This window comes from Lissotriton helveticus, chromosome 4_1 (assembly GCF_964261635.1).
Source record: "Lissotriton helveticus chromosome 4_1, aLisHel1.1, whole genome shotgun sequence".
Classification (NCBI taxonomy): Eukaryota; Metazoa; Chordata; class Amphibia; order Caudata; family Salamandridae; genus Lissotriton; species Lissotriton helveticus.
The window spans coordinates 150988715-151277072 of NC_136063.1; the positions used below are offsets into that span (position 1 = coordinate 150988715).

Consider the following 288358-nt stretch of genomic DNA (forward strand, 5'->3'; position numbering starts at 1 on the left):
GCCTCAACTCCAAGACGGAAGCGTCAGCAGCTGATCCAATGATAAACATTGGATCACGACATTTCAGTAACCTCATAATAACGAGAGGCAGAGAAATAGCGCTCCCTGGTGGCCACTGTTCAGAAGCACAGCGATCAGAATCGGCGCCGCTGCATGTTTTAACAGCAAGGCGAACAGCAAGGCGCCGAGGTGTTGTCTCTCCTTTATGTCTGGGACGCTGTCGTGTGTAGTCCTTCTTCTAAAGCCTGACGCTTCCTTGCCGTTTAGTGTCCTTCTTCTGTGTCTTTGGTAGTCCTTCTTCTAAGGTCTAACACTTCCGTGCCGTTTAGTGTCCTTCTTCTGTGTCGTTGGTAGTCCTTCTTCTACGGTCTGACGCTTCCGTGCCGTTTAGTGTCCTTCTTCTGTGTCGTTGGTAGTCCTTCTCCTGTGTCTGGGGCTGGCCGCTTCCTCTGGGTATTGTAGTCTCGGTGCCGATGCCTCTGCCCGGTGTGAGACCCCTCTGGAGGCTGAGATGAGGCTCCCTCCTCGGGTCGGGCTCCTCCGCCTGCTCCGGGCGGGCCTCAGCTCCAGGCCACTCACCTATGTGCAGGGTCAGAGCCCTGAGCCCCGGATCCGAGAGTATTTCTATTACATCGATCACCAAGGCCAGGTGAGCGCCGGCCTCACGCTTCAGGGTGATAGACTGGGCCCTCCCTCCCCAGTAGCCTGACAGACCCTCCCCCCCCCAGTAGCCTGACAGACCCTCCCCGAGTTCAAGCCTTCCTCCCCTCCTGTAGTATTTGAGACACTCTCCTTCTAAGCTGGCTTTCCTGTTAGGGCCAGAGGTTCCCTGCTCTCCTGCCTACCACCTGCTCCAGAACAGTTACATCCTCATTTTAGGTTAATTATTCCTCCACGGTCACCCACCAACACAAGGTTTAGGGGTTCCCTCTCTTAATCCCCATAGACGATAAAGATTGGAGTTCCCTCGTCGCCTTTAAGGGGACAGCTATACATATAAAGCACCCCCAGGTAGTGAACTTTCTTGTAATAATCTTAAATGAATGGGAATTTTAACCCAAATGAATACAATTGGTTAGACTTTGAAACACCTTTAAACAGAAAGCGTAACACTGCAGCAAAATAACACTCCACTCACTTTGTAAAAGATTTGGTTAGAATCTTCAGCACGCCAATTGCATTGAAAAAACCCAAAAGAGAATCCCACGGCTGGGCCAAAGGATTCATGCAACGGAATCACAAATAAGTGTTTGTCAGCCAGTGCTTTGAATGGGAAAAATAAGTTCAGATACTCTTTGAAATGAAGTAGAGGTGTGGCGAGTTGGTGGGACTAAGGCCAAGACCTGATAATACTTAATGGCTTTTATACCAGTTGTATCACATACCAAAACATGAGAAATTATTTTATACAAACAAAGCAGGTTAAGTCGTTACACAAAATGAAAGCCGAACGCAATGATATACTAACATTTCCTTGTTTCGTAATATTTGTAGCTTCTTAATGCCATACTGTTATTTGCCACAACATTATATATTCTTCAGAGTGCACACACACAAACAGAAAGAAGCAGACACACACACAAAGCATTCCACACATTTCCTTTAAAATAACTCCTGAGAGTGTCCCAATTCTCTTTTATTCACCCTTTACTTGCTCATGAAATCACCCACACACTAGCAGCCAAACAGAGATAAACAGACACTCACACAAGACTCCGGTGGGAATAAAGCCATTTTAGTCTCCTTACCCCCCATGGCTTTTTTAATTTCCACTAACAGTGGGTTGCCTCGATTCCTGTATTTGCATAAACGTAGACGACAGTGTTAATGTGATTGACAGCACAGGGCCAGAATGGACCCTGCTCTGTCAAACACAGCCTGACGGTGAACACCGGGACATAATTCAAATAAGCCCACAGTGAATAATTTAGTTGTGGCTCAGCTCAGGGCTACAGAAGGGCTTTGACTGTCAGACACAGATTCCACTCTGACAGTTAGTGTTCACTAGCACTAGCAGCCAATGAGCCTACCTTTCATGAGTACCGGTACAGAAGTGCCGGCATTCAGAGTGATAAAAATAAGAAGTGCCTGTACTCAGTACTTGCCCATTTAAAGCACTGTTGTCAGCAAGGAGCTCGTTTAATGAATGATACACACGATAGGACGGCAAACAGCAACCACACTTAGCAGTAGAAATTAGGTTACCAGTTGCCACAACCAAAATGTAAGTTCCACAAACATGAAAGTGACACGCCCACTTCCATAAACGCCCCCCCTTTTATTTCACAAAAGCATGTCCATACACTTCCGCCTATATTATTACATGTTACTTGTTAACATAGTCTTGGAGTTAGTATTACCCAGATCAATGGTGTTTATTACAATCACCCTAAGAAACCGAAAAGTTAAGTTAGCTGCAAAAGACTCAAACCTGTGAACTTCAGGTACTACAGTAGGAGCGCTGACTACTGAAGTATCTTACTCGCTGTATCTGCATACTAAGTGCATAGATGGGTTACGGAGTAAAGTAACGTGCTATACAGACCGGTGTGTATCCAGCTACTTTTCCTATCATCTGCCAAGAAAGCTGATGTTGTGAAGCACTTGCTGAGAAATGTGTGTGCAATCTTCCTGTTAAAGGTTTAAGTAGTCATAAGAGTATCTTAGAAGGTTTAATGTGGTCTCTGCACATCATTGCGTGTTACCTGTACATCACATGCTGGATTCATCATAATACTGTAAAGAGGATTTCAGATTTTTTAAGAGATCCTGGCACAGCCTACAGGTTGCAAGTTTCCATGGCGGATTAGATGCCTGCTGCAGATATATGATTTTATTATTCAACTTAGCTCACTGATCCATCCTGCAGCTTACGTTTTGTGCTATACAAATAGCCACTATTAGTCTTATTATCCACAAGCACCTGCACATGGATGACATGTTACTTTAGACTAAATATGTTGACTAGGCATGTAATGTTGCATATGAAGACCGGATATCTTACAGAAATCAATTGCTGCTGTCTACCTCTGTAATTCAGCTATCATCACACATTTTCTCATGAAATCTTTTGCATTTTTTTATTAGAATTGTGAATTGAATTTTGTTTCAATTAACTTAAAATTCTTGCAATACATGCACACAGGATAGAAGAAGTAGTAGTACATGAAATTCGATTTAATCTTTAAAACCAGAATAATATTAAATAAGTGATTAAACTTTTGAAATCTTCACAAGAAAAGTAAATTGTACTTACTGTGATCGTCCTCCGATTGCCTTTGTTTAGTGTCCTAAGTTCCTAAGCCACTGTTCATAGTCTTTCAGGGGACTTTACAGGGACTTATCCACGGCTCGGCCTCGCTGTGTCAATTAGCTCTAAACCCCTGTCGAGTTTTTCTTAGACATTCAAAGGATTTAGGGGAGGCCTTAATCAGCAGCCCAAAATTTGCACACTGTTAACACTACTAAATATTACACCGATTTATTTACTGAATCAAGCTAATTCTGTTGAGTTGATGCTAGTAAGGCACAAGTCCAATCCAGGGCCTTCTTGCAAGTTAAGATCCCCTGTTTTAAAAGGATGGGTTTCAGTAAAGTGTGGTATATAATAAAAATTCAGGACAGCAGCAAAGTAGATGTAAAATGGATGCTCTCCTATAGTTATAGAACCTGGAGTATGCTGTAACGGTGGCCATGTTCTTCAAGTTGACTCTATACTCAAATGGCAGGACTATGAATCTTGCGCGCAGTATCTGATTATCCTTAATCACCTTTAAGTGCTTGACTGTCCTGGCTATGTATGAGGATCAGGGGCTGGCCTTCATTTTAAAAATGTCTTGTAAAGCCATTTTAAGTTTATCTGCTTTTGCATGAGTTAGTAATAAGTAATAACATTTATGAATGATGCTTTACATGCTAAATCCCGCCCTTCAAATCAAACTCCAGGCATATCTGGCATCTTCGAGTATACTTTGGTAAAAGAAAGATACACCTGTATGTGGTACACTTCAATTTATCTAACACTAGTGAGAGCATTGCTGTATAGGCTTGGTGGCCATATGAAACCGTTGGTAACAGCTTTGCTCTTATAGCTTCTGCTGTGGGACCACGTAAAATGTATTTAATCAGTACAAGCCAAATGTCAGGCTTGAGTTTTTTTTGTGATGTACGTTATAGGAAGGTTACGTTTTTTGGTTTCTGTTAGTCAGAAAGTTGTATTTCTGTGTATGCGCTATTTTTAAGCTGGCGCTACCTCCAATATTGCCTAGATTTGTTCTTGTTCTTCCCAAAGATCATCCCTTTTGTTTTGTTTACACTGGCCCCTAATTTGGTGGTTAAATTACATATGTTTAATTGATCTGGTGCATGCTGCATACCAATTTTTGTCTTATCAAGGATGACCAAATCGCCTGCATGTTAAATGATCTGCAGCCTGTGAGGTCCAGTCCTAGGTAAAAATGTTTTCACTCTTGTTAGTGCCCCGCCAAGACTTTTTAAATTAGGTTTTATTATAGTACATATGCAGTAATCCATTAAGATATCTTATTGAACATTTGATCATCTGTAATAATGGATTCACCTTCATAGACGCTACAATTCTTCAAAATATTTACTTTACCGCTACAGCCCCAACCCCCCAAACTGGAAAACTTGTAGTTAAATATATCATTAGTTATTGCTAAGAATTCAGAGGCAGATTTACAAGTCCCTTGCGCCTCTTTTACGCCGCCGCTGCGTCACTTTTATGACGCAGTGGCGGCGCAATGCCAGCGCCATGCTGCGGGGTATTTACAACGCGACGCATCTGGGAGATGCATCACGTTGTAAAGCCCTGCACCACATGTAGGCGTTTGGGGGGGCATTCCAGCGCAGGAACGGCTCCTAAAAGTGGCTGGGTGAAATCTACAAGATTTCACTCAAGTAACTTTTAAGGCCATGCTGCGTCAAAACCCTCTGCCTGCTTGAAGCAGGCGTAAGGATTGACGCAGCATGTTAGGGATAGGGCACCCCCACGCCTTGCTGGAGCTGGGTCGCGCTTGCGACACAACTCCAGCAATGCGCCGCCTTTCAGACGGGGGATGCAACACACATCTGCCCATCCGTGCGCCACGGTGCGCCGCATCGTAAATGCGGCGCATATGTGGTGGCGCACGGGTGAGCAGATGCATCGCAACTCTTCTGGCGCATCCCTGCTGATTAGCAGAGATGCGCCAGAAGTAGTAAATCTGTCCCTCAGTTTTAAAGCATTGAGAAAATCAGAATGCAATGAAAGCTTTGTTGTCAGATAACCATTATCTCCTTCTATTGCACGTCTTTAGTATATATTAATAGTGTATTTTCTGTCGGTAATTAAGTAGGCTTAGCGCTCTCAAACAAATGGGGATTAACACAGTTGGGACACCTTGCGATAGAAATACTAGCAATGGGCCCCTTATAGCCTCACAGTTATCATACGTATTAGAAAGAGCGTTCTAAAGTCTCTCCCTTGCTAGGATGTTCTACAATCGATGGTCCTACAAGGATATGGATGGTAGGGCTTTCTTCGAAACGAAGTTCTGGCCTGTTTTCGTTTGAAATTTAAGTGCATTGATGTGAAGATCCAGCAGCACAAATGACTTGCCAGTAGGCAAGGAGTATCCAAAACTCGTAGTCATAGCAGACATAATCTCAGTCCAGTATGTCTTGATCTGTGGGCATTCCTACTAAATGTGTCTGAATTCCCACATCGCCGTTCATCCTCTTGAGCAGAGTGCACTGTTGTCGGATAGTGTTTATGGAGTTTAGCTGGTCTTAAATACTTGTTCTACTATACATGCTATGCTGTGAGAACATTTAGACAAATCTCTCTGTAAGATTTTCCATTGTTTCTCCTCAATGCCTTTATCTAGGACCCCGCTCCAATGCCCCCATATATGGATGATATATTAGGGGTGGGATCTGCCAACAAATGTTGAAGATTGTTGTAATTCGCCCTTTAGTTCTCCTGTATTTTTGAAATATTTTGCAAGTGGTGTTAAATCTCGAGTAGCAGCTACCTTAAAGCTCGGGAGCAATACCAAATGCTCAGTTGTGTTTAGTGAAAACGCTCATTTTCTTCCAGGGGTGGAATTTATTTTTTCAGGATTCACATGATAGTTTGTCAAGTTCCCAAAACAGTTTCCAGGGGTGTGGAATTTAATAAAATATCTACTTGTCCATAGGGCAGGTTGCTTCATAAATCTACTTGTCCTGTAACAAAATCCACTTGTCCCTTTGGTGCCATGTAGTGTGGCGACAAATTGGCAGCAATCTCATTATATAAGAGCTCTGATATAGCCTCTCTGAATATGCCAGGGGTCATACCATAGTAGTGTTTGAATACTTGCAATTCCCTTATGATGCCACGTTTCTGCAGATCTACATACTGGGGCTGAAGGTAGCGGCATGCAATAGTTACAGGGTTAGAATACCTTTTTGTGTCTATGCAAACCTACTAACTTGCATGTTTAAAGGGTGTTCAACAACTCTTCCCTAATCTTTTCCCAGGCTGAGAAATGTTGGAAATCTACTCCTGACAATGGCAGATGTAAACCTTCTTCCACAGTTGGGAAAAAAAGTGGTTGGAGGGAAAGTGAACTTGCAAAAACTCAGATTTTTGCATGAGCAAATCTACACATGCATATTTGGTCATGCTAAAATGCAGTTCACAAATATTTTCTAGGAGTAATATTTCTTTCCCTACTTCTGTAAATTTTTGGGAGTTCACGAAAACTGTATAGCTGCACTTAACGCAAAGACATACACCATGGGTGCACTTATGAGACTTTCATTAATAATTGGGCACTTAATTTGGTGTGGTGTTGACTATGACCTTTTGCATTTACTAAAATTCTCTCTCTCTCTGCATCGGCGGCTTCGCTGTGAGTGACAGCATTCTGCTCTTTCACAAGGAGCATATCGTCACACAAAGTAGTTTTGTTCAATGCCAGTAACTACTGTGGCAGTGTGCGCTTTTTGAGACCAAAAACAATTTTTGCTTTTGCCAATGTTTGTTATAATGGTGAGGGCCCGGCATCTCTCACACCAATAAGGTTTTACAAAAACCATGCCAAAACAATTCACACATTGACAAAACTAAAAAGCGGACCACCACTTTCAGCCCTACTGGCTTTGCCAATGCTTGTTTATATTGGTTTACTATAATCTTATTGAAACTGGTTACATTGATTTTCCATTATGAATATTTTTGGGAAATACTAGCATGCATCAACACATGTTACTAAATGATGCTGCAAAGAAATGGTACCTGATATTTTATAGTAGTTTAGCAAAATGTTTTTTTCCCTGCTCTCATTTTCTTATGAACATTTAATTTTAAAAACAAAGAATCATCCTCTTGGTTTCAAGCTTCTGCAAATATTTGCATCAAATCAGAGAGAATTCAGGGTGCATTATACATAGCCTCATATTGCTAAACTTTGGAAACGTGTAAAAATATTTATACTGGAACCAATCAGTAGTGCAGTCAGAGCTTACAACAATTACTTAGAGCACTCACTATAATAATAAAGGCGTTCAATTAATGAACCATAAATACAAGTATGAACAGCATTAATATATGAACAAAAATATTACCTTAACCGCGGCCAGTGCCCTTCCCTGATCCATAATGTGGTACAGAAAACCGGCCGCCAAAGGGTTTGTGCTGCATGGGGTTGGGCCTACATGTCCCAAGGACAAAATACACATGAAAACTTGTTGCCCTTGACCCCAACCAATATGTCCTGGGCATCGGGCTATAGGAGTTCCACATCCCTGAGTTTCTAAATAGTTATACAATTCCTTAGCTTCCACTTATCAAGAAAGTGTGTGAAATCAAGATTATAGTGGACAGGTCTATCGGGAGTGGGAAAAGTTTCAATAGAGAAGTGTCTAATGCGAGTGTCCCCAACTTTAAACATAGTATTAATGTGTGTTCGTAAGTAAGGATTTAGTGGTCTATGTGGTTTAGGGTTCGATATCAAGTTCCAAATTGTTTTCCCTGTGACCACTGTTCATGCATAACCAGTGTTTGTCAGATGCCCGGACCCGTCTGCAGTAGCACAAAGTTCGGAGGTCCTATAGTAATGCCCCAAATCCGGGAGAGCTAGGCCCCCTTTGATTTAGGGGATGTAGCAGTTTGTATGCCAGTCTGTGTCAGATAAATCACGATCTCATGGACTTTGCGTCCACAAAGAATGCCTTGTGAACCGTAAGTGGAGGTGCCTGAAACAAGTGTTGGACCCTCGTTCATTGTGGTAGTGTTAATTCCCACCCCCGCCCTCACACTACAAAAGGAAGAGAGGGGGTTCTTCGGCAGAGGTCTTCCTCTAAAGGAGATAGTAATTGCGGATAGTTAGCTTTGCAAAGGTTCTCTGAGTTTTGGAGTAAGATGGATGCCAAGGCATTTAATGGATTTGGTCATCAACGTAAATGGTGTTTTGAAGGCTAGGGCGTTTAGTCTTGTGATAAGGTAAGATTTAGTAATTTTTATATTTTGGTGTTCATTTGCCTTAAAGCTGCCTCCTCAAATCCCCTAAGTGGCGTTGCATCTGTTTTAAAGAAATGTCTGGGGATGTCAGGGAACGAAGGCATCATCAGCAAATGCTGTGATTTTTGTGTTCGTCTTGGAAAAAGGGGGTACCTTTATGCCTCTATTTACTCTAATTATCACTCCAAAAGACCTGATGCTAAGGGCAGAGCAGAGAGCATGACAACCTGACGTGCCCCCACCCCTGGTCAAAGGTCACAAGAACCTCCCATTCACACTGATTCTTGATGTAGGTTTTCTTTTTTTCTTTTTTTTTCTTTTTTTTATTGAGCATGTTCGAAAATTACAAAATTAAGCACATATTGCATTACAAGTATTAGAAAGCACAGACTTTGAGTTTCATGATATAGAGTAAATATATATACATACAAGTTGTGACAAGTCTATTAATAGTCTATAATAATAATGAGTGGAAAGAAATTGTAAAAATACATTACAGTTCTAAAGTCTTTATGGCCATAGTACATATATCAATCTGGCCTGAACAATTTTAAGTCTTAGTCTCTCTGTTGTTCATACCAGCTAGCAACTGCGGACCAGACCAATTCCCCATATGATCTAGATTTTTTCCCTCTAGTTTTATCCCTCTAGTTTTATAGATGGCCATTTCTTGTTTATATGTTGCTAATACAAACCAATCCCTGAAATGATGTAGGTTTTCAATATCCTGCCATCACTACGGCAATGAAGGTCGAGACAAAGCATTTGAGGGTTTTTTACTAGGTGGTGCCAGTCAAAGACTTTCTCTGCCTCAGGAGATGCTAGAATCACTGGTACAGAGTTCTCTTTAGCCTTTTCAACCAAATGTTCTGTTGTCCGAATATTATTATGGGTCTTTCTACCTAGTCTATAGGATGGATGTGTATAGAAAGTAATGGTTTTATCGTTGCAGCAAATATTTGAATGCACAGCTTGGCATCTAGAGTCAATAGCGGAATGGACCGGTAGGAGGCACAACGAGTACCGAGTTTGTCCTGGTTTTAGAATTAGGAAATGTGAGCTTCACTCATTATGTGAATGACTCTCCTGTTTTGAACAGTTTGCTGTAAAACCGTCACCGCCTGGTGCTTTATGTATTTTAAACGCATTTAATAGCTGCTGACACTCCCTCTTCTGAAATGGGAGCTCCAAGAATCTCTTATTGCTCACTAGTGAGTTATGTAAGATTGGTGATCCATAAATAGTCCACTTTGTTTTTCTCTGGGTGTGGATCTCGCGTATAGAGGGTATTGTAGAATGCTGAAAGCTTCTGGTTTATCATCTTCAATCTCATCTAATCGCCCAAACGGGCTCTGGATGTCTCCTGTATAGTTATGCTCTAGTTTATGTCTGAGTCGTCTGGCTATCTATGTATATATTTTATTCCCCTGATCATACATGTTTAGAATAGTTTGGCTTATGCTCCTCTTCAGTCTGGGAGAGACCTCTTTCAAGGAGTGTTCGCTGTGTGTTTCGGTTTTATTATGTTGGCTAATACATCAGTACATTTGCCCCATATGGCTGATCTAAAAGTGTCTAATGCATATGCTATGACTGTGTCTTCTGGGGGCTTTAAAGCATTTAAGAATGTGTTCTTTTAGTTCTCTTTTCAATACAGGGTCTCTGAATATCACATAATAAAATATCACTCTCCAGGGAGTGATCTATTGTTCGCCGACTGGGAGTTCTTTATTGGGGATTGGTCTGAAATATTTATCAGGCACATTAAGGGTGTGAGGATGTAAATTACAAGAGTGTAGTCGATTCTGGAGTATGTTCTATGGGTACATGAAAGTCTGCTTCATTTATATGTTCTCACCATAGTTCACTCTATCCCATATCATTCAACAGAAGTTTTTATTTTTTGGAAAAAGGGCCTGAGTAATGTGATGCATTCCCCTATCCAGGGTTTTTTATTTTTTTATTTTTTTTTAGAGTTTTCTATAGTGCAAACCAGACCCAAGATAGGGTAACAGAGCGCTTTGAAAAGTGAGCAGGGAAATAAAAGGACATTTGTTATCAACAACACCGATCAAAACAAACGCAAAATAAGTAACAAGTACATAATAAAGTTTGGGGGATAAAGGCAGAGTAGAGAACAGCTCTGCGATAGGGAGTCAAATCGTGAATGAAGAAGTCTTATCTTTGAGATGGAGTTTGAAGCTGGTTTGGTAAGTGTCGGAATTTATGGTAGGAATGATTTAGCTTCCTTTTTGAGGAGGAACGTTGAGGTGATTTTTCTGTTGAATGGCGGAAGTGAGTTCCAGATTCTTGGCGCCGCTCCAGAAAATGCTATGTTGGAGGTTTTAGTCTTGTTGAACCTTGCGGGTTTCAGGAGTAGGTTATCTGTGCTCCTGGAATGTCTGTTTCCCCCAGATACAGTAAGTTTTTTGGCCAGGAACTGCGGGGTATTGTGGTGTAATGCCTTATGAGTAATACAAGCGATCTTTAAGTGAATACGGGCTTCATAGGGTAGCCAGTTGAGTGCCTTCAGGTGTGGCAATATGTGATCGAATTTCCTTGATCCTGAAATGAGTCTAGCTGCGGCGTTGAGACAGGCTTTTAGATGTGCGGTAGAGGTTTTGGGAAGCCCAGAGAGGGTGGAGCAACCGTACTCCAGTTTTGAGGTCAGGGATCTCAATAAAAGGCTTCATTTTTCTTAGATAATTGAGGTGAAAGTGGGCATTTTTAGCCATCAAGTTAATGTGAGCTTGCATGTTAAGATTCTTATCCAGTGTGACCCCTGGCGATATTGTGGAGTCCTTCAACATTGGGGTGCAATTCAAGACAGTGGTCATTTTGGTCCATTCCTTATTTCTTGGGAGTTATTGGGGGGGGGAGATTAAGAGAATTTCAGTTTTATGTACATTTAACTTGAGGAAGTTGGTCATTAGCCATTGTACGTTTTTTTCAAGAGCTAAATTCATTAACTTTATCTCTTCAATGGAGGTGAGTTTGATGTAAAGTTGGGTGTCGTCCGCGTATATGTGGTAGGAGATGCTTGCCTGCTGTAGTAGATCAGTGAGTGGTTCAACATATAAATTGAATAGAGTGGGAGACAAGGTAGAGCCTTGAGGTACTCCAAGTAGGTTAGGAGAGGATAGAGAAAGGATCTTGTTGGTCACGAATGATTGTATTCTATTTTCCAGAAAGGATTTGAACCATAGAAGGACTGTGCCAGAAAAGCCCATCCTGTCTTCTAGTCTTCTTAGCAGTTTGTCGTGGTTGACCGTATCGAAGGCTGAAGAGAGGTCAAGCCAGACTAGCAGGCATGTTTCATTGCAGTCAAGAGCTGAGAGGGCGTCGTCTACTATATGTAGGATGGCTGTTTCAGTGCTATGGCCAGGTCTGAAGCCCGATTGGTGTATGCTCAGTAAATTAAAATTTGTGATGTGTGAGTTCAGTTGTTGTTGAACACATTTTTCCAGAACCTTTGCTAGCATAGGGATGTTAGTTATTGGTCGGAAGTTTTTGGGATCGGAGTTGCTAGCTGTCGTTTTTTTTAGGATAGGAGTAACTTGACCAGATTTTAGGCAGTCAGGGATGTGACCTTGTGAGAGCGAGTCATTTATGATCTTGGTCCAGAGAGGGGCTATGCTATGATAGATGTGGGGTGGCCACTTTGCTGGGACAGTGTTGTTGAAGTGGTTGTTGAGTTTAGTAGTTGTCAGAATTTTGATAATATCATCGATATCATAACATTTGAAGTTGGACCAGTTAGAATTGTTTTTGGGAAGAGATCGCTTATTTAGTACCAAGTTATTAGCATGACTGATCTTAGGGGTGGCTAAGTTGGTCGCAGCCATTTTGAGTTCATGTTGGAGGGAATTTGTTTTTGCCGTGAAGAATGAGTAAAATTCGTCACTAATTAACTGTGAGGCTGATGTTAAGAGTGAAGATTTGGCCAGTTTGTTCGATTGTTGAGTCAGAATTTCGAAGAGCTTTTTAGGTCTATTTTTTAGCATTATCTAGTTCTGATTTGAAGAAGTCTTATATTGATCTTAGAATACTTTTATTGTATGATTTTCTTGCTTTTCGAAGTAGTTTCAACGGGGTGGGGGGAGGGGTGAAGCCTTCATTTCCGATCCGTTAATCTGAGTTTGCGTCTCTCCTCGTTCAGGGCCTCACCGAACCATGGGTTTTTGTCCTTGTCAGGTATTCTTTTGAGTTTTGGCGGTGCGGCTTGGTTGAATATTTTGGTCATCGTGGAGTTATAGTGATCAGTGAGGGCAGTGACGTCACCTATGTTGTTGGGGGGGGGGGGATACGAGCCTGCTCACATTGTGAGGCTGGCTTGATCCAGTTGATGTTCTTAGTGTCTCTTATCCATTGTTTAGGTTTAATTTGTTGTGGGAGGATTTTCTTGTTCCAAGAGGGGGTTTGGAATGTGATAATGTGATGGTCTGACCAGTCACAAGGGGTAATCGAGATCGATTCAATAGTATTTAGTTTGGAGATGAGTCAGTCTAGCGTGGCACCTTTTGAGTGAGTGGGCTCTGAGATAGCTTGGACCAGGGAGTGGTCAGCAAGGACGGTTTTAAGGGTGTTGACCTGCTTGTCCAGTTTGTTCTCCCAGTGGAGATTGAAATCACCCAGGAAAATGTCATTCGAGTGAGGGGACGAGTTTGCTGTGATGATTTCCATAAGTTGTTCCGTGAAAGTTATGTTTTGCTCAGGAGGATGGTAGAATATATGTAATTTGAGGGGGTGGTTACTAGGTGAGTTCACAGAGATCTCAAGGTATTCACAGACGTCCTCGGGTTCCGTGTGAAATTTTGAGACGGTGAGGACAGAACGATGTATGCAGGCTAAGCCTCCGCCTATTTTGTGAGGTCTGTCTAGTCTAATGATGTTGAAGTCTAGGGGGACCAGAAGGTCAAGGCATGGAGAGGATGATTCCTTGAGCCATATTTCCGTGAGGATAATTATGTCCATATTCATGCTAAGGATGAGGTCAGCAACGTCACAGGTATGTTTAGGGGCTGAACGGCAATTTAGTAGAAGGCAGGAAATCTGGTTTGGGGGATTCTTTGGACTAGGCTCCTGGTTATCTTGGATTGGGGTTATAGAGTGAAGATTATTCCGGTTTATTCCTCTATGGATAGCATGTGAGATTCTGCAAGGGTTGATGGAGACTAGGTATCCAGAATATGGTCTGATGGAAGTTCGTACAGCCATAACAGAGATTGCAGTTCCTGGTCCGTAATAGAGTTGGAGAGATTGCCCGTGAACAGAAATCGATTGTCTAGAGGCAGGGGGATAGTTTTTCCACGTTGTCAGCTGTCTTTAGCGAATATTGGAGATATTTAAGTGTAGTAAGCGCTTTTTCCGCAAGTTGTAGGATGGTTTTGATTTCAAGGATAACGTTTTGAAGGTTTCTAGATGTGCGTTAAGAGGTCTTGAGACAGTCTTCTATCTGTAGAGGCTGTGTGGAGGACAGGAAGTGGGGGGTAAAGGGAGTAGTATTAAAGTTGTTTCTCATGGTAGTTCTAGTTGAGGATGATACTGAAGTGCGAACTAGAGGGGGCAAGTTGTTTATCTTTCTTTCACTGAGTGTGGGTACATGGCTGGGTCGAATTTCTTCCAGAGAGGGAAGGGAGGTGTGGGTAGAAGTAGTAGGGTCCCTAGAAGTGTTGCGAGAGAATGATGATGATAGCGGTATAGTGTGTGCTGAGGAGGGAGAATTGTTACCTCTTTCCTCGATTCTAGGTGAAGGGTGTGGTCGGTTTTCATCCAAAGAAGAATGGGCAGTGGGGGTAGTAGTAGGGCGCTAAACGTGCTGCATGATGTTAAGGATGTTGAGGGTGTCTGTGCAGTACCTGAAGAGGAGATGAAGTTGTTGCTTTTATCACCACTTAGGAGTGATAGGGGTCGATCTTCTATCAGAGTGGGAGGAGTGGAGGGGGTAGTGTTAAGTTCCCGAGCAGTGTTACTTGCGGTCGCTGGAGTTGTCCGTGCAGTATGTGGAAAGGAAGGAAAGTTGGCATTGTCTCTTTCTTCACTATCTTCCTATGGACTGCAGGAAGAGTGTGGTGCACGCATTTGTCACCTCCCAACTTGAATATGCGAACAGTCTTTACAATGGACTTCCGGAGTACTTACTCAGAAGACTGCAGATTATTTAGAACGCAGCAGCTAGGCTTGTGCGGAACTTTCCAATGCGTCTCCACATAACCCCCCATCTGATCAGTCTTCACTGGTTACCAGTGAAAAGAAGAGTAGAGTACAATGCCCTTACTTTGGCTTACAGAGCAATGAACAACATTGGTCCGCAAAATCTGAGGCGAAGGTTTGTAAAATACAGCAACAAGAGAGCACTCAGATCTAATGACTAGAACTTTCTGGTCATCCCACGGTTTTGAAAGGCCAGGACTGGAGGCCGTTCGTTCTCGGTTAAAACTGCCACTCTGTGGAATACGGGAAACTACCTTTACAAAGCAACTTTTACAACGCACTACCATTACAACAAAACTTTTACAACGCAACATCCATTACATCGCATGCCATTACAACGCATGACACTACAATGCATGTCATTCCAACGCATACCATTCAACGCTTAACATTACAACGCATAGTACCCTTACACTATCCAACACTTACCCTACTGTTGCACCCCCTGGAGTTAGAATAGTAATTTTTACCCCTACACTATCCAACACTTACTCTACTGTTACACCCCCCTGGAGTTAGAATAGTTATTTTTACCCCTACACAATCCAACACTTACCCTACTGTTGCACCCCCCTGGAGTTAGAATAGTAATTTTTACCCCAACAATATCCAATACTTACCATACATGCAATGTAGTGTTATGCGTTGTAATGGTATGCGTTGTAAAGGTAGTATGCGTTGTAATGGAATGCGTTGTAAAGGTAGTTTTTAAAAATTCGTTGTAATGGCATGCGTTGTAATGGAATGCGTTGTAATGGATGTTGCGTTGTAAAAAATGCGTTGTAAAGGTATGCGTTGTAAAAGTATGTGTTGTAACGTCATACATCCGTGGAATACCATGCCGGAATACCTAAGGAAGATCCACTCTGAACAAACTTTCAGGAGAGCATTAAAAACATGGCCATTTGCTCTTACCTAACTCTTCACCACCGGTTTCCCATGCCTATGTCAAATAGCACTACTAGCGCGGGGACACCTCTGTAGGAAGTTGCAGCGCGCTTTATAAGCTACCTATTATTATTATTATTATTACTGTATTGAAATCGAATGTGATTATTCCATAACCTTATGCAAAATTTCATAGTGTATCGAGAAATGCTGTAAGAAGGACATCTTGATCTGTGTTTAGGGCATACGTTGTAGCCATTTGTGATCTGTCTGCCTTGTGTGTTTTGCTGTTCACCCTATGTGGGATGGGTATGCCCAGACATGGGTCTCGTGCTCACTACGCCACTGGAGTCAAGCTATCCTGGCTGAAGACGGCTGATAGCCAGAAACCGGTCCTAGGATGCTTGATTCCGGTCCAGGGAAGACATGTCTTGGCAGGTCGGTCTGGACTGTTCCCATGAGGCACAGGGTCAATACTGATTTGCATATGGCCATGTCTGAACTGGGGTGGCTTGGTGAGCAAAATAACGATGGACTAAATCCAGATCTGTGACTGGGGGTGAATGTTTTGCCATTGTGCAACATTCCGTCCATCATCTTGTGTGTTTTGCTGGTGTTTAACTGGCAAGTCTCTGTCCCACTTCCTCGTAATATGGCCAGGGTTATTCTCTATTCACTTGTGGCCACATGTAAGGAATGCTTACTAGTAGGCCTCACTCAAGAGTCCACTCCGACTCTTAGAAAACAGTCAAAAATGTCTGTGGTTCTGCAGCACCTTCAGTAGCAGGGCCCGGCAGGCCCGTATCAAGTCGTACCCACTCCAGCAGAGAGGAAATTATCAGCGCCTTAGCGGGGGCCCCAACTGCGTTGTTTTTGGCTTCCATCAACGCTGTAAGTTCAGAAGTCTCCAAACGGGAGGAGGGTGGGGGGGGATTTCTGATCCTGGTGCTCCCTATCTGGTCACAGAGATGAGGTGAAGTCCTCCGGAGTCCTTGGTAACGGTCAGCGATTGATTTGGACCTGCAGCTTTAGTTTTCCAGGCAAAGGCTTGAACGTTACAGTCCCTGGTACCGACAGCCCCTTCTGGCATACGGGTTTGCCACAGTACCTGCTGCCAAGGTGTTGGTCTTCACTGCACAGCCACCTATAGTACGCCAGCCCCTTCTGGCATACGGGGTTGCCACTAAGGGAAGCACAGGTCTTGGCGCTTTGTCTTCAGCAATTACCTCCACTGTGGTCCCTCCTTGCATACAGGGTCATCGCAACGAGGCAGTATGGGTTTTGTGCTCCTTGCACTGCACTTGATTCACGCCTAAGTTCACGGTGGCTCTCTCCTGACAGGGGTCGGCAAATTGCTTTTGTACTGGGCAATGACCCGTTTAGTGCACACCTCACAGCGGAAGTCCTCACAGAAGGGGTCCCCACTCGACTTCGCTCCCTTCTACACTCTCCTCTTCCTCATACTGGTCTTGGCAAGCAGAAGGGCTTTGCTGTAGGGCAGGTGGCCTTGGTTTCTCTGGGTAATGTCGCCTCACCCAGCAAGGAGACTAACAGGCCTTGGCCCCTAGTCTTGGTCACAGGTAGAAATCTTGCGCGGCTTCCCCTCCCACACAGGCAATCTGGCTGCGTGGAAGATGACACATTTTTGAGGGTCTCAACCTCCCCTTTTTATAGTAAATTTCCAGACATCAAATGTCATTTAGGGTCTTTGAAGTTTTAAGTCAGGGTTCTGCTTCTTTAGAAATACACCCTTCTTTCCTCTCTTCTTCCTCTTGAAAGGCTGTCTGTCACAGCAGGAGAGACTCTGAAACTAAGTTAAGCACACAGCTGTGAAATGTTTAAAAAGGTGACTGAGCCTGTAGGCCTCACTCCATTAACACAGGTTAAAAGGGACCTGTTCACTCCTACTGATCATTGCACAGTATGCTGCCACCAGAGCGCTTGTGATGCTTAACTCCTGGTGAAGGCGATAGCATTACCCCACTATGAGGGTAGCTCTTTGGGCGACCTCCCAGTCCAACAAGACCACAATCTATGAGACAGGCCTTTATCATGGCACACACACATGATCCATGTTTGCCTGTGACAACAAAATAAGCATTAGGGATCCAGTCAATAGTACAATTGGGCGCTCAGGGCAGGGGTACCCGTCCATTACCATGCAGAGGATTTTTTTCTGTCCCAATAGTCTTTTTAATAGGATGTATAGAACTGTGTGCAGTCTGGTTCCAAAAAAGGATCAACACTTATTTAGGTGAGTCCTGAATCCGCTTCAGCCATGTGTTTGTCTGTTAAAAGCATGCATAATGTAACACTGACAGACATATAGTAGAAACGCAACAACACAGGCCCTCTTAGTCCCTCAAATATGCTCAATAAACAATTAATTCCAATTCCATTGACTTTAAACTAGAAGTAATCCAGATTGGTGTTGAAGACGTGGTTGTTACTCCAGGGCAAGGTATTAGCAGGGTCCTTTGCATCTGAACTGTGTCAGGTGTCACAGATGTTCTTTGACAGAGTATGAGGAGAACATGCTCTGCTCTTCAGAACGTGCATGAGCCAGTACACAAGGAAATGCTAGACGAAGAATTAAATGCTAAAGGAAGGGGCAATGGTAGTGATAAAGAAAAGAGAAAGGAAGAAAGTCTCAGTTTTATTATGTACTATCTCTCTAAGTACAGGTCTTTCGGAATATGGTATCCACTATCAGGCATTTAAAGGCACACAACAATGTAAATGAGACACAGATATCCATAACTCAGTTAAGGGGGATATCAATTCACACACAATACATTTATAGAAAAACTAGCAGCCCGTCCCGACGTTGTCCGGGTATGAAATAGAATGTGTATAATGTGTGTATTTGGCAAGGGCAATTTATTTTAAAATCTCGCTGTAGACAACATTTTTTGTTTCATTAGAATAGGGACAGAGAAGGCCCAGCTGCAGCCCTGGTTGATGTTAACAGGCGCGTGTAATTGGTGTAGTGATCCGCCGCCTGAGCCCGGCTACAGCCCTGGTTGTTGTTGGCAGGCGCGTGTAATGTTGTTGAATGAGAGAGTTATCAGCCGCGGGTAAATCCGTTTAATGAGAGAGTTGAGTGACAGCGAGCAGGAGAGGCTGCAGTAATTGTCCCCGCAGACACGCTCATTTGCGTGTTCCCCCGCTTGAGGCCTAGATGCAGGCCTGTTTGATGTTAGCAGGTGCGTGTTCCCCCACTTGAGGCCCAGCTGCAGCCCTGGTTGATGTTATCAGGCGCGTGTAATTAGTGTACTGATCCGCCGCCTGAGCCCGGCTAGAGCCCTGGTTGATGGTAGCAGGCGCGTGTAATTTCGTTGAATGAGAGAGTTCAGGAACAGCGAGCAAGAGAGGCTGCAGTAATGTTACTTACCAGGCCTCCAGGTGAACGCGTTTGTCACGCCCCCAGCACATGGCCACAGCAGACGATCTTCTGATTAATGTACGACCCACATGGCATGAAGGGCGGAACGTAGCACACGCCCCCAGCGTTTCTCACGCCCCCAGCGTGCCCCTTGATGCGGCGCAATTGCGTTCCCATGGCATGAAGGCCGTACACACGCCCCCAGCGTTTCTCATGCCCCCAGTGTGTCACGCCCACAGTGTGACCCTTGATGCTGCGCAGCAACGTAATTGGCGCTTGTATGTACGACTCACATGGCATGAAGGGCGGACACCCCCCCAGCGTTTGTCACGCCCCTTGCACACGCCCACAGCCCACGATGTGATAGCCATACCACATGCCCCCAGCGTTAGTCACACCCCCAGCCCACGCCCACAGCACAACGCAGACACGCCCACAAGGGACTACTTTGCTGGCACGGTTCTTTTACCTTTTAAATGTATAGAGGAGTTGGCCTAACGGCTAAGGCGCTCGACCTCGGACCTGGGGATCTGGGTTCGAGTGTTGGTAACAACCCCAAACATCCTGTGATTCTGGGCAAATCACTTAATCTCCCCGTGCCTAACAAAAATGAATGTGTGTCCTCATGTAACGTAACTGGTGCTATGTAAAGTGCTCTGATACTTGATTCAGTTCGGGTCAAGTTTGTGCTATATAAAACTCTGCAAAAAAATAATAAATAAATAAATAACTATGGTGGCCGTCTGCATAGCCTATGTCCTTCTGCTGCAACTGCCCTTTCCAACGCTGTAGTGGGTGTTGTGATTGGTGCTGTGGTTACTGAGATTATCCGCCTCAAAGGTTTGGGCTCTCTCTTTATAATATTAGTATGGATAGTGGAAGACATTTTTTTTTTATCTGTGAGGGGGTGCCCTCTTGATAGGTAAAAACAAGGAGTCAGGTCCTGGGACATGTAGTTGGTTGGACCATAGGTAACAGGTATACAAACACAATTTACCAACTACACACTTCTCTAGGTCCTCTGAGGAAAAAACCAAGTGATACTCCTAGGTTAATTGGGTATATCTCATTCGTACCCTTTTATTTTATTATTTTAAGTTTTTTCTTTTATTTCATGTATGAAAAGGACACTTAACGTTTTCGTTCATTTACAAACACAATACATTTCTACAACATAAATACGCCATTTATATATACACAAATATATTTTGATATATACACAATCATTTTGAACAGTATATTTTACTGCTCGTATTTTTTTTGAAAAGACACAAGTCACGCTCTGAACTCAAGGTTCAAATAAACAACAACCAAATGCAACAAGAATTTCAATAAACCATAAATTAATTCTTTGGTCTATTAGGCAATTTGATGTCTATTTCCTCTATGTGCCGATGTGTTTCAAACCCGATGTTTTCAATTGTCAGGTTCTCCTCAGGGCTCTGTCTTTAAAGTTTATCTGTTTTCCAGCTGTCGCCGGTCCGCAAGTATTATTTTGCACGTGACTGGGTTCCTTAATCTTGTTACCTTAAAGTGTCAGTTTGTTGTTCTTATAGTTTCCCCTTTTTTGTCCTGTTTTTGAGAATAATACTTCTCCTTGTCGTTTATTCACAGTCTGATATATTTTCGATCTCCCTCGTGTACTGCAACCACTTCATTTGTTGAATCCCCAGGCGGCTACTCTCCTTCTCGGCCAAAGTACCATTTCTTGATTTGGCGGCGATCCGGTGACTGCTTAGTCAATCTGTGGATCATCCAGAGACAGAGCCCTGAGGAAAACCTGACAATTGAAAACATCGGGTTTGAAACGCGTCGGCACATAGAGGAAATAGACATCAAATTGCCTAATAGACCAAAGAATTAATTTATGGTTTATTGAAATTCTTGTTGCATTTGGTTGTTGTTTATTTGAACCTTGAGTCCAGATCGTGACTTGTGTCTTTTCAAAAAAAATACGAGCAGTAAAATATACTGTTCAAAATGATTGTGTATATATAGTCTAGTCTGGATATTTGTATTGCGCAACATATCACTTCCCGAGGGAGTCTCATAGCGCATGCGGACAGTCCCAGAAGAAAAAGGTAGGTCTAGAATGGAATTCTTAACTGAAGAGCCATGTTTTCAGTTTTTTTCGAAAGCACATGAGTTCAGTAGTTGTGCGAATGTCTAGGGGGAGTTTGTTCCATAGAGATGGCGCCATAAAGGAAAAGGCGCGTCCGCCATTTCTAGCAGTTAGGACTCTCAGTGGCGTAAGTTGTGACTTGGAACTTGATCTCAGTTGTCGGCCAGGCTGGTACCATGTCAGTTTTTGACTCCAGTATTTTGGTCCTGAGCCATACATGTGTTTATGTACCAAGCACATGATTTTAAAAATGGCTCTTTTTTTAACAGGGAGCCAATGTAGACTTTTTAGGCATTGCATAGAGGGGGATCGTCTGGGTAGACCCAGGATCAGGCGAGCAGCAGTGTTTTGCACTACTTGCAATTTCCTAATATGGCACTCATTTATGGCAAGAAGAAGAGAGTTACCATAGTCTAGCCTATTTACTATGAGGCCCTGAACGAAAGTTCTGCGTGCTTCTGCTGATACCCATTTGAAAACCTTACGTAGACTCCTCATGATTCCAAAACAGTTGCCTACAGTGTGATTTACATGGTCTTTCATAGATAATTTGTTGTCCATACGAAATCCTAGGTTACGGACTGATTCTTTTGGGACGGGGCACTCCCCTAGTTCCGGGGGCGCATATATTTGTGTATATATAAATGGCGTATTTATGTTGTAGAAATGTATTGTGTTTGTAAATGAACGAAAACGTTAAGTGTCCTTTTCATACATGAAATAAAAGAAAAAACTTAAAATAATAAAATAAAAGGGTACGAATGAGATATACCCAATTAACCTAGGAGTATCACTTTTCCTCAAAGTGGAGGACCTAGAGAAGTGTGTAGTTGGTAAATTGTGTTTGTATACCTCTTGATAGGTAAAAGCACAGTTCTGAGAGAATCTCTGATCAACAGCACAAACAGGAGGCAATCCCCTGAGAGGTGCGTGTTGAGTTCTAGCAATTAATTTTAGTTTTCATCACTTATCCCTCCAATGTATTCCTAGCTCTGTCTGAGGAATTTTGTTGGGAACACATCAGAGAACTGAAGGTCTTCAGTTACACAGATGGATTAAAAAGATGCCCAGCAAAGAGCTCCCTCGTGGAGCCCATTGGGCATTGCAGCACCTGCCTAACAGAAGCACTGCCTAATGATGAATCATGACACTTTGGTGGGTGAGGGCTTATGCATCCTAAAAAGGATGCTCTGTGGCTTATTACGAATCTGAGGGCCTGAGTAGGATCTGCTATGTACACCTATCTTTGAAACTGCACAACATTGTTAGGGTGTGTGTGTGCTGTGCTGGACTGTGTTGGACCGTTATTTCCTCTCAAACCCTTAATTGTTTTGGGCCATTTATATGGTGCCAAAAGCTCAGAGCGAGACGGTCCTAAACTTCGTAGCCAGCGAGGTCGCCTCGCTGGTTGAATTGATTTGCAGCCTCACCCTAGTCCAAAGTTTTTCAGACTTAGTCACTTTTTGGATATCAAAATCCTCCAGTCAAGCTAGTCTGGGTGCAGTAGCCAAGCAGATTTCCATGATGCTAAATACCTTTGCGGAAAGGTCCAGATGAATCAGTTATCTATGCAGCAGAAAGCTCTGAAAAGGAAGAAACCAGTTTTTGCCCACCTTAGGCACACTTTAGCACTTTAGGACCTTGTCCCTGTCCTACAGAGGTCAAACAGCTAACTCTCAACTTTTTCAAAGTTCTGGAAAAATTCATATTGGCCACTTTTGCAGCCCCTGTTCCTTAGGGCAGGCTTCTAGCCACCAGGGCTCTCTCTAACCAGTTCTCTTTCCAGGTCCAGTCCTCAGTGGTCAATGGGCCTATTTGGGATCAGAAGTCCTTCTTTTGAGTCCCTGAAACAGGTAATAGGAGGCCAACCACTTGACCGTTGGAGAGATGTTCCAGACTCTGGGTACCTGCAGGAGTTAGGAAACCCTGAGTTCTGGTATGATAACCTGTTCTTTCAGTAGGAGTTATCTTCTTCAGGTGGGGTCTTCCCAGACCTTGGAATATCCTGTAGTGGTGGTGGTGCCACATTTATCCTGTGCACTATTTAGTGACTGGAGAAATTCTACCATCCAGTCAGCTATTTTCTCGTACCCCATGCCGTGCACCTTTTTTTGCTGCTTTTCCACTTTACCTTACTGTACAATTACCCAGAAACTCCTTCTTAAGGATGATGAAACGAAGCTGCCACCAAGCAGGTCTCACTTAAGCCTCTAAGCTGCTCAGCTTCGTATGTACTTCCTCACACCCAATGGTGCAGAACCAGTTTTCCCTTCTACGGTGACTGGTGACTGCCCATCCTGCAAATTCCTTGGAATGAACAGTAGAGGCCCTCCTTGACATCTGAAGACAAAAGACGTAGTGTAAAACCTGCCGGTTTTTGTGCTACCCTGCATAAGTAATCCCTGCTACGTGGCCAGCAGTTAACACCCATTGGCCCTTTCTGGGCTCAGAGGCAGGCTATGTTCCCCTAAACCAGTGTTGTTAACTCTCCTGGCCAAGGATATATATTCCAGTTCTGGAGGTGAGATGAGTGGCAGAACTGGTTTTAAGGCAGTTCTGGCATGAGCAGCCTAAAGGATGTTTTTACAAAGTTATTTTTCTGCTTAAGTTTTAAAAAATCAGATTTTAAACACAGTGGCCCTGATCACTGGTTGCTTGTTAAATTCTGATCCATGCGTACACCATTGTTTACGCTTGGGATGCAGGGCTCGGAAAATCCACTAGCCCACTTGCCATTGTGAGCCAGACTTAATCAGGACAAGCTATTTTTGGGGACAATTATTGAATGCGTTAAATAACTCAACATTGCTCAAATTTCGGCTGGTCACCCTCTGAAACGTAACAGGAAAAAGCATATGGTGTTTACCGTATCATGTTGATTTTGGTGCATTAAGCACCCATATCTGTATGTTATTTCCCAGAAATTCGTAATAGGTGCTTTTTATCACACCAAATAGTTAACAAAGCATTGCTATTTACTGATGCAATAAATAGCACTTATTCTTGTGACAGGCCCTTAACAGGAAATATTGTTGTAGCCTTTTCCTTAACAGAAATAGGAAAATCTAATTTTAATCCCACCTTAGATTACTTAGGGAAAGTCCACTAGGCCAACACTGTGAAATAGCTTTTCCATTTCGTTTCACTGTGGGGGCACACTAAGATGCAGTGTGCCCAATTTAATTACCACACACCTGTGGGCTTGTAAGGCACACTTTAGGTTGACTAATAAATACATAAAAATAGGCTTTTTCTAAATCCAAAAGGCATTTTACCCTGACATGCGCAACTGCAGTGCATTTAAGCTGCAGCCCAGGCAGAGCAAAGTGCTGCTCCTGACAGACATAAAAATTAGGTCGAGACTAGCATAGGATGCGCGCATGCGCAGTCTCGCTTCAAGACTTCATGTCTCAGAGTAGCGAGGGTAAACCCCGCCCCTCTTCTCCCTTGGCTGGCCTCCTAAATGGCGGCCAGCCATTGGAGAAGAGGTCTCTGTAACATCATTGACTCGCTGTAAGCCCCATCCTTTTCGGATTGAGGGGCGTGTTTTTTTCGTTTCATTCTCTAAAGAAAAACCGCCCCCCCCAAGTCTGAAAAGGACGGGGCTTACAGTTCCTTATCTTCTTTATGGGGCCATCTGTTTCGCCCCATTAAGAAGATAAGGAACCTTTTACCGCAGCAGTAAGTCGGCAGGCAAAGAGAAAATTACGACAGATGCCTTGTTTTTCTTCTCGCGCGTCTCTCTCCCCTTCACTCCGCCCGGACTCTATTCTCTCACTCAACTCCTCTCCTCATTCATTGTATCTAGCTCAGTGTCCTTCGCGGCCCCCCGCCTTCCCGAGCCTTCCTCCTTCCCCCTCAGCCTAATGTTCTTCTCTCATCCCTTCTCTCCCGTGTTTCTCCCACAGGCATAGGAGAGGAAGCGCGTGTGCGAGCTCCTGCATCCTCTTAAAGAGACAGGCGCTAGCGCTTCTACTCGGGAAAAGAGCAAGACTTGACGAGTCGGGAGGAAATAGAAAACAACCTCACACGTCTTGGGAGAGGGAGTGGTTATTGTGTAATCCTCATTTTGGGGAGGTGTCACACTGCGCGTTCCCATTCTTTAAGTGAGGGAGTACTGGGGATAGCGTGCAACACCGAGCTGTCTTATAGCCTTGCTATTAAAGGCGGCCATTTTAGACGAGGCTCCTTACCTGGCCAGTCCTCACTGAGTCTGACAAAGAAGGAGCCTTGGGTGAAAGGGGTTCAGAGCGAGCCACGAGTACCACAGCGCATTGCCAAAGCTGGGCTTGCTCGGATTGTGAAGTATCAGACTAGGGCACTATTTCGGGCCGTTCCAGACCAGTGTCTTTACAGTTCTCGTCTTTGTTCTGCCTTTTCTCACCTGTCCCTCACTCTGCCACTGCTGATGGGCGAGTACCGCAGGTTTCCCGCCTCCTCCCCTGTGGGGATGGGGCTCTGTGCGCATCAACGAGCATCTGCTGATGTCGTTTATTCATCTGGCGCATAGGAATTAAACACAACACAACCTCCCCCGTCTCACTTTCCCCACTGCCCTACCCTCCCCACCTCCCTTTTCACCAGGACTGCTTCAGCGTCCTCGCTTTCCTTCTTGTCTGCTTTCTGCATGCTTCATCTTTGCTTCCCTAACGCCTCTTCTTGTGGAGCTCTCTGTGTGTGTGTGTGAGTGTGTGGGGCTCTTAGTGTGTGTGTGTGTGGGGCTCTCTGTGTGTGTGTGGGGGGGTGGCTCTGTGTGCGTGTGGGCCTCTGTGTGTGTGGGGGGCTCTGTGTGTGTGTGTGGCGCTCTGTGTGTGTGTGGCGCTCTGTGTGTGTGTGGGGCTCTGTGTGTGTGTGGGGCTCTCTGTGTGTGTGTGGCTTTGTGTGTGGCTGTGTGTGTGTGTGGGGCTCTCTGTGTGTGGCTCTCTGTGTGTGTGTGGCTCTGTGTGTGTGTGGCTCGCTCTGTGTGGGGGGCTCTGTGTGTGTGTGGGGGGCTCTGTGTGTGGGCGGGGCTCTGTGTGTGTGGAGCTCTGTGTGTGGGGCTCTGTGTGTGTGTGTGGGGCTCTGTGTGTGTGTGGGGCTCTGTGTGTGTGTGTGTCTGTGGTCTGTGTGTGTGTGGGGGCACTCTGTGTGTGTGTGTGTGGGGGGCTGTGTGAGTGTGTGGCACTTTGTGTGTGTGGGGCTCTGTGTGTGTGTGGGGCTTTGTGTGTGGCGCTCTGTGTGTGTGTGTGGCGCTCTGTGTGTGTGTGTGGCGCTCTGTGTGTGTGTGTGGTGCTCTGTGTGTATGTGGGGACCCTCTGTGTGTGTGTGTGTGTGTATGGGGCTGTGTGTGTGTGTGTGTGGGGGGCTCTGTGTGTGGGGGGGGGCTCTCTGTGTGTGTGTGTATGGGGGGGCTCTCTTTGTGTGTGTGTGGGAGGCTCTGTGTGTGTGGCTCTGTGTGTGGGTGCAAATGCAATAGGTCTCGCATTTGCGAGAGATTAAGCTATTGACATTGTAAATGGCAATGCCAACACATAAATAAAAATGTTGTCATTTACAATGCCAATAGCTCTAACTTTGGCAGAGGCGAGACCGTTGCATTGTAAAGGCTTGTTGTCATATATGTGGGTGGCATAACTACACACAGTATCCCACATATCACTTTACCGTACCACAAGTGCAGTTTAGACAGTGGACTAATAGGAATGTTGAAAAGGCTAAATAGGAAGTTCTACTGTACAGCACATGTTTTGGAGGGGTTGCGCAGGCTCTTTACTACTGTTTAGCAGCGGTAAGGTGCACAAAGTCCTAAAGCAGAAAAAAGGATAACAATTCTGTAGTGAGCATGCAGAAAAGGCAGATTTACTATAGATAGTATTTGCTTGCCGGTTTCAAAACCGCAGGGAACCTAAACCGTAAGGAGCAAGGAAGTTGGTGTAACCAATAGTACAAGCCTGGTTACTAGTAATCCTGGAATCAAGGTGGGTAGAGGAAATAAAGCAAAGTGAGCCAACACAGAATCCGTAAGCAAGTTCAGAAAGTAGGCACCTAGTCAAAACCTAGTGAACCGCAAAAGGGAAAACAAAAAGAAAGGTGAGGAAACAGTGATGAATGAACTACAAGCATAACTTTAGTGCAACATGGACAGTTGCCAGGCACATTCTCAGAGGAAGTTCACATCTTCAATACTGCTGCTGCCAACATTATCGTAAAATTCCCACCCCTTGAACCCTTAATATTCCCAGAAATCTCTGCGCCTGAGCCAGGTCGGCCTACCACAATGTTGGAGGAAGCACGTTGCAATGCTTCCCTGCCGTCTCCCACGAGCAAACCAGGATCTTTCAAAGCTTTGCGTATTCCTGAAAAACTAGATGTATGAAACTGCATGTGAAACCTGACTGTGGGATGATTGATTAAGCATTCCATGTCTGACTCTCTCCATTCTTTTTCCCCTCTTGTGTTCCAGCTTTTCCTGGATGATGCCAAGGTGAAGAACTTTATCACATGTTTTAAAGGTATGGGGTATTTTCTTGCTTCCTTTCTATGAGTCTGAATGTGTTGTGCTGTACTGATGGTGTCATGTACTGGTCAGTCATGGGGACCATTGTGGTTTTCTGGCTGAATAGACCAAAGCATGAGGGTATGTCAAGGATGGGGATTCTACACTCACAGTGTGATTCTTTTTCCCGCTGCCCTTCCATTTGATAAGTATGATAAGCCGTCAAGCAAACCATTACTTACACTTCTGTTCTAAGTCTGTTAGACCGCCATGGACGATGAGGAAGAGTTAACATCTGAGCTCCATATTGCCCCAGCAGCTTCCCAACATCCGACACACTGTTCCTGGGGTTTTGTCCAACCACTCACTAATGTTTGGGATGCCAAACAATAGCCTTCAATGTCTGAAGCACACCACTCTCACAGGATCATTTTAATGTGTTCTGTTCGTTTCTGGGGATTTTAAGGTTTGTTGTGATGACAATTACTTGGCAGTAACCCACATAAAAACAGAGACATCCTTTATTACATACACTGGGCTTGGCATGAGAAAGATATAACCCTTAATTCGATGATTGACCAAATTACAAGGAGAGTGTTCTTCCCTATCAGCAGTGCAGCGTCTACAGATGATGGCAGCTAAACTCCTAGCTTTACAGCTGCATAGGAAGCATATTTTTTCCGAGCTTTAAACCACTTTGTGTAAAGAAGCTATTGTCATGTGCAGTGGGATGTGGGTAAGCTACTAACGTGCATTCTGCGCCTTGTCTAAGATTAGAACTTGGATATAAACTCCTCTGCCTGAAAGCAGGTGGGGATTTCTCTAAAATATTTGCCCGGTTGTAGAATTTTAATAGAGATTCTTTAGTGGGGTTGGATGTGAGTTCTGTTGATTTGCCCTTATGGTTGTCAATAAAAGTAATTCTTCTTGAGATTGGATCAGCTAAGGTTTAGAATGCTGATAATATTAGCTTTACTATTTTTTAAATATTGGCTGTTTGCAATCCTGAGAGAGAATCCTAGAGCTCTGCAATCATGCAAGATAGCCTACTATGTTGTCAATCATTTGAGGAGCATAACGAGGCCTCCTGCTCCGCCTGTCTCGCCTTCCCATCAAAAAAGACAATTTGGAATGGTAGTGACCATTGACAATCTCGGCGCACCATGGAGCAACATTGAGATGAGGATACCCCCAACATCTTCGTAGTAGATGTTGAAAAAGTGGAAGCGGAAGGTGAGGTTGAAGTCAAACAGGCCGCACCCTTAAGCCCAGAACCCAAATCTCCGTCGGACTCCCAAGATCCAAGACTTGCCGCCGGCACCGGCCCAACATCAGAAGATGACTGCTGTGAGTACCAGTATACACCAAGGCACTCATCGCCCTTTCAGGGGCCAGGCATGAGTCTGCAATTGAGGTCACAGTCTTCCACGCCTGGCTAGCTCCGACCTCTGTTGGCACAACGTCGGCTCCCAAGGATGCCTCGGAGCTGAAACAGCGATTGGCGTTGATGATGGCCTCAAAGCCGAAACTGTCTTTCAACGAGTCACGACAACCCGTGTCGGCCATTTTAGTTTGGGTAATCAAGAAACGAACCAAGAAACGAACAACCTAGGATATCCAATAATCCCCCTGAATTATTTAGAGTGTAACAATTGGAAGATGGCCCGTCCTAAGTTGCATGTTGGATGGTGGCCGTATTTTCGGAAAGGTTGAACCTCCATAGGGATAAGAACCGCCTCTCAATTTAAAAGGATTATATACAAATATACAATACACAGAGGTGATTAGACAAAACGTATTTACAACATATTCAATACACACTTATTCTTACCAAAAATCATTACGAACAGCTATACATCAAGTATTGGTAGTTACTCGAAAATTATTTCAAGGGAAACATTTAACCAATAGATCTTAAATAGATGCAGGGCAAACACTTGAGTTCACATCACACAGATTCATAAGTGTACCACCTGTCTGTTCATTTCTTCCGATTCATTCAGACCCCTATTGACCGTATCAAGGAGATGTATCCATTTACATTCTCTAAGACTGAGAGTCCTATTGAAATCTCCACCCCTAGCATTGGCTATCACTTTTTCAATAACCCACCATTTGATGCTATTCGGTTAATGTTCAAGGAGGTGAAATGCTCCACCAAAGGAGCTCCAGCAGTTTTGCAACGTATCCGGCTGGTATGCTGGAGGATATGGCACTTAACTCTTTGAATCATCTGTCCAACATACATAAAACCACAGGGGCATACGATGGCATAAATCACCCCTGTGGTATTACAATTGCTGTGTTCCTTCAAGGCGTACGTTCGATTATTGTAGGTAAATGTAGTACATTCCTTAGTGAGAGCACACGCTTTACATGTGCCACATTTCTTATGGCCCACTACAGGCGGAAGGCCCCATAATGTAGTTTGGGTAACCTTAACCGGTGTGGGTAGCAGGGATTTTATCAAGTGGTCTCTAATGTTTCTCCCTTTTCGGAATGCATGTAACGGAGGCTCTAGATCACCAACTACTTCCTTTACCAAGTGCCAATGGTGATTAATCACCTTTTTGATCATATTGCTTTTAGTATTAAAGGTGGTAACACATACTAATCTCTCATCCTGGGGTGCTTTCTCCTGTACCGTTAACAGTGCTTCGCGATGGTTATGCCATGCACGTTTCCGTGCCTTTTTCAGCAGGCGCATTGGGTATCCTCGTTCGCTCAACCTAGCAATGAGTAATGCGGCTTCATCTAAGAAGTCTTCTTTTTTAGTACAGTTCCTCCGCAACCTCAGAAATTGACCAAAGGGTAATGCGGGGATGATGACTTGAATATCTTAGAAGCGTATTACGCTCACTGCTTTTTCTATATAAACTTGTGAACAAGCAGCCCGAATCTGCCTTAATTTGAATGTCCAGGAAATTTATTGTCACATTATCCGACTTCATTGTGAATTGAATGTCAGCCATGCGCAGATTTAACCACTCGTAGAATTGTGACAAAAGGTCCTTACTACCCTCCCAAATCAATAGGACATCATCGATGTACCTGGCCCACATCGAGATGTGGTCAAAGTAAGGATTGTTATTGTTCAGGACGTGGTTGCTCTCGTATTTGCTCATAAAAATTATAGCCAGATTTGGAGCGAAGCTAGCGCCCATTACCCAAACTAAAATGGCCGACACCGGTTGTGGTGACTCGTTGAAATTACCCTAGTATCGTGATTTAATTAATATTTCTATATAATCGACCATGGATCATGTTGAAATTAATTAATTTTGACACGAACTGTGCCCCATCTCCCCTTTTTCGATATCACTGCACGGGGTGCTCAGGACTCATTCAATTTGACTATTGGGTAATATGACTAGTATTGCGACTTGGTTAATTTGCTTTTAACTAACTCAGCATATTTTCCATATATAATTGAATATGGATCACATTGTAATTAACTAACACGAACAAGGTCCAGTCCTCTTGCTATATCGCTGCACTGACGGCCGTAATCACACGTACAGGGCCCTAGTCCCTTTTCTATATCCCCGTATTGAATGGCGGCTCGTTCAATGTTGGATGGCCGGTAATGCTGTGCTGCCTCCTTGGATGCCCCGGAGAAAACGTTTACGGTGAGCGGTTGATATGGGGCTCGACTTAGAGTAACTCCAATCGGACCTTGGTAAGGGTTGTCTAACCCGTTGTTTTTACTTTGTAGTAATTTGATTACGACGCGGGAGATGTTCTCTCTCTTCAAACCAGTATGGTCTTAAAATTAGAATTGGCCAAGGAGGACATTTCATAAAGTTACAGAATTGAATTCGCAGGTAACTATTTCTTCTCCTTGATGTTTGGATAGTTAGAGACATATAGACCATTGACTGACACTAATATGTACCCTGTATGAATTTCTTTAGAAGTATTGAACCACTACCATCTATTGGTATTCGGATTCGATCTGGAGTTCATAAGGTAATTGAATTGGTCGTCTCTCTCTCTTTTTAAAGTTGACCGTCACACCCGAATTGACCTTGACAAAATCTGGTCTGTTCATTCATTCCCCTTGTAGGCTATAGAGTCACCAGCTTGTTGCGGGGGATTCTTCAACACTTACACCAGTCAGGGTAAGTGAATTGAATCAATGGGCAATCCTTAGAATTAGTTAGGATTAGACAACAGTGTAAAATATGTACTTATCTTCTTTTGTAGGGACATCGATAATCCCTTGGTTGCCCCTATTGTCCTGATGAAGACTCTCACGGCCCAGGCATAACACACCGTATGGCCTTAAGACGAGTCGAAACGTTGACGCTATATATATATAAGCCGGACCCGATCAATATTCTCTACATTGATGTGCAAAATGTATGATTTATTCATGTACAATGTATGAGAGGATTTCTTTTAAATAATTTAGTGGTCAGGTTTTGCAGGATGGGTTATTGATGATCCATCACTGTGCTAGTAACTAACTTGAATATTTTGTGTCACCACTTATTTGATTTCTTTTTCTTCTCTAAATCACACCCCCTTTTTGCACTCTTTTGCTTTGTTGCACGCTCCTTTGGGGCAACCACCGTGGACTGTAATCTTTTGCAGTTATGAACTATTGTTAACTTGTGTAACTGTGAAGCAATTAATTAAAATATTGCTTTTCTATTGATACTGTTGTCTATTCCATGCCCAGACTTCTGTTTCACAAACATATGCATTTTTGGATAGAGCTGACTAATGTATACATGCTCCCAACTCTGTTGAATCAATGATCATTTACTGATGAATTCAGTTAATAAATTATAGAGGTCTTGGACCATTGTTTTTTAATAACTAGGTTAAAGGCCAGCTGCCGGCAAACTTGTTGATGGTGCATGCCGTCCGCAAGCAGGCCAACGGTTAGGGCACTGAGGATGCCCCACCTCGACAAAGCAAAAAGATTTATGCTATGGAGAAGAGAGTTGCCTCACAATCCATGACTCATTAGCATATTGGCAATTATATAGGGTATTAGCAGGGTATCACTGTGCCCAATGGGCAGAAATGGGGGAACTCATGAAATATCTGCCCGACCAATACAGGCAGCGGGCGCAGGAAATCATGTTGGAAGGCTGACCATCTCCAACACTTCCATCAGGCGTACCCTCGAAGCAGCCAACACCCCTGTCAGCGGCATAAATTCCAGTGTCCTAATCTGCAGGTATGCTTGGCTACGTATATCTGGCTTTAAGGCAGAAGTCCAGCTGCATCTGATCAACATGCCATTTGATGGAGAACACCTCTTTGGCCCACAAGTTGATCAGATGCTAGAGAAGATAAACAAGGACACTGATACTGTCAAAGCAATGGGGCTCTCAAGTATCCAATCACCCGTTCCACTTTTCGCCACAAAGGTTACCTCCCCAGAGGCTTCCTCCTATCAGAGGCAGCAGGATACTCCAGGGGTGCCTGTAGGGGAAATGATGCCAAGGGCCGTGTGTAGAGGTGGAATGGCTAAGGGAGCCACCCCTCTTTCCCAAGCAGTGACTCCCTCTCCCTTCCCCTGATCAAACACCATGTGTCTGAGGATGTCTGCAATGATTCCTTTCACAGTGAATAAACATCACCCCAGATCAGTGGGTCCTGTCCATTGTAGATGAGGGTTACTGCCTGGAGCTCAGTGCCTCACCACCAACCAGCCCACCTCACAAATACTCCCTTTACCCCCAATACCAGAGGCTCCTCCAAGAGGAAGTGGATGCTGTTTAATTTAAAAGAGCCATAGAGCCAGTGCTGCCTCAACAATGCAGCAAAGAAGCATGCTCTATGTACTTCCTAATCCCCAAGAAAGACGAGTTCCTGAGGCCCATTCTAGACCTTCGACCCCTTAACAAGTACATCCTATCGGAGAATTTCCAATTAGTCACGCTCTAGGACGACATAACACTACTCAGGCAAGGCCACTTCATGACCGCCTTTGACTTGAAGGGCGCCTACTTCCACATCCCAATCCAACCAGCACGTTGCCATTACCTCAGATTCATGGTAAGTGGGCAGCACTTTCAATTCGAAGCCTGCCCTTTGGTGTTACCACCGTGCGTAGGGTTTTCATCAGACGAGGAGCGGCGTCCACGTCTTCCTGTACCTCAATGACTGGCTGACAAAGAGTGCAAGCAAGAGACTGTGTCTAGTTTACACAATTAGATCTGCTTCACAATCTGGGCTTCACCATCAACGTGGGAAAATCCCACCTTCAGCTATTACAGACTCAACCCTTCCTAGGGTCAATATTGAATCCAGTCACTTGACAGGCTTACCCCAGTCACGCTTGAGTCCAAGCCTTTCATTCCCTTCTGTCTCTCTTTCAGCCAAATCGTCAGCTCACTGTATGCACAGTGATGCACTTATATGGCATGATAGCTTCCTGCATCGCCATCCTTCCCCATGCCTGATTTGTATATGCATCCTCTCCAAAAGTGCCTTGCAGCACGGTGATCGCAAGCGGAGGGTCTATGGGAAGTGCTAGTGTTGATAAAGGTCAACACCCATTGCTGTCTGCAGTGGTGGAATAGCAACAATTTGTTATGGTACAGGCCTTTCCTAGACCCAGTCCCCACGTGATCCTCACCATGGACGCCTCTCTCTCAAGCGGCGGGTACACCTACAGGACATAACTGGTCAGGGTTTATGGACTCCCCTCCAACAGGATTTTCACATAAAGTAGCTGGAGTTGTTGGCAGTTCAATTGACTTTCAAGGCCTTTCTCTGCCACGTTCACCCCAAAGCAGTTCTGATCAAAACGGACATGACTACCATGTACTACTTACAGAAATATTGGGGTACACACTCATTCCAGCTGTCGGCTTTAGCGCAGGACATTTGGTGCTGCGCGATCAGCGACAAACTTTGCCTCCTACCTGGGTACATTCCGGGATCGGTCAACAACTTTGCAGACCTGCTCAGCAGGATGAAGCAACAAGTCCATGATTGGGAACTCCACCTCGAAGTCTTGCGCCCCAATTTACGGAGTTGGGGTTTTCTCGATATAGGTCTGTTTGCAACAGCTGAAAATGTCAAATGCCCAAACTTTGCCTCTAAGTTTCACACCCACAGTCCATGGGCAGTACGCTGTGGATAAACTGGCTTTTCCGCCTCTCCCACTCTTACTGTACGTGATTTGTAACCTTCATATTTAAAGAAACAACACATCTCACTAATATTGAGGAGGTGTCTTTAGAAGATTGTGAGACCCTCCCTATCACATGCAACACCGCAACACCTCACCAACATTTTAATGTTATTATCTCCTCTACAGACCACCACCTACTAATGCAACATTCCCACATACATTGCTAGACATAATCTCTAACCTTACAATAAACTCAAAGCTATGCATCCTGGCTGACCTCACATATGTTTTGACAAATCCAATATGCTACACCCCAGAACCATGCTCACGGGCTTAAAGACACAACCTACAGCAACTTATTTCTAAACCCCACATTCTTCGTTGGACACACAGATATCATTTTTACCAACCCAAACCTAGTCGCACTCCAAACAATTACTCCTCTCTCGTGATCAGACCACATCCTTGTTACATTCAAATACAAGAAACCAAAACCCACCACAACTAAAACCATCTTACCCTCATCCACATACCGACCATGAAACAAGCTGAATCTGGAGGAACTAGAAAAACTGTTGAGCTCCAACACAGATATAGTCACCATCAATTCTGACATTCAGTGGATGGCTCCAGGGAGCTTTTGATCTCCTAGTTCCTCTGAAGACATCTTAGCATAATAAAACAAAACACAAACCTTGGACGAATATAGAATTAAAAAAGATCAAAAAACAAAATTCTAAGCTTTACCGCAACTGGCTCAAAACAAACAACCTTGAAGACAAGATATCTCTAGACAGACATAACAGAATACAGAAGTCAATAATCAAAAGAGCAAAATAATCTATTCTATTCAAACTGAATCCACAATGAAAAGTGTGATAATAAACCAAAATGCACAGTAGCTACCAATCCCAGTTCTCAAGATGTGTGTGACAGACTGGCTAACCAACACAAATCTAAAGCAAATATTTTGGAAATCTACTTGAACAACAAAAAAACAATATACCTAACCTGTGTCGACAATACCCTCTAGCCAAAGGCAACGATAGCAACTACGTTCCTTCAAAAAACTTTCACCAACTGAATTTCTGGACATTGTCAAAGCAAGCAAACCAGCCAGCTGACCCTCTTACCCTTGTCCATCTCAAGTCTTCAAAAACAACCTACTGTCAACTTCAGTGGCCATCTCAGTAAGAACACTCATCAAAAACTCCTGAACAACAGGAGTTTTCTCAGACTTAAAAAAGGCACATGTGCCCGCTTTAATGAAAATAAATCTACCTGGACAATCAAGACCCCGACAACTACAGACCTGTAGCAAATATTCATGGCCAAAGTTCTAGAAAGAGCAACTTTCGACCATTGAAGGCAGTTTAATGCTTTCCAACTCCCAAACTGTTTTTGTCCAGTAAGAATTGGCCCTAATCTGTATCTGGGATGACCTTAAAAATATAGTTGACTAGAACGGGGTTGCTGCCCGCATTCTCTTGGACCTTTCAGTAGCCTTTGACACAGTGGATCATTCAATTCCAAAGGCTTGAGAAAGCTGGAATAGAGGGCAGAGCTCTCATTTGGATCACATCCTACCTACACAACAGAACAAATATTATGCACTGTTAGAAGCGGGGATTCCGGTAGGCTAGGGAACGCGCCAGAGCCAGGCAGAAACCCCTGGTCTAGTCAGGGCGAGGGAGCTACACCCCGAGGATAACCCCTGCTCACCCCCCTGGTAGCTTCGCACGAGCAGTCAGGCTTATCCCAGAGGTAATGTGTAAAGCGTTTGCGCAACACACACACACCGGCGACACACTAGGCACACTACAAAAGAGACTCCACACAAGGTTATGTAAAAATAGGCTTTGTATTATAAAACACATTAGATTCACAATCATAGATATATATATACACTGTGTCAACTGGCACCAGGTAGCAATTTACAGGGGACTATGTACATGTCAGCGCCAATCGGGCCGCTGCCAGAACCATTGCAAAAGAACAAGTAATCAATATAGAACACCCAGTAACTACTGGCAAGATCATAAACGTAGCATCCTATCAACATGAGGCATAAACACATTAGATCAGGCATGCACCTACTGACCTGACGTCAGGCATCCCCCTAACCTAAATGCAACATCATTAGGGTAAAAAACATTATGCATAACCATATTAAGATGGGCATGCATCATGAGCATGAGGGCATCATCATTAGCATAAAAGCATTAGGCATAAAAACATATCATGTATTCTCATTAGGCCTCAGACACAAATTAGGCATAATATTAGCAATGCAAAAACTGCTTACAGTTTAACTGTCATCCACGGTGTAGATTAGGCTGTGGCGCTCCTGCGCCTGGGGAGCCCCTACTCTGGGGCTTGAAAGTACCAAAGTGCCCACACCTTTGCAGCTGCCCGCTCCTGCGGTGCAGCTGTGACCTAGGTGAGCCCCCCTCTGGGACTCAAATGAATCGGGCGCTAACAGTGCGAGTTGGAGCCCCACTCTGGGACTCTGAAAGGATTGTCACCCACAACGTTTCAGCTGCCCACCTTTGCGGCGCAGCTGGGATGAGCCCAAGAGGCACTGCCAACGATTGCTTAGGGTGGAGCCCCCCTCCGGGCTTCTGGAATTCAAAAGAGTGCCCCAAAACGTTGCCGCGGCCCGCAACTGCGGCACCGCTATTACCAATGTGAGCCCACTCTAAGACGCAAAAGAAATGGCACCCACGTTGGAGCCCCTCTCTGGGACTCTGAAATTAAAAATATGACCAACCGTTGCAGCTGCCCGCTCCTGCGGTGCAGCTGTGACCAATTTGAGCCCCCCTCTGGGACTCAGAAGCAGATGGCACTAACAGTGTGTAGTTGGGCCCCACTCTGGGACTCTGAGAAGTAAATGGTCCCAAATGTTGCAGCGGCCCGTAACTGCGGCGCCGCTGGGCATCCCACAAGAACACTGGCACCACTGACTGCACAGGAGCTCAACTCCGGGACTCTGAAGCAAGAAAGAATGCCCCTGTCACAGCTGCCCACTTCTGCGGTGCAGCTGGGAATGCAGTGTCCCTCGCAGGCCCGGGATCAAATGCGGAGTTGTTGGCAGTCCGCCACTTAATCCAGGCAGTCCCCGCAGCCCCGCCCGAACCCACAGGGCTGCTTAGCCTCCCCCGCTGACCGTTACCTGGAGCGGGCCCTGGCTGGAGATTTCACTATTCTTCCAGGACGCTGGGCTTTTCGACGAGGCGGCACAGGGGTGGAGCGGCTCAACCCTTCCGAGTTTGAAGGCGGCCGTACTTCTCAGCTCCGGCGTCCGAGTTCCAACTGAGTTTCTTGTTGCCGGGCTACTCCCCGCAACAATCCCAGCGGGGCTCCCCTCTGACGTCAGCAGGGGATCCCGCGCGGTGCTCCCGGCCTGTGGCGATGATTTCCTTGGTGTGATTCTAGGAGCGTGGGGTGGGATCCCGCCTCCGATGGAGCCAAATGCGGAGTGGGCACCCGTTTACCTCAAAACATGAAGCGGGGTGGGCACCCGCAAGAGGCTGCCAAATGCGGTGCACATGCTGGGTGGGCACCCGCCGGCCAGAAATAAGGGTAAATGCGGGGTGGGCACCCGCTCTCTTCCTAAAAAGGACAGGAAACGCGGGGTGGGCACCCACTGACATAAAAATAAGCATAGATGCGGGGTGGGCACCCGCTCTATAAGCAGCATCGGTGGACTCCCTCACGCCGAGATTCCCTAGCAGGCTCAGCAGCAGTGTGCCGCGAGCCACCAGCACTCTTCTCCTCTGGGGAACAGGCAGAAATCAAAGTCCTTTGGGGCTGGAATCAAAATTGTAGCACACCCAAGGCGCTAGGTCCCATGATGACGAGGCAAGGCTGGGCAAGGTCAGCAGGCCAGGGGACAGCACACTAAGCAGAGCAGCAACTCCTAAGAGCAGTCAGATGCAGCAAAGGGGCAGTCCTTCTAGCGCAGCAGCCTTTACTCCTGCAGAGTCTCCCCCTAGGTCCAGCAGAAGGTAGATGGTCAAGGTGGGCACAGGGGCCAGCACGCAGGGTCCCGTGGCGGTTCTTCCTGGCAGAGTGTCCCCTCACGTAAGCCCAAGCACAACACATGGACTCACAGCCCCTGTATTTATACACCTCCCTGCCCTGCGTCTGGAAGGGGGTAGAAGCTTCTGGAAGGGTCTGAGGGTAGGGGTTTCTGGAAGGGTCTTTGGAAGTTCCAGTCCCAACTGGCACTGGGAGGGGTGTTAGTAGGGGGCGGAGCTAGCCCTGTACAGGGCAGGCACTGACCTAGTCATGGACAGGGGATTTCTCCGCCCGCTACTCCAGTTGCAGACCTCCCACTCAGCCTGACCCTGCCTCCCCGGAGCCACCCACTCCTCACCAGCCCCAGTCACTTCTAGAAACAGACATGCAGACAGGGACACAGCACACACAAATGCCAATTTCTAAAAGTATTTACAACAAGGGGTGGTGATGGACAGAGTCTCTGAACTAAGCAGAGTACTCTCACCCAGTCAAGAGATCAGGGCTAGATCCAACACCGTTTTTTAGCTCATTGCACCATCCCAGTTTCAGAACCTGGCTGTATGCAAATTAGTCTGTCCCTGGCCCAGTGCATCATGGGAACAGGGCAGACCAGACTACAAAAGCCAATTCTTACACTGGGAAGGAAACAAGCTTCCGGGGACCGGTTTCTGCCATTTCAGGCGTCTTCGGCCCGGCTTGCTTGAATCCTGATGGTGCAATGAGCAAGGGACTCACATCTGAGTATACCCTTCCACGCTTAGGGTGGACAAAATTATTTACAACAAGGGGTGGTGATGGACAGAGTCTCTGAATTAAGCAGAGTACTCTCACCCAGTCAAGAGATCAGGGCTAGATCCAACACCGTTTTTTAGCTCATTGCACCATCCCAGTTTCAGAACCTGGCTGTATGCAAATTAGTCTGTCCCTGGCCCAGTGCATCATGGGAACAGGGCAGACCAGACTACAAAAGCCAATTCTTACACTGGGAAGGAAACAAGCTTCCGGGGACCGGTTTCTGCCATTTCAGGCGTCTTCGGCCCGGCTTGCTTAAATCCTGATGGTGCAATGAGCAAGGGACTCACATCTGAGTATACCCTTCCACGCTTAGGGTGGACAAAATTATTTACAACAAGGGGTGGTGATGGACAGAGTCTCTGAATTAAGCAGAGTACTCTCACCCAGTCAAGAGATCAGGGCTAGATCCAACACCGTCTTTTAGCTCATTGCACCATCCCAGTTTCAGAACCTGGCTGTATGCAAATTAGTCTGTCCCTGGCCCAGTGCATCATGGGAACAGGGCAGACCAGACTACAAAAGCCAATTCTTACACTGGGAAGGAAACAAGCTTCCGGGGACCGGTTTCTGCCATTTCAGGCGTCTTCGGCCCGGCTTGCTTGAATCCTGATGGTGCAATGAGCAAGGGACTCACATCTGAGTATACCCTTCCACGCTTAGGGTGGACAAAATTATTTACAACAAGGGGTGGTGATGGACAGAGTCTCTGAATTAAGCAGAGTACTCTCACCCAGTCAAGAGATCAGGGCTAGATCCAACACCGTTTTTTAGCTCATTGCACCATCCCAGTTTCAGAACCTGGCTGTATGCAAATTAGTCTGTCCCTGGCCCAGTGCATCATGGGAACAGGGCAGACCAGACTACAAAAGCCAATTCTTACACTGGGAAGGAAACAAGCTTCCGGGGACCGGTTTCTGCCATTTCAGGCGTCTTCGGCCCGGCTTGCTTGAATCCTGATGGTGCAATGAGCAAGGGACTCACATCTGAGTATACCCTTCCACGCTTAGGGTGGACAAAATTATTTACAACAAGGGGTGGTGATGGACAGAGTCTCTGAATTAAGCAGAGTACTCTCACCCAGTCAAGAGATCAGGGCTAGATCCAACACCGTTTTTTAGCTCATTGCACCATCCCGGTTTCAGAACCTGGCTGTATGCAAATTAGTCTGTCCCTGGCCCAGTGCATCATGGGAACAGGGCAGACCAGACTACAAAAGCCAATTCTTACACTGGGAAGGAAACAAGCTTCCGGGGACCGGTTTCTGCCATTTCAGGCGTCTTCGGCCCTGCTTGCTTGAATCCTGATGGTGCAATGAGCAAGGGACTCACATCTGAGTATACCCTTCCACGCTTAGGGTGGACAAAATTATTTACAACAAGGGGTGGTGATGGACAGAGTCTCTGAATTAAGCAGAGTACTCTCACCCAGTCAAGAGATCAGGGCTAGATCCAACACCGTTTTTTAGCTCATTGCACCATCCCAGTTTCAGAACCTGGCTGTATGCAAATTAGTCTGTCCCTGGCCCAGTGCATCATGGGAACAGGGCAGACCAGACTACAAAAGCCAATTCTTACACTGGGAAGGAAACAAGCTTCCGGGGACCGGTTTCTGCCATTTCAGGCGTCTTCGGCCCGGCTTGCTTGAATCCTGATGGTGCAATGAGCAAGGGACTCACATCTGAGTATACCCTTCCACGCTTAGGGTGGACAAAATTATTTACAACAAGGGGTGGTGATGGACAGAGTCTCTGAATTAAGCAGAGTACTCTCACCCAGTCAAGAGATCAGGGCTAGATCCAACACCGTTTTTTAGCTCATTGCACCATCCCAGTTTCAGAACCTGGCTGTATGCAAATTAGTCTGTCCCTGGCCCAGTGCATCATGGGAACAGGGCAGACCAGACTACAAAAGCCAATTCTTACACTGGGAAGGAAACAAGCTTCCGGGGACCGGTTTCTGCCATTTCAGGCGTCTTCGGCCCGGCTTGCTTGAATCCTGATGGTGCAATGAGCAAGGGACTCACATCTGAGTATACCCTTCCACGCTTAGGGTGGACAAAATTATTTACAACAAGGGGTGGTGATGGACAGAGTCTCTGAATTAAGCAGAGTACTCTCACCCAGTCAAGAGATGAGGGCTAGATCCAACACCGTTTTTTAGCTCATTGCACCATCCCAGTTTCAGAACCTGGCTGTATGCAAATTAGTCTGTCCCTGGCCCAGTGCATCATGGGAACAGGGCAGACCAGACTACAAAAGCCAATTCTTACACTGGGAAGGAAACAAGCTTCCGGGGACCGGTTTCTGCCATTTCAGGCGTCTTCGGCCCGGCTTGCTTGAATCCTGATGGTGCAATGAGCAAGGGACTCACATCTGAGTATACCCTTCCACGCTTAGGGTGGACAAAATTATTTACAACAAGGGGTGGTGATGGACAGAGTCTCTGAATTAAGCAGAGTACTCTCACCCAGTCAAGAGATCAGGGCTAGATCCAACACCGTTTTTTAGCTCATTGCACCATCCCAGTTTCAGAACCTGGCTGTATGCAAATTAGTCTGTCCCTGGCCCAGTGCATCATGGGAACAGGGCAGACCAGACTACAAAAGCCAATTCTTACACTGGGAAGGAAACAAGCTTCCGGGGACCGGTTTCTGCCATTTCAGGCGTCTTCGGCCCGGCTTGCTTGAATCCTGATGGTGCAATGAGCAAGGGACTCACATCTGAGTATACCCTTCCACGCTTAGGGTGGACAAAATTATTTACAACAAGGGGTGGTGATGGACAGAGTCTCTGAATTAAGCAGAGTACTCTCACCCAGTCAAGAGATCAGGGCTAGATCCAACACCGTTTTTTAGCTCATTGCACCATCCCAGTTTCAGAACCTGGCTGTATGCAAATTAGTCTGTCCCTGGCCCAGTGCATCATGGGAACAGGGCAGACCAGACTACAAAAGCCAATTCTTACACTGGGAAGGAAACAAGCTTCCGGGAACCGGTTTCTGCCATTTCAGGCGTCTTCGGCCCGGCTTGCTTGAATCCTGATGGTGCAATGAGCAAGGGACTCACATCTGAGTATACCCTTCCACGCTTAGGGTGGACAAAATTATTTCTAAAAGTGTAATTCCTAAAATAGTAAAAGTAAATCTGCGCACACCATTGCGCAGCATTTATTATTTCCATTCCACACATACCAAACATGCCATACTTATTTTGTTTTATTTAGGAATTATCCCATAAGGGGGGAGTTCCCAATGTTAGTCTATGGAGGGCAGAGAGCGCACGCACTCTGCACTGCTAACCAGTGCTAAAGTGCCCAGAGTCCTAAAACCACCAACACCATGTCAGCAAAAAGGCTAGGAGGAAGGCAAAAAGTTTAGGAATGACCCTGCAAAAAGGGCCAAGTCCAACATGCACACACCCCTTTAACTTCCAAACCATACAACATTATATCAGGAGTCCCTCAAGGCTCAAGCATCTCACCCATGCTTTTCATCATATACATGAAATCACTATCAGATCTGATCACAAAATTTGACATCAGCTGCTATAGCTACGCAGATGACACACAGATATTTCTGAAATTGAAAGCCCAAAGGACATTAAAACATAATAACTCCATGATTGCCTCCAGGCCGTTGGACGGATGGATGACATGGAGCCACCTCAAATTGAATTCCTCCAAAACTGAAATACTGACCTGTGGTGACTGGAAAACGTACGATCCTCTCTGCACCTGGCCTGACGTTCTGGGAACACTGCCAAAAATTTCTAAGGAGGTAAAAAACCTTGGAATTAACATGGACGCAAAACTGTCAATGAATCAACAAGCGGGTATGGTAGCCAAATCGAGCTTTCTCACAATGAAAATACTGTAACGCATCTTCCTGCACCTAGGATTCCCACATTCAAGCTACTGTCTCTCTTGTCCTATCAAAATTGTACTACACTAATGGTCTGTATCATGGCTCAACCTTGTCAACCATGAGAAGACTACAAAGAATTCAGAATGCTGCCGCTAGACTCCTCCTTCATGTTAAGCCACAAGCACCCATCTCTCCTGCATTAAGGGATCTAAACTGGTTACCTGTTTACAGAAAAACCTCCTTCAAGATGCTTTGTATCACTCACAATAGTGGCGTAACTCAGCCCCGCAGCCCCAGCGGTGCGGGGGGGGGCCCAAGCTCCAAGGGGGCCCCTCAGCACAGTATTTTGGCCGGAGAGCTTCTGACTGAGTCTAGAGGGGGCCCCTCCATGTACCTTGCATGAGGGCCCTCTCAAGTTTCGTTACGCCGGTGACTCACAAAGAAATATATGGCAAAGGGCCACTTTTCGTCAGGACAAAATCAACAAATAAATACTACAAAGGAATCTATGCTCAAGAATTGCTCCCACCCTCATTATTCTTACCTACAAGAAAAAAATCCAAGGGGTGGAACATCTTTCTCTGTTCAAAGAGCCAGACTATTGAATCCCTACCCACAAACATAAGATCTACAGACAACCAGCTCCACTTCAAAGGATTAGTCATAAGCTGTCTCTTCCCCATGTAAAGACTATACTCACAACTCGAGAATGTACCGCAACAGTAAATTCAGACATGACTAACTATACTTCTCATGGTATATAAAAGAGCTGTTGCTATACAAGTATGTCATTTGGACTTTGAACTATGCCTCCGGTTAGTAGCAGAATCATGTATATGAGAGGAAATGTGTATATTGCACCACGGGTTAAATGTGTATATCAGACCATGTCAAAATTTCTACTTCTATGTAAATAAAGGTGCATATATAGAGTTAAGCCTGCTGCTAATAACTGTAATACGTCCCATGTGTCTATTTATGTCTATGTACATTTAATTACAGTTACTTGAAAGCATAAAAAATGATAAATGTGGACAGTAGACGAGCTTTTCAACCACCCGATGTTCCGCGATCGGCGGCCATCTTGGGTTAGCGCTCTAGTGCTTTGCCAGCACCAGTCAATAGAGATGACAATGCATTTCAGTGGTTTTATAACGACGCCGAGAGTAGAATGCCAATAGTCCTCGGAGCGGCAGAACGGGTAGGAATGAGGCAGTGCACTTATGCAGTAAATGTAAGTAATAGACTCCGACCATGAGTCTTTAACAAATATGGTCCATGAGGCAGCAACGAATTACGATGGTATCCGTAATTCACGTAAAGGGTGCGGTTTTCTTTTGCAGTTTACCGAGTGGAATACCCTTCGCCTGCCAGCTCATGGGGCATGCAACGTTTGTCAAACTAGTATGTATCACAACTCCATTCTTTGTCTAGTGATAATTTTGTATACTTCTTTAAATGTTTCTCTCGAATTAATCAGGTCCCCTCTAGCCTCCGCCCTGTGGGGTGCTGTTGTGTGCATTGAGTCACGGGTGTGTGTGTGTTGATACAAGTCAGCCTTTAATTTATGGGGTTGAATGATACATGTTTTGTCACCAATCATGAACGAATAATCAGGGGAAGTTATAGCGTAACTCATTCCCTTGTACATGAAGTATTGAGACAAAGCTTCATTAAACGTGCGAACACCGATGAATAGTGAGATCGCTGCCATTGTTAATAACTTGTGCTGAATGACAGATTATCTATATATATATATATAAATCTGTTGTGTCTCTCTTTTTCCAATTTTCTTTTACAGAGACCGCAATAGGTCAATATTTTTGATAATTTATCACGCTTCACTCGGGCCAGCTCATGCCCTGAAGCCCAAACTACCAGCCGATTTTTGCTGCCAGTTTGTAGGACTGTAGGCTTACTACTTTAGAAACCGAGCACTTTTTAGTAGGGACCATTAGAAGGTCCTGAAGAGTAAGCAGTAGGGGACTGCTTACGAAACATGTAGACCAGGTAGTAAGCTAATCGCTCTACCCCAAAACCCCCTTCTTAATGTTCCCAGCCAGAGAAGTGAATAAAATATATTTTTTCTACTAGCCAGGGAATTTTTAACCTTTTTTTTAAAAACACTCACATAACTAGGTCCCTACACCTCACTGATATCACTCACACTGCACTGTCACATAGCCTCTGTCACTAAAAACAGTGCTCCCGCGTAGTTCGTAGGTCGCAGCACGCCCTGCCCCGTAGAGGGACGGGAAGACCCCCATGATGAAGCATGACACTAAAGGACTTTTTTAGTGTGTGGGGGGTATTTTAAAAAAGCACACTGTGCTCTCATCTTTACTACCCTAAGAGAAAGCTTATTATCTACACTACACGCATACAAATAACTAAAAAACTAAAATATCACCATCACACATTGATAGAATCCTTTTGTTTATGTATACCTATTTGGAGGGTGATTCTGTCAATACCTCTACACTTCCTTTATTGTTTTGGGGCCCAATTAGCAAGCACACACAACCATTACTTACAAAAACAACTCACTACTTACCCCTTTAAAATCTACTGCTTTCATTCTATCCCTACCCCAAACTACTAAACACACAAAAAACCAAGAGCACAATCCTAACACAATTACTGCACAATGAAAAACAAACAAACAAATTATAATTACTAATTTTAGGTTCCAGGCGGACTGCTCGCTGAAAAAGCACTACAATGTCTTCTCAGGAGTCGTAAGCGTTATATAAATACATTTTCAATTATGAGTACACACACACACTTGTGAAAATACACCAAAGCTGGGTTTTAGAGGGACAGGTATCTTCTGCTCACCCTGTTTGTCTCACCTGATATCTTCAGTGGCAAACGATAGGGCGGCACGTTTATTTTCGTCTTTTATTTGGCCACGCTCTGGTGATCTATCTAAAAAAAAGTGACCTTTGGGGAAGTCTTCTCAGCTGTGTGTTATTTAGATTGTTCAGTAAACGTTTAGTATCAATCCCAATATTTTTTCACTTTGAAGCTGTAGTTGCTGTTAGAGCCACATGATGGCGCCAGGGATCTTTTTCTAAATGTATTGCATTTTCCAATTAATACCGATTGTAATGTTACGAATTCAATGTTTAAACCTGCTCGTAACCATGGCTGCCAAGTTTTCAGAGTGCTTAAGTTTGACATTTCCATGTTTTCCGTGTGCTTATGTGTGACATTTCATCGTCCTACTTCTGGCACTTTGAGTGACACTTTCTCACAAGTAGAACCAAGAAGCGATGCTCATGTAATGAGACACATTGTAAAAACCTCCCCCTTTGTGCACGGCGAGGCTGTGGAGCTGAATTGAATAAGCTACAATGCTGCCTGGCTCCACCAGAGGAGGATGAAGTTCACAGCAGGATGCCACGATGAACAAACCTCAGCTGAGAAAGTCCATGTCCAACAGCATTGAGAATAAGCAAAGGCCACTGTTTATTCATATTGACCAGGAGGCTCAGTGTCACGTGGTCTCCAGCCAGTGCAGAGTTTAAACTTTTATTCTGGGACTCTTAAGCCTATATTTTATGTCTTAATAGGAAAAGCCAGGAAGAAAGGGTGATGGCTCGAGCAGCCCTGGTAAACACATGTGCATTTAATCTATGTATGAGTGCCTGTGAGGTTCAGCATTCATTTACTTGACAGATGTGCATCATAGAAGGCGAAATGCACGACATTCAGGGCTATATTTGTACAAAGATATGTCAGGAAGGTACTATAGCTTGCACCACACATTGCCCCTGCCATGCTGCCAATGGTAGTAAAACACAACTATTAACCATCAGACAACTACAAATGTGACGATTCTGACTATTTCAGGCTCCCAAGCTATAAGAATGGCTTGGGCGGCAAGTAATAGTATTTTTTTTATGTATATCGAATTAACAATTAACTGTTATTGTGATCATCTCTAATTAGCCAGAGAGGGCCACCTTGTGGCAAATTGTCACAAGCGCTGGTGTTGGCAATTAAGTGCTGGTGCTGAGCACCGGAAACCAGCGGCTCAAATTAAGCACGGTTACATTTTATCGCTGTTAATAAAGCATGTGATAACATTCAGCATTGCTGCCCTTAACCAGCAGAGGGCCAACTTCGAGGCTTTCAATAAAGCTTGTCATACCGGCAGTATCCTGGTAATCTTAACAGCCAGTGAACTCTAAATCCCAGAATGCACAGTGGTCATGGCTAAAAAGCCGCACAGCTGCCAGACGTGTCAGGTGCAGATGAAACGATACTTGCTGAGCATGTCTTGAGGTTACCACCCCTTGCAAGTACACCTACTGCTCTAAGCACAAGGATGCAGGGTGGTTGATCTTCAGAAGACATTTCCGTTCTGCACGTTTTTTCATTCATTTTCATTAGTTTTTGACAAACATCTGGACCTGCAGCCATCAACCATTGAGTTCTGCTGAGATATTAATTTCCTATTGAGATCAGGGCGTGGTGTGACCAACAGTCATGAGAAGGGCAGTTCACTTCCTGGACCGTTGGGTGTTGCCTCTGCAGCCTTGTTGTGTCAAGACCAGGCGGGGCTGAGGTCAGCTGCACTACTCCTGATGTCATGTGAAGCACCTGTCCACGTCATCATGTGCGACATCTGGGGCTTATTTACAAGCCCCTTATGCCACCAGTATGTCACTTTTTCCCATGGTTTTCATATGGGCTTGCTGGCTGAAGTGCTGAAATTTGCAGAGAGGGCGTCACATTTACATCTGCAAATGGAGGGGGGGGTGGCGTAGAGGAGGCCGAGGCAGGTGGGCAGGTGTACCTGCATAAACTGCTTTTGCCAGCCCAGGGAGAAACGCTGCCACATCTACCTGAGAGCCCCAGTTAAAACGCCGTCACTGCTGCCCTCGACGCTGCTCCAACCGCTGCCTGTCTCCTCCCCCCGCCGCAGCCTCCCACCATCAGCGCTGCCGCCGAGTGGGGGAGTGGGAAAACTACAAGTCCCAGCGGCCTCCGCGACCGGAAGTCGCGGTGAGGCGGAGCGCGCCAGGAGGTGAATAAAAGCAGACTTCAACTCCCGCGTCGCGGGAGCGCGCGGGGCCGCGCCGGGCTAAGCCCGGGCAAAGGGCGGGCCCTCTGTGGCGGAGGCCGGGACGGGGCCATCCCCCTGAGATCCTGCCTAGCTGTCATCTACCAAGGTAAACGCCAAATGCTATTTTCATCTTCTGCACCTGCAAGCTGTTATTTCCTCCATCAGCAATATTGCCTATAGCTTAAAATAACTTTGCGAAGATGAATAAATGCCGAAACACACCCGTGACCACAAGATCTGCAACTAGATTGAAAGACGTCACCAATAGCCCTCTTCCCACAATAACCGCCATAGACTTAATGCTACAAAAAACGATCAATGTCGTGGCGGATGCTATTCAGGACTCCGAAAGACGCCTATCACTTACCCCAGATCTATGTTTCCCGGACCTCTCTTTACACACCACTGGTAACATTAACATTCTGGACAATACTATAAACTCTGAGGAGTCCATCCTAACGTTGTCATTTACAGGGCTTCCTAGCCCTCAAACAAGAGACAACACACAAACAGCCTTGCCTATATCATCTATAGGCAACAGTAGGAACAACAGCCTCGCGCTATCTGGTGAAAACGGCAGTAGCACCCATCTGTCACCCATAGCCCACCTACACCCAGTAGCCCCCTCCCCGGGTGGTTTAACATCTACGACGACGAAACCTGTTACCAAAGTCAGTCGCTTGATAAAGAGCAAAACTAGCCTATTGGCACACGAGGTAAATTTAAGTCATCCATAGCCAAAAAACAAAAATCTCACCTCAAGGCTAAACATCTTAGCTTAGCTAAAGACATCTGGTCTACCTTTAGACTGGCCAAACCTGCCCCAGAAACAGCGACCTTATGTCCCTTTATAAGTAGTCAAGACTCAGATCTGATCTTGAATAAAGAGACGACAGTACCCATAAATATGCCTACACACACCACAGTCAGGGCTGATCACACAATGATAAACACAAATTCACTTCTGAGTGACCTTGAAAGCCTAATTAAGTCCCTCCTGTTACCCATCAGTGAGAGAGTCCTTAATATTGAGAATGCCTTAGGGAAGTTTGAAAGGGCCCAAAATGATGCAACATCTACCTTGCTTAAAACACTGAAGGTATCACAACCAATTTCTACCTTCACACCAGCCAGTAATTCCCTCGCTTTGACTAGTAATAAAAACTTTAGGGCAAAAAAAGCCATAGCAACCCCTATCTCTGCTAGTAAGCGAAACCTGTCAACATGCCAGGAAAAGACTCCTCCAATTATCCCAGCGACAATTCAAGATAGAGGTACTAACATATCCCACCCAGTGGCTGCCATACCAAGTAGCTCTCAAACTTCACCTGACGCTGAGATAGAAGATTGTGAATGGGCCGCCGAAAGCTCCCCGATTAAAATAGTAACTACTCAGGCAGAACAAACGAGACCAACTAAAAACCTCAAACAGGGTATACCTATAAAACAATTAGGTGTTACTCTGACAAAATCGGCGGTATCTAAAAGACCACTTCATGTTAACCTCCTGCCTGAATCTAGCCCGTACACCATTGTAATGATTGGTGTACCTAAATTGGTGGGGGACAGGGTAGAATCTCATGGGGACCTAAAAAACAAGGTGAGCCATTGGCTCACAACTCATAGACCGATCCCTAAACATATTAATGGTCATATTGCACAGGTAAGAAGAGTAGATTGGGTGGGAAACAGATTTAAATCGACCGAGGGTGACTGTATCGTGGTAACCCTTGGGGACAGTCGTGCTGCTAGTTTCATAAGTAGCTGGAAAAGTGGTGTGACAAACAGCTTGATCCGCACCATGGCCTTAAGTTACTTTTACCCAAATAACCTTGGTCATTATCCTACACAAGTACAGCCAACCTATGGACAAGAGGGGTTGCTTGAGCCAATAGTTGATAACCAACCTGGGGCCCATACACTGCCTATTGGTCCACATACCCGAATAAACCTCACTGACTATAGGCATGAACACCCATGGCTGAGTAGGCCTAGCAGCCATCCCAGTAGATACCAGGAGAGAAGTGAGCTTCTTACTCGCCCTCAACAGCAGCTCTATTCATACCCCCATTACTTAGACACACAATATGGGGTACCCATTTCTAATAGATTTGATGCTCTTTACAACACCGATTATCTAGACGAGATCGATTGACAAATCGTATCTCCATCCTCCTACTCTATTTCTACTGAGCCCCCAACTAAGGTAGCTCCCCTTTATAGAGTATCAAGCATTAGTCTAGAGTGCATAAATGTTTCCTTTCTAGAGGCCAGTGAAGCGCCTATGGCAGCTCCCTTAGTACAATCCCACGAAAACACATTGATTGTGAATGGGTGTAGTCACTCATGTCCCTCAAACCAAACCCAACGCATAGTGCCCAGTGGAGTAAAGAACTCTTTAACCACCAGCAATGTAACGCAAGCACACTTAATAACGCATCATGGGGTTCAAGTAATCTCTCTTTCTACAGATAAGGCCCAGATAGCAGGCTTGGGCCTCATTGAACAACGTTCCATACATCTTTTATCCTGGAATATAGCCGGTCTAGCCGTTAAGGTTAATGATCCAGCGTGGTTAGCCTATGTAAAAAATTATACAATCTTATGCTTTCAAGAAACCTGGTTAGTAGATGAAAATGTACACATTGAGGGCTTTCAAAGTTTCTTCTTACCAGCAGCCCCATCAAATAGTGGAAGATCTAAAGGGGGCCTGGCAACTTATATAAGCCTTGCACTTAGCTGCCAGGTCTCAAACAGAGCATTGGACAATAAACATATTCAAATCTTAGTGCTCAGGAATGGTAAAAAGGCACTGACCCGTATTAATTTCTACAATGCTGTGTCATCAAATAAGGAGTGTAACATTCTTAATTTACAAAACTTTTTACAAGCAAAAGCGGATAGTCTACCTCGAAATATCATCATCGCCGGAGACTTTAACGCTTACCCCTGTGGCAACCCTGAAACGACACCTATTGGCCTCTTAGGCTGCAATAATAGGTCTGGCTTTCACTTCGATCATTCGCCTCGAGGCACTTGTATCAATAACTTAATTGATGGTAGGAATCTAACCGCCGCAATGACCACGCTGGAGGACTCACACATATTTAATGTCCCCACGTACAAAGGCCACGGTAAAGGCTCCTACATAGACCACATGTTTCTTTCAAGGGATCTAGTTGATTTAGCCACCGACTTTGAAATTCAAACAAGCATCTTCAGTGACCATAATCCTTTGTCGATCAGGATTGGAGGAGGCCTTTTTGAACATAGGAAGCCTCGACCTGATCATGGTGTCCTAAAACCCATCAATGGAAATCGTCGTCTGAAGTGGTCAAAGGTTAACAGTGACTCCTTGTACAGTTCAATCAACACTAGTTGTGGTAGTGACTTAGACCTTTGTGTTTCTCCATCCACTTTGCCCGAAGCGACTTTGATTGCCTTTGCCGCCGTTGTTGACAAAATTGGCCAATTGTTATCTGTACCAATAAAGGGTCAACATGAACACCAACCAGGGTGGTTTGATCAAGCTTGTTCAAAGGCCGGACGAGATTTAAAAAAAGCACTTAAGGCTACCCCAAGAGACCCTGTCCTTATAAAGTCACTGCGATCTAACTACAAGACAGTCCTGGCAGCCCGGAAAAAAGAAGTAAAAGTTGGTGTTTGGGAGAAGCTATGCGACCCTGCAATTCTGGGCAATAGCTCCAAGTTTTGGAGTATTGTAAATAAACCTATGTTTGACGTCCCCATTAACTCTATGGCTGGGACTAACATACCTGAGGAAGAGTGGATGTCACACTACAGTACAATTTTTAAAAGTGATAAATCACAAGCAGACCTTGTTTTTAAATCCTCTGATGAAAATGTGTTGTGCTTCACAGTGGGGGAGGTAGTAAAGGGGATACAAGGATTAACCTGCAACAAAGCACCTGGCCCTGATGGTATACCACCCGATCTATTTAAATCAAACATCCTTTTATGGGCACCAGTTATTACTGCAGTTGTAAATGCCGGAATTTTGGCTGGTTGCCCAAAAGCTTGGTGGTCTTCGACCATCGTCCCTGTTTTTAAGAAGGGTGATCGTGGTAGTGTTACATGCTACAGACCCATATCCCTGATTAACTCAGTTACAAAGGTGGTGGGGGGTATCATCCTAAATAGATTTACAGCCTGGGCCAACGATAATAATATACTGTCACCAATACAATATGGGTTCAGACCAGGCCACTCTACGATAACCCAATGTCTGAATCTATATCTAATAAACAGCAAATACACCGTAGCAAGAAAAGGGACGATCCATATGGCCTTTATGGATTTATCGTCCGCGTTTGACTGTGTAGACAGAGGCAGGCTTTGGGAGGTCCTGTTAAAAATGGGGGTGGAACAAAACCTGGTCAACCTTCTCGTTGACCTCCACTCGGACACAAGAGCAAACGTCCGCTACACCCATGACATGAAGGTAACAAGAGATTTTAGTATAACTCGAGGTGTCAGGCAAGGGTGCATCCTCGCCCCTTTTCTTTTTAATCTTTATATTAACGAGTTGGAGGAGCACCTATTAAAAACTGGTACAGACTTTCCTTATATTGGCAAGAAGGGCATACCTGTCCTATTATATGCGGACGACGCCGTTTTAATATCTAGAACGGCGCTCGGACTTCAAATCTTGTTAGACTCTTTTAATAACTTCATGAACTCCCGTGGCCTGAGTATTAATAACTCGAAATCCTTTACAATGATGACAGGCGTAACTCCAAAAAAATATACCCTCACTTTGTAAATGGGGACAAAATACCCACCACCGAGACTTTCTCGTATCTTGGGGTCCTTTTCGATCATAAACTAACCTGGGCACCAGCAATACAAAAGAAAAAGGGTGAGGTAGTGCGGGCCAATGCAGCAATACTGGACTTCTCAAGAAAAATGGGCAATAGTCCGGTGGCTGCTGTCTTGAAGTTATATCAAGCCAAAAGCACCGCAATCGCACGTTATGGAAGTGAAATATGGGGATCAGAATCACTAGGCGCCCTTGAAGTTACTGAGAATAACTTCCTAAAACAGGTCCTAAGGCTACCTAGGGGCACAGCCAACCTCCCAGTACATGAGGAACTTGGCATCCCATATCTAAATGATAAGCTGGCCGTGAATCCTTTGCTATGCTGGCTGAATAGCTGGCTAAACACAGCCATACCTCTCACCAGAAACATTCTTCAAGAGGCACTAGAGTGGGATGGTAGACTCAAGATCCCATGGTTAAAATATGTAAGAATGTGGCTTTTTGAACTAGGCCGACCAGATTTATTTCTATCCCCCGAAACAATAACCAAAACTGATGTAACCTTTGTTAGGGACACCTTTATGCTGTCCAGGTGTATGGCATGGGAGGAAAACGAATACAAGAAAAGTAGTGTGAGACAGTATGTTTTAACCAAAACCTGTTTATACATGGAACCTTACCTGACTTGGCCCATGTCCGGTTATGACCGTTTCTTATTAACAAGGTTCCGATTTAATATGTTCCATCTTTTATTAGCTGTACCAAGTGGAGCACATAGAGGACAAGTGTTGCCAGCTTGCGGCTGCGACAATAAGTCTCCGCAAGATCTGGCACACTTTTTATTTTTTTGTCAGTTTTATATACTCCCCCGTAATCTGTTTTTAAAACCTTTACTTAAACATCTGAATTTTGTACAACTCAGACCTGCACTCTGTCACCTCCAAATGCTAAATAGTGAATGTACTATGTTTGTATGTAGTTTTTTAAAACTCGCAGTTAAACATAGAAAAAGCATGGAAGGGTAACTAATTTTGCTGCTGAACGTACTCCCATTTCCACTGTATTTTTATCCTTTTTAACTATATCATTGTGTTTATGCTTGTGAATGTCTTGTTGTAATACCACTCTTCCTATTTTTATCTTTATTGTATGGATTAACTTTTATGAAATGCTCTTTTATGATTGTTCTATGCAAACAATCGAATAAAGATATTCTTATCTATCTTACCTGCCAACTCCTTTAAAAAACAAGCATTGGAAATGCAATAGGTCTCGCAGCATTAGAGTTAGTGCTTTTAGAATTGTTTATGGGTTTTTTGTAAATCTTTAGCATTTTTGTTTCCTGTAGCCAATGCTAAAGAATTAAAAAAAAAAGCCATAAACATTTCTAAAAGCTCTAACTCAAATGCTCCGAGACCTATTGCACTGTGTGAGGGTGAGGGGTTGAGGGTGAGTGAGGGTGAGTGTGAGTTAGGGTGAGGGGTTGAGGGTGGGTGAGGGTGAGGGGTTGAGGGTGAGTGAGGGTGAGGGGTTGAGGGTGAGTGAGAGTGAGGGTGAGTGAGGGTGGGTGAGGGTGAGTGAGGGTGAGGGGTTGAGGGTGAGTGAGGGTGAGGGCGAGTGAGGTGTTGAGGGTGAGTGAGGGTGAGGGTGAGGGGTTGAGGGTGAGGGTAGGTGAGGGGTTGAGGGTGAGTGAGGGTGAGTGAGGGTGATGCTGAGGGGTTGAGGGTGAGTGAGGGTGAGGGGTTGAGGGTGGGTGAGGGATTGAGGGTGAGTGAGGGTGAGGGGTTGAGGGTGAGTGAGGGTGAGGGATTGAGGATGAGTGAGGGTGAGGGGTTGAGGGTGAGTGAGGGTGAGGGGTTGAGGGTGAGTGAGGGTGAGGGGTTGAGGGTGAGTGAGTGAGTGAGGGTGAGTGAGGGTGAGGGGTTGAGGGTGAGTGAGGGTGAGTGAGGGTGAGGGGTTGAGGGTGAGTGAGTGAGGGTGAGTGAGGGTGAGGGGTTGAGGGTGAGTGAGGGTGAGGGGTTGAGGGTGAGTGAGTGAGGGTGAGTGAGGGTGAGTGAGTGAGGGTGAGGGGTTGAGGGTGAGTGAGGGTGAGGGTGAGTGAGGGTGAGGGTGAGTGAGGGTGAGGGTGAGTGAGGGTGAGGATGAGTGAGGGTGAGTGAGGGTGAGTGAGGGTGAGGGGTTGAGGGTGAGGGTGAGTGAGGGTGAGTGAGGGTGAGGATGAGTGAGGGTGAGTGATGGTGAGGGTGAGTGAGGGTGAGGGTGAGTGAGGGTGAAGGGTGAGGGGGTGAGGGTGAGTGAGAGTGAGGGTGAGTGAGGGTGAGGGGTTGAGGGTGAGGGATTGAGGGTGAGGGATTGAGGGTGAGTGAGGGTGAGGGATTGAGGGTGAGTGTGGGTGAGGGATTGAGGGTGAGTGAGGGTGAGGGGTTGAGGGTGAGTGAGGGATTGAGGGTGAGTGAGGGTGAGTGAGGGTGAGGGATTGAGGGTGAGTGAGGGTGAGGGGTTGAGGGTGAGTGAGGGATTGAGGGTGAGTGAGGGTGAGTGAGGGTGAGGGGTTGAGGGTGAGTGAGTGAGGGTGAGTGAGGGTGAGGGTGAGTGAGGGTGAGGGGTTGAGGGTGAGGGGTTGAGGGTGAGGGGTTGAGGGTGAGTGAGTGAGGGTGAGTGAGGGTGGGTGAGTGAGGGTGAGGGAGGGTGAGGGAGGGGGTGAGGGTGAGTGAGGGTGAGTGAGGGTGAGTGAGAAAAAAATAAGAGCAGACAGTGCTGGGGCTTGACTGGCTATTAGCAGAGAGCGCCCGAGGGTCAGATACAGTGCCTGGAAGCGAGGACATCACAGCCTGCTCGACTTCAAACCCAAACGCAGCGGCAGGCTTAGCATTAGACTCCCACTGCTATATGGTGACCAAAAGAGGAAACTGTATGTTCCTGGAAGCGGATGTCCGAAGAGATGGGAAACCTGTGGAAGAGAGCGACGGTGGGGCGACAACGATTATGGCTTCGTTTGCTTTTGGTATCCGACTGGCTGCTGCGTTCCGGTTCTGAGCCGTGGAAGTTAAAGGGGTTCTCGCAGAGTCAACGAGGCAAAACGCGAAGGAAAGAACCATGGCTGAAGACGGGTAACATTATATTAAATCTACATCCGTTTGCAAGCGCTAAACGAAGCCTGACATGGGCGAGCAATAATTCAGTGCAAATACTGTAGCGGGGCAGCCAGGATTGGATATAGTATAATTGAGCACGTGTTTTTTTATCAACAATGACGCGAGATTTGCTACGTAAATTCAAGAGGCTGTAAAAGTTACAACTATTTGCGTGTGTGCGCGTGAGTGAGCTCTTCTTTGCTTTTAATCTTTTGGCGCGATATATTTAAGTTGGAACGCAAACGACGACAGCGCGTTCGCCTCTTTTAACTCTGCGCCAGTCAGACAAGGATTTTACTTCAGGAAGGTCTGGAGTTGTGTTTGAGTAAGTTTGCTCTCGTTTGCATGTACCTGACAAAGCCCCAGCATATACTTAGTTTCCAGGTAACTTCGCAAACCGTGTGAAATCCCGAATGTGAACTGTAAATCAATTGGTCAGAATAAACTGTTAAACAAACACAAGAAACAGTCGGACAGGAAGCAATCGCAGGAGCAGGCTCATGTGTGCAGCAGTTACAGAGCGCACACACAGAACTGGAGACCAGTTACAGTCAACGAACAATCGCAGGCAGGAGCAGTCACAGGCGGAGAGAAACGATGCGGTCACAGACATGGAGCAGTAACATGTAAGGGAGGGGTCGCCTGCAGGAGGCAGTCGAATTCGGAGAGCTGCTGCAGGCACGCGGTACTCACAGGCAGGGCTGGCGCAGGCAGGGGCTTCACTCGAGGAGGCTGCGGGGACCAGTGGAGGGGGGAGGAGAAATGCGACACGGCGGGAAGGGGAGGGACAACCAAAGAAGACGGAGACCCCAAAGACAGGCAGGAAGCAGGGACAGGCAGCGTGGGAACCGGGAACGGAGGAGAGAGGCAAGAGGAAGGAAGGACGAGGAGAGGAAGGCCATTGAAGGGGGCGACTGAACCTCAAGGCAGAAAATTGAGGAGCATAATTGAAAAGGAGGCCGAAGGAAAATGTTTAAATTGAGGGACAAAGGTAGAAGGTGGGGGCACTTGGGAGAAATATTGTAAAGCTCGAGGAAAAAGAATACAGGAAGGGAATACCTGAAAGGAGAGAGACAAACGGAAACAAGCCTTTCACCGTAACACGGCGGGCAGGGGAGGGGGCGGGCAGGGGAGGGGGCGGAGAGGGGAGAGGTGCGACACGGCAGGCAGGCAGGGGAGGAGAGTAGGAGGAGGAGGGGGGAGGAGAGTAGGGGAGGCACGGCCTAGCGGCAGGCAGGCAGGGGAGGAAAGGAGGAGGGGGGAGGAGAGTAGGGGAGGCACGGCCTAGCGGCCGTGCAATCAAGTAGTGAGGGGCGGAGCTGGGGGAGGCTGTGAGAGAGAGTAGGCGGCTGGGGGCATGTGCACGCGCATTTAAGCTCAATGCGCATGCGCATTGAGCTTAAATTTCTCGTGCACTGCAAGGAATCGCCACGATTCCTTGCAGTGTGGATAAAGAGCGGATAAGTGCCAATACTCTCGCCTTGCTCGATGCGCATGCGCATCGACAGGCGAGACCTAACAAGGGGCAGATTTATAAGTCCCTTACGTCATTTTTGCACCGCCGTTGCGTCACTTTTTGTGACGCAGCAGCTGCGTAAAAATGCGGCCCATTTACAAATTGACCCATCTAGGCAGATGCGTCACGTTGTAAAGCCCTCCATCACATATACCTGCGGCAGATATAATGTATGCAGGGTGGGCGTTCCCACGCAAAAAAAGCTTCATAGAAGTAACACAGTGAAATCTACAAGATTTCACTGCACCACTTCTAAGACACATATAAAAGAGCTCCATTGGCTAGCAAAAGAATTGACTTCAATGCTTTGACATTGGCTTTTTGAGCAATGCATGGTAACTACCCAAGCTATCTAAAACAAAGGATGACGGAATGAAACACCTCTAATCAGTCTCGCAGCCGCATTTTGGACCATCTGCAGTCGTCTAATTAAGTACTTTGGCAAAGTTCATACAAACCCAGATAGAGGCCATTAGCGTAGTCCAGCCTAGATGTCACTGTGGCATGGACTACAATTTTACGTCAGTCTTCAGGGAGCAAATTCATGAACTTCCTCAAATTTCTCAGTTTGCTGAAAATGTAGCTGTCACCTGCCGTATTTGGGCCGAGAATAAAAAATTATTTTCCCACTTTACGCCTAGATTTTTAGGGCTCGCACCCTGCGTTGTAGAGCGCAGCACTAAACAGAGCACGCAATAGGCCAACGGCGGGCGCATTGCTCTGCCCATGGCCTATTGGTGTCTTTTACGCGCACCAAAGCCCATATGTTTTCAAATATCGTGCCCAGAAAAGGGCGCGATAATTGACAACATATGGCTCGCAGTGGCGCACGCGCGCGCACCACTCGTAGGAGTGTTTTTTTGGTTTGTTTTTTACAATAGCGATCACTTTCGCGATTACTTTCAGTGCCGCTTGTTTTAATAGCAGTGAGCTAAATAACGGTGATGGATCAAGCCCTGATCTTTGGACTGGGTAAGAGTGGTCTGCTTAATTCAGACACTCTGTTCATCACCACCCCCTTTTCTGAATCGCTTGTTTTAATAGGGCCCGCGTACACACTTCCCTCCTAGCCTGCACACGTGTGTTGCGGCAGACTATTTTTCTTTTTTCAAATTTTGAGTTTTTTTCTTTCCGAAGTTTAGTCCTGGTGCCTCTGCCGCAGGTAACATTCAGTGTTTTTTTGATCTATAGTATTACGAACGAATGATACAGCATTTTACTACGATGTCTTTGCAGGCTGTTGAATTTTGTTTGAAAGCCGTTTCAGCATTTCTATATGTGTTTTGAAAGTAGTGTCAGGGTGCAGGTTACCTTCCTCAATTAATATCGGTGATATACATGCATGCGGTCTCTCACCTTACTGTTTGCTCGGGTGATCGTATTTCAAAATATGGGCCATTTGATCTATTTCACCAAATAAAGCAACATATTTCGTAATGGTTCATGTAACATTTTCTGTTAATACGGGATTTGTAACTTTTATTGTTCTTTTCCACAATGAAGTGCATTAACAAAATGATGAAAACAGGCACTTTGGTTTTAAAATCTCGAAAAGAGGACTAGACTGATAGATATATCAAAATCGTGTTCCCGTCGCGTCAAAACTATATGATAAAATTGCATGTTTGCAAGTGGTGCGCCTCACGTTCTCGTTTGCGGTGACATCTCGTCGAGTGTTTTTTCGACTGCAAACATCGGCTTGCGCAAAGAGTCAGAACACAGATAAGTTGAAGTCTTTAGACGAAAACTATGGAAAGGGAATACAGCCAAACATGTACCTAATTTGCGAGGGACAGAGTGGCGCGACGGAGGAGTCTTAGCTTCGTAAACACGCAACAGAACAAACAGCTCAGGGCTTTTACTCTGTAAAGCTAGAACATTATAGCCTTATAGCCCGCCGTAGCGGGCTATACCGGCTATTAACGGCCCGCTGAATCGTTAAAGGCCCGAGCCGAAGGCTATTAGAACATTCTGCCACTAGAGGGCAGAATGTTCTAACAAATTAATCAAAGGGTTCTCGAAGCTCGAGGGGATATAAATCCCCTCGAACTTCGAGAAGCCTTTGTAGAACATTGGAATGTTGCTCTGCGGGCCTTTACCGGCCCGTAGAAGCAGGGAGCACTCCATTATCTGAAATGGAGCTCCCAACATTCCGATGTTCTAATACACAGTATTGCACCTCCATAACTCATTGACACTACCTCGCGCCCTAGTATGGGTTGGGGCAATATTGTCTGTCTGTCTACCTGTGAGCTAAACTGTTGGCTGTTCATCTAGCTAGAGGGATAGATTTCCATGCAGTAATCTATCTATCTGTCTGTCTGTCTACATGTATGTATGTCTGTCTGTCTTCGTCTGTCTGTTTATATGTTGTCTTTCTGTCCTCCCATCCACCTGTTTAGAGATCGATATCCCCATCTCCCTATAGATGAATGTGACTCCCTCTATAACTAGGTTGTCTACCCGTGGCTACGTGCATTAAAGTTCATACACTGTCCGCTAGCTCAAACTAGACATTGTTAGAAAATTAGGAAGACCAGACACATTACTTTAATAACACTCTTTGAGCCGGGACTGGGGCGGGCGGCAGTGCTTGGAGTGGCCATTGATTGTTCATAAACGTTTCCATTTAATATTCAATACTGCACTCTTCGGCACCATCTTCGTCTGCCACCCCGGCTGCCAGGTCTTCGTCAGAAATCCGATATTCCGAGGGCTTCGGGGAGCTCGAGACGAAGGAGGCTGCACGAAGTTTGAAAGTTTGGTAAACTTTATGGCCCCCGCTTCCCCAATATCCTGATGCTCTATAAAAGAGGAATATTCTTCCGAGGCCAGCACCTCTCTGATGTGTTCACCTCAGACGAGGGGCATCTAAAGGGATGCTGCTGACTGTCCCTGTGCTAGAAGTGCAACTTTGCTTGAGGTTGGCACAGCTGCCACACACCTTCACATGTGCCAGCGGAGCTCTCTAGAGTCCACCGAGCCTGGGGCTGGGATAGAAACTGCCCCCCAGCCAAGGAGCCCACACTCCACTGGAAGAGGCAGGTATCGAAGAAATCTAGAAAGCATATTTAACAAGCATTTGCAATGCAATAGGTCTCGCATTTACTCGAGTTTAAACTTTTGGCATTGTAAATGACAATGCCTTTTATTTATGTTTTATAAACTAAAATATAAATAAAAGGCATTGTAATTTACAATGCCAATAGCTCAAACTTGTGTAAATGCGAGACCTATTGCATTGCAAATGCTTATTTATAGTAGCTGCAGGGGCAGGGGTGACCCCATTTCCATCGGCCACCAGAGATCAGGTGCTAGAAGTGACTCCTTCCCGAAAAACCTCACCTCCATTTTTCCAGCATTAAGTTTGAGTTTATTATTGTTCGTCCACAGCGCAATGTCTCTCAGACAGCCCTTGAAGCTCTTGAAGGAGTCCTCAGACTGCTCTTTGAAGGAGAAGACCAACTGGATGTCGTTGGTGTATGAAATCGCCTTCACCCCACAGTTAGCTATCAGAGAGAACAGCGGGGCCAGATAGATTGAACAGAAGTGGACTCAACGCTGACCCCTGACGGACTCTGCACCACAGATGTTTAGGTTCAGATTGATAGGGTTGTAGGGTTGCAAAGCGACCTTCTGAGAACGTTTATTGAGGTAAGACTTCAGCCAGGCCATGGCCATTCCACCAATGCCCATCTCCTGCAGTCTTTGAGTCAGCAAGAAGTGATCAACTGTGTCGAACGCAGCAGAAAGATCCAGGAGCACCAGCATCGCTGATGCCCCTGAATCTACTGCCTGTCTTACTGATTCCGCCTCCTCCAAGAGCGCAGTCTCCATACTGAAACCAGACCGAAATCCGGATTGGGTGTCATGCAATATGCCTTACTCTCAATAAAGTTGAATAATTGCAGCTGTACCATTTTTTCCATCATTTTGGCTGGTGCTGGCAACAGAGAGATTGGCCTGTAATTATTCAAGTCCCCAGGATCCCCATTTGTTTTTTTTTCAGGGGGTGGTGTGTGTTATGTTTCCATAAGTCTGGGAAAATGCCAGTTGCAAGAGAAGAATTCCATATATGAGACAAAACATGGGTAAGAGAGTGAGCCATCACTTTCCATAGTTTTGGGGGCAGGGGTCGTCTGGTGCCCCTGACTTACATCTCTGAATTTCCGCCAAAGCTTCTAGCTGAGAAATGGGAAGAAATTGCCTCAAGGAAAGCTCGGGCATGCAACCCCCGCTCCTGTCTGTTTTCTCTGTCTCTAGTGCCTCTGAGAATGAATTGTAAACCTTCTGAATTTTGCTATCAAAGAAGCCGGAAATATTTTCACACAAAGTGAGGGAAGGTTGCATCATGGTCTCTAATTCCCTAGAGTTAAGAAAGGCGTTGACCACCTTGAATACCTCTTTGGTAGAGTTATCTGCCCTATAGATGCAACTAGTTATGTAATCCCCTTTGGCTACTTTTATCAGTTTGTGCAGCTCTTTTAGTGCGTGTGTGAGCGGTTTGTATATGACGGTAGTTTGGGCCGCCTGCTGTAGGAGAGTAGGACCTTCTTACTATGGTTACCCCCACGTTCTGCTTGTGTTTCACTGTCTCTCAACTTTAGTCTGGGAGGGGCCCTGCTATCCGGGACCCCAGCCTGGCTTTTTCTTCTGTAAATTGATTGCATGTACATTAGGTACACTCCAGATTGGTTACTGGGTTACCCTTGTGACTCCCTAGTATATGGTACCTTAGGTACTAAGGACATAGGTACCCAAGAGGCCTACCAGGGGCTGAAGCATGTATTATGCCACCCCTGGGAAGCCTTCTAAAATGGCACCACAGGACTGCTACGGCAGCCTGGGTAAGGTGGTGCATGCACACCCTAATAAGATATAGGTTACCTGTATCTACCTTTAATCACTGACACATATAAAGCTATCAGTCACTCCTACGGGCCTTATCATTCCTGAATGCAGAGTGCTTGGTTTTGTGTGAGAGGGTGCCCATGCATGAACCGGGCCCCTCTGCAGCTTTCGGAGCCTATTCTCTGAGGCTGTTCTGTGACGCAGCCAGACCATATACTCTTAAGTGCATTATAACCTCGCGGTAAATGCTAACTTTGGAATGGCTGCTTGGAAACATGTTGTGTTCGATGTCAAACACTTTGAAATCCTACTCCCCCCCCCCCCCGCCAGTCCAGGCAGAGGGGGTAGAATTCCACCCTTCTAGAGGGAGAGACGTACACACTGAACTAACTGGTAATAGTTTAAAAGAACCCTAGTATCACAAAATGGATGCTGCAGCCACAGTCACAGGTCTGACCTCCTGCTGCTGGACGAAACTCTGGCAGGGGAAGCCTGGACAATAGGTTTCCTGTCACAGGGAGGTGTAACCACCTCGCAGACAGGCTTTAGTGTATTGGGGCTGGGTGGGGGCACTCAGAGAATGCTTTTCAGACAGTGCTGGGGGCATACTTGGTTTCCCCAGTGCATACCCCAGTTCAAACCGGTTGCAGGGGCGCTCAGCCCCTGCTCTGGCTGAAACTGGACAGAGGGGAAGGGGTGTAACCACCCCTCTTCCCAGACCCTCCCATAGGTGGGTCCCCAGAGTATGTCCAACCCCTTTCTTCATCCTTGATCCAGGCTTGGATCCACCCAGACACTTTTCACTTGGAAACCAGCAGCACTTTGCAGCAGATCGCCATTGAAAACGATGACGAAACCCGAAAAGACACCTATGCACCCATCTTCCATGGGTTAGGTAATTGGAGTACTCTGGTGCTTCCGTGGGTATTGACTCTAGAACCTCCTAGTTCTAAAGGGGCTTGCTCCAAGACCTCTGCTAAGTGTCCTTTATCTTTAAAATTCAAACCGCGACTTTCCCCATAGAAGTCAATGGTGATTCGCAACTGTGTTTAGACACTGCACGCGTCTCCCGTGGGTACCCTGGGTCACTACCTTGGGTGGTTCCTGGTGGCCCCAGCGGTTCTACAGGCTCTAGGCCTTGTCTCTATGCCAGTCGTGGTTCTTATACCACTTTCTTAATATATGGCTTGGTACACCTGTAGGGCTCAATGTATATTATGCTAATTTACTGTGTGCTAATTAAGTTTACTGAATGTACTTTTGCCCTTAGCCTCATAAAGAGACTAGAGGGATGTGTTGAGACAAAATACATATATTTTATATATACCTGGTGTGGTTCTCCTTTCATTTGGTCATTCACAAGATTATAGACTGGTAAAACAAGCTGCTTTACATTCCTTCAAGACTTAGCCTGAAGGCTGCTCTCTACAGCTACCACTAGGATAGCTTTCTATAAAGGTTGTCTTAAACCTACCATCAATAAGGGTCGTTTGGACTGGTGCAAGGTGCCCACTAGAATAGTGGACAGCATATGCCAGGCCAACTTCTCACATTGGTGTGCAGCGTGTGGAATTTCAGCTTGCCATTGTTTTACCAGATAATCTCAAGTGATTGATCATTTGAAAACCATTAAAGGTACCAAAGGTATATATAATACAAGCTTAAATACAGTAAGTTCTACTCAACTTATAGTTGTGTGTCAAGGGCTTAGCACATCCTTTCTACAACTCAAGAGAGTTTAGTAGGTAAACAGCTAGAGTAGGTAGTGCACACACCACACCTCACTATTAATATCTTCAGGGCCAGGAACTAGTGGGTCCCTGCCAGATACCAGTCAAGTACAGGTATCCAAGTATGACACATTCCCTTTTCAAGAGTTAAGGGCTCTGTGTAGTATGAGGAAACTGAAGACAGGCCAAGGGGCCAACACCAAATGCCTCATAGAGGTGCTGCTGCTAGATGACCTTAGAAAGGCTTCAGAGCCTGAAAGGGTAGGCAATAGGGTGGGAACAGCAGAGGAAGAAGAGCCCAGTGGTCCAAACCACCAGGACTCAGACTCTTATGCTGACCAGGCAGGTGACAATGACCTAAACCTGGACAATCCAGCTCCTACTGCAGATGAAGAAGGCCAAAGTGGCCCTCTCTTTGTCCCACCAGGAAGAGTCGGGTGTGCCTAGAAGGCCAAGATCTCCTTCACCTCCCAGACAGGCTTTAGTGTATTGGGGCTGGGTGGGGGCACTCAGAGAGTGCTTTTCAGACAGTGCTTATAGGTGGGTCCCCAGAGTATGTCCAACCCCTTTCCTCAGTATAAGTAAGGGACCCCTGGCAACAGGACTTTAGGTTATACCTGGACGAAACTCTGAAGCTGAATCCTGGAACTTCGACACACTACTAACGACTAGAGGACTGAAGAATCTCCCTTGGGGTCAAGGAGTGACTCCCCTGCTCAACCAGGCAACAAAGAAGCATCTTGCCATTCTGCATTTCTGAAGATTCCGCTGGACTCCGAAGTATTTGCGACTCAGGACACGGACTTCCAGACTTCTCAGAGGCCGACACGAGATCCCAGTAAAGCAGAGACTCGCACCCTCACGAGTGACGTGGGACCGGAACTCCTGGACACCGTGCACATTTGCTAGTGCATCGACTTCCCGAGCTTTCCCGAAGTTGTGCATTGGGCTACTTGTAGTCCAAGCCCCAAGCACCATCTTCACCAAAGATTGTGGGCCTACACTCCATAAGTGTTCCGTGAGCCCGCTTCTAGCATTTCTCCTCGTGGCCCCTTCGCGATCCCTGGTCCGTCGACTGGTGGGTCCCCTCGAAGGCAACTCTACTTTTCCTTGGGCTTCCCTGGTTGCTCCAGATGTGCTCTGACTCCCCACCGCGTGGTGAGTCCCCCAGACCTTGCTGGTCTGCACCGTAGCTGATTTCTACTTCCTGCGTGGGTTGCTGTTGCCAAGGCTTGTTTGGTCTAATCCGGAAACCGACACCGCAGCACTCGACATCCTTTGTGGGACAGCTCGAATCCAGCACCTGGTTGTTGTCGACGCCACCTGGTCCTCGTGGCTGAAGAGTCAAGCTTCACCATCTTCACCTGAAATCACCCGACATCGGTGGGCATCCACTCATCGCCTTCCTGGTCACTGGCAAGTGACCCAGACTCTGGCCCCTCTGCTTTCAGGTTCTTCTCATCCTTGATCCAGGCTTGGATCCACCCGGACACTTTTCACTTGGACGCCAGCAGCCCTTTGCAGCAGATCGCCATTGAAAACGACGACGAAAGCCGACGCGAAAAGACACCTATGCACCCGGCTTCCTTGGGTGAGGTAACGTGAGTACTCCGGTGCTTCCGTGGGTATTGACTCTAGAACCTCCTAGTTCTAAAGGGGTTTGCTCCAAGTACTCTTCTAAGTGTCCTTTATCTTTAAAATTCTAACCGCGACTTTCCCCATAGAAGTTGATGGTGATTCGCGGCTGTGTTTGTGGGTCCCCTGTGTCACTACCTTGGGTGGTTCCTGGCGGCCCCAGCGGTTCTACAGGCTCTAGCTCTTGTCTCTATGCCAGTCGTGGTTCTTATACCACTTTCTTAATATATGGTTTGGTACGCCCCTAGGGCTCAACGTATATTTTGCTAATTTACTGTGTGCTAATTAAGTTTACGGAATTTACTTTTGCCTCTAGCCTCATAAAGAGACTAGAGAAATGTAGTTAGAATAAATACGTATATTTTATATATATACCTGGTGTGGTTCTCCTTTCACTTGGTCATTCACAAGATTATAGACTGGTAAAACATGCTGCTTTACATTCCTCCAAGACTTAGCCTGAAGGCTGCTCTCCACAGCTACCACTAGGATAGTTTTCTATAAAGGTTGTCTTAAACCTACCATCAATAAGGGTTGTTTGGACTGGTGCAAGGTGCCCACTAGAATAGTGGACAGCATACGCCAGGCCAACTTATCACACCTGCCGTAAGTGTTGCCGCTCCATGGGCATATCTCTCAATCCTTTGATAGAAATAAAACAATCCTTGCTCTTAACCCAGTTAACAATCACTGCTCGGCAGCAGCTTTAGCGAACAAGGTCTAATATCAAACAAAGTGATGCCGTATTTACCATGAACACTGACCAGGATCAGGCAGGCCTCATTATGCAGTAAATAAAACACTGCCCAGGCAATAGCGTAACCTGCTTCCGCATGAGCGTCAGTGTCCAGGAGGAGCCCTGCACCGGCAGTGGGAACTTGAAAATTAATGAGTTTCGAGGTACAGCAGGGCTGCCAGGCTGTCTAGACCGCTCTTCATGTTCTCACCTTCTCGCAGCCCTGAATGGCTTCCGCCATTCTGGGGCAAACCCAGCATATTCTAAGCGGCCTTTAATGATGTCATAAGAATGGCACTGCAGAGGGGCCAGCTTTTAAGGGGCCGAATCTTGCTGCTAACCAGAAATGTTGAATACTGATGAAATATTGCGGCACAGACTTTACGTGTGCAGGTGGATAAACCTGCATTCAGCAAAGACTAACCTCTCTGGCTTTGGACAGCAGACTTACCCCTCAGGAGACACTAAACCGATAGGAAACAGACATATTACTTGCATCCAGTGCAGGAAATTAGGGGAGTCCAATCGGATCCCAGATCTGCCTGCTATTATTGAGCTGGATTAACTTTGGCACCAGTGAAATATGCTGAATTTGTCCAGGTGTAATCGGCCACTTCCAGGACACATTCAGCAGTGCCGCCATGTTATTTGCTTTATGTTCTGACCAGGAGGTGAGGGACTATCTTATTTTCAGTTACAGTTGGGCCCAAAACAAAGGCCCAATTTAAAGGGTCACCAGCCCTTCTTTTGTTTCAGTATCATCCTGACTGGGAGCTATCTGAACTAAATACCTAAATGCTGGTGCAATAGAGAGAAACAAAGGCACACCACTTTTCATTTCACAAGTGCTTAAGAGGTATTATGATTTGAAGGTAGGTTTTTGACTTTGCAACCCCTGTATATAAGAGATATGTATGCACTGCAAGAATGTAAGATGTGTTTGTCTGTATGAGTAAGTACACAAATAACAATTTAAATAGCACCAATGTATTTATTTAGTTCTTTTATAGCACTAATCCTAATGTAGGGTGTCAGAGCACTTTGCAATAAGCACACCCATAATACAGAGACAATTCATACAAGTGTGGAAAACTATGTACAGGAAGGTTTACATAAGAGAATTGGGGTTACAAGATGTCTCATATCATCCATACTAGTAGTGCACGTTAGGTAGAAAAACAAAGCCAGGATTTAAACTGTATGGTAGTGGTTGGGTTTGTCTGTACTAATAACACTATTACTGTACAAAGGATCCTTTTTAGGAACCTTGGAATAACAGCAGAATGAAAGAAAAAAATAAGGTTCTAAACCCATGGCTTACAGGTTGCATGCAGTGCCTTGATGCTGGCTCATAGCTCAATTTGCAAGATTAAAAGGATTGCAATTTATGAACTGTAAGTAAGAAAGGGATCTCTGTGTGAAAAGCAGTAACCTACTTGACTAGCTACATAAATTACAAAGCTGTGATCTTCCTGTTACAACAGGCACATTAACCCTCTATGCTACTTTGAGTGAAATCTGTGTCTAGACTAAACACAGGTCTCTCCAGGAAGTGCATTAGCCACCAGAGTTATCTTACGGTTATTATTACCCATTGACAATTGCTGAGCACACACAGATCTCTACAGCAGGAGTCTTCCTATACAGGTTTATCTAGTGCATAGCTACCCGAAGGCTTCCCAGCACTGAGTGAGTCATCGCATGCACTTGCGAGGTGAAACTGAGCAGAGAGTCTAGTGAGGGAATAGCCAGGTTTTAAGCATTTCCCTGAAGTGAATCTCGTTCTTTTCTTTTCCCAAGTCTGCCGACATTCGTTCCAAAGTTTCAAGGTCAGACACGAGAAAGATCTGCCTCCCATCCGGCCCTTGGGAATCGTGGAGCTTTTAATATTTGAGCATCAGAGGATCTTAAAGTCCTTGGAGGTGTGTACGGTACAAGGAGGCTTGCATCCTCTAAGATATTTTTAAATGCAGCAACTTTGTCAATCAATCAATCAATCAATGACATTTATAGAGCGCGCTACATACCCGTAGGGTCTCAAGGCGCTGGGGGAGGGGGGGTGCCGCTACTGCTCGAACAGCCAGGTCTTCAGCTTCTTCCTGAAGGAGAAAACAGATGGAGAAAACACAAGGGGAGAAGCAAGGCGGCCGCGAGGCCGGCGGCGAGGCAGTTAGGCACGGCAATGGGGCACACGCAGCAGCTGGTGGCCGTGCGGCGCGGGGGTGTCCCACAAGTGGGTCAGTTAGATGAGCCAAAACATACTTCCTGTCACATTCATCCTTGTTGCCAAATGCAGCGAGTACAGCAGCTCATTGGGCCTCACAAACAGATTTAGCACCACACACAGGAGAATGGTGTTATGGGGGATAGGAGGTGCAGAGGCTCATGAGCATTTTAATCACATGCTGGCGATGCAGGGGTAATTCAAGAGGTCGGAGAGAGGCCCCTGGTAACACCCACTTCACTAGCAGTTGACACCAGAGGTGTCCTCCCTATCCTCGCCTTCTGCAGCTCTCTCGGTGTCACCACCTCGATCCGGCTAGCAAACTGATGCAAGCCGATGGTCACAGGAGTCTCCATGGCCAACTCTCCTAGCATCTGTGCCCTGGACTGAAAGGAGGCCGCTTCCCAACATGCCAAGGCCTCCAGCTCTCTGTGGGTTACAGCAGCAGCAAGGTGTTTTCATTAGCTCTGGAGTATATTTGCTGCTCCTTCAGGGAAACCTGCCAGGTTACCTTACATTTATCCTCAGCTTGTCTCCTGACAGCTGCACAGAGCTCTGCCAACTCCATTGCTGAAGTGTGACTAAGACAAAGTGGAGAAAGGGCCCGAAGGACCATCTTATATTCAGAAACAGTGTCATTTGGCTCCAGGCCAGCTGTCTACTCAGTTTTTAAACGAATGACCAAAGCTTTCTAGAGAAGTCATCAATTAGAAGTGCCTCTTTCTTTGGATGTTGTACAGTTCCATGGCAACCGGCTACCAGGGGTGCGCTGTCACCCTGCTATCCTTGGGGATACCAGGCATCGGTAATCTCCCCTGTGTTGGATAGATTGGAGGGGCAGCCCATTGGCCGATCAAGGGAAGTGTGATTGATACACGGACTCCTGCATCCCCTGCTACCCAGGACATAGGATGGGTGTGAACCTGTCTCTGTTATGTGCATGGCCCTGCCGGTAAAGACCAGGTGCTGAGACGGGTCTCCATTGGGCTCTTCATTTTTGCCCTCACCCTGGGCGTGGAAAACAAAATCTACACTCTGGGTCACTACCAGCCTTTGGTGTAACCCTGGAGAGACTCCTTTGTGGTGCAGCTTTCACGAAGGAGCCAATCAGAAGGTACGATCGCCTGCTAGTGATCTGAAAGTGCAGCCGTGGGGGTCCGCAGCGGGGCAGGAGGGGTGAAAGGCAGAGCACGCCGTGGGGGTCGGCAGCGGTGCAGGAGGGGTGAAGGGCAGAGCGCACTGTGGGGGGTCTGCAGTGGGGGTGAAGTGCAGAGCGCGTCGTGGGGATTCACAACGGGCAGGAGGGGTGAAGGGCAGATCTCGCCGTGGGGGTCCGCAGCGGGGCAGGAGGGGTGAAGGTCAGATCGCGCCGTAGGGGTCCGCAGCGGGCAGAAGGGGTGAAGGGCAGAGCACACCGTGGGGGTCCGCAGCGGGGCAGGAGGGGTGAAGGGCAGCGCACACCGTGGGGGTCTGCAGCGGGGCAGGAGGGGTGAAGGGCAGCGCACACCGTGGGGGTCCACAGCAGAGCAGGAGGGGTGAAGTGCAGAGCGCGTCGTGGGGATTCACAACGGGCAGGAGGGGTGAAGGGCAGAGCGCACTGTGGGGGTCCGCAGCGGGACAGGAGGGATGAAGGGCAGAGCACGCCGTGGGGGTCCGCAGCGGGGTAGGAGGGGTGAAGGGCAGATCGCACTGTGGGGGGTTCGCAGCGGGGCAGGAGGGGTGAAGGGCAGCGCACACCGTGGGGGTCTGCAGCGGGGCAGGAGGGGTGAAGGGCAGCGCACACCGTGGGGGTCCGCAGCAGAGCAGGAGGGGTGAAGTGCAGAGCGCGTCGTGGGGATTCACAACGGGCAGGAGGGGTGAAGGGCAGATCTCGCCGTGGGGGTCCGCAGCGGGGCAGGAGGGGTGAAGGGCAGATCGCGCCGTAGGGGTCCGCAGCGGGCAGAAGGGGTGAAGGGCAGCGCACACCGTGGGGGTCTGCAGCGGGGCAGGAGGGGTGAAGGGCAGAGCGCACTGTGGGGGGTCCGCAGCGGGACAAGAGGGGTGAAGGGCAGAGCACGCCCTGTCTTTTACATACACAACATTTTCCATTGACATGGCAGGAAAATGGCAACATGTCGTTTTTCTGATAAAATTATAAAGCGCACAAGCAATGTGTGGAAATGTGGTTTCAGCAAATATATATCATTTGAACATCACCAAGTAAAGTGTCTTAATTGTTTTGATCCTATTAAAACTCACTCTGTTTCCAGCACACTTAAGAATTACAAACAAGGGGTCCATTTGTGGTTTCCTAAATGCTGATATGTTTTGAAACTTTTTGCACATTTCATCTACATGTATTTAAACGTTTTTGTGTGTTACAACAAAACGGACAGCTTGCAGCCTTTGTTTTCACACGCTCTTTATCACCACAACAAGACTGTCAACTAGTCCACTTTACTATACTGTCTTTTGACTGCAAAGTTGGAGAAAGTTGCAAAAAGGAAATAGCCGCAAAGGATAGGTTTCCCTTCCTGCACAAGATGGAGAGAGCAGAACTGCATCATATATATTTGAAAATACATATCTCACATATGTACATTGGCTTTAGGCTGTATGAGGCCCCCTGACGGTTTGGGGTTCCCTTGAAGGGTTGTGCCCAACTTCAGGGGATGTTGAGGCCTTCATTACATGCCTTCACCAAAGCCCTCCCTCTGCACATATTCTCTCTCTATCAACCTCCAATGGTGGCCCTAATTTCAACAGAGACCCTCGCTCGTGTGTATTTCATTTCTTTTATAATGCTACTCAACCTAATGTAGGTTTTTGAGTGCTTTAGCTCACACACATATTGTTCAGAGACAATTAATCATATACGTGTGTAAATTAATGTATGGGAAATTGTACCTAAGACCATGAGGGCTACAATGTGTAGGAGGCACATGTCATCCATACTGCTAGGAACCATGTGCAGGGCCACTGGAATTATGCAGCAGGAGGGGGGCCAAGTTATGCTGCAGGTTTGACTAAATTATGTGGCAAGAGATGGGAAATTAAGCAGCGTAATTCAGCAAATTTTGTGATAGTATTACTACATTATTTTCTGATTTTGACACTTATAATACTTTCTGGTCATAGGTTGCACCTCATTAGTATAAATTTTACACCCAAATATAGTAATATGCAAAAGAAAGGTGACCAGTTAATCTTTGCAGAAGACCTTTGCAACATGTGTCACTGCGTTTTTAGATATTTTTTTAACCATTTGAGCTAGAAACTATTTAGAATTAGAATCTTCAGATTATGCAGCTGATGATCGATTATGTGGCAAATCCATAATCATGCAAAAAACATTGTAGCCGCACAATCGCATAATTCCAGTGACCCTGACTACATGGTAAGAGTGCTTGCCCCAGAGAAATACAACCCCAGGATTTAAAGCATAACAGTGGTTCAGGTTGCCCCTACTAATTTTTTTTATCATTGTCTACATATATTCTTTGATCTGCATGTTACACTTTGTGCTTTGCAAGAGGCCCATTGTCTCTCTGTGCTTCTTTATGATGAGCCAAAACTGGGATAAGTGAAAACTCATATCTCTCCAAGAGATACGTTAATCACCAAAGTTAAATAGATATTTTTGTTATGGCCTAAAAATAGCAGGCGGGCAAACCACTCAGAAGCCTTTGCCTTAAATCCTGTTGGATATTTCAAAATGCATCAGTTCTCCAGCATGGCTCCTCGGCAAAAGCATAATGCCATGCCCTAGGCCTATGCAGGGGAAGGCACACCACAAGCTGTAACTACACAAGGGCCCATTGCCATTCTTTATGTTGTAATCGGCTGCAGTCAGAATGACAGTGGGCCAGTTCACAGTCTGTGCGAGGTCGGGGAGGGGCTGCTGCAGCCTCTATAGTTTAAAAGAGATGCGAGCTGGCCTCCATAGTGAAAACTTGCTCTTGGAGCTTCTAACTGGGGAACAGCAAAGCTTGCTACAATCCCCGAAATTACGGACAAAAGGCGTCCGTAAAAGGAAAGATGATGGACAACGGACATCATTCCAAAATTAGAGTCGGTCTGTGAAATTTGCTGACAGTTGGTCATGCTTGGGTACCTGGATCGGCAGTGCTCCTAGCTCTTCCAGCCACTACTCGGCAGACCTCTCTGTGTCTGGACCAAATACAATCACCTCCGTTTTGCCTCCATTATGGGCGGGAGAGTTGGAATCCATGCACCTATCTACTTTCTGTAGGTAATTTCAGAGGTTAATCCTTTGCGTGCTTCTGTCGGCCAACGGCCGTCGCGAGCACTACCTCTGTAGTGCTGAGCATGTCCGTTGGCCGATGCGGCCCCGCCCACTCATCAAAGCCGCCGCATTCCGTCGCGGTAAACGGGTTAAAGGTAGCCTTCATGGGATCTTCATGTAGCCTGATTATTAGCTGGTTTTCTTAGCATATGTGAAAAAGATGTGACACGCGATATACCCCTCGGGGTGATTCAAGCTCGCTATAAATGGCATTATCATTAAAGGATTCAATCAATTTTGCCACAGAGGCTCCATACAAGTTGAACAACGGAGTGCTTAGGACCCATCACTGTGGCACTTGTAGGGAGGGCCTTGGGAGCAGAGCAGTAGCCTGTCAGTCTCACCGTTTGGGACTGACCCTGGAGAAACTAGGCGAACCAGCTGAAAAGTGTCCCTCCTATACCAACTTGTTTTAATTGACTGTGCAGGAGGCCCTGTGAGATGGTATCGAATGCTGCTGATAAATCAAGCAAACTCAGGGCACACTCTGCACCTTTTCCACTTGTTTGTTAGAGCTTGATAAGGACAGTGTCCATACTGAAAACTTTTCCAAAGACAGATTGATGTACATGAAAAATGTCATTAAGCTCTATTAACTCCATCATCTGTATGCGCCCTAGCGTTTCAGTAAGTTTGTTGTATGTTGGTAAAAGAGAAATTGGACAATAATTTGATAGCACCTTAGGAACCATGGCCAATTTCCATTCCCACAGTACGCAGCCTGAAAATAAGGAGGCATTACACTGCTTAGCGGAAGTATAGGAATCTCTACCACCTTTTTGAGGTGGTGGACTGCAGCACCATCAGATGGAGCAGAAGTCATGGTCATAAAGACCATATGCACTTCCTAGCCTTTCATTACTTCTATAAAGGTAAACCATTGTGCCTCGGGATCTTGTTTCTTCAACTATCTCTTGATTGGTGGAAACTTTACCTCCTAAGTTACCTATTTTCTTGTAAAAAGAAATAGGTACTCACATAATTCTTGCGATGGAATTACTGTCGGCAGCAGGAGATTCCAGACTTTTATAGAGTTTAAAAAACTTTCTGATAAGACTGGGCCCCTGAATATTTTATTTTGCAAGAAATTAGCTTTTGTGATTTTGATCAATCAATGGTATGCTTCTAATTTATTTTCTACAGAGGAGCTTGTTTGCATCAACTGAGTTTGCAATCCATGAATCTATGATTTGTGAATTTGACACTGGATTACTTGGAATCAGAACGGGAATCTGACTTAATAGGGAGGTTTCCCATTCCTCCACATTCACTTTAATCCATGTTCTGTGGGGCTTCGTCTGTTTCTGGGCCTTTGAGGTGGAACTGGAATTCATCAGAGCTTCAAAGGTGATCAAACGGTGGATCGTCCAAATTAAAGGAATATTCTCCTTAAAATGAATGCATGCTTGTGAGCTAAGCACTAGATTAAGAGTATGGCCGTTGGATGGTGATTGCATTCACATTTCCGATGTCTCTAAAAAGTAATGCCATAAATATATAAAACACAATTCAGTTATATGTTGTAATTATGAATTGCCATTTTTCTTACTGTATTTTTCCGTTAAAACATTGAACAATGAACTTAGAGCAAACACATTGCCACTATTTAACAAATATCTCATTAGTTGACAACTATTGTGTGCCATGAGTTAATAAATAGGTTACATCCAACAGGGGCAGCCCTAATACCCAAACCTGGGGCAGATAAATAATATAATAGCTGCAAACTGTTACAATTATTCATAAATGTAAGAAATTAAAAAAAATATTAATAAACCACAAAGACCATACAGGGTGAAAAAATCATGAAACGGTACCCATAGTCAAACAAAACCAATCGCTACTGCAAAAAACATTTTATTAACGACAATGTTATACAGAAAAAGGATAATTTGAACAATACATAAAAGGTGCTCATACAGTTACACAATAAGTAACAATGGAAAAACACAATATAGAGTGTAAACAAAGGGTGGCAGAGGACAAAAATGTTAAAACAAGTCCGACAGGTCACAGGAACAACAACGGCAGTGAATGCTTCCTCATCAATACATGCCAAGGACAAGCGTCAACGGCGTTTCGACCTATGTGCTATATAAGGTCATCATCAGAACAAACATCTACATTTTTTAGGAACCAATTTGTACTGTCTGAATCAAAAGTATTCAGATAAAGTCAAGACTTGAAGGCCACAGGAATAAAACCTGGAATCCAGCCTAAAAAATGCAGGTGCACAGGAATAAATCACCATGCCCCTGGATGACATGGTGCAATCTTAGAGCTGGCACCCTCAAAATTCACCATTTACAAAGCTTAGCGCTGCTGAGTCAATCAAACATAAACACGTTCATCCCCGTCGATACGAAAGTTAATAAATTTGCACCAACATGAATTCCTTTTTTTTTTTTTAGAAAACTAGGAGGCGGAATCAATTCTGCAACTGAAACGTGTATAATGCTATCACTTGCAAAGCGACATCAGGCTCCCTCTGTAATCAAGATTTGAACTAGTGTAACAATCAACATTATTACATTGTATTTTTCCATTTATAAGTTTAAATCTTACTTTTAAATGTACAGTGGAAAGGGTGTTCCAGTGCCATTAGGTAGCACTTCGCTGAATAGCCCATTGTATTCATGTTTACTCTGAATTCTATTATCTTGCACCTTATATTTATTAAGGGATCATATTTTCAGGGACAGCAGAAACTGAACTGAAGTGGTTATTTCTTCTATCCTTTACCGACTCTATAAATATCCACCTTGAGAATGGGGAAAATGACCTATAGATGGAGGTCTTGCACAAATGATTGCTCTATGTTTTTTATTTTTACGTGTCTCCAGCATGGCTCCTCGACAAAAGCAGAATGCCATGCCCTAGGTCTATGCAGGAGAAGACACACTGCATGCTGTAACTACAATAGGGGCCATTGTCATTCTTTATGTGATAATCAGCTGCAGTCAGAATGATACTGGGCCAGCCCACAGGCTGTGCCAGGTCGGGGAGCAGCCAGGGCCGGACTGGGAACAGAAACCGGCCACGGCAAACTGCTCAGCTGCCGCCCCCCCCCCCTGGGTGAGGGGGAGTGCAGCCGAGCAGTTTGCGAGGGCCGGTTTCGGCCGATTTTGTTACCGGGGGCCGATATTGCCGACCTCCGGTAATAAAAACGACCCCCCAGGGGTCCAAAACCGGCCCCACCCTAGCGGCCTACCGGGGAAACGTCTGGTGCCCGCTATGGCCAGTCCCGCCCTGGGAGGAGCTGCTGCATCCTTTAGAGTTTAAAAGAGAAGTGCAAGCTAGCCGGATAGTGAGAACTTGTAAACTCTTGGGGCTCTAGCAGGGGAACAGCACAGCTTGCTGCAATCCCCAAAATTATGGACAAAAGTATGGACAAAAGGCATCCATCCATGATGATGGACAATGGACATTATACCAAAATAATGGAAGGTCCGTGAAATTTACGGATGGTTGGCCACCCTAGCAGACGGGGAATGCGCGAGCCCCCTCTAATTTGCATACAACCCGACACACTCAGGGCTGTTTGCATCTTAGTGGATGACCCTGCTCCTGAAGCTTCTTTGTGCAGGCACCTCTTAGCAGCTCATAAAGGGCTGCATGTGTGAGAGTTGCTTTTCATCAGAAAGGGTTAGAACTGCTGCGGGGCAATGGGCGTCCCCTGGAGCCTCTGGATGGGCAGCAGGGCAGGAGGTTTGATTGCAGAACAAACCTGCAAAATGTGTCTCCTTGCAACTTGGCCCATAGGAGCTCCCCTCCCTCCCCCAGGTCTTGCCTCACTATACCATGAGTGCGAGGCCCACTGGAGGGGGGGGCTCCTGTGGGCTCAATTTCAAGGATACACCTTGCTCGCAAATCAGATGGGCAGGGTCAAGAAAGGACTAGTGTTGCATGGCCTGACTGTGATGCACTGGTGCCCGGCCCCGTGTTCGTGGGCTGAGAACGGGACTCTGGGCATCTGCCCACACTGCCCATGCCTAGCACCAACCCTGGCTACAGATACTTGCCTTAGACGGCAGAGCTATCCTTCGACAACACAGAACTTCCTAGCTCTGACTCAAGACAACAGCGTTACCCCTGCAGTAACACTGGACACAGAACGTTCGAGCTGTGTTTACGCACAGCAGTCATGCATTATGCTGTACAGGATTTACCATGTCAGGATGTGACTCCAGAGTGAGGTAAGGATGTTGAGGAAACAGCAGGTGAGTTTCAGAGGTTTATTTCAGTGTTTACATACACCCACAACCAGGTATTTGTCCTAGTTGTGCACCACTGCCTGTAATGATTCATCTGCAGCAAGATGTCAGCAGCAGACCAGCGCCACAACGATGCACTCTGTCATTTTACTGGTTTCATGTTTTCATTTATTCAATTGAACTCCTCTCAAAGCTTAATGAAATGCATTGAATAAAAGGAAGAAATCCCTTTGGCACGGATCACCCCTGCCTTTTGCCTGAGTCCACGCCTGCTGCATGTCCTTGCTTTGGTGGAAAGGATCACACAGCTGAATCAGGTGTCTGCCAGGATCGGTTTCCAGCTGCTGAACTGGTGGGTCCTCAGCTGGATCGCAGGCTCTTGAAAGCATGTCTCTGACATGGTGAGAAGCCTCTGCTCGCAGACCCCAATCACCGTACAAGAGCATTGAAGGAGAGTCCTTTCCTTGTGCTTTCTCGTGTTGAAGGACTTCTGAAACATCTAGCCCACGTTTGGATTCTACTGCGGGTCATTTAATGTTCCTGTAATCTCAGCATTCACATGTAGGATCTGGATCAAGTTCTTTTTGGGGTCCAACCACTTTGCAATGTATCTAAATCTTCAAGATTCATTCATGCAACATTAACAGTAACCGTCAACAATATCTTCAGTAGGTGAAGATGGTTGGACGTGTGGAGACGTGTATCCTTATATACTAGGGCAGGCGTGTCACCATGCATGTGCCTGTCAGACTTTTTCTGTCCAGAAGTTTGGTTTTCCTTACCGGCCTCACCACAGTCTGTAGGCTGCATGCTCTATAGGTGACACTATGCAGATATGTTCATGGCCAAAAGACTTTGCGCAGAGTGAATGCTGCCACCCATTGACTTAGTAAGTGCTTGCCCAAAAGTGAGATTTCCCCTTCAAGATCTCAGTCGTTTTTGTTGCTATATTGCAGAGCAGTTATTGTTTGCACAGCAAAGACTGCATTGGAACAGTAGCAGCGGTAGATGTGAGGTGATCTTATGACTACCAGACCTACAATCCATGCAACGGCTGACTTGTCGGGTAAGATCTCTTTGAGAGACCTGTAACAACACTGAAAAGAGGACTGATGTAAAGGGAATTCCCTTTACATCAGTCCCACAATGTACTCAATTTTGTAGATGGAAGCTGCATGTACAACATTAACAGAGGACAGGAGACCGTATGTTTTAATTTCAACGTGACACTGTTTCACCGAGCTTGTAAAGTTCCATGTCGACAGGGCGGTTCCGAAACAGGCGGCTGTTGTAGACCTCATGCTAGAAGTACCAGCAGTGGTTGTTTAATCCAACATTGGTTCCACAGGCATGCATTTTATAACACCATATGTTTGTGAATCCCCCGGCAGCAGGGCTCTCAGTTTCACCTTTAGCATGCTCAGATGGAAAGACTATCTCTGTTTTACTCCAGCAGTTGGTCCTGGAAAAGGAACCAGGGCTCTAGTCGGGGTACCACGCGGGTGGACGGTGTCCCCCCACTTATTTTTACCGGGGGGATGTCGCCCCCCCTGGACTTCACTCTTTGGCCTCTCTGGGACGAGGAGCTTGGCACTTTTCGTGACGTCACTTCCTGTTGTGACGTCACTTCCGGTGACAGTGTCCCCCCACTTCTTTTTTTACGACTTGTGCCCTGAAAGGAACGATGTTTCACCTTCAGCATATGGTGATTGTAGGATACTTTTTTTCACCTCTAGAATATGGTGCTGGGTAGATGTTTTAATTTTCATCTCCATTGCACGTGCTCTAAAGGAACATATGATCTATGTGGGTCACTCAGGATCAACAGAAACGTCTGCTCCCTTTCCACCCAGTTGTGAAAGTGCCATTACCAGCCAAGCTTATTTCCTTCATGCAGACCACATTTACCAGATCTATTTAACTGTCATTACAGGAGTTTGTTCCTTTCACTTAAGGCTGTCCTGTATGGTGCCTAGAGACCTTACTGGGTCTGTTTTCCGAAGACACCATATTGCTCTTTGGTGCCTGGGCGGCCATCTTAGGAAGAGCAATTTTCCAGTAAACACAGACAGACCTGTTCTCGTCATCAAATCCGGCATAGCCAACACTCAAGATGACAGAGTGCTGCCGAACCGTACCAATGAAAATGCCTCAATGTTTTAGGAACCTATTGGTTGCAAGTTCCACAGATGCACTTATTTTTCTTCAGATACAACTGGGGTGAAAAAAAGATGAGTGATCCTTTAAATGGGAGGATGAGTTAATTGTCCCACATTCTGGCAGGCTTCCATCATTTTTAGTAGACCAGCCTTAATACAAATAATATTAGATACAGCAAGATTGGGATAAAATTGTGGTATGTGCAGGGCAGAAGTCGGGGGTACACGGCGTTCACCCACTATTTTTACAGGGTGGAAGGTGTCCACCCTGCAAGAAGTGGGCCTCACTGAAATATGCTGAACTTGTCCCGGTGTAATTTTCAGGCACCAGGCCATATTCAGCAGCATGACGGCACCTTGTCTGCTTTCTTTCAGAGCAGCAGCGTGCAGGTGGGGAGATGGCTGTCGTAGTTCAGACTCCAGCTGGGTCCATAACAAAGGCCCAATTTAAGGGTCCTCTGGCCTCCTTTTGGTCCACTTTTCTAGTTGGGAGCTATCTGAGCGTCACACCTAGATGCAAGGGAGAGTAAACAAAGGCACAAAGCTTGTTACTTCATCACAAAGAATGAAGAGAGACATGCTTTTCAATTTGTTTAATCCCAGTATATAAGATTGATGCATGCACTGTAAAAATGTCATATGTGCTGGTCTGTCCCAGTATTTACACAAATAACATTTTAAATACCATTATTTTTTTTTATAGGCACTAATCATCCAAATGCAGGGTGTCAGAGCGCTTTATATCACACATGCACAATATACATTGAGAAATAATTGTATAAATTTGTAAATCAATTTACATGATGTGTTGCATAAGACAGGGTTACACGGCGTAGGAGTCAGATGTCCTTTATAGCTCGCTGTGCTATATTAGAAGGATTAAAATGTATGAACTGCAAGGAACAATATCATCTCTGTGTTAAAAGCAGTAATCCATTTAACTACATAAAATAAAAATCTGTCATCTGCATGCTAGTTGATATGCTTTGCAGGAGACACATTAACCGACAATGCTACTTTGATTCAAAACTGGGACTAGAGAAAACACAGATCTCTCCCGCAAACGCGTTACCCCCCAAAACGACCTTACCATTATTATTGTTCGTTGGGATTTACTGGTCACACAAAGGTCTCTGGAGCAGGTGCCTTAACCCTATAAAGTATTTAAAAATGCAGACTTTGCAACCAATTGAACAGAATATATTTACTACCACATTTTTCCTTGTTCTTTACTTCTTTGAGTTTTTACAAAATAAATGTGTAAGTTGAGGCCTGCATATTGCGTCGGGGATGCGTGACTTTTTTGGCACAACCCAAACGCAAGCTCTCATTTGTTAAATCTTGTAATGCACTCAAGTGTACTCATGATAGACCTGCGAAACATATTTGTGAGGTGTTAAGATCTGATGTCACTCCCTGTGATGTCACTTCCTGTGAGGCCATGGGCTGTGATGCCACTTCCTGTGATGCAGTGCCGTGATGTTGCGAAGTCATGCGCCATGATGTCACTTGCACACTGCCTAATTTGGTTAGTCCCCCCCCCCCCTTCACTTCTTTTTAGGTCTCGCCTCTCAATGCGCATGCGCATTGAGCGAGACTATAGGGGCTTAAACAAGGTTTACCTAGATTGGCGATTTGATGCTGTGCCAGTGCGCTTCTAGGTCAATGTGCAAGCGCACTGACCTAAAATGCGCGTGCACATCATCAAATCGCCATCTGTTCCCCAGCAGCACTCCTCCCACTCCTTTGAAGTGAAGCTTGGCTTCACTTCAAAGACCCCTGCTGCTTCACACCCTCATCGCCGCTCTCCCCGCTCCGCCCCATGTCGCATTTCTCCTCCCCCCTCCCCACAGCAATGCCCTCCGGCTTGTTTCCCTTTGCTGTTTTATCTAGCATAAACTCGATACAGAGGTGGGCGCTTTACATAAGCATCAGTTACATTACAGGAAGGCACATTCAGCCACATATAAGCTTGGCATGCATTCCTTACATTCTACAGAGGTAGAGTTTGGAAAGTGAGTGTAGGTATGTTATGCAAGTATGTCTCATGTAGTTGCACGGTCCATACATTACAACGGGAGCATGAACTTGTGGTCAGGTATAAATTGCATGCATAGTCTTGTATTTTTTATTTTATTTACATAGACATTATTAGTCTGTTCAGATCCCTGCAATCTGCAGGGCTTGCTTTGCAACCACGCCGCCACCGAGGAATGCTTGTTTCTTCTACTAGTTTGTTTGACTCGAATGTTTCTTAAAACCGGGCACGATGTAGCGCCATCTGGTGGTCAAGTTGATGCTCCACGTGTTTTACTCGTAGATTTTTGCTCGTCATAAATCCGATTTGCTTCTTCTACAATCAAATTCAACCGATTACTTTGGCAGCGTGTAGTTTAATAACGTATGCGCCCATTGCCATATTAGAAATACACTGGTGCAAAATATAGAGTAACGCCATTATTTTTCTCTTTGTAATATGATAGAAAACTGCACATACTCAAGACCATAGTACAATAATATATTTTGTACCAGGTCAAAGGGAAGGCTATTGACAGAGCAGGTAGCCACCACATCCACCACCAAGTCCACGACAACCACCACCGTGTCCACCACCACCACATCCACCACCACTACGTCCACCACCACCACATCCACCGCATCCACCATCACCTCCACATCCACCTCCACATCCACCACCACATCCACCACCACATCCACCAATCCATCCACCGCCACATCCACCACCACATCCACCACACCCACCACCACCACATTAACCACACCCACCACCACTACATCCACCACCCCATCCACCACCACCACCACCCCATCCACCACCGCATCCACCACCGCATCCACCACCACCACATCCGACCGCATCCACCACCACATCCACCACCACATCCACCATCACCACCACATCCACCACCACATCCACCACCACCACATCCACCGCATCCACCACCACATCCACCATCACCACCACATCCACCACCACATCCACCACCTCCACATCCACCATGACATCCACCGCCACATCCACCACCACATCCACCACCACCACATCCACCACATGCACCACCACCGCATCCACCACCGCATCCACCACCACATCCACCACCACATCCACTACCACATCCACCACCACCACATCCACCACCACCACATCCACCACCACTTCCAACACCACATCCACCACCACATCCAACACATCCACCACCACTTCCACCACCACCGCATCCACCACCACCACCGCATCCACTACCACCACATCCACCACCACCACATCCACCATCACCTCCACATCCACCCCCACATCCACCACCACCACATCCACCACATCCGCATCCACCACTACATCCACCACATGCACCACCACCGCATCCACCACTACATCCACCACCACATCCACCACCACCACATCCACCACCACCACATCCACCACATCCACCACTTCCAACACCACATCCACCACCACATCCAACACATCCACCACCACTTCCACCACCACCGCATCCACCACCACCACCACATCCACCACCACCACATCCACCACCACCACATCCACCACCACCACATCCACCGCATCCACCACCACCACATCCACCGCATCCACCACCACATCCACCACCACATCCACCATCACCTCCACATCCACCATGACATCCACCGCCACATCCACCACCACATCCACCGCATGCACCACCACCGCATCCACCACCACATCCACCACACCCACCACCACCACATCCACCGCATCCACCACATCCACCGCATCCACCACATCCACCACCACTTCCACCACCACATCCACCACCACCACATCCACCACCACCACATCCACCACATGCACCACCACCGCATCCACCACCACCACCACATCCACCATCACCTCCACATCCACCATCACCTCCACATCCACCATCACCTCCACATCCACCTCCACATCCACCACCACATCCACCACCAAATCTACCATGACATCCACCATCACCTCCACATCCACCATGACATCCACCACCACATCCACCACCACATCCACCACCACATCCACCCCCACCACTTCCACCACCACCGCATCCACCACCACCGAATCCACCACCACCACATCCACCACATCCACCACCACCACATCCACCGCATCCACCACCACATCCACCATCACATCCACCACCACATCCACCATCACCTCCACATCCACCATTACATCCACCGCCACATCCACCACCACCACATCCACCACATGCACCACCACCGCATCCACCACCGCATCCACCACACCCACCACCACCACATCCACTACCACATCCACCACCACCACATCCACCACCTCCACCACCACATCCACCACATCCACCACCACATCCACCACCACATCCACATTCACATCCACCACCACATCCACCACTACTTCCACCACCACCACCACATCCACCGCATGCACCACCACCGCATCCACCACCGCATCCACCACCACATCCACCACCACTTCCACCACCACCACTTCCACCGCATCCACCACCACCACATCCACCATCACCTCCACATCCACCACCACATCCACCATCACATCCACCATCACATCCACCATCACATCCACCGCCACATCCACCGCCACATCCACCGCCATATCCACCGCCACATCCACCACACCCACCACCACCACATCCACCACACCCACCACCACCACATCCACCGCATGCACCACCTCCGCATCCACCACCACATCCACCATTACCACATCCACCGCATCCACCACCACCACATCCACCGCATCCACCACCACCACCACCACATCCACCATCATCTCCACATCCACCTCCACATCCACCACCACATCCACCGCCACATCCACCACCACATCCACCGCCATATCCACCGCCACATCCACCACACCCACCACCACCACATCCACCACACCCACCCCATCCACCACCACCACCGCATCCACCATCACCACATCCACCGCATCCACCACATCCACCACCGCATCCACCACCACATCCACCACCACATCCACCATCACCACCACATCCACCACCACATCCACCACCACATCCACCATCACCTCCACATCCACCATGACATCCACCGCCACATCCACCACCACATCCACCACCACCGCATCCACCACCACATCCACCACCACATCCACCACCACATCCACCACCACATCCACCACACCCACCACCACCACATCCACCAGCACATCCACCGCATCCACCACCACCACATCCACCACATCCACCTCATCCACCTCCACATCCACCACATCCACCACATCCACCACCACATCCACCACCACATCCACCACCACATCCACCACCACATCCAACACATCCACCACCACTTCCACTACCACCGCATCCACCACCACCGCATCCACCACCACCACATCCACTGCATCCACCACCACATCCACCACCACATCCACCATCACCTCCACATCCACCATCACCTCCACTGCCACATCCACCACCACATCCACCACCACATCCACCACCACCACATCCACCACCACCACATCCACCACATCCACCACCACATCCACCGCATCCACCACCACCACATCCACCACATCCACCGCATTCACCACCACCGCATCCACCACCACATCCACCACACCCACCACCACCACATCCACCGCATCCACCACCACCACATCCACCACCACATCCACTACCACATCCACCACATCCACCACCACATCCACCACCACATCCACCACCACATCCACCACCACCACATCCACCACCACCACATCCACCACATGCACCACCACTGCATCCACCACCACATCCACCACCACATCCACCACCACTTCCACCACCACATCCACCACATCCACCGCATCCACCACCACATCCACCATCACCTCCACATCCACCTCCACATCCACCACCACCTCCACATCCACCACCACATCCACCACCACATCCACCACCACATCCACCATCACATCCACCATCACATCCACCATCACCTCCACATCCACCAGGACATCCACCACCACATCCACCACCACTTCCACCACCACCGCATCCACCACCACTACATCCACCGCATCCACCACCACCACATCCACCGCATCCACCACCACATCCACCACCACATCCACCATCACCTCCACATCCACCATGACATCCACCGCCACATCCACCACCACATCCACCACCACCACATCCACCACCACCACATCCACCACATGCACCACCACCGCATCCACTACCGCATCCACCACACCCACCACCACCACATCCACCGCATCCACCACCACTACACCCACCACCACATCCACCACCACATCCACCACCACATCCACCACATCCACCACCACATCCACCACCACATCCACCACCACCACCACATCCACCACCACCACATCCACCACATGCACCACCACCGCATCTGCCACCACATCCACCACCACATCCACCACCACATCCACCACCACTTCCACCGCATCCACCACCACCACTTCCACCGCATCCACCACCACCACATCCACCATCACCTCCACCACCACATCCACCATCACATCCACCATCACATCCACCGCCACATCCACCACCACATCCACCACCACATCCACCACACCCACCACCCCATCCACCACCACATCCACCATCACCATATCCACCGCATCCACCACCACCACATCCACCGCATCCACCACCACCACATCCACCATCACCTCCACCACCACATCCACCACCACATCCACCACCACATTCACCACCACATCCACCGCCGCATCCACCGCCACATCCACCGCCACATCCACCACCACATCCACCACACCCACCACCACCACATCCACCACACCCACCACCACTACATCCACCACCACCACCACCCCATCCACCACCACCCCATTCACCATCACCGCATCCACCACCACCACATCCACCACCGCATCCACCACCACATCCACCACCACATCCACCATCACCACCACATCCACCACCACCACCACATCCACCACCACATCCACCATCACCTCCACATCCACCATGACATCCACCGCCACCATGACATCCACCGCCACATCCACCACCACATCCACATCCACCACATACACCACCACCACATCCACCACACCCACCACCACCACATCCACCACCGCATCCACCACCACCACATCCACCACCACATCCACCGCATCCACATCCACCACATCCACCGCATCCACATCCACCACATCCACCGCATCCACATCCACCACATCCACCACATCCATCACATCCACCACCACATCCACCACCACATCCACCACCACATCCAACACATCCACCACCACTTCCACTAGCACCGCATCCACCACCACCACCGCATCCACCACCACCACATCCACTGCATCCACCACCACCACATTTACCACCACATCCACCATCACCTCCACATCCACCATGACATCCACTGCCACATCCACCACCACATCCACCACATCCACCACCACCACATCCACCGCATCCACCACCACCACATCCACCACATCCACCACCACATCCACCACATCCACCACCACATCCACTGCATCCACCACCACCACATCCACCGCATCCACCACCACCACATCCACCACATCCACCACCACATCCACCACCACATCCAACACATCCACCACCACTTCCACTACCACCGCATCCACCACCACCACCACATCCACCACCACCACATCCACCACCACATCCACCATCACCTCCACATCCACCATGACATCCACCGCCACATCTACCACCACATCCACCACCACATCCACCACATCCACCACCACATCCACCACCACATCCACCACCACCACATCCACCACCACATCCACCGCATCCACCACATCCACCACCACATCCACCACATCCACCACCACATCCACCACATCCACCACCACATCCACCACCACATCCAACACCACATCCAACACATCCACCACCACTTCCACAACCACCGCATCCACCACCACCACCGCATCCACCACCACCACTGCATCCACCATCACCACATCCACCGCATCCACCACCACCACATCCACCACCACATCCACCACCACATCCACCATCACCACCACATCCACCACCACCTCCACATCCACCATGACATCCACCGCCACATCCACCACATGCACCACCACTGCATCCACCACCACATCCACCACTACATCCACCACCACATCCACCACCACATCCACCACACCCACCACCACCACATCCACCACCACATCCACCGCATCCACCACCACCACATCCACCACATCCACCACATCCACCACCACATCCAACACATCCACCACCACCGCATCCACCACCGCATCCACCACCGCATCCACCACCACCACATCCACCACATCCACCACCACCACATCCACCGCATACACCATCACATCCACCACCACATCCACCACCACATCCACCATCACCTCCACATCCACCATGACATCCACCGCCACATCCACCACCACATCCACCACAACCACATCCACCACATGCACCACCACCACATCCACCACACCCACCACCACAACATCCACCACCACATCCACCACATCCACCACCACATCCACCACATCCACCACATCCACCACATCCACCACCACATCCCCCACATCCACCACCACATCCCCCACATCCAACACATCCACCACCACTTTCACCACCACTGCATGCACCACCACCACCGCATCCACCACCACCACATCCACCACCACCACCGCATCCACCACCACCACCACATCCACCACCTCATCCACCACCGCATCCACCACACCCACCATCACTTCCACCTCCACATCCACCACCACATCCACCACCACTTTCACCACATCCACCACCACCACATCCATCACCACCACATCCGCCACCTCCACCACATCCACCACCACCTCCACTACCACCACATCCACCACATCCACCACCACATCCACCACCACATCCACCACATCCACCACCACATCCACCGCATCCACCACCACCACATCCACCACATCCACCACCACCACATCCACCACCTCCACCACATCCACCACCACCTCCACCACCACCACATCCACCACCACCACCACATCCACCCCCACATTAACCACCATTACCACCGCATCCACCATCACCACCACCAACACATCCACCACCACCATATCCCCCAGATCCACCACCACCACATCTATGTGTGTGTGTGTGTGTGTGGCTCTGTGTGTGTGTAGGTGCAAATGCAATGCTCTTGGATTTTCGTCACAATAAAATACACTGAACATAATCTTCACAAAAGTTATTTACAAACGTTTAAGCTATTGCCATTATAAATTACAATACATTTTATTTAAGTATTAATTATTTAAAAAATTAAAAGCCATTGTTATTTGTAATATCAATACTTCTAAGTCACGTAAATACAACACACATTGCATTACAAATGCTATAGGTGTCACATTTGCGAAAGTTAAAACTATTGACATTGTAACTGACAAAGCTATTAATTTTGCTATTTTCAAAACCAACACATAAATAAAAAAAAGTGTCATTTACAATACCAATCGCTCAAACTTTCCTAATGCGAGACCTATTGCATTTCTAATGCTTGTTTTTAGGATTTGTCCTTATCGGTTTCTCTAGGACTCTGCGCGCAAGGGAGGCCTGCTATCAGCCGGAATGTGTAGCGAGAAGTCTTGCACATTTCCGAGGAAGGTGCGAGAGGCTGCGACAGCTGCGCGGCATTAGCAGCTATTAGCAGGCGAGAGGTAAAGTGAGACATGGCGCTCAAACCTGCGCATCGAACCGGGCCTCACATCTCCTTCCTGCGGCACGTTCACGCCGCAGAGGTGCGAGGCGCTAATGGAAGACGTGGCAGCCGATCAGAGCGGGTGAGACGTGTTCACGCCGCGAAGGAAGCGGGCCTGGGCGCCACATCCGATGGCAGACTGTGTGTGTGTACCTGTGCTCGGAGCCTCGGCTGTCTGATGGCGCGAATCCCCCGGTTTGGATACATCCATCCTATAAATGTGCATTTCTTTAGAGTTTTTTAATTGTAGTGTTAAGATGTCGCCTTCTGCCCCTTCGGAGTGCCGCGACCCTTTGAGTCTGGGGGAGGGAGGGGCTATGGTGGTCCGATGCCAGCTGTCATCTGTGCTGGGGCTCGGTGACAAGGTCCTGGATGTTGGCTGCATCACCCTGAGCTGTTCAGAGAGGCGGCTGCCAGCTCGGCCTGCTGGGCTGGCTTTGCTTGCCTGTGCCCTCCTGTGGAGCACCTGCAGACATACCTGCAGGCTTCCGTAGATCAGACTGCAGAGAACATGACCTTGCATTATTTCTAAGGACTCGAATGAACTCGTGAGTGGTAGAAAAGGAGGCTGCTACCAACGGGAAATGCAAGGCGTCCAATGGCAAGACTTCTTAAAGGAGCCGCTGAGAGTTTCAGTATTTTAGGCACAAGGGTGAAGATGGCCCTGGGGCCAGGCCAGAGAGTCTGGGATTCTGCATTTTTCAGGCTCTGCTCCATGAGACGCTTCTGCTGCAAAGACTGCCTGTGGTCACCTATGCGCCTTTTTTGGCTCATGTCTCCCCCACAAGCCTGGTGCAGCTTGCATGTTCCTCTCAGAAGTCGGTACTGCAGTCTTACAGTATTACACAGACTGAATACTCTAGAAGGCATTGCTATAGATATCTGGTGAGTGTGCAAACTCACCTCCAAGGCCCTCTTTTTGTGTGTTCTTTGATTCAAATGAGGCTCCTTGGTAAGTTTAAGGTCCGCAGACTTGCCACGATCTTGGGTGTTTTCCTGCAGGAGATTTAATCTGCTTAACACAGGCGAGATGTCGAGGAGGAACATTTGGGGCAAAGGAGGTATTGCTAGGGAATCGGATGCAGAATTGCCAGTTACCCAATTCGTTTTTTGTTTCTGTGCAAGCTTCATAAGGTTCTTATTCTTAATCCCCCATTTATTCTGGCTCCCCATCGCCCTCAGCGTTACCAGTAACTGTGGAGTAGATGGCGGGAGAGTTAACCGGGAGTTAAGAGTGAATTCATAATCAGGCTCTGTGTGTTTTCTGCACGACCACTTCTCACCAGCCACAGCAGCTCTTCACATACTTCTGCCGAAATATGATCAAGATTCCGTGCATAACGCAGAAGGCCATTAGCGGCCAAGGTGTTACTGTCTTTTCTACAAATAAAGTTCAAAAATTATTCTCAGAATCAAACGCTCCTACCCGTATTGGCACAATAACCTAGCATACAGCTTGCAGTGGCGTATCAAGGTCAGGTGGTACCCAGTGCGGAAAATTTCTTGCCACCCCCGACTTGATAAAATGGCAAAAATGTGTTTAAAGCACATATTTTTGCCCTTTTGTCACCCCCCTCAGCGATGACACTTGTCACCCCAGCTTGATAAAATGGAAAAATGTGATTAAAACACATATTTTTGCCATTTTGTCACCCCCCTCAGGGATAACACGCAGGCAGCCCACACCCACCATACCCCCTTCCTACGTCACCAACAGTTTGGGAACACGAAGCAGATAGCCAGGAACATATTTCTCAGATAAAGAGGCTAAATTCTGGAACTAACATCTGGCGAAAGGTGAGACTGATCAACCCTCTGGATTCCAGGAGGACTGCACAGATTTGCCTATTTTCCAACTGGAGCCACTATGACCGTTTCAACATTCAGAACATGGAGGGCGAAAGGTAGTATTGTATATTGCATTGGCTGGAGCCTGCGCTACACTGCTTATACTGGATAAATAATGAGTCTCACATCAACCAGGTAGGGGTGGACTGTTGTCATTATGCAATCCAAGATCTCAGCCAAAACCGTGCCTGACATGCCGACTACTGGAAGGAACCTCCGCGTGCCCCACGGACTATGGTAAGAATGTATTTCAATCAATCAATCAATCATGGGCATTTGTAAAGCGCGCTACTCACCCGGAAGGGTCTCAAGGCGCTGGGAGGGGGGAGGGGGGTCTACTACTGCTCGAAGAGCCAGGTCTTGAGGAGCTTCCTGAAGGAGAGATGATCCTGGGTCAGTCGGAGGTGGATCGGGAGGGAGTTCCATGTCTTGGCTGCCAGGTAGGAGAAGGATCTTCCCCCGGCGGTGGTTTTGCGGATGCGAGGTACAGTGGCGAGGGGGAGGCTGGTCGATCGTAGCTGGCGGGTGGGTGCGTAGGTGGGCAGGCAGTTGCTGAGGTACTTGGGGCCCAGGTCGTGGATGGCCTTGTGTGCGTGGGTGAGGAGCCTGAGCGTGATCCTCTTGCTGACGGGGAGCCAGTGCAAGTCTCTCAGATGGCCGGAGATGTGGCTGTGTCGGGGGATGTCCTGGACGAGTCGTGCGGAGGCGTTCTGGATGCGCTGGGGTCTTTTCTGAAGTTTGGCTGTGGTTCCGGCGTAGAGGGTGTTTCCGTAGTCCAGTCGGCTGGTGACGAGTGCCTGGGTGACCGTCTTCCTGGTTTCGGTGGGGATCCAACGGAAGATCTTACGGAGCATGCGCAGGGTGTTGAAGCATGATGATGAGACGGTGTTGACTTGTCTGGTCATCGAGAGGGAGGAGTCCAGGATGAAGCCGAGGTTGCGTGCATGGTCCGTTGGTTTGGGGGTGGTGCCCAGGGCAGGGGGCCACCATGAGTCGTCCCAGGCAGAGGGTGATGATCCCAGGATGAGGACTTCCGTCTTGTCTGAGTTCAGTTTCAGGCGGCTGTTCTTCATCCATTCGGCGACGTCTTTCATCCCTTCGTGTAGGCTGGTTCTAGCGGTGGCGGGGTCGTTGGTGAGGGAGAGGATTAGCTGGGTGTCGTCGGCGTAGGAGATGATGTTGAGGTTGTGTTTGCGTGCGATGGCTGCGAGAGGGCTCATGTAGACGTTGAAGAGGGTAGGGCTGAGTGATGATCCTTGTGGTACGCCGCAGATTACTTCAGTGGCCTCAGATCTGAACGGGGGTTTCAGACTTTCTAGGGTGCCTCAACTGCCATACTAGGCTTGCACGGTTAATCACTGCTTCTTTCAATCTAATAAAGGAGAGCCTTGAATTACTGCAGCTCTTACAGCGCGTGAAGTAATTATAATGCTTACCTGAACCTAGCCACTGGGAAATGCACCTTACCATACTGCTGCAAGGGCTGAAAATAGTTAAAACATTTGCTGTTGGTAAACCCCTACTTATTATACTGTTATTACACAGTCTCTGCTAAGCACTCTAGAACTGGAATATAACTAATCCATACAGAACGGTAAATTTTTAAATAATTAAATGCCCATGCACCACTGGAAATGGCAATGATGTGTTGTATAATCAGTATGTCTATTGTTCCGAAGACACCTTTAAACTGACATTTATTTTAAACACATGCGTCTAACTGGGCCATTGAGAACTTTGTAAACCAATGTTACAATTTATACATCTAATGTACAGAATCATCAGAATGTGTAAGTTAATAAAAATCCTCTCTGTGTATTGGATCCGCCCAATGTTTGTCCCTCTGCACAACAGAGTTGTGTCGATTTCCAGACTGAAATATTACGTAGTAGTGCTACAGCGGAACTCCAAAAATCATTTCTAATTAGCCTCATCTTTTCCCTGAAACCTTTTAACACACATTCATTCGTCAGTGGGGCCCATAACACTGCACATTTACTCTGTTCACTTAATTCGGCTTCAAGGATTGGTGAAACACAAAGGAGTAATGCTGTAACATTTGGCAGAGTGTCTAAACCTATTTAACAGTTATTATTTACACCTACAGTTTTATACGATTTACCATGGTTTTAATAAACATGAATTTTATTCAGACACACCACCATAGTGGCAATGGATCTGCTAGAAAGAAAATCAGGCGTAGGAAAAATTACAAGACCAGCTTTAATATTCCACTTTCCTAATTTTATTAAAAGCAAACTTTAATATGTCTGACATTTTAGGCATTAATTAATTCTTTATTCAGTTAAACTTTATTTCAGAATGATCATTTTATTTTGAGCTCAAAAATAGTCATCTATTTAGAAAACAGTTAAAAGTTTAGCAAAGAATAGATAGTTCCAAATTCATTCTCTCCTAACATCCCTAACACCCTCATTGTATCCTTCAGTCCTGCAAAGCAAACAAGAAATAAATCAAAATATCTTACATCCAGGAATCGATCTGCAATCCGACAGCACTTTGAGATGAAATCGAAAGAGCAACATGCTTCTAAACAAAATCAGGGGGTTTTATACACTAATTTCCTAACTTAGTCTATCTAAAAAGTATCTAACATCACCAACTCGGGTTCTGATTGGGCAAATTTGGGATGGTTGAGCATCTCCTCACCATTACAACATCATATTCACGGTAAATCAGCAGTTTAATAAAGGGGTATTGTTTAGAACAGTCATTGGCCTAGTCACTTCCTTGACTTGCAACATCACGCTTCTTTCCCACGTTAAGAACACTCGAGTGTCCATGTTTTGGCAACCATCCTGACTTCCAGGGCACAGTAGCCTGGAGCTTCCCATCCGAGCACAGGCAGTTCACTCTCTCTTGCAGGCTTTGGGTGCGCATGCGCAGTCCAGCACTTGCTCGCAGTTTACCAGAGCAGCCATGTTTTCACTAGGCCTCAGAGGCCACTTTTGGAACTATTATAGAAACAAACACAAATTCATGTTAAATATGGAACTAAAGCCCTTCTGTTTACCTCCCACCGGACTAATGTTTCCCTATTAGTTGTTACCTAGCAAGTAAGCCACATAAATGCATTTCATACTTACCTATCCGATGACTTTCTAGCACAATAACGTGTACAATAAGCACATTCATATTGCGTTTATTTATATTTAAGCTGTGCATTAGTTAGCATCACAATAACAATACAAATTAGTTAATTATATTGCTTCATGCAGGCAAAATTAGTATTCCCATGTGTGCATTTGTGTGCATCTTATACTATTGTTGATTATTTCACCACAACACACTATTAGTAAATGTTAACGTTATGGAACATTGATTTCACAAGGGGTACACAAAATTTTGTTTTGCCACCTTGCTCCATCAGTAGGAATAAACTAGCATGACACCCTTGGTTGACTTGTGAGGATGACTCCTCTTTCATGACCACTTACAGGATCGCCCGCAAGACTGCTTGCCTGACCGCTTACCTGACTACTGGCCCGAACTCTTACCGGAATACTGGTCTGACTGCTTACGTGACTGCTTGCATGACTGCTGGTCTGACCCCTTACCTGGCTGCTTGCATGACTGCTGGTCTGACCCCTTACCTGACTGCTTGCATGACGGCTGGCCTGACCCCTTACCTGACCGCTTGCATAACTGCTGGCCCGACCTCTTACCAGACTGCTGACCTGACTGCTTACGTGCTTGCTTGACGGCTGTCCTGAAATGATCTCTCTAGTTTTAAACAATGTTTGGTCAAATGATAAATTTCGGATTAGAACACGGGTCTCCAGGTTCCAGGGTCAGTGATCTATCATCTAGACTGTATCTCCTCAATGTTTATATTTACAACAAAAAAAACAGTAGTCCAAGCTCAGCCTGTGCCCCTGCCACTATCTCTGGGTGGAGTCTTTGGCTATGCCCAGAATCATTGCTGCTTTTTACATGAGATAGTGGCTTTCCTCAATTTTAACAATTATTTTCAGTGAATGTATTTAATTTTGGTTTGATATAATTTGGCTCCAGCCCAAAATACTTAATTGGGGTACTTGGCATAGACCCATTGCCCACTGCCACCAAAGCCCGTTGAACTTGCCTTGGTCCATGCTCAGCAGACTGCGCCTTTTCAGAAGCACTCTGTGCCAAAGTTCCCAGCCCACAGTGTCCACTTGATATGAGCTTCTGCAGTGCCCAGTCTCTGTTTGACTTTTAACCACCCCCTGTGCCAGTCACCATAGCCTAGACCCAGCTGGACATAGTCTTGATCTGTGTCAGTGGGGTGTAGACACTGAATGTTGCCCTTAGCCATGACCTGTGCCAAATAATTGCCATGCCCTCTGAGTGCCTTTGGACAGGGATAACCTCTGTGTATCGCTGGCTCCTATGCCTGGACACAGTACCCAGTACCCCAACCTCCAGTTCTCACAGAGCAGGGCTTAGATTGAACGAAAAGCCAGAGTGTTACCTGTGCCGCACCATGTGCCTAGTAGACCTGTTTGCAGTAACTGTGCACAGTAGCCGAGCCCCTAGTCCTCCGGTTCCAAGTACCCATTGGACTAGGCCTGCAACCACGCCCAGCATGCACTGTGCTAAAGGCACTGCCTTAATCCACAGCTTGAGGCTACGACCAATGGCCATTGTGACTTGTGGTATTAGTGACCTGATTTTGTGCTGAGAAAAAAGTATGAGCCATATAATGATTGATTTTTAAGGCTGCACATGGTTTTAACCGGTACCAAAAGCATACAGGCGAGATCCATGGCCCGTGTTGGTTTCAGTAGTTGAATAGGATTACAATTGTGGTGAGGGTGACGATCAAGGTTGTAGTGGAGAGGAACACCGACGCGGCAAGCAACAACACAGGAGTGTATATGAAATGCAGTGTAAATCTTTGCTGCTGAACCTGATGGTGCTACGTTTAGTCAAACAGCTTTCATTGATCTTTGCACAGTTTATGGGGTATCTTTAGCTAGTTTTGGCATTTTATCCAACACCATGGTGCATTATGGGACTTATTTCACTCTCAACTTGAGTCTTTGGCTCAAAGATCCAATCATGAGAAATGCAGTTGGCTGAAATGCACGTTTCTTGACAGTCACATGTAACGTGGCGCTACCTGGCAGCTACAACGGGTACCATGCTTTGATCCAAACGTCTTATTTCAATTGCTAGTCCAATGCTTGCTGCCTACCACCCGCTCCGTGTCTCCACCATGGGCCGTGAACTCATGGTGCCTCCTTGCCTGCGTCTCATCCAAGAGGGCATGTCCTCTCCATCCTGTCGATGCCCGCTGGCAATGTGGTGTAAGTTGCATCAGAGCTGGTGACTTCAATCAAAGGACCTCGACATATCACACACCTCTAGTATTCTATACGTCGGGTTCCCCTATTCTATATTTCTGGCAGGAAAGGTTCTAGTGTGTATATAGGAACAACCCCAGTATGTGTGTTATATTCTATAAGGCATGTCCTGTGCCTACGGATAACAGAAACCCCCCCAAGTGAAGAGATATTTGGAAATGTATATCATATGTCTTAGTAGGTACGCTACTACTTCACCATATACAGAAAGCCCTGCCTATTGACTTTGCCCATGCTTGTTTGTATGAAGCCCTCTTTGTGTCCGTCTTCCAGTGCAGATCATTTCTCGATTCATCTCTAAAGCACCCTTGCGTGAATCTCATTTGCTCCCAGGGGTTATGTACACGGCTTCCTGTGCAGTAATGGAAATCTCTTTCAAGCATCCTCTGAAATGGCCCTCATCTGTTATCGTTAGTGGCCTCCCATCTGTAAACAGTAATGGAAGAAAGGCGTTCCACCTCCACCGCACTCATCCCCAGCAAATGACTTCGCCCCGTGGCAAACAGCAGTGGATGCTTTGCCCAGTCTGGCTAATCTGCCAATCAGATGGCTTCCCGTGTGTGTTCTGCTTCCGCATTCATCTGCTGTATGCTGAGCCCGAGGCTCCCCTTCATTTTATGATGCTGGGCTTATGAAACTGAGAGCACGGTATTTATGTTTCAATCGCCCTGAATGTCGTGGTGCCCCTGATCAGAGCTCGGAAGGCTTTTGGCTGTAGGTAAAAACAAATAGAATATAAAAACAAGGATTTTAAAATAGAACATTTTACTAAACGTCCCCTAAACCTACTCCAACACATGCATTTTCACAACTTCTTTTTACATAATCTGCTTTTATTGAAGTCTCATTTTCGACTTTTTATTTTGTTTTAATTTTTTTTGTTACTCTACTCTTTCATTTCTGAGAATTTTAGTGCCACTAAAAAACTTGTTTTTCATTTAGGTTTTGGCGTTTTCTGAGAAACTAATGGCGCCAACATGAGAAAGACGTAGAGCAGGGTAGATAAACTTAATATATGGGAGCGGAGAGGGCATGAATACATTAGACAGATCTCATGGGTTTGTCTCCTGTAGAGTCTCTGGTTGAAGGTAGCTGGGGACGCTTTCTGTGCGGGATCAATTCAAGGAGTAATGCAAGTCTGATGTTCCTCAAGATGTATGCGAGCATTTGAGGATAAAGGTCTTAGTATGGGAGCCTTCTATGCTGCCGCAGGACCATGGACGGTGGGACAGGGTGAGCTGGTTTCATTTAAATGCAGACAAAACTATGGTAATCCTTTAGGTCCAATGCACCTTTGTCAATTCCTTCTCATTTTGACCTGCTTTCACCTTTCATTGGGAAGTTGGTCCAAATTAAAGACACATTCAATGATCTAGAGGTGTCACTTGGTGGCCAACTTGCTGTGATGCAACATAATCTCTCTGCTCCATCTTCTGACGAGATCCAGGCGTCTTGTCCCTCAGGGTGAAAAAGCGTCAATGGTTGGATCTCTTCCAAACAATAACATTGACATGCTGCAGTGGACTGCTTGGTGGCCGCGCAAGAAGGCAGTGCATAGATTGCAGCGAAATAAAACACACTGCAAAAGGAACTTCGCAATGCAACTTGACTTCTGAATGAAGGGGAGATTTACAATGTCATTTAGGAAGGCTTTTGTCTCCTCATGTGGGTTCAATACAGCATGTGACCTGACAGGCCATGACCATATGCAACCTGTTCTTCTCCCTCTGTCCTCACTTCTTTGCGCTTGTCTGACCTTGGATATAATCTATGGCAGAAGGTATTTCTGTGCAGCTTTGTCAGCGTGTTCACCTATGGCATGAGCGACAGAGTGGGTCAAGCACTTTGAACCTTGGCCTTGAAGTCCTGGTCATGTGGATGCTTTGAAGGTGGGTCTACAGCTATATTGTTGTAACCATCATATCGTCGATGATGACGTTAGCTTCTGACAGAACAGCCCAACCACATTAGTGCATTGTTAATTCATTGAGTAAGTTGCTGTGGACTACAGTGCCAGACCCTGCTACAGATAGGCTTGCCCTTTCTTAGAAAAAAAAAACCTACCCCTTTCGCTACTTTCTATAGGAGTCTCTGTTGTTCACTATATCTGAAGCGGAGAAGCCAAGGCAGTGAGTTGAAGGACACTCACCATTGCCACTTTGAATGTACAACAATGAGGCAGTGTTGAGTGAGGGAAATGATTGGTCCCTAGTCCTCTCCACAAGGCTCCTTTCTATTTCATATGGGATAATGTACCCCAGACAGGACTTCTGCATGCAGGTGTAAGATACCAGAACAAATTCTGTGCCACATGGTGAACGGAAATTTGATTGCTGAGAATGTAGAAAGTTGTTCACTTCTATGACCGAAGGAAGTTGTTGGAATTAGTAGGCAAGGATAGAAGCAAAATAAAGTCCATAATTACTCAGAACATTTGGATTTCAGGAGTGCTTAAACTGCTGCTTATTCCAGGCTCTGGAACTGCGTGCGAGGTAAGGAAGATGTAACAACTAGAGGCCAGAACCAGATCAGTGGAGCAGGCCATGATTTTAGCTAGTTTAACTGGACACAGGGTAGGGATGAGCCAGAGGTAATGGAATTAAATTTGCAGAGCCCAGTGTCCTCTTAGATGGGGTTGCAGGGTGTCAGAAAGGCTCTAGTTGTGGTAGAAACTGTACTTTGGGTGGTGCAGGTACTCTTGGTACAGCGGTAGAAGAGAAGCTGTTAAGATACTTCTCACACTGAGAATGGAAACAACTCGAGAATTTTTTTTCGGGTAGTGTCTGAAAGATACAAAATACCTTATGCAAGCAGCTGTGGTGAAGACGAAAACCCAGCACACCGCTGATCCTAGTCCTCTACATAAGTGTTGTCCCGAGGTGCTCCTTCTCCCGGTACTCAGCTGATGGGAATACGACTGCAAGCATGTGCTATATATCCAAAGAGGGAATAGCACACTCCACAATGTAATGAAATGACAAAAAGGGCAGTTTACAAAATTATATTTCTTGTTATTCTTCTTTAAGTAACACATAACAGGCAATGTGTGTCATTCCTTTTGACAGTACAGAGCTTCTTCATGGAAAGAGATTGTGAATATCTTTGGAAGATGATTCATTTGTTGGTCCTGTAATTCCATTTCCATTCTACTTTATACATTGTGATTCTGCTGCACCTATTTTGCTTTATTATGGTTTTACAACACTTACCACGTAATTTATCTAATGCATAATTTTCAGATTTCAACAGCTCTGCACAGGTTAACTGGTCACTTTTCAATTCCTTATTGCTGTGATAAGGCGTTAAACTGATACAAAGGAAATTACAATATTGGCCTGGAAAGATTATTGTAACGTAAAATGGCAAACTGATATTGCCGGCGAATATGCTATATTTTGCCGGTTGATTTGCTTTTTCTTGTAGCATAATTTAATTAAACTTACTGCATAATTTAGTCAACCTTGCTGCATAATTTAGTCCTCCATTGCTGCATAATTCCTGTGTGTTAGACCTGGCACCATTGGCGTGGGTCTCTCTTCCATTTTTCGCTTTTGTCTCCTCTGTGTTTGCTGGTGTTAGATGCTCTGGGCGCTGTGCTACTGCCATTCTGTGCCACAGTGCAAATGCTCCCTATTGTAAATTGACTGTGAATTGGTATAATCCTAATTGACCCAAGGAACATGATAGGAAAGTCGAATTTAGTATGCCTGAGCTCCAAAGATTAAAGTGCATCTTTTAGTGACGATTATTGTTATATTCTGTGATTGAAAATACCACTTTTAGGAAGTAGGTATTTTCTTGCCTAAACTTCCAGGTTAGAAATGATCCACGGCACAACCCATGCCAGTCATCCTGTAAGTGCCCCAGAGAGGGTGAAGTCAGAGGTTGAGGGGATGATTCCATTAAATAATAGTGATGCAGATTTGCAAATAGGCTGACCCTAATAAAGTGTGTGCATCTTCCTTGCAAAGAAGGTAAATATGATTGAAACAAAATTAACATGCATGCCCACTTCTATGAAATAACTAGTACCTTAAGCAAAGTGAGTCACTCTGACCTGAAACGTTTCCCTGTCCTAAGTATTTGTCGCTTCGCTTACCCTCAAGTGCTCCTGCATAATGCACCCCTTGGTCACTGATAATCTTAATTACTCTGATAGGTGTTCCTCGTCCCACTAGTTACTATATGAGGTGTGTCCATCTCCACTCAGGCTCCGAATGACTAAGCCTAAAACTCCCACTGCCCTTATCCTCCTCTGCAGGCCCGGGAAATGCTCCCACTCTTCGTTCTGGCATCATTACCTGCACTTGGGATTGAGGTTGAGGAACAACATTTCCTTGTCCTGTTAGCTTCTGTAAAACATAACAGTAAACACTTAATCAGATCCCAACAAAAATGCACACTCTTTAAAAATAAAAAAAGAGAGAAAGCTACCCATATTGCAGCCTTCCAGACAATCTGGGTGGAAGGCCCTCCTGCTTCTGCCTTCTGTCCCTCAAGCACCCAATATCACACTTTTTATCCTCTTCCTTCACTTCTAATTTTCCCCCAATTTTATGTTTTCCTGATCCATTGATATTCTATTTGTATGCTACTTTTTCAATTTGTATTACGCTGAATTTTGACTATTTTGAATTTGTTCAGAGAAGTAATACTTTTGAAGTAGTAATTTGGGAATTAAAAATGTTCCATTTTCGATGATTTACTAAACCCGCATATACTCACAACCACAGGGAATACTCCTGACACAGAGATATGTAAGAAACCCAATGACCTCAAAGTACAACCTCAGTTCAACTCCTAGATTTTTCCAGAGGTGGTTTCTCCAAAGGAGAATAGGAGCAGTGACCCTGTGACCCCACTGCATGCCCCTACATTCCTGTGTCTTTATTTAGCAACAAAATTAAAATTAAAATATTGTTCCGCATAACATTTATTGGGGGCGGGAGTACCATGTCGGAGCTGTCTCTTCCCAACAGCAGGCATGATTGATGAGGGCAACCAGCTGAGGCTGTGTAACTGCCTGGACTGCGCATGTCAGATTGGCCTGTATTTTGCTGTGGCCAGCCTGGCATGCGCAGTTCAGGCTTCCACTGTTAGCACTGCCAGGGAGCTGGGGAAGCAGGGACACAGTCCCACCAGTCTAGAATGGAGCTCTGTGTTTGCCTTTTCCAGCCAATCTTGGCACTACGCTTTGCTGTTACTACTATAGACGCAAAACAACAGTTGGTGGACAGAATGCAGAACAATGTCATACATTCATCCCAGTACAGAGATCTGGGCCTAAAGCCATCGTTTTTTTGCACTCCACACCACCCCAGTTCAGACATGGCCATATGCAAATCAGCCTTGACTCTGTGCCTCATGGGAACAGTCCAGCCCGAACTGCCAAGCCATGTCTTTCCTGGACCGGAATCAAGCATCCTAGGACCGGTTTCTGGCTATCAGCCGTCTTCAGCTAGAATAGCTTGACTCCAGTGGTGTGGAGAGCCTGGGACTCACGTCTGAGCATACCCATCCCACTCGGGGTGACAAATGCAAAACAACAGTTGATGGACAGAATGCAGAACAATGTCATACATTCACCCCAGTACAGAGATCTGGGCCTAAATCCATCGTTTTTTTGCACTCCACACCACCCCAGTTCAGACATGGCCATATGCAAATCAGCCTTGACCCTGTGCCTCATGGGAACAGTCCAACCCGAACTGCCAAGCCATGTCTTTCCTGGTCCGGAATCAAGCATCCTAGGACCGGTTTCTGGCTATCAGCCGTCTTCAGCCAAGATAGCTTGACTCCAGTGGTGTGGAGAGCATGGGACTCACGTCTGAGCATACCCATCTCACTCGGGGTGACAAATGCAAAACAACAGTTGATGGACAGAATGCAGAACAATGTCATACATTCACCCCAGTACAGAGATCTGGCCTAAATCCATCGTTTTTTCGCACTCCACACCACCCCAGTTCAGACATGGCCATATGCAAATCAGCCTTGACCCTGTGCCTCATGGGAACAGTCCAGCCCGAACTGCCAAGCCATGTCTTTCCTGGACCGGAATCAAGCATCCTAATACCGGTTTCTGGCTATCAGCCGTCTTCAGCCAAGATAGCTTGACTCCAGTGGTGTGGAGAGCATGGGATTCACGTCTGAGCATACCCAGCCCACTCGGGGTGACAAATGCAAAACAACAGTTGATGGACAGAATGCAGAACAATGTCATACATTCACCCCAGTACAGAGATCTGGTCCTAAATCCATCTATATACTATAGAAGGCATGAGCGCAGTGCTTGGAGTGACTGGGTGGGGAGGAGTGGTACTTCGTTTTCATGAGCCTCCTCATCCATCCCTCATATTTGGAACAACCTGCCAGAGAATATTCACGAGGATCACGCCCTCCTCACTTTCAGGAAGAAGTTAAAAACAGTACTTTTTGTGGAGGCATGGGGCGCAATTTGAACCCCCTCTTGTGATGGCTGGATCTTTCTTCTGACAGCGCTTAGAGACCTGCTGGTGATAATGCGCTTGATAAATAAAAATTAACATAACATAACATAACGAGCCTTGCATGCACTCTGTCACAACCATGCAGCAAGGGACCAATATATTTTTATAGCAGCGGCCCTTGGGTTTATAATGTTTCAAGGAAGACGATCGTCAAAGTAAGATAATTTTTGAATCAACAGGCGACAGCACTTGTTTCGCAAACACTTCCATCCCCTCCGTCTTCCCGTAGAGTAGGTACTTGTAAAACTCTTCAGCTAAGTGTTAGAGAGCTTAAATATATGGTTGTGCCTTTTATCTGCTCCTCGTCATCGATTCAGACTGTGAACGTACTCCACCCTCTGGCCTGTTTGAAAAGAATAGGAGGTCGGCGCGCTTTATCACGAGGCCAGAAAGCAACAGAGCCACCGGGCCTTGGCGCTCTGCTCCTCTGCCAACAGAGTGGTTGAAACTGAAACAAAAAGCCTTAATGCCAAATGTTTAATATATGGTGAGCTATCAGTGTGACATTCTGCACCATATGCCTTTGGGATGGGTATCTGTCATGTATTTAGTTGTGGCATGCAGCTGGCATGAGAAGTGCTGCTGGACACAGCACAGACTGCAGCCAGCAACAACTGGGTGCTTATTAGTAACTTATCGGGTGACCTCTGATTTTGGCGCGAGGCTCCAATTTTATTTTTTTAACCTTACAATGGCATTATTTTACTTTTCAGTAAAGTGAAAGTGAACGAGTGATTGGATATTTAAAACATTAATAATGATATACATGTGTTCTGCTTTGTGGCACCCTTCTTCTCTCAGTTGTGATTGTGAAAGCGTCTATTAGGCTGCCGGGGACACAGCTCATGAGGTAACATGTTCATGACTTGTATAATATAATGATTGGGAGGATCACAAGTGTGAGTCCTAGCATCTAACAAATTGGGAAGCTTATTTTGGGTCATAGCAACACCTGCTGGATATCGACATTTCCAGACGTCAGCGGTTGCAACTTTACACCATTGGGCGTTTTCAGCACCTAAGCCTGGGGTGTTGTGTGTACTGTTCGGCCTTGATTTACCTTCAGGCCACTTTGGGGTGAGTTTAGGGGCTTTAGGTTTGTTTGGCACTGAATGTTGCCCGGCACGCGCTGTCCCTGCCGGATGCTCGCTCCCGCAGTTGAAGTTGTGCAGCGTTCTTTCACCATCTCCAGCTGGATTTCTCAGAATTCTGCGTGAGGTGTGTCACTCCCCAGAAGCCTGCCCTGGTCATGTCATCACATTCAGCACGCTTGGCGCCCCATCATGGATTGGGCATTTCATTAGGCCCAAATTTACAAACAGCTTCCTGGTTGCCGGTTTACATGGCGATCTCTGTCAATTTCGAGCATTGGCTCCATCCCCATGTATATGGGGTAACAGGCACACCTACATTTGAGATAAGTTAAAGTGCTTTAATTTCTGTGACCGGCATACCAAGAATTTCACAAACAGTAAGACTTCACTTCTGCTAAATTCATTTCCTTTTTCACTTTTTGCCTGTCATTAAAGTAACTCAGTGATGGGCACACCAAAAATTCTGTAACATAGTGCACGTATTCAAGAATATTTTTTAGTTATTTATATTTAAGGTTAAGAAATTGTTATTTATTTGTTCTTTTGTACACATTTTTAGTGGGGCCTTGATTGATTTAGGTTTACGCAACATGGCTACATCTTCACCACACCAGCTAGTTTACCGCAGCCGTTTCTTCAGCATGCATGCACAGCTCAAGTGGAATCAGTGGTCTCAGTTATTTCAGAACAATTGAGCCGCGGTGGATGCTACCAGAAATTCTTCGGCTAGAAAATTGCCATTATTATATGGTAGTCTTGACCTTCCTATTGCAGCACCAATGCGAACTCGGGCAGGGGATAGTGATGGTGCGACTGATGAATATGAAGAGGCTGTAGAGAGATTATGTAAACACTATTGTGAAGAACTCAGTATATTACTTGAGAGACACAAGTTTGTTAAACGAAAGCAGAATGTGGAGGAGAGCATAGAGGAGTATGTGTCTGCATTGGGAATATTTGCTGCTATATGCGAATTTGGAGCAAATATTGACACATGTATACGTGACCAATTTGTGTTCAGTTGTTATTCACATCAAATCCAGGAAAGATTATTGCTGTGCAGAAACCTGTCTCTTAGTGAAGTTCTAGATTTGGCAAAGGGAATTGAATGGTCCATGATTTAATCGAAAGCTTTGAATGCTTACATTCTTGTGAATCTACTGAGTACTAATGATGAGAATGTTGAAGTTTGCAGGGAGGCATTATGTGCAGTTAGTGTATGTGGAAAAGCAGATAAAAAATTTGTTAGGAGACAAAACCTATTTTTCCTTACTTGGAAAACGATGTATGTCCTGTAAGAAACCAAACACGGAAGTGCGCGAGGCAGGCTGATTGAATGAGCAACTTCGAGTCGAGAGACCTAAAAGAAGTCGCACAGTTGCGAACAGACAACGCGGGGCGACGCCATATCTTTTAAAAGACAACGGCGAAAATTGCTAGACCGCCCCTGAACAACTTTTAAAACCCCGCCACTACCGATTTAACTGTGCCACAGATTGCGAAACAGAACAGGACCAGCAATACATGGTATAAACAAGAACTATACAAAATAAAATAGGCGTTTAAACAGAACACCAAGAAAATTGCAGAATCCAAGTGCACAAGCAGTAACGAGGTATCCAGTAAAAGCCCTGAAGAAAAACTCGAGAAAGGGTTTGGAAACGCGTTGGCTGTTTTACAAATTCCGCATCCACAAAGGGTTATAAACGCAATTGTGCACACCAGAGTGGTGTACACACTCAATAAACTTATGTTTAAAAAAAAAAAACGATCCCTTGTGAGACCAGTCCTAGTGTATAGACAAAGAAATAGGTTGTAGGACTGCTAGAAAAGAAGTACTAGGGGACTATTTTAATCAGTTTTGTAAATATTGTCAGTCATGTATTTGTTAAAAGTACAATTGTGTTTTGTTTTGTAAAAAAAAATCTTTTTATATGTAATATGTATGGCAATGTGTAAAAACTCAGACAAATCTCCAATGTTTCAATTGTATGAAGTGAATTAACTTGAATACTTGAAAAAAAAACATATCGATACCCAAGAATTAAAATGAAAGGGTATAAAATCTGCTTCAAATAAAGAGCAGTTCCAATTAAATTGTGACCGAGTTTCCTTGATTAGAAACACTATTATATTGTCCTACTCGGTCCCGTAAGGACAAGAGCCCACATTTTCTTAAAACTGTAAGAAAGTAGGGCATTTTCAAGCTGTATGCAAAAGTAACAAGGCATCAGTTAAAAGTCAACTGCATTGAATTTAATGAAGAAACAGGCTAAAAGAAATCCAACATTGTGGTTCTAACAATAGAATGTAATTCCATTACAGGTTTCGAAGTTGTTAAAGTACCATTTGTAGAAGCCAAGATTAATGGGATTTCTCTGCAAGTCAAGGCAGATTTGGGATCTCCCATAACAGTCTTGAGGGATTTTATGATGTTTGGGGTTATGATTAAAAACGTATCCCGACCAATGCGAGTCCACAAGCCTTTGGAGAAAAGGACATCTAAATGGATGGTTACTTTAATGCTAAGCTGGAATGTCTGGGTAGAGTCACGTTCACCAAGGTGTATGTTACTGTGAAAGGAATGAACATTATTGGGTGGAAGCATTTAGCAGGGATGGGTTTGTATTCAGTTCCTGAATCCGAAGAACCTGTGGTGAACAGATACAATATAGTTTTGATGATTTATCAAAAAATCAGTCCCTAGTGGTTAGTGTTGATATCGAAGTTCAAGACATTGAAAACATTTTACTAAAATTCACAAATATCTTCAGGAGAAAATTGATTTTGTTAAGTGTTTTGAACATCACATTAAACTCAAACCTAATGCGTGCCCATTTATCGATAAAGTATGCAATGTTACCCTTAGCATAGGGAAGGATAGAAAACAAATTACAAGACCTGTGATCACAAGGAATCATCAGGCCTACAGAGTCCTCCCTGTTGGTTTTACCCATAGTCGTAACCAAAAACAGGTCAGGGAAGTTAAGGTTATGTGCAGATTTATGCACATTAAATAAAAATATAGTGGTTGATTGCCATCCCATTCCTAAGATCCAGGACTTATTGGCAAATTTGGGTGGGGCTGAGTTTTTTTCCCTGATTGACTTGTGCTCTGCATACCACCAAATTGCCCTGACGCCAGCCTCACAGGAACTTACAACATTTGTGGCACCCTTTGGAGCTTTGAGTATTGCAGACTTGCTTTTTGCATGGCGTTAGCGGCGAGCGTTTTTCAAAAGGTTATGGCTAAGCTATTTAGTGATATGCAGGGAGTACAGGCCTATCAGGAGGATATCCTGTTATTAGCGAGAGAAAGGCACACTCATAATTTTACTCTGGACAAAATACTAAAGGTGTTGTTTGACACTGGTGTAGAATGGTAGGGCCGAATTCGACCAAGAACCCTTCAGTATTTGCCCGGCGTTAGCCGCCTCTCATACCATTCGAGATTACCAAACAAAGAGGCAGGCGCTGGAGACAGAAGGCAGGAAACAGGAGTTTATTCAGACAGAGCAGAACACGTCAAATCAGACAACAGGGTATCTTCTCGAGGTGCTCTAAACGCATCCTTGAGGCCTGGCCTCTTATACACAGGTTTATTGCTTTATTACATAAAACACATTCTTGTCAATACTTTGATGTACGGAAAGGCATCCTCGGAATCTCCGCTCCAAACCCGTTCCCACACATAGTTACAGTAAAAGTCCCCACCCCGATCTCAGTAGGTGATGACTATCGCGCAGCTGGATATCCCGCCGGCTCCCGGAATGTGTGCGGCTGATCGGATCTCATGGGGTGGGGGCTTTTATCAGTCTTAGATTCTTTGAAGAGGGACAGCTTCCTACTGTAAAGGGGCAATAAACTGTATCCGCAGGGCTAGGTGATGGCCTGGGATCGGGCGGGACAATCGGGCACAGAGGAAGGGGGTTCATCAAAGGATGCGTGATCATTAAAGGGGCGGAGGGAGGTGTTAGTCGGGTACGGGATGTGGCTCCGAGGCAGGGCCGCGCTGAAGGGGTGGTTTTATGGCCCAAGCATGTGAGAACGTGGGCTGTCAGCGCGCGGGGGATGCTGGCGGGGTCAGAGAGGGAGAGAGCGACGCGCTGGCTATCGGCAGTGGGCAGAGAGGCCATGGCGTTCAAAATGGCTGCTACTTACGCGCACATTTGAGCTAAAAGGGGACAAGATGGCGCCGATAATGTTTACGTCGCAATCTAGATTTTAACAGTCCTCCCTTTTCAACATATCTAGCCAGCTTGTCAATTTATGTCTATCCCCATCATATTACGGATTTCTACATCATACAAAGCTTTCATGCGTTCAGCTTCAAAGTTCGGAGTCTTAGGGCAAACACAGTTAGCAAATAGTGAACACAGAGGTGGCAAGCATTGAATACCCAGGCAGAGTCCGCATATTACGACGATTGGTATCAGTACAATCATGAGCAACCTCCATCCCCAGTCCTTTACAGTACTCCAGAACCAATTCCAGAGCGACCATCCTTCTTGTTCCTGATGAACTTCTGAGGAGAGTCTGTGGAGGTGTTCGATGGCCTTGTAAACGGAGGGTGAATTGTCTGGTATGTAGGTACAACAGCTGGACCCGATGATACGACATGCTCCTCCACGGTCCGCCAGAACCACATCTAGAACAAGGCGGTTTTGAAGAGCCACCAGACGGACAGCCTGAAGCTCGGCCGTATTGTTCGTGAGGATACCAGCTGTAATGTTCATCGTTGTCTCGACTGCCTGGGATAAATGTCGAATGGCACGACTGTTCGCCATCGGACCCCAAAGTGGAACAAGTCCTTTCATTGCATCCAAGAATTGTGTTCCAGTGGAGTCGGCCTGCTCGATGTCCTTAGCTCGTCTCTGTCGGTGATGGTTTGCCGGAGCCACATAGGTTGGAGGAAGGATGAAGGCTATGTAGCAGGTACCTCCCCAGCCCTTTGGGAGCCAGGTGTAGGCTTTTGTACCACAGACGAAGTACATGTTTGGAGAGGTGACAAAAGAGGGTGGGTCGGTTGAGTACAAAGTTCTGGTGATGCGGCAAGTGCTGTGGCCCACCATTTGTGTCCCATGGCCTGTGATGCATACGAGGCCCGAGACATTGACGACAGATAGGGCCACAGTCAGGGTGGCAGCTGTTCGTTTCCGGAGGTAGGAGAAGGTGGGTCTGGCTGGATTGTTGAATATTTGCATCTCCACCATTTCTTTAGCGGGGATGTCCATGTGAACAGAGGCATTGGAGGATAGAGGGCAAAAAGGAGCAGCAGCTCTCTCGGTTTTGTTCAGCCAGACTCCATGATAAAAGTATGACAGTTTCGCTGGAAGTGGCGTTGTCTCTGTAGCTCTCTTGCAAGAGGATCAGCCAGGCAAGGCAGGAGCCATGAACAGAGAAAGGTGAAGGGATGAAGGGGATGGAATGTCCGGTGGCATGTGGTATCAACCCACAGATCCAGCAATTCGTGGCATTTGCAGCAAGGTTGTGTTGGTGCAGCAACTGTACGAAGGAGTTGTTCCAGAACTCCTTACGCCTTTCTTGGATTTGAGGTGAAAGAGAGACCAGGTAGTGTTCTTTCATGGTGGTAGGCTGTGCAGTCGTTAGAAATGTCTTATGAGCCGGTGCGTTCTCTTCCACGATCCAGAAGGTAGTCATGAGGAGGAGGCAAAAGAGAAGAGTGATAAGAAGAGCAATAGTCTTTGAGCTGTGCAAACTGTCAGTTTTCGGGTTCCTGTAGCGGGTCTTCGGATGTCCGGTTGCTTCCATCATCTTCGTATCGGGCGCTTCCATCATCTTCAAGGTGCTCGGTAGTGGGCAGAACCACAGACTTCGTATGGTTTCTCTCCTGGCAGCCTTTGTAGTTTTAGGCCGCCGCTCTGAGAATGATAACTTAGTCAGTAGTCTACTTAACCGAAGCTCCCTCCTTTCGTCGCAGGTCATACCCTTCTCTGGATGGCAGAGTGGGATCAGGGAATTTCGCCAATTCGAGTGTCTCTGTTTCAGGGTAGCAGCTCAGGGATGGTCTGTCTTTGTTCAGGAGCTCTTCCTGGGTGCTCACGTCTTCGGTCGACGTCAGGGCCGGAGAGATTTTCTTGCAATGATGTGCATGCAGCCAATTTCGCTTCCCCTCCACTCGAAGAGCTGTTCAGGTGGTGATCAAGACTTGCCAGGGGCCCGTCCAGCGGGGTTTCAGACTCTTCTCCCGCTGGAAGTTCCGAATCAGGACGAAATCTCCAGGCTGGATGGTATGTCCGGGGCCCCTGGAAGCATCGTGGATGGCCTGCAGCACCTGATGATAAATAACAGACAGTGTTTTAGTTAGGTTATACAGATAGTCAGACATTAGGACGTCCGGGACGTCGTGAATAGATGTTGGTTTGGGTGCGGACCAGATACTCATGGGTCGGCCGAAAACGACCTCGTAAGGGGTCAAGTGGTGTTTGGTGGGGGTGGAACGCATTGACAGCAATGCTAGGGGGAGAGCGTCTGGCCATTTTAGTCCTGTGGTAGCCACTATTTTCGCCAGTTTTAGTTTCAATGTGGCATTGTGCCGCTCGACCAGTCCAGCAGATTGGGGGTGGAAAACTGCGTGGAATTTCTGTCATACCCCCAGTCCTTTCAGGATGAGCTGGATAACCTCGGCTACAAAATGGGGGCCATTGTCACTCCATAAAATACGGCAAAGGTCGTAGCAAGGGAAGAACTCTTTCAGTAGTACTTTTGCAGTGGCAATAGCAGTGTTGTCACGCGTCGGGTAGGCTTCCACCCATTTGCTAAAAGCACACACGACAACAAGTACATACTTCAGTCCTTGACATCTCTCTAACTGGATATAGTCCATCTGTAGGACTTCAAATGGATGGTTGGGGACACCAAACCCTCCCCGGGGTACGACAGTTCCTTTCCCAGGGTTGTGTTGCAGGCAGACTAGACATTGTTGGACTAATCGTTTGGCTGAGTCTGTAATTCTATCGTTATGCCAAACTCGGGAGACAAGTTCGGCCATAGGGGCAGATCCTATGTGTGCAGGGGAATGGGCCATCGTCAGTATGGGGATCAGGTACGAGTTGGGTAGCAACCATTTGTTCGTGTCTTTTGTCCGCCAGCAGCCTTCATCATCCTTTAGTCCCACCCGTGCCCATTCAGTCAATTCTTGTGGTGAGCTGGCCATTTGGATGTCCCTAATAGTTTCCCTAGCGTCCGTCCATTTTTCTGCTTGTGACCTAGTCACGTACATGCGAGTCGTCGTCCTGTTCTCAGCTGTGGTTCGGGCAGTGATGTCGGCCAGTGCATTTCATTGTCCAATGATGTCTGTCACCTTTTCGTGTGCTTGGCATTTGATTACGGCAAGTTGTTTGGGGAGGAGAACCGCTTCAGTCAGAGCGGAGACTAGATCTCCATGCAGGATGGGCGTGCCATGAGATGTCAGAAATCCCCTCTCCTTCCATAAGAGCCCAAAATGATGAACCACCCCGAAGGCATACTGGCTGTCCGTGTCAATGTTTGCTGTCGTCCCCCTTGCTAGGATACATGCTCGTGTGAGGGCAATCAGTTCTGCCGCCTGGGTGGATCGTTGCGTGATGCGGGCGGTTTCAACTACAGTTCGGGCTGTGGTAACTGCATAGGCAGCTGAGGTGGTGCCGTCGGGGAGTTTAATGCAAGAGCCGTCTACCCATAGCTCTCCGTCAGGGTTTGGGAAGGCAGTGTCTCGGAGGTCAACTCTACTCCTAGTCTGTTCGTCCGTGAGGGTCACACAGTCATGTATTGGGGGCACATCGGGATGGATCGTTTTCAGGCAGAGGCAGCAAGGTGGCTGGGTTCAGTGTGGTGCATCGTTTCAGCGTGATGTGAGGTGTGAGCAGTGTCAGTTCGTACCCAGTCAGTCGCGCGCTGGTCAGGTGTTGTGTCTTGGTCTGGTTTAGGAGGGTGTCAACAGCATGGGGCACTAGTACAGTGAGGGAATTCGAGAGTACGATCCCCTCACTTTGTCGGATAGAGACAGCAGCAGCGGCTACTGCTCGAAGGCAGGCAGGCAAAGCTCTTGCTACAGGGTCAAGAGTGGCAGAGAAATAGGCACATGGTCGTTGTTTGGGGCCAATGGACTGAGTCAGGACAGACAAAGCGCATCCCTCCCTTTCGTGAGTGTAGAGAGAGAAGGGCTTTGTATAATCAGGGGTTCCTAGGACGGGCGCTGAACAAAGAGCGTCTCGTAGTTCCTTGAAGGAGGATTGACATTCAGGGGTCCAAGGGAGCAGGAAGGGGACATCTTTAGCCAGCAGGGAAAGTAGTGGTTTCACAATGAGGCTGAAATTTGGCAACCATTGTCGGCAGAAGGAGGTGAGGCCTACCAAAGAGCGGACTTGCTTCGGGGTTTTAGGGATAGGGCTCTCTAGAATAGCCTGTATTCGATCGGGTGTGAGCTTTCTCCCGTCTTTGGACAAGAGGTGGCCTAGGTAAGTGACTTGAGGTTGGCAGAATTGCAACTTCTTCTTGGAGACCTTGTGGCCATTTTCCGCGAGGAAGTGCAGGAGTTGGATGGTGGCTGTGACTGCAAGTGGAGTGGTGTCGGCCGCCAAAAGGATGTCATCGACGTACTGTATCAACACCACTCCATCCGGCAATTGGACTGCATCCAGCTGTCTCTTGAGGGCCTGGCTGTAGATGCTTGGACTTTCAGTGTAGCCCTGGGGTGCTCTGCAAAATCTGTATGAGCGGGATTTTAAAGTGAAGCCGAAAAGGTAGCGGCTGTCCGAGTGAATGGGGATGGAGAAGAATGCGTTCTTGAGGTCGATTACCGTGAAGGTGGTGGCAGTGGAGGGAATCAGGGTCAGAATGGTGGTGATGTCTGAGACTACAGGGTACTGAGGTACAACCACTTTGTTGACTTCTCGCAGGTCGATGATGAAGCGGTACGCTTTTTCATCTCCCTCACCCTGCTTCTTCACAATGGGTAGGATAGGGCTGTTGCAAACATTGCTAACTACTTCTTCTACCACTCCTGCATCTACCAGGGACTCGATGATTTTTACCAACGCCTTCTCGCCTTCGGGCGATATCCGATACTGCGGAAGTTTGGGGAGTACAGCGTCCTGTCGAACAGTTATGTGTACAGGGTCTATCATCATGCATCCTACGTCCGAGTCAGTCTTTGCCCATAGGTACAGAGGTAGGGTGTCGAGTAAGGACAAGTCAGTGTCAGTGATAGAAAACATGCGTTGTGTGCGACAAGATCTGAGCAGTGTTGGGTTGTCGTACAGAATGACTCGGACTCCGTCTTGTGAACACCTAATAGTAGCTCGAAAATGTTTCAATAAGTCAAGTCCCATAATGGCGTCGGGGGTGTTGGAGGAGAGCAAAAACGTCGTGTCAGTGGTGTTATTGTCCAAGTTAAAAGAGATCGGTGTGGACAAGGGATTAGTGGAGGGCGTTCCATCAAAACCTATTGATGTCACATGTGAGCCAGACAAGGGTGCCCTGGGAATCAATCGTTTAGACAATGCACTACGTGTTGCACCAGTATCTACCAGAAATGGAGACTTCGTACCTAGGACCTTAGCGGTGACATAAGGGCCTTGCTGGTCAACATAGAGCTCGACTGGATCCCTTCCTTGCCCTTGGCAGTCCTATGCAAAGTCGTGGGCATTGTCGCAGTCGGACTGTTGGCACTAATTCTGTCGGGGACGGTCAAACGTGTTCGGTCTACCAGGTCTGTCATTGTTGGTGTCGCTTGTGTGCCCTCGTCCCTGTCCTCTATTTCTCGGCCCGCCCGCTACGTCTCTCGTGTCTTTATTTCTGAGTGCTTCTTGCAGAACTGGACATTGAGATTTCCAATGGCCAAATCCTTTGCAAAACGCACACTGGTTCTCATCGAGGTCTGTTCGTGGAGCGCCGGGTGCGGGTGTGCGGTCTCTAGGGGGTGGATTTCTAGGAGCATTCGACTGGTAGTTCCCTCTATACTGTTCCCTTCCTATAGTCACCCCTTGCAACTGAGCAATCATTACCCTCTCTTTCAAGTCCTTTTTCTTTTTCTCAGTCGCTTGATCGTTCTCGTTCTTTTGTCGCTCATAGTATTGAGCCATCTGAAGGATAGCTGCGGGCTTGGAGGCCGCCCAACTACTCTCGCTAGTCTGTAGTTTCTGCGAGACTTCTGGTGTCAGGCCTTTCACATAGTTCTGGACAAATAAGTGATGTCCGGTTGCAGTGGTCATGTCCTGGCCGCTGTAATCGGAGAACGCCGTTTCAAACCGGGAGAAGTATTCTGATACGTCTTCCTGGGGTTTCTGGCGACAGGCCGTTACTACCGACCAGTCCACCTTCCTTTCTGGGATTAAGGTTTTTAATTTCTGCACGATCTTATCTGGTAGGTCTAGAATGGTTTTCATAGGTTTCTGTCCCGGCTCTCGCTGTTTGTCTACATCACCGAGTTGTATCCAGGTATGTCCGAACAGCTCAAGGTGGTCGACTTTCCGGATTTGCTTCCACACATCAGCTGGCAGACATAACCCGAAAAACAAATCGATATCCGCTAAGGTCATAATCGTTGAACCCAGAGCGGTGGCTAATTCTGTATAGAAGGCTGTGGGGTTCTTTCACAGATCAGGCAAGGACTTTCGGAAAGTCAGGATGTCTTGCCGATCCCATGGTTGGTAAACCCAGTTGTAAACTACCCTCCCTCTCGCATCTTGGTGGTTAATATCGTCGTGTGTTCCCTGTCCTCGTGGGGGAACCCAATAGGGAGCGGCCTCCTTTATGGGCATCATAGTGTCAATTTTTTCTACTCTGGCTTCAGTCACTGCAGGAGTCGTGGTGTTGGTCTCTGGTTTCAGTTCCGTGAGGTGGCGGAAAACTTCAAGCGTACGCGTGAAGAGGTTCGCCACATCACACTCGCCTCCATCTCCGACATCAATTTTCCTATACAGAGTCGTTAGGTTTTCAGGGCCTTTTCCTTGGTATCGGTCCTCGTAGGCATTAAGGGTGTGGTAACAAAGGCGTACGACAAAGTGTCGTCTGTGGCTATTGGCATACGTATTGTACATATCCGTTATATAATCCTCACTTTCCTTTCGCACCACCAGTGTCTTTACAATCTTATCGATCCCAGCTCGTTCGTCCTTACTTAACCTATTCGATCTCGCGGGGTCTTTCCTTCCCGCTTCGGGATCATCTGAAGTCGCTGCTCGCGCTGCGCTGAGTGCGAGGGGTTCGGTCGGCGCAGAAGCCATGAGGACCGAGGCTCCGGCACTACTCTCGCCTATCGTTGGGGGTTGCGGGTGCTGCGCTAAGGGTTGGGAAGGGGCGTATGGAGGGGGTATGTAGATGATCGGGGGACCTAGTAGTAAATCATCGTTCGTTCGCTGTTTTGAAGGTAGCTCGGGGTAAAGTGTAGAGGGTGTCCTGACGGGACACTGGCCTGACGATTCGGAATCTTGTTTTAGCTTGGTTTCCTCTCTTTCTTTTATTTCTTCCTTTAATTTGTTAGCGGCCAGGTGAGCTGCCTTGCGTAATTCCTTTTCTAACCTGACCTCATTTCTCTTCTTTCGCTGTTCTGTTTCTTTGCGCCACATGCCGAAGCTATCGAGCATAGTGGGTGTTGTCTTATTGTTATAAAGGGCTGTTTCCAGCACGTTTATTTCGTCGTTATCAAAGGATCCTATCAGTGGCCACTGACTTTCCCGATCCTTTCTCGTGTATTTATGCCACAGCTTACTGTAAGCCACGGTGACTAGTCCATATTTAGTAAACATGTCCTTATTAGGGGTGCCCTCCAGTGGAGCCGGATGGTTCACCTCCAATAAGCGGTCCGGGCTGAACCAACTACCAACAAACGGGGCAAAAATAGGCATGACGGGTTACAAAAGGGGACAAAAGTCTGCACTACCTATCCTTCACTATTCACAAGGACTAAACAGAGTATTGCGACTCTGTGCTTATTTGTAAATAGAGAATAACCCAAAGAGAACCAATTCCGAACGATTAATGTTCGGGCAAACAATCAATCAAATGAGGGATAAAAATAGGCACGACGGATTACAACGGGGGCAAAAGCCTGCGTTACCTATCCTTCACTATCTGCAAAGACTAAACAGAGTATTGCGACTCTGTGCTTGTTTGCAAATAGAGAATGATCCAAAGAGAACCAATTCCAAAACAGTAAATGCTTGGATAACAATCAATCAAATGGAGAGGGAAGCAGGCACGACGGATTACAATGGGGGCAAAAGCCTGCTTTACCTACCCTTCACTATCTGCAAAGACTAAACAGAGTATGGCGACTCTGTGCTTGTTTGCAAATAGAGAATCTCTCAGAAACAATCAAATAAGTAATACTAGTATTTTCAAACAATCAAACACTCAATTCGCAATTCGTCGTGTTATACGACCTTACCCGGACCGCATGGACAGTTTCTCGTCTTCCGCTTCCAGCGCCTGATCGTCCTCTATTCTCCGTAATTGCTGTGGCACTCCTGATGGTTCCCAGTCAGGACCGTAGATCACTCGAGAGAAGTCTGCTCGGAACCGGTGAAGTTCGGATGATCGGCTGCCAGACGAGGGTCTATCGGGCAGGAGCTCTTCCCGATCGTTGCAGTCGTTCACTCTGTCGTTGGGACCTCTCCCACTGGATCCACGCGTCGCTGATGGGCCCCACATTTGGGACGCCAATTGTAGAATGGTAGGGCCGAATTCGACCAAGAACCCTTCAGTATTTGCCCGGCGTTAGCCGCCTCTCATACCATTCGAGATTACCAAACAAAGAGGCAGGCGCTGGAGACAGAAGGCAGGAAACAGGAGTTTATTCCGACGGAGCAGAACACGTCAAATCAGACAACAGGGTATCTTCTCGAGGTGCTCTAAACGCATCCTTGAGGCCTGGCCTCTTATACACAGGTTTATTGCTTTATTACATAAAACACATTCTTGTCAATACTTTGATGTACGGAAAGGCATCCTCGGAATCTCCGCTCCAAACCCGTTCCCACACATAGTTACAGTAAAAGTCCCCACCCCGATCTCAGTAGGTGATGACTATCGCGCAGCTGGATATCCCGCCGGCTCCCGGAATGTGTGCGGCTGATCGGATCTCATGGGGTGGGGGCTTTTATCAGTCATAGATTCTTTGAAGAGGGACAGCTTCCTACTGTAAAGGGGCAATAAACTGTATCCGCAGGGCTAGGTGATGGCCTGGGATCGGGCGGGACAATCGGGCACAGAGGAAGGGGGTTCATCAAAGGATGCGTGATCATTAAAGGGGCGGAGGGAGGTGTTAGTCGGGTACGGGATGTGGCTCCGAGGCAGGGCCGCGCTGAAGGGGTGGTTTTATGGCCCAAGCATGTGAGAACGTGGGCTGTCAGTGCGCGGGGGATGCTGGCGGGGTCAGAGAGGGAGAGAGAGACGCGCTGGCTATTGGCAGTGGGCAGAGAGGCCATGGCGTTCAAAATGGCTGCTACTTACGCGCACATTTGAGCTAAAAGGAGACAAGATGGCGCCGATAATGTTTACGTCGCAATCTAGATTTTAACACTGGTATGACTATCAGACTCAAGAAGTGTCAATTTGCAGTTGGAATACTTGGGTCATACTATACTATCATCAGGGATAGCACCCAAATTTTCACTCATAAAAGCCATCAAAGAAGTCATAGCACCCAAGGACAGAAATAGTCTTGGATCGTTCCTCTGTCTTGCCAAGTCTTATGCTTGATTTGTGCAAAGTTACTCTCGCATGGTAGAACCTCTGAGGGTATTACTGAGGAAAGGAGTAACATTTTTGTATGGAATGAGGAATTGGAAGAAGTGTTAGGGGAGGTAAAAAAATGTATTGTTGAAGTACCTGCATTGAAACCATATAAAGCTGACTATACGTGTATAATACATGTTTACCTGGACTTGGTGCAGTTCGAGAACACTGAAACAATCCGAAAAAAACTCTGGTACTAAAGAACGTGAGGCACTTGCATGTATTTGGGCAATGCAAACATTTAAAGTGTATATTTGGAGTCATTAGTTTGATTTGTTTACAGACCACAAACCACTGCTACATATACTCAGAGGTAAATGAGCTAACAATCGTTCTGCAAGGTTGATAACATTAATATCCAAACATCAGGAGTACAATTTTGAGATCAAACATTTGTCTGAAAGCAAGATTTTCCAAGCGGATTGTTTGTCCAGAATGTCTTTGAATTATGATGAAGATGAAGTACTGGAACACACAGTGTGTGTGGTTGCAATCTTGGATGCAGTTCACGGAGGTAAGGACAAGATATCAGAGAACAGATGGTTAGAGGCGAGCCAGTTAGATATGAATTTGGGAAAAGTCATGCAGTATATCATGGAGGGTTGGCCTGAAGTCAGATGTTTACCTACTGAACTTAAGGCATTCGCTAAGATCTCAGATGAATTGTCAGTAGTTAATAGAAGGATCATGCGTGGAGAAGAATTTGTTCCACCAGACAGTTTAGGGCATGAGTTAGTTGAATTGGCTTATCAAGGACTCCTGGGTATTTCCAAGACCTCCTAAGAAATTGAAACAATTTTATTGGTGGCCATCTCTAGATACTAATGTTAAAAGCATGATAGATAAGTATCCTGATTGTTTAATTTCAAACATGGGAAAGTTATGGAGACCCCATTACAACAAGTGCCATTTCCGGCTGTACCACGGGAAAAGTTGGGTTTGGATTTTTCCGGTCCATTTTTTTATTTCCATCGGAGATGAAATATCTAATTGTATTAATAGACTAGTACTCAAAGTGGATTTATTTTACATTTATTGATACCTACTCTACCAATGCCTCCATCACGTTTTTGGAGAATGTTTTTAAATTGGAAGGCTCATCTAAGAAGATTGTTACTGATAATGGTACTCACGACAGAAAACATCACAAGGTTACTTTGTATTTGCCCAGTTCAAATGGTTTAGTGGAGAGAGCTAACAGGATTATGAAAGTAGGAATACAATGGAGATAACTTCTGAGCAGGATGTAGGCAGATTAAAAAAAAAAAAACAAAGTGTGGAGTTATAACATCACTCCCCATGGTACTACAGGTGAAGTTCAATTTACTTCATTGATATTTGGTCCCAAGTTGGTTAGAAGACAAAATGGAGAGAGAAAAGAATGCACAGTCTGCCGATAGCATTCATGTCCAGTTGCATTGAAACAAATTGATATGACAGTGCTCTTTGGTCAGAAACATCATGTCTATAACAAAGATTTGAGTATAGGAGATTAGGCTATGGTTAGTAATCCAAGAAAAGTTAACAAAGGTGATTCAATTTTGTTTTCTACCAGTGCAAGTTCTGAGAGTTACAACTTATTGGAAGGTAAAGGTTGGTGGAATAGAATGCAACTGATCAAAATTTCCCCTGCACAAGCTAATATTATTAAATGTAGGAGATGCGTAGACAGTGATTCTGATTGGCAAACCTGGTTGCAACCAAACCTGGAGGTGTGCAATCGTGATGTTGATGCTCCAGTCCCTGTGATGACTGCCAACAATATATTTGGCAATATGAGTTCTTCTCGTTCACTGGTGATGAAAATACCAAGTAAATTTGAAGACTATGTATTGTTTCAAGAGAATCTGTTTTTGTTGTTGTTGCAAGGTATTACCTAAGGGTATTTAACAGTTAACCATTACACAAGAGAATATGTTGGGAACCGAAGACGTGTAGCAGACAGAGGACCTACAATAAGAACACAGGCTATTGAAGAGGTGTGCAGTGGGACCTCGAAAAAGGAACATACAGGAGGACCCCAGAGTGGAAGTACAGAGGACACCACAGAACATGAGATTCAAAGACCCGTAGTAGGAGCCAAAGGGACCCAGAAGAAGTGCCCCAGGGGCTCCAAAACAGAAGCCTAGAGGAACCTTAGAAAAGGAGGCCAGGACTCAGCGACCTCAGGAGCCTCATGGACCCAACAAACACAACCACAGGGAACGCAGATGAAGAGCCCCAGTGTCTCTGTATATTAACAGGTATATAAATATCTTTTCAGAGTTTAATATAGCGCGAACTAGCCCCGAGGATATCAGGTATCAGAGCGCTTTACCTGAGCAACAGTTTTGTTACAGATGAACACATTTATTTGTGTTTTTGTTAGGCCCAGGGAAATTAAGTGATTTGCCCAGAATCACAGGATGTTGAAGTATTTCCCCGCCATGCGTGATGACCACGTGCGATTACCATGTGATGGGGCGCAGCGCCTAATAAGATAGGTGGAAAATGAGTGCTCCAAGTCCAGGTAGGATAGACAGGATGCAGGAATTTGAATAATGTGAGCCCTAGGGAGAGCCCCCATAACAGAAGACCTAAGGAGCCCGGACAGGAGATCCCAGAATAAGAGGAGGGCATGTGAGGAAGTAGAGGGAGGGAGGCATGACTGGCAGCAAGCGGAGGGTGTGAGGGGGCAAGAGAGAGATGGGTGTGACAGGGCTAGAAGGAGGTGGCGTGACTGGGGTATAGTTGGCAGGAGGGCACGGGGTAGAAGAAGGTGAGACAGGGATAGTGACATAGTCCGAAGGAGGAGTGAGCGTGTCACACTGTGACAGGACTCCTACCTGCACCTGAGGAGAGCTCCAGACTGGAAGTCCTGCCGGATACGGGTAGTGAGATGTGAAAGGGGCCTCTGCAGGGCAGTGCTGCTGAAGATGCAAGGGCGTTATTTTTATACCGTCGTCACATTTATTCTACTCGGGACACATTTTGCAATTCATGTTCTATCCTGAGCACACTCTGCCCTGCGTTACCAGCTATCCCGGACACACACTGACTGCGGGTCTTGCCACCCTGCCCGGCATGCCCTGTTATTTTGGTCAAACGCACTGTATTTACGGGCCTTTCTGTCCTAGACACACTTGCACTGCAGGCCAAGCATGCACCTTGGACTTACACTGCACAATTGCACTGCAGGCCACACTTATCCTGTACACACTGTGCACTGCTTGTTCAGCTAAGACTCTGCGTTGCGTCGGCTGCTGTGCTGGACACACTTGCACTGTGTGCCCCTCTGCCCTGGACTCACCTGCCTGCTGGAGCTCCGCGGCTGCCTCCTCCCAGTTGTGGCTCCAGTTTTCCGGGTGCCAAACGCCCCGCACGCCCCCGCTTTTAATGTAGTGGAGTTTGAGGTGCTTCACCAGGGGCACGAACCTCCATTTGCCGCCTTCGGGACTCTACCAGGCCTGATGAGACAGGGGATTTCGTTCAGGCAGCAGGCTGGCATTTTGAAATAAAAGCGCGCTTTGTACGAACATGGCACGCTGCGTGACTGCGTAACATTGTTTGCAACTATTACAAAGTCAGTGCTCTCCGGGGCGCAGTCATGCGTGGGGGGTGGGCCATAGTCCGAGTCTGTCCAAGTGCACCGACCTGACAGGCGCCAGCCTCCATACTCTGGGGGATGGCGCCAATTCAAGATGAAAGAACACGTACTCTTCTGCAAATAATGCTGCAGGACCGTCAAAAGGTGTCATGTCAGTGACACTAACACTAAGGAGGAGTGGGTGCGGTAGCACCAGGCAGTTCATTGCTGAAAATTAGTTATATAGGAAAGGCGCCACTCCCGAGTCACTTGACTGAGATTCCCAAACTAATATTTTATGCCGCCCTCCCCCTTTTGCCGCCCTAGGCGGCCGCCTAGTCTTGCCTAATGGCAGAAACGGCCCTGTCTCTACCAGTATATTCCGAGGGAGCTCATGAGGTAAAACGCTGCTATCTAAAACCCTTAGCACCATTATGATGTTGAGGCCCACCACCACTGTGCATCTCGACGAGATAGCTCACACAACACGAGGCCGGTAGACCGCTTTGCACAGAACCAGTATTGTGGCCCCTGGAGTTTGCCTCTGAGCCGTCCGTCCATGCATTGAGCTCCCTCTGTGCCTGACGAACGCGCCGCCGCAAACACAAAATGTGTGCATGTGAATGTTTTCACTGCGTCCGCTCTGAAACCAATTAAAAAGAGACACCTGTGGTGGCGGTCATCCGGCTCTTCATCGCACGTCCGTCCCTCAGGCAGCGTGCTTCCGGCCGCAGCCCCCAGCTCTCCCGCTTTATTCTAACAGGGAGGCGGGCGGCGCATGCGCCCTCGCCCTAGCCAGATCATTGCCGCGGATGGAGCCCACCCCCGCAGACCGCCCCAGGCCAGGCGGGCAACTAGAGCCAAATTTCGGGGGGGGGGGGGGGAGGGGGGGGCTGAAAATATTCGGGGGGGGGGGGCTAATTCTTCCAACCACGGTCAAAGTGGCTGTGAGATGGGGTGACCACACAACAAAAGCCTCATTTACAACTAAATGGTCTTTTACAGACCTGCTAAGTACTCGGGTGCGGCTGCAATTACATGCTCGCCAGCCCGCGAAGCTGTGTTAGCCCGGGCTGACAGGCACGAGGGTGGGGGGGGGGCTGAAGCCCCGTGAGCCCAATGGGTGATGCGCGCCTGCCCCAGGCTGAGCTATAAATACTGTAAAATGGCGGGAGGGACCGAGGAAGGCAAAGCAAGGCAGGTCGTAGTTCCCCCATGCGTTGCACTTGCTTGCTCTGGGAAGCTGCAAGGGATGTTTAATAATACTCTTATGCGGCTTGTCCGAGCCTCGGGGGGCGAAGACCTTCTCGTACTGCTGAGCTGCACCCCTCGCGCAGCTGGACTGGCCACGACCTAAGATGACAGCGGCTGATGCCTGGCAGGCATGCTGCAGACAAGACATCATGGCCGGACTTAACCTTGCCAGTCCCGCGCGTTCTCAATCCCCTTCCCTGGGGTGTGAAGGCTGGACTGTGAGGCAGCTCAGCAAGCAGGCATAGGTTACAACTTACAAAGGGCGCCTTGTGATGCAAGTGACTTAAACCTGCATTTAGACAACAGCACTTAAAACGTTGAGCATTGTAATTTCTATTTTCCTATGTACTAATGGTCTGCAGAAATAATAATAGGTGTCTAACTGGTGCTTCGTACCACACTTGCGGGTTCTAAGCGCTATAAATAACAGATGTTCATGTTACCCAGTGTAATGGTACCGTATGTATCTGACTTGTAAAGAACGTAAGGCCGCAACCGAATTGAAGGGATTTAGAATTAGGGCTCCCAGTTGGATGGTGGTATTTACGTTTTCTGACATTTCCGTCTGTATTTATCCATATTTATTTTTTGGTAATTTTTTCTGTAGCCATATTCGTTTTGGGTTTTGTGAAAAAAATGAAGGCAAACCTAATATATTTCCTCCTTTATTCAATCAATACAAGTACTCTGATACTTTAACACCTGAAGGTTTCAATGACATGAGTATCCATTAATAATAAATCAATAAAATTATAAGAAAACGTGTACATCATAGTATCAACATCCTATAACTCTATAGCTGTTTAAACCTCTTTAAGAAACTGCATCTCGTTTTTGACTCCATTACCAATTCATCTTGACACCTATTGGCCTGGAAGTCACCACTGGCAACATTTAAAACGACTAAAAAAATCTGTATTTATCCATATTTTAAAATAAATTTAGACAAGAAAATAGAACGTTTTCTGTCTCTATCTGTAAAAATGGAAACCTGGTAGCCTTATTTATAATCATGATCTGCAGATCACCACGTGTTTCACCAGCAATTTAACCCGCTATGTCCCTTGTTAAATAGTTAGTCGACGGTGCAGAAGACACATTCTGTGCATAGTGGGCACTTATAAGGTGTGAATTTCTATTTGCATAACTTTGATGAGGATTTTGAGGCAATGATGATTGTTAAATAATGCAGAATTTAGGAGTAACCCACTTAAAGATTATTTAACCCTGGTAATCATGGCTCTAAGGTTGTATGCCACTGTCTTCATCCCAGGAATGTCTGTAATGTATTTTACCATGCTACGAAGAATTCTCCTTTGGGCCCGGATGAATGTTTGATCAGTGTCAACTACTTGGGTAAAATTGTGGGTCATGTGAAGTCTTTAAGAGTTGAATTGTATAGAGAACAGACTTGGAGGGTATTCATTGTTTAAAAAACGAGTTACCCCATTAAAGTATATGTGGGCATTTTGTTTGTATTTGGGTGAATACCAGTAAAAAGATGTTAACATCCACCAGATGTGGGCGATTTTGCAGATTTGCTATATGTCCAGCATGTGGGCAAATATTGTTTATTATAATTAGATTGAGGATATAAAATTGATCACAGATATGGCTTGTTAAAGTATTTAAAGTCTAAAAAACCTATAGGTGGAGCCTGGAACCCAAGGATGATAACAGTGTTCCCTTTCGCCTCACCAGGATTGGCCCTGTAGGAGCCATGGCAAAACATGGACTATGGAGGTGTCTGGGGACCACTGGTAGAGGAAAGACTGGGGGCGCAGCTGTGTGCCCTGCTGGTGCTCAGAGAGACTGAGGATGCATGTGGGGAAAGAGCCTACGATCATGTTTCAGATAAACGGAACAAAAAGGACCCCAGAGCATCTAGAGGAGTGGGAGTTACCATTCCTCGAGAGATGCATCAGTGCCTGGGTACATCCATGGTGGTGGCTGCTGCAGTACGGCTCGCTGAGTGCCCAGGGCCCTAGGAGGTGCGTCCCTGCCAGTTGGGGAGCTTACAAGAGGACTAGAGAGAGGGCTGGCTTACCTCCACAAGGAAGAAGTGAGCTCCCTGACCACAATCTACTCCTGCAAATAAGTCAGTAAACTTTTTTGGATGACCATGAGGAATCCTATTGCCTTGTTCTGTCTGGTCACATAGCCATTAAAATAGACAATAAAGCTGCATTACTAACTGCATAGAATACAAAGACTACTGGAATTGATGTGTTTAGTACGACTTTAATTCCACACATTCGACAGAAGTTCCCTGTGATGCGAGAGTTAGTATATAGGAAGCAACTCCACCCTTCCCTCTTACTTCCACACGTTCAAACCCTGAGTGCCACTCCATGTCTAGAACCCCATCTGGTTGGTAAAGGCACAATTAGACAATTGGGTATTTCAAAAGGTGCGGCACGTCAAGACATGAAGGCACTGATAAGCGCATGCTGCCAACACTAACACAGATTGTTGACGTCCTCAGTACACCAGCCTTCAAAAGCAAACCTGAGATACTGCTCTTCTACGGATCCCCGCTAATGTCAAAATCGCCAGGACAGCTACTGTTCACGGAAGCAGTAATGAGCAGGCCGACAAAATCAGCTCAAATCCCAGACGCCATGGTGTAAGACACAGCATTAGACACTATCTTAAAGGAAGCCATGGCATTGAAAATCACGTCTACTAAAGAGCTGAAGACCACATCTGGAATTACATCCCACAAGACAGATATAGCTGCCTTTAGCTCCTGCTTGTTAGCAGCAGAAGATAGGCCAGCAAAAGTAGAACAAACAGTTGCCACAGCAGTTGATTGTGATCAAGATCACTGCAACGCGCTGACCAGACTCACTGAGCTGGAAGAAAGAAACAGAAGAGACAGTTTGCGCATTTTAAAGGTCTCATAGAAACTACAAAAAATGACATGATCGCCATCTTGAAATGCTTGTTAACCAAAATAACAGGCATTGTATTTGACCCTCCTTGGAATTTCAGAAAGTACACAGGGTCCAATCACATACTATTGGTATGATTAATACTACAAGACAAATTATAGTTTTTTTTATGTCACCAGCAACTGCACTTGGTGCTCCAAATGGCACAATGTAAAGGAACACTTCAGCTCAGCAACTTAAAAATCTTAGTCTTCCAAGACTTTTTTAATGATACTCTGCAGAATGGGAAATGCTTTTAGGCTCCTCGACGAAGCTAAAAAAGATGGAGTTGCACTACAGATGCTTGGAGCCAGCAACTGTGATCATAACCCACGATGGGCATATGACTGGGTTCTAAAATCCAGACAAACTTGTTCATTTTCTCGAAACCATGGCTCTCCAAATATGGATACTTCCCAACAGCGGCTGGTCCAATCTGATCTTTATCCTGGCACGAGCCCATTTCAGACTTAAGCTGCGTTGACTGAACGAACTCCAGAAAGTGACAAGTTACAAAAGGAATTAGTCTGAACGGTATACGACTCAGGAGAATGGGAGGTTGGCTCCATGTCAGGCGGGGTTTCGGCCAAAGCACTCGACAGAGTCAGTGGTGGTGTCAGTATTAGACACCCTCAGAGAGGGTATGGACGCAGGTAGACCACAGGCGCTGGTCCTCCTCGACTTGTCCGCCGCTTTTGACACGGTGGATCATTCCATCTTGCTTTCCCGTGTCAAGGCGGCGGGCATAGGAGGATCAGCCCTCATCTGGCTCTCGTCCTTTTTGAGGGACCGGACCCAGGCGGTTCATCTTGGGGAGTTTTCAGCTACCCCCTGTCAGGTCCAGTGCGGTGTTCCCCAGGGCTCTTCTCTCTCTCCTTTACTGTTTAATCTTTATATCGCTCCGCTCATCTTTGCTCTACAGCAACTGGAGGTCTCGGTATATAACTATGCCGATGACCTCCAGCTCATCTTTAATCTTTCTTCTACTCCTGACTCTATTTCTAATTTCCAATCCATTCTATCTTTCATCAGGGACTGGATGAACTTCAACCACCTGAAACTCAATCCCGATAAAACGGAACTTGTGGTGACGGGTGGTTGCTCCAGTCCCTGGAATTCTCTCTTCTGGCCTCCCTCCTTTGGTTCTCCTCCTACCCCTGTTTCCTCTGTTAAGACTCTTGGTATTAAGCTAAATAATCAACTTACTATGCACTCCCAGATTGGTTCTGTGGTTTCCTCTTGCTTTCTTACTCTCCGTACTATCCGTTCTATCTCCCGTTTCTTTTCTTTCCCTGCACTTAAGCTAATTATGTCCGCACTGGTCCTGTCCCGCCTGGGCTACGGGAACATTTTGTACAATGGCATCCCTCAGTACAGCCTCCGTAAACTGCAATTAGTGCAGAACCAGGCTGCCCGCCTTGCTTTCGGTCTTCCCAAATTCCATCACACTTCCCCCCTCCTCAAAACTCTTCACTGGCTCCCTGTGCGGGAACGCGCCCTGTTTAAACTAGGCTGCATGGCGTTTCAGGCCAGGACTGGCCTGGCCCCCCTATTCATATCTTCAGCCATCAAGGCTTACGTCCCTGGCAGAGACCTCCGCTCTTCGGCACAACTCCTTTTAGCTGTACCCCGTTACCGGAAAAAAAAACAGGGTGGCTCAAAATTTTCCACTCTTGCCCCCATGTTCTGGAACTCTCTCCCCTTACATCTTAGGTCCCTCACCGAGTACTCCAGTTTCCGCAAAGCCCTGAAGACCTTTTTATTTTCTCAGGCTCTTCTTTAGTAAATTGCCTGTCTTCCAGTTGTCGCCTTAGTTACCGTTCTAGCTCAGTTGGTTGCCTCCTACTTTAGCGCCAAGAAACCGCCCAGGTGTACGTTGCGCTTGATAAATATTTTAAACTTAAACTTATGTAAAGACCCTGAGAGGGGGCACACAAGGGTCCTCCTTTAAGTCTTATCAGAGAGGAGGAATTGCGGTCCGGATTAGGAAAGGGCTTCCCTTACGAGTCACCTGGGCTTCGATTAATCCGAGTGGTCATCATGATTTTATCAAGGCAAACATATATTAACAGGCATTTTTTGTGCTCATGTTCTAGTAGGGAACATAGCTTCTTTCTTTAGAGGCATCACTAGAATAATGTTGTCCCCTGTGCAAAAGTTTTGAAAGGCATCGATTTAAACTTACCGTATGGGACCACAACACAACTACAAGCATATAGAAAACACACGCAGGCCTTTATGCATAACTACTGCCTGAGAAAAAAAAATGGTGTCACCAGCAAGTCTTACTAGAAACGAGGATGGCTGACCTAACCGGTAAATATAAGGTAGACCACTCCAGAGACACGTTGAGATGCCTACTCAATGTAGAATACGAGCTGAGACGGTGTATGATCCAAGCAATAACAGGCAGGGAAAAGGAGCAAGCAATGCACCCCATAGATATTTTGACAACTTTTTAGGGATTTCTGTTAGTCCCTATACCTGTCCAAAAGTAGTGAATGCCGGGCATCAGAGTACCAGTTCTTTTCCTCCCTTCAGTTGCAGTGACTCTGCCCAGAACTAGTTCAATCACTAGAAACTGAGGTGACATTGGAAAAAATGTCCACGAGTTAGTCTGAGGGATTAGAGTGAATCCCCTAAGAATTCTATAAAGCCAACAGAGGAACCACACAAGCATAACACTTACACAAAACCCCTCTAATAATTTACTACTGCAAAAATCTTTCTTACTCCAAAGCCAGGCTACAACTAGTTGCAATGCAGGAGTTACAGACCCTTATCACTAATTAACACAGACTTCAAAATCTTCATGAAAGTGCTAGGAAACCTCTTAAAATGTACACCAGGGCTTTAAGTGGGATGAAAAAAGTGTGAGGGGGTCTCTAAAAGGGGCATGATATTGAATTGAATTGAATTGAAATTGCACTTGTATAGCGCCATCTACCCGGAGGCCTCGTAGCGCTTATGACTAAAGCTAGCTTAGCACAGGCTCGGGCAGATTAGCGGGATGTGGCAAACAAGTGGGTTTTCAGGGCTTTTCTGAAGGAAAGATGATCGGTGGTTCCTCGAAGGGAAAGGGGGAGGGTGTTCCAAAACTTGGCAGCAGTGTATGAAAAGGAACGGCCTCCCCAACGGGCTTTCCTCACTCTGATAGAGGAGGCCAGCTGGAGGGTACTAGAACGGAGGGAACGTGAGGGAACATAGGGGGTGATCAGGGGTTGCAGAATTGCAGGACCAAGGTGGTGGAAGGCTTTATGTAGAGTACACATAGCTTTAAATTGTACTCTGGCGGCTATGGGGAGCCAGTGAAGTTCCACGATGGCGGTCCTTGCTGACTCCCAGCGAGGGAGATTGTAGAGCAGACGGGCCGCACTGTTCTGGGTGACTTGAAGTTTCTGAATGACATAGGAAGGGGCTCCCATATAGAGGACATTACCATAGTCCAGGCGGGATAGTATAAGGGCCTGGACTAGAATCCTCCTGGCCTGGAATGGGAGCAGAGGGAGCACCTTCCGTAGCATCCTCATCAAGCCAAAACAGGTGGCTGCGGTCTTTGTGGCTTGGGCTGAGAAGTTCAATGCGGTGTCCAACCAAACCCCCAGGCTTTTTATTTGGGGTTTGGGAGCAGGAGGCGGGCCCAGACATGGAGGCCAGATGGATGAAAAGACAGAGGGCGAGGGGTTGCCCAATAAGATGACATCTGTCTTCTCCCCGTTAAGTTTTAAACGGGAGGATTGCATCCATCTGGCAGCAGCCTCTAGACAGGGACCTAGGGTGTTGGACGATACCTCTGAGTGGTCCAAAGAGACCACCAGTTGGGTATCGTCCGCGTAGGTGACAATACGCACACCGAAGGGCTGGACAATCCTGTCTAGAGGTTCCATGTAGGCATTAAACAGGGTGGGGCTCAGGGAGGAGCCCTGAGGAACCCCACACCTAAGAGGATGTTTGGGTGACACCGCCTCGCCCTCAAAGACCTGAAAGAAGCGGTCAGCCAGAAAGGATGTCAGCCAGTCCAGCGCCGGGCCCGACACGCCCATGTCTGCCAGACGTTGTAATAGCATGACATGGTTCACCGTGTCGAACGCGGCGCTGAGGTCTAACAGGATGATTGCCACTTTGCCGCCCCGGTCCAGCACTGCTCTAGCTTCCTCAGTTACGGCCAGAAGGGCTGTTTCGGTCCCATGTAGGGGCCGAAACCCAGTCTGGGAGGCACGTAGGAGACCATTTGACTCCAAAAAGTTCATCAAGATGTTGTTCACGTGCCTCTCGAGTAGTTTACTCAGCCAGGGAAGTAAGGAAATAGGACGATAATTCGCCAAGATGGATTGGTCAAGGTTGGGCTTCTTCAACAGGGCCCTCACCATTGCGCACTTCCAGGAGGGAGGTACGGTTCTTGAAGAGATGGAGGTGTTGAGAACGTCCAATATGACCGGGCGAATTATGTCTATTGCCTTAACAAGGGTCTGAGGGGGAGCTGGGTCATTAGGGGAACCTGTGGTGACTTTAGAGATGAGTCTATCCAGTGCCAGAGTGTCTAGTGGGGGGATTGCATCAAGCATACACTGGACGGGGGCTTCGGAGGTGGCAGACATGGGAAGACCTAAATCACTGTCAGCATCCCCAAAAGAAGAGTATATAGTCTGAATTTTTTCAGAAAAGAAAACAGCTAGTTCATTGCAGCGGTCTTGGGCACTATCTGCAGAAGGGAGTTCAATGGGGGGTGAAATGAGTGTTTTAACAATTTTAAAAATTTCCCTTGGAGCATTGGCAGCTTCGTCGATTTTGCTGCAATAAAAGGAAGCTTGTGCCAATTTTATCTCCTGTTTATAGAGTCTAATGGCGGCTCTATAATCCTCCTTCTTAATTTCGGAATAGTCCTGTCTCCAGGCTCTTTCGTGTTTCCGACAGGTTAGTTTCATGGCCTTAAGGGCAGGGGTATACCAAGGAGCAGCTCTGGGTCGTTTCGTAGAGCTACTAGCCTGTACGGGGAGGACCATATTGAGTGTGGATGAGATCCAGTCATCAAAATTGTTGGCTGCTGTGTTGGGGTTCATCACCTTCCTGGGTATATCTTTGGCCAGGGCAGTTTCCCAGGCAGGGAGGGGAAGCAAGGGCCATTTCCTACCTCGGTTTTTAATGATATATGAAGTTATAGGCATGGATTAAACTAAATTTGTGATTCCCATAGTGTGCCACCGACTGGTATTTTGGTGTCTCTCTGAGCTTTGTTATTGTATCCAGATATAATAACATAGCAACTGACATTCACCTAAAATGAGACAGACTGTTGGCTTTGTCAGTGGTTGTTTGTGTGTGTTCTGGATAAAAGCCAAGGATTGGATGGCCATGTATTCGACAGACTTTTTTGACCCATTCACAGCTACTGCGGGAGACTCGCACTGCCTTCAGCCTCAACTCTACACCTCTCAATCGTGGCCTTTATCAACACCTGGACAACTCATTTTAAAGCATGCATTAAATAAGAGTAATATGCTGAACAAACAAAAAAATGCAAAAACAACATCTAAACAATAGCTAACACTAATGGGAGTGCAAGATTCAGTAAACAAAAAAGTGAAATATAAACGTGAACTAAATTGCTGATATGAATTACCTGAAAAAGTACCCCATTAATTGTTCAGAAATCGTCAGTGTCTTTCCCGGTAAAGTTAAAGACATGAGTACAGGGAGTGATAGGGACTCGTTTCAATGTCCGTTCTAAAATACTACGGGGTTTGAGACCCAGAGGGGTCCGGCTCACTTAAAGCACTGATGAGCCCTACTGACTTAGACCAAGAAGGCGCTGTTCCCTACTGCTGCTCGCAGCTCATCTACGACCGCTATCCCATGTGTTGCATCAACTATGACATGATAGGGAGGAGAAGATGTCTGTCTCCTTCGACGCAGAGAAAGCATTAGATAGGGAAGGGTGGGATTATTTATTTAGAGTAATGATACGAGTGGGATCGGCAACAGTTCCTCTCGAAAGTCAGTTGGCTATACTCCAACCATACAGCGGTTGTGGCCTACAATGGCTTTACACCCCCCCTCATTGGAAACTGGGAGAGGGACAAGACAGGGCTGACTCCTATCGCCCCTACTATTCATCACGGGGCTCCAACCGAGCGATTTGACGCTGCAAAGAAATCAAAGGCATAAAACTCCAGGTGGGGAACACTAAACACTGTTTATGCCCATGATATTCTGGGATCCTGTCTGACCTGAAGCAATCCAACGCTGCCTCATAAAACTTATCTCAGGATTTTCCATCTTTTCCAGTTATAATAGCCCTAGTAGCCTCTAAACGAGACTAATCCAATGCCTTTTATGTAGGCTCCCAAAGTCACCTACAAAACAAACTACAGATTCTTCTAAATGCGGTAGCCGGGGGTACTGATAAATCTCCCCAAATTCTGTTCAATCTCCGAAATTAAGGAACTGCACTTGCTAGAAATCCCGGCACGAATCAAGTTTAAAGCCTTGTGCTAGGCTCACAAGGCCCTGCGCAAGGTTGGTCCCCTCTTTTTTCAGATGATTTTTAAATGCTACTCACCTACACGCACCCTGCGGTCCAGCGCAGTGAGACAGATGATCAATCCCAGAATCAAAAAGGCACATTGGGGAGGAAGAAGTCTCTCCTACTCTACATGCATTTGGTGGAACTTGATGCCTGACCATCTCAGAGCGCAGCCAAATTTTATTAAATGCAGAAAACAGCTAAAAACCTGGCTCTTTACTTCCCCTGCTTACATTTCTTTTCCTCCACCTTCATCCCAAGGGTTCCTGTCTGACACTGGCTCCAAGACGTTGATTTGTTTTCGCACGCTTTATAAAATGATTAACATAACATAATATTTGGGACACGTGCGAAGCACTCCCAATGGCCTCTGTTCTGACTTTCGCATCACTCGACAATTCCAATGCAGATGGAAGGAAACCAATTTGAAAAGTCTAGGATCTTCCTAAAAAGAGTGCTGCAGAATGTGATGCAGGATAATTTAAACCTGTAAATTGATAGGATCCAAAGAGATGTATACTTGTAGTCTCTTAAGGGGTATGGTTCAAATAGTAAAAATGAACATCATGTCTCAACTGAATCATGTCTTTGCCATGCTACCTAGTCAAATCGCCTCCAATTTGATCCACGTGCTAACCACAGTATGCAGTGGCATAGAGGGGGGGAGGGGGCCTTAGGGGCACGGGTTTTAAGGGCGAGTTTTTGGCAGGGCAAAAAACAATCCTGAAGCTATCTAAAGGTTGTTTGCATCCACAGAGTGTGGAGGCTTCAGATTACCCCAAGAAGACTCTTCCTGGCTAGCCTTCCAAGTGGCTCAGCTTCGGTTCCATATAAAGTCCTGCTTAGATACCCGAGCTGGGTTAAAGTTGAGAATGGTATGCTAGGTAAATATAGAAGTTTGGGATTGATGTCTAGTAAAGATTCTCATAACAGAATTGGATAAATGCACAGCAAGTTTGTTTTATCATAAAGTTCAACAGTTAATCGTTTTTATGGTGCTCCGTAAGGTGGCGTCGAGGGTCCTGCGACGTCAAGCTACATATCACGAGTGTGGCCCTAGAAGATCTCTAGTGCCATCCCTTCACAGGCACACAAGTATTTGTCTTCCCACACACAGAAGACTTTCAATCCAATTTTTGATTATTCATAGAATTTATTTCATGCTTGTGAACAAATTTAACATCATTATTTCATGTTGTTCATTGTAATTCATGCGTTTGTAAGTCAGACATTGTCATAATAAAGCATCCAATGCATTTCGGGCATTATGTAGCATGCCCTTCATCAGGGACATAGACACTGTAAAGCAAAAAATAATACAATCAAATCAAAAAAATCCAATGAGTCTTGTTTGCATGAATCATAACTTTCACTGTAAAACATCTACATTATGTGTACATATGACAGTATGTGAGCTGTATGTTAACTCCAAAGGGGCAGAGATTTACATGTAAAGGTTGATACGGGTAAAGGAACAAAGGGCATTTTCAAAAGAAAAAAGTCGTCACTCACATGACTGAGTCAGTAGTAATGCGTGTTGTTCTGCAGATTTAAAGAAAAAAAGCGGTGTTACAAAAGCGGTGTTCCAAAAGCAGCCTCATCTGGTGGGGCAGACCATAAGGCAGAAGTTATTCTCTCGAGAAGACGTTCTAAAAGGTGGTTCCAAACTAACCTTGCTCAGGAATGGATTCGCGATTGCGTCCTTCTTTCTTCATACTCCGCGGTGGCACAGTGAAATGCCGATCGCGTTCAACAATTTACCTAGAGTTCCGGTCATGTGACGAATCACATGACATAGCCATAGAAGAAAGACTATTTACCAAGGGTGGCGCGCCACCTACTACTTTCTGAGGTTCGGCCCTATCACTGTGGGTGGTTGTAAAGCTGAGTTATCGTAATGATAAATATCTAAAGCCAGTTGTAAACAAAAATAGAAAAATGTAAAACTAAACGGGCACGGGTACATGATTTAACATGATTCAACGTGAGGAAAAATATCAAGACTAGAACTCGTCATTGTTGAGATATTAGATGGGCTGTTCTATGGGTAGAGCTATTGTGGAATGTAAAAAAAAGAATGTGAGATGTGTTAAGAATGTACAGTGTAAGTGTTAAAAATGTATGTGAGCTCACAAAGTATACACAAGCAACAATCAGGGGAGCAAATAATTATAGGTAACATGCAAGTTCAATTCTCTCATTTATTCCAAGGGGTTTCTGACAGGATAAATTTTGAATCCAATAGTTCTCTCTCTGCAACAGGTATTTAGAATTGTCTCTGCCTTCTGTTTTTTGCACTGTTTCAAGAATGATGAATTTGATCTGGGAAATGTTATGATGTTCCTCAACAAAATGAGAGGATAATGCGGATTTCATGTAAAGATTCTCGGCAGTCTGAAAAGATTGTCTATCCTACATGCAGTGGAATATGCACGTGGAATGCAGAACAAGTCTGTCCTGATTTCGAGTCCCAAGGGGTGTCTAAAATAGATCACATAATTAATGGGGACAGACTTAAGATGCTTGCTGAAATGCAATCTGATTTCATTCTCCTCCCGAGCCAATTTTGAAACTATCACAGTCTAAGTGTGTATGAGAAAACTTCCTGGGCCCCGAACCTTTAATCGTCCAAGAATCCCCAATTTGAAAATATCTCATTTCGTACAAAGGGGCACTGTCTTGAATTTATAATACAATGACAGATCTTATAGTTTGATGTCCTGTAGCCGGGGAACTGCAGAGATGATGGTGTCGTCGGCTCTCATTTGATTATTCAGAAGAGCTCTGGTCTGGCATGTTGCAGTTGCATGATAACTCTGTTGGAAGCCCGACTAAAGTTTAGTTATTACACCATTCCACATAGGTGGCACTGGTCCCCGCAGAGATTGGGGGTAGCGGCCCTGAGAAATAACACCAAATGTTGGAGAGAACCTTCCCTAGATTGTAATATTGTGCACATTGTATGGGATTGTCCATCACTTCAAAGATATTAGCAGGAAATATGGCACAAAATGACATAATCTTTGGGAATAGCCAATCCGATAAATGTCAGGGCAGCATTCCTGCATGATGGCTCAGTGTACCCTGACATTTTACGCCTCAAAGGAGTGGATGGTTTGCAAAGGCTTTTGAAGTGGCTAAAATCTGCATCCTAAGGCTGTGGAGCAAATGGCCTACGCCCGTGACTTCGTTACAAGACATGTACGGCTTGGCATCATACGAGCAGACATCTACCGGCTCACTGACCAGAGCGATACGTTTTAAGAGGTAGGGGGTACTTCTATCAAGATGCCTGCTAACACACTCTTGTGGCCTCTGTATTAGCCTGGGCAGGAGCTTCGGGCGACACTACCCAGGTATCCCAATCAGGGGACGTTTTGTGCATTAGGTTCTGATTTACCCTGCTTTTCTGATATTAAGGCTTTTTCTCTTCTTTTTTCTTGTTACTCTTCTTTTTCTGTTGTTATGACTTGTATATCGTAATATTTCCTTATAAGGAGGTGTCCGGAGTAGGCGGATTTGTTCAGCAGGTAAGAAGAACCTTGGCATTGTCGTAGAGTCTAAGTAGTTGTGAAGGAAGATCTATCAAAGGTGGGTTCCTAAAGCAGCCATAGGGACGTGGCTACAGCGTATTCAACTGAATCCTTTGAAATATTCCGCCAGTGTAACCTCATGATTCAGAAATGATATGTTAACAACGTGATAATGTTGCATTCTTCTTGTATTGCTATAACAAATGGTTAACAGGAAGTATATAGGGCACAATGATTTTTTTGATTTCATCAATGATGTAATTTAACATGTCTGGGTGCTGTAATATGTGAGGTCTAAGCAGTGCATGATGGGGATGCAACTTATAGTTAGTTTTTTAACTTTTTTTCATAGCTCATTTCAACACTTAACTATAATGCCACTTTAACCTTTATTTTTTCAGTGAATTTCTTTGGCTTTTTTGATCATATTCTAAGTTAGACATATGCCTATCCACCCTTGGCAACTTGCGGCCAAAACCCCAGGATGTTGCCAACCCCCACTGTGCACGTCTTTTGCTATGCGCTGTAGATGTTGGTTGCGCTGCTGACAGGCCCTGAACCCAAACCACCTCAGAGCCGCCAACCCTCCATTTTTTTTATTTTATTTATTTAATGCCATTTATAAAGCGCGTGCAATTACCCTTAGGCGTCTCGGCGCTGAAATTGCATTAAAGTCTCACCCTCGACAGAAAACAACAGGCAGTGATTTATTGATTAAAAAGCCATGTCTTCAGTTTTTTTCTAAACTGAAGAAGAGTGGAGCTGGTCCTAATATCAATGGGTAGGGTATTCCAGAGTCTGGGGGCCGAGATTAAAAAACGGCGATCACCCCAGGAAACTGTGCGACTACGTTGGACCACTAGCTGGTTGGCAGATGTGGATCGAAGCTTTCTCACAGGATTGTACGGAGTCAGTTGCTTTTTAAGGAATCGAGGTCCTAAATCCTGAAGTGATTTAAAAACCATGCACAAAGATTTGAATTTGACCCTATTGTGAATGGACAGCCAGTGGTATTTTTTAAGCGTGTCCGAAATGGGGGCAAATCTGGGTTTTTTTGCGAGTACACGGGCAGCAGCATTTTGAACGGTCTGTAATTTTTTGATGACTCTGTTCTGGGCGTTAAGCAACAGACCGTTACAATAGTCTAATGAAGACAATACTAGCGAAAAAACTAGTGTTTTTGCTGCTGATTCAGGTAAGTATGGTATGATTTTCCTGACAATACGTAACTTGAAGTGAGCATTAGCAGCCACTTTATTCGCATGGGCCATAAAATTGAGTTGGTTGTCAAAGGTGACACCTAAGTTTCTCACTTTGACCGTAGGGGAAGGAGGTGTACCCATGGCTGCTGGCCACCAGGTTGCCGACCAGGGTGGGGAGAGCTTACCGAAGATAACCACCTCTGTTTTATCAGAGTTGAGCTTCAGGCAATTTCTTGCCATCCACTCACCAATTGCAGTCATCCCGTCTTGGAAACTCTCCGCCATCTTCTGTCCATCGTCTCTTATGGCCAAAACCAACTGAGTATCGTCGGCGTATGAGGTCAGGCCCATCCCGTAGGCTTTGATGACACTAGCAAGGTCCGACACATATATATTAAATAGTGTCGGACTCAGGGATGAGCCTTGTGGGACCCCACACGGCAACGACAGGTCGGCAGATTGAAAGGGGCCCAGGGTAACTGCCTGGGTTCTATTGGCCAGAAAAGAGGCCAGAAGATCTCTGGCAGCAAGCTGAATGCCCATCCTCTCGACACGGTCGACCAAGATCTTGTGGTCGACCGTGTCGAAAGCAGCAGACAAATCCAGGAGGACTAATACCGCAGTACCTCCTTGGTCACGGATGACTCTTATGTCGTCGGCTGCTTTAATGAGTGCGGTTTCCGTGCCATGATGTTTGCGGAAACCGAACTGTGTATCGTCCAGCAGATGATTGTTCTCTATATAGGCTGACAACTGCTGGTTCATGGCCTTTTCTATAACCTTCGCTAGGAAAGGGAGGCTTGCAATCGGGCGGTAATTTTTTAATTCGCTTTTGTCTAACCCCGGTTTTTTCAGCAGAGGTTTAATTAGTGTGTTCTTCAGCGCATCTGGGTAGGTTCCTGATGCCAGAATGGTGTTACAGAGTGTGGTTATAATAGGGATAACTATATCTGGTACTGTGGCAAGTACAGAGGTAGGGCAGGGATCCAAGGCTGATCCAGCTTTAATCGTGTTAACGATACTTTTAACTTGATCGGTAGTGAGGGCATCAAAGGATGTCATGGTAGTGCTAACCGGTGCCACTGCCGTGACCGAAGAAATAGTGTCACTGCTATGGACCTGGTCAGAATTGAAATCTTGATAAATATCATTAACTTTGGTAAAGAAAAAGTCTGACAAGGCATCGCATAGGGTTTGTGATGGGGGTGGATTAAGATCCGGGGCCTTACCCGCAAGGGTTTTTGCAATGAGATAAAGCTCTTTGCTAGAATTTTTGGCAGATTCTATATGGCGAGTGTAGTAATCCTTTTTTGCTGTTATTATCATTGATTTATAAGTAGCCAGGGTTTTCTTATAATTGACCTTGGTTTCAGTGTCGTAGGTTCTACGCCATTGTCGTTCTTTATTCCTCGTAAGTTGTTTTTGGTCTTTTAGTTGTTTCGTGTACCACTTAGCTTTAGGCCTATTTCTATTTTTAGAAATTGATTTGGTGGGTGCCAACTGAGTTGAAGCGTCACCCAACCATTTGTGAAATTGATTAGTGGCAGTCGTTGGGTCAGCGGATAATTCTGGGGTTGTGGTGTGGAGAAGCAGTCTTAAGTCATTGGGATTAATGTCTTTCCACGCTTTGAACGTGCCCTTTATAGCCGGAGACCTTATTTTACTCTGCGGCCCTTTGATGGTGAGTTCACTCATGATAACTGAATGGTCTGTCCAGGTCATTGGAAGAACAGAAGTGATAGACAGTCCTTCCACATTGGTGAAGATACCGTCCAGCGTATGGCCTGCCTGGTGAGTAGAGGTCGTTACCAACTGTCTGAGGCCCATCGTGTCAAGGTCTGATACGAGGGAGATGGTATCCCTATCACTGTGAAGCTCTAGATGAAAGTTGAAATCTCCCAATATCGTTGTGAATTCCTCTGCCACTATAGATTCGGTGATATTGGTAAGATTTGTGAGAAACGCGGATCTGGTACCAGGGGGTCTGTATATCAATATCCCCTTAAAATTATACGTGGGAGCCAGCTTAATATCAAAATGCATGGCTTCGCATGCATTAATAGGGATAAGTGAGCAACGCGTTTTGTACGAGTCTCTTGCTATGATGGCTATTCCACCTCCTTTACCTTTAGGCCTATCCTGCCGATAGGCACTAAAGCCAGGGGGAACTGCTATAACATAGTCAGGGGCAGATGCTTCATCGGACCAAGTCTCGGTGATGAAAAGGATGTCTAAGTTATGATCATTTATTAGGTCGGCTATGTCCTGACAGTGTTTACTGAGTGAGCGCGCATTAACAAGTGCCATGGAGATGAGTGTGTCTTCCTCCATAGCTCGTGTTTTAATATGCCGCGTAGGGTTAACCAGAATGGGTAAAGAGTTACAGTGTAAACACCGTATGCCTGAAACCAATGGAATAAGTGATACATCCGCTTTAGTACATAGCGGAGCATAAGAAGGGCACAGCTCCATAAGTTCGTTACGAGAGTAGATGGTGCGAGAAGCAGGGGTTGTGGCCCTGGGCCCGGTCCCGGCGCGGACGGGCGCAGACGGGCCCGCCTTTGGCGCGCCTTTGGCGCGCCGCCGGCGCGCCCGCTGCGCCCGCCCGCTGCGCGGACGGGATGATGCCATGCTTTTATTCATCAGTGGTCGGAGGAGGGTGGGAGGGTTCTATCGACTGGAGCGCTGACCTTCCCTCACCAAGATGGCGCCTCGGGAGGGTCAGGTGAGATCAGGGCGCCTTCTAGCAGCGCGCTTTGTCTGGCAACAACCCGGAGACCTCAGGTGAAGTAATCTCACCCACGAGGTAATGTCCGGTTAAAAATGAGCAATTAAAATATTTTACAATGTTTTAAAATTGGTCGTTTGTGAGTCAGCGACTGAAGGCTAAATAATCAGATTTAAAGGGTAAAGAGAGATTCCCCCGGCTTTTCGCCTCAGGGGAGAGCAAAAACGCAACAACGCCCTGGGAGCACCGATCTCTGCTGTGCAGGGTCTTTGTTGGTGTGCTGTGGGGGTGGCCGCAGGGCCTGCACAGCAGCCATGCCGTGCACCCAACCCATCACAAGGTGCTTATCCTACACTGCGCATGGCCTTTGGCGGCCAGGCCCTGTACCAAACCTGCTGCTTTAGGCCAACCCTGCCTATTCAAGGTTAAACGGCACCAAAGTTATTAGGAATACAAAAAATGCCTTTTGTACGGAAATTCTTACCTACCTATAACTACACAGTGGGGACCGCCACTGTTTAAAAAAAAATAAAAAATAAAAATATATATATATATATATATATATATATATATATATATGTGTGTGTGTGTGTGTGTGTATATGTGTGTGTGTGTGTATATATATATATATATATATATATATATATATATATATATATATATATATATATATATATATATATATATATATATATATATATATATATATATATATATATATATATATATATATGGTGGTGTGGTGTCCATTTCTATCCTTCTCTTACCATATATTGATGTTTATTCCATTTGTCCATTATGGTATAGATTTTTGCAACACAGCCTATTCAGATCTGTCTAAGAAAGATACCCATAGACTTCAAAAGATACATTTTAGCTAGAACTGTTTAAATCTGAGAAAATTGAGTCTGTGTCGGACCACACTTGGGCAATTGCACTGGCTTCCAGTATCTAAGAGGACATAAGGCTTACACTTCTCTATAACTCTGACCTCAAATCAGCAGGTACTCCAATCCAACTTTAACAATCCCAGAGCACCAGGGGAATATGAAAATGTGTGTGTATATTTATATCAGTCAAATGATTGTTTTCGTATTTGCCTAAAAGATGTGATTTTGTCTTGTACATGTGACATACACCAATAGTTTTTCGATTTGTATAGCTGTTTTGTTCTCTGTTTTAAATTTGGGAGTCAACTATTTGCAACTGCGTTATTTTGGGTTTACAATCTGTTCTTTCAAGGGGGCATTAAGTCAAGAATTGACTGTTAAGTGAAGTTTACTTAGTTTACCTTACCTCTTTATTCCTGCAATTGTTCAATACTACCCTCTATGGTTACAGATGTCTAGTCCCTAGAAATATTTTTTTTTTCTTCGTACTATCACAGATAGTACATAGTAGCTGGAGTCATTATTATATTAAATTTGAAGTATTCTGTGCAGGGGACCTCCGTAGACCCCTTGAATTGAATACAGTTATACAGACTGGAAATCAAGCGTCTCGTTATGATTGTTTTTCTTAAGGAGAGGACTTGTGATATGTTAAATCCTCAAGCCAGTTCAGATATTCTATGGCGAGGAAGGGTTGGCGGTACGATGAATTGCAAGCCATCGGCTCCTCACAGATCACCATGGATAGGGCTTCAGAGCCTTTAAGATATTCACATTCTTTTGATGTTATATTAAAGGAAGAACAGGAAACGGTGATTAAACCCCGCCCCCTCTTTTCCCAGAGCGGTCGTGACAAGTAATTTTTAAATTATATGGTACCAGGTCTACCATTATACAGTTACAACTATTAGTCAGGTTTCCTTTGGGAGCATAGCTAGGAGGTGTTTCTTTCAAGTAGATTTTCTTTGTAATTAGAATTCCATAGGTGACTAGAGAGCGTATAATTGCAGAGACTACTTTTGGAATCATTCGGTTTTACGGTTTCTCTAAATGATTCAGTAAAGCTCTATAAAAAGACAATACCGTGTGCATTCCCAGGATAATTCATTTTAACGTTCTTCACATCATCCTATTTGCTGACCTCAGAAACCATGACCTGTCTTTGTGATGAAAAACTCCTTCATCTTATCTCCATAAAAAACGTTGGGTTAACTCGAAAAAATTAAGTAAAATACCTAACCCAGTGATGGGAACTGAATTTCATAACCAGAATGCAACTGAGGTGCGCGCGGCATTGAGAGCAGGACCCTTGGAAACAAGATAGAAGATGTTTTTAGATGGCTCTAAGTACTGTATATAACGTGCACTTCCTGGATAGTTATATTTTTTTCTGCAGCCTTGCACATCAGTTTAGTCCTCTTTAACCGGTGATCGATGCTTGGGCGCTCTTACCAAGTTTCATTCTTCCACAGGTTTTAGAAATATTTTGTTCCTTTTTAGGTTTTGCCTGGCGTCGGAGCTCCTAGCTCCGCCCAGGAGAAATCTTATGTCCCTACAGTGTAGGGCTTAGTCCCGCCCTCTGTTCCATTGGCTAGCTCCATAAATGGAGGCTAGCCATTGGAACAGAGATCTGTCTGTCATGGCCGGACCAGATTCGTGGGCGTTCCCGAGATTTTTTCCCTCTCCGCCTCTGCGATGTCGTCATCGCGGCCGTGGGCGGGGTTTATTTTTTTTTGTAGTCCGTTTGTTTTCTTCCCATTCCGCGGCCGACCGCCGCCGGAAGAAGTCCAGGTGAGTGCCCGTTCCCGCCCCCCCCCCCTCCCGCTGACCGTAAGCCATTCCCGCCCCCCCCCCTCCCGCTGACCGTGCGCCGTTCCCGCCCCCTTCCCGCTGTCCTAAAGCAGCGCTTTATAACGTCTGTAACTGCGTTTCATGTAGAGCACGTAGTCATTCTCTCCTCCATCACCCTTTCTTTACATCTTTAATCCCTGCCCTTCTCCTCCATTACCTTCCCCCCTCCTTCATTACGCACAACCTGCCTGCCTTTTCTGTACCCTCCCACTCCACGCAGTGTAGACATCGACTGCTTTAATTAGTGACCGCTTGTTTGAAGTTGCGCAACTCGGAAAGTGCTCATGTGCAACCTTCAGGAACTTCATTATTATTATTCGTAACCGTGCATTCAAACGGAACAGTTGAGCACTTTATTCAGACTCTTTCAGAGTGTCCCCATAACCACAGCGATGGGCACATTCCTATCAGTGGCTGGATGCGCTGCAGCTTCTGCCTTGTAAAGCCAAGGTTCAACTCTCTTGAAGTGGGCACAGCTGCTGTGCAGCCGTATTCCACAACACCGGAGAGCGGGCGCTGAGGCCAGCAGGTAGGAGGCTACAGAAAAGCACGGGGAGAGGCTGTTGTGAATGCATGCTGGTTTGCTTTCACATTCTCTGTTACTGTAGATCAGGCATTTGAAAAAACACAAACCATGTATCATCTGCTGGTTACTCCGAACATTTGCAATGAGTGCACATTGAGAAAGTTATGAAGCAACTTCTCATTTAAAAAGAATGATAGTTTATCTGTGCTCCCCACCTATAAAAATACACAATATCAAATCACACGAGCGACTCCTCTGGGGGAATCTTTTGACAAGTGGAACCTGCTGGGTGTCTCAACAGTGAGATACGAGGGGAGGGAGGATAAGACCATTTACAGAAAGACTACAACTTAGCCCCCGCCTAGGCGTTCCACTATCTACGACTCCGTCACGCCCTACAGGCAACCCTCCCGAAATGGGTCCCTCTTCCAGAGTCATCCCCGCTCGAAAACCGATTATTGGAAGAGTACATCACCAAAAGGCGACCTCACTAACATCTAAAAAACAAATAAATCATGCACCAGATACTTTAACACACTTAAAAGTGAAATGGGAAAAATACATCTCTGATTTGCAAGATGAGGAGTGGCAGGTGGCAATGGCCTCCCCCTGGGAGGTTGCGATCATAGCCCGGTTTCCATATAATATGGGCTTGCCCCAAAATTCAAGAATACCGGTCGAACATAATTCAATGTTTAAATGAAGTGTACAGGAGTGAGTTGCTAAGTTCGGCAAAATTGTGTCTCCTAAATGTGTGGGAGGCAACGGATTTGGGAAGTGGAGACCAAATAGGGGTGACTCTAGCACTGATGATCGCCAAAAGAAATATAGTACATGCTTGGGTTTCTGATGTGACTTCCTCCCTGGGAGACAGGAAGAGGGATATGGAATGGTGTATGGTGGCGGAGAAGGCGGTGTATACCAGTAGATGTTGCCCCCCACAAATGGAGGAAGGTCTGGAGTAAATGGAATGACTTTAGAGGCAACCCATGTACGGCGCCAGAGCTTCAGAGGAGGGTGGAGGAAATGCAGGAGAGATAGATTGAGGATGGAGTGATGGAGGAACAACTTGCCAGTAGGACTGTAAGAAGTGTCTAGAATATTAAAGCTATAATCAGGAGAAAGGATGGTATACTCATTTGTGGTGAATGTATCTGCTTGTTGGTTCTTGAAATAAAAAGATTTATATAAAAAATTATAAAATACACAATATCACTTGCTTCATATGCAGCTGTTTCATAAGAAGGTCAGTTTTATTCTTGAACAACATTTATCTTTAGTACTCTAATTTACTGTCTCCTGATTTTAATCGTTTTAGACAAATGCTTAAAAAGGCCTTCTAGGTCTGTGATGGTTTCAAAATAACACGCGCTCAATAACACTTTATATGGAGACACTGAGAGAGCGCTTGATGTAGCGTGATGAGAAAAGGATATTACAGGAATGATACACCAAAATGACCCTTTTGAGGAAAGTCACCCAGCAGGGAAAGAGAAAAGCACATATAGTAAATTTGTGTAATTGAAGCAAGTGGGTGAGCCGTGTCGTTGTGACCGGGCGCTGCATCCCCTGTACAATGTGTGACGCACATAAAAAGTATATTCTGAGAAGTGCATCCTGGTGTAAGTACAGCAGCTCTAATGAGAACTGTCCCGCAGGAGTTAGGGTTATGGCCTAGAATAATTTCTCCTTTTAGCATCGGCGCCTAGAGACAAATCAGTTTGTATAGCGCCATCAGAGTAAATATAAAGATTAATTAACTAACTGTGCTCATCTACAAACATTTTATGATTTACGATTTTAATACCATGAAACCCTTAACCAAGTTTCTATCTTATAACTAATTTAGGCATTAAAATGTAGACTTCTTTTTTTATTATGAACAATATTTCAATGTAAAGGTGAAAGCTCTGTTGTCGGACTGTCCACTACCACACTGAAGGGTTCAACATCGGATCCCGCTAGAACGAACAAGGCAATGTGCCAACATACAGCAAGCCCCATAAATGGCTCACGCTGAGCAGATTTTGCAAATGTGTGTTATATAAACGATAATTAGTTACTTGATGGACTCAGAAGTAATGTTTCATTCACAGGCAGGGTGGAAAAATAAGATTAAATGACATTTAGTGTAATTTAATTTTTTTTTAACCTCGGACAGCCAGTTAGTGATATTACGCAGAGTGAGTGTGTAGAGTGTGTGAGTGTGTAGAGTGTGAGTGCAGAGTGAGTGTGCAGAGTGAGTGTGCAGAGTGCAGCGTGAGTGGGTAGAGTGAGTGTGCAGAGTGAGTGTGCAGAGTGAGTGTGCAGAGTGAGTGTGCAGAGTGAGTGGGTAGAGTGAGTGTGCAGAGTAGTGAGTGCAGAGTAGTGAGTGTGCAGAGTAGCGAGTGCACAGTAGTGAGTGTGCAGACTGAGTGTGCAGACTAGTGAGTGCAGATTGTGAGTGCAGAGTGCAAAGTGAGTGTGCAGAGTACTGAGTGTGCACGGTGTGAGTGCAGAGTAGAGAGTGGAGAGTGGCGAGTGACTAGGGAGTGGCTAGGGAGTGGCTAGGGAGTGCAGAGTGACTAGGGAGTGCAGAGTGACTAGGGAGTGGCTAGGGAGTGCAGAGTGACTAGGGAGTGGCTAGGGAGTGCAGAGTGACTGCAGAGTGGCTAGGGAGTGCAGAGTGACTAGGGAGTGGCTAGGGAGTGCAGAGTGACTAGGGAGTGGCTAGGGAGTACAGAGTGACTAGGGAGTGGCTAGGGAGTGCAGAGTGACTAGGGAGTGGCTAGGGAGTGCAGAGTGACTAGGGAGTGGCTAGGGAGTGCAGAGTGACTGCAGAGTGGCTAGGGAGTGCAGAGTGACTGCAGAGTGGCTAGGGAGTGCAGAGTGACTGCAGAGTGCTAGGGAGTGCAGAGTGACTGCAGAGTGCTAGGGAGTGCAGAGTGACTGCAGAGTGCTAGGGAGTGCTAGGGAGTGCAGAGTGCTAGGGAGTGCTAGGGAGTGGCTAGGGAGTGCAGAGTGACTAGGGAGTGGCTAGGGAGTGCAGAGTGACTAGGGAGTGCAGAGTGGCTAGGGAGTGGCTAGGGAGTGCAGAGTGACTAGGGAGTGGCTAGGGAGTGCAGAGTGACTGCAGAGTGGCTAGGGAGTGCAGAGTGACTAGGGAGTGGCTAGGGAGTGCAGAGTGACTGCAGAGTGGCTAGGGAGTGCAGAGTGACTAGGGAGTGGCTAGGGAGTGCAGAGTGACTAGGGAGTGGCTAGGGAGTGCAGAGTGACTAGGGAGTGGCTAGGGAGTGCAGAGTGACTAGGGAGTGGCTAGGGAGTGCAGAGTGCTAGGGAGTGCAGAGTGACTGCAGAGTGCTAGGGAGTGCTAGGGAGTGCAGAGTGCTAGGGAGTGCAGAGTGCTAGGGAGTGCTAGGGAGTGCAGAGTGACTAGGGAGTGCTAGGGAGTGCAGAGTGACTAGGGAGTGCAGAGTGACTAGGGAGTGCTAGGGACTGCAGAGTGACTGCTAGGGAGTGCAGAATGCTAGGGAGTGCAGAGGTGCTAGGGAGTGCAGAGGTGCTAGGGAGTGCAGAGTGACTAGGGAGTGCTAGAGAGTGCAGAGTGACTAGGGACTGCTAGGAAGTGCAAGGGAGTGCAGAGTGCAAGGGAGTGCAGAGTGCGAGGGAGTACCTAGGGAGTGCAGAGTACCTAGGGAGTGCAGAGTGACTAGGGAGTGCTATGGAGTGCAGAGTGCAAGGGAGTGCAGAGTGACTTGGGAGTGCTAGGGAGTGCAAAGTGACTAGGGAGTGCTATGGAGTGCTAGTGACTGCATAGATTAAGCTAATGGCAATGTAAATGACATTCTGTAGTAGGGGATCTCTGTGTATAGTCATAATCTAGTGAATAGTCCCGCCCATGTGCGAGGACCCCGGCAATCAAAAATAATCTCTTAAATTGTCAAAAAATTGCAGAACTGCAAAGACACTTAAGAGAAAATTTAAAGACAAATAATGCAGCCTATATCCACAGGCTACACTGTCCAGTACTTCATCTAGAAAATTCCACCAAAAATCCACAAACAGCAAAGCCTGTCCAGATTTCCCTTGCTTTTACTGCAAAAACCCCTCACACATGATAGAGAGGACGGCATGGACAGACAAGCCCCATGGGCTGCCATTATGTGGCTTAAATAGGATACTGTGCCTTTAAGAGAACCTTCCAGAACTTTCTCCCAGTATCCCAGAATGCATAGCAGGTCCAACTTACTTTCAGTTCTTTTTTCCGGCTCCTGTTTACAAGACCCTGTGCATTGAGCTCTCCCTTTTTCAAGGGTTTATTGGATTTGTTACACTTTTTGGATTAAAAGTGTTCTCATTTGATTCTTGGTGTTTCCTTTTCACTTCTGTGTGTTTGTTCAGGCTTTTAGGGATCTAAAATGCCTGCTTTATTCGACAAGTGCCCAGCATGTGGAAGGAAGAAGGCCAAGACTGATCCACACGACGTCTGCATCATTTGCCTCCCTGATGAACATGTCCCTGAAGATTGTGACATCTGCCAGGCCTTTTCTACAAGGACCCTGAGGGAAAGGCAGAAGATTAGGCTCCAAGGCCTGGAAGAGAGGCGACTGCAGGCTGCAGGTGGGTCTGGGCAGGCTGGGAAGGCCCCCTCTGCCCCTGCTGAGGCCTCTGGGGGGCTCCCCAGAGGCAGGAAGACCAGCAAAAGGTCCCGGTCTCCGTCGACGTCGATAGCATCGACGACGACGTCAAGAGGGATGACGACGGTGTGTTCCCCTTCTCCCCGGGGCTCCGGGTCGAGACAGCGTGGAAGATCGAAGTCGAGAGGCCTGGCCAGGCCGCCGTTGAAGTCACCGCCGCCGACGTCGTCGACGTCGAGGCATCGCCGTCGACGAAGACACCGGCGCTCGCCGTCGAAGCGACACCGCCGGTCGCCGTCGACCAGTTCGACGTCGAGGGGATCCTCGGCGTCGAGGACTGTGAGGAAACGGTCATCGAGGAGAAAGAGTCGACGCTCGCCGTCGAGGTCTGACCGCTCGTCGTCGAGGGGGCGACGATCGGCGTCGAGGAAGGAACACTCGACGTCGAGGAGACGGCGTTCGACGCCAGAGTCGAGGGATCGCCGTTCTACGCCTGAAAAACGACGCTCGACGTCGAGCAGGAAGAGATCAGCGTCACCAAGGTCTGAAGGAGTCTAAGAGACCTTCCACTAGGACTTCCTGTGCTCACAAGTGGAAGAGATTTTGTATCTGGTGCAAGTCTAAGAACTATGATCCGACGACTTGTAAGGAAGATGTCATCCTTCCTTATCTTCTACAGTTGGCGCAGTCTGGCCTTAATGTCCATTCTATTAAGGTTCATCTTGCTGCTTTGACTGCCTACAGGAAATGCCCTTCGCAGACTTCCTTCTTCCAGATCCCTGTGATCAAAGATTTCTTGGAAGGCTTGAAGAAAGTGTTCCCTCCTGTCAGGCTCCCTCCGCCTTCATGGGAATTGAATGATACTGATTGCCCCGGAATGGCCCAGACAGTGGTGGTTCACGGACCTGCTTCACCGGTCTCTCCTTCCTCACATTCGGCTGCCGTGCAGGCCGGACCTTCTCACAAAGTTCGGGGGGCTGATGTTGCACCCCAACCTCTCGTCTTTGAGTTTGGCAGCAGGGCTCCTGAGTTAGTACAATATGGTCATCTGAATCTTCCTGCAGATTGTATGGACATACAAAAAAAGGACAAGAACGAGTTCAGGCCCATTCTGGATTTGCGACAAGCAAACAAGTGGATTCGCATAGAAAAGTTTTGCATGCTGTCGTTGTATCAGATTTATCCTCAGCTGCAACGGGGAGACTGGCTGTGTGCCATCGACCTCCAGGATGCTTACTTCCATGTGCCCATTGCACACAAACACAGGAAGTTCCTGCGGTTCCAAGTCGGCGCCAATCACTATCAATACACAGTACTGCCATTCGGACTGAAGTCTGCGCCGAGAACATTCTCAAAGTGCATGGCGGTGGTAGCAGCACACCTAAGGAAGAACAAGGTGTTTGTCTACCCGTACCTGGACGACTGGTTGATCAAGGCCTCCTCCTTCGCGGAAGCGCAAGCACACTTCCAGAAGACGTGCGTTCTCTTGAACAAGCTGGGGTTGCACATCAACATGTCCAAGTCGGTTCCGACTCCAGTCCAGTGCATTCAGTACTTGGGAGCCTCCATAGATACGCTGTCAGCAAGTGTGTCTCCTTCGGAGGAGCGACGATTATCACTGCTTCGGAAGGCTCGGGCTCTCATGACCGCTCCATCCACGACAGTGAGGACGGTGTCTTCTCTACTGGGATCGATGGCCTCCTGTATCTTCCTGACGCCACATGCACGGCTGCACATGAGACCGTTGCAAGAGTGCTTGGAGGATCAGTGGGATCAGAGGAGAGGATCTTGGGACGACAAGATACGTCTATCTCTGCATGCTCTTCAGTCTCTGAAGTGGTGGTGTTCAGCGGAGAATCTCCTCAGAGGGGTTCCCTTCCACAAGGACATTCCCACTCAGGTTATGGTGACGGATGCTTCTCTCCAGGGCTGGGGAGCGCATTCCGGAGACCTTCAGATTCAGGGGACGTGGTCCCCGATGGAGTCCACGTACCACATCAATTTCCTGGAACTCAGAGCTGTTCACTTGGCACTGAAGGCTTTTCACCCGTCCTTCCAGACCGACTCTCTACTTGTGCAAACGGACAATACGACCACGATGTATTACATCAACAAGCAGGGAGGATCGAGGTCACGCACCCTGTCGCAGGAGGCGCAGGCGATCTGGCGCTGGCTTCTGGCTCGAGGACTGACGATAACGGCTACCCATCTGCCAGGTGTGCAGAATGTTCAGGCAGACGCACTGAGCAGACTGATTCAGGAAAACCACGAATGGGCCATAAACGACGAAGTACTAGGAGAAGTCTTCGCAAGGTGGGGGACTCCAGACGTAGATCTGTTCGCCTCCAGGTACTACCAGCCGGGGACGCTGGGGAACGCGTTATGGATCGACTGGTCGAACAGCTTTCTGTACGCTTTTCCACCCATTCCCCTGATTCCGACGGCTCTCATCAAACTGTCCCAGTCCAGGGCGCGGACTCAACCTCCTCTAAGAGGCCCAGGAGGGATTCTGGCGACAAAAGTCACGCTGGATCTGGTGAAGGACGTAGGAGGCGTCGCTCACGCTCTGGAGAGTCTGGATCACAGGCCCCTCCCTCGAAGAAGTCATCGGGCACGGTGTACTCGGAGCTATATACACCGCCAAGGCCTATGACCCCTCCTCCTCTACCGAAGGAGGCTCCTCCGGCTAAGCCGCCGCTCCCCTCCCTGCCTCCGCCGTCTCCTGCGGGGCAGCCTCCACCGCCGGTTCCTCCTCATAGGCCTCCGAGGTCGGTGTCACTGCCTCTGCTTCCGACACCTCCTAAGGGTACGCCTACCCCGAAGCCCCAGGATAAGCCACGGAAGACGCCTCCACGGAAACCGGTGGAGCGCCCACGTGCTGGGAGGTCGCGCTCCCGCTCCAGGAGAAGGGAATGTTCGCGTCACAGATCTTCAACACGATCTAGACGACGCCACAGGAGACACAGGTCTCGTTCACGGACCAGGTCATCTGGGACCAGGGACTACTCCCCGACCTTGTCAGATTCGCCGGACACGAGGGTTTCACCGGTCGACGATCTGGTGTCCTTCCAGGACGTGCTGTTAAGGGGTGCGGCGAAATTGGGCATTACTTTGACAGTACCCACTCCAAAGACTTCGGTCATCTTCGAGACGCTCCATCAGAAGCATTTGTCTCGGCCGTTACTGCCGCTGGTGCCGGGCTTGGAAGAACCGGCCCTGGATCTTTTCCTCACTCCAGCGGTGACGAAGGCGGCACCTTCCAGACTGCAGAAGAAGTACCGGGCTCCGGACTCGGACCCGGCCTTTCTAAGGCTGGAGCCCCCTCCAGACTCGGTGATTGTGACGGCGGCGCGCAAACAGCATGCCACCACGCCTTCCTCCACAGTTCCGCCAGATAAGGAATCTAGGTGGTTGGATTCATCTGGGAGGAGAGTTTGTGGGACCTCGGCGACCTCAATGAAGGCAGCTAGTGCCACTGCCTTGTTGGTTCGGTATGACAGAGCCCTCTGGGAATCCCTTCAACAATTTGTGGAGCTCCTTCCGCGGGACAAGCGGGAAGACTTCCAGGAGGTGCTTAACGAAGGAATGTTGGTAGCGAATCAAGTCATCAGCGCTGCAGCCGACTCTTCTCTTCTGGCGGCGCATGGTTTCTGCCACGGAATAAACCAGCGACGACATGCATGGTCCGTCTTACGTCTCTGAAACCGGACGCTCAGCAGAGGGTTGCCAATCTGCCATTCTCTGGCGACACCCTGTTCGGGAAGCACGCTGATGACGAAATGGCCCGCATGAAGGCGGAAGCTGAAACGCTCACAGCGGTGGGTTTGGAGAAGCCCAAGGAGACCAAGAAGACGTACCGTCCGTTCCAACGCCGGTTCGGTGGTCAAGGCAGAGGGCGTGGCCAGTCTTTGGACAACAACAGCAGCAACAACAACAGCAGCAGTTCAGAAGACCATTCCAGAAGCGCCAGAGGGGCAGAGGCGGCCATCAGTCGGCCCCAGCGACTAAGGGCCAGGCCGGGTCTAGGCCCTGTGCACTTACTTCCCCTACAACTGTTACCCGCTCCGGTGGGGGGAAGCATTCAATCTTTTCTGGCAGAGTGGAGAAAAATTACTCAGGACAAGTGGGTGCTGAATATTGTTTGCAATGGATACAGTCTTCGGTTCACCAGCCCTCCTCCATCGATCCCTCAGGTCGGCTCGCAGTATCAGCTGCGCGAGCTCCAGGCGGAGGCCGATATCCTGTTGAGGAAAAGGGCGATCGAAGTCGTACCTCTGTCTTGTGGTGCTGTCCAGGTTGATGAAGGAGCCTTTTGAACCTATTCATAAGGCTTCGTTACAGCACCTGTCCTGGAAGGCGGCGTTCCTTGTGGCTATTACATCGGCCCGCAGGGTGAGTGAAATTCAGGCGTTGTGTTGCCAAGAACCTTATACTGTATTTCATGCTGCAAAGGTTGTTATGCGTACTCACCCTAAATTTCTTCCCAAGGTTATTTCTGATTTTCATGTCAACCAGACCATAACTTTGCCTACGTTTTTTCAGAATCCTTCATCTCCAGCGGAACGGTCGTTACATTCCCTGGATGTTAGGAGGGTCTTGAAATTTTATCTGGATAAGACCAAAGATATTCGTAGGTCTGACCAATTGTTTATCAATTATGGATCTGTCAGGACGGGTCTTGCGACCTCTAAACAGTCTATCTCTAGGTGGATTGTTTCCTGCATACAGTTATGTTACCAAAAAGCTAATAAGACCTTAGGAGGTAAGCCTAAGGCTCATTCCACCAGGGGCAAAGCTGCCACGACAGCTTTGCTTCGTAATGTTCCGATTGCAGAAATCTGCAAGGCGGCCACTTGGAAGTCGGTTCATACCTTTGCTAAGCATTACTGCCTGGACACTGATGCCAGGGCAGACGCTCAGGTTGGGCAGGCTTCGCTGCGAAATCTGTTCGCACAATAGTGGCGTTAATTCTCTGTTCTCCACCGCCGCTTTGGTGTGGGGATGGGCTTGCCATTCTATTCACTAGATTATGACTATACACAGAGATCCCCTACTACAGAAGGAGTAGTTTCTGTTCTGTAACTCCAGTTCTGTAGTAGGGGTATCTCTGCTATAGTCATAAGCGCCCTCCCGCCTCCCCGGTGGAGAGAGGAATATTCCTTTAAGGAATGCGACAGGTCTGGCGTGTTACGCCTTCAAAAAGAACTGAAAGTAAGTTGGACCTGCTGTGCTTCTGGGATACTGGGAGAAAGTTCTGGAAGGTTCTCTTAAAGGCACAGTATCCTATTTAAGCCACATAATGGCAGCCCATGGGGCTTGTCTGTCCATGCCGTCCTCTCTATCATGTTTGAGGGTTTTTTGCAGTAAAAGCAAGGGAAATCTGGACAGGCTTTGCTGTTGGTGGATTTTTGGTGGAATTTTCTAGATGAAGTACTGGACAGTGTAGCCTGTGGATATAGGCTGCATTATTTGTCTTTAAATTTTCTCTTAAGTGTCTTTGCAGTTCTGCAATTTTTTGACAACTTAAGAGATTATTTTTGATTGCCGGGGTCCTCGCACATGGGCGGGACTATTCACTAGATTATGACTATAACAGAGATACCCCTACTACAGAACTGGAGTTACAGGACAGAAACTACTCCATGCCATTTATTTATCTGTTTTCAAAACCAACACATAAATACAAATTTTGTCATTTACAATGCCAATAGCTCTAACTTTTCCAAAGGCGAAACCATTGCATTGTAAATGCTTGTTTATGTCTGAGCCCACAAGATAGCTCAGTGGTCTGGTTGCAAAGACATATTGGGTGTATATTGAAAGTGACTGAGGAATGCATTCCGTCCATTCCTTACCATTAACTTTGTGTTTTGTCCCTCACGTTTGTTTGCTCTCTGTTCTCGGATCTGTGTTTTTGAGCCCGCCAGCATGTCTTTGCTCCTTACAAGCGCCTTTCTGATTGTCTCCTTCTATTCATCAGTTCTTTCAGAATTCATATTTCTTTTTTGTGAAGCACTCCACGAGAGTGCATGTGATTTCCAGCTGTCTCCCTTGTATGCTTCCCCAGGTGCTTGTGTTGCTCTCAGGCACATGTGCTTCTGTGCACCTTCAGACTCCCAGTTACTGTTTCGACAGTGTCCTCTAGCCCTCACAACTGCGCCTATATTACTTTCACCTGCCTCTGTGCTTCTCTGCCCCTTGCCACTCTCCCACATTTGTCTATCATGTCATGAACCTCTGCCCGGCCTCCTTGTGCCTCAGCTCCTCCCCGATCCACTTTCTAGGTAAAATGTTCATTAAAAAAACATTTTTTTATTAAAAACATGCTTGTCATGTTGTAGGCACACGTGCACATAAGGCCCCAAAGCTGAGACTTAATTAAATAGCCAATGCTTTTTAAAATGTATTTTTAAAGCACCCTCGTCTCTTGTAGCAGTCTACCAGTATGGAAGTGTTTCTTGGCGGGGGCATAGCTTCAACGGGGTGTTTGGGGTGTTACAGCCCCCTAAAAATGCATTCTCTGCTGAATAGTTGGGTATAGATGCTTTCAGTCAGGTATGGTGAGGTGTCTGTCGGTAGGGTTTTAAGTAGAATGAAAAAACTGTGGGGTCTCCCAAATGGGCGTGGTTAGTGAAATTAGGGGCGTGGCTTTAAACCACTTATGCGAAAAATCTGTGTTTAGCATAGTGTGCCGCCCGACTTGTATTTTGCTGTTTCTGTCATTGCATCCAGATATATGATACAACAAGTAACATCATACCTATAACAAGTCAGGACTATTGGCTTTGTCAATGGTTATTAGTTGCATAAGATAAAAAAAACTGCAACTATGGCTTGTTACATATAATATTGAAAAAGCTTCCAATTAAAGCCCTGGTGACCCTACTACAATGTTGCTGCTCTTGCATTTCAAAAAGAGAAGGGAAATCCAGAAAAGGATTTCCCTTCCCACAGAACGCTCATCTGGTATGATTTCATGCCATAACTTCACCAATAGTGAGAAGTGAGCAGTGTGGGCAGCGCACATCGATGTGCTGCTGCCTCGAAACGGGTCTCTATCAGGCTGTTTTGCGCCCTGGCACTTTTTGCCGGACTGCTGTGACAGCAAACTGCTGTCACTGCAGCCCGGGAAAAAAAAATGGACCACCTGTGCCAGAGCTCAAAACAGGGCCCGATAGAGACCTGTTTCGATGCACCCTTTAAAAAACTGCTGGTGCTCAGACCCCTGGAGACCCGGCCCACTTAAAGCCCTGTCTGTCGGATTTCAACAGGAATTTTTACTTACACACAGACTTCAAAAATGTTGGTTATTTCACAAAATAATGTGTTTTCTCTCACTTAGTACCCCTGCCATTCCGCATTCGTCTCCCTTTCCACAGCCCCTTTAGCCCCACTTGTCATCTAATAGATTTTAACATTCCATGCCAGCGCCATTGTTAGAAAATCTGAAGCTCACATCCCCCCAATCTTACTGAGCAAGCTGGGCCCCCGTTTCTTGGTGTGCCACATGCTCAGCTTGTTAAATCCCCAAAACAGGAACTAGATTAAAATGACTGGCTCTGAGCTCAGCTTGCACCCATAAAATGCATTTCTATGTTTATTTTTTGATAACCATGACACAGCGGCAGCAAATTAAAACCAGTAAAATGTGTGCGGGTGGGATTTATGGGCGCTACCGGCTTCTCCTAACGGTGGGGGTGGGGGGGGGTGGGGGGGGTGGGGGGGCTGAATCTTTAAGCAACAGGCAGAGTGGAGCTGCAGGGGCTCTTAGAAGGGGTGAAACAACAGCAAGGCCTCATTAACATGCAAATGGTCTTTTAAAGACCTGTGAAGTGCTGGTGTGCGGCTGTGTGTGTGCCTGGGAAGCTGGCTCATTCTGGGCTGCCACACACAACAGGGGGTGGGGGGGGGGGGGGGAGCTGAAGCCCTTTTGAGTCCAATGGGTGTTGCGTGCCTGGTTGCAGGATGTAAAATGAGCAGGACCGGAAACCCCATTTTAACCTCACCAATGCCTGTTAGCAGCCCAGGCCGGAGGACGAGGCTCTCTTCAGCAGGACAGTAAACTAAACATTCCACGCTGCCGTGTTTGGAAGTCTCTGAGCAATGAGCACGAGAACCCATGTTGCACGTGTGGAAGAAACCAAGACTGCCCGGATTATCCGGGTACGCTGATAACACACGGCGCCATACCTCCCCCGGCCTTTAACACATTAATTGCTTCGAACGTTCCGCGCCAGTGCGGAACGTTCCAAGAAACTGGCGGTGCCGCGACGGCCAACGGTCGTTCGTAGCACCTGGTAGGTAGTGCTCCCGTCAGGCAACGGCCGACGGGATCACAGAACGGGTTAAAGAATAAATACACCTCCTATATGAAGTATTTGTATCATATTATCTTAATATATTGTATTTTTATTGTTGTTTTATCTTTATATCAAATAAACTTTTTTTGAAAACTTTAAAAAAGTAGTGTAGAACTTGTGATGATGTCGGGCTTTACTTTCACCTCTGCACTGTTTATCTGCAGTAAATATCGTATTCTTCCTGCTATGATCGTTATTCGTAGCAGGATTTTTATTGTTATTGCTAAAAATAACAATACTATGACCTTGCTGATAGTGCCAGTGTAATGTAACTTACACTTCTTGTAACTCCTCTCCTCCTCTTTTTACTCCTCCTCTTCCTCTCCTCCACCCAACTGTATATAAAAGGAGTTTCTAAATGTGGCCGTGGGTGACCTTTGGTTTCTACACCCATAATTCATCCTCAAGGACATACACTCCTAAAATGAGCTCCTTATTAATCTCAGAACCTGCCACTTAATTATGTATATAATTCATTAGGTCGGCACCTATCAGACAGCTCAGCAGTCTGCTTTGCTAAAGACATCTTGGGGGCATTCAGAAAGATTCCCAGGGAAGGTGTTCCTCCTGCTGCTTACCATTGGCTTTGTGGTTTATAACTCACATGTTCTTGCTTTCTATTTGCTGGCTCTTTTTTGGTTTGGGCTGTCCAGCTTGAGTTCGTCCCTTCCCTTGCCCAAACCTAGTTTACTGTATGCTTCCAAGATCCCATTTTCTGTAATGCACTGTTGGCATTTGCTTATTGTGACCCTCTAGTGGTTGTCTAATGATCTTTCTGTTCACAGTCAATGTGTCCAAGTACCAAGCCCTCTTAATAATAACACACATTGGCAAGCCAAAAGGTGTAGCGTACACAACTACACTTGATGAGCAATACTCTCAGTATGTGTAACACGTGCACTAGCCTTAAACATCCTGCCTGTGTCAAAACATAGTGTTGGTACTATATGGCGGATGTGTTCATTGTCAACAATTAAATCAGTGAACATGTTCCAGTGAAACAACAATGGCCTACCACCATGGCTGGCTTTAGCACTGTTGCAACTGGTGCGACACTCTACACCACATCACTCTATGCTGGGTCTGGTGGCTTAGTGGACTAATGCGTCTACTGCAGGGGCCTGTGTTCGACCTCATGGTCACAGGTTAAAATCCCAGCAGGTCCACTCAGACTTTAATCCTTCTTGAGGATGATAACATGAGTCCCATTGAGTTGGGTAACAGTAAACATCTGTTATTTAGCACTAAGAAACCCTTGGGTAAATGTGCAATTTTGTGCCCCTCTACTTTACACTTCATCACTCTACTCTATGCCAGTGCACTCTACCCCACTCTACTATGCACCACTGCACTCTTCACCAGTCCAGTCTAGGCCACACTACTCGACTAAGCACCACTCCACTCTACTCTGCAACACTGCAATCTATGCCAATGCACTCTATGCTGCTACTTAGGCCACTGCACTCTGTCCTGCACCACTCCACACCATTTCACTCTACTCTGAAACATTCTACTCGACGCCACTGCACTATACTACACTCTGAGCTATTCCACTTTATGCAACTGCACTCTGTGCCACTCCACTTCACTCTTCTCTACGCCACTATACTCTGTGCCACAATGCTCCACTCTGCGCCACGCCACTCTACTCTGCAAGACTGCACACTACCCCACTGCAAGCTACTCCAATATACGCCATTGCGCTCTGTCACTGCACTCTACGCCACTGTTTTACTTTGCGCCACATTACTCTGTGCCGCACTAGTCTTCTGCGATCTAGTCTGTGGCACTCTATTCTGCGTCACTGTACTCTGCAACACTACACTCTGCAATACTCTACTTTGCAAGATTGCACTCTACCACATAACTCTATTCCACTCTACTCCGCACCACTGCACTCTATGCCACTGCATGCTGCGCCACTCTACACCACTGCGCTCTGTGCCACTAATCTCTGCGCCACTGCTCTCTGCACCACTCAACTCTATGCCACTGAACTGCACTCCATGCCACTACACTCTGCATCACTCTACTCCTTTCTAGTCTATTCTGCACCACTGCTCTCTATACCACTCTACTCTAAACCACTGCACTCTACACCACTCTACACCTCTGAACTCTACCCTGCACTTCTCCAGTCTACCCTAAACCACCCCAGGCCACCTCACTCTATGACTCTCTGCTCTGCACCACTCTACTCTATTCCAGTGCACTGAACCCTACTCTACTATGTACCACTGCACTCTGCACCGCTGCACTATACACCAGTCCCGTCTAGGCCACTCCGCTCAACTCTACTCTGCACCACTCCACTCTATGCCACTCTAATCTGGAACACTGCACTCTATGCCATTGCACTCTATCATTCACCACTTCACTCTACCCCAGAGGTCTTCAAACTTTTGGATGCCGAGACCCCCCTGTCAACATTTTGAGGTGTAAGGACCCCCTCCTGACAAAAGTTTCTAAACCTGTAGGCAGGGTGTTAGACCTGTCTGCCTTTGGGTAGTCCCTCCTAATTAATTATTTATTTTGTCCCCTTTTTGGCCCCTCAAACCTTGTTATCTTTTTATGTCCACTGGATTTTTGTGGTGTTGACCCAGGGGATTAGATGCTCTTTTTGCCCTCATAGTTTTTTTTCCCCTGAGGCCTAGGTGCCTTTTCTGACTAGAAAGTGTGAGATACACAAAATGGTGGCTATTAACTGTCATAACTGCCACCTTAAGAGAAAGACCCATAGGGTAGAATAGGGACCTTCCAGAACCTTCTGGACCCTGCTGGACCCCTTGAAGTCAGCCTATATAAGGCGGAATGCAGGGCAGCCATTTTGGGGTGATGACCAGTAAGTTGAGGAGTGAGGCAGAGGCTTGGGGAGGTGGGCGCGCTGGAGGTGGTTAGTTCCTGCTATAAGTGGACAATCACCGCGTGAGGACGTTCCCCCCCTTAGCCTTGGACCGACCCCTGTTATCTGGTTTATGGACTTTGTTCGCAAAAGCTCTTAGTGCAAGTCGTGGAAGAGGCGACATCAGGTTACCTGCCCCCTCTCCTCTCCAAGGCAATACCTGCCGTCGGTGACTGGCCCACTACAATTTCCCCCTTACCGGCACTTGGGAGTGTATCTGGAGGTGTCCCTCTTAGCGAAAGTATGCCTGGTAGTGGAGGACGTGGCGCGATACGGCGCGGGACTGCTGTGGTGTTCCTTCAGCTAGAGGAAGAGGAGCGAAGTGCCTTTCCCAGACCGGAAGACCCTGACAGGGCGAGAAGTGTCTGAGGTAGTGGCGCGAGTCCGTGCAGGCCCGCTGTGGAGACCCGCCTGCTTGACGGAAGTAGGGCGGAGCGTCGACGGTGGAGCGCAGACCTGAGGAAGAGTTCTGTTCGTCGGAAGGAAGAGGAGGGGCGGCAACAAGCGGAGCCACTGCTCTCTAACGCCTGCCCAGTGGCGCGGAAGCCGGAAGATCAGAGGAGCCATCCGGAGGAACCTGCCTCGCCGTGATCTGAGTGAGGCTCCCCCCTCGTTGACGGCTGGGGTTCTGCCTGGCCTGGCCCACGAGGGAAGCGCTGCTAGGCGAAGACGACTGTCGGCGAGTGCCGGTTAGCGGCAACAGAGTGGTGCTCGATTGCCCTCAAGTAAGGTGGGAGCTGGGGGGCTGTTGTGGGGCCGGGGAGTGTGAAAAACAACAGGCTCCAGGGGAGAGATCTTGATTTACCCCAACAAGTAAAAGAGGTTGTACCGGTCTGGAGAGACTGGCGAGTCCGAGACTGTGAGGTCATCAGGAGTGATTGAACTCGCTTCGTGCTAGAAAAGACGGGGTTGTTGTATAACCTTTTCCTTACAGGGGTGGGTGGAGGAAGAAAACTACAGCATGTCTTCTGGCCAACCTCTGAAATAATCTGATTAAGCTGAATGTGATCAGTAATTCTGTTTCAATTGAAAATCTTGTAAATACTCGCCTGTGCCTTGAAGAGCATTGATCTCTGTTTACCATTGTACTAGACCAGTTTAGGAGAACAGGGTGTTCCCAGGGAGTAGTAATGTTTTATTGTGAATTGATTGCTGAAGAATTATCCTATGTAAAAATGCAAATGGAAAATATCTGATTTGAGCAATAACTAAGTTGACACACAGGAAAAACAAGAGTAAATTATACTATTTTTATAAACAGCTCATATTTTCCTAAACAAAGTGGTGTAGCGTCATTTTTGAGTGGATGGGTGCTGGATTACTAAAGGGTGTGATGCAAACTTAACACAGATACCTTTGAGTTAGGCCTTTCCACTTAGTGCCAAGCTACCCTATGTGACTGGGAAACCCCCAGGTCCAACATAATTGGTGTCTAGCGGTGGGATGAAAACTGTGTTTGCGTCTACTCTGAAGTAACAAAGCGTACTCCACAGGCCTACACCTGGAGTTTTCTCCTGGCGGACTTCCCAATTACTACTTTTGCTTTTTCTAAATTTACTCCTGGTGGTGGGTGGAGGTAGCTTCAATTTGCCCCTTTTGAACCAATTCTTCCCGAGTGGTTGTTCTTACATATCTCATAAGCAAAATGGAATTTGCTCTGGAGGAACTGGAGACCTATACTACAGCCCAGCTTAGAGACCTTTGTCAGAAGATGGGAGTTTTTTTTAAGCGTGGTGCCAAGAAGGGGGAACTCCAGACCAGTTTGAGAGCGTGGGTGGCAGCACATGGAGAGGGAAAGGAGGAGGAAGAGGGGACGGACCGGGACACAGTCATAGGGGTAGATGGATTGTTCCAACCTGAGATGGGGAACCTACTACCAGGACCTAGGACCTGTTCAAGGGCAAGCAGCAGTGTCTCCGGAAGAAGCTTAACCGAAGCTGAACTAATGGACAGGAGGGAAAAGAGACAGCTGAAGTGGGAGTTAGCCAAGATGGAAAAGGAGAAAGAGGAACAGAGGATGGCTCACGACTTTAAACTAAGGGAGCTAGAACTCAAGGCCCTACAGATTGGACCCTCTAATTCTCCAAATGGTGGCAGCGAAACAAAAGAACTGACCAGGGAATCCAGACCCTTCCTACCTAAAGATATAGTTGCCAGTTACAGCTCAGGGGATGACATCGCCAAGTGGCTGGCTGCCTATGAGGTCTCCTTAAGAGCCCATGGGATCCAGGAAAAACCCTGGGGGGGCGGGGGGGGTGGGGGTGGTTTATACAAATACATGCCTCCTACTGGACGGGATACACTATTGGCCCTAGAGCAGGATGAGCAGACCCACTACCCCACCATGAAAGTGGCGCTGATTAAAAAGTTTGGGCTGACCCCAGAGAAGTACAGGCAAAAGTTCAGGGGGAGTCACAAATTAAGCACCCAAAACTGGGTGGATTTCCTGGACTATGCAAGGAAGGCATTGGAGGGCTGGGATACAAGGCAGCGAGGTGAGGGACTATGAGGGGTTATACGACCTTTTTCTCAAAGAGCATCTACTCGAGAAATGTTTTCCCGAGCTGCTTCAACACCTGGTGGACAGCAAGCTGACCAACCCCAGAAAGCTTGCAGAGGAGGCGGACATCTGGGCAAGTACCCGGGTGTCCTCAAAGAGGACTGGAGGGGATTCCCAAAGGGCTGGACAGGGCGCCCCTCAGAAGAAGGAGGGGGGAGATAAAAAGCGGGAGTTCTCAAAAGGTCCCCAAAACAGTTTCCAGGGAAAGGGAACAGGTTTCACCCCTAAGGCTAACCCGCCAGAAACCCTCATCCTGGCCAAAGCCAGCAGCCAAGGGTTGTCCACTGCTTTGAGTGTGGTGGTGTTGGACATTATAAGGGAGATGTCAAGTGCCCAAAGAGACCACCCCCTCCCACCGGAGGAAAAGCCCCGGGAGTAGCTAGTGTAGTGCTCGGGGAGGAGTTGCCCTTAGATAAGGGGGGTGAGTGGGCGGGTGTCACCTTAGTGTCCCTGGGAGATCGGGAGATGGTTCCTAAGATCCAGGTGCCCTCAAATACTGTAAAGTATGGGCAATGGGTCACCATCAATGGCCAAAGAGGGGAGGCTCTGAGAGACACATGAGCCAGTATGACTATGGTAAGGAGTCAACTGGTGTCTCCAGAGCAGGTGATTCCACATGTACTCCACCCCGCCGCGATGGCTGACGGCAGATTGGGCTACTATCCTGTGGCCGAGGTTCCATTTGAGTGGGAAGGGGTTGCTGGTTCACTTCGAGTTGCCGTAAGCCCTGCCGTGCCAGTCGATTGTCTGCTGGGGAATGACATGGAGCATAATGTCTGGAAGGAGGTGGAATACCGGACTCATTCGGAGATGCTGGGTACACCTGACTGGGCCTGTGCAAGCACAAGGTCTGCGACTACCCGGAGAGGGAGTTCGCCTGGGCTGGAGCCTGGAACAATGGCCCAGCCCGCTGCCAAGAAGGGACAGACCCGAAGACAGGAGAAGCCTGCTTCGGCTTCCACGCCCCATGAGACAGATCGGCCACCTGCAGTGGTGGACCAGGAGTCCGTGGAGGGGGAAGTAGTCTCCCTAGAGGACCTACCCATCCCTGCTGAGTGGCATGTGGAGGGAGGGCCTACCAGGGAGGAGTTCTGTATGGACCAGAAGGAGTGACCTACCCTTGAGGGACTGAGGCGACAGGCCGAAGCCCAGGCAGCAGGGAACGTTGCAGGGCACTATCACATTTACGCGGAGGACGGACTCCTCTACAGTGAACCCAAGGTACCTTTGTCCGGTTCATCACGGGCCTTGGTAGTCCCTCAACGTTACCGAGCCTTTCTTCTAGAATTGGCTAATGAGATTCCCTTGGCAGGACACTTAGGTCAGGACAAGACCTTTGCCCGGCTTGTCCCCCACTTTTACTTGCCTCAGATGAAAGTGGCATCTGACACATACTGTCGGACGTGTGTATCTTGTCAAGCCAGTGGGAAGACAGGGGTGAAGCTGAAAGCTCCCCTGGAACCACTTCCTGTCGTTAGCACCCCCTTTGAAAGGGTGGGCATCGACATTGTGGGGCCATTGGATCCACCAACTACAGCTGGTCACAGGTTCATCCTGGTTCTGGTGGATCACGCCACGCGATACCCAGAGGCAATTCCTCTGAGGACTGTCACTGCACCTGTGGTGGCTAGGGCCCTGATGGGGATCTTTACCCGAGTGGGTTTCCCCAAGGAGGTTGTGTCCGACAGGGGGACCAACTTCATGTCAGCGTACATGCGGGCTATGTGGAAGGAGTGTGGAGTTACCTACCGGTTTACTACTCCTTATCACCCCCAGGCCAATGGCCTGGTAGAAAGGTTCAACAAGACCTTGAAAGGCATGATAAGACGTCTGCCTGAGAGCCTGCGGATGAAATGGGACGTCCTCCTACCCTGTCTGTTATTTTCTTACAGGGAAGTGCCACAGAAAGGAGTGGGCTTCAGCCCCTTCGAGCTTCTATATGGGCACCCTGTACGGGGACCTCTCAGCCTGGTGAAGGACGGATGGGAAAAGTCTCCCAGGAAGCCTCCCCGGGATGTGGTGAGTTATATGCTGGCCTTCCGGAGCCAAATGGCAAAGTTGTGGAAGCAAGCTTCTGACAACTTGGAAGCCAGCCAAGCAGTGATGAAAGAGTGGTATGACCACAACGCTCACCCTGTGGAGTTGGAGCCTGGCCAGAAAGTGTGGGTGATGGAACCTGGAGAGTTAAGTGCCCTCCAAGATCGCTGGACAGGACCCTTTGAGGTGTTGGAGACGAAGGGTAACGCCACCTACCTGGTGGACCTTAAGACCCCTCGACAGCCCCTACGGGTGCTGCATGCCAATCGCCTCAAACCCCACCATGAGAGGCCCGAGGTCATCTTGATGATGGTGACTGATGGTGCAGAGGAAGCAGAAAGCGAGCCTCTCCCTGATCTCTTTTCGTCTCAAGAAAAGGATGGGTCGGTGGAGGGAGTGATTCTCTCCCCATCCCTAACTCCTGAGCAGCGAGAGGACTGCCGCCAGGTATTGGAGCAGTACTCCTCGTTGTTCTCCCTTGTCCCAGGAAGAACCCACCTGTGTACCCATGATGTGGACACAGAAGACAGCCCACCAGTGAAGTCAAAGACCTACCGGCTGTCAGACAAGGTGAAGGCCAGCATCCACGGTGAGGTTACCAAGATGCTGGAGCTAGGAGTTATCGAACCTTCCAGTAGCCCCTGGTCCAGTCCGGTGGTTCTAGTACCAAAAGCTGCTCCACCGGGCACCACTCCAGAACTGAGGTTCTGTGTGGATTACCGGGGCCTGAACTCAGTGACCAAGACTGATGCTCATCCGATCCCTAGGGCTGATGAATTGATTGACCGGCTGGGAGCTGCCCAACAACTGAGTACCTTTGACCTTACTTCAGGGTACTGGCAGATCTCCCTTACAGATGGAGCAAAACAAAGGTCAGCTTTCTCCACGCCTGAGGGACACTTCCAGTTCTGCGTGATGCCCTTTGGGCTCAAGAACGCCCCTGCCCCTTTTCAGCGGCTGGTGAACCAGGTCCTCTCTGGAATGGAGGCTTTCTCCGCTGCTGTTTACCTGGATGACATTGCCGTCTTCAGCAGCAGTTGGGAGGACCATTTGCGTCACTTGCAAGCTGTTCTCCAGGCCCTGAAACAGGCTGGTTTGACAATCAAAGCCAGCAAATGTCAAATTGGGCAGGGGTCGGTTGTGTACCTAGGCCACTTGGTGGGTAGGGGAACAGTGCAGCCCCTCCAGGCAAAGATTGAGGCCATCATGGCCTGGGAACCCCCCAAGACCCAGACTGAGGTCCGAGCTTTCCTGGGCCTCACAGGTTACTACCGTCGCTTTGTGAAGGGGTATGGCACTATTGTAGCGCCCCTCACAGAGCTCACATCCAAGAAACAACCTCGACGGGTAGTCTGGACAGAGGCTTGTCAGCAAGCCTTTGTGAAATTGAAACAGGCAATGTGTGCAGCACCGGTCCTGAGGGCCCCAGACTTCTCCAAGGAGTTCATCGTCCAGACAGACGCATCCGAGCATGGCATTGGGGCAGTGTTATCGCAACTCAATGAAGAGGGTCTGGATCAGCCGGTAGTCTTCCTATCCAGGAGACTGCTTCCCCGGGAACAGAAGTGGAGTGCAATTGAGTGGGAAGCCTATGCGGTGGTGTGGGCTCTGAAGAAGTTGCGGCCATACCTGTTTGGCTCGCATTTCCTGGTTCAGACCGATCACTGACCCCTCCGTTGGCTGATGCAAATGAAGGGGGAAAATCCCAAGTTGTTGAGATGGTCTATCTCCCTACAGGGAATGGACTTTCGGGTGGAACATCGACCTGGAGTGGACCACGCCAATGCAGACGGTCTCTCTAGGTATTTCCGCCTTAGTGATGAGGACTCCCAAGGGGTTGGGTAGCTCTCCCCACTTTCAGCTGGGGGGGACGCATGTTAGACCTGTCTGCCTTTGGGTAGTCCCTCCTAATTAATTATTTATGTTGTCCCCTTTTTGGCCCCTCAAACCTTGTTATCTTTTTATGTCCACTGGATTTTTGTGGTGTTGACCCAGGGGATTAGATGCTCTTTTTGCCCTCATAGTTTTTTTTCCCTGAGGCCTAGGTGCCTTTTCTGACTAGAAAGTGCGAGATACACAAAATGGTGGCTATTAACTGTCATAACTGCCACCTTAGGAGAAAGACCCATAGGGTAGAATAGGGACCTTCCAGAACCTTCTGGACCCTGCTGGACCCCTTGAAGTCAGCCTATATAAGGCGGAATGCAGGGCAGCCATTTTGGGGTGATGACCAGTAAGTTGAGGAGTGAGGCAGAGGCTTGCGGAGGTGGGCGCGCTGGAGGTGGTTAGTTCCTGCTATAAGTGGACAATCACCGCGTGAGGACGTTCCCCCCCTTAGCCTTGGACCGACCCCTGTTATCTGGTTTATGGACTTTGTTCGCAAAAGCTCTTAGTGCAAGTCGTGGAAGAGGCGACATCAGGTTACCTGCCCCCTCTCCTCTCCAAGGCAATACCTGCCGTCGGTGACTGGCCCACTACAATTTCCCCCTTACCGGCACTTGGGAGTGTATCTGGAGGTGTCCCTCTTAGCGAAAGTGTGCCTGGTAGTGGAGGAGGTGGCGCGATACGGCGCGGGACTGCTGTGGTGTTCCTTCAGCTAGAGGAAGAGGAGCGAAGTGCCTTTCCCAGGCCAGAAGACCCTGACAGGGCGAGAAGTGTCTGAGGTAGTGGCGCGAGTCCGCGCAGGCCCTCTGTGGAGACCCGCCTGCTTGACGGAAGTAGGGCGGAGCGTCGACGGTGGAGCGCAGGCCTGAGGAAGAGTTCTGTTTGTCGGAAGGAGGAGGAGGGCCGGCAACAAGCGGAGCCACTGCTCTCTCGCGCCTGCCCAGTGGCGCGGAAGCCGGGAGATCAGAGGAGCCATCCGGAGGAACCTGCCTCGCCGTGATCTGAGTGAGGCTCCCCCCTCGTTGACGGCTGGGGTTCTGCCTGGCCTGGCCCACGAGGGAAGCGCTGCTAGGCGAAGGCGACTGTCGGCGAGTGCCGGTTAGCGGCAACAGAGTGGTGCTCGATTGCCCTCAAGTAAGGTGGGAGCTGGGGGGCTGTTGTGGGGCCGGGGAGTGTGAAAAACAGGCTCCAGGGGAGAGATCTTGATTTACCCCAACAAGTAAAAGAGGTTGTACCGGTCTGGAGAGACTGGGGAGTCCGAGACTGTGAGGTCATCAGGACTAATGAGGAGGAGAATTAAGTAAAAGTAAAAGCGAGTGATTGAACTTGCTTCCTGCTAGAAAAGACGGGGTTGTTGTATAACCTTTTCCTTACAGGGGTGGGCGGAGGAAGAAAACTACAGCATGTCTTCTGGCCAACCTCTGAAATAATCTGATTAAGCTGAATGTGATCAGTAATTCTGTTTCAATTGAAAATCTTGTAAATACTCGCCTGTGCCTTGAAGAGCATTGATCTCTGTTTACCATTGTACTAGACCAGTTTAGGAGAACAGGGTGTTCCCAGGGAGTAGTAATGTTATATTGTGAATTGATTGCTGAAGAATTATCCTATGTAAAAATGCAAATGGAAAAAATTTGATTTGAGCAATAACTAAGTTGACACACAGGAAAAACAAGAGTAAATTATACTATTTTTATAAACAGCTCATATTTTCTAAACAAAGTGGTGTAGCGTCATTTTTGAGTGGATGGGTGCTGGATTACTAAAGGGTGTGATGCAAACTTAACACAGATACCTTTGAGTTAGGCCTTTCCACTTAGTGCCAAGCTACCCTATGTGACTGGGAAACTCCCAGGTCCAACACAGGGCTTCTAGAATTATCAGGCAGGTGAGGACCAAATTACACGACAGGCTTGACTAAAATGTGTGGGAAGAAAATGTAAGTGATGTTATGTGATGCCGCGTATTTTGGGATAGCATTGCTTCATTATTTTGACATTTTTCACACACGGTGACACTGAGGAAAGATTTCCCCCCACCAGTACCCATTTATAACCAAAATACAGCAATTAACATCAGAAAGATTTCTAGTCAACCTTTGAGAAGGGCCTTCCACTCCGCAGGAATACGTGCTGCCACATTAGAAGCTCACCTGGCCCTGGCCAGGAGAAGCAGGGATCCCTTAAAAACCTGGCGGTTTTGTGCAGAGTTAAGCAGTTTACCCATGCAGGTTTCCTCTCGCCCTTCTCTTCCATCCCCCTCTCCTCTCCTAACCCCGGATCCCTCTCTCACTTTGCAGGCCATTTTCTTTCACCCCTTTTTACTACTTCTAAACTCTCCCCATTCAACCTCTCACTTCACCTTTAATCACCTCTTGCCATTCTCTCTTTTCACTGCCCTCATCTCTTACAGTCTCTCGCATTTATCTCATGGCTTCTCTGGTCCCGTCACCTCCTGTGCCCCTCAGCACTTCTCATTCACCTCGTCTCTCCATTCAATTTTTGTCTATTTGTATCTTACACCTCTACAGTCCCCCCCCATTCAACTTTCACATCTCCCCTTTGTTTTAACAGAAGCCCTCACCTTTGGCTCACACTCACTTCTTGTGTGTCCACACTTCTCTTCGGCAATTCACATTTCTCCTCATCCGGGACCTCTTCAATCGAATTCTCTCACTCCCTTGCTGTCCTGTCTCATCCTCTAATCTCTCCTCAGCAAGTGTATTGGTCAGACCCATATGGTCCTCTCTGCCTGTGCCACTCTGCTTATTGTTCCCTAATTCAAGAAGGTATGAGTTGTCTGTCTCGCTGTTTTGGTGCAGGCCACGCAGTTATGGAACTTGCACCCTCCTTTACTTCGCTGCACTAAGAATCCATTATCCTTTAGGAAGATATAAAAACCTTTCTCTCTGCTCTGTAGGTTACCCCATTTGGCTGGTTCTCCTTCTCCTTCTGTGTGTTTCTCATTTGCCTACAGGCAGCAGATGGTTATTAGCCCCAGGACATCTTTTGGTAACAGTAGTTCACTACAAATGTAAATAATAATAATAGCCAGAAGCAGGGGATTCACTAGACCAGAAATTCGGAGAGGACTAACACTCCCAGGTCCTAACACTGGTCGCACACGGTGCAACAGTCTTTTTTGGTGTCCCACCCCCGTTTCCTCCTCCTCCATTAATTCCTTCACTGCCACTCACCAACAATGCAACTCATCTCTCTATAGCACCTTTCTGACAAACATTTCATTTTTTTATAGCGCTACTCATAGTTTACTCACACTCAGTTCTGTGATCTGCATGGTACACGTTCTTTGTAGCAGGCACATTAACCCTCTGCACACTGTGTGGGTGACGAGAGTGCCCATATGAGTGCACAGTGAGCGATGCAACAGTGCAAGAGTAGGATAAGAGGAGTGACTGCAGGGTGAGTGAGGTGGCGTATGAATTTATGAATTTGGGTGCGAATGCAAGTTCAGAATGGGTCGAATGAATGTAGGATTACTGATGGGCTTGTTTGAATGAGTTGCATATTGAGCAGTGAGGGGGACAGGTGAGTGAAGTGTCACATGAGTGAAGGATGAGTAGTGTACTCGTGTGCCTGCAGGGTGAGGTATAGGGTGAACAGCGCAAGTGCATTGTGAGGGCAGAGTGATCACTGTGAGTGCAGGGTGAGTGGGTGAATGGTGTGAGTGCATGGTGATCAGTGTGAGTGCAGGGTGAGCGTGAACGTGAAGGGCGAGGATGAGGAGCGAGTTGTCTGAATGCAGGGTGCATTCCCAGACACTTGAAGTAACTCAGCATGTTATTGATGGAGGCATAGGGTTTAAGATCTAAGTTAAACTATTGTGGCAATAATCGGGGATTTGGGGTGGAGGAAATAAATAATGTGCTGATCGTGCAACAAACTTACAGTCCTATGCTTAGCGTTGCCTGCAGATTATTTTGATTGCCCAGTCGGTACAAAAATAAGCAGTCATCTAAAGCTGTGTTTTCAGCACTTATCTGTGAATACTTCGAACAGCAAATATAAATAGAAAACACTTTTGTGTTCTAGGGCTGCCTCAATGATCAATGACTGACAAAGAGAAAAAAAACCAGAAAAGTCACATAAAGAATGCATACATACTTTTGTAATTATAAGTCTATTTAGTGTCAAGAGGAGGTCTTTCCAGACTCTTTAAACAAAACAGGCAGGCATTTTTCTTTTGGCAACCCTACTTTATATTCCTTTTCATTAAATGAATTCACACAGTAGAACAGTAATTGTGAAATAGAAATGTAAGGATCAGGCAGAGTGGGGGCCCAGGGGGTACTGGAACCAGGAAAAAAACTAAGCCTCTTTAACCCCTTTACAAAGCCATGTAAATATGCAAATGGTCTTTAAAGACCTGTGAAAAACTCCCCCAGCAGCTCGAGTTCACTGCAGCAGCAGCCGGGCTGAGACACATGATGAGGGAGGAGGGGGGCTGAAGCCCTTGCGCCTGGGCAGAAGTGTGAAAGGGAAGGCGTAACCCCCTTTGCATCGCTCCATGGCCCCCCTGGGGGTCGCGCCCCACAGTTTGAAGCTCCTTGCTCTACCCTGTATCACTCCACTCTACTTCACTCTTCTCTGAAACAATCTATTCTACATCACTGCACTTTGTGCCACCCTACTCCACTCTGTCACTGTGCTCTATGCCAGTACTCTATGTTACTGCATTCCTCCCTGCACCAATCTACTCTGCACCACTTAATTCTTTTCTGAAACAATCTTCTGTATTCCTCTGCACTCTACGCAACACTACTCCATTCTGTGCCACTGCACTCTACGCTGCGCCACGCTACTCTGCACCACTCTCCGCTACTACTCTCTACGCCACTCTACTCTAAACCACTGCACTATACAGCAATGCACTCAACACCACTTTATTAAAAACCAATGCACACTCTGCATGACTGCACTCTATGCTACTATACTGTACTCAACACTCTATGCCACTGCATGCTAGGCCACTCTATACTACTCTACATCACTCTACTCTGCGCCACGCTACTTTGCATCACGCTACTCTGTGCCACTCTGCTCCTCTTTGCCCTATGCTTCTTCACTCCGTGCTACTGCACTCTGTGCCACTATACGCTGCAAGACTGCACGCTGGGCCACTGAACTCAACACTGCTGTACTCTGCACCATTACACTCAAACTCTACTGCAAGCTTCGCCACTCTACAGCATTGCGCTGTATGTCTCTTCAATCGGCGCCACTGAACTAAACACCACTCTACTCGTCACCACTGAATTCTATGCCACTACACCATTGTGAGATACCCCACTGCAATCTATGCCACTCTTTTCTACTTTGCACCACTCTATGCAACTTTTCACTGCACCACTCTACTCTATTCTACTGCACTATACGGCACTACACTCTGCATCACTCTACGCCACTCTAAACTATTCTTCACCACTGCACTCTATATTACTCTACTCTACAGCACTGCACTCTACGCCACTCTACACTACACCTCTGCACTCTACCATGCACCACTCCACTCTATGCCACTTCACTCTACTCTGAAACAGCCTACTTTTTGCCATTGCACTTTAATCTGCACCACTCTACGTCACCGCACTCTTTGTCAATGCACTGCACACCACTTTACTCAAAATCAATTCACTTTGACACCGCACTGTGCATCAATCTACTCTGCACCACTGTACTTTATGCCACTTCACTCTAGGCCACTTTACAACACTACACACTACGATACTCCACTCTATGATGCTGTACTACATTAAACTCTACTCCCCTGTATTGTAAAATTGCATTTACATAGCGCTTGCTACCCCTGATGATGTTAAGCGCTTTTCGGCGGGTAGCAATCTACTCAGGAACCCAAAAAGGATGAATTGTAAATTAGAATAGGGAAATATGAAATTTACTTGAGTGGTGGACATGTTAGTCTGTTATTTGGATTGAAAAGGATAATGGAGGGATAGAAGAGGGAAGAGTTTAGACTTTGTTTTGCACTCATAGTAGTAGGAGGATGTTTGGGATGAGTAAAGGGGAGTTCAGAGAGAAGGGTTTAGAAAGGCTTGTTTGGGAGATCCAAATAGTAAAAGTGGTATGAGATGATGCAATGAGGGGTAGAGGAGTGAAGGGTCTAGAAAGGGTTATTTTGCGTACCATAGTAGTAGCCTAGGATTTGGGATGAGTGAGAGAGTGGGAGTAGAGTATATATTGATGGAGGTATAGGTTGAGAAATAGGATAGTGCGTTGGAAAGAGTAATAGTGTGAGGTTTGAGATGAGTCAGAGAGTGGCGATAGAGGATATATTGAGAGAGGTATAGGTGTAAGAAATAGGGTACTGCATTGGAGATGCTGAATTAGAAGCAAAGAAATAAATATAAAGATATATAAGTCCATGGAAGGTATATATGTATAAGTAAGGTAATATATGCAGATTTAAGTTGTATTAAATAAACTCAGACTTTCAAGTGTTGCTGTATTTAAAGTAATTTTTTGTTTTTATTAATATTTTGTTTTGTAGTTTAATAGTGGAACAATTATAGATAAATAGTAATATGATAAAAGATTACTTTTTTATGGAGTCACCTATATACATGTTAAGTATAGAATAATATAACCATAAGTGATATGTACATTTGTTAAACAGAACTAACGAATATCTATATATTAAAAAACATATTTGTTGTACACGTTTATACAAAGCAATAGACATATGTAGGTACAAATCTATAGTCCAAATAAATGCTTATATACTGAGGGATATACTGTATATTTATGTTTGAGTATGGTAGTCCTGTGGGGAATAGCCAACTCTTGAGTAGTCTTCTGAAGATAATGTGGTTATCCGTGGATCTTATGAGTGGGGGTAAAGATTTCCATATTTTGACTGCTTGAACAGAGAAGGATGTGACATCTATGTTTTTTTTCTTGTATGGTGGGATTTTGAGGCGAGGTGCCAATCTAGAGCGGAGGTTCCTTTGCTGAATGTGTTTGGTGATTTTAATCCTGGTGAAGAGAGGTCCTATTCGATGTATGGCTTTGTGGGTGATGCAAAGCAGCATGAATGTGGATCTTCTGGCAACCGGTATCCAATGTAGGGCTTTCTTCCATGGTAGATGTGGGCTTGTGGCTTTAAATGTAAGAGTAGTTTGGCAGGCGGGATCTGAATCCTTTGTAGTCTTTTCATAGTTGGTAAAGATGATCCGCGGTAGAGGCTGTTGGCGTAATCGAGTTTCGACAGAACAAGAGACATAGTAGCCTGGACCATGTGTGGAAATCCAATCTACAACACTCTATAATACTGTACTCCACTCTATGCTACTCTGCAACACAACACCACTCTACGACACTCCACTCAATTCCCTCTATGCAACTCCATACCACTTTAGTCCACTCTGTTCTACGACACACAACTCCAGTTTTCGCCACTCCACTCAACTCTACAGCACTCTACTCCACTCTGTGCTGTTTTAGTCTCCTACAGAGTAGTGTAGGAGACTAAGACGCCACTGCACTCTAACAATCTACTCTGCTCTACAACACTCTACTCCACTCTACTCCACACCCTCTACACCACTCCACAGCACTCTATGCCTCTCCATTCTACTCTGACGCTCTACACTACTCCACCCCACGCCTTTCCGCTCTACAACCCTACTCGACACTCCATGACAGTCCACTTCACTTCACACCATGACACTCAACTCTATGCCACTCAACAGTACTCCACTTTATGATACTTCACTCCACGCTACTCTCCTTTACTCCACCAATGTTTAACCATGCTGAACAGCAGCCACACTAGTGTGCAACATGACTAAAACATATTGACATAGCCAATGGCTCTTTCATAGGCGATATTTATTGGCTTTTGCCGATGCTTGTTTTTGTTTTCTTTCTTACAGCTACATTTCTGCCCATAGGGTTCTGCCAGAGCAAAACTGTCTCCATTCCCACCATTGTAGTATAAGTGTATGAACACTTTTCTGACACATTCATTGATGTGTAATAACCTGTAATAAATTACATAAACATTATAAACTATTTCAGCCCGTCTGTCTCAACATTCTTACTGCTTCACCCTCTTATTTTAGACTGCTGCTCTGTCTCTTCTCTCTTCTCTCTCCTTTATTCTCCTTCTTTTGCCCTCTGCCTTTCTTCTCTTCTTTTAGTATCTCACTATCCCATTCACTTACGTCCTTCTTAGGTCCTGCCTATAAGACAGTGCAAGCTATCTGTTTGCGAAAAGGCCTACTGTTAGCTTACCATTGCATGCAATGGGGCAACCCTGTTTCCCTCAGAACCTGGGTGTAGTAAATGCGTGCTACAATTGGTTCTGTTGGGTTTCACAATTTCTTTTGTAACAACAGTAATTTGTATTCAATTTCATCAGACAAAATGAATCAAAGATACACCACACAATATACTTAAACCAACATATATATATATCAGAGAGAGGAATTTGATGATAGAAAAATGGGGTGAGACTCACCCATCTGGACAAATGATTCCAGTACTAATGAATCCTGTACAAGCGGCCTGAGGATATTCCAGGAATTGGCAGTCACAGTGCTTAATGAATTGGCATGGATGTAGCCTATCGAAAAATACATACATACATATATATATATATATATATATATATATATATATATGTATATAGAAATCCAACTAGTCCCGCCGGAGTCAGTCTTCAATTTATACTGCTTTTATTCATTCCAAAAGTGAAGTGGTGTAAGCTTTCAGACGCGCCAAAATCGAGTGATTGGTAAACATAAACAGAGGACCAACATAATACATAGCCCTACTGCAAAAGAACTAACATGGGTGCCATTTTGAAATGCGTCTTTCTTATACGTATACGCTTGTCAATAACATCACTTGACTGTAATAATGACCGTTAGATGCCTGGTATCTAAAGCCTATAAATTGCATACAATTAAAATGCATTGTGCAAAAAATGGCAACATTTAATATATATTACATTAAATTACATTCATTGATAACAATCATACCGGTATCAATATATATATATATATATATATATATAAACACATGTTGGTAACTGTGGGCATGCGTATGCATCATCACATGAGAAGCACCTCTGATACCCTTGTGGTGCTGGGAACTGCTAGGCCCGAATTCCCAGCCCTGAAAAAAGTGATTGGACAAAGTTAGGATATGGCTTGCAGATGCAAAGGGCAGTGTGCGTTGTGCTTGACAACCGAACGTGAGTCATCTTTATGGAAAATATTAATTAAATAAATGCTGACCCAAGACCCTTATGCGTAGGGTGTCCGTGTCATTATAATAATTAAAGGAAGGTCGCAGTGTAAGGTCAAGCATGCATAGTTACGGAGATCTTGCGAATTAAGAATTTCAAACGCACAGCTCATATATCTTAAATTGAGCCAAGTGTGCTCAGTTATGCCGTCATGGAACATGCATTAAACTAATCAGAACATCCACAGTGCTGTCCTTTGTGAAATCATGTCTCAAAGCTAAATAGGCATGTGCCAAATTGTATGCAGGCCAAACAACCCAGAAAGCAAAGACAAGGATCTTCCAACACTGCAGTTGAATGAGATGCAGGACACCCGTGGCCACACTGGTGAAACACTTCGAGTCTGCTGGTCATAATGCAGACAGTTTGAAGTGGTGGATAGTGGAGAAAATCACTACCAGCCCCAGGAGAGGTGACATGCAATCGATGGATACATATGCTTGACACAGAAACCCTTGGCTTAAATGAATCAGAGGAAATGAATAGATTTCATTACTGTAATGCGTTTTCCTTTTATTTATCATACATACTGTGTTCCACCGTGCTGACCACTGTATCTGTCCCATCATAACAGCACTGATGTGATCATGAACAAATGTTTAGGAGTTGGCAGCTTTTACTCCCCTGCCGATAGGCACGCGTCCTAGACGTCATGAGTCAGTCATTCTTGGCAGGGGCGGCCTTAGGCATGTGCAAGCTGTGCACCTGCACAGGGCCACCAAACCCCAGGGGCCACCACGCCAATATACATCCTTAATATAATAATCCTCCGAGGATGGATACATATTTGCGTGGTGGCCCCTGGCAGGGATTTGACTCCACCCCTCTGGGTCATCTTTCCAGTCCAAATTAGACCACGAGAGGGTACGTCAGCCTTCTTTCCATGCATGACTATTTAGTTTTGAGATATGATTTCACCAAGGACATCACTCTGGATGTTCTGATTAGTTTAATACACGCTTCACTCTGACGGCATAATTGAGCGCGCTCAGTTCAATTTAAGATATATGAGCTGTGAGTTTGAAAGTTTTCATTTGCGAGACCTTCGTAACTATGCATGCTTGACCTTATACCGTGACCTTCCGTTAATTATTATTATGACATGGATACCCTTAAGCATAAGGGTCTTGGGTCAGCATTTATTTAAATATTTTTTTCATTAAGCTGAGTCCCGTTCTGTTGTCAAGCACAATGCGCACCGTCCTTTGCATTTGTAAGACATATCGCACACTTTGTCAGATGTGATTATGCATACACATGTCCACAGTTACCAACACGTGTGTATATATATATATATATATATATATATATATATATATATATGTATATGTATTTTTCGATAGGCCACGTCCATGCAAATTCATTTAGCGCTGTGACTGCCAATTCCTGGAATATCCTCAGGCCGTCCGTACTGGATTAATTATTACTGGAATCATTTGTCCAGATGGGCGAGTCTACCCCCCATTTTATATAATGTGATCCCTCTCACTGAGGCATGACGCATTGTAATTATTTAGTAATTCTATCCTATATATTCCCCTAGAATCACACATGGAGAACAAGCACATCGTTTACACTGAATAAGGACCATACCTGAATAATTGCATTTGGGCTCAATCCAAGAATTGGATGAGTCCACCACCTTCATTGGTGAGTTTTCCCAAACAGACCTTCCAGTCATTTTTGTCTGTGTCTGTTCCGGTACACCACATATTTTCATTCTTGCCCCTGTTTTTCTATAGGGTGTCTCCTTGCTTTTCCACCAGTCCTGATGAAGACCCTCTGTGATGTTTTTACAATAATACATACATCCTGGGTCGAATCACCGACGTACAGCTATTTCACGTCTTGTGTCACTCCCCCTATCTAAAACAATTGTGAAGAGTGGGTGTTGAACCACATTGAAATCTGAAAAAGACGGAACACGTGATTTTCGTGAAGCCTTTTCTGTTGTTGTGAAATGTGATTCATGTGGCACGCTTGTCGCTATTTATGTCAAAAAGAATTTGGGGGCTTTGTCTAAAAAAAAGTCTTTCAATGTTTGTTGTTATGAATTTGATTGTATAGCAGTCATATTTATGACAAGAAGTTCACATAATATATATATGTTTGTATAAGTATATTGTGTGGTGTATCTTTGATTCATTTTGTCTGATGAAATTGAATTCAAATTTCTATTGTTACAAAGTAAGTGTGAAACCCAACAGAACCAGTTGTAGCACGCATCTACTGTAAGCTTACATCACACTTAGTCACCCTTTCTTACCATTGATTGACTTTGTCACAATCATTTCCTTGCTTTTTTATTTGTAAGTTAGTCTGGGTTTTCCATTCTTTTTCTTGTGTTTGTTTCTGCCCTAAGATAAGGCCCCATTACTTGTGTCCTTTCACTATATACTCTTTAGACACAATTTATTTTTATTTTTGCTGAAACACTCCATTAGAGTGTATGTTTTCTAGTTGTGCTTATCACGTATTTATCTTCAACCTTCTCAGTCCTGGCTCGGGTTGCTCTCTGTTGCAAATATGCTTCTCCCCCGGCCCATCAGTATTGCACTCGGCTTGTGTGATTCTACACCTTGCATTGCTTTTTCTCCCATGTATTTCTTCTCCCGCGTTACTCTACCATGTTTCTTTCTCTCACCGTTGTTGTTTACTTGCCCACCTGCCTTCCATGTTCCTCTGCCCTCACCCTCCATGTTGCTTCCCCTGCACCACCTGTTTTCTCTGCCACCTATGTGTTTTTCACCTGCATATGTCTTCTCCAGCCCATGTGCTTCTCACCCACATCTCTTCATGTCTCACTCACTCTTGGGTGCTTCTATCCCCCTCACCTGGGTTGCATTCTCACCATGTGCTTCTCTCCCCCCATAATGCTACCTGTTGAGCTCTCTCGCCCTTGTTGTGCACTTCTCTCACCACTCTGTGTTGCTTCTGGCCCACCCTCCGTCTTGATTTCTCCACTCCCTCCCTCTATGTTGCTTCTGCCATCTGCACCTTCCGTGTTGACATATTAGAGGTGGCAATGCCTGTTTCTTTGATCCCTTTATTTTTCTTCTGTTCTTTTCTCCATTCTGTTAAAATCGGAATAGACTTGCTTACGCCATTTGTTAGCGTTTGCCTGGCCTGGTAGTGTTTGGTAAGGCCAGTAAGGACGATTTTCGCCTTACCTCGTCCTTACATTCATTACATGATATTCGATTCTATAAGCTTCACCATCTGCCATGACAAGCTAAGTCTGTGTCGTTCGGAAACAAAAATGTATAAATGAAGCTTGGAGCTCTGCAAAGACGCTTCCATACCAGTTTAGTCTGCCTGTCAGGGTGGCCTTCTACAGTACTTACAGAAAAAGTGGACACCATCTTTCAAAATGTTCTCCTTTGGTTTACTTTCAAATAGAATTAAATTGCATAAAAATATTTTTTTTTATTCATCTATCAACCGTATTCAAGAATTTCCAAGTACAAAAACGATTATAGCCTTTCTTAAAGATATCATTGAAAATATGAACTGATATCTATTTTGGATAAGTGTCAGTGCCCCAATAATAGCAATCCTAAATTAGTTCAGGTGCAACCAATCACCTTTAAAGTACAATATTTAGTGATATACATGCTTCGAGGATAATTTAATCAGCTCCTGTCCGTTCTCTCTGCAGGAGATTCTCTCTCTCTTATTTGGCATGCTTTGCCCCATTATTTGTTTATACTCATCAAACCTTTGTCTTGCTTCTCAGTATACGGAATCTCTCAGTTTCCTTAATTTACCAGAAGCCCTAAGCTTCTCTGTTAACCTCCAAGGAGTTAGACATGATTTGGGTTTCCTTCCTCCAAGCAGTGCAAATGGGGAATCATTTGTTACATATTCAGCGTGGTTCTATAAGAGAATGAGTGGTTTGCAAAGCCTTCTTCCAGTTGACTCCTTCACCAACCACAAATTGCACGGCCTCTTTGGTGATATGAATAAACAGTTCAACGTGTTCATTGGCCTCAGTGGGACACAACAGTCCATTTGTGTTTGATACTGCATATTTTAGTTAAATTAAGCATTTGTTCAATGTTCAAATTGTGTACCTTTAACTAAGACCAACAGATCTGGAAGACCCTCTCTACAGAAAACATCTTCTTCGAGGAAGTTAATTACTGCATCATTAGTCACACTTTCAACCACCTTCACCTGCAGCCACTTAAAGTGATACTCTGTCAGTACTTAATAATATGGTTACTTCCTGGTTGGTGCATTGAATGAGCTTAGTACATCTATGCCAAATTTCCTCCATGGTCCTTCAAGAAGTGCAACTGGAACAAGATCTGACCACCTTATCACTCTTGCTACGCAAATCATATTGTCTTACTTATCCAGTATTAGGGTATCTTTCATAGATTCACATGCCTGAATCATTCCCCGTCGTCGAGGCGGGAGTCCCACGGTAAATAAAATATATAATAGCAGTGCCTAAAATTTCTTGTAGTAGGCTGGAAAAGCCTAAAGGCCTAACTAGGCCTCAAAACTTAGCAGCCTATCTACATCATTATGTAAAAAGACCTGAAATAATAGCCTCAGCCAATCAGCTGTCCTCACCCTCTAGAACCTTCCCAGCTCAGGCAGTTCTCCTCAGATTTTCACCGCACTTCGTGTGTAAGGGAGTCTCCCTGAGTGCCTACTCAGTTTTTGGATTTTCAAACCTTAAAATGTCTGAAAGGAAGGCTCTTTTCAAACCTTGTGGAACCTGCTTCAAGAAGAGAGTCCATGTGGATGACAAGCACTCGGATTGTATTTATTGCCTGCACCCTTCACATGTGGTGAAGGACTGTCGAATTTGCCGTACCTTCCCTCAGAAAACCATCAGGGATAGGGAGGCAAGGGTTCTTTTGTGGCTGAAGTCTTCATCCACTGATGAGGAGGACAAAGCCTCTACTTCTAGCAAGAGAGCTAGATCCACGGACAATGCTTCTCCTGAGAGAAAGAAAATGTTAAAAATCTCTCAGAAAGCTTCAGAACCCTCTAAGAGTGCATCAGCTTCTTCACATGTGAGTACAACCCAGGCTAAGACTATCTCTCTGGTGTCTGTACCTACTACTACTTGGACTTCTACCTCCTCTTCTACTTCTGTGGTTACCACTTCAGCTATCACGTCACCTTTGATGTCTGTACCACCTTTGCTTTCAAAAACCAAGTTACCGTCGTCGAAATCCTTCTCAACGAAGGCTCCGTCGACTAAATCGTCTGCTCCGTCGACGACCGCAAGGCCGTCGTCGACGAAGACATTGTCACCAAAGGACTCGTCGTCGAAGCCACCATCGACGGCCTCGTCGTCAACGAAGACGTCATCGACAGCCTCGTCGACGAAGATTTCGTCGACGAAGACACCAACGTCGGACCCGTCGACGAAGGCATCGTCGACGAAGACACCATCGACGACCCCGACGACGAGGGGCTCGTCGACGAAGATACCATCGACGGTCCTGTCGACGAAAGGCTCGTCGACGAAGATACCGTCGACGGTCCCGACGACGAGGGACTCGTCGACGAAGATACCATCGACGGTCTCGACGACGAGGGACCCGCCGACGACGACCTCGTCGACGACGGCATTGTCGACGGTCCCGACGACGAAGGACTCGTCGACGAAAATGCCATTGACGGCCTCGTCGACGGCAAGATCTTTAGCATTGACAGCACCGTCGACGGAGAATCCGTTTACTGGGACTTCTGCTCATCGGCTGCACGGTTCCCCGCCAGCAAAGATACAATTCACTCATTTTCAAATGAAAACGTATCAAAGGCAGGATTATTCACATATTTCTCCACTTTTGCCATCGCACATTTTGGAGACACACATGCAAGAGGAGTCAGATGAAGGGGAAGAGGATGATGGTCCCTTTGGGATTGCCTGTCACCCTTCTCAGTTGAATATTAAATTTCAAGAGGATGATGAAGAGGAGGTTCAGGAGCAATATACGCATGACGTTTATTCAACACCATATCAGTCACCTCATACTAGACTTCCTCGGTCTGAGGACACGACACATTTACCAACTTCCTTAATACAGGATTTGCAAGCTATGTTGGCAGATTATCGCCAGAGATTTCCACCTAATGAAGGTGCGCCAGCTGGGTCACCTGCTCCAGTTCCTGTGCCAAGACCTCCGTCGCCAAGAGCTCCATTGTCACCACAACCACATACTTCTCCAATTCCTCAAGTTGTAGACAGTTCTTCCACTGATGGTGACGAAAGTAGGGAAGAGGGAGAGTTACCGGATAACACTCCAGTGGATCCTTGGGAGGATTATGTCATCCCTACACCTTCTCCACCTCCTCCCCGTCCTTCAGACTCTCCACCTGAAGATATTGGGGGTTTTCACAATATTATGCAGAGAGCTGCTAATAGATTTGAATTAGTTGTCACAGTTGAGCAGTCGGACTGCTTTTTACATGACTTTAAAGAGGGATATCGGAGAGTGGTCAGAGCCATACCTATTATCGATTATATCTGGAAGGAAGGCCTCAATATAATGAAAACTCCAGCTTCCATTCCGGCAGTTTTGCCGAGGATAGACAAAAAGTATCGAGCACCATCCGATACTCCTGCTTGTTTAATCGGTCATCCTCGACCGGATTCGGTCATTTCTCAGGCTGCGCAGCAGAAGTCCAAAAATCCGTCTGCTCCCATTTCAACGCCACCTGACAAGGATGGAAGAAGGCTTGATGCAATTGGAAAGAAGTTTTCAGCAAACGCAGCAGCATCCATTAAGGCGGCTAATTCTTTAGCTATCCTGGCTCGTTATGATAGACAAATGTGGTCTGAGATCACGGAATATCTTGAGCTGATCCCGGAGGATCAACAGATGGAGGTGCGCAGAATTGTGCAGGAAGGCGAAAGGGCGGCCTCAGAAATTATTGATTGCGCCCTAGACATTTCTAATACCAACTTTAGACAATTGGCTGGGGCAATTGTGCTTAGACGTCAAGGTTGGCTCAAGGCTACCACTTTTAGACCTGAGGTCCAAACCAAGATCTTGGACATGTCATTCGATGGTGAGTCATTGTTTGGGAAGCACATTGATGACGCTTTATTGGCTATTAAAACTGATACCGATACAGCGAAATCTCTTGGAACCCTGCAATACAAGAGGGGGTCCTTTAGAGGAGCAAGAGGTCGTGGATACTCCTCCAGAGGCAATTATTCAAACCAACAAAATCGACAGTATCAATCTACCTACAACAAGCCCTACTACCAATCTTCTAACAGGCAGCCTGCTTCTGGTTCTTTCTCTCGGCAAGGAGGGAAACGGCGCTCAGGCAATCAAGGGCGAGATTCTAACAAACGCCAATGAGCTTTGCCGGATGTCGGCCAACCCCCTTTCCCTTCCCGTGGGCGCCAAAATTTCCGCCTTTTACCATCAATGGCGGAAGATAACTTCAGATCAGTGGGTCCTGGATTTGGTCAGCAAGGGACACACTTTGGAGTTTTTGCAGAATCCTCCAACAACGCCGCCCAGGGGTCCCCCTCCCCCTCGCCTGCGCTTACTCTTCAAAGAAGCCTTAAAGATGCTACGCAAGAATGCGATAGAACGAGTCCATCCTTCTCAGAAAGGGATGGGCTTTTATTCTCGCTTCTTCCTTGTGGAGAAAAATTCGGAAGAGTGGCGTCCAATATTGGATCTGCGCAAACTCAACAAATATCTAAAGAAACAGAGTTTCCGCATGGTGACATTGAAGGACATTCTGAATTGTCTCAACGAAGGGGACTTTCTGGCTTCTCTGGATATGCAAGGCGCATATTTTCACATCCCTATTCACCCGAACCACCGCAAATTCCTAAGGTTTCAAGTGGCCGGCGTCTATTTCCAATTCAAAGTCCTCCCGTTCGGCCTCTAATCGGCCCCCAGAATCTTTACAAAGTGCCTGGCTCCAGTGGCTGCAATGTTGAGGTCCCTGGGACTCCAGGTGTTCCCATACCTCGACGACTGGCTGTTAAAGGGTCCAACCAGAAACTCGACAATGGAGGCGGTCAGCAGGACACTTTCACTATTCTCGAATCTAGGGCTGACCCTCAATTCACAGAAATCTCAGCTCCAACCTCGTCAACGATTGACTTTTCTGGGAGCAGTCTTGGACACATGCCAGTGCAAGGCATACCTGACACAGGAGCGACAAAACAAGCTCGTCAAACTAGCAAAACAGATATCCGCAAAAAAGTCGCTTTCAGTTCGGATATATGCTTCCCTTCTGGGGATGTGTTCATCTGCGATCAACCTCATTCCTATGGCACGACTCAGAATGAGACCGTTGCAAGAGGAGTTACTTCGTCAGTGGAAGCAGGTCGAGGGATCATTCGACGACCGCATCAAAGTCACTGTCAAAATGAAACAGGCTCTTCTCTGGTGGTCAAAGGCGCACAACTTGTCGCCGGGCCTCACCTTCCTCCAAGAGATTCCGGAGTTCACCCTGACTACGGATGCGTCCATGGAAGGTTGGGGAGGTCACCTTCAGGACCTTCAGATCCAGGGAAGATGGTCTCATCAGTACCAACAGATGCACATCAACATCTTGGAACTCAGGGCCATTTTTCTTTCCCTACAAGCTTTTCTACCAAGGATCGTGAATTCGTCCGTGCTGGTGCGTACGGACAATACCACCAGCATGTTCTACATAAACAAAGAGGGAGGAACGAAATCTCTTACCCTGTCACTGCAAGCTCAGGAGATGTGGGAATGGGCCTTAAGTCACGGCATATCCCTCAAAGCAGAGCATGTGCAAGGGGTTCGCAACTCTCTAGCAGACAGTCTCAGCAGAACATTTGTGGGCTGTCACGAATGGGAACTCGAACAACATCAGGTAGAGACAATTTTTCGGCTTTGGGGGAGACCGACGCTGGATTTGTTTGCCACGCAGCAAAACAGCAAGTGCCTGTTTTATGCCAGCAGGTTCCCAGGAAGGGGGTCAACAGGAAACGCCCTCCTCATGAGATGGACCGGAATGTTTGCGTACGCTTATCCTCCGATTCCGCTCATTCCGAAGGTCCTGCAAAAGATGAAGAGGGAACATTGCACTCTCATCCTCATTGCTCCACGTTGGCCAAGACAATATTGGTTTCAGGAGCTTCTCCTGCTGTCTCAACAGCCTCAGTTTCGGCTCAAACCGACAGTGTCGATGCTGACAAGAGAGGGAGGTCAAATCCATCATCCAGATCCTCAATCGCTGCACTTGCACGCTTGGCTCCTGACTTCCTAGAGTTCAAAGACCTAAACATCTCCTCGGACTGCAGGGAGATATTGTCGCAAGCACGTGCGCAAAGTACCATCAAAACATATTGTTTCAAGTGGAAGAGGTTCTGTTCATGGTGTGGAGATAATGAGGTTCATCCACTTCAGGCTCCTCCTGAAGTGGATGTTACGCTTAGGACCAATCCTAAATTCATTCCTAAAGTGCCAACTCAGTTCCACATTAATCAACCGGTCAAACTCAGAACCTTTTTCCCGGATCCAAAAACTCCTGCAGAGAGGGTTTTACATTCTCTGGATGTGAAAAGGTGTCTGAAATTCTATCTCCAGAAAACGAAAGACATCCGTAAATCTACACAACTGTTTGTTGCCTATGGAAGACCCACCTTCGGTCAAGCTGTCACAAAAGCAACTATTGCCAGGTGGTTGTCTTCTACAATTACCTTCTGTCATGACAAGACCAATAGACCTTTATCAAGGAAGGTCAAAGCTCATTCCACAAGAACAGTGTCGACATCTACGGCCCTTTTCGCTGGAGTGACGCTGGAGAACATTTGCCGAGCTGCTACTTGGAAAAGTGTGCACACTTTTACCGAACATTACTGTCTGCAGTCGGCAGTTCAAGATGACACAGCTGTTGGTGATGCAGTGCTGCAGCATCTTCTTCACTAAGGTTGGAAAGCTTATATTTTTTCTTATACTGCTTTAAACTTTACATATTTATAATGCTGTCCTATCTGTTATAGTTGAAGGTTTTGATACATATGTTATGTTAACAGGTTTTGTACTCTATTACCTTCCTGGTTGAGTGGGGATTGATTTATGTTTTCTTTGTCTCCCACCTTCCTCTATCGACAGGCATGATGTTACTGCTTGCTATTCTGATTCAGGCATGTGAATCTATGAAAGATACCCTAATACTGGATAAGAAAACGAGTTACTTACCTGTAACTACGGTTATCCAGTATTGGTATCTTTCATAGATTCACATGCACCCACCCTCCTCCCCGGTAGGGCAGTTCTGTCTATGGATACTAATTCTCACTTGTGCTGGGAAAATCTGAGGAGAACTGCCTGAGCTGGGAAGGTTCTAGAGGGTGAGGACAGCTGATTGGCTGAGGCTATTATTTCAGGTCTTTTTACATAATGATGTAGATAGGCTGCTAAGTTTTGAGGCCTAGTTAGGCCTTTAGGCTTTTCCAGCCTACTACAAGAAATTTTAGGCACTGCTATTATATATTTTATTTACCGTGGGACTCCCGCCTCGACGACGGGGAATGATTCAGGCATGTGAATCTATGAAAGATACCAATACTGGATAACCGTAGTTACAGGTAAGTAACTCGTTTTCTACCCTGTCCGCTCATCCACGTCTGGACACCAGAAGTAGTCTTGGACTCTCCAGTAGTGGCTGAAATCCCTACTTGGCCATCATGTCCTCCAATAATTATCTTCCTTCTTAACTCCAGTGGTTGAACTACCTTGTCACCCCTCATGAAGGCGTGTTTCTCCCAAGTCAGTTCCCTTTTAATTTTGGCAAATGACTTGCACGTCATTTCGGTTCTTAGCTTTCAGTATTGTCTAACCTCCTCAACAACAGACTCGCGCGTGGAGGCATAGGCCCACTCATCTTCTGTACAAATCTCACCAGTTAAAGTTTCATTTGAAACAAGAATATCACCAACACTGAAAACGATTTCACTCACTCTCATTCTCTTCCTCACACAAGAATAAACGAGACATACAATGAGCATGTTGGTTCTCCATACCAGATATATGCTTAATCTCAAACTGGCTGCTAACCTAACTAATCTGGCCGTCATAACCCTACCACCATTTAGCGCCAATATGTTTGCTAATGGCTTGCGATCTGTCCTGAGAATGAACATTGTGCCCTATAAGAACATGCAGTAAATGCCCCACTGCTCAAGTACATGCAAGGAGTTTCCTTTCAGTGACTGAGTCCTGTTTCTCAGAGTCCTATAATGTCCTGGATCCATAAGCCACAATCAACTCTCCTTGCTGCCACATTGCAATATAGCACCGAAACTGCCTATACTAGCATCCACAGCAACAATGCACTGTTTTCCCACTACAAATGATTTCATACATGGGGCATGTACAATGCCGTCCTTAAGTGAGGCAAGTTCTTTCTTCTAGCTTTTCCCCAGGACAAATATAATGCTCTCTATAAGCTGAGATTGTAAAGGCCCAACTTTTGTATTATAGCCCTCTATTTACTTTGCATAGTTTTCTGTAAGTCCCAGAAAATGCATCCGTTGGTCCTTGGGTTTAGTTTCAGGGGCTAGTAGAATTACTTTGACGTAGCTTAATTCCGTCCTTAGAAATGGTGTGTCCTAGGTACTCCATACTGTTAGATTTAAATCAGCATTTCTCACGATTCAATGGCAAGCTCTTGTCTGATCAAATTTGGGAGAACCATTTTCAGTCTTATATTATGTTGGTCAACATTACTTTGAAAGACAAGAATATTTTCCTGATAAGCAAGTGCGTCTTCCAATCCTTTTAAGTTCTCCTTTATGATTTGTTGAAAAATGTAGATTTTCCTAGTTGTTATGACGGAAAGTCTTAATTTTATTAAAGACACGGAGGCGAGTATTATGCTTTCTTATCTTGCATTTTAATAAACAGCAGCCAAGATAAGTGTAAAACTACAGTTCCCAGAGGGCCAGGAAACAACTGGGCCATGGGAACGAGAAAAAACGAGATAACAGTAACCAATCAGATCACACCTAATAGATAAGAGTCCACACTGACTGCGCAGCTTCCTCTTTTCGCTGAGAGACAGTCAGATAGCAATAGAGAATAAAGGAAAAATAGCCATAACCAGAAAGAACGCCAAAGTCCAGGAGCAGAAGTCCTTAATCAGTGGAATCCACAGCCAAAGTCCCAGGAAAGGATCCGAAGGAGGTGGAAGAACCAGAGGAGACATCCAAGCAGGAGATGAACGGAACCGCTGGAGAATAGATCTTTTATGAAGCAGGTGGCAAGGCCGGATTCGCTGTAGGGAGGGAGAACACATGTTAGTAGTGTAGCGGCGGGATAATACTCGCCTCCGTGTCTTTAATAAAATTAAGACTTTCCGTCATAACAACTAGGAAAATCTACATTTTATGGCAAGACCGGAGGCTCCTATTATGCTTGTTTAAAGCACATCAATAACATCAGAAGCAACAGAATGAATAGGCTTACAGTAAAACATGCGGAAAATACTGTCATTGGACCAATCTGCTGATCTCAGAATGTCCTCTAAGCGGGAGCCAACCCAAAAGGCCTTGGAAGCCATGGCTCCTCTAGCCGAATGAGCTCCGAAAACAGAGACATCAATGCCGGCAAGGGACATAACCCAGCGAACCCACCTGGCGAGGGTAGGGGAGGAAACAGGAAGGTGGGGTTTACGAAAAGAAATGAGGAGTTGGGAGCAAGAGGGCGTTCTGAGAGCAGCTGTCCTTTGTTCATACATTTTTAAACACTGTCCCACACAAAGTTGGGGTTGATCAGGAAAATAGGGATAAAAAACAGAGTCTAAATGAGTCTTCGTGCGTCTGCGAATCTGGAACAGCACACCTGTAGGGGAAAATTGACGAGCAGAAACATCCAAAGCCTTAACATCAGAAACCCTTTTGATAGACACTAAGCAAAGTAGCATAGTCAGTTTGGCCGATAACATTTTGAGAGACAAAGCAGAATTGGAGGGCCAACTTAAAAACAATTTAAGTACAACAGAAACATCCCATAAAGAGGTATACTTAGCCAACGGTGGTTTAGAGCAGCGAACGCCTTTCAGGAGGCGACAAATCAGAGGATGAGAGCCTACAGGTTTTCCATCAATTTGGGCGTGATTGAGGGAAATGGCAGAGCGGTAGAGGTTGACAGTGCGATAGGCCTTACCAGCACTGGCTTGAGAAGCCAAGAAATTGATAATAAGACCTAGAGGGGCTGAAAAGGGATCGAGAGACCTTTCCAGACACCAGCTTGTCCATAGAGACCAGGCGGATTTGTAGGCCTTGGAAGTGCCTGGAGCCCAGGCTTGGTCGATAAAGTGAGCAGCCTCTTGTGAAATGAGGATGTTAGGAGGGGAAGGCCGGAAACTTTCCAAGCCGACAGAGTGAGAGAGTGGTCTAGGATCAGACTGTGACACTCGCCTTGAGGATTGAGAAGAAGATCGTTGAAGGACGGCAGAAGTACAGGAAAATCTATCGCCAGTTCCAGAAGAGCGGGAAACCAGACCTGAGCTTGCCAGAAGGGGACTACTAGCACTAGAGAAGTCTCTTGACGGCGGACTTGTGCCAGTACTCTGTTGATCATTAGAAAAGGAGGAAAGGCATAGTTGAGATGACAAGACCAATCCTGGAGGAAAGCATCCGTGGCTAGAGCCAGGGGGTCTGGACGCCAGCTGAAAAACTGGGGCAAATGTGAATTGAGGCGAGAAGCAAAGAGATCGATGGAAAAGGGACCCCATAAAAGAGAGAGAGAATGAAAAACGGAGGGACAAAGCCTCCAGTCGCTGGAGTCGCGCAGGAACCTCGATTGCCAATCTGCCACTGAATTGAGGTCGCCCGGAAGATACTCCGCTGTCAAGGAAAGATGATGAGCTAGGCAGTATTCCCACAGACTTTTCGCTAAGTCTGCTAGGGGCTTGGACTTGGTTCCACCCAGATGATTTATGTAACGAACCGCAGAAACATTGTCCATGCGTAGGAGTATGGAACAGCGGATCCTGTCTTTTGAAAGACTTTTGATCGCAAAGGAACCAGCAAGCATCTCTAAACAGTTTATGTGCAGTCTGGACTCCTCTTTTGACCATGCTCCTCCAGTCGAGACTGGACCACAGCGGGCGCCCCAGCCCGATAGACTGGCATCTGATTCTAAAACAAGATCTGGGGATGTGGCGAAGATAGTGCGCCCGTTCCACGCATCTAAATGGTCTATCCACCATTGTAGCTCTGTGCGAGACTCTTGGTCTAGAGCGAGGACGTCTGAGTAAGCTAGACCTTGGCGAAGATGCCTGATTTTTAGACGCTGAAGGGCCCGGTAATGCAAGGGGCCCGGAAAGATCGCTTGAATCGAAGAGGAAAGAAGACCGACAATCCTGGCCAGAGATCTGAGGGAGATGACAGAAAGGTGGAGCACTGAGGCAATCTCTGTCTTTATCTTTGAGATTTTGGAAAGAGGAAGGCGTAAAGACGCTGCTTTCGAGTCCACAAGAAAACCCAGAAACTCCATGTTTTGAGAGGGAACTAGAGAAGACTTCTCGAGGTTTACAAGGAAACCCAAATCCAGAAGAAGACACTGAGTGGTTTGGAGATCCGCCAGGAGACCCTGTTTGTCCGAATTCAGGATGAGAATATCGTCCAAGTATATTATGAGTCTGATACCCAGAGAACGAAGAAAGGCGACCACCGGCTTCAGAAGTTTTGTGAAGCACCATGGTGCAGAAGAGAGACCAAATGGAAGAGAGGTGAAACAATAAGTCACTCCTGACCACTGGAATTGAAGGAATTTCCAGTGAGACTGGTGGATAGGAACTGTAAGATAGGCATCTTGGAGATCCAAGCGGACCATCCAATCGTGTGGACGAAGGGTATCCCTGAGGTGAAGGATCGTCTCCATTTTGAAATGACGATACACCACGAAGTGGTTGAACCATTTTAGATTTATTACAGTGCGTAACTTCTTGTTCTTCTTTTGGACTAGAAAGATGGAACTTAAAAAGCCTGTAGAGTCGTAGGGAAAAGTTTGAATGGCTTGTTTCTGAAGTAAGGACTGAATCTCCGTGGAGATGAGAAGAGCCATGTGAGTTGAAAACACAAGAGGAGGAGGGAAAGAGGTCTGGACAGGAGGAGAGTAAAATTCTATAAGATAGCCCTGAACGGTGTTGAGGACCCACGGGTCTACACTTATGGATTGCCATTTTGGAAGAAACTGTTTTAACCGACCTCCAACGGGAGGGAAAAAAGAAGGGCTTACCTTGTTGATTGGAGTTGTTGTTGTGGCGATAACCTTTGCGCCCCGTGCCGCGGAAACCACGTCCTCGTTGTGGGTAGAAGTGCGGCTTGTATTCTTGGGAGTTGTCGTAGACACCTTTGGAGCCTTGATTGTAGGGACGGCCGGAAGAGCGACCCCTGCCTCGTCCGGCCCGTCCAAAAACCCGAGGGGCGAAAGTCTTTTTTATAGATTGCTGAGCCTTGTCAAGAGAGGCAAAGGTAGAGACAAAGCGACTGATGTCGCGAACCAAATTCTCCCCAAAGAGGAGGCCATTGGCCTTGGCGCCGGGATCCATAGGAGCTAAGTTAGCCAACTTGGGGTCCAACTTGATTAAGAGACCCTTACGACGTTCATGGGTAATAGAAGCGTTGGCATTGCCCAAAAGGCAGAAGGCACGCTGGACCCACATGGAGATGTCATCGGCAGAAAGCTCTGACCCCTCCAGACGGGCAGACTCTGCCATATCAAAAATACGGGCCAAGGGACCAACGATGTCCAACATTTTGTCTTGGCATGTGGACCATGCCTTGTCAACCCCCCTTCGAGGGTCTTTACCAAATTTAGAAAAGAAGGTAAGTAGTGGTTGATCAATAGCAGGGACAAGGGTGATTTTATCAGGGAGGGCAGGTTTGGGACATTCAGATTTCAATCTGGAACGCACAGCCGCCTCAAGAGGGAGACGTAGGCGGGCAGAAATGTATTCACCAACGTGATGGGAAGGAAGCCATTCAGTTGAGTTGGGATGACGGATGGAGGCCGGGTCAAACATAGGGAGACCCTCCGAGTCAAAAACGGGATCAAAATTAAAGGAATCATTTTTTGGAAGTTTGGGGGGGGGTGGGTCATTGACATCAAAGATATCGCACAAGTCGTCAGCATCAGGCATGTCGTCGTCAGTGTCCAAGATGGTGGAAATTACTAATTTCTGTTTAGGCGACTCTGCGTGCTTGGTTTTTTGTTTTCTCTTGCCCTCTGTACCGACAAACCCCTCCTTAACAGGAGGCCTGGGAGGCACATCGTCCTCATCCATAGGCGAGTAGGACTCGCTAACCAAATTTAAAGCTTTTTTAGTCTTTTGCACAGAAGCAGAGTTATCCACCTTGCGTTTTCTGCTATCCCCCGCAGATTGGGCCAAAACTTTGGACAACATGCTGACCATTGTGTTCTCCATGTGTTTAGACATTCTCTTCATGGAGACTTCAACTGCCTGGTCGACAGAAGTATTTATAAACCTGTGAAGGTCCTGCTTGAGAGACCCTTTGTCAATGTTAGAGGGGTTTTCCTCTGAAGAACTGTAGTTTTCCATAATGGTGAAAGAATGGCAGGAAGGGGTTAATGTGGAAGAGAAGGGCGTGTACAGGGGCGTGTGCGGAGGCGGGCTGACTCCGGGACACAGCGCGAGGGGAAACACCGAGGGAAGAGCTCCGACGAGCGCAGGAGCAAATGCGGAGACAAACGGTGAGGAAACGCGGTGAAATGAGGCCGCTGACTGAAGCCCAGAAGCGGTAAACAGCCTGCGCGAGCAGCGCGAGGACCGCGAGCAGGGCGAAACCAAGCGGGAGGAGGAGGGGGGAAGAGGAGCCGGTAAACAACACCGGACCAGGGTAACAAAGCGCGACTAGCGCGAACACAGAGGCGCCAAAGCGCGAGTCTAGGAAACGATAGGAAAATACAACAATTGAAAAGTCAAGTAATGCATATAATTATATCAATGACAATATAAGAATGAGAGCAAAGATAAGGGTACACTTATCTGACTGCGAGCAGCAAGAAAAGAGGAAGCTGCGCAGTCAGTGTGGACTCTTATCTATTAGGTGTGATCTGATTGGTTACTGTTATCTCGTTTTTTCTCGTTCCCATGGCCCAGTTGTTTCCTGGCCCTCTGGGAACTGTAGTTTTACACTTATCTTGGCTGCTGTTTATTAAAATGCAAGATAAGAAAGCATAATAGGAGCCTCCGGTCTTGCCATAAAATGAGGCAGCACTCACAAGAGCAAAGAACATCCACTGATACTGGAACATCCTCACTAGTGTTATGAACACTTTCAGATACCTGGATCCATCCTCCAAAACCGCTTGGTGGTAGGCACTGACAAGATTCAACATTGATAATACAGCTGCGACTTAAAAAGGAAAGAGAGTACCCTTTGGACCCACAGGAACTGGGTAAAATATGATCAAAAGAGAGAATGTTCCCTGGGTTATGTTTTCTACTGGGGAATATCGTCACCACACTCACATTCAGTATTCTATCTACAACTCAGTCTATCTGGTTATTATTCATGCAGTGCTTATTAAACGATAGTAGAACCACAAAGGCAAAATGTATATGAACAAAATCACAGTATTTATTAGAAATATATTGATATTAAAAACACATGAATTCATCAAATAAAACTTTCTTAATACAGTGCCTAATGCTCATCAACAATTCCTCATTATCAAAATATGAAAATACACATTTAAAAATTATACAATAAAAATTAAAACATTTTATATTTTATATTTATCCCCTTAAGGTTGCCTAAGGGGATAAATATAAAATGTTTTCATTCTGGGTTTAATCCATCACCGTTCTTTAGCCCACTCTGCTTGGCAGTTCGGGCTGGACTGTTCCCATGAGGCACAGGGTCAGACTGATTTGCATACAGCCATGTCTGAACTGGGGTGTCAGAGTGGGCTAAAGAACGGTGATGGATTAAACCCAGATCTTTTGACTGGGTGTGAGTGTTTGATTGATTCAGATGCTCTGTGCATCACCACCCCCTTTTGTACCGCTTTTGGCCGCCATAGGTGTGGCAGGGTATGCTCAGACGTGAGTCCCTTGCTCACTTTGCCACTGGATTCAAACAAGCCGGGCTGAAGATGGCTGGAATGCCAGAAACCGGTCCTCGGAAGCTTGTTTCCGGTCCAGGGAAGGCATGGCTTGGCAGTTCGGGCTGGACTGTTCCCATGAGGCACAGGGTCAGACTGATTTGCATATAGCCATGTCTGAACTGGGGTGGCAGAGTGGGCTAAAGAACGGTGATGGATAAAACCCAGATCATTTGACTGGGTGTGAGTGTTTGATTTATTCAGATGCTCCGTCCATCACCACCCCCTTTTGTACTGCTTTTAATAATTCCGCTTTAGCAGAACATGTTACCAGTAAAATGTTGTGTTCATCATAAGTGACCAACCTCTGCATGTGAAATGTTCTTTATGTAGATGTGACATACCTCGCAGAGGGCAGAAAGATTGTTTCCATTAACGGCTGTGCCCACTCTGAACCCTCTAAGATGGCAAATCCGGCAGTAGAATGCAGATGTCTTCCTGCGTCCGCCGCTACTGTTAGTCAAGTTGGTGTATACATGCGAGTAGCATGCATTTGTGGTTGGTCATCTCTTTGTTATGGCCTCTAAGTGGAATGAATTGCGTTCCAGCATCTCACTTATGAATGCATCAGGATTACTTTTCTGTTTCTTTTCTTGCCTAACTCCATGTCTCATCTGGCGTACTTCTGTGACTCCGCGAGGCAATCAGGTTATTGGAAAAACTGTGGAGGTGCGCAGGTTAACTTTGTTACTCCTAGTTGTCTGATATCCACCACATCATCACCTGTGTTGGATCGAAACACGAGCTCCAGCCAAGATTGATGTCGCAGGTGATTTTATTCTCTTGAGCAGATTCTGCTAGGAAGAAAAGAGCGACAAGAAATATTACTCAACCGTGAAGGTGCTCCCTCCACCTACCCTCTTTCCAATGGTCGCCTGCTACAAACTCACCTGAGCTTCTGTACCATCACCTTCTCTTACAGTTCAGATTCTCACATACCTCCCCATTCTGTTGACATGTGCAAAACTACATGCCGTGCGCCACAAACTGGTCAAATATGGCCAGAATGTTTGGTCTCTCGCTGGCTGCTGTCAGAGCTACAGCTGTGCAGGAAAGCCCTTGTGTAACAAGCATTGGCAAAGCCAATCGGTCTCGCATATGCTGGATCTATTGCCTTTGTCAAATTTTTTTTTTGCATGCTCTACAGCAGCATATCTGCTGTGCAGCATGGCTAAAAACAATGAGAGAGGCATGATACTGGATTGAAGGAGGAAGAAGGATGTGGCACTATGGGCACAGACCTGCCCTCTTCGGAACTGGGGAACCAGTTTTGAGTCCCGGCGTTTGCACAACATCCTGTGATTCTGGGCAAATCACTTAATCTACCTTTTCTTCACAAAAAAAAATAAATGTAATGTTGTGGAATGTAACTAGTGCTCATGTAAACTGATGATACCTTGGGGTCGAGTGTGCACTAAAAACATGCCCAAAAAAAATTGTTCCTCAATCACAGCGCAAGCAGCGGATGGACACTAATTAACATTAATTAAGCTGTACTCGGTCCATTAGCTCGCAAACAGAAGGAAGTGATACCTCGCATATTCTGCATAATTTGAAGGAGGCAAACAAGAGTAATGAGGATGCCAACGAATGGTAAGTAATTGGTGGGCTAAAAGTCCCTTATTAGAGTTTTTAGGTCTCGCCTTGACCGCTCATGTGCTGTCTCTTCAAGACATGTTGTTTACTCTTAGTGGGCTTGAGTGCCGCGTATTACTTACCATTGGTGGGTTTCAAAAACATTCTCAATTCAATTGCGTGATTCCTGCTAGTCAGCTCTGCCATCGGCACTTCCCTCATCTTACATGTGACCCTCCCCTTGAGCATGGCCCCAGTACATGTGTCCTTGCACTGTTTGCGATTTTCTGAGCTATTGTATTTCTTTTTGTTGAACGACTCTACAAAGAGCTTGTTTTGTAGCTGGCTCTGCCATCTGCTCCTCCAACCATTTGTCTTGTTTGTCCCTCTGTGTTGTCTCTCCCTCCCATTGCAGTGTTGGGCTCCCACCCAGCACAATAAATAATCCAGAGGCCAGATGCCTTTGTCATGTCCTGCATCATGAAATGCGTTGATTTTTGTTTTTTTGCCATTTTTAGATAGCACAAACTCGACCGCAAGGTGTTGGAGCGCTTTACACAAGGAGACATTCATTCAATACAGCCGGCGAGTTTGCAACTGCTGAGACCCCTTCATCCAATCCTTCATATCTTTACACAAACACCCACAAGCAGCAGGGTTTCCTCTGAGTCTCTTTTCTTTTGATCCTTTCTTCAGTTTCCTGACTCTCACTTTTTTACTGCCCATTGCCCCATCATCACGGAGCAACTCGATCCCCCAATGCCTCACAACCAGGCGCGCAACACCCTTAGGGATAAATGGGCTTTAGCCAGGGGCACAGAAACTGTGTTATCCTGGTTTTCATCACATGTGTTCCAAATCTCTTCATTTTCTTCACAATCACGTTTATTATGAATTTTCATTTTAAAACGTTCCCTTATTCCTTTATTTTACCTTTTGTTCTATGCCCTGATGGTGATTATTTACATTTAAAGCGCAGTAGATGGCATTGTTTACTGTTACCGCTTGAACACAATGCAGCCAAGTAGGTCTTTACCAAACAGTGAAGGGGTTGAGCCATATATTCCTTTTGATAGACAGACACACTTCACACCCAGGCTAGTGCTTAGTAAATTTGCAGTTAAAGGAGTGTGAGCCAGCAAATTAACAGGGAGAAACGAGCTAAGGGTTTGGCTCGGCTGAGCCCCCTCCATCAGCCTCCTGTTACCCAACCCCACCTATTTGCATACCTGCCAACTTACAACATAACTTCACTGTGTGAGGAGGGGGCAGTCCTGGTGCTGAGAGCTATCTGAGAGGCACTCTGCCCCTCACCAAGCACCACGTTCTCAGTTTAAACCCAAAACAGAGGATCTTCAAGGCTGTCGCCGACGTCCTGGGGCGTTTTCAGACCTATTAATGGACATCGGCTGTTCACAACCTCTGAAAATGAGCTGAAAATCCACTGTTTACAGTGGTTTGTAGCTTGTTTTAAATCACACACAAGGAGAGATCAAGGGCATAAGTGGGCTCACGCCTGCCCTTATTCACATAATACAACACAGAATTGGAGTGACACCCTGGGACATCGCTGGGTGTTTTAACAAATAAAAATCTTGAGGCTCTGAATTTAAGAAAAATAAGTGTCTCAAAAGCTAAAGTAGAGATTAATGCGCTTAGGAACTTTCTCCCTGCTATGCACATATTTTTATGATGTCTTACTACTACCCATTTTGTATTAATTTCCAGGTAAATCAACAAAAACACAATTTGAGAGGTAGGTCCTCTCTACTCTTCACATCTATGGTTACCCTGCACTAACTCCTTGTGGTGTAGGGACACGTAGACTTTGTCCTGATGAATGCCTAAGACCGTTAGGCTAGGTATAGGCAGAAACATGTTGGCATGATAAATTCTATTCAGTGATGCATATAGGTCATCAAACTGTTATATGCCTCCTGAGTTTACCCTTTGGTAACTTTAAATAAGCCTAGGATACCACCTTACTAAATGAAACTTTGTGGTCTTGGAATTGCTTCAAATCCTGGGAGTTAATAAGGTAGTGTGGGTAGACAGGAGGTATTGCTTCACACAGAGCCTATGTATAAATCTGCTTGTGGATTCCTCACCTTTTGAATTAACCCTGTGACAGCATTTCACAGAAACTTTTTTCATAGCTCTCCCACGTCAACAAGGATGTCACAATAGCGTGGCTACGCTCGCGACTCCATATGACGTCACCGGAGCCATAAGAAAACTTCGTCGGTGTGCTGACGCCAGTTCCTTTTTTTCCGCACCCTCAACGTATAATGTTTTTTCTGGGACTCTCCATTTCCTTGGGATATTACTTTGTTCCATTTTCTGTCTGTGGTGTAGCAGTGCGATGGCTACACAAAAGTAGTCAGGGTTCAAGCCTTGTAGGGAATGTGGGGGTCATATGCCCATCGCCGATCCCCACGAAGATTTCCTTTGATGCCTGTCGTCGGTTCACAACTTCGAAGAATGTTCGTCTTGTCGAAGGATGAATCTGAAGGCACTCAAGAAGCAAGAGATTAAGCTATTCTTGGCCCGGGCGACAAAGGGGAAGAGAGGCTGCAAAAGGCGGAAGTTGACGACCCCACACACCTCGAGGTCGTCGAAGAAGCACAAAAAGAAGCGTCACCATGGGTCCCGGTGGCGGTCTTCAAAAGGCAAATCTTTGAGGTCGGCTTCTCCGGTTCCGCGGATTCATGGTAAAAATGACATTTCGTCTTCGCCCTCTACTTCTTTACTGAAGACTCAGGTCCATTTTCCGGTGCCATGTGTTTCCTCGGTGTCCAGGGAGTCGTCTCGGGCTCCTTTGGCTTCGCCTGCCCCAGTGCCACCGGCGCAGCAGCCGCAACCCGCCTCTTGGCCTCAGTCGGATCCAAACCAGGCGGCTGGATCCTTACCCACCTTTTCCGGGTGCTGATCCATCGCATTTTCTCAATGCGATGTTTGGCATGTTTGTCAAAGCAGCCTACCCATCCGGCATACTAGCTGGCCCCGTGGGTCCGCTTGCATACAATTTGGGCATCCTCCAGCATTATGCGCAGGCACCATTTGTGCCCTTTATACAGATGACACCATCATGGCATCTCCCGGTGCCGAGATTCTTGACGCCAATTCCGCAGTCGCCAGCCTTGTCTGGTTTTGGGTCGACACTTTCCCGGCTTCGAGCAGCGCCTCTGACCACTACTGAGGGTTCTCATTTGGCACCGATGGTGCCGAGGCTGGCGCCGTGGACGCCGATCCTGAAGATGCGCTCCAGGAGGAAGGCTCAGAGGCTGCTGGAAGACAAGGAGTGCCAGGGACAGCAGGAACAAGCTGAAGAGGTGAAAATCCTTGAGTCTGTGGATGACTTTGAAGGTCTTCAGGAGGCCAGTAGCTTGGACATTTCCCCTGAGTGGGAGCTCTCTTCCCCAAAGGCAATGCTTTCTTAGGATGTGGCTCCTTATCATACTGTCATCAGGAAGGCTGCTGACCTGTTGGATCTGCATTTGCCCATAGCTGAGGTCAGGTCTAATATTCTAACTGAAGTTTTGCATTCTCCATCTTCAGTGGTTGTACCTTTACTTCCATTCAATGAGGCTTTAACAGAGCTTATTCTAGAGGTGTGGCAGAAGCCTTTCTCTGCTCCTGGAGTTTCAAGAGCTGTTGCAAGACGCTATAAGCCTGCTCCAGGGGATCTGGCTTTTCTAACCTCCCACCCTTCTCCAGAGAGCTTGGTGGTTCAAGCGTCATGTTCATCCAAACAGTCGGCAGGATCCATACCCAGCAACCCGGGGGGTTGGGACTCCAAAAGGCTGGGGCAGTCAGCCAAAAAGGTGTTCTCCTCTGCAAGCATGGCTTCAAAGTCTACAAATGCCACATGCTTGTTGGGAAGATATATCCACGCTTTGATGAACTCAGCCAAAGAGGTGGCTCCTAAACTGCCTGATGATGTACGATGAGAACCAGAAACAAGGGGGACCCTACTCACATGGAACCAGGGTAGTTAAATTATTTAGCAACAACAATGGCTCTTGTGGACTGATACCTGTGTAGTAATGATATAATGATGTACAATGGCAATGTAGTGGGTTAGAGTGATGTCAAAAGGAGAGGAGACCTTACACACCTAAATTTGTATTTCACAGACAAATATTTATACAGTATTTTGAAGCAAAATAAATACTGGGTATTCAAACAATGATCTAACAGTAGTGAGTAGTGTCCCCAGTGAAAAATGCAACCTAAAACAGTGGTGACATATTTGTGACATATGTACAAGGATGTATGACAGCACTTTCTGGAGGTATTGACTGATGACGCAGGCTGCAGCTCGTCAAGTGATTCAGTTGGGTCTGGATACAGCAGACTCCATCGCCAGAGTGATGGGCTTCTCAGTGGCTACCAGGAGGCACGCCTGGTTGAGAGGTTCAGGGTTTTCTCCGGAAGTGCAGGCCACTCTGCTTGATTTTCCTTTCGATGGATCCAGGCTCTTTGGGACAAAGGCGGATTCTGCTCTGCAACGCTTCAAGGATAGCAGGGCTACTACGAGATCCTTAGATCTGCAGTCCCAGCCTAGGGGCCATGATTACAGGAGGTTTAGTAGTTTTGGAAAGGCAGCTACATTTCGAAGCCTTCAGCAACAACAGCAGCAGCAGCAGAACCCCCTCTACAAGTCATACAGAGGGATGGTAAGAGGCCGCTTGCGGCGGGCGCTCGGCAACAGTCCTCTTCCTCTCCTGTTCCCCCACTGTTCCACAGGGAAGCAGCTCTAGATCCCCCATCTTGGAACATGTTGGTCCTGTAGGAGTTCGGGTGTCCCATTTTCTACAACATTGGAAATGTTACATCAGATATTTGGGTTTTGAATCTTGTAGAAAAATGTGTACGCCCTTCCTTTCGAGGAGTTTCCCCCTCCTTACCCTCCTCACCAGGGCTTCTTCAGCAAGAGGTCCTGGTCTTGCTTCAGGGAGGTACGAAAGAGGTGGTTCTGGAACAGGAAAGGGGTCAGGGGCGTTACTCCCGATATTTATTGATTCCCTAAAAGGACGGGTGGTTGAGACCGATCCTGGACCGAAGGGTCTTGAATTTTTACCTCAAATAGGAGTAGTGCAAGATGTTGATCTTAGCTCAGGTTCTTCTGGCACTGCAGAAGGAAGACTGGATGGTGTTGATCGATTTGCAGGTTGCCTATTTCCACATCCCCATCCTGAGGTCGCATCGGAAGTATCTTAATTTTTCGCTGGGATCCCAACACTACCAATTTGCATTCTTGTTGGACTTATTTCTGCACCGCGAGTCACAAAGGTGATGGAGAGGATTGCAGCTCATCTCAGAAGGTTGGGGATTCTGGTGTTTCCCTATCTGGATGACTGGCTGCTCAAGGCGAAGTCGTCATAGTTGGTGCTGCATCATCTTCAGTTAACAGCTCAGCTGTTGTTCGACTTGGGTTTTTCGATAAATGTACCCAAATCTCACCTGGTGCCCTCCCAGTGCAACCTGTTCATAGGGGCATTACTGGACACGCCTGTGAATTGTGCCTTCCTGTCTCCTCAGAGGATCCTAGATATCCAGGCTATGATTCCGTTGTTTCAAGAAGGGGTGGAATTTCCAATGCTGAAGGTCTTACGCCTACTCAGTCTGTTCGCTTCCTGCATACTGTTGGTCGACCATGCACACTGGCATACGAGGGCAAGAATCTCCAGAGACATTGCAGCGGATATGTTATGGTGGAGTGTTCCAGGCAACTTGTCTCAAGGGAATCTGTTTCAGCCTCCTTCACCGTTGGCCAGAGTGATAATGGATGCCTCCACTCTGGGGTGGGGATCGCATTTGGGGGATCTGGAGATCAAAGGGAAAGATTGTTTCAAATCAATCTTCTAGAATTGCGGGCAATACGTTTGGCTCTCAAGGCCTTTCTTCCCTCCATTTGCTGTCAGTCAGTTCTGGTCCTGACAGACAACTCTACAGTGATGTGGTACATCTACAAGCAGGGAGGTGTAGGGTTGTATTGCCTCTGCAGAGATGCTCTGCAGCTCTGGTCCTTGGCCCAGGACCATTGGATTTGCATGATTTTGAATCATCTGGCCGGAGTGCTGAATGTGCGTGCGGACAGTCTCAGTCGGCAGTACTCAGCCAATCATGATTGGCGTCTCCATCCGGAGGCGGTCCACCACATTTTCAGGATGTGGGCGTTTCCTCAGTTTGACCTGTTTGCCTCTAAGGAGAACGTGCACTGCCTGTTGTTTTGCAGTTTTCAGTATCCGTTGCGGGGAGCATTGGGGATGGCGTTTCATCTAGATTGACTGGGGCTCTCAGCTTCTTTACGCGTTTCCGCCCATACCCTTGATTCCTCAGGTTCTAAGGAAGATTTGCCAATACCATGCCCAAGACATATTTATCACCCCGGGTTGGCCAAGAAGGGTGTGTTACACAGACCTTCTTCATCTCTCATCGCTCCCTCTGCTCCGTCTCCCTCTCAGGGCGATCTCCTCTCGCAATCGCAGGGGCAGGTTCTACACCCCCACTTCCAGAGCCTGCACCTTCATGCCTGGAGATTGAACAGGGCAACCTGAGTTCTTTCTCTCTCCCACCGGATGTGGTGGGTGTTATTTTATCTGCCAGAAGACACTCCATCAAATCTGTTTATTCCTTTAGATGGGCCAGATTTGTTAAGTGGTGTGGGGAGAGGTCGATTGATCCTTTGAAGGCCCATTTATCTGATGTGCTTAGCTTTTCACTTTCCCTGACCCAGCAAGGCTTTGCTGTGGCTACTGTTAAGGGTTACTTGTTGGCTTTATCTGCCTTTCTTTGTTTGCCAGACCAGCCTTTGGTGTTCAAGTCTCCCATAGTTATGAGGTTTATTAAGGGCCTCGCTAATTCATTTCCTCCCACTCCCTTCATTATGCCTCAGTGGGACTTGAATTTGGTTCTGACTTTCCTAATGGGTTCTCCTTTTGAGCCTCTTCAAAGTTTGAGGCTTCTCACATTCAAGACTGTTTTTCTAATTGCAATTACTTCTGCCAGGAGGGTAAGTGAGCTTGAGGCTCTTAGTTTTAAGCCTCCGTTTACAACCATATATACAGACAAAATGGTTCTCAGGACCAGAGCTGCTTTCCTGCCTAAGGTGGTCACTCCTTTTCATCTAGGGCAGTCTATCACTTTACCCACTTTCTATCCTCCCCCTCCCCCTTCCAAGGAGGAGGAGAAACTTCACTGCCTGGACCCTAGAAGGGCGGTTAGCTTCTACTTGAACAGAACCGAAGACTTGAGGCTGGACGATCAACTTTTCGTTGTTGACGTGGGACGAACGAAGAGCAAAGCTGTCCATAAGTGAACGCTTTCCAGATGGATCATCTTGTGCATCAAGATATGCTACTCCTTGGCCAAGAAGGAGCCACCTTAAGGTATTAGAGCTCATTCGACTAGAGCAAAATCTTCAACTTCAGCTTTGGCTAGAGATGTTCCAGTGGTAGACTCCTGTAAAGTTGCAACATGGGCTCCCTCCACACTTTCCCAAAGCATTATTGCTTGGATTCAGAGGTGAGAAGGGACGGCCATTTTGCAAGTTCTGTGCTGCAGGACAAGGTGAACACCCTCCGCCGGGAGAGAGACTGCTTGGGGATTCAATTCAAAAGGTGAGGAATCCACAGGCAGATATATTCTTCAGAAGAACAAGCTACTTACCTTTGGTAACGCCTTTTCTGGTGGATACAGTATCTGCCTGTGGATTCCTCACTGACCTGTCCTCACCCCCGACCCATCCTCCTCCCAGTTGTCTACCTACGTATACTGAAAAGATTTTTGTGCATGACATTCTTGTACTCCTATGTCATTTGCTTTGCAATGATGCTTGCCGCTAGGAAATGTGTTGGCTTCAGCTTTTTCAATTTTCCTTCTTATTTCATTCATATACTGTGTATATATTGTATTCTGTGTATATTTTCAAAATATTGTCAATTCACCCATTCGCTTCGAAGGCATGAAAAAATTGGGTGGAAATGACAGCAGCACACAGACGAGGCCTTCTTATGGCTCCGGTGACGTCAAACGGAGTCGCAAGTGGAGCCCTGCTATTATGACATCCTCGTTGATGTGGGAGAGCTATGAAAAAAAAATCTGTGGAATGCTGGCTCTGGGGTAGTTCAAAAGGGGAGGAATCTACAGGCAGATACTGTATCCACCAGAAAAAGCGTTACCGATGGTAAGTAATTTGTTCTTTTTGCCACATGCCAACTAGGCATAGAGCGATGTTGCAGCTCGTTTCCCCTGCCACCGTGTGATTTCGGCTTCTCACCGGATGACAGTGTGAAGGTAGCCGAAATCGTATGATACACGGTGGCACCATGTGAGTTGGCAGGTATGCGATTGCCATAGCCAGTAGTTCGCTCATAGGGAGAAACCTATTGGCATTACCAATATTTGCATTGTTTATGAGGTTGCCTTGTTACTAAGATGCTTAAATGTAGCAGGTTTTGAATCCTGGCACAACTACTTAATTGCATTGTCTGATCTTTGGTATATCATCTAACCTACATGTGCTCCAGTTCCCATGTTTGACGAAGTTGGGATTCTTTACAAATATACTAAATGGTACCACAGAGAGATATTGAATGCTATTTATTGATAAATCAGGGAAAGCTACATTCAGAAGCAAACCATACACAGATTTACCGCAGTGAGGGGGAAAGGGACTGTTGCTTGTCAATCGATTTGCACTGCAGTTAAGTACATCTTATTAGATGGATTTTAGCCAAGAAAGAATGTGTTAGCTGCCTGTCGATCAGCATTTGAATGAAATATATTTTGGAGTGGGAACGTGAAAAAGTTGATAAAAACATCCTCTCTGTATAAAAAGAGGAAAACTTCCCATTAAATATAGATTTCAGCGTCTGTGCTATATACCACATGAATGGCATTCCTCCGTTGCAGAGGTACCTTGTTCATGCCATGTTTAAAAAAAATCACCCTAAAGATTGGTTAATGCATGACCACCTTGCCACCTGAGAGGACAGCAGACTCATAGCTCAGCTCCGGGAAATTGACCTCTGACTCTGCATTTCATGAATGGTGCACTAGGTAAGCCAATTGCCGACTGGGTCATTGCTTATTATCATGGGGTGGAGAGGGACTCTCCCTCTGACCAGTGAGTGCTGATTGTGATATACCGCTTCCTGAAACTGGGAACTTTAGGACTGGATGCAGCTCAAGGGAAAGATGACGTTTGAGGGTCTGAAAATGGAAGTTTGCAACATTGCGAACTTTGCCAACTTTGCATCCTGCAGAACCGTGCGCATTGAAGCTGCTTAGCAGCTTCAGAGCCTTTTTTGCGACCAGGGCATGCTCGCTAATTGCTATGATTGTCATTTTGACCCGAGGGACTGTAATTTGCACTGCAGTGGTGTGGCACAAGATGAGTGGGCCCTGCCCAAAATCCGAGATTTCCATGAAACATGACAAATCTACTAAGCCGTAGGTGCTCCGTTACCTACCCCAACATTTTAAGTGAGTGTGGTTCGAATTTTGGTCAGTCTATTCCTGTTTCTTTTCGATTCATGTCCCTTTTTCTTCTCCCCAGTATCGTCCTCCCTCTTAACCATTTTTCTTCTCCCTCTTCCACGACAGGAGTAAAGAAAAAAGCGATATGAAGCAGCCCGCTCTCGCTGCTTCATTGTGATTTTTTAAACTTCCAGATGCCCACCCCCACTCGATTGCCAAAGCCAATAGTTTGTCTATAGGCAAGATCTATTGGTTTTGCCAATGCATGTTGTTTTAGATACAAGAGATTGCCGCCATTGCAACAGCGCATGTGCGCTGCCTGCATGCTCGACCTAAAATGCTGCCTTGAGTGCAACAGGCCACCCACAGCTGCAAGTTGTTCCTGCTGTCAGTTGAGGAATTTTCTCCTATACGGGAGGAACATTGCTGTCGTAGTGTGCTCTCACCATGGTGCTGCAGCCACTAACAATGATGGCAGCCACTTTATGTTAGATTGTATGTATGCCCTTTCCCCATCCCACAATTTTCAGCTTTGGTCAGTGCTCTGGTTTGTTCCTGCCACGCTCAGTAATACTTGCATTTCAATACCAACCTCTTGTGCTCCTTGAATCTCTGAGACATAAATACAGCCAGCAATGCCATCTTGCAATCAGTGAAGAGTACGAGGTCCAGCATTCTGCCAGCTTCGTGCATCTCAGTGATTTACAGACACTTGATAGAAAGTAGGTCTGCTAATTGCTCTAGTAACAAATGCTCTCATAAGTACTTAATTTGAGCAGCTGGTTTCTGGTGCTCAGCACCTAATTGTCAACACCAGCACTTATGACAGTCTGCCACATGATGGCGTTGTTTGTCTAATGTAGAGGTGAGCACAACAACAGTTGTTAATTCAATAGACATGAAAAATGGCTACTACCCGCCCCCAAGCCCTAGCTGTAGGAGCCCAGAATAGTCTGCTTGTCATACTGGTAGGGTGTGAGGGTTAGTGGTTGTGTTGGTACTGTCATTGGCAGCACTGGCACGGGCCATAGGTGGTGCAAGCTCCAGTGACCTCCGGATGAGGGCCCTGCTACCTATTTGTTTACAAAATAAGCACTGTAATCACTTCCTTTTTGGTGTACAGTGGTAAGTGTGATACTACACCATAATGTGTGCATATCTTCTCAATAAGGGCTTTACAATAAAAGTTAAAATACCTGTGCATTTATCTGCTGCCAAAGCATAACCAGATATCCATGGATGGACACAGCAGGGTCAACGGGTCATACTGAGCACATAATGACGGTTCACATTTGCAATATAGTTTTAAAGTACATTTTCATCAGCCTTAGGAATCCCAGTATTAATAATTCAGCATCCATGTTGAAACAGTCCACTGGTTACAGGGGGAATGTGGTTAGAAAGCCACCCCTCCCCCTTCACAAGCCTCCCTGAGGAAGACTCCTACACTTTGCTCGCCTGGTGAAGTTCAAGCAAGGTATCTGCAGCTCCAGTTGTGGAAGTGAGCAGAGTCAGTGGATCGGGTAGAGCAAGTAGAGGTAGTGGGTGGAGCCAGTTGAGAAGATGGGCAGATCCAGTGGAGGAAGTAGATTGCACATCTTAAGAAAACCTTTGGGTCCCTGCACTTATTTTGTTTACAAATTAAGCAGTACATGGAAGCCAGCCATTTTTATTGTAAAGAGACTATGCTCCATGGGAGGAACAACACAAGATTTACAAGTTGGGACATGAATAAAAAGCAGGCAAATGAGTGATAGGAAGGCCAACCAATGGCACGCAGTGGGCGGACTCCAAGCCCCTGTGTGTGCTTGGTAAACCCAAAATAACAGACTAACATATCCACTGATCAAATTACTTTCATATTTCACTATACTAATTCACCACTAATCCTTTATGGGTTCCAGACTAGCGTGCTACTCGTCAAAAATGCGATTCGACGCCTCATATAATTCCAATTACAATACAATCCTGCCGCAGATCCTTTCAAGCGAGCACTAGCCCACGTCCCTGCACAGGCAGTGGGTGGAAAGCTTTTTTTCCTACTGTTCCAATCCTTTCCTTCTTTTCCATCTGTCTATGAATGTAAGCCAGCTCTGAGTTCTTTACTGTAGTCTAATTATTTTTGACATCTGGCACGTCACTGGGTGGCCGGAGCCTGAAAACGCTAAAAATGACTTCTAGGATTCCTGACATATGTTTAACCGCCCACAGACAGCAGCGGTGTCGAGACCCTGAACATCGCGCGAGCGTCGCCTTCGACGGCCATGTTTGTGCTGTTTCTTTTAATGGAGCGATTGTGTCTAATACGTAGCATTGTCGGTGACAGGCCATTCCATAGCATGGGGCGCCTGCCATGAATAATATTCCACTCAGAAGATTGCTTATAATAAAAGAGGCAGCAGAAAGATGTTCCCTGGACCGCGGATGTTTAGAAGCAATGTAGCGCAGCTTCCTGTCTCTCAGACGTGTAGCGCCTCAGCGATGCGGGATTGTAGTAACCGCTGAAATCTGATTGTGTGAAAAAGGCCGTTTTATTGAGACAGGTGTGCATTACATTTTATCAAAAACTTGGCAAACTCCCTGCAGCCTAGGATTGAAAACCTCACTAATGCTTCATTTTACCTGACCGTCCACCAATTTCGTACCCTCCAAAAAATAAAATAAAAAACAAGCTCCTTGTATTTCAGCAGATCTACTCCCCTCCCAAACTCTCCCCAGGAAACCATTTCTCTCTTGTTTGTACCGACAACTTCTGCCCCACTTAACCTGTAAACAACTCTGCAATCAATGACTCCCCGACCCCTCTTTCAGTTGTTCGGCTGCCCAGCAGGGCAGTCATCCTTCTTTTTGTCCTTACCTACTGTCTAAAACCTGCCACCCAGAAAGATCCTGCCACATCATTTTTCAGCCCTTCCCCACTTCCTGTTGCCTTAAAACGTTTGCCCCAACAATAGCCCCTGCCCTCTCACTCCTGTAATAAATACAGTTCCATCCACTACAGACAGGTGCACCCCATCGTCCCAAAACAATGTTTGACCTCGTATCTGATCCCAGCATGCACAACTCATTCTATCTTTTCTTCCCCCAGAAATGATGCATCTCCTTAATCATTTTCCTACAGGCCTCGTCTATGCCAGCAGGGTTTGCTGCACCACACAACTCACATCTTGGTATTAACTCTGTCTCAACTATTGACGACTCCAATCAGTATTGCCTCACTTACTTTGAGACCTGTTTCATCTCTTTCAGCAAGGCCAAACCTTTCACTTCCCCCAAATCATTCTCCTCCAAGTGTGTTAAGAGCACCTGCGGGCACCAGTAGCATTTTTGTAATTTAAGCAGTTGTCAACTACTCACTCTAACTCATCCCTTCCCCAATTTCTGAACCATTTAACTTGCACTTTTAAGTCATTGAACCTAAATTGGTAGTCATATTTCCCTATTCTAATCCCTTTAGGTTCAGGAGTAGCGTGCTACTCGCTATAAAGCGCTTATGATGGCTTGCCAGGGGTAGTAAATGCTATATAACTACAATTATAATTACAAAACTGCCCCTTTGATGCCTGGTGTGCTGCCCATTTAACAAAGGAATGTCCCCACTTCCACATGCAAATGAAATCCCTCTGTGGTGCAAGCGTGCATCCTGCAAACAATCATCAAAAGAGAAAATTGACAAAACTATATGAACAAAGTATGATGTAACCCAATCAGAATGTACGCATCTTCTAAAGCGTTGTAAACTCCACCTCCCCAACTTCTTAATCCTCCATTCGCCGCAACCCCTCATGTTGTCTTCTGTGGCCACCCCTATCCTGAAGGAATGGGTCCCAACCTCTTCTGTTGGTAAACCCAATAATCACAACACCTTCCTCAACACTGCTAACACCTGACAACAGTTTAGTACCATCTGGATGCCTTTTAACTGGTGTGACGCCCCCTCCTCATCTCTCCTTTTAAACACCTGCCACAATGTCACTGGACAAACCTGCCTCAATGGGTATTTTCTCAATACCACCTACTTACTCCTTCCTCTTTGATCCACCCTTACCTTCCTCACTAGCACTTCAATCATGCCATCATGTTTCCACACTTCTTCCCTGTGCACCCCTTCACAACCTTAACCCCAAAATTTCAGGGATACGAAAACCACCAAAGAGCCTCCATACCATGGTCACAGAAATCAAAAACACCTCATCCATTGATATGCACCCTTCTCAGTTAGACACATGATGAAGTGCAAAAAGAACAATTGATGGTCGGAGTGCTGAACAATGTCAAAGTTTCAACCCCAGTTCAGAGATCTGGACCTAAATCCATCGTTTTTGCTCCCCAAGCCATTCCAGCTTGGACCCAGCCATATGCAAATCAGTCTTGACCCTGTGCCCCATGGGAACAGTCCAGCCCAAACTGCCAGGCCAGGTCCTCCCTGGACTGGAAACAAGCATCTTGGGACCGGTTTTGGGGTTTAACCCCTCATCAGCCAGGCTAGCTTGACTCCAGTGGCATGGAGAGCACTGGACTCACGTCTGGGCAGTCTCCCGTCCCACTCGGGTGAAGTAACATCATTTCTACGTACTGCCACACTAGCTCCAACCCTATCCCTCCACTTACCTCCTGACTAGACCAACTCACACACGCTTGATGGTATGCCTTCCTTGTCCATGGTGCCAGTGACCCTTAAATTACCCTCATTTGTAAATTGTAAATTGATACTTGTATAGCGCACTACTCACCCGCAAGGGTCTCAAGGCGCTTGTACGAATACCGCTGTGGAACCCATCCTGGCTTTCCCTGTGAGGTGTCCACTCCTGGGCACCCCCAAGGTGGAGGCCAGGCATCCTTAGCGTTGTGGGGGCCGTTGTGGATATTAAGCAAGCTATTGCCCAGAGTTGCAGAGTGTGACTCTATGATTGGAATAGGCACCGAGGTGAGAATTATCAGGTCCGTGGAATTTTTGAGCTCAAGACCCGCCAAGGCGGGGAATTGAACCCTGGTCCCGGCTAGACCTCTGCATCAGGGTCTGCCGCTCTAACCATTGAAAAAAACACAGTTGATGGACAGAATATAGAACAATGTCATACATTCACCCCAGTACAAGTATCTGGGCCTAAATCCATCGTTTTTTTGCACTCCACACCGCCCTGGGTTAGACACTGGCTATATGCAAATCAGCTCTGACCCTGTGCCTCATGGGAACAGTCCAGTCCGAACTACCAAGCCATGTCTTTCCCAGACCGGAATCAAGCATCCAAGGACCGGTTTCTGGCTATCAGCCTTCATCAGCCTGGATAGCTTGACTCCAGTGGTGTGGAGAGCCTGGGACTCACTTCTGAGCATACCCAGCCCACTCGGGGTGAAAATTGCAAAAAACACAGTTGATGGACAGAATGTAGAACAATGTCATACATCCACCCCAGTACAAGGATCTGGGCCTAAATCCATCGTTTTTTTGCACTCCACACCACCCTGGGTTAGACACTGGCTATATGCAAATCAGCTCTGACCCTGTGCCTCATGGGAACAGTCCAGTCCGAACTACCAAGCCATGTCTTTCCCAGACCGGAATCAAGCATCCAAGGACCGGTTTCTGGCTATCAGCCTTCATCAGCCTGGATAGCTTGACTCCAGTGGTGTGGAGAGCCTGGGACTCACGTCTGAGCATACCCAGCCCACTCGGGGTGAAAATTGCAAAAAACACAGTTGATGGACAGAATGTAGAACAATGTCATACATTCACCCCAGTACAAGGATCTGGGCCTAAATCCATCATTTTTTGCACTCCACACCACCCTGGCTGACCGGTCCAGGAAAGACATGGCTTGACAGTTCGGGCTGGACTGTTCCCATGAGGGACAGGGTCAAGACTGATTTACATATGGCCATGTCTGAACTGGGGTGGCTTGGTGAGCAAAATACCGATGGACTAAACCCAGATCTGTGACTGGGGGTGAATGTTTTGCCATTGTGCAACATTCCGTCCATCATCTTGTGTGTTTTGCTGTTCGCCCTATGTGGGAAGGGTATGCCCAGACGTGGGTCCCTTGCTCACTAAGCCACTGGAGTCAAGCTATACTGACTGAAGACGGCTGATAGCCAGAAACCGGTCCTAGGATGCTTGATTCCGGTCCAGGAAAGACATGGCTTGGCAGTTCGGGCTGGACTGTTCCCATGAGGGACAGGGTCAAGACTGATTTGCATATGGCCATGTCTGAACTGGGGTGGCTTGGTGAGCAAAATAACGATGGACTAAACCCAGATCTGTGACTGGGGGTGAATGTTTTGCCATTGTGCAACATTCCGTCCATCATCTTGTGTGTTTTGCTCTAACCATTGAGCCACATTTCTCCACTCCTCATTGTTCTTTTCTGCATACATTTCAGAACTCTGGATGCATTGCTGTCTTCTCCTTGTCCACTTTTGATGCTAGCCCTCAGAATATCCTCCACTGCAAAAGAGACAGAGCATCTGCAATGCATCCACATGCAACAACTGAAGAACTTTAAGATCTTTTGCAGTCTTTCCATTCACAATATTCTCCACTGCCATATTTCCCACATAAAAAAACGTTCTTGTTCTTAAAATTGCGTTCCTACAAGGCCACTGCCACAACTAGCTGGAATAATTCCAGGAATGTATGCTTCTGCCACAATGCTTCCAGCTTTCCAGCCACTCCTCTGCACACCTTTCTCCCCTTTAGAACAAACCAAAACCTGCTCCTCCTGCTGCGTCTGGTAATATCTGCGTAGACCATTCCCTTCCGTCTCCAACCCGTTGCAAAGAAATGCCGTTGAAATGGTCCAAGAGCACGCTCCACACCGTAAAACCGCTTTGATTCCTGCAGTCAGGCGAGTGCTGTGATGGAGCATCGTATGCCCTGCCATAGCCAAGCCCAAGCGCTTGCAAAAACTGCATACTACCTTCACTACCCGGCAAGCAAAGATCAGTGGCCCAACAAAGCCTCTATCTTACACACAGTCACCTTTATCCTTTGTAACATGCTATTTAGTGTCTGTAAAAAACTAAATACATGAATAACTCATGCTTTTCCTCCAGCTATCTAGCTCAATGCCTAAGTATGATAGCACCTTCTGTGGCCTCACTGTTTTCTCCTGTTCCAGGGGAACTCCGATATCCTACATCATCTCTTGAAGTGCTCAACATGCCAGCACACTCTGCTGGCTCTGGTGATTCTACCAAGAGAACACTGTCCAAATAAGGAGTAATTACATGAACCCCTGATTTAATCCTCGAGAGACCACTGCAAAAATGAACTGAATTTTTCAATCCACACACATAAAACAGAACATCCCACCTGCAATGCAGTGATTTGTCCACAAAGAATCATCTGTCAAATTGAATGCATAGTAATTCATAGTCATCAGGATGAACAAGCAGTGGTCCAAAGGCGGACTTGACGTCAGTCCTCGGCATGTATGTCCCTAAACCTGCCTCCCTCGCCAACTCAAACACCACATCTACAGAGCATAAGATACAGTTTTCAATTCTTGTGCAACATGAGAATTCACTGAACCACCTTCAGGCCATGACAAGTGCCCCATCACCTCTAACTGCTGCTCCCACCCCTTAGAGTGTGAGGTGCTCCGGAAAGTGCTGATAGATCAATGGCAAACCACTCACCTTATATGTAGTGGGTGGTGGTTTACTGGGGCCCATTGTATGTCTCAAATCATTGTCCAGTTCACTCTACATCCTCAGGCAGCAGAGCCCGAAACTCCTCATTGTATCATACCTAAGCCAGTCCCACAAACGAAGGTCTTCTGTCTTGTTTTTTTGCTTTTTACATTTCTTAGTCTGCAGTCTAATGGTTTCCTGGCTTTGGGTGTGCTGAAAACCATCAGAGATGGTAAACTTGACTACAGGATAAACAGGGATGTTGGTCATTATAGCTTTGTAAATGATGCAGCTGGCTTTGAAGGCGGTGCAGTCCTTCAAAGGAAGCAAATGGAGTTCCATCAGGATGGAGATGAGGTGATCATATTTCTTTATGCCCTGATGGGACATGCTGCAGGGTGTACTGTTCCCATAAGAAGTGCCAGTGTGGAGTCTGTATGTGTAGGGCAGTACAACCATCTAAATGCGAGAGTACAAGGGCTTGAACAGCACTTCTGACGCCGCTTTCTGCAAGACACGGTTTGAATTCCATTAGAAGAGAGGGCTGGTACCAGGCCTGCTTTCATTTTTGGCAATAAGTTAATTGAGGGTGAGGTGGGTGTCCAGGGTGAATCCAAGCAACTTGGCATTCAGTGAAACTTTGGGTTCAGCGCCATCAAGGTTCATATCTCAAATAAAGCAGACAGTCTGGTTTTCCCCAAAACTACATAGAGAGAAATCTAAATGTAAAAAGCTGGAAAGAATGTGGTTCAAAACCCAATCACAGGCAGAGAAAGGTATATTTAAAGCAGTGGTAACCACTTACTATAAAAACATTAAGCTAACTCGGAAAAGACATATCCACCAAAATGAAGTGAAGAAGGCAATTCCGCAAAGAAACTACACGATTCTTAAATCATATACGTCACCTACTGTCTGTGACAATCTGATCCATACTTATCAGATTCTGTGTGACAATATTTCAATTTTTTTTGACAAAAAAATGAATAACATTTATGACACTTTTCCCAGGGATGCCAGTATCTCTCACACTCATTCCTCCTTCTACAGCTTTCACCGAGAAAGATGTTGTGCTAATCCACTTCCCCCCTTTGGTGGACTGTAAAGTAGAAGAGATGTTAAAAGCAGCTAAATCAGGCTCCCCTACAGATATCATGCCAGCTAAACTGTTTACCCTGCTGGCCCCACACCTCGCCTCCCCAATATGCTTTTTTTTCAATTAATCCATGTGCGAGGGTAAATTGCCTTTGGCCTGGAAATCGGCTCAATTCATTCCGATTTGTAAGAAGATCAACATACCTCCTGCAGAGCTATCTATCACCCTATGTCGAGCCTTCCGCTCATGTGTAAACTTTTGGAGGGATATATCCACTCGCAGCTCATGGAATACATTGAGGCCCAATTATGTCTTGACCCCTAACACTCTGGTTTTTGACCTAGACACTCCACTGAAACCACCCTGATAGGCGTGACAGATTTTATTATTCTCTCTCTGGATAAAAACAAGGCAGTATCATTAGTGCTGCTAGACCTGTCCGCGGCCTTTGATACTGTAGCCCATCATAGGCTATTGCAAAGACTGACGGAAATTGGTGTGTTAGGGCTGGCTCTTCAATGGTCTTTAGCTTGCAAGGGCAGCGCACCCAAACTGTCAATCTGGGTCCCTTTCGATCTGGGGCTACACCACTTGGGAAGGGGGTCACCAGGGCTCGTGCCTCAGTCATACGCTGTTTAATATATACATGGCCCCCTTTTAAAGATTATCAGAGAATATGGCTTTGTTCCTTTCTTGTATGCGGATGACACGTAACTCCTGTTTTCGTTTAATAATAATTTGGTGGCTGCAAAACAGTGTTTTGCAGAGGGCAGGCGTGCTATTTCCGACTGGATGAGTAAGAACTTTCTCCAGTTGAATGCCAATAAAACTGAAGTTCTTCTGTTCGGTAAAGCACAACTTCTCTGGTCTCCCGACTGGTGTCTGTCAGAATTAGGCCCTGCTCCCATCCTCACTATCAGGGCTAAAAATCTGGGAGTATATTTGGGCCTTACTTTATCCATGAAGGACCAAGTGGCTGCTTACTCAGGCATATGCTTTTCTATGCTGACGCTCCCTCAGAGTGTGTTCTATCTTCTCCCTTTATCTGTCCTTAAGACCCTGTTCCAAGCTCTAGTAGTCAGTCATCTTGACTACTGCAATGCACTCCTTGGAGCAGCAAATGAGGTGGTGCTAAACAGGTTGCAGGTGGTTCAGAATACGGCAGCACTGTTGGCTCTTAACTTGCCTCCCAGGACAGCCTCCGTGCCGTTATTGAAATGTCTTAACTGGCTCCCTATCCGTGACAGAATCAAGTTTAAAATCTGCTGCCTGGTTCATAAAACAATCAATGACAGTGGGCCCGGTATCTGGCGGAACAACTTGTCCATTACCGCCTCAGCAGATCTTTGCGTTCGGGTGGTAAGGCTTTACAAATAGTACCTCGTGTTAACAAACTTCGAACTGGGGGCAAATCCTTTGCCTATGCTGCCCCGCTTCTTTGGAACTTGCTCCCAATCGCCTTACGTAAGTGTCCTAATCTTCTTCAATTTAGGAAATTATTGAAAACAGAACTCTTCAATAACTGAGCGTCCCACTACCCCCTCTTTTGCCTTCCGTAGTCAGCGTGGTCAGCACAGATATACCCCTGTGGGGGTGATTCCAGCGCTTTACATATGTTTCATTCATTCATTGATATCATTGAGCCAAGTTTGTCCTGTATCTTGTTTGTTTATCTTGGTAAATAAAGGAACTCTGACTTTTTTGGTTTAAGCATCAAGCAGGCACAGGACAACCAGTACATGGTAGGCTGAGGATGACTTCAAGCATTAGGTTGTCTATGGTGAAGTCTTTGTAGGATCTGAAGGTTTCGTCTTCTTTTTTGTTTACATTTGTTTGTTGGTGGGGGCTTAGCAGTGAGATGGGGAATCGCAAAGTGGTTGGTCCACTCCAGTTGTATGGGTGGCTTTTTTTCCCTTTTTTCTGAGTTTTATATATCACAAACCTGACCCGAATGTATCCGGTATCAGGGCGCTTTACATGAGCGTCAGTTGCGTTACACAAGGAAACAATCATTTTTGTTACGCTCGGGGAGATTAAGTGATTTGCCCAGAATCATAGGATGTTGAGCGTCATTGCCGAGATTCGAACCTTGTACTCCAGATTTTAAAACGACCGCCGTAGCCGTTAGGCCACATCCTCTCCCCTGGTTTGCATTGGATTGTTGGTGATGTTGAAAAGGCAAGGTCAAAGATGTGGTCTTTGGAGTGTGTTGGTTGTGAAACATGCTGTACCACATTGAGTAGGCTGATGAGGGTGAAGAGAGTGTCCCTTTTTGAGCTTGTGTTGTCTGGGAGGTTGAATTCCTCCAAGAGGGTGATGTGGTCAGGTTCAGTTAACGAGGTTGTGAGGGGATCTTAGAATTCTCAATGCAGTCCTTGTTCTGCTCGGGAGACCTGTAGATGAGATGGAAGGTGACGTTCTGAGTTACAGAAAATGGGAAATGGCATGTCAGTGACATGTGTGCTACTTGCTTGCTTAGTGTGCAGGACTAGGTTGACAGCAAGGCCTCCTGCTTTCTTATGTGTGCATACTCACATGATTAATGCTGCAGCCCTTAGGAAGAAGGACGTCTAGGATGAGCGAGGATGTGGGTGTGAACCATGTTTTTGTGTTGATGAGGGCGTCAAGCTTGTGATAGGTGATGAGGTCTTCAAAGGCTGCTGCGTGGAGAACTGCAGTGCGAGTGATAATGAGCGTGAGTGGGAATGTGTGTTCTGTAGTTTGAGGGTGTATGGTAATTAGTGGAATTTGCACGAGATTGAGTCATTGTTTTGTGCAAATGGTATGTGAGCGTTGGCACCATGTACATCTGGGTGTGATTTTGGGGATTAGCCGTAATGGGTACTGGGGGATGTACATTATTTTATCTTGTCTTGTTAGATTCAGAGGAACAGAGGTTTTGTCCGAAGGCACTTCCTGCTCCAAACAATGCCCTTGTCTTCGTCCACCCTTCGATTGCACACCTTGAAGGGTTAATTGAAATAGGGGGAAGGTAGGAAATGATATCACTTCCTGTGCAGATGGACTATGGGAAATTAATAACCCTGGGCGAAGAACTACGCTCCGTTCGCGGAGCTTGCGGAGTTTTGGCAACTCCGCGTTCTACGGAGAACGCGAAGCTGTCGATTACTCCGCGATCCGGTGCGTAGCGTAGTTCTCGCGCGCTGAATAACATTATCCCGTGCGCGGCAATGGCTTACCTTGGCCCGTCGCGACCGCCTGGGTAGGTTCGCGCGATATTTGACGCGATCACGCACTTTTGTAGTGCGAACGAGAAGATGAGTTCCCGAACATGTCTTACACAACGCGAACACGTTACTTGTGACCCGGAACAGGAAATAAGGGAACGCAAGTGGGCGGGACAAACCTCTTGGGTAACTTAGCGCGCTAGCTATCTCGAGCATGCAGGCAGCGCCCCGAACACGCGCACCGCACTCCCGAAGACGAAAAACGGCGCGCGAACGGGTCTAGCAAGCAACTACGCATGTCCGCGGAGCTACGCGTAGGTCGCGGAGTGCAAGTGCGTCTTCGCGTAGCTCCGCGGAGTGCGGCTCCGCGAACTACGCCCAGGGTTAGAAATTAAGTTCTTCTGCTTGGCTTCTTCTTTTAAAGATGCTTTTGTCAGAAAATGAGTGATGTTTACTGTGCAGATGGATGATGGAAAATGCAGTGGGGGTCACTCCCTTTGCAAATGGATGATGGGATATGAAGTCTTCTTGCTTGCTTGCTTCTTCTTTTAAAGATAATGTTGACTGAATCTGGTAATGTCACTTCCTGCAGATGGATAATGGGAAACATGTCTCAAAGCCAGCTACTCCACGGTCGTGTCATAGGCCTTCAAGTGTGACACTCCGAAAGTTGTTACCAACTGCTTCTGCTTACACAATGAAAATAAAATAAAGGGATTGTGAATTAATGCACCCACAAGTAACACTTGTATGTGGAATTAATGTTGTGGTTATGGTGGGGGTTATCTGATATGTATGCATTAATGTTGGAGTTAGCATTCGGATGGATGATGTATTTGGATTTAATTGGTGTAAGGGCAGGATGGTGTAAAAAAGATTGCCGACCCTCACTAAACGTGCCTGTGGTGCCTGTGTTCGGGCCATAAATCAAGATCCTTTGAGTCCTATCTCAGTATGCATCCTAAGGCAATCAAGTGAAAGAAGTTGAAATTTTTCATGGCGAGGGCCCGCGATGACAAGAGACACAGACTCAACTCCCGGGGTCACTTAAGGTCACCGTTGATGATCTGCTGGAGCAGAAGGACGGAACACAAAAACACAAGAAACATAGAGCTTCTTTTAAAGGTAAGTTAGCTAGTTGTCCTCTGACTCCCTCAAGATCTTCATCCTCTGAACTAGAGTTGGTTATGGTTACGCTGCCTGACCTGACTTCACTGAAAGATTCATCAACCGCGCTGCCTTTGGTGCCTGCAGCCAAGCCAGCGTAGATAGTTCAGCCTCCGGCACCCATGCTGCCTTATCTCGACCTCCCCGACTCAGTGTCCGACCCAATGACATTTCTTACCATTACGTTCATGATTTTCTCAAGGGGGATGGCCCCCTCTGCACTACGTTTGGGCCATATGGGGCTGTACAGTATGCATATGTTCATTCTGACTTCAGTGCTGTTCAGCGTTCCCCCCTCTGACTTTGACACCGGCCAGTTACCTCTCTTTGTACTGGTCCAGGGGTACGCAGCACTGCCCCTGCAGCCAACACCACACTCAGCGCGACCCCAAGACCACCAACGCCATCTCCTCAACCTTCTGGAACACTGAGTTGGCACAGCTAGTGCCAATACCAGCTCCCATAAGGTCAAAGCCAATACACCCTATGAAGGACATCGATCCTGAAGAGAGGTCCGAAAACGAGTGGAGAAGACGATATCACCAGGAATCTGCTTCCTTATGGCTATGTCATTCATCAACTATTTGGGTCTGATTCAGATCCACTAGACATTTATGATGCAGAGGAGCTGGACCAGATTTCTGTTGACTCTGCGGCTGGTTTTGCTGGCCTCACTTTGGCCAGTGGTCTTGATACCTCTCCTGAAATGGAAAGGAACTTCCCTTCCAGGCCTCCCCCGGGTGAGGTCACACATTTTAACTCTGGGGTAAGGAAGGCAGAGGAGGTTTTCAAATAGCCACTGCCCTCAGTTGAAACCAAGGCTTGTGTAATTACTGAGGTTCTTCAGGGCCCTGTTGCCGGGCCTGGTGGCTCAGTGGATTAATGCGTCCACTGCAGGGGGGCCTGTGTTTGACCTCATGGTCACAGGTTCAAATCCCGGCAGGTCCACCCAGCCTTTCATCCACCTGAGGTCGATAAAATGAGTACCAATGAGTTGAGTAACAATAAACATCTGTTATTTAGCGCCAAGATTCCTCTTGGTGGACGTGCGCTTTACAAATACACATGTTATGTTATGTTGAACTGCTACTTCCCTTTAATCTAGCGTTACTAGACCTGGTCCTGTCAGTGTGAGGGGAAACCTACATCTGCACCAGCAGTAAACAGATTGGTGGTGAGGCTTATCACCCTGCTCCTGGGGACCTCCATTCTTGCCCACCCATTGTTCACCAAAGAACATGTTGATTCAGGCTTCTTGCTCCTCAGGTCATCTCTAGGGCATTTTTCCACCCACTCCACTGGTCAGGGAACCCAAATGCATGGAAGCTTGGGGCAAGAAAATGTATTCAGCCAGCAGCATGGCTTTAAAATCAGTCAATACCACATTCCTTTTTGCTGCATACATGCCGGTGCAACATTGGCCCAGCTGGTTCTCCAACATGTTCCGGATGATGTTAAAGCTCACTTCTCAGAATCACTTTGGGCTACCACGATGCCTCCAGGCGCATCATCAAGTCTCACTTCGATATTGCTGACTCTGGGGCTCGAGCTGTGGTGTTCTCTGTGGCCCTCCATCGCAATGCTTCGCTTTGTATATGTGATTTTTTTTTTCTCACGGATATGCTGGCCACTCTCATTGATTTTCCATTTGATGGTATCCGATTGTTCAGAGGCAAAGTTGACTCAGCCCTGGAAAGATTCAAGGCCAGCAAGGCTACCCTAAGGTCTTTGGAGCTACAACACCAGCAGCCGCCCAAGAGGGTTTACAGGCGATCTTACCGGTTTTAAAGCATTTCCAGAGGCTTCCCCCGTCAGGCAATAGAGGGGCAGAGGGAAAGGCAAGGGCTGAGGACTCCCAGTATCCTGTCATCTCCTCCTCTGCTTCCTCTTCCTCCCCGGCACCACTGGAAACAGGGTTAGATTGGGATTAAAAATCGGCCCGGGCAGACAAACAAGAAAAGTGGCCTACATTTGCATATTGCCTTTCCACAAACCTCGCATAAATTAACGGGCCGGCCCAGTGAGAGAAAAGGAGTGACACCTCTGCCCGTTGATAATAGGGAGGTAATGAACGCCCATCAGCCTCAAGAAAGGCCACTCAGGCACCGACTGGGCCGCTGGCGGCACCTGAACAACATAGATACCGCCCAAATCGCCCCCCCAGGCTGCCCAAAAAAGCAGCAGACAGCTGGAACTCTGATACCGGCACCTCGGCCATTGCCCGAGTGCCCGTGTTGTCAATCCGACCCTGAATGGAAAAGCAGTTCTAGTTTGTTTCTATCGGAGCATGAGGAGCCTTTGGGCTTAGTATGCCATCATTTCTACAAGTGGATCCCGACCGAAACAAGAAGAACTGTGACCCAAGCCCTCGTCAGCAGCAGGCTAGACTACGGCAACGCACTCTACACAGGAATCCCGGCCAAACACCTACTACGACTACAACGCATCCAAAACGCCTAGGCCCGACTGATCGTCAACGTCCCCTGCCGCAGCCACATCACCCCCCACCTGAGAGACCTACACTGGCTCCCCGTCAATAAGAGGATCACCTTCAAGCTCCTCACCCACGAACACAAAGCCCTCCACGACACCGGACCAGCCTACCTGAACAACAGACTCAGCTTTTACACCCCCACCCACCAGCTCTGCTCCACCAGCCTCGCCCTTGCCGCCGTCCCGCGCATACAATGAACAACCTCCGGCGGCAGATCGTTCTCCTTCCTCGCCGCCAAGACCTGGAACACCCTCCCCACCCATCTGCGGCAGACTCAGGACCTGCTCACCTTCAGGAGGCTCCTCAAGACCTGGCTCTTCGAGCAGTAGCAGCACCCCGCCACCCCCTCAGCGCCTTGAGACCCTCACGGGTAAGTAGCGCGCTTTAGAAGTTCATTGATTGATTGATTTTGGACAAATGGGTAATACAGATAGTAAAAAGAGGGTATACCCTATGCCTCCTACAAGCCTCTCCACTCTACTCTCCCCAAACTTCCTTCCTATCCAAGGATCGCCTCTCCTTTCCTCTGGTGAAGGTGCATCACTGCTTCTCAGGGAAGCAGAGGAGTTAACGCCAGGGAGCAGGAAATTATGCAGAGAAGCTGTTTGTGATAGATCCTTGCCTATGTCCAATCCTAGACATCTGTATCTTGAACGTTTTTCCTCAGAAAGGAAAAGTTCAAGATGTTGACCCTAAAAAATGCACTGTAGGAAAGAAGCACTCTTTTGAATCCAGCTCCTTAAATGCCTTAGTGAGAGGTCACATTTATTTCTTTGTTCTCGAATTTTATGGAATAAGTGTCTCACTACTGAACTCCTCCTATTCATGTGTAGAAAACGACCTTTTTTGTGAAGAAGTTTGTCAAACTTCAAATGGGATTTCAGCCCTGCCACGCTGGGATGGACCGCCCTGAAGAGATTCGAACCTGGGGCCGGCTTGTTGCACGTGCGCCTGCGCAGCCAGTCCTCAGGCCTCCCCATTGGCCGCAGCCTGGAATGTCCTCGCTTTAGTCTCCCTCAGTGAGGTCACGGCCGACACTTCCGTTCCTATTTGTCTGTTTTCTGTCCTTCACTCTGACCTCAGGCTTCCTAAATAAACCTTGTTAAATCGCCCCCCCGAGAGGCTGGGGCTGGAGCGTGTGCACTGCAGCGACTGCAAATAAAACCGGCAGCTGTTATTTTAGGCTCACGCTTAACCAGGGTCACCGCTGCCTCCGAGCGCGCGCTGCACACACAGGGGGTGGGAGGGGCCGCGTGCTCTATGCTTTTAACCATCCTGTTATGCGATAGAAGCAGCGTTTGAAGCAGTGGCGGTTTCTCTCTAGGAGCGCTGTCCCCGTTTGCTTTGTTACCCTATTTCCCACGGGCTCCATATTACATGTTTACTTAGCGTGCAGCATGGCCCAGGCAACGTTTCAAAGAGAGTGACTGAAGGCAGCCAGGCCGACGTTAGGGAGGGGGGGGGGTTGAGGGGGGGGGGTGGGAGTGGAGCCTGCTTGAATGAGTGACAATGAACACTTGGCCTCCTTGGGTGAACTGCGCATGTCGGGTTGGACGGGTGCCTTGCTCCGACCAGCCGAAATGCGCACTTGAACCCTCGCCAGGCTCTGCAGTGTAGGACCCCGGTGACTGCTGTCTCAGCCCCAAAGGCTCTTAAGGAGCACTGGCAGCCCCTGACCAAGCCAGTCCCAGTGCTGCTCTCTAGCAGTAGCAGCATGAGGATTGGCCCAGGAGTCTGGGGGCGGGACAGGGACTCGAGGGCCAAGCTGGAGGTCACAGTGCACGCAACACGCCTTGAGGCAGTCAAGAGTTTACCCTGAGAGGGACTCGGCGGCGAGTGTTTTACTGCCAATTTGCTAACTGATTTTATTAGCTGTTGCCTGTTAGCGCTGGGACGGGCATCATTGACTAGTGCTGGGATAAAATTCAATTGTGCGCCAGTAGCACAAGAAAAAGGTGCCTGGTAAAAGGGGCTGAAATTAAGTGACAGATAGTCCGAAGAGAAAGAAAAAGCTAGTGCTGGTTGGAGGATGGCGATAAAAGAGTGCTTCTGAGTGGCACGGGAAAAGGCATTGTTCACTAGGTGAATCAGAAAAAACTTACCTGCTATAAGCCGCAGCACGCCAGGCTCGCCAGGCACTTCAGTCCACGCCGCCACCGCTGAGAGTCACCTTCTTGCAGAGTGAACGCGGCAGCCTACGCGGCGGCGCGCTTTGTGACACCGCGAGGGCGCCAGGGAGACGCACAAAAGCGCCACAGGACCAGCTTCGCGGGACGCCCGGGGCGAAGCCCGGGCAAAGGGCGGGCCCTCTACGGCCCTCGTCGGCAGGAAGAGGCAGGGGCAGGGCCAGAAACGCTGCTGGACTTACATGCAAGTAAGATACATAGTCGAAAATATTTTTATACTCATTATTTTATTTTGAAAAGTAAAGCTGCGAGTACATTGTAATCATGCCTACGAAATTGAAGGAAGCCCCACAGAACACCCTTGACAATTACCTTGTCCAGACAGTGAGGAAAATAAATACGCAAAGGAGAGACTCTCTTGGGCTAAGCCAATCCCCAGACCTTCGTTGTTTGTCCCCGACTGCATCCATCCTGATTGATGACACTATTCTGCAGGAAACCAACCAGGAGAATGCAATTAGTGGCTCCATTCTTCTAGATTTAAGTAGTGCACCTGATAATGCAGTCCCGGCCACTGAGACTTCCAACATACAGGCCGAAGGTGACATTGACATCGACTCTAATCAAGAGAGACATGTACGAGTTTTACCTGATGAGATGACACCGAAAGGGCGTGTAACAAGGCCGAGACGTTTATGTACTAAGAATCCTCCTAAGTTGAGTGGCCCACGCCCGGGGACAAGAAGGAAAAGGGTTACTACCCCAAAGATAAAGCAAGTAAATGTATTGGAGGATAATCAAAACCACACTTTCGAGGATGCTTTTTTTGAAAGCATTGCTGACTTTCTTGAACTAAAAATTAATGCCATTGTCAAACCTTTAATATCTAAACTTGACAAATTGCATGCAGAGATTAAGAGGTTGGGTGGTCTCAACACTATGGTTGCGGGTGGGGTAGAAAACATCACTAAGATAGTCACAAATTTGCCTAATAATATAGGGGGAAATGTGAATAGTGAAGTCATTCGTGATAGTGAAGGGAGTCAGTTGCCTGTTGAAAATTTATTGCCCCAACCATTAACACCATTGACCACCATCACTGAGGGCTCTCTTTTAGTTAACATCCCAACAGATGATATCCCCTCTGTCAGTTTACCCCCAGTAACTACCCACATTACGGACCCCCTACAATTTCTAGTCGAGGCCACACCAGTGGTTCTTGTGCTAGCAAATGTACCTCCCTTGGAAGGGGGAACAGTGGAAAGCCCTACCTCCCTTACAAGTAATGCTCTGCATTGGCTAACCAGTAACATGCGGTTAGCCCCAGGGGGGAAACATCAATTGGCAAATGTTATTAAGTCTGCAACCAGGGTCCCCTGGTTGGGAAACCGGCCGAAAAAGTTTAAAGGGGACTGTGTGGCAGTGAGCCTCTCGAATCAAGATGTCCTTTCTAACATACTGGCTAACTTATTCCCTCCCCAACGCAGACAAGGTACTGTTGTTCCTCTAACCCTTTATGGGGAGCAACAGAACGTCACTTATCCAAGGACTCCTGCGACAGGGTGGGATAGATTCTGGGATTCTGACCCTAGACGGGGGCAGGATATAAGGCATAATGCAGTGGCCCATTATCCCCTTCTACCACAGCAAAATTCTTTTGTAGAACCTCTTCAGTTATTTAATCGCTATGCCCCATTGTCTTTCGTGGATCAGAACGATTGACTCTCTTTCACAGAAGACACCAACAATGAGGGTCCTTTGCCTGTTCTCGTACCTTTAGATCCAAAATCCACAGGTAACAGGGTCTGCAGAATTTTGAGCTGGAATGTCGCTGGTATCAGATCTAAATTCAACAATAAGAACTGGTTGGAGATGGTCAGATCCAACGACATTCTTGTATTTCAAGAAACTTGGGAGACGTCTGACAGACTTGTTCTAGGCGGTTTTTCCCATTTTTCTGTACCTGCAGTACCTAGCAAATCTGGAAGGGCAAAGGGAGGCTTGGCTATATATATCTCTTTAGATGTCCAAGGAAAGCCAAGACAGATTAAAACTAACTCGACAAACATATTAGCGGTTGAATTAACAATACAAAACTCACAGCCTATCTTATTAATTAATTTTTATAATTCCCCTGTCAGTCAAATCTTGAACGAGCATTTGGTAACTCTAGAGGATTTCTTGTCCACCCACAGCGAGAATAGTGCTCACGGTTTTGACGTGATTCTCATGGGAGATTATAATATTCACCCATGTAACATGGATTGCCGTGCGGAATATGAGGATTTTCCCCCCTACCTCTCTATCCCGCACTTTGAACACTCATCACGTGGAGAGGCTTTGGAATCACTCTTAGCAGCTTTTAATCTTTATGAATCTTTTAGTAGTAACATATGCTTGAGGTTACCAACATACGTGGGTAACAACACCGGCACAATTGTAGACTATATTTCTTTATCATCTAGCATCTTGTCTGAAGTTTCAACCTATAAGGTGGAAACTTCAGTCTTCAGTGACCATAACCCAGTAATTTTAGAGATCGTATCTCAGGGAGTTTTGGGAAAGAGAGAGACTGAAGTTTTATGTGCGACTAATTTAGTCCTGGGAGATCAGAATCGCAGGCTGAAATGGGACCAAGTCACCCCAATTCCTTTTATACAGGATACCCTGTCTAAAGTTGAGGGAGAGGTTGCAATCTGCCTGGATAATAATAATCCTGTTATTACCCTGATAGAAGCATTTAATGCTATTTGCTGCCAGGTCAACCTAGACCTGACTGTAAGGAAAAAGCCTCATATATGTAGGGGCCCAAAATGGTTTGATTCAAATTGTTCCAAGGCTCACTCAATCCTCTTGAAGGCTTTAAAAAATAGACCAAGAGATAAAGCACAGATAGCGTCGCTAAGAAAAAAATATAATGACGCTATCAGGAAGAGGAAATTAGAGATTAAAAAGGAGGCCTGGAACGATTTGTTGTCGCCCGACATACAGAGAGACAGTTCAAAATTTTGGGCGATAATAAACCATCCTTTTTTGTGGGTCTAGACAAGCAGAGAGCAGATTGCATTATACCCGACGAACAGTGGGTCACACACTTCAGTAATATTTATAGCTGTCCTGATAATATCCCAGGCTGCGGAATACAATCTACACAAGCAGTAGCTCTTATTCCCCCTTTTAGCATAGAAGAGGTAAAAAAAGCGATCAGTGACACACACTCTAAAAAGGCGCCGGGCCCCGACGGGGTTCCCGCAGACTTTTTTAAGAGTGCTCCTGAATTAAGTGCCATAATCCTCACTAACATCTTTAATGCTACAAGAGACTTTGTTTTTCCTATTAGCTGGTCAAAGTCTACCATAATACCGATTTTTAAAAAGGGACATAGAACAGATCCGGCCTGTTATAGGCCAATTTCCCTAATTGATTCTAGTGTTAAGATCTTGGGAAGAGTCCTTTTAGGAAGACTGACTCAGCTTCTAGAAGGGAAGGGTATTTTATCAAATGCACAATATGGCTTTAGAGCCAAAAGAGGAACTCTAGATCAGTGCTTAAATTTAGAACTGATCATAAGTAAATATGTAACTGCCAAGGGGGGCTCTCTGTACATGGCCTTTATGGACCTCTCCTCAGCTTTTGACCTGGTTAACAGAGCTAAGCTGTGGGGGTCCTCTTGTCCATGGGCATCGAGGCACCCCAGGTAGGGTATCTGGCAGAGCTACACAGAGACCTCAAGACCTCGGTCAGAGTGACTAGGGAAGGAAGATGCACCTGTCACTTTGACTCAGAGAGGGGGGTTAGGCAAGGATGCATCCTTGCCCCCCTCCTCTTTACACTTTATATAAATGGCCTTGAGGCAGCTCTGGCAGAGTCCCACATTGACATCCCGCGTGCAGGAGAGATAAAGATACCTGTCCTCCTGTACGCGGATGATGCTGTCCTCTTAGCACGCTCTGGAGTGGCATTGAATAAACTCCTCTTATCCTTTGGGGATTTCATGTCCTCGTTGGACATGAAAACTAATGTAGAAAAATCCCACGTAATGATAGCAGGAGCCGCAGGCAGGAAAAGAAAGACCAAAACTTTTTTTTGTGCTGGGAAAGAGGTTAGGAGAGTCCCATCCTTCCCTTACCTAGGCGTGATCTTTGACGAAAAAGGCAAGTGGGGCCCCCAGCTTTTGGCTAAAAGCAACGCAGTAGCAAGAGCGGCTGTTCCTCGGTTGCTTGGTTTTGCTAAAAAGCTCGGAGCCCGCCCCATGTAAAGCATTATAAAGGTCTACAAAGCCAAATGTCTGTCGGTTGCTCAATACGGCTCTGTTATTTGGGGGCACACTAATCATGAACATGACAAAATTCAGAAAGTAGAAAATAAATTCCTGAGAACTCTGCTTTCTGTCCCCCAATCGACTTCTACATATATAACACATACAGAGCTTGGTTTGGGCTACATTACCGACATTTTAAAGTCAGCCCCAGTTATTGGATGGTTGAAAGTGTGGCTCAACCAGGAGCTTACTCTAAACCATCACATCCTTAAAGATTGTTTAGCCCTGGATAAAGTATACAACATTCCATGGTTAAAATATGTTAAGACGCAGTTAACTCTAGTTGGCCGACCTGAACTTTTTTCTTCCCCACATTTGATAAATCAGGAAGACATAAAGATAGTCAAAAATCTTTTGACTGACTGCTATGTCTCGGAGAGGGTAGCCACAGAGTTAAACAAATCTACGGTTAGGAAACATTGCATGTTAACATCTGTCCCAGGTATGGAACCGTATCTCTTTTCGGTACATAAACCATACCATCGTTTCCTTCTAACAAGATTTCATCTTGATCTTATTCCTTTTCTCCTGGGCAATTTTAAAAAGTGGACTAGACCTGAAAATGCTGATCCATGTGACTGCGATTATTTTTCTATTCAAGACACAACTCATTTTATCCTGTTCTGCGGTCATTATAAAGAGAGTAGGAAAAAATACTTGCTGCCTATACTGTGCAATATGGGTTTTACACAGGTAAAACCAGCTATGCTGTTCCTGCAACTTCTATCGAACTTAAAAGTGGCATTTCATGTTGCTAGTTTTTTGGTTGCTGGTGCACGTATAAATAAGCATCGTTTTAGTATTAGGCACCTTGTCCCTGATTAATGTGTACCTTCTATATTTTATTGATTTTACTCTTTTTAAACATTATTATATATTTTATTTTGTATAACGTGTTTTTAGGGTTTTTTAAACAAAATTTTGATCTATATTATTATGTGTCATGATGAAATGTTCCCGTGTATTGCTCGCTCTTTTATGATTTTAAATAATCGAATAAAGATATTTGACTGACTGACACTAGGTGAACAGGAATCACGTGGCCGTGCTAATGAAGAAAATGGGTTTTTAGTAACATGAGGTAAACATGGTATTGTAAAATGAAAGAAGCATAAAGCAGACCGAGCCAGTAGAATGTAGAAAACATTATTAGCTATGAAATTCAGGTTCTGCTTTTGTTTAGCAGACAATCTGCAGCAAAGGACTGGAGAATGTGAGGCAAAATAAACTCCTCAGCGGTATGGAGCATTCATTGCTGGGCAGGGCTTTAAGTGGGCTGGATCTGTCCGGGTCTGAGCATCGGCAGTTATTTTCAGCAGGCCTCGAAACGGGTCTCTAACGGGGATTTATTTTCGGGCCTCGCAAAGGTAGTCCGTTTTCTTTTTTTTTAATTGGACTGCAATGAGACCATGCACATCGCTCACTACTGAGAAGTGGAGGCTGGGTGGATGAGTATAATACAGGGTCTTTAGGATCGGGCGGAGGGTGCACTGAAAGAAGGACGGATAGGTGAATAAAGAGCGAGTGGATGGATGGGCAGATGGATGAATGGATGGGCAGATGGATGGATGGAAGGAAGGATGAATAGATGCATGGACCAGTACTTAGGATAGGCGGGTGGGCTGATAGATGCTTAGGATAGATCCAGGGACACACGTATGTATGGATGGGTGGCTGGATGGATGAATTAATGGATTGCTGGCTGGATGAATGGATTGCTGGCTGGATGAATGAGTGGATGGATGGAAGGATGAATGGATCAGTACTTAGGATAGGCGGGTGGGCTTAGGATAGGTGCAGGTACAGATGTATGTAAGTAGGTAGGAATGTATAGATGGATTGAAAGATGGTTGGATGGCGCAGTGCTTAGGATGGATGGATGCAGGGCTTTAAGTGGGCCGGGTCTGAGCACCGGCAGTTATTTCCAGGGGGCCTCGAAACGGGTCTCTATCGAGCTCTATTTTCGGGCCTCGCAAATGTAGTCCGTTTTCTTTTTTTTTTATTGGACTGCAGTGAGAGCATCCACATCAATGTGCGCATGGTCATTTTGCTCTTTCCTGAGAAGTGGAGATGTCATGCTAGGTGAGCTGCCTTGTAGGAGGAAGGGAAGTCCTTTAAAGACAGTGTTTTCCAAAGGTAGGATTATTGGAGGGGGTTTTCTTAAGCACACAATGCTAGTTATCCTGATTTAGATCACACCCCTACTTGGATAGGCCACACCCCTTTAAGGGGTTTGCCCCACCCCTTTTAGAGCACCCCCAGTTGTTTCCCCCACTTAAAGCCCTGTTGCAAGGCCTATTTGCTGCAGTAAACAGGAAAGTTAAAATGATTACACTGTGGCAGTTGTGGGATCCTGGATTTATTTTCCTTAGGGACTATCCCCCAGATGCATCAAGAACCCATTTTGCTATTCCTTAATAGCGAAAAATAACGATTCGCTATTAAGGAATAGCAAAATGCAATGCATGAAGAAATCACTACAAAAAATAGCGATTTCTTAAAATTCCTTAATTGCGACTCGCAAATTGCGAGTCGCAATTAAGGAATACCTCCCCATTCATTCCTATGGGCCTAGAGGCCCATAGGAATGAATGGGAAAACATTCTCAATTTGCGACTCGCAATTAGCGAATCGCAAATTGAGAATGTGATTTCAAGGGTGCAGGGGTATCCAAAGGACACCCTGTTGAACCCCTGAAATTGATCTGTGCACATATGTTGCGCACACACATGCCCTTAGGGCATGTGTGTGCGCAACATGAAACTTTGAAAAATGCACTTTAGTGCATTTTTCAAAGTTGTTGCAAATTACCATGAAGTTCAACTTCATGGTAATTTGCGAGCCCTATTAGTGAAATCGCTATTTTTTAAACTTAATGCATTGCATTTATTCCTTAAATGCAAGTAATCGCAATTTTGCGATTTCTTAATTTGCGATTTTTGCATTTGGGATGATGCATCCCAAATGCAAAAATACCGGTTGCAAAGGGGAAGATTCTGAGAATCTGCCCCTTTGCGAGCAGATTTGACCTTGATGCATCTGGGCCTATATCTGCAATTCTGTTTTAGGATGTTCAAGGAGTCCAAACATTACATGAAGAAGTGAGTTTGAGTTTTATTGAAGGACTGCACAACACTGCCCACTGGAAAGAAAACAAAATAAAAAAAAAGGCAGGGGACAGTTTGTCTCTATGTGTGGGTGTGTAAAAGACTCGGGTGTGTTTGATTATGTGTGTATATACACACTCATACACGTATACAGATGAGCCTTTCTTTGCCTCCCTTTCTTCAGTTGTTCTTCTATCTTCTCCCTCCCTTTGGCCTAGTCCTTTTGTCAGGGAGGACCACGGCAGCTCTTTCCTGATAAGGAAACTTACATTTCAATACATTTTCCTCTTCCTCATTTCTGTATTGTTAATTGGCTTAGTGGGCATTGGTGTTTCGGTGCAGGATTCAGTAAAGTGTGTTTTTTGTGGCTTGTAAGTGTGCATTTGCAAATTTTGTTATTTTTGCTTACTTGATCTCAGGGTTGGCTTTCCTGGTGCGTGGAATAGTGCAAATATATTCAGCATTGGAGAACTTAGTGGCTCATTATCTGTAACTGCAGGTTTGGTAGAAGCTCATGGAGACCTTGGAGGTTCCACAATTTCTTGGGGGGGGCTTTTTTAATGCCTAGATTACACAAACATTACATGGAGCGCGCTGTGACCAAGGAGGTGAATTAATTTCCTGTTGTGTCTCTTGCAGTTACCAGATTGTAAAAACATGACCTAAAGATTATGGAGCCCTGAAAGTACCACAATTTCAAGAAGGGGTGCTATGAGCAGATGAGGAGGTGCCACCACTTTAGACTGTTGAGGGGGGACGAGCTTTTGGTTACCCCATTTTACTAACATGCCTTGAAATTAATGGAGACCACCAGGTTTCACAGCTTCCTGAAGGGTTCTTTGTTGCAACCAGGTTACAAAAACATCAGAAGAAGCGGGTGGCCCTAAGGTGCTTCCATCTCCTGAGTCATATGGGAAGCCATCTCTCCCACACTACAGAAACACTGCATTAAGGGCATGGGAACCTTGACGTGCCTCCATTTTCTGGGCAAAAAGGAGGACCCTTGCTCCCACATCACACAAGCATGGCATAAGTTTGATGGAAACCAGAAGATGGGTCCATTCCCTGAGTGATATGGGGGACTGCTGCGCCCACCTTACACACACACCCATCTTACCTACACACAAACGCACACACACTTTCTCTCAGATCTTGGAATGGCTCATTGAAATCTCTTTATTGATATCATAGCTACAATTTCACATTTGCTTTATCAACCTTCTTGCTTTCTCAAATTAGCTCGAAAATGCACATTTGCCAACTCTTTTTTTTTCAAAACTTTCTCGGGGTAAGCCCCCTTCCCCCACCCCTGAAACCCCTTTTGATGCTTGGGCTCACTCACTATGGCTGCTCGCCACAGGGCACTCCTCGGAAACCTTTCTGCCCCCCTACTTGCAAATGTCACCAGCTGCCACTGTTTCGAAGTGTGCATGTTAACGGTGATCCTGAGTACAATAAACATGCGGTCAACGAGCATGGGGTCAAGATCATAGACATGGCTAAAATAAACAAAATATTTTGTAACTATTTCACCCACAGGCAACAGCAGATAAAATCCAATACACAAGCCTTCAATGAAATATACATTCTGTAGGAAATGTATTTTTCTGTTAGGACAATCCGGTTGATTAATGTGATTACTTCAGCTGTCTAAAGGTGTAACTAGAGGGTCCCTGATTTGAATCCAAGTGCGTCCACTGGGGAAATAGTGACATCAATTTATAGTGATAAGAGGACTAAGCCTGTGACAGAAAGTATTGTGAATAAGTCATTAGTTTAGATTTTGTTTAAATGCTAACAGTGCTTCCAAAGTTATGTGTTTAGTAATACGTTGATTGTACCTAGTGCAAACATAACATAAACGTAACATAAAATAATGTGTATTTGTAAAGCGCACGTTCACCCCAAAGGGCCATCTAGGCACTGAATAACAGATGTTTGTTGTTACCCAACTCAATGGTACTCATTGTATTGACCTCAGAAAGGATGAAAGGCTGAGTGGACTTGCCAGGATTTTGAACCTGTGACCATGACCATAAGGTCGAACACAGGCCCCATGCAGTGGATGCATTAATCCACTGAGTCACCAGACCCGGAAACCTTTTTATAGGTTTCCACTGAAGGGACAAATTCCAGATTCTATCAAAGCCTATGTTGGCCCCCAACCAGGATTTAGAGTTGCTGATTAACAATTGCAGGCATTTACATTTCCTTCAGGTAGCAGGCACCTAGGAGAGAAGACATTTCTTCTTTGTCACTCTCCCAATTAATAGTAGAGGAGTCCATTCTTCTCCACTTTCAACCTGCAGCAACTGAACCATTCAGGAATGGTTGTTTTTTAAATAAAAATGTATGGGAGTTTGTGGTGATCAATTTAGTAAAGCTTGGGATTGTCGTTGCCCCATTCCCCTGCAGTCTTTAACCTCTGCATACAATCGATATACCAGTGGTGCTGAAACAATTTTCAGGGTGGGGCTGCTGCCATCAATGTTTCATCACTAAAGTTATAGCGATTGTGAAAAATCTCACCGTCACACCAAAAACAAGTGTAGCAAATGTATCATGCCGTTTCAGCAGGAGAGTGGCAGAAATTTTGGAAGGGAAACGACCTTTACATTGCGGTGATAACATCGCGAGGCCATTACAACGCGGTTGTTAAAATGACCGCGTTGTTAGCACGCAATGCCATTACTATGCAAGTCATTACATTGGCTTGCTGCAGATGGCATGCTAACATTAGAAATAGTATAGTTTACTATTCCAACACCTTCCCTACTGTTGCGTAGGGTGGAGTTGGAATTTTAAATTACATATTTCTGATGTCAGCGCGCCATCTAATGCAAGTCGATGTAATGACTTGCATAGTAATGGCATTGCGTGGTAACAACACGGTTGTTGTAACAACCGCGTTGTAATGCCAAGCGATGTAATGACTCACATAGTAACGAGTCATATTCATTTTGTAGCATTGTGGTAGTTGCATTGCATTTATAGACAGCACAATTTCCTTTGTAAATGGTCACTAAATTTGCATAGACGTGCAGTGTTGCTAGTAAAGCTATATAACACGCAAACAATAATGTATGTAAAGCGGGTTTCACCGAATATTTATCATGCGCATCACCAAGTAAGGTGCCTTGATTTGTTATGATCCTATAAAAAGCCTTTGTTTTCATCACACTTCAGAATCACAAAAAAGTACATAATTTATTCTCTTCTAATTGCTGATATATTTTGAGATATGTTTGCAGTTCATTTACAGGTGTTTACATTTTGTTGTGTGTTGCTTTAGTCATGCAGTCTTTGCATGACTGTCACCTTGGTCATTTTTATAAAATCCTCTCACTGTGCAATCAGATAAATAAGAGTAAATATCAGTTTTAGGATAAGCCGCAATTTCAGAAGGTGTAACATGTCACTTGAACTTTGTCTTTGAACGCACAACAAATGTGACGAGATAAACACAAAATGTAAAGGCATATTTATCCTTCATTCACCTTCTGAACTCCAACATGGTTATTTTTGGGGGTGCTGCAGCACCCTTAATTACAGCACCTATGCAATATACTATGATAAGTGATCAAAACGCAAACACATTCTTCTCGTTTGATGCCGGGTTAGCGCTTGATCCTGAGCTCTGGCAGTGGGAGTAGCGATTTCCAGAAGAGATCTGGGAGAGCAGGGCCGCAGAACCTCTGGATTTGTATAGGACAGATGTTTTTTGTATGTTATATGTATTTGTAAAGCGCACTATTACCCGCGAGGATATGCTGGAGCTGAGCACGTGTGTGTGCCTAGGCCTGCTTATGGTAGGTTGGCCAATCGAAAAGCCATATCTTCTTGCGGCATTCAAGGAGGAGAGTTTGATGTGAGTTGGGAGATCATTCCACACTTTAGGAGTGTTGCAAGCGAAACGCTCGTCCTCCTGATCTGGTCCTGTGTATGACTGGGGTGTGTGCGAGTAGCAGTCCTGGGTAGCGGAGTTCTGGGTGTTTGGTAGGCGATACAAGTGTTCAGGCAGGTGGGGCCTGAGTTGTGCAGTGCCTTGAATGTGTGTGCGAGGGACTTGAATTGAGCGCGTTTGTGTACTGAGAGCCAATGTAGTTCCCTGAGGTTGTGGTGTGATGTAAATTCTGTGTGGATGATTTATAGTCTTCTAAGAAGTTGCTTGAGGATCCCGGTGTAGAGGGTGTTCCTATAGTTCAACTTGCTGGTGACTATGGCATGAGTGACATTATGGTGCACTTCTACCATTAGTTAGGATTCATGGCACTTGCCAGTGGAATAGCAAAGGTTTTTTAGGTCCTACTGCAAGCATGGAATATGGGTGGCCTTTCATAAGTAGAGTGCTGTGGACCCCTCATAGCTCTGAGCCCCAGTGCCACCGCACTTGCTCCACCAGTGATAGCTACACCCTTGCGCTTGCAGTTGCACAATAGTTCTATTCCATTGTATACACACCTACATTGCCAAGCAGGCTTGTTCTGTGGATCAGGTCATGAAAGCTCGCTAGGGTAACTTTGGATCAGGGCACTCAGGATTCAGGATATTAACCCGGTTTTAAATCTTCACCTAACTCTCCGCAATTCACGTGGAACACCTTTTGCATGCTCTAGCTCCAGCACGCAAGAAGGGCTCGTTCGCACACTCGATCCTCTGAACTTAAAATAGACTGAGAGATATTTGATGGTGGTGCGATATCCGTTGAAGTATAACGGTGAAGTCTCAAATTCAAGAGGAAGTGCCGACCAGAAGCAGCGTGGGGTCCATGGTGAAGACTTAAAATGTTGATCTTTCAGCAACCGGAAGTTACTGAAGGTTCCTTGTGGCCTTCTGTCTCTTAGCCACCAGGCGGGCAGTGGACTTCTAAATAAGCCACTGCTTCAAAGTGACGGGAGCGGATAAGTTATAAGACAGGGTCTTAGAAAAATAGAACGTCTGCACGTGGGGTATGTGTTAGCCCCTGAAGAGCGGACCTTTTCTAGAGAAATAGAGTGCATTACATTGAAACGAAACCACTTTATTGATGGAGGCTGCTAGGAGGTATTTCGGATCATCCCCAGTGCAGATGACCGCTGAAGCACTGACAGTCTGCTTGAAGTTTGCATTGTATTCTTATATTTGTGTAGTGCTTCATACCCTGATGAGGCCCCGCAGATGGCCCCAGTGGTAGGTGGGAGGCTACCACATCGTGCATGGTTGGTGGACAGGGGTTTCAGTGTAGCCTGTGTGTGAAGCTTTGGCTATGAGGGTGAGGTTGAGAGGGGTGCTGCAGTGGTTGCAGGGAACATGGCCTGTGCTTAAGCATGGTACCAGGCACAGCTAGGATTCTGGGGGCCAGATGGACATGTTTAGGGCAGAAGAAAAGGCATAGCTCATACAAATGTACACTTAGCATGGCGCCCCGTAAGAGTTCCTTCGAAAATGTACCCCAAAATCCAGGCCCAGACAAAAGCTGTGATTACTTAGATTAATTAGAGCACACCATTTTCTTGTGATCTGAGTAACGTCTGTGCCTGAAGGAAGTTACTTTTGCTCTCGGACTCATAGATTTGTCAAAGATGCTCAGTAATCACAGACGCTCATCTCTATGTGATGTATGTCCATGACTGGCCATCGTGTTTTTCATTTCAAGGCTTTTATTTATTTTCAAAGAGTATAAAGGAATACTATAGCATAATATCACAGGGCTCCGTATTCATAACCATCAGTACTATGCACCCATGAAATAATCCTAGAGCTGCATTTAGGTATTGTAAATTGATTATTATTCTGAGCTCCTTATTGGAATCTGACAACAAAAAGTGGGTGTGCCATGTGTAGATGTTAATCCACTGTACACTGCATATTACATTGTGTGTTTTGTTTTTGTTGTAAATTGCCATACCTTGGAGGTGGTAAGTAAATATCAAGTAAGATGTTCTGGTGTACCATGTTCTAGAGGAATTAAGAGGTGAAACCCCTTTAACTTCTTATGCACCCCCAGTTTGTCCCAAATGACTGCCTGTGCTGCATAGACCTTAGTTTATAATCTTGTATTCTACTCTCCCTTTTTGTTTCTTTCACAGAGAAGCAGTTTCTTGTTTTCTTCTTTAAACAAGTAAAGAAGAACCAGTCTGGTCGCTACGAGCAGGAGTTCCCTTACATCTCACCCTGCGGCAGGGAGAGGAACTTCATACGCTGTGATGATCTCCCCATTGTGTTCACCCAACTCCTTCGCGATGAGGGCCCTGACGAAGAACGCCTGTCTTTCTGCGGTGGAGGAGACCGACTGACAGTGAAGTTTGAACCAGAGAAGCTGGTGATGTTGCCTGAAAACGGACGTGTTTACCACCCTGCCCCTGAGAAAACTGGTGGAGTGGGATTGGTGAAGTCGGGGCTTGCCTTCGAACTTAGTTCCTTCTTTGAATACAGAGAAGGCCCAGGCAGTCCGCCAACGCATTTCCAATGGAACAGTAGATGTTACAACCTCACCAATGAGTTGTTGCCACTCCTCAGTGTTGAAAAAGACGTGTAAACAGTAAAGGAAAGGCAGCTGTGATAAACCAAATTCTCTGCTAACCAGATTTTAAGTTACATTGTGCAGGGTGGAGGGGTAAACAGTAACCGATATTAAATGCAAATTACAGTCACATTCTTTTTGAAAATGATCAAATTAAACACGTTGATGCCTGTTCTCTTGATCTTCCACTTGGATTTTATATTCATTCAGTTTGTGTTTTTGTCACTCTTACAATATGTTGGGATTGGAATGTCTCATGCATGCTACATAGGTGTGGGTCCCCTGCCCCGAGTGCCCTGCTGTCAGAGAAAATAGCATCCCTGGCTTTTAGTTTTGGCCCTGGCATCACACTAATCTAGCATGAGTGCAGAGAGCTAGGTTTGTCCCTGACCATAATAGGTACAAGGCCTGTTCTGTGACCTGGAGGGGCGCACCAACCATTCCTTCATACTTACCAGTGTTCTGCTGTCCCTATCCTGGGTGTATCATATACATCTGTGGGGGCAGGGCACAATGTTTTGTGATTTCTAAAGTGACCAGATCTTTTTCTCTGAGTCAGTGAGAGCTTTGTCTACTGATTCCTCTTGCCCAGACTTGAACTCTGACATCTGACATATATGTATACAGTAGGCACTGGAAACATGTATGGTAGTGGGACTCTATGGGCCTGAATATATCTTACTCATATTCCGAGGTGTGCGTAAACCCCTGTTTATTCATGGGTCAGAATTAAAAGTGGGATCCATTTTGAATGTTGTGGCACCGGGTAAAGGGCAAGTATAGCTGTGTATGGCCAGCTTTCCTGTAGCTGAAGGGTAGATACTCAGACACTTTAGAAATCCAATACAGACTTTGTTAGCAAGAGGATGCTGATCAGTTCTTTCTGAGCACTGACACTTGGTAGATGGTAGGAGTGAGGGATGGGACTGCAGTTGTTGTTCATGTTGAGAAAGCTTCTTGGCCAGGCCTCCCCATTATTCTGTCACTGATCACTGCCTCAGGAAGGCTGGTGATAGCCAGGTGCAGAGATCTCACACTTCACGGTGCCTCTGTTATATGTACTCTTGCTTGAAGTTAGCCCCAGTGTTGCGCGCTGTGAAAAGCACACGTTACATAAAGGCTGAGTGTGGAGAGCAGCACAAGAATGACATGAAAAGGAACCAACCCAAACCTCGTGAGGGCTTGAACTCCAACCGTGCACCCTGCACAAATTTGATGGCCACCAATCACCAACAGGTAGTCGCGGGGCCTAGCTACACATAGGGAGGAGAGGGGTGAGATGCGTGGACACATTCTGTCACTGCCATTTGAGACTTGGTTCAAAAGCTGCTCAATGGAACTTCCCCGTACATCATGATACTGTTGAGCTGTGAGCTCTTGCCTGCCACATGTCCCCTCTGAAAAGCCTGGGACTCTTTCCCTTCGCTACCCAGAAAGTTACGTCTGGAAGTGGTGTACCTGGCCCACTTTGCAGAGCCATAGTAGAACGGGCCTTAAAGCAGTGGAAATTACCTCAAGCACCATGGATGAGGCCCAGTAGCCCCTGTCTGCTCTGCTGCCCCACAAAACGGGGTCTTACACCACAATCCTTGTAAAAGCTGTGCATTAAGCCTTACAAGGAACAGTATTGAAGGGGTAGCATGCATTTGATCATGATAAGAATTAGTAAGTTAGCAAATAGGATTCATGCCCCAGAGTACTCGGAGAGATATCTGTTTAAAATGCGGGGAGCAAGAGATATGGTTATGACTGAACAGATTAATGTGGGATATTTGAATTGTTTTAAAGTCTGCTGTGCAATATCAGTAGTAGATACGGAGAACAGTGAGCTGGATGGTGTGATGGACTCGATGAAGTGGTACTATGAAAATTGGGAGATTATTAGGGAGGACTCTGCATAACCAAGTAGCCGGAAGACGTGGTTTGGAAGGACCAAAGATGATTCAGGTGTGGCAGTCCTTCGATACTACTTTGTTGGAGTCTCATGGCTGCTGTGAGGCTGTCTAACACAGTCCTCGGATTTACATTCTTATATTAGACTAATCGACTGCCTTTAACCGGGACTGCATCCTGCTGCCCCAGAGAGTGCCTGACCAGCCAGGTATTGGGATAAACAGTTCTGTGGTAGGGCTCTCATCCAGCACTGGGATAGATGGCTCTGTCCCATACCAGGACCAGTCTGGTCACCACTATTACTCTGTGTCTACATGAGGCTACTAGGAAGTGCCCTCAGGGCTGTTGGCACACCGATCTGTGTTTCAGCATTTAGCAAAGATGAATTTTCATCCTTCAACCTTGTTGTCCGTGGGGATCATGCGGTGGACCAGAAATGGTTGAAGCTAAGTTGCAACGCAGTGATGATCATTGGTTACAAGAGACCTCTGAAGTTGAATTGGACAGGGGAGGGCTGAATCTGCCTTCTCAGAGGAGTCTCTTCCTGTGCCAAAAGAGTGTTGTTACTATTGAGTTGACTATGAACATGTTTCTTACACTGTGCTACCATCATGATCCGGTGTCTACAGTCTTGAGTACTGGACAGAGCTCGCTTGATCTTCTTGGCTCTGCCGGTGTACGGCTCAGGCATGTGGGACTGCACTATACACAGATGTGCAAACTCCTGCCTCGGAAAAGCTCAGCTGCTCAAATGCAGACGTGTTGCTCCCGTGTTAAGCGCATGTCCACGTGTCACACGCAAAAAATCATTAGTTGCTCTCCAGTTTTGGTGGTCGGTGGATGTTTATAGATAAGATCACTAAAGGGTAAATTTGATTATAAGTTCATAGGATCAAACAAACTTTTTAGATAATATCGGTTTAATTTGGGGGATGTCTCTAGTAAATGGAAATGTGGTAAAGAAAAAAAACAAAGAGGCCACGACTTGGTTGGATTTAATGACCACTTAAATGGGAATATGGTTCCCATCAAAATACACTTTTAGAGAATATGTGCAAAATGGTCCATTTTAAAGCAAAAATATGTTTTTTTCTTCCAAATGTCCATTTCCTGAGTAAAGCACAATTGTCTAACTCGTACTAGCCATTTATTTATTTATTTATTCAAAGTTTTATATAGCGCGAACAGGATCCTTACAGATATCAGAGCGCTTCACAAAGACAGGGCAGTAGGAGTCAACAGAGATAATGGGAACAGTATAATAGTCAATAACATGGTAATAACATGGATAATAAAAACATACATAAAACCAATCCATATACAATCAGGTAAGGAAGTAATATAGGACAGCACAAGTCATTGATCCCACTACAGAGGTGTTCAGGTGGATCAGTAAACCAACGTGTATCATATCTTGGTCGGTAGTAGGAGAGTAGCATAGTAGTGCCCCCAACAAGTAGAGTATAGTGCCAAGGGATAGGGTGAGCAGTGATACAAAGCAATGCAGAGTCTCTGAACCAACATCTATAACGATCAGGAGATCTTGGCCAGAAGGATTGTTTTCACCTCTTTCTTGAAGAGTGCAGTGGAGGAGATCAGCCTGGTTTCAGGAGGGAGCGCATTCCAGATCCTGGGTGCCATTCCTGAGAAGGAGCGCTTGTAAGTTTTCACTTTCCGGAATCTACGAGGTTTCAGGAGTAGATTTTTTGTACTCCTATTGGATCTCGAACCTCCTGATATAGACAGCTTTTGAGCGAGGTAGTTGGGTGCCTTGTGGTGCACGGCCGCGTGTGTCATAACTGCAATTTTTAGCTGTATTCTGGCTTCAAAAGGCAGCCATTTTAGAGACTTTAAGTCTGGGGATATGTGCGAATGCTTTCTAGAGCCAGTAATGAGTCTCGCGGCAGCGTTCAGGGAGGCTCTTAAGGGTGCTGTTGTGGATAGCGGGAGACCGCTGAGGGCCGCAATTCCGTAGTCTATTCGAGGGATGACTAAAGCTTGTACAGCAGTTTGGAAGTCTTTGGCCGGGAGGAAGGGTTTAATTTTCCTCAGCGTGTTAATTTGGAAATTAGCTGCTTTTGTGGCTTTGCTGACGTGCTGCTGCATGTTGAGCTTGGCGTCGAGTGTGATGCCTAGGGATTTCGCCGAGTCCACGATGGTAGGTTGGACATTGAGTGCTGTTAGGTTGTTGAGCCAGGTTTGGGTGGTGGAGATTTTCGCCGGGGGTGTGATGAGTAGGAACTCAGTTTTCAGAGCATTTAGTTTGAGGTGATTATCGGCCAGCCAAGATTGGGTGTTAATAAGCGTGGAATTCAGATGTTTAATATCTTCCGGGGATTGTAACTTTAGATAGAGTTGTGTGTCATCGGCGTACATATGGAATTGAACATTGGATGCTTGAAGCAAGGTGGCGAGCGGTTCCATAACGAGGTTGAACAGTGTAGGGGAGAGGGTGGATCCTTGTGGGACACCTAGATCTGCAGGCACAGGTGTAGATAGCACATTGTCGATCTTGAACCTCTGAGACCGATTGTGAAGGAAGGACGAAAACCACTTGAGAACAGTTCCCGATAGCCCCATTCTAGTACTTAGCAGCTCCAGCAAGTTCTCATGTTTGACCGTGTCAAATGCTGACGAGAGGTCAAGAAGGATGAGGAGGCAGGACTCATTGCGATCCAGAATTTGGAGGGCGTCATCAATTATGTGTGTCATAGCTGTTTCCGTGCTATGTTTCGCTCTGAAGCCTGATTGATGAGGGTTGAGGAGGTCAAATTGATCAATGTGTTTTGTTAGTTGGAGTTGGACACATTTCTCCAGCAGTTTGGCCAGGGTGGGGATATTGGTGATGGGCCGATAGTTGTTTAGGTCAGACGGATCAGCTGTAGGTTTCTTGAGTATAGGCGTGACTTGCCCCACCTTAAGGGAGTCTGGAATGTGGCCTTGTTGCAAAGAGCTGTTGATGATCTTGGTCCAGAGAGGGAGGAGCAAGGGGATAAAGTCTTTTACAGCATTAGCAGGTAGAGGGTCTGTGAGGTGATTAGAGGGCTTCAAGGTGCAGAGCAGTTTGTGTATTGCTTCTTCCGAGTAGGTATCGAAGTACTGCCAGGATGCCTTGTTTTTAGGTTGAGTGTCTGCCATTCTGGTGTGGTTGGGGTATCGGCTTACATCCATGATGAGGTCATTTCTTATGTTGTCAGTCTTTAGTTTAAAGAAAGCAGAGAAGGCTTCACAGTGTGGGGTGTCATTTGTTGTGCTGTTTGATTGTGTGGGTTGTGCCTTTGTTTGGGTCTTGATTAGCTCGAACAGCTTTCTTGGCCTGTTCTTCGCTTGGTCCAACTGGCGGCTGAAGAAGTCCGACTTTGTGCGCTTTATTTTCCTAAAGTAGGCATTTCTCTTGTTCTTAAGCTTTTTGAGATGCAGTGCTGAAGGGTCCGATCTCCAGGTGCGCTCTGCCATTCGCATATTACGCCTTTCGTCATTGAGTCTGTCATCATACCAGGGGTTAGAAATTTTGGTGGAGATTCTCTTCAGTTGCAGAGGGGCGACTTCATTGACTATTGTATTCATAGAGTCAAGGTAGTGGTCAGTCAGTGATTGAACATCTGAGGCCCCTGAAGGGGGAAGGAGGAGGTTGCCGATGTGGGGAGGTAGGGTAGAGGGGTTGAGATTCTTCAAATCCCTTTTCCATGTTTTGGTTTTGATTGGTTGAGTAGGGTTAGGTTTAACTTTTTCGTTGATAAAGAAGGTGATAATGTGGTGATCTGACCAATCGCAGGGTAGAATCGCCTCCAGTTGAATAGCGTTCTCTTTGGCAATGATGAGATCAAGTATCGCGCCTTTGTCGTGTGTTGGTTTATCGCATAATTGGGTGAGGTCAAGCGCATTGAGGAAAGTTTTGAGACTATTCACCACGGTGTCTTTCTGATCGTTCCAGTGGAGATTGAAGTCACCCAGGTAGACTTGAGTGGTCTGCCGACCGGCATTGGAAGTGATCAGGTCCATGAATTGTTGGGTGAATATGAGATTGTCACCAGGCGGGTGATAGATGAGATGTAAAGCACAGACTTGTTTGCCCTCACTAGTGATGTCGAGGCAGAGGAGTTCACAGGAGGAAAGGGAGGGGGAGGTGACTTGAGTAACGGAGAGGTTGCTCCTAAAAATGCATGCAATTCCCCCGCCCGTCTTGCCAGGAGACCTGTCCAGCCTAATGATGTGATAATTGGGGGGGACTAGTATGTCCATAATCGGGGTAGAGGCTTCAGTGAGCCACGTTTCCGTTAGAATGGCTAGGTCCAGATCCCTATCTGAGACGAGATCCGCGATGTCGGAGGAATGTCTCTGGGCCGATCTGCAGTTTAGTAGGATGCATTTGAGTTGGGTGGTCGAGCTTTCTAGTGTGAGGGGAACTTTTCTGAGGTTGTTAGGGACGGAGCCTCTGTTGTTGAGTGTTGGGGGCCTTAGAGGGTTTGTAAGAATTGTGGGTATGGGGATGTGTGAGTTGGAAAAGTCTTTTACCGGACCTGGGCCATAAGAGCGTAGGAGAGAGCATAGGTCGCGGTCCGACAAGGGGTTGAGAACACGACGGGGGCGGTGGGAATTATTGCGAACGGGGATAGTAGGCCATTGCTGGTGTCGTCGGGGGCGAGGGTATGTAGGGAGGGTGCGTCGTTTGTAGGGTAGTGGGATGGTGGGAGGTAGACTGGGCTGTGAGGAGAGAAGGTCTTTGATTGCGTGGATGTCTTTTTTGATTTGTAAGATTTCCTCTTTGACTTGTTGGAGGGTGGATAAAGTCAGGTCAGGAGGGTCATTGGGGAAGGTGTTGGTGGAGAGAGCCGTTGGTGAGTGGTTGAGTAGTGAGCTGGAGAGCAGGCAGGGTATCTGGGGGGGTATACTAGCGTTGTTGAGGGGTTCCGCGGTGCTAATGAGTGGGATGGTATTCAAGGTGTGGACGTGTTTGTGGGCGAGGGGTGTGGGTGATGTAGGTGAGACAGGCGGTGGGTGGGAAGCATAGGTAGTGACTTCAGTGGGAGACGGTGCCGGTGAGTAGAAGAGTGAGTGAAGGCTGAGGACAGTGGGGGAGACAGGAGGGTAGTGAGGGCTGAGAATAGGAGGTGGGAGAGATGCTAAGGTAAGGGAGGAGGTATGTTCTGTATCTTTTGTTGGGAGGGAGATAGAGTTGTGAGTGGGAGTGGGGAGGGAGCAGGGAAGGGAGAGGTGTCTGCCGTGGGGGGGATGGGTGGATAAACTCCGAGTGATGGTGTGTGCAGATGTAGGCGTGTTGTGGGTGGGAGTTGTTGTGTCAGGTGTGAGAGACTCGTGGGTGGGAGTGGGGAGGGAGATGGGGAGGGAGAGGTGTCTGTCGTGGGGGGGATGGGAGGGGGAGTGGATAAACTTTGGGCGGTGGCTTGTTCAGATGGTGGTGTGTTGTGGGTGAGGGATGTTCTGTCCGGGGGGGGAGCGATGGAGGGAGTATGGGTGGGGATAAGAAGGGTCATGTTAGAGGGGCTGCTAGTATGTGCAGTGGAGTTATTTGTGACTGTCCTTGGGGAGTGGGGGGCGTTAACAGCAGGTGGGCCATTTACTGGGGTGCTAGGGGTAGAAGTGTAGTAGGTGGTGGCTGCGACGTCAGGGGTGGTAGTGCTGGCGGAGTTCTGGGTGGGGGTCCGCAGCTTGGAGAGGTGCTCTTTGAACTTGGGGAACAGGTTGTCTAGTAATTCCAGGTTCTTGTCCGTGGATTGGATTAGGACAATCCCGTTATTGTAGATAGTAATGGTAGACCTGCCAGGGAAGAGGTGGGAAGGTGTGATGGTGAGAATTAGGCCATGAGTTGTTTTCCTGGTGGTGGAGACTGTGAGTAGGGATAGGAAAGTTTTTCTCCATTGGGCTCTGCGTGAGGTGTGGAAGATGATATCAGTATTCAGGGCTCCATTGCCCGGTGAGAAGTAAGTGTCGGCAAAGGGTGTTTCAGGGTGCGACCTCAAGAAGTTGTGTTTAAAACGTTTAGTGGCATTTTTGGAGAGAGGAGTGGAGGGGTAGTTAATTCTAAAAGTGTGCTTGCCGTTGAGCTCCATTTTATAGAGGCTGTGGTGTTAGGAGTAGGAAATAGGACGATAGTACAAACTGTCAGCCGCTAGTTACAGGGCCAAGGAAGACACTAGCGAGTGTCACTAGTGATAGCCTATAATATAAATAATATACTGGAATAAAATAAAATACCTATGCAGGCAGTAAAATACCTGAATCGAAAGTGACAGTAGTGAGTAGTCAAAAATATGTGAGGTACATGTGTCAGTAACAAAATACAATTGCAAACAAAAGTCAAATGCAGAAAAAAGTATTCTCATTCTGTGCATTACAAATGTTCAAAATAAAGCTAGGAGTGTAATACTGCAATAATAGGCAGACATTCTTTCATATATGAGGTAGCAATCTGCGCGATACATATGTTCAAAATATAGGTAGAAGTATAATACTACAATAATAGGCAGACATTCTTTCACACTAGTCTAAAATACTAAAGTCCAATAGAGACTAGTCTAAAATGGCCGCCAGGTAGTACAGATCGAGACAGTAGTCCTCTGTTTGTTGCTGTTGCTTCGATAGCAGGGGAGAGCAGCTTCCCTTCACAACCATGCAGGCAAGGGGAGATAGAGATATTAGTCCTCTGTCTGCTGCTATTACTTTGAGCACCGGGGATGGGATTACACTTTCTGTTTAAGCAGGCAGAGCTCAAGTCTAGCTGGGAGGAATTCTTATCTCTGTGTGGGGGAGTTAAGCTGAGGGGCCTCGTGGACAACAGAGGTAGGTGGGGGATTTATTGCTACAGTTTTATGGCTCCAGCCATTTTGAACGAAAGGAGTTAGTTTTTAAAAAGAGAGCAGGCGGGTGGGAGAAGTAAATACCTTAAGTTTCTGTGTGCCTGTTAATTTTGCCTGTAGAGTTATACAGGAGCACTGCTTTAGACCATGATGATGATGATCCCTTCCGCTTCGTAGATGTGAAATTTCATTCACTCCTATAAAAAAGTTCTTCATTTTTTTGTTTGTTGAGCTGTGCTTAGCTCTCGCGGGTCCGCGGCTCGAGAATGTGATACCCCTGTGTTTGCTAGCAACCTGCGTCCCAGGCCCTTCTCAGCCCTCAAGACCGTTAGCATTCCTCTGCTGGATGAGGGCGGGAGGGGGGGGGTGCGTTGTCGTGTCCCGGTGCTGCTATCTGCGTCCTCTGTTGCCTTCAGGAAGGGGTCCCTGCTTCAGGTCGAGAGTGGGGGAGGGGTCCGGTGCCCTTTTCGTTGTGCAGAGCGGGACAACCGCTCTGCATATAGTGTCACCACACTCCGGTGCAAGGGAGGGGGAGGGGGTTAGCTTCAGAACCGGTAGTCACCTTCAGCAGCGGCTTTACCGCGCCGCGAGACACCTGCTGCAAATACTCTTAGCGAGGTCATTAGAGGCTAAGTCCGGCGCCTCGATGGTTTGCGTTCCACTGCGGCACTGTGAAAGGCGAGAGGTTAGCGGCAGGCAGCCGGTGGGGCAAGGACGAGGATGGCGTTGTCGTCCCGCATCTGGCAGCCGGTGAGGCTAGGATGAAGTTGTCGGCTTCAGGGGCAGGAGCCCTTCAGGTATCCACAGACCGGTGGAGGGGATGAACTTCAAGCCGACCGCCGAGCCTCCATAGGATCGAGGCTTGTCGGGAGCAAGAGCCCTGCAGGGTATCCACACTCCGGTGTAAGGGGGGAGGGGGGAGGGGAGCTTCAGATCGCCCCCTGTCCCTCCGCAGGCAGGAGACTCAATGGGAGCAGGAGCCCTTCACTATATCCCCAATCCGATCCAGGCTCCACAATCCGATGCAGGCTCCTCAATCCGGTGCAGGGGGGAGGGGGCGAGCTTCGGAACCTCCGTTGGCCCTCCTTGTAGGCTCCACAGTCCGGTGCAGGGGGGGAGGGGGTGAACTTCAGAACCTCTGCCGACCCTCCGTAGGCTCGAGACAGTCCGTTGAGGGTGGTGATGTCTCCAGAGGATCCGGACTGAGAGACGAGTGGCTAGTAGCTGGCTCCAGCCCTCCGCCGTTCGAGGTAGAAAGAGCAAAAATAAATAAAAATATGCTGGTTACAATCCTGTTACTCTCATGTAATCGGTTTCACGGAGCGGTGGGTGCTGACAGGGATAAATCCAACAAGTGGGATCCCCAGCACTGGGAGCTCTTAGCAAGCTCCTGCTCCGTCGGCCATCTTGCACAGCCATGCAGATGTATTGGTGCAGCATTTTCTAACTCATAGTACCCATGTGATTATTGGTGCAGAGCTGGCTCTGCTCTTTCCACGCCTCGCCTCAGTGCTTGGGCGGAGGGTTGATGTACGTTTCTGCGGTGCAGGGGCTAAAGACAGTTCAGGGGACTTCCACCTCCACCACGCAGCAAAGCCCATGGACTGCCCATTCAGGACTTTTGGGAGAACAACTATTGTATGATTCTTGACGAGCATGGGGCACCTGTACTCTTGACTGGATGACACTAAACACTGGAGAAGATGGGGCTTAAGAGGCCAACAGGTGCTTCCTACTCTCACACACTCACCACTGGCAGGATGATGCTGCTTACACAGTTTGGAGATAAACTAAGTGCAGACAGACCAGGGCAGGCTGGTGTTGGGGGTTAGTGTTAATGCTCTGGACAGTCAGTACCTGATCTGCCTCCTGCCATGGACAGGTGCAACTATTGCCCGCTCTTCTGTGGTCACAGTAAGAGGGAGAGTGGTACCTGCTTACGCATGAAAATCCCATACTCTTGGCCCCATACCAGTTCAACAAAGTCAGAATCCTAAGTCGAGCACAAACCTTACGTGTCGCAGGCATTTCATGACTCACTCCGTCAAGATTGGGTCAGCCATGAGAGCCTATGGACTAGCCAACAGATGGCACCAAAAGAGGCAAGAGATGGAGGAATCCAAGAGTCTCTGACTATGCAACCGTCCTTAGGAACTGGTACAACTACCTTGCGAGGGTGTAGTTAGATGTTGGGGACCCGCAGGAAGATGCATTCCAACCGGCTGCACATCTACACGTAACCCGTCATTAGAGTTGACTCCGATCACCTATTCCCTATGCATCAGTCATGTATACATACCCTGTTGATGCAGGTTTGACTGAAGTGATGGCACAGCCCTACAAAGGACACAGACACAAGCCCTTTCCGGAGGTTCAACACGTGAATATCGTACTTTACCTTGATGCGATTAACGTACAGGTACGTTTAATCGGATTGTCTTCTGTAGGTTGCCAAGCTTCGCACCACCTTCATATAGAGACAGCCACCAAGCCAGGCCATTTGTTTGCTAATAACTAATCGGATCCAATAGTTTTTAAATATTTTTTTAGATTCAATTGTATTTCCTAATCCGCTCAGTTTAGTCCTCAGATCTCTTTAACACGTGCTTTCAAGTTGCCTATATGTAATCTTGAGACTATCATGTGGAAGTTGTGCACACAGTTTTCATCATTATTTTCCTCAAATATGAAGTATTCTCAAACTACTCCATTCTAGATGGAGTTATTATATATTTCTCCCACAGATTGGCAACACGTATTTCACGATATTAACTTGCTTTGTCAGGGCAAAAACAAGTGCATTTGACTGCTAGTGACAACAAAAGATGAAATAACTACCAGAAATTAATGTATTTGCAAAATAAAGATTACATTGATTTCTTTCTACCACGTGGATAGTAAAATCCTAGTAGCAGCACAATTGTGATGAGATAGTATTGTAAAATTGAACCACCGTCTGTCATTTTTTGTACAAAGATTTTGGTTTCCAAAGTAAGTGGCGTCTGCATGTGGGTCGATCCCTTTCTACATCAAACCCTCTCATGTCCCCTTCTTATCTCGCCATTAATGTCCTTTCAGCCCCAACTCTCATGGTGCTGCCTTATCTAGAGTGCTGCTTATCGCCCTTGAGGGTATGCAGGCAGGCTGGGGGGGGGGGGGGGGGGGGGGGGGGGGGGTCCGGAAGTTGTCAGTCGCATATTCAGGTTTTTAGGCCATCACTGAATTTTTGTAGTGTGGGTGGAGTGGGGGGCTATTCCAGGTCTTGGCAGCCATCTGTTGTATATTTGCATTGACTAGCAAGTGCAAGGGACAAGCTAGGTTAGACTAGACTGTAAATTAAACTCACCTGTAATATTGAAATTACACCTTGCTGTTAAAAACGAAGACCTATTCAAGTACGCTATCAATCCTTGAAGTACTATGTTAACGCTTCTCCCATCCCTGCCTCAATTATTGGGTTTGCGCCCCAGACCCGGCTCTGCGTAGACACTAGCGTTGGCCTGGGACGGTCCCCAGGATGTAAAAGACACTAGCTGTTCATGCTTGTAGACTTGGTTCGTGGTTACAGATCAGTAGGTGATCGTGTAAAATCAGCTCACACCAGAAGTAACTGGACTGACACCAGGCGCGCAACAACCATTGGGCTGAAGGGGCTTCAGCCCCCCCCCCGTCAGGTTCCGTGGGCTGGGCTGAGGCAGCCAGGCAGTAGTCAAGGGTCATCGAGGGTATTTTTCGATCCGTCCTAAAGCCCTGGCGGTCACAGCTTTCCTTTTGTTTATCCTATTTACATGTTTCTTTCTTTTAGCAGACTCCCCTGCATGACTCTTTCATCCCTTAATGGCTGTATCTGCATGACAACAGCGGCGAGACTGGCAACGTTACAGGGTTTAAAGGTGTGAAGTATAGTCAACCCCTCCCCCTGCCCCCGCCCAGGAATGAACAGAGTATCCTGCAAACAAAAAGGAATACACCCTCATCACAACAGACTTTTGCAGAGAATGTAGGGAAGAGATGATTGTAAAGTCGGTTTATGTACAAAGGGTTACCACATTTTCAGATGCAAATGGGGACGAGGCTGGTAAGTGAATAGCAACTAAATCTGCTGTTAGCGTTTTAAAAATAAAAAATAAATCACTCGAAACTTTTAACTATTTTGCTCAGGCAATTTCATTTTATTTTATAATGACACAAAACTAAAATGACAGTGGGGTTTAAAATGAACACAGTACAGTGAGTGTTACAGAAAGTATAGTAGTCTTGAGGAGTTCGCGATGCACACCCGGATATTATAGACAAAAATAAGACTTCATCTGGAGCACAGTGAATGTGAAGCTGCAATTATTGCATTTACCAACTGAATATCAAAGTCATAAAGGCAGGTCATCAAAAATGTTTAGAGACAAATATTGAACAGCAAAGACTCTGTTAGCTTTAATAATAATTTTGGAATTGTGTATGATGCTTGATAATAATTTTGATGTGATATATGCAGGGCCACTGAAATTCTGCAGAAGGGGAGAGCCAAATTATGCAGCAAGGTTGAGTAAATTATGTGGCATAATGCTGCACATTTTGTTATAGCATCACTATATTAATTTGTAATTATTACACTTTTTAACACTGTCTAAACATTGGTTGCATCTCATTAATACCAGTTTAAAACTGAAATACAGATATAAGCAACAGAAAGGTGACCAGTTACCATTTGCCAAGGTCCTTCCACTGTGTGGCAACATGTAGCTGCGTTTTTAGTAACTTTTGAACGTTTAAGCTAAAACATTTTTTTTTTCTGTAAACATCTGCAGATTGTGGCAAATGCAGCAAATATTCAACTATGCGAAAAAAGCACAGCCATACAGTTGCATACCTCCAGTGGCTCTGGATATATACCTGTATTAACTGCTTGGACCTTGTATTTCAAACCAGAATAACTATGAGCTTTTGTTGAGTTACAAGGTTTTTTTTTACCAGCTGTTACTTAAAAATATCCGCTATTTAGGTAACACACTGGCCAGGTGGCAATCCGATGGGAAATTACAGCATGGATGGAAAAATGGATGAATGTGGGGCAGAACCACAGAGCGAAAGTAACAGGCTATAGGAGTGAGGGAAGGAGCAGGGGGAAAGGTGAGCGTATGAGGGAAATAATCAGTGAGATGCAAGGAAGAAGGTAAGAGACAGGGGAGAGCTGACAGTTGAAGATTAGGGCATGGGGGTAAGGGGTGAACCGCAACTGCGGACACTCCTGACATATTGAACCTATATTGCTCATTATAAAGCATACTCCTGCAGCTCTGGTAGCAAAGATTGACACTCTAGTGCTTGATGTAGGATTAACTCTGATCAGAAGAAACTGGCAGTTTTAATATCAGAAGCCGAAGCAAAACTGACATGAGATCTGAGTGCTCAGGAAGCACTTTGAAAACGAGCAAGAGAGAATCTCATTCCTTGAATAGAAGGAAAGTTATGGGGACCAATATTCAGATAGGGGGCCTCACGGAACAAACAAAGGGCTTTAGCACTGAATGTTGTTTGGAAGGGTTACTAAGTACACTTACAGCCTATTACCTGACAACATTCTTCTCAGTTGAACAGGCACAGGCCCATATTATAACTACTGCCATCCAAAGGGCCAGCCAGGCCTACAATAATGTAATCTACTGCAACTACAGAGTTTGCTCGATTTTGTTTCACTTGCCACAACAGAGCTAACTGTTATACTTCAGACAAAGAGGCATAATCTTGCAGTGTGCTAGTTGAGATGACCCCAGCACTGCCAAAAAGTGGGCAGGCAGGGCAATTTTCTTCAGATTCAGCTACTTGAAGAGGCCATGCAATACGCTATCAGTGAGACTGTCGGCATGATGTGCAGCATTTTTCTCAGGGTGAAGGGTTAACTGTAATCATAGTCATGCTATGAAACAGATCATGCCCATGCTGTGACAAAAGTCTGGCTTCCAGTTGACAGGTTGTGGTAGGCAAGCATGCCTAGTCAGGTGTTTAGAGCCTCCTATATAAGGCCTTTATTGTTATATATTGAGCAACATTATGGTGCATTAAACAATATCCAAGATAGGTTTCTGCACATTTTGCATCCTGAACAATTATTTCAAGGTGCCTTAAAATATAATGATCCTGAAAAAAGAGTCACAGTGAAGGAAAGCAATTGCCCAGGGTCACACAGTTTAGGCAATATAGATAGCCAGGGTTTTGGGTCAGGGCACAACAAAAGCTCCAGTCTGGCCTTGATGGACAATACACAATTGATGATACACAAGTACTGATTTTTCCAGATTGCACTCCAATGGTGCAACAACAGAGGAGAGCATATCTGGATGTTAAGAAACAACTCCCTAAATTACACCTCAAGTACATGTTTTCATTCCCAGCGGATCTGAAAGTCTTGTACAATGGGAAATCCCACATCTATACTGATACATCAGCAGTTTGGAAATGGGCTGAAGCTCTGACAAACTCGGGTAGCCCTATTTATTTGTCATCCCAGAACAGATTGAAATCCAGACCGCAACGTACGAAAAAAACACAAAAGATTGACAGACCATCCGCTACTCTACACAAGCTGTGAGGGCTGCTGGAGCAGTGGAGGCACTCCATGAATCGCTGGGCCTGATTATCACCAGTGGCTTAGTAGACAGCACATTGGTGATTAGTGGCAACACGGATGACGCGGAAACTTTCCTGAATATGGGACTCGTGGCTAAAGCTCAGTACGTATGCAAAATAAGAAGGCCCACTGGCTGCTCTTAGTTAACCTGGGCTGGGGAATATTGCCTGTTAGCATTCACTCATGGAAACTTTAGGTGCCAGGTTAAAGCTGACCCCCAACACAGTTTTTTTGTATTACTGAGGTATACATCTTAATGTCTGCACTTATGGAAGGATAGGCTATGTCACATAAAGAGTACATTTTAAAATAACAAAGTATGTGCTTTAAGGTGATATTCATATGCACTGTAATAACATGATTGTTTTGAACTTTATACAATGTTTATTAAAATACCAATTATTTGGAGCAATGTAGCATTGATGATACTGCCCTGGAGTGTATTGCCTTTTTTCTATCTGAGAGGGCATAAACAGTCCACTTCCCCGTATTTTAGTCATGTCCGAGACCTCTCACTTGCAGAATCCCACAGAGCTTTTCTCGGAGCCCTACATTGTTTACTCTTTATCTTATTAAGTTCACTTTATTTATACAACCCTTTAGTTTCTCTGTGATGTCCTACACAGATGATATCATAGGATTATTTTCTTTGGCAATGCTCTGGGGTCTACCCAAGAGAAATTATGATCTTGCTTTTTCACAGTTGCCTCCTGGATCAAGTCAAATCAAAACTAAATTGTAACAACACAGAGGGCTTCATCTTTAGGGAACCTTCAATGAATAGATATGGTCTTTAATTTGGTGGTGATGGAGCTGGACCCATAGGCCACTCGAGGTTGACTTAGCAAAAAATCCTGATTTCATGTTCAACGACTTTTTCTCATTCTTTCAATAGATCAGGCACATTTTCTACTTGCATTAACAGCAGCCTCATGTTATGCAAAACCAACTCTTATTGCTATAATTCAACTATTTTCTCACAACTAGATAATGGAAGTCTATCTTTGGCTTCCTGCTTTCAAATCATTCAAACCCTCCTGGATGCCTCATCTGAGGACTACCCCCTTGCTTCACAATCTCCTCTCACTCACTGTTGTACTGTCTATTGCCTTTGAACGTAAAACAATGTGACGTCAAAGTGTTGTTTCTAGATCTTGGCGCTCTCCATAAAACAGCTTCTTCACCATTGTATCACTCTTTATATTCTTTCCAAAATCCTATGCTTTGCAGTAGTCAACTGCCTGCATTCCTAACATTAGGCAAGTACCTATTGGATGCTGATGCTGCTCATTTCTGGCATCAAAGCACTGGAACTCTGTCTCCAGAGACTTCAGCCCTTCCAAAAAAAAAAAAAGAAACGTGCCTTTTCCATATTAGTGCAGTCTCCACCTCTCCTTCATTTATTGCTCAGAACCAGGCTGCTTGGTTAGGGTAAAAGTGCACTTTACATATTATTTCCAATCATTCATTTCATTCAGTAAAACAATAACTATAGAAGTATGCTTAAACTGCACTATTTGCCACAATTTTTTGAACCACTCTGGGAGGAGGGATGATGGAGGTACCCAAATATCTTCTAAAAGTACTTTGAATGCCTAATGATTGAAGCTAATACAATTCAACTCAGGTGTTTTACAGTGCATCATATCCATAAGTCACTAATTGTTGGCAAAACTGTATTTATAAATGTCATGTGAGAGTAGGTAAACTCATTAAATGTGTACTAAAATACAACATTTAATATTTGTTCTACTAGAATTCCTTGAAGGAAAGTCCTAAACTTCCTCAAAACGTGTTAAATACTATTATGAATACATTAATGTCAGAGCCCAGCGTGCTTTGAATTGAGCTGTGATGTATTGGCAAAAAAATAACCCCTATGCATTATACCACTACAATGACAGGATGACCCACAAGCAATTTTTAGTCTGACACTGAATTTGGCTCCGCCTCCAGGTTTGAGGTGTTAGCCCCCCCCGAAATGTGGGTCTAGTTGCGCCCCTGACTGACACTGGCCTCTGACAGAAACATGGCCTGCTGTGGACTAAGCTGGAGACCAAGCAGGGTATTTGTGTCAAAAGGTGACAAAGACAGTGATTGCAAAAACACAAGAAGACCAGGCGCTCAGTATGCAGGAGTACATGCTGCATACTGGTAGGTGGTATTTTGACTGTGGAAGTATTTCAACTCTTCTGAAAAGTGCAGAAATGCCTCTTTTTAATTCCAGCAGTGTAGGTGCTTGGAGTCTGTAAGTGCCTGACTGTAAAAGAACAATGGGAAAATGTATAGCTGGGTGCAAGCTACCTATGTATAAATGCATAGATGACCGAGTCCTTAGAACACCACCTCAGTGTCCAAATGCATTGGATTTTCTTCTAAATCATAGTCCATTTAAAAGTGTTTTCTTCAAAAACTGATTTCTAGTTCCAATCAGGCGCGGAGAGGGTATTTGAATGAAAATAGTGACTGCGCATTTACACATGCTACGTCCTGAATATTAGTAATCATCTTCGAACAAAAACGTTTTATAAATACTTCTGATTATTTTTTTAAACTCGGCAAAGTTACCAATCCATCAATGCTCCCCATGCTCCGGCACCCAACTCCAGACTGCGGCTGCTGTGGGAGTACATTCTTGAACAAGAGTTTGCGTGCTGGGTTCAACAAACATGGCGCCCTCTCTGCAAACTCCTCAACCTTCAAATGAGTCACCTCAGTGGTGGTTGGTTTAAAGGGCTAGCTATCTCTGCCAAGTAGGTTGGAGTCTCTAATTATGGTGGTCAGTCCTCTGCCAGAGGAGTGTTTAAGCCATACCCCCGCTAGCCTGAGGGGTAATGAACTGCCCTCTGGGTCTAACTGGCCCAGGCTGTTTTTGTTGTATTCGGGGTGTCGTAGGGTATTTATTTATTTATTTTATGCGTTTTTATATCGCGCGGACTTTACCCGAGGGTGTCAGAGTGCTTCACAATAGGAACAGAACTGAAACATGAGAACATTACAAGTGAACAAATTGCAAAAGTTACATTACATGAGGCAAAAGTGACAATCGTGAGCAAACAAAATACAAGAGGTAGCAAACGATACATTACAGGAGGAAAAAGTGACGTGTGCAGGTTACAAAAGCGTACAAAGTACAAGTAGAGGTATAATACTGCAATAAATGGAGGACACTCAAACACAAGAACAAACGTTACGTAGGCAATGGTGGCACTTGGGCAAGTATCGAAAGCAAACAAAATATAAGAGGTAGCAAACAGTGTGTTACAAGAGAAAAGTGGCGTGTGCATGTTACACAAGAGTACCAAACACAGGTAGACTGGTATTACTGCAATAAATTGCAGTCTCTCAAACCACACGAACACACTGGGAAGGCACTTCCATAGTCATGGAGAATAGAAATTTTCTATACTAAAGGGTCTTCCTTCAGATAATAGCTGGGTTGGTTAATGGATGTGACAACATCAACTTCCGTCATCACTGAACTCGCATCTAACCACACGGCAGGCTTGTCAGAAGGGTTGTGGGGCCCTGGTGACAAGCTACCTGTGGGGCCCCATGCTTATTATCTCCAAACATGTTTACTAAGACCCATAGCAAATGTTTCATTTTCAATCATATTGTGAAAGTGTCACTGGTGAAACGTTGAGAGTATTTAAAACATTTGTTATCAGAGTTAGGCCTTCTGTTTGGGGGGGTTTGGGATCACGAATGACGAATCCAGCTGTGAAAAGCGACATCAGCCGTTAACTTTGTTCATAACAAAATGTGATTTACAGTTCTGAGACATTTTAATGCATACTGGGCCGGTAGCATGTCCTAAAACACCATAAGATTCATAAATAGTTTTACACAGGATTGTAGTTTCTCTCCAGGGTTTGCTTACAATAGACCAGGTTCATTCAAAGTACTTGCAGCAGTAAAAGCGATCAGAACATGAGGGGATGTGAGAAAAAGGACAAAAGACAATGATTTAGCAAAGCACTTAGGAATAGGGAGACTCTCCAACAGTTTGGTGCCTATAAAAGTGTGTAAGGGCTGGGGCAGATTCAGTCACATGCCAGGGGACAATATAATCAGGGCCACTGGAATTATGCGGCCGGGAGCCCCAAATTATGCTGCAAGAAAGGGCACATATTTTAATGGCATTAGTTCATAATTTCGGCATTTTTAGACATGCTAAAACTGTTTGGCAAAGATTTCCCAATCCCCTCCATAGTATCAGTTTAAGAACCAAAAAACAGAAACTAGCAACTGAAAGATGACCAGTTAACCTTTGCAAAGGGCCTTCCATTCTGCACAAACACATATCGCTACATTTTTAGAAAAGTTTGATCCATTTGAGCTGGAAACTATTTTTTTCGTAAAAATCTGCAGTTTATGCAGCAGATGATGGATTATGTGTCAAATTTAGTAAATCCATAAGTATGCGAAGGAAGCCCCAGTGGCCCTGAATATAATTGAGGCCCTGCCAAACCTGTTGCTGACTGTAACGCAAACTTATTAGGGAGACCACTTCTAATGGAATCTCACCACTAATCATCAGTTGATAATCAGCTGCACAATCATTTTGAGCAACTAAAGAAAGCCTGGAACAGGATCCTGCCGGGTCTCTAGTGTTGCCTCTGAGCTCTGGGAAGGCCAGCCCTGTGCTGCGGGTCTAACTACGGCCTGCAGGAGTCACTGCAGCTCCTGCTCACCATGGCCGCAGCAGGGACGGTCTGATCTTCCTAAGAATGGAACCCAGAGCTGGCCGCGCCCCTTGAAGTCTTGGTTTTGGGGACAGCAGACCCGGCTGTACCCCACTGCGTCTTCCTTGTCACACACACTTTAGCCCAGTTCATTGCTACTGAGCGCGCAAGTCTGGCGACTAGGCAGAGCCCGCGGTCAGCAGGCACACACAAACCATTAAAAACACACACACACATACGTGCCTCTGCTTATGAGTGGACCAGGGGCCTTGGTTGGGAGGACTTGGTCCTCCTGCCCTCCTCCAGCTGTGGAACCAGGCCTCTAGGCGCTCCATGATGATTCGCTGCAGTAACCCGCGTCCGCCTGTCTCCTTATGATGTGTTATTTGGAGCCATTATCTGGCCCTTAATATTACCTCTTCGTTGGTTTTCCACTTTTTGCTTTTTTGGACAGTGCGTGCTGGTTCTGTTTCACTTCATGTGGGGTCATTAGATCCCACTGACAGCTGCATCACTTCATCAGCTGCCAACATCTGGCGCTTCATTCAAACCATGCACCGCCACCATTTTTTCAATGTTTATTTTTTTTGTTTGAATTTTATAGTTTTTTTACCAGATTTTTTTCCGCGAATTTGGCACCCCACTTCACTCACCTTCACCCAGCTGTGTTTGCCCTTAGGGACAGGCACCCTGATAACCTCGCATGCTGGTTCCAATATTTGTATGAAGAGCCTTTTCCTCCTACGACAGTCCTAAGTTCTAAACACTCAAAGAAGTTCACAGATCTGGTGCTCCAGGGCTTCAAAACTGTCAAGCTTTCAGGATAGTATTCAGGAGAATAATATGGTTTATTTAGAATTACGAGTAATGCATTTGCAACTTTGTGTTAAATGGCAAAGATTACCTTGTGCAATGTACTTTCAACACCAGCATTAAGAGTATTTTCAACGTAACCCCAGCAATAAGGCTTCATGTATAGTAGAATGTGGAAACTACATGGGTGGGCAATAATGGATGGGAGTCTCGGAAGCGAGAGGGACTATGGGAATTGCTGTTTATTTAATGAATAGTTGCAAGTGGGATAACGCGGTTTCGCTGGTTGAAGAGAGAGGTGCAGCGAGAGTTAGTGAGTCACGTGTTGTCACAGCTGAAACGAACAGGGTCATTAAGGTGAACGTTCACCAGCGCTCAGTAAACCTTTGTTGGAAGTGAGAAGCGGGAGCAGCATGCAGTTAATCTGTGGGAAGATTGCATAGCATTTTTAAATATGAAAGGGCGATTTGCTTAGTGCCACGGTAAGCGCGCTTCAGAATATTTCCTGTATCAGCATGGTAAATGTTCCTTTTAAGAATAGGCAGCAGTTTTCGATCCAGTGAGATATCAGTACTGCGGATGTGAGATACATTCAGGAGTCATTACAGGGTAACGTTCGTAGCGTTTGTAGTCAGGGAAGTTAAGCAACAATGACAGTAAAAGCATGAACATAAATAATGAGATATGGGTAAAGTCAGTTGCTTTTTCTTAAAAAAGACGTTTTTATAAAACCAGTTTGCTATCTAATTGATGAGGTTCCATTTTGTTTGTACTCTAGAAACCCCTGAAGAAGGGATAATTCCCGAAATGCATTGGGTGACTGGCAATAAAAACGTGGCAAAAGGAAACATGGATTCTCCTGTGTGTTTTTGAAGAGTCAAAGAAGAAAGATAATGAATATAATGGATTGAAATAAAACAGTTTGAAGAAAGGATAAATGATTTATGGATAAAATTGAAGAATAATTAAAAAGTGGATTACGAATTTAATTCATTAGATTCATAGGTTGTGCAGCTACACGGAGACCTAAATGTGTCTCTCTTTTGGTTTTCTCTTATTTAGAATGACAGCACATCAAACTATCAAATGAATATTCACGTTGGATCCGATGCCTGGGTGAGGCCCGCCCCTGAATACGCCTGCTCCAAGGGAGTCTTTCAAATGCAGCGGTCGTGGTGAAATACAAAGAGGGGTCTCTCCGGAACGCAGCAGCTGTTCACTCAAGTGGAGACCACTGCACAGATTGTCCAGTTATGAACACAAGCATATGAAGTGAATTCATGTGCTGAGTCCTGGCACACACCTGCTCATGTTAAGCACAGTGTGTATCTAAGGTATAAAAGGCACTAAAGATGGATTCGGGGTTCACCCTCGTTTCCTAGGAGCCCATAGGGGGTTGTGGTTGCATGTCCTGTCTGACCGCAGAAGTTCAAAGCCTCTTCTGTAGAGAACACCGGAGTGTGCTGGTAGGTCCTTTGAATGTGCTCTGGTCTGGACATGAGCGGCTGGTGCAGGAGCCGGAGGTGTAGATGTCTGTGGTGCACCAGGTGCAGTGTCTCTGGGGCATGAGGAACCGCTGGACTCTGATTTCACTATTTTTCTACTCAACCCGTGGTCAGTGGGCCCATTCCCCATGCTTGCTCCTGGACCCTGGGTACCCTTACCACGCCTCTGATGGGAGCCTCCTTATGGAAGGCCACGTCACCCTCATGTGGAGGCCTTAACCCCTTAATTGCTGCCGTCGGCCAACGGTCGTCACGGCCACTACCTCCCCAGTGCTGCGCACGACCGTTGGACGTCCAGTTCAGCACTGGATAATGGACAGCGCAGCACTGGGGAGGTTTGTTTACAAGCTCTAAAGGGGTTAAGCATGTTAACCGGTGTCAGGACACAGCCTACAGTGCTTCCAGTGCAGCCCTTGTTAATGCATGGATTATGTTGCGTACTACGGTCAGTCACTGTTCCCGGGGGATCTTGAACCAGATGTATCAAGCCTTTGCAAATGGCCTGAGTCCCAGTATCGGGCCGCTTGTGAATGCAAAAAGGCATTTTGGGATGTATTAATCTTAAATTGCGATTCAGTAAAAAGTTACTGAATCGCTATTTGGGATTACGAATACAAACCAATTTGGTATTTGGAAGGGGTGTGTTTAGGGTGTCATTTCCTAATACCAAATTGGAATGGTATGTATTAATGTTTTGTGACCAAATTCTAGTCGCAAAAGATTAATATTTTACCGACTACAGAAGTGTAGTGGTAATGCATTCTTAAATGGGAAGCGGTCCCCAAGGGACCCCTTCCCATTTGTGAATGTAAAAATAATTGTTTACTTAAAAGGAGGCAATGGTCCACGTAACGACTGCCTCTTCTTAACTCGTTTACCGCGGCGAACATTCGGCCGCGGTGCAGGCGTTCGATGGAGTGGGTGGGGCTGCGTCGGCCAACCGTCATGTGCAGCACCCAGCAGACGCAAGCACGGAAGGGGTTAAACAAAGACAAAAAAAGACAGAACCGTTTTGTTTTAAACACAGTCCCTTTTCCTTTGAGGGAAACTGGTTGCATTTGAAAAACATTTCTGCTTTACTAAAAAGCAATCTCAGACATGATGGTCTGCTGACCCCAGCAGGCTACCATCCCTGTAATTCACGCGATTCCTATTGGGTCACAAATTTCGACCTACCTCATTAATGCTCATGAGGTAGGTAGATTTGTGACCCACTATTTATTTATGTCTAAAGTTTTATATAGTGTGAACATGAACTTTGCGAGTATCAGAACGCTTTATGATAATCAAGGCGACATGCATAGAAATAACAATCTCATCCAGGAGGGATATGGTATGGGAGAATCCCCTAGATAGAAAACAATAGGTTCCCAGGCAGACAACAACCATAGAACAATATAAGAACATCATCTGTGGGAAATCAGCATTCGTGCAGGCTGTGGGATAAATCATGTTCAGGCGTATACTTCATGCATTCAATTACATAAATTTGTTCATCAGTATCTTTTTAACTTCTTTCTTGAGTGAAGCAGTTGATGAATTCATTCTAATTTTAGAAATCGCAATTTTAAAAATAAAGCTGTCATACATTAGGAATTTCGATATCCAAATTGCACTTTAGTAAGAGTCGTAATTTGGAAATCGCAACTCCTGATGTTGACACATCTAGCCCCAAGTCCCTCGTTTTTACCACTAGAAATGATCCAGTCGTAGCTGTGCAGACCTGGGACTCCTGGCGAAGCAGTGCTCAGAGCTCCCCTGCACGCGACATCACCTTTGAGCGGATAACCTTGGATAAGGAGCGGGAGAAGCTTGCATGCAGGGATTACTCCTCGCAGAATCGCTGGATTTAGGATCTGATGGGATTAAGTGTCTAGAGTTCTGGCAGAGGGGGATTAGTCTGGCTTCCAGTAATGGGGTCTGTGCTGCAGTGTAGTTTTCATGACAGCTGAGAGCAGATAATCCCGCCTGTGCCAGGTTTGATTTGGAGCTCTGCCTCCTGGTGCAAGTCGCTCTCATCAGGGCGAGGCAGAAATAAACATCTCTCTGGTTCTGGTGAAATTCTGCGTTCGTGAATCGCAAGTTTCACCCTCTTAGGGAGGCTAGCTGTCGTCATCATCGGCCTCTCCCGCTCCAGGCCCGCGGGTAAATGTATCGACCAGGGAGATGCAACATTCTGCTCTGAGCACCGGCACCGCCAGGGAGGGAGGGAGGCGGTGCCGGCCTCTTGCTCGCGTGGATTCTCCTGGGTCTAGTGTTCCTCTAACAGGCTCCCACCTTGTATCATCTGCTGAAAGACTGAGCCTGCTACCAGAAAGACACATACTCACTCTCACAAACTCACTCTTAAATTTACAGGCACAAAGATTCCAGGTCGCTCTCCCTCACCCCGTCTCTCTCGCTCTTACCACCACCAGCCTCCCCACCCTGCCTCTCCTGCTCCTTCCTTCCTGCAGGCGCCACTGCACTGAGGAACCAAAGGCAGCCTTGGCCAAGAAGCTCCCTCCTGCCCTGCTCCCTTCCCTTCCTTGCCTCGCTCTATCTCTGACTTTTCTTCTATTTATTCATTCTCTCTCTCTCTCCTCTTGTCCCTCTCCTCTCTCTCTCCTCTTCTCCCTCTCTCTGTGCCTGCAGCAGTTATCCTCTGGAGCTGAGGAAAGAGATGGTGACATCAGCAGCGCCTCCTGATCTTCCGAATCCGGCCTCCAAGGCCCTCACTACGCCCCCCCTAACCCCCCCCCCACCATCCATTAATGAAGAAAGTATCGGGGAGTGAACAAAAATAATTCTTCATGCTGTTTCTTAAGCAAAAACCGCAATGTTACTCTCTTTTCTTAAGTGTGCTCCGCTCTTTGCTTAAACTGCAGCTTCCACCAACAAACTGTTTTGTCGCCGCATGTCGGGGCGGTCCTTCCTCCATCCCCAAATCACCCTGGGAGAGGTGTTCAGCTCCATGGGGACAGGCAGAGCATTGACCCAACTCTGCCACGGAGCCTCCTTTCAGCTTGTTGACTTGCCCACCTCTGGTCAATAAAACAGAAAAGTCTTTGTTCTCATTTGAACATATTTTCAGCAGTACCTGGTAACTCATGATCAAAGATGGTAGTGGCACCTGGATATTCTTTAAACATCTAGTATTAGGGAAATTGTACTGGAAGCACATTGCCATGCCACCATTTTTGGGAAGTCTTCTTGGGGATGGTGAACCACAAACAGTCCTTAGGAGGGTAGGGCTTTGCTGTCACACCATAAGTGTATTGCAATATTTCTGTAGTGTCTTTTCAGAATCTCTGGATTTTAAACCGATTTGTGTGCAAATGATGCTGTAAAATGTGCCATTGGCAGCCATATTTCAAACTTTTGACGGTTTTGTAAGGTGGAAGAACCCTTTCCTCCCTAATCCTTTGAGACGAAGTTGGGTCTCCTTAATTTGCATTCTGTTAAACTTGAGACAGAATTTACCACCCAACACATTCAGAGTTCACCAGCCACTACTGCTGTCTTTACAACAGACCTAAGTTTTTTTCCACTCTATTGAGCTTGTAACACAAAATTCTTTCCCTAATGGGCACCGTTTACCTAAGTGAGAGTGGGTGACACCCGGTGTTACAGAACCTGGTCCCTCTACAGTCGATAGTTCATTGATATTTCACGGAGGCCGCTACACTGTCCCCCTTCCAATGGAGTGTGCTCTTCTCAGTCCTGGTGGGATGAAGGAACTGGTGTTGTACCTGACACAGTGACAGGGATGGCTGGCCATCCCTCAGCGGGTGTTGCCTCCACTGAGTTGCAGAGTTGGGTGCATTTGGAGCCAATGTCGCGGGTTTCCCATATACAAGCAATTTGATAAACTTGTGGAAAAGTCTGCCTAATTAATACAGGCCTTTTTGAAGACTATGTGGTGAGATTGAATCATACCTAGTCCTACTTGGTGTTTAGTCAGACACTTCCGGCTGGTAGTTGTCTAAAACATACTGTGCAACATTTCGTCCTGATGATGGTCCCGAGGATCTTTTAGACCGACGGGGGACCGAAACGTCGACGCACGACATCATTTTGCTTATTTTACAATTGTTTTGTGATTGCGAAATTTGACATTCTGTAACATGACATTGATGAGATGTATGGTATTCTATTCATCTGTACTGTAAGCAAAAGATGTTTCATATACTACGATTAACTGTGTGAAAATCGAAGTAGTATTTGTGTTGCCATGATGCATTTGTATTAACAACAAAAAAAGCACGCAATTATAATTAAAATTTGCTGTGGTGCTTAAAAAACTTTTCCCTACATTTTTGAATTTATGATCACAGATGTGACAGTTTAAAACAAAGTGTGATTATAGTTAAAATAATTCCTTAGGGGACAATTTTCAATTGTGTTATCCACTGAGTTGAGACATGGAGAGTGATGGTGGGCAGGCATGTCAGGAGAAAAGTGAGCCTAAGAGTGAATCATTTGTTTCTCTCTTTACAGGCCACATGCTTAAGCGCTAAGGGGCCTATTTAAGATCCGGTTTGCATCGCTCTCGCATCGGGCAATGGGGTGCAAGAGTGACGCAAGCCTTAAATGTGATTCATGAAGCCACACAAGGCCGCTTTGCATGGCCTGGAGTGGCTCCATAAATCTTGAGAAAGGCAGCACAGTGCACATTGCTGCATAGCCTTACTCTGCCCTGGGAAGTCATTCCATGGAGGTTGCGTGGGTGTTTCCATGCAACTCCAATGGTTTTTGACGCATTCCCGGATTTATCAGAACTGGTAGCCATGGGAACGTGCCAAAAATGATACGACTTCTCAGGTGAGGCGTAACTAGCAGAAATATCTTTATTTCTCCTCTTTACTTCCTCTTTCTATGACGGTTGCATTCCGAAGCACACATTGAAGGAGGACTAGGCCTCTCAGAATTTCCTTTGTGCAGGAAGGTGCCCGCTTTGACGCTAGGCTGCCGATAGGGGCATTAGCGCAAGGGAAAAGGCAGGAATGCCATATTGCCTTCCTGCCCTATCCCGGTCATGCAGTGCAGTGCTGCACTTCGTGACATTCTTGTAAATAACACCCCAAAGACTTTAACATATTTTTATCACACCGTGATACACGTAAAAGCACCAAACAATTCACATTGTAATTTTTTCATGATAATTTATTGATGTCTTCATGATGAAAGCCTTATTAACATTAATTGTATATAAACTACTTTATATATTGGGCTATAGGGACCACTATTATTTAAAAAAAAAATGCATTGAGATGTTTGACAAAACAAAAAAACAAATGCATTGAGTGGGTAGCATTTCATGATTCCCAGCCTAAGAAACAGAGGGAAAGCAGCATGATGTGCAGTGCTGTGCAGTAAAGTACGCTGCTGATTAATACGCCTTGCCAGTGCAATGTGAGTGACTGGTGGCGGTGCAGGAAATGCTGGATGGGCGTCAGCAGCACCTGAAGCCACAGCTTGGTGTGAGTGTGGTAGGGTGTGTTCACCCAGGGGTTCATGGGTTCATGTACTCTTCCTTCGACCATGGATCTACCTTGCCTCTGTGTAACACTCTTGGTGCAAGCTTCTCTAGCACCGTTCCTCAGGGCTGTCGATAGTCCACATGTGCCATTCTCCCCACCTCATCTGTCCCAGTTCCAGCAGCATTATTAGTTTGACTGTGTCTGTGAATTTAAAGGCCGGTGGGAAAAGGTGCCAGCAGTGGGATGAATTAACTGAGGTAGCCTGAAAACACCAAACAATGGCTGTATGCCATAACCACACATGCCTAAACCACGTGCTCCTTAACAATTTGGTCGGTACAAAGAATGGGACTTTACCACACATTCCTTTACCACGCAGGTCTTTAAAGTGAATCCTTAAGAAAAGAGCTTGACTTTTGAAGAGTATAATTTACTATTCCAACTCCAGTCCGCGTAACAGCATGCCTTAGATAAAGCAGCGTTAGACTTTAAAGACCAACGCTGCTTTATCTAAGGCATGTTGTTGTAACGATATGCGTGGTAAAGGAATGCGTGCTTAATATGCATTAGTTCTGAACGCGTTGCAAAGGCAATGCATGGTTCGGCCATCATTGTTATTGCTGTTTCCCCTAAATGATCCCTGTAACTGCTTTAAGACCCTGTAGTGGGCCTGTGTTGGGACATCTTAAGGGTTTTGGGGGCCCGTGTTCAAAAAAGCTTTGCATTTATGATCCTATTTCTGCTCTTTCATGCTCTCTTTGGCCGGGTCACTGATAGTGCACCGGCACACGCATACACATTCTAAATGTCTTTACATCTAATATTCAGGGATAGTGACATATGTTTACAATATTGTAACACAGCGACAGCTCATTAATATTACAGCAAATAATCTCTGTGACAACCTCTCATTGCTCATATTCCGGGTCCTGTTATGCTCAAAAATAAACTTTTTTCATGGAAGTTGCATGAAACATGAACACACCGTTTCTATGTAAACTGTCTTTAATAGACTCCCACGCATCACCCTCATTAAAATTAAATGAATGGAAAACGGTATTTAAAACAGTCTGTATAAGAATTATTCAAGGTGATCAGGGCAACACTCCGCAGTCCAGAGCTGGCTCTATCAGGGGCCCCCTGAAAGGCTGGGACCCAGGGCCAGAGCCCACTTTGCCCTGCCTTAAAACGCATCTGGGCGTGTGTAAGTGCTACCTGTGCGTTAGTGACGCAGTCTCTGAGAGCGCACGCGCTCCAGCTCTACACGGGATGAAGATGGTTCCACAGGAATCAATTTCCCGATCACCCAATGGCTGAGCAGCTTTGATGCTGGTCCTGAGAGGGGTTGTCTGTGTTCATCCAGGGTTAGTATTTACCTGCTGAAGCCCCATCACAGGCCACGAGACAGACTTGCACCTCTCCTCAATGGCTGGACTTGCTTCCTACCCTGTGCCTGATGAAGGCCCAATAATGGCTTTTTGAGCACCATATGATTTGCTCGATAATGAGTTTTGCCTGGGTGTGTGGTATGTTTTATGCAGGGCTCCTACTGAGCTCTTTTGGACTTTTTTAACTAAAGAAAAAGTATAAAAACACATCCAAAAAATGAGTGCTAGAGACACAGAGTAAAAGACACCCACGAGCTGCCTCATATTTGAATTAGATTGCATTCTGTTTAAAATAGGATCTTCAGATTTCAGGGCTAGAAGGTATTTACATCGGCAGGTGTCCAGTTTTTTTCCCTTCAATGTCTCCGAATTCCTTCCTCTCCTCTTATAAATCTGGTGGTTGCTTCGGCTTCCCTTTTTCTTTCAAAACAGAAAGCCAAAGCAGGAGAAACCCCTCTTCCGGCGCATCCACATATGTACTTCCATTTTTGTTATGGAAGCCATCTATGCTTAATATGTAAGGCATGAAGGCATGTAGGCTTCCAAGAAGTGCAATTCCAAACTTTTAGGCGGAGACTTCCCCAAAAACATATCTGAAGCTCTGGTCTTGGGTCCTCTGGTAGCCGAGTGTGGTAAGGTACACGAACCGTGGCTTCAATGGGCAGCCCCTGTTACCAGTGGGTGAAAATGGGAGGTCTCAAGAGACAGAAATAACACAAAGGGGTGGATTCACGAACATTTACACTGGCACAAACCAACACAAAATGTTTTTTTTTTCCAATTTACTTTCTAGTGTGCAAACCTTGTTTTTCTCTAGAAAGTAACCGAAAAGTAACACAAAGCAGCCTCGAAGCGCTGCTCTGCGTTACATAGCGCCAACGGGGAGTTATATGGGTGGTACATGGGCGTTCCCATGCTACCACCCACGTCTTTTGACGTAAAACCTTATGTACAAACAATGGTAGACAGGTTTTAGCACCAAAAGTTAACGCCATTTGAAAGGAGGCATTAAAAAGATAAATGTTTTTATTTCTTCTTTCTTTTCTGACTTTGAATGTGTGCTGCACTGTGCAAGTAGGAAATGTTTTAAAGCGTGTCTAAGCAGTACAAAACCTGTGGTAGACTCAGGCATAAACCCTAGTACTATGGCGCTAAGGTGAGTGCCTGGCGCACAACAGGTAAAATGTGCGTTAGGGAGAGGGGAGGCGAGAGTCCTATCTCTGTAGATATGGCGCTTTGTTGCTTCCTCTCTGTCATGCAATGCAGCATTTTTGGCTGCAGGGGTTCTTTCCATAATTCTTTTTTTTTTTTCACAACCAATTTTATTGAGCAAATGAGCACCAAGAATGTGGCGTCTCCACACCCGAAGATCACCACAACAATATCAATATATAGCAGTTCCATAAGCAGCAAAATGATAAAACAGGCTCAGAATATGCTCAGTATACGAACTCCCCAGCAACCCACCCTAGCCCACAACTTTGCCCCCCCTCCCCACCTTTCCATAATTCTTTGGAGAATCTGGGCCTGGAGTTGCAAAGTTGTATGCTCACTGTGTACCTTGGTCTTTCCGTTATTGTTAGCACTGTGCTTGTGTACGGAAAGGCTGCATCAAGCCTAGAAACCGTGAGGATCGAGGCATACACAGTGATTTGCAAATCGCGAGGCTCCCGGATCGTCTAAGTTATGGCTTTTTGCTGTTGTGATCTATGCAATTAAAGGCTCCTATTGAGAGGCAGAAACTTATGCTGGAGAAGTGTCTCGATGCTTGTCATCTGTGCAGTGGCCTTCCTAGAAGGAGATGGTCATGCCAAAAATGGTATAACAAGATGCATGTGGGGGGGAGGAGCTTCGCGCGCAACCGAGATGAACGCGTGAGCACAGGGCTCCCGAGACCTTCGCACCTCCCGCATCTATCCTGAACTTTATCCTGATTATGACGACGGGTTATTGAAGATGCAACCCAGCTGATATAATAGCTGCTTTCAAAAATTGATTTGGACTCCGGGAACCGTAACTACGGCACTTCGAACTTTTGCGGCCTGCTCCATGGCACTGCCCGGGGCTCAAGTCAATGTGGCACCCAGGTAGTAATTGAACAACAACGGCCTACGGGGCACTGCTCACAGCCCTGGAGTTAACTTTCAGTTTCGTTTTTGGCTCCTCGGCTTTCTCCTGTCTAGAGCCGCTCTGGCGACCCGGGATGCAGTCTGTCCCCGCAACCCCACTGTGTGATTGCCACCGAGTGTCTCCGGTCGTGTGAAATCTAGCTGGAATTTGGTTTTTTGGTGAACCTGGTGGGTGAATCGAAAGGAGCCATTTTTACCAGGTCTCGAAAACCCCTCAGGGGCGCAACATCCAATATGGCGGGCAAACCAGACAGCGAGAAACGGAAGACCAAGACCGTTCACCGGGGGGGCACTATTCAATCGAATATCATGGATCGCTACATTCATCCTAAGGGGTCCCCCGGTGGTACGTGTAGGTCTCTGGGAGATGTGGGCGACGACTCAGCGGCCGTGGATGACTTGACCCTGCGTGATGTCATGGGTGCCATTGCTAGTATGAAGACCTCTATCGGCCAACAATATGAGGCTCTGGCCTTAAAGCTTGACACTGTGGCAATTGATGTCAACTTGATCTGGGCGGATTTATCAAAGACTAATGAAAAAGTCAAATCCTTAGACTTCCGGCCTACAGACTACGACCTTTGCTGATTTGGGGAGAGTAATTTTGGGGCTTCCGGAAGGCATCCTGGTGATGGGTGGAGATTTCAATTCTGTCGCCTCCGGTAGGGAAGACCGTTACCCCCCCAGGGATCTCATGAGATCACACTCTTGGTTGGGTGACTTCTTAGAAACGCTGGGATTGGTAGATTGTTGGAGGCTATTGCATCCGGGACAATCGCAATACACCTTCCACTCTGGTGCTCATGGCAGTCTCTCTAGACTGGATTATGTCCTGATGCCGGCGGCGCAGGCCTCTTCAGTCAGGGAAGTCAGACATCTGGCTAGGGGTATTTCTGACCACTCCCCACTGTGGCTTATGATGGATACGAAGATGGGAACTGAGGGTCGAGTGGCCCGATCAATCCTTGGTACCTCCGTCACCCCAAAACCTGGGCGGAGTTGATCAAGTCTCTGGATCATTATTTTGCCGAGAATGTGGGGTCTGTGTCCTCTTCTGTTTCGCTGTGGGAGGCCTTCAAGACGGTTATCCGTGGCCAGGCGCGGTAATTAATTGCTGGCGCCAAGAAAAGCAAAAACGAGGCGGTAGTCCGCCTTGAGACCGAAATAGCTGAGTTGGAAGGGGATTTGGAATTGTGTACCACTCACGACAAGATTAATCTTCTCAGTCTTAAACAACTTGACCACAGGGCGTTGGTAACGGATGCCGCTAAAGTTATGAGTAGAGAGCAGCAGGGACGTTTATATGATGTGGGTGATAAGGCTGGGAAATTGATTGCTTGGTTAGATAGAAAGGAGAAGGCGAGTCGTGTGGTCCCTGTGGTTGAGAGAGTGGACGGAGTGAGAGTGACTGATCCTGTTGAGATTGTGGAGTGTTTCGCTGAATATTTTCAAAAAGTGTTTTCCCCAGTATCCGATAGACCAGAGGAGGACTCCCATCTGCTGCTATGGGACATTGCATTGCATTGCCTTGCCTGTCGGATTCAGATAGGGAACGGATGGACGCAGTACTTTCCGTTGATGAGGTGGCAACTGCTATTCGTTCTGTACGCTCGGGAAAAGCTATGGGCCCTAATGGTCTCCCCATCGAGCTTTATAAACTGCGTCCTGACAAAATGGCGCCGTATCTTCTTTCTATGTTCCGGGAGTCGCGAGACATCTGCTCTCTCCCTCGTGATCAGCGACTTGCGACCATTGTGGTGATTCATAAGGAGGGGAAGCCGCGGGATCGCTGCGCATCTTATAGGCCTATTTCGCTTTTAAATGCGGAGCCCAAGATCCTCGCAAAATTGCTAGCAAACCGTTTGATATCAGTCCGGTTTCATTCCACATCGGAATACAGCATTGAACTTGCGGCGCTTACATGGCGTTCTTGCGAGAGCAGCGTCACTGCGTGAACCGGCCATCTTGGCTTCCTTGGATGCTACGATGGCCTTTGATATGTTGGAATGGCTGTATCTCTGGGCCGCTCTTGCAAAGTTCGGTTTTGGTCCTGGTTTCATCGGCTGGGTGAGACTTCTGTATGAGGAACCATTGGCTCAGATTGTGGTGGATGGTCGGGTTTCTAAGTCTTTTATTCTTGGGAGGGGCACGCGGCAGGGGTGTCCGCTGTCCCCGCTTCTTTTTGCCCTCGCCTTAGAACCCCTGGCTGCTTGGGAGACATCGATGAAGGGGATTCGGTGGACCCTGGATTTTGAGGACCGAATATCGCTCTATGCTGACGATATCTTGTTGTATCTTACGTCTCCTCGAAAGTCGCTGATTGTCTTGCTTGATGTGTTGAGCTCGTTCGGGAGAAACTCCGGCCTTGTGATAAATTGGACTAAATCCTGTGTCTATGTACTCTCGGGTGACTCTCCTTCTTTGCCACGCGGTTGTCCCATGCAAGTAGTACAGACGGGGTTTAATTATCTGGGGATCTTTATCGCCTTGGACCCCGTGGTCCGTTATGAACGTAATCTGCTTCCCCCGCTCCAACACTTAAAATCTGATGTTGTGGCCTGGCGCAGACTGCCATTGTCCCCCCTCGGGCGTGCAGCTCTTTTCAAAATGTCTTTACCGCGGTTTTTATACGCGCTGCAAAACACACTTGACGTCATTCCGGCGAGCTATTTTCGGGAGGTAGAAAGCTTGCAGAGACAATTGAAATGGGGCGGGCGTTCGCGTATCGCCCTCGCCAAACTGACGCTGCCCTGGTATGACGGTGGTATTGCACTTCCAGATATAAGGCGATACTATTGGGCTTCCCAGCGGGGAGCGATTAATCATGGAATGTACAGTCCTGCGTCAAATCCTACGTTTAAAATGGATAAGTGGCTGCTGCCGGGTGGCGATTAAAACAGGGCGCTTTACTCCAAATCTGCTGGGCAGAAACTTTCGGGACCCACTGAGATAGCGGTGCGAGTGTGGCAGTGTGCTAATGTGGAAATGGGATGGAGGGATCGACTGACTAGAGCAACTCCGCTCTATGCATCTGAAAGACTGGGCAGCCTGTGGAAGACGAAAGGTTTTGAGAAGTGGGATATGATTGGTATCTGCAGGGTGAATGATATCTGGACCAAAGGTAGGATCAAGACCTTCGAGGAATTGAAAGTAGAATATGAGTTGAGTGATAAGGAGTTCTTCCGATATGCGCAGAATCGCCACGCGATGAGTTCGGGTTTTCCTGCAGGTACCGTTATCCCGGAATCATCCCCGCTCGAAGATCGGGTGCTTGACGGATATGTTCCTGACAGCACTATTTCCCTGATATATAAAAAACTGATTAATGATCGGGTTGATTTGTTGGTCCACCTCAGAGAGATTTGGACTAGTGACGGTCTGGAGTTGGACTTCGGCTATATCCTCACCGAAGGAGGTCGCGATTCCGGCTCGTCTCCGACTCGTACAGCTCAAGATCCTGCACCGGATTTATGCGACCGGCCCTCGCCTGATTCGTATGGGATGTCCCGTGGATGGGTTGTGTAAGCGTGGATGCGGTTTAATTGGTACTTTCCTCCACATAATTTGGGAATGTCCGGAGGTGGTGCTGTTCTGGAGTCAAGTGCATGCTGTGATGGAGGAGGTCACGGGTATAGCGCTGTTGCCGGAAGCAAGGCGCTGTCTGCTGAATGTTTGGGAGCCGAATGATTATGATGTGGCGCAGACTCAGTGGGGGACCCTTGGGAATATGATTGCTAAGAGAGATATCGCGCAATTGTGGGGCGCCCAGAAACCGCCCACGGTCCTGGCATGGAAGGAGAATATGGACTGGTGTATGTTTAGAGAGGAGACGGTGTATGTAGCGCGTGGCAGACCTAAGAAGTGGGGTAAAGTCTGGGGCCATTGGAACTCCTACTGGGGTGATATATGTACACCTGCCCTCGTGGATGCTCCGAATGTTCCGTCTTCCCCCTGACCTGACATTCCTAATGATGTTTATGCTTTGATGTCTATGGCTTTGAATTCCCCCCCCCCTGTTCCCCCCCCTTGCAATGATGATTTGTATCAAACTTGAATGCACTCCTTTCCTCGCTGAGCGCCCATCCAGCTGTACTGACTTTTATTGCCTTGTTTGTTTATGTTTATTTGAAATAAAAAGAAATATAAAAAAAAACAAGATGCATGTGGTAATACTAAGCTGCCAGGATTAACAACTAACAACCACAGCATTTAAATTATTGTCTTCAATTGTCACCTTAGTAAACGTTTACTTATACAAACATTGCCTCGTTCCCACTTACTACTTTTGCAACTATTTGCCTGTCATTTACCTCTGTGTAAGAGTTCAATTCATACTTTGTCCTTCACAAACAAGGTTTGTTTGTCTCTTGAATTAACTTGTCAATTGAGGAATCACACTGAAACTTGTTAGGGGGATTAATGGACAATGGACGTGTGCTTTTTCCAAGTGGAACCACTGTTTCTGTTACTATTCTATAAAGCCAAGTTCTGCATTGGAATAATGTTTCTGCTTTCCATGTGGTCTGTGTGTATCTGTGACCTAATTGTGTAATTCCATTTGTATCTCTGGTAAGTCGCCTAGAGCATGAACATTTTCTGTTTTTCCAAGCCACACTTGAGATGGCATTAGTTCATCCAAGTCATGATACTATTCAATATGCAACCTACATCATGTGTCCTGAAGAAGGTGCACATGACTGTCTTGGCTGCCGAAACGTTCCCATTTGACCCTGGACTATGAACGTTTGGATACCTGAAACTACATATGTATGTATTGCTACTGTACAAACCATCACCTTTCCACTTTATTTTTGTTCTTTGTAGAATACTGGGACACAGTTCTCTTTCCAGGTTCTCTTTCTGGTGGTTGGTTGGTCCTTTGGTCTTTGAAGCGGGTGAAGCAACAAATACATGAAGTACGTTTTATTATAATAATATGGTTACTGTAGATAACTACATTTCTGTGAAAAATACCCACAATATTTCATAGATGGGCCACTGTTTTGTCAGAGAGAGCCACAATTATGTCAAGAATGTCCTCAACAAGCCACAGATTAGCATCAACATCACCTGAGGGCCATTCTCATGCCAAGGGTGGTCCCCATGACTTCTAAAATGGACCGTGTGTGTCAAAGGAGTTTGAGTCTCACTCCTTAAATCCCGCCTCCTTCTGTTGTCAGTCAAACCCCTACCCCTCTCCAGGCCGGGCAATAGAGAGGACGCGCAGTGACCCCTCAGCATTGTTTTAAATGTCTCTATGTGCAAAATATACAATAATGGCTATGCGCGTGCCTGTAGCAGTAGTCACTGCCCCTGCTTCAAAGAGGTGATAAATTAGGAAATCAGCCACCATCAATACCGACACCACAAGGGAGCAGAAGTAAGCCACAGACTAATAACCCCCTGGACACCAGACTGAAGGCGTCAGAACACAAAGGATGGGCTATACAGAGCAGCTGAGAGTGCAGTATTACCAGGAGCACGTGAGTGGTGGCTCTGTGGTGGTTTGCTTTGTTACTTCACAGATATGTGCAGCTCTATAGATAATGCACACGTGCTTTGAGCATCTGATCCTTATGCACCCGTCCGTTGTGCATCATATCTGCTGGTGCTGGAGGCGTGCTGCGTGCCTGTAGTCTGCCTGTACATCCGCCGTCCTGTACGGATGCAGTCACCCACCAGGCTGCAGATGATGCACACGTGCAATAAGTTTCAGGATTGCAGTGATGTTCTTGTGCAGTGCATCTCATCCTCAGGTGATGTGAATTATAATGACCTTCAAATCCAGTGCTGATCTAATTGTGCAGGTAATGCACATGTGCAGTGAGCCCCATCCTTGCAGCTATGCACTGGTGTAGTGAGACTCTGAACTGCAGGTGATGGGCTTGTGCATGAGCTGCTTCAGTTCTGCAGATGATGCACATGTATAGTGAGCCCCAGGCTTGCAGGGATGCACCAGTGCAGTGAGACTCAGAACAGCAGGTATGTACTTGTGCATTGAGCTTTAGCTCTGCAGATGATGAGCATGTGCAGTGAGCTCCACACTAGCAGTTATGCACTGGTGCAGTGAGAATCTGAACAGCTTGCGATGCACTTGTGCAGTGTGTGGTATATAAATAAATAATACCGGATCTATTTTTGAATGAATAAATGAATAACAGATAGCTCAATAAATAAGAGTCAAGATTCGAGGTAGTAGGAGTTTTGCAGGTTTATTACAGCATAAAGGACAGGAACAGGACAACCTGCATAGGAATAGGATGGCAGGGCCCAGCAGCTGCTGGGGCTGGATCTGGGATGAGCGCGCTAACATTTAATAACAATACACGATCATATATACTAAAACAGTTGCATTACAATACATACGATAGGCGTAGCAGTGGGTGGAGCAATAGGCGTGACGCGTAGCAGTCGCGAAAGATAAGGGTGAAAAGAGGTGTAACAGGGCGTATACATAGACATGTGATGCAAACGTAACAGATTATGTCATAAATGGGGCGGAAACATGGAGGGGGCTACCTAAGGAGCCGGGACCTCTAACCTAATGGTGCGCGCAAACTGGCAATGACGTGTTACTAGGAGAAGCTGGGGGCTTCGAACTCTGTGCTAGGAGCAGAGACTGAAGTCTGGAGAGTCAGGGCGACATGTACCTAAGCAGTATCTAGTATCTGATGTTTAGAGAACATGTTTGATAGAATCCAAATGTTATCGGGGTAAAGGCGAACAGACTCTAAGACTGGAGCATGCATTATTCTACATGTAGTGCGTGATGAAGAATATTAAATGATCATTAATACAGTATTTCTCTAACGTGGAGACGTGAAGGCTAGACAATGACGGAAACTATTGATGCGATTCAGTAGCTTAGGAATGCAGAGAAGGAGGGCTGGACTGATAGCTAGAATCATAACATACTCTTGGCAGACTCAGAGACAGAGCCAAGCTGAGCCGGGCACTGCGAGGCAGGAAGTAAGTGAAGGGTCGAGGATACAGGTGGGGGCTGTATCGCTCCTCAGCGAGGGCTCAGGAGATAGGAGCTGAAAACTGGTGTCCGGGCCCTTTTGAGGCCTAGAAACGGGGACTTTACAATGGAATAACGTGCACACTGAGAAACGTGGCAACGTAGCTTTACATAGGCCTGATATCCGTAGTATTCACGAGAACTGGAAACTGACATACTAGAGGTGGACACAACTATAATTGCGTCTTTAATTGAACATGGGGAATAACATATGCATATTAATCATGCACAGATAACATATGATGGAGGACTCGTAGGGACACAGAACATGGCAAAATTTACTTTTCCACATTCCCTCCTTGTCACTACGTTTCCTTCAGGAAACATCAATATTCATGATACCATCTATCATTTCATACAGTATCATTTGCTCGTCTCGAATTTTCTTGGAACGGGATTTAGAACGGGGCTTGGGACTAGAAATACAAGATGTAGCACAAATGCCGCAAATCGCAGGGCCACATTGTATACAGAGGCAGCAGCTAAATATGATCGCTACTGCAATACCTAGAAAGGACAAGACTTTCCATCCCCAGGCGGAAATTATATTCCAGAACCAACCGGACCATGTCCAGGTGCCTGGATTTTGGTGTAACAGATGGGCAATTTTATGGAGTCTGGTTATAGCTGAATAAACAGACGGCGCGTTATTTGGAATGAAAATACAGCAACTAGATCCGATGACTCTACAGGCCCCGCCCCTATCGGCCAATATGACGTCAAGGACGAGACGATTCTGTAAAACGACAAATCTCATAGCAGATTGCTCTTCGGTTAAGTTACCTAGAGCAGAGGCAGTCTCATTGACAACTACTTCAAGGGTTCTTGTTAACCTACGGATTAGCTTACTATTCTGGATAGGTCCTATAAAGAAGAAGAAACCTCTATTGAAATCTGTATACTGTTCTAGAGCAGTTTCAGTATAATCGACAATTGGGGACTCGATCTCCCTTCTATGTCTAATGTGTACTAGATGTGTGTTTCTATGATAATCAGGTGGGGCTAGGAAAACTGGTGGCAGTAGGAAGGCAATGTAACAGGTTCCCTCCCAATCGAGGGGCAGACGAACATATGCGGTCTGACCACAAATAAAATAAGAATGACGTGAAGCTTTGAAAATAGATTTCCCACTGTCACCATACTTGACAATAGTAGTACAATCACTATGTCCTACATGTACGGAACCATTATTTCGGACACATAATTCGCCTTTGACTGGTAGTACTGAAATAGCAGGTAAATCTGGAGTGGAATCAGACTGAACATTCAGGACCATGAAATTCGAAGAATAATTACCTAAATTATACACTTCATTTTCTAGATCTAACCCGGTTCTGTGGGGGAGACCTTGCTTGTCTGGAAAACACGTACTGTTAAGAAAAGACATATCTGTTGAGGATGACGTTAACGTGGACCATGCTCCACACGAACCATTATGTGAAAAAGGATAAGGAAAAAGTGGCAGAACTCCCTTCGGTGTCTGGAAAGGGGGGAGTCGACCACACACCCAACAATTAGTGGCATTGCTGGTCTGGTGTGAATAATGTAGCATGCGGATGAAAGAATTATTTCGCATAGCGAGGCGGTAAGAGAGTTCATGAGGAGGCAGATCACTAAACGTGTGTTCTACTGTAACATTAGAAGACGTATTTACATGAGAAACTGGAAAATACAGGTAAAACGCATAACTGGTGCAGGAAATCATAATACTGAGAAATAATATGAAACATAGAAAAACGATACATCGGATTGAGTTTTGACTAACTCTCTCACTATGGGGGTCTATTTTATACATGTCAGAAACAGTCTAACCGTTTCACCTAGGGGAGGACTTAGACAATCAAACTGGCTGACTTATTTTACTAGACCGGAGTTTGAGTTTATACTCCTGTTGCGGAGTTTTCTCTAACTGGGAAGGGTTCGTAGCAATGTCTTTTGCGGGACAGTCCTTGAGAATAGTACTTTGGTAATCCTTTGAATCCTGGGAAATGTTCTTTGAGACTGGTTTCAGTCCATAAAACTTCTTTATATGTGAAAGGTGCACCCAGCCTTTGCGTCCCTCCAACTTCACGGCTGTACGGGTGGCGAGGAGGACCTGTCGGGGCTCCTTCCAGCGAGGCTCCAGCGGACTTGAGCGATCGAAATTCCGGACAAGGACCATGGATCCTGGAACGATTTCATGCGGTGCCACCTCGGTGTTGTCTGGAAATGCGGCGGCAACCTGTGAACGACAAGAGTTGAGGGCAGACATCAAGGAAGCTAGGTAATCTGTCAGCATATTACTTGAAACATCGGTAATACTTCGGGGTCTGGGTGTACCCCACATGTTAGGGGGGCGGCCGAAAACGACCTCATACGGGGACAGACCTGATCTGGAATGTGCGACCATGCGCATATAGAACAAAGCAACTGGCAGAGCTACTAGCCAGTCCACACCTTTCTCTTTACATACTTTGGCAATACGGATTTTCAGGGTCTGGTTATGTCTCTCTACGAGACCTGCTGCTTCAGGGTGGCGTACACAATGGAACTTCCACTGGTACCCTAACAACAGGGAAACATGCTTCATGAGTTCAGATGAGAATGGCTGGCCGTTGTCAGAATATACGACTCTAGGGAGTCCATAACGGGGGAAGAACTCACGAACCAACTGCTTGGCAGTGGTCGCGGCTGTGTAATCTGGGACTGGATATGCTTCTGTCCACCTGGACAAAGCGCATACAACTACAAGGACATACTTGAAACCTCGACATCGCTCCATCTGAATATAATCCATCTGGAGGACTTCAAAAGGGTGGTCAGGGGGTTGGAATCCACCTTGTTCCACCGGGACACTTTTACCTGGATTAAACTGACAACATATCATACAGGTACGGACTTTCTGCTTGGCGGCAGCTCGTAAATGCTTGTTGAACCAAATATTCTGGATACTGTCTAACATAGCTTTTTCACCTAAATGTGCTGGACTATGTGCGGTATTGATAATGACTTGAACCATAGAGTCGGGGAGAAACCAAGTGGCTTTTCCTTTCGTTAACCATCCTTGATCTGTCTGGACCCCTCCTTGTTCGGACCATTTCTTGATTTCTTCGGGAGTAGCATGTAACTGGATATCTATGACATCTTGAGTAGGGTCTTTAACTGTCATGCACGTAGTCGGATCTGGAGTGTATGTCATGTTAACTGGAATGTCTGGAGTCTGTGCTGTAAGCTTGGCTGTGCGATCTGCTAGATCGTTACCCTGGGAAATAATGTCAGTAACTTTCGTGTGTGCTTTGCATTTCATGATAGCAATGGATGTCGGTAAATGTATTGCATCTAACAGAGCTTGAATAAGGAGACCATGCTGAATCTTGGTTCCATGAGAAGTCATGAAACCTCTCTCCTGCCAGAGCACTCCAAAGTCGTGTACAACTCCAAATGCATAGCGTGAATCTGTGTAAACATTAACTTTCAGGTTCTTAGCGTGTATGCAGGCTTGTGTCAGAGCAACTAGCTCTGCTGCTTGAGCGGACAGGGTGTCAATACGGTGTGTTTCAATAACTTCGGTGTCGGTAGTCACTGCATACGCGGCGACTAGTTCTCCCGTACTTGTTCTCATACATGAACCATCCACATAAAGTGTCAGGTCGGGATCTGGTAACGGAATATCTGTCAGATCTTGTCTTGGCTTTGTCGTAATATTAACTACTTCCACACAGTCGTGTGTGTCCGGACTTAAAGTAACTGATGGTAACAGTGTAGCAGGGTTCAGGATGTTGCAGCGTCTGATTTCTATGTGTGGCTGAAACAGTGTCAATTCATAACCTGTTAAACGTGCAATTGTCAAGTGCTGAGTTTGTGTTCGGTTTAAAAGAACTTCCACAGAGTGTGGAACTTGTACTGTCAGGAAGTGTCCTAATACTATGGAATCACTTTGTCTGATAGCTAGTGCTGTGGCTGCAACTGACTTGAGGCACGCAGGCAGAGCCTGGGCTACAGGATCTAATGTGCTCGAAAAATAAGCACAAGGCTTGTACTGTCCTGCTTGATCTTGTGTGAGAACAGATAATGCTGTACCTTCACGTTCTGTGACGAAAAGTGTAAATGGCTTACTGTAGTTCGGTGTAGCTAGAACTGGAGCTTGACATAGGGCTTTCTTTAACTCATTGAAACTGAGTGTATGTTCAGATGACCAGGGGAGGACAGTCGATACGGCTGCCTCCTGTGTCGTTAACTGTATCAGTGGTTTGGCTAGAAATGCATACTGAGGAATCCATTGTCGGCAATAAGAAGTAAGGCCGATAAAAGCACGTACCTCCTTCTGGGTCTTGGGCTGAGGAAGACTCGCTATTAACTGGATACGGTCTGGTGTCAACTGCCTACCCCTCTTGGACAGTAAGTGTCCTAAGTAGACCACTTGCTGGACACAGAATTGAAGCTTCGAAGGGGACACCTTGTGTCCCATCTCGGCTAGGAAATACAGAACTGTGAGGGATGCTCGCTCGCAAGCACGTTCAGAACGGGCTGTGATCAGGAGGTCATCGACATACTGGAGCAGGGCAGTGTCAGTTGGCATGTGAATGTTGTCTAGTTGTCTCTTAAGTGCTTGACTGTAAATACTAGGACTTTCTGTGAAACCTTGAGGAGCTCGTGTGAACATATAGCTCCTTCCATTTAAACAAAATCCGAAAAGGAACTGGCTGTCTGGATGAATGGGGACACTGAAGAATGCGTTCTTGAGGTCTATGACAGTGAAAAATGAAGCTTCGGAATCAATGGCTGTCAATAGGGAAGAGATATCTGGGACAACTGGATACTGGGGAATAATACATTTATTAAGCTCTCGGAGATCAATCACTAATCGATATACTGGGGGTGCATTTGGATCAGTACGTTTCATGACTGGAATGATCGGAGAATTGCATACATTGGAGTCAGTTTCTACAACTACTCCTTGAGCCATGAGCTCGTCAATAATTTTGGATAAGGCTGCTACAGCCTCAGGTGGCAATCTGTACTGTCTGATTCGTGGTAACACTACACCTGGCTTGAGAGTCACACGATGGGGTGTGATTTGCATATAACCAACATCAGTTGGACCTTGCGCCCATAGATGTTGCGGAACATTGGACAATCTGGGATCAAAATCTCGTAATACATAGTGACCCTTAAAGTCACGCAGGAACAATCGTATTCCCTCTGGGGAACAGCATATAACTGCACCTAACTCTTTCAGTGTTTTAATACCTAATAGATTTTCTGGACATGACTTAGTAAGTAACAGATCAGTAGTGCGGGACAATGGACCTACTTCTAGAGTAACTGGCTTTGATATTTCATTTACAATGGGTTTTCCTGAAAATCCAAGGGAAACATTTCTTGAGCCTGAGAGCGGAGCCCCTGGAACTTCGGCGTGACTTATAGTGGTCCTACTTGCCCCTGTATCAATCAGAAACTTTCTATCTTTCCCTAGTACTTGACTGTGAACATAGGGACCTTCTTGATCTACAGGTATCTCGATGAGAGGCAAGCCTACCTCCCTCTCTAGGCTGTTTCATGAATATGGCTGATACTCTGGATACTCAGACTGTGCATACTGGTACATCTGCTGCAGACGCCCAGAGGGAAACGTGCTGTGTTGCAGCGATGGGCTGCGGTGCTGTAACTGTCTGTGGTGCATTCTGTGGCTGAGGAATCTGTGAAACTTGTTCTTGTCTAGGCGGACGTGGTCTTTCTTTAGTCTTACCAGTAGCTATGTTGTGTTTCAGAACTGCACACTCGTTTATAAAATGACCTGGCTGTTTACAATAATTGCAGTTTCCTTTAACGGGAGCGGCAGGATGACTGGCTTGATTCGGACCCCTCTTCTGACTGTCTTGAGGAACAGATTGTGCAACTAGTACTTTCATTTTCGTGTCTTTCATACGTTTTCTCTCGTGTTCTTGCTCTTCTCTAATTCTATTCTGGTGGTATTGGAGCATCTGTAACATCTGGGACGGGGTATTAGCTTGCCAGGTGCTTTCGACTTTCAAAACTCGACTTTTAATTTGTGGACTCGAATTCTCGACTAATTTAGTAACAAAAAGATGAGGGTATGACTCACTACTTGTCTTGAGGCCACTATTGATGCTAAAACATTTCTCAAATCTAGAATAAAAATCACTAATGTCTTCGTCTTGTTTCTGTTTACAGGCTGAGATTGCATCCCAGTCTTCTTTTCTAGTTGTCAATAATCTGGGTAAAACTTGAATCAATAATTCAGGTAATTCTTTACATTTCGCTCCAAGACCGGTACCTGGTACTCGTGCCTTGTCTTCAGCTTCTAGAACTGCCCAATCGATCTTTTTCTCTCCCACCTCCCAATCTTTTTCCTTGAGCTTTTCATACACCCCTGCGGGCAGCAGAACCTTTAGCATTTTAATTATATCTGGATACGTGTATTCTCCCATACGGAGCATGTCTTTTAATTCTCGATGGAACCCTGCTGGATCTTTATCATGACAGGGGATTAATTTTTTCATCTCTAAGAGTTCCATCTTTGTGATCGGGGTGTAAACAAACACTCGTTCTAGTTCGCCACCCGTTCCTCTAACTGGGTGGACTTCTCGTAACGGATTCTGTCTCTCCATGTAAAATGGTTTACTTTCTGGGGGTGAGACATGAACAAAATGCGGGTTCAGAAACGTTCTATATTTGTGACGCTGTTCTAGAATGACACTAATTAAATCGGTACCTAAACCTTTCCATCTATACTGGAGTAACTCGTTCAGGATATCATGTAACGGGCCTGGATCGGAGTGCTGACCCTCATACAATGTAATGAGGTGCTGAATCATATACATACCCGCCAGTCGTTGCTCGGCTGGGGGCATTTTCAGAAACATTTGTGCCACTATTTCGTCTGGAAAAGTGGTAGAATCAGTAGTCCATCGGACTGCTGATCGGGCTAGTTCTTGTTCATGCATAGTACTTAACTCACTATAACCGATTCGTGATTTCAGAATGTGATCGGTAGCTTGAAACACTTGTTCTAGAGAACCTTGTTCTGGTGCTGGATGATGGAAAGTTGACTTGTGTTCTAGGCGTAAATGGCGATCTGGAAATCTAGATTTTCCTACATACGCTATTCTGTCGGGATTCTCGTCCTCTACCTCTTCTGTAGAAGAGTCATTTTCTTTCTCGCTTACTTGTGCTGCTTTACGTTGATCGTGTAACCTTATTATTTCTTTACGGATTTTCTTGTACATACTTTCCATAGCACTGATGGTCCTGTGCTTACCCTCGGCTATATTATCACTCCACTTTGTCAGGGTTCTCATTTCGGCTTGATCTTTGGACGGGTAATCTTGTTCTCTTATTAAACAATTAATCAAAAACTTTAGTATCATGAGCTGGATCTCGGCTTTTCTTTGAGACATGACTTCGCCAATGCTTTCTGGATCATCCCCTGTACGAATGAACCGATATATTCTGTCTAGATCTTCTTTCATATTCGGTAGGGTGACTAGATACTCGGCCACCTTTCTTACGCGTAATGAATATAAAACCATATTATCCTCGCCTGGGACTGGATCATAGCCGCATTCATTAAGGGCTTTTCTTATTTCTGCTACAGACTGATGTCTGGGCGTACGCTGTGACGCTTGTGCATGTAATTCGGCTGACGTTAAACGCTTATGTGGCGGCGGGGTCTGAGGAGGACCTCCCCCCGCGGCCCCTAAACTAGAGTCGTCTACTGATCCTCTTCGTCCTGGCAGAGTGGGAAATGGAAATGCAGGCTGGACTTGTATGGCGGGCTGGACCGGGGGTACCGTAACAGGTACTCCGGTGTCTGGAGGAGCGGGAAGTGCCTGATTTACAGGGACTGGCGGAGCGCGAACAGGATTTGCATATTCTGGGACTGTGTCGTCCAAATAGGACGAAATGAAAATATCAGCTGCGGTCTGTTTGTGACGTAGCTTGGTCGGAACTAATGGTGGCGGAAAGTTACTGGATGCCTCCGGGGTTGCTTTTGGCAGGCCCTCGGCAAGAAGAGGATACATACCCTTAATAAGAGCATGCCTCTGTCTGTCTGACTGTTCGGTTTTAACTCGTTCACCAATCTCGATTAATTCCTTTTCTTGTGCTCGTTCTAAGGATTCTCTACTTAATTCTGACTTTCTGATTTCTTTTTCGGTTCTTTTATGAGATTCTTTGCGCCATAACTCGATGGCATCTTTCTGTGACTGTCTGGCTTTCTTTTTCCATAATGCTTCTTCTACTCGCATGATGCACTCGGCATCCCATGTGCCTGATACAGGCCATCTATACTTTTCCTCTAACTGTTTGGTATACTCGACCCATAAGTCTAGATACAATATGGCGCTTATGCCATGCTTCTGATACATAAAATGACCTGGACTGTCCCTAGGCGGGACAGGAACTGCTGCTTCCAGCAGACCTTTTCTAGTTCTCAACTGACGCAGTTTTGAAAAGAGCGGCATGACTGAACTATAATCTGGACACAATACGATACACAATAAACACGATAACTACTTCACACTCATTCCACGACATCAAGATACATGAAGAACATTCAGAATAACAGTTCGAACAGAATACTACCTGGAATACGGAAAACAGAATACATGAATTTTCTCGAGAACAGAACTGACTAGAACAGGAACTAGATGCACTGCTGAAACAGTACGAAACTTACCGGTCTCATATAGAGACACGTCAGGACCCGTATCCACCGGAGTGGACACTTCGTTTGTGGGACTGTGTACCACCAACCCACGGACCAGAGTCAATTAAATTGACCCTGTCTAGATACTACCCCAGTAATGGTACTCACCGGGCAGTAAGAACGGAAGGCCTCAGACTAGACTGGACTGCTTCGACGACGGACGACGAACTTCGGACTTCAGTTACGGGTGGACCTCCGGATACCTCGGACCTTGGACTCTCGGCTTGGGCTCTGGTCGGGACTCGCCGCGTTCCTCCACCGCCTCGTCTGGATGCTGGACCGCCTCCTCCGTCTCCTCCGTGGGCCTGAGGGATACTTGAAGCAGAAATATCTGCACGTGCACGGTATGGTTCCGTCACGGCTGCAGAGGGTCAGGGGGCCGGCGTGGCTTCACCGGCGCGTGGGGAAAGGGCAAGTCCCTGTTCGGGCGCCATTATGTGGTATATAAATAAATAATACCGGATCTATTTTTGAATGAATAAATGAATAACAGATAGCTCAATAAATAAGAGTCAAGATTCGAGGTAGTAGGAGTTTTGCAGGTTTATTACAGCATAAAGGACAGGAACAGGACAACCTGCATAGGAATAGGATGGCAGGGCCCAGCAGCTGCTGGGGCTGGATCTGGGATGAGCGCGCTAACATTTAATAACAATACACGATCATATATACTAAAACAGTTGCATTACAATACATACGATAGGCGTAGCAGTGGGTGGAGCAATAGGCGTGACGCGTAGCAGTCGCGAAAGATAAGGGTGAAAAGAGGTGTAACAGGGCGTATACATAGACATGTGATGCAAACGTAACAGATTATGTCATAAATGGGGCGGAAACATGGAGGGGGCTACCTAAGGAGCCGGGACCTCTAACCTAATGGTGCGCGCAAACTGGCAATGACGTGTTACTAGGAGAAGCTGGGGGCTTCGAACTCTGTGCTAGGAGCAGAGACTGAAGTCTGGAGAGTCAGGGCGACATGTACCTAAGCAGTATCTAGTATCTGATGTTTAGAGAACATGTTTGATAGAATCCAAATGTTATCGGGGTAAAGGCGAACAGACTCTAAGACTGGAGCATGCATTATTCTACATGTAGTGCGTGATGAAGAATATTAAATGATCATTAATACAGTATTTCTCTAACGTGGAGACGTGAAGGCTAGACAATGACGGAAACTATTGATGCGATTCAGTAGCTTAGGAATGCAGAGAAGGAGGGCTGGACTGATAGCTAGAATCATAACATACTCTTGGCAGACTCAGAGACAGAGCCAAGCTGAGCCGGGCACTGCGAGGCAGGAAGTAAGTGAAGGGTCGAGGATACAGGTGGGGGCTGTATCGCTCCTCAGCGAGGGCTCAGGAGATAGGAGCTGAAAACTGGTGTCCGGGCCCTTTTGAGGCCTAGAAACGGGGACTTTACAATGGAATAACGTGCACACTGAGAAACGTGGCAACGTAGCTTTACATAGGCCTGATATCCGTAGTATTCACGAGAACTGGAAACTGACATACTAGAGGTGGACACAACTATAATTGCGTCTTTAATTGAACATGGGGAATAACATATGCATATTAATCATGCACAGATAACATATGATGGAGGACTCGTAGGGACACAGAACATGGCAAAATTTACTTTTCCACAAGTGAACCCCAGGCTTGCAGGTATGCAGTGAGACTCAGCAGCTGGTGATGTACCTGTGCATTGAGCTTCAGTTCTGTAGATGATGCAAATGTGCAGTGATCCCCAGACTTGCAGCTATGCACTGGTGCAGTGAGACTCTGAGCATCTGGTGATGTACTTGTGCAGTGAGCTCCATACTTGCTGTTGTGCACTGGTGCAGTGAGACTCTGAACAGCTGGCGATGCACACGTGCCGTGCACTTTGAGGCAGCTACTTTGCTGAAACTTATGCTTTGCTGGAATAGAAACTCGTGTCTGAGCTAACTTTCTAGAAGCTTGGCCTCGGAAGCCATCTTTTTGTGATGTTTCATTATTTCAGGTGAAAAGCCTTGCATTTCCATGTCCCACTAGAATAAAAATCAAATGCACCTTGCTGAGAAGGACAACGACCTTCACAGACTGTTCTGAACAAAGTGTACCTCCTCAATGTGGAAGCGAGCTGCCCCATGGAAGCCACGTCCTGCATAAGCATTTCTATTCCCCGTGCAGACGCTTGAATGTGACAAACCCCTTGCAATGGAATGATGAGACATCTGTCCAGTGGATGTAGTCCTAGTGTGCCTCCTGGGCCTTATTCTAATTGGATAAGAACCTGTGAACCCTGTGCCCCTGTAGTGAATGCATGACACCCCTTGTTTGGAGCCCTATAAAGAGTCTGACTCTTGCTGCAAAGGACAGCCTTTCCCTTCGTTTGGAAGGCTAATCGAGGCTGGATTTCTTTCTCATTTATTCCCGGCATTTTGCTGATCTGCACTTTACTGAGTTTTTGATTGATTCTGTCCTTAAATTGAGCTTTGTTCTCCAATTTATTGACTAAGGGATTTAGGCTATATTGAATTCAGTTCTGCATGCCTAAACTCCTTCAAATAAAACCTTTAAGGTTAAGACTTTATTGACTGCCATTTTGTAGGACTTCATGTGTTCTACATTTCTCACTCAAAATGGCTCTTTTTTGACTTCTTGAATTGAGGCGAGTCCAGTCCGTCTAGGGGACACCGCTCACGGTTCATCCCCGTGCACAACGATGAATTATTGAATGGGTTGCGCCGTCGTCAGATCCACCTATGCAGATAATAAACATGTGCAGTGAGCTCCATGCTTGCAGTTGTGCACTGGTGCAGTGAGACTGTGAACTGCAGATCCACTGCAATTTCACTCCCCTGAGGCGGAAAGCCGGGGGTTAGCATTGAGCTGCAAAGCGCTTTCATGTTAGAATTGTTTGCTCGTTTTAAAATTGCTCGTTTTAAAATTTGGTCGTTTTATTTTTAAAATTATAATTTGCGCCGCAAAGTGTGTGTAATTTCACAAGGAGCACTGTCCTTAGAGAAACGCTGCTCTCAGACAGCCAAACACGATAGAATCGCCCCACACCCAGCCGACTAAGGTGCTGAGTGAGAGGCAGCATCATTGGCAGACATATTGGGCGTAGTCACTGCCCCAGCGCTCTAGACTTTCCAGCCTCGTGTATAAAAGCAGAGATTTGATTCTGCTCACGAGATCCACTGCAATTTCACTCCCCTGAGGCGGAAAGCCGGGGGTTAGCATTGAGCTGCAAAGCGCTTTCATGTTAGAATTGTTTGCTCGTTTTAAAATTGCTCGTTTTAAAATTTGCTCGTTTTATTTTTAAAATTATAATTTGCGCCGCAAAGTGTGTGTAATTTCACAAGGAGCACTGTCCTTAGAGAAACGCTGCTCTCAGACAGCCAAACACGATTGAATCGCCCCACACCCAGCCGACTAAGGTGCTGAGTGAGAGGCAGCATCATTGGCAGACATATTGGGCGTAGTCACTGCCCCAGCGCTCTAGACTTTCCAGCCTCGTGTATAAAAGCATACGGTGATCCCTTCGCGCGGCGGACGCGATCAGCGGGAGCGCCGGAAGCGCGCCGAAGTCGAGCCAAAGTCCAGCCCGTCTGCGCCCGTCCGCGCTAAGGACGGGCTGGGGGCTGTTGTACCTGCCCAAAATGCCATTTGAACAGGTAACCAGAGATAAACTTCTGTCTTTAGACTACACTGCTAAACAATGCAACCATTTCATAGAGGTTGCTAAATGGCAAGGACCCATTACATGTTTGAGATGTAAACTCACATTACAACCCTATGTTAAGATCTCCCCTAAAAGTATATATAAAACCATCACCGGTGGACTAATTAATGCACGTTCTATGTGCAAAAACGCCTTGCACATATATGACTTACTCGCAGAGAAAAATCTGGATTGCCTTATGATCACAGAGACTTGGTTAAGAGAATGGTCTAACCCTGATATTACCTGCGCATTACCATCTGGCTATAAGATACAAAGACTCGACAGACCGATACATAGAGGAGGGGGAATTGCTATAATACACCGTGAAACACTCACATGCAGCATTTCTGAGCTACAAGACATTAAAGGGGCAGAAAGCTTAGCCTTTAATATACAGGCCCATGACTCCTTCATGTTCCCTGGAGCATTAATCTACCGCCCCCCAGGACCAATGGTTAATTTTCTGAACAGCATGGGGGAGGTAATTACTGCTTTAACGTTCAAAGCAGCTAACTTCACACTACTGGGAGATATAAACATTCACCTTGATAATATGACAGACCCAAATGCACAATGCTTCAAAGATATCATGCAAGTGCTTGGACTAAAGATTCTCACGAAAGACCCCACACACATAGCGGGCCATACCTTAGACTGCGTCTGCTCTAACCTTGAGACTATCAAGGTATCTACCCCTCTGCCTCAGACGTGGACTGACCATAGCTTTATACCATTTTACCTTACAACAAGTGAAGCCAACAGAACCCAACCAAATGGATTTAGACCTCAGAAGCCAACTCCCTGTTGGACAAAAATAATCGAACATCCGAATCTACCCATGTGGGTTAAAGAAAACAAACCTTTGACCACTGAGAATGTGTTCTCTGATAATCTCAACTATGAAAAATGGATGAGAAAAATAGGGGAAAAAATAACCTCGGGAGGAGCTACCAAATCAAAACCTAGACAACGGAAAATCTCTGCCCCTTGGTATACCAAAGACCTCGAAGAGACACTACATACAGTACGCAAGCTTGAACGCTCATGGCGTAAATATTACAAAAAAGAGGACCAAGATAAGTATAAAACAGCCAGACGAAAATATCATGCTCAAATTAAACAAACTAAAATAAACTATTTTACCAACAAAATAGATACATCTCAGAATAACCAAAAAGAGATCTTTCATGTGGTAAAGAGCTTTCGAGATCCAGGGTTTTTGTCACAGGAAATACCTCCATCACAGAGCTTCTGCAACGAAATCGCAGACTATTTTGAACAAAAAATAGTTAACATCATAAAACACTTTCCTGAAGTGACTGACAACACCGACAATCTAGCCGTAGAAGCCAGCCCAGATAAAATTAGATGGAATTCTTTTACTACAATTGATCTGCATGAGATATCCCATACTATGTCAAAAATCAAATCAGGATCACCACTTGATCCCTGCCCTCCTGCTTTAGTCCATGAAATCAAAAATGAGGTCAACCCCATGATTAACACCATCGTAAACGCCTCACTCCAGTCGGGGGAAATCCCCAGCACATGGAAGACGGCGATAGTAAAACCCCTACAAAAAAAACCATTACACGATCCATCCGTTTTAACTAATCTGAGACCCATTTCACAACTTTCCGCCCTATGTAAATGTGCCGAAACACTGGTAAATAAACAACTTTCATCATTTTTGGAAACAAACAATATACTTCACCCAAACCAGGCTGGTTTCAGAGCCAATCACTCGACAGAAACAGCACTCCTGTCAACAACAGAAACCATTAGAGCGGCTCTTGATCAAGGGAAGAAGGCAGTCCTGATTCTCTTGGATTTATCCGCAGCATTCGACACGGTGTCCCACACCATATTATTACATCGCCTAGCTGAGGCAGGCATTGGGGGCACCGTGTTGAAATGGTTCACAAATTTTCTGCTCCACAGAAAACAAATAAACCAAATTGGGACACTTCTACTCAGAGGAGAAGGAGGTTAGGTCAGGGGTGCCACAGGGCTCTAGCTTGAGCCCTACCTTGTTCAACTTATATATGGCACCCCTGATTAACCTAATTGCCACGCATAATGTAACCACGGTTGCATATGC

General features: G+C 46.5%; 1 protein-coding gene across 1 annotated transcript; it reads left to right on the top strand.

Moving 5' to 3' along the window:
• Nucleotides 1-420: 420 nt before the first annotated feature.
• On the top strand, nt 421-235668 carry C4_1H8orf82 (chromosome 4_1 C8orf82 homolog). The gene is made up of 3 exons (XM_078685522.1): nt 421-649; nt 27560-27608; nt 235061-235668. The coding sequence occupies exons 1-3, from the start codon at nt 512-514 to the stop codon at nt 235507-235509; spliced, it is 636 nt and encodes a 211-aa protein (XP_078541648.1). The 5' UTR covers nt 421-511; the 3' UTR covers nt 235510-235668.
• Nucleotides 235669-288358: the final 52690 nt, after the last annotated feature.

What these genes read in the sequence shown, in the direction of transcription:
- C4_1H8orf82 (XM_078685522.1), top strand. Translation starts at nt 512, where the DNA reads ATGAGGCTCCCTCCTCGGGTCGGGCTCCTCCGCCTGCTCCGGGCGGGC. An exon ending in ACATCGATCACCAAGGCCAG is followed by an intron (nt 650 to 27,559) that starts GTGAGCGCCGGC and finishes CTTGTGTTCCAG; the next exon opens with CTTTTCCTGGATGATGCCAA. An exon ending in CTTTATCACATGTTTTAAAG is followed by an intron (nt 27,609 to 235,060) that starts GTATGGGGTATT and finishes TTTCTTTCACAG; the next exon opens with AGAAGCAGTTTCTTGTTTTC.